We start from the raw sequence: 288,358 nt of genomic DNA on the forward strand, positions 1-288,358 counted from the left end.
GCACTGGGCGGTTACCAAGAAAGTTGAGATCCATGTTCTCCCCGAAAAGGTAACCCTCTGGATGAGGGGTGTCAAACTTCTCTCCTCCCATGAAAAAGTGGCTTGCAAAATAGTTTCCTTGGGAAAGGAAAATAGTAATTAGCCAATCTGACACCTCCAACTAAACATTTAAACAGAATAACGAAGGCATACTTTGTCATTTTGGCCGGTACTGAACTGTCTAATGTCATATGGATTTTTGACTACATAATTTAAATGGCTTCTTGACAAAAATGAATTATTAGACGACTATTTAAGAAGGGCCGCTTATCTGAGCTCAAGATAGATAAGTGCTTACAAGAGCAGATAAACGCCACCTTGTATCAACCTTACCTGATTTTGGGGGATATCTGTACGCTGAATTAGCCTGGATGTCGATGTCCTCAACACCAGCGATTCTTCGACTAAGAATTGAACCCATTTCTCCAACACAACCCGATCAAAACAAATAAGTTAAGCAGTTGTTAAGGCGTACGACACCAGTAACACGGCTGTTAAAGTCAGCTAACCAGCTAACGTTAGCCGCGTAATAACAGAACCCGCTCCGAACCGACAGAAGTGTTTAAATTAACATGACACGTGTTTGATCGACATTTTCTTTCTTCTGAGACGGATCAGATGGGTTTCGTACAGTCGTATTATGTGAGGTTCAGTTCAGTCAGCTGGATCCGTCTTGACACTTGGCTAACTGACTAGCAAGCCAGAGCCTAGCTAGTTAGTTTCGCCTGTCACGAACGGGCACCCAACAAAACAAGATGTGAACGGGTACATCAACACACAAACGTTAATTCTGACAGGCAAGAAAAAAAAGACCTGCGGAAAATTGTATCGTTTGGTGTCTCCTCGAGATAATAGTAGCAGTGTCTTCGTGAAAACAAAACACAAGGAAATCGTTGTTGCGAGGCGACCCCGCGAGGGCTGTAGCATATCGCTACGTGATTGGCAGAGCTCGTCACGAGAAATGTATGCTCGTCCAATCACAAGCTGAGCTGACCCAGAGCCGTTAAATATGTTAGTTAGTTAGTAAATAAGTTTTTCAACGGCTCTGAGCTGACCATGAGAAGTCTGTTTTCATCTATTCGGGACAACATAAGCTTTATTGCACTGACATAGACGATTATATATTTTAGTAACGTAAAATATCTGTAATATCTCTTGATATATCTATTAAAATCTATAAATATTTATATAAATACATATTGATTACTCAAGTCAGCAGGGTGAATTTCACAAAAATTTCACTTATTATCTATGAATTAAAAAATATTATTGTACTTTTTTTTTTTCATGTTGTGGGCTCAATATACTATTATTATAATTAATAATTAGGGCCTATTATGAAGCTGACCCTAACCCACCAAAAAGTTACACTATGAGAAATAGTAAATAGCAGCCATTGCAAACATTAAAGACATCAAATAAATAAATAAAATACAATAAAAAATAAAAATGACAACATATGATAAATAAAACTGTACTTAACAAATATGATTTAACTTTTTTTCTAATTGTATTTAATATTTTTATTTTAGTGAACTCTGAATATACTGTAGCTTATAGAGTAGTTACAACTTCGACTTTTCAAATGTTAGTTTATGTTTGTTTGTTTTCTTTTGGAAATCGAACTTACTATGCCAAAACAGGCTAATTATTTTTCATTTAAGGCTCATTTTGAGGGCAAAGTATGTGCTTTTTGCAAATGTAACTGTTGTAGCGTAATTGTTTAGTTGGGTTGTGTGGGAATTACTTCAGGAACGAATTCAGGAACGAAGTACAAAAATACATACTCAAATTGGTACAACCAAGTATGTCTAAGTCTTTGGTACAACAGAATGAAAGTGATAAGTCTTAATAACATGATACGTTGGGGGCAGCTTGATGTAAGGTATGTTTGTAAGAATTTAAATTAAATTTCATATCAATGTTTGAGTCCATCTAGGCTCTTATTTGCATACTCGCCTACAAATCCCAGAGTTCTTTTCTGACGCTCACTGCAGTTTTCCGACAGGGGGCGCTAAGTGCGACCGACGCTTCAACTCACAACATTTCTTGTTTGTAGTCGACAAGTTGATGTTCGTGTGCGGCGTTTTTAAAAGACTGCAAGCTGAAAGTTTGAACGGACGAAACCACACAGCTTTCTTAACTGAATATGGAGGAACTAAGGCATCAAGTTATGATAAATCAGTTTGTTCTTACAGCCGGATGTGCGGCAGATCAAGCAAAGCAGCTTCTACAAGCTTCACATTGGCAGTTTGAGGTATGTTTGTTTGGGAAAATAACATCAAACTGAATGTTTGCGCAGTAGTATCTATAATATAAATCACTATAATTAACTCTTCCTGTATTTTACGTAGTTTATAATGATGCAAAACGAGCTCATTATTGCAACAGACAGCAACACAAGCCAACAAATGGGACAATCAAATACTTTATTTACTTTATTTTGAACGGGATTAAAAAAAGTTGGCTTGGGCGCAATGTTTATAAATTTAAATTTATGTTCAAAGCCCTCCAATACACATTTGCTTTCTTCATCACGCATTTATGAATAACTGATAACGTTAACTCTTTTATGGTGTTGCAGACTGCACTCAGTACTTTTTTCCAAGAGGCTAATATTCCTTACAGTCATCAAATGGTGAGTATATATATCTATATGTTTTGTTTTGTTTTTTTGTAGCATTTGTTATTGTGTATTGATAGTTTTTAATATATGTTATGATGACTTCCGCCATGTTGAAACCACGAGTCATACAAAAATAAACACAGGCTGGCATGTTTTCTCGCGAGGGCTGCATTTGTGTCGTTTAAAATTCACAACTTTGTCGTTTAAGCGCATATAGTCTCTCGTAGGTAGTTAATTAAATATGTAAATATTTAAGATGATAAAATAATCTGGACTCATGGGAGTTGCGATTTTGTAAACGTGTCCAAAGTTGTGGGGGAGGGCGATTCCAGGAAACCGAGAACACGCGCTTGGCACTGACTGCGCTGTTTACACCGCTGCTATAACATTAAAAACGGCACGGCAGGAACGCGCGGTGTAGCCTGTTCAAAACAGCACTGACTTTAAAAAAAAAAAAAAAAAATACATGTTTTATTTTTTTAGTAGATATCTTAAATTAAAGGAATTCGTTTGGAATTTCTCAGAAGATGTAGTACTACTACCGGTCACATGCAAAGCGAGTCGAATTCAGTTAACCCTTGGAAAGCACCTCATTTGTCTCTCACGTTCAAGTACCCTTAAAATGTTTGCTAATTAAAATGGTTTCCTCTAACATCACATAAAATTAAATATTAATATGATGTACATCCACATGAGACGAAGACTTTTATGAGAAAAGGCTGTTTTATTCTACAGGGAGCGGGTCGCACCCTTATGGGCGCTGCCATGGTGGCGTCACCACCAGTGTCATGCGTGCAGTTGACGGCGTTTATAAATACTAACAACAAAAATAATAATGCGTTACAACTCTCAGCCAGTGCTCAACGTGCTTTACAATGTGAAAATATGAAAGTACGTCTAAACAAGCAAACCAAAGGATGTGACAATTGGAAAAAAACAAAACAAATCAGTTTCTGATTATAGTGAAAATTAAGGTGAAAGGTAATGTTGCGCAATGTCAGTTTTGGTGGACATGGGCATGTTTGCTTAAAATGTTTGGGCCCCCACAGCTGCATGCAGACAGCTGAATTATGAATGATCTGTGTGTAAATGGAAAGCAGAGATCAGTTACATTTTCAGATGACAGAGTATTGAGCAAGTCATAGGAATAGCCTTTACACATATACAGATTTCAGTTTAAAGGTCCTACTCGTTGTAATAGCTTAATAGTAAGGGTGTTTTGGTCCAGTTGATGGTACTATCACTGGACTGCTGATATTCACTAGCTGATCCTTGATCCATTGGTTTACACATTGCTTACAAAATGTTTTGTCAGGCATATGGCTACTTTTGACTATCAATGGAGAAATGTGCTTTTTGACATATAGTTATGCCATCCACATATATTGTGGAGTGATGTGAGAAACTAGCACAGCTATTTAGAAAATCAGTTGCCTGGAAGAATCAATTATACTACGGTCGGTAAAAAAAAAAAAAAAGTATTTGAAGTCTCTTATGCTCACCCATACTTAGAAAATTATTACTTTGACATACTTTGAAATATTATTGCTATCTAAAATAGTTGTTTTCTATTTCAATATGTTTTAAAATGTAATTTATTCCTGTGATGTCAAAGCTGAACTTCAGTGTCACATGATCCTTCAGAAATCATCCTTACATGCTGATTTGATGATCAAAAATATTCTTGTTATTATCAATGTTGAAAACAGTTGTGCTGCTTAATATTTTTGTGGAAAAGGTGATTCAGGAGTCTTTGATAAAAAAATAATCTTGGTAACACTTTACAATAAGGTTCATTAGTTAAACATTAGTTAATGTATTAACTAACATGAACTAACCATGAGCAATACATTTGTTAATTTTTGTTAACGTTAGTTAATAAAAATCCAGCTGTTCATGTTAGTTCACAGTGCATTAACTAATATTAACAAACACAACTCTTGATTTGAATAATGTATTAGTAAATGTTGAAATTAACATTAACAAAGATTAATAAATGCTGTATAAGTGCAGTTCATTATTAGTTCATGTTAACTAATGTAGTTAACTAATGAACCTTATTGTAAAGTGTTACTGAAATCTTTTGTTACATAATAAATGTCTTTACTATCACTTTTGAAAGGTAGTATATACAGTTTAACAGTCATTACAAAACAATATGTGACCACAGTGTTGTGACTGACCAACCAGAGTAAGGTATTTCTGAGAGCCTTATAATAAACAGAAGTCATTTCAAAAGTATTTAACATACAGAGAATATAGTTTATTATAGAATATGCAAATGTCTTGGGTCAGACGACCACAAAAAGGCTTTGATAAACACTAATATGTTTTAAACAGGAGTACAGCATGTCACAAAAGACGTCATAGGTGTTGTTTTTCCTCTGATTATCTTCTTAATGCTGGCCTCTGAAAGACTAAACGTTGCTATAGTAACATTTGTGAGTTCATCAGGTCTGGTGTTTGTTCAGGCGAGGTGGCCAATCATTATTGTATCAACTCCAAAGGTCTACAACCTCAGTTACTCACCACAACACTTCAGAAACTTCCTCAATTCCTCAGAATCTGATTTCCATTCAGTGGACATAGCTATAAAAATCTAATGATGCATTAAGATTTGAAGTCAAAATGAAATCAAAACTGACAATTCTTACAGAATGTTGCATTGTTTATTATAAACAGTGCGCATAATTATTTCTTAGAATTCATGTGCACCTATAATCTTTAATCAAAAACGTTAACCTCCCAATTAAAATGTCTGTTCTGGATGAAAGTCCTGCCCTGGATTTTTTTTCCTCATTCCCGAAGCCGTTTTCACTCAAATATAGGGGGAAGAAAGACTTATTACAACATTTCCTTTTCATGCTGACTTTATGTTGGTTGTGTCTTTTGATTTCCAGATGTGCACTCCAGCCAACACACCAGCGACACCCCCCAACTTCCCAGATGCCCTAGCCATGTTTTCTCACCTGAAAGCCTCAGAGAGCTTCAACAACAGCAGTCCCATCACTTCTATGGCTACATCACCAGCTCCTCACACCAACTGGGCCATGAGCCCTCCGGCGACCCCTGGCCTCCAGGGGCGATGGACTCCGGGTCAGCTTGTGCCGCAGACGACCTCTCCAGGCTGGCCCGCAGCTGTGACTCAGCAAGCCTCCGCTGAGCATACTAGTATTGTCATGGAGGCCGAGAGATAGAGACTGCTTTAACCAGCCATCACACCTTACGGGAAGAGGAGGATGGACCTTCCTCTTGACGATTTCGGCAGTTGTGGATGTAAAACTGAATTGAAGTGAACGCTATGGGAGATCGGTGGTGGTGGAACAGCATATGTCCTCTCCTCTGAGGTCACTGGAGATTTGGGACTCTTTTAAAAAGCTTTTTTGGCCAAAAAAGATGGACAGAATGAGTAATTATGTAGCATATTCACAGACAACCTCAGACAAATGAATGTGTTACTGAATATTGTCCATTTCAGCAGTTCTCAAGTAATAGTGGATACTCTATTTTGCACTGTTTACTCAACCTGCAGTGGATCTACAGTTAAAGGGACAGTTACTCGTCGTTGTGTCATTCCAAACCTGTGACTTTATTTTGGACACCATTGACTTCCTTTTTATGGACAAAAACTGTTGAAATGTATCTTTTGTTATACAGATGACAGTCATTCGAGTTTAAGGCCTGTTCACACAAAAGACTACAGAGAAACGATACCGTTGGATTCATTTTCACAACGATTATTTCCAGCTGATGAACAATAAAAACACTGACAGCCAATCAGAATCCATCCTGCTTTAAAGAGCTTGAGCATTTAACGCAGCAGATAACAAAAGCAGAACAATATTGTCCGCTGTTGTGGATGCATAAATAGTTATTGTTCTTGGGGTGAACAGGCTTTTAGAATGAAATGAGTAAATGATGACAGTGTTCATTTTTGAGTGTACTGTCCCTTTAATTGACAGGTTTACTGCAGCAATCACATGATCTGGTGTGTATTTATTGACTTCCTTATGACTCAGTGATGAATTGAATTGGCATTTTGTATAAAAGTAATGGTATAGGAAGCATTTCATACCCCAGAATGTTAAATTCTCTGGTTTTACCCAGTGCTTACAGCACATTTGTCTGTTTTATCATGAATCCCTATTGTAATAAATAAAGTGAGAATATATTCCTCCTATTTCTTTTGACAGATCATCTCCCTGCAACTGTGTTCACACTGCCTCCACAATATTTGTGGACTGTGTGATGGTTATCATTTCCTATTTTTTGTGTGTGTTTTTAAATAAATATTGTATATATTGCAAAACACGTTGTGGTGGTGTTCACGTTAGCGTAGTAAAATAGTTCACATCTGGTCGTGTTTTTTCTGGTCTGTTTTCCTTATAGTGTAATTGGGGTCACTTCATGTATGACCTTTGTATCCTTTTATACCATAGTAAATGATTACACAGACTCAGAGGTAACTTTAATTCAGCAAACAATCAATCCGATTCCAGTTCTACATACTGACCATAATTACATTGATTTTGAGCTCACGTTTTATACCTTTATTTTTTTTATGTTTAATTTCATAATACAAAATTTTATCCTAAATTCTGTACAATATACAGTATACAAGAAAAAAGGAAATATCAACTCAATTATCTAACAAATTAGATCCCAAAGTCAAGCAAAACCTTAGTAAATGTGTGATTTACAGACCTGGAAAATCATGGAAATTAATACCAGCTCTTAAAAGCTGTGGAAATTTCTTTTACAATTATCAGCTTTTCTAGTTGTAATCAGCTTACAGCTAAGTAATATATATATATATATATATATATATATATATTTTATAATAATAATAATCAATAAATCCATACCCGGAAATTCATTGATGCATTGATTTTGTTTTCCCTTGCCTTTTTGGAACTATAAAGTTGAACATTCAGAACTAAAGACCCATTCACACCAAGGACGATAACTCTAACGAAAAAGATTTAGTTTTAAAAATCGTATAATGATAACGGCACAGAGAAACAAAATCGTTGGATTCGCTTTCACAACGATAAAATCACTGACAGCCAATCATGGTGCTTTAAGCGTTTAAAGCAGACAGACAACATAACTGCAGAGCGCACTTTAAATAAACAGAACGATGTCGTTCACTGATGAGGATGCTAATATAGATGTCGATAGTTATCTTTATAGTTATCATTCTTGGTGTGGCCTTAAATGTAAAGCCTCCTCCCACTGCAGCTGACATTAACACAACTGTGATGATGGGTGAAACATCTTAAGTGAGACCAGCTGCTTCATCTCAGCCCCACAGCAGCAGTGTGGAGACCGACTGCTATTTCTGTCACTTGGCTGTGTGTGTGTGTTTATACTCACAGTGGCACGAGTGCAGGGCTGCTGCAGGCTTGTAAGGAGTTGACTGTCAAAAATTTAACAGCAAGGGCAATTTTGATATGCCACATTGTTATTTTATACACCACAAACCTCAGCATCACACTGTTTCATATTAGCATGAAAGTAATGAATTTCTAGTCGTGACCAGTGGAGGTCGCAAAGTGTTTGTTTGCGTCTTTTCTCTGTATTTTTTTCTTGAATGACACACGAAACTCTCTTTCACAACACCCATTAGCAAACTTAGGAGACTTAAAGACTATACATTTACTTAAGGAGTAATTAATGAGGTAGGTTACTTGTAACTAAAACTTTGGGCAGGTTTAAAAAATCCAATAGGATTTAAAAATGCCACAGCCATGAACATGATTTGCTACTTCCTACTCCGCCAAAAAAACAAAAACAAATAAAACACAAACCTCAGCATCACACACTAATTACTATGTCTCTCTCTGTTTCACTTTCACAATCAGTGGATTCCTGTGTTCATTCAGTTACTGGCTTAAGAAAGCAGTATAATTTCACTATGTAGCCTACTGATTAACCAGTAACTCATCTGCCCTCTGCAGTCACATTTACTGAGTGAGAGAATGGAAAGATTATATACAGTAGTCAACATTTGAAGTGGATCAAAACAGTTCATCAAATTGTCCTAAGAACTAAGTTGTCCTAAGAAGAAGGTTTTGGTCCACTTCAAATGTTGACTACTATATATATATATATATATATATTGTGATATGAAAATAAAACAAAAATGAAAATAATTTTCTATTTCTTTCAAGAATGGAAGACACTCAATGTGCAGCAGAAAACATGCATTATAAAATAGAAAATACAGTATAAATATAATGAAGTGTAAGTAAAAAAGCACAGAGCAAGGCAAATACACATAGGCTATTCAAGATGTCTGAAGTTTTAATATGTTATTTATCTTCTTAGATAAATTGATTTTGTTTCAAGTTTGTTCTCCAAGTTGCAAAATTTTGGCTACAAAACAAATTAACTATGCCGTTTTGTTAATACAAATATATTTTAAAATTTATCTGGTGCCACTCAAAATATTTATCAAGCACGTGTTCTTGCATGTGCACTATTTCAAATTATTAAGCCTGATTTCAAGCTTTTCTGTTTCCTTTACAGTTCTCTTTTTCCATAAAATCAAGGCAATAGAGAAAACAGGAAATGTTTGACTTTTCCTGTGCAACTGATTAAAACACGAGTCAAGGTCATCCATGAAGCATAAAACTTGCTTTTAAACAAATCAAAACAACCCAATAATGAACACAAATGCTATTGCATATAAAAATGACTTTTAAAACAGATTAAGTTTTTGAAGATACTTATTTTGGGTTTAATGAAATCTATTTCTCCTGATTAGGATCAAATTCACAAGGAAATAGGAGAGGAGTTAACAAGAAATTAATATTAAATGAGGACACATATTCAGGTACACAAACATTTAATTATTCAAAAATATCTAGCCTATGTAAAACAAATATACCACCATTTAATAAATAAACACATATAACTGAATAAAACTATATGTTGTTGTGCTATTCTGTTGGCGATTCCCTTCCGTTGTTTTCATATTAGCATGAAAGTAATGAATTTCCAGTCGTGACCAGTGGAGGTCGCAAAGTGTAGGATTTAATAATGCCACAGCCATGAACATGATTTGCTACTTCCTACTCCGCCAAAAAAAACAAAAACGAATAAAACTTCGTCAAGATTTACGTTCACTGTGACCTCAAAGTTCACACACACGGACTAAAAGACACACAACTTTAGTTTGGATTTCATGAGGTATCTTGTTGTACAGTGTGTGATCTTGGGTGGTTTCCGTGACTCGTTTAGAAAAATGAGGGCAATTGTCTCTTAACTAAAGACTTTTTGGATTAAACACTCCTAACATTTTACTTGCCACAACAGTAACGATTTGTTCCGTTGCATTATCAAAATAATTTTCCAAATGAAAATCAAATGTCAGTTACATGTCTTTGTGTTGTGTGTATAATTGTATGTAAATGCAGGGGCGCTGCTAGCAATTTTGGGCCCTATGAAAGAATATGAGGTTGGGGCCCCTACCGCACCCATTCCACACCAAACATACAAGTCAACCTAGCTATAATAATAATGACCTATTACATTTGCTATTGCTTTTGACCACTAGGCATCAGTATTTAATCAGAGACCTCCCATGGCTGTAGCTAGCAGATGATTTATTATGCAAATGTAAATGTAATAGAAAAATACAGTACAGTAATCAAATATTCATATTCATACATTCTTAAACAAAACAAACTGTCTAGTCAAAAATTCAAGAAGGTCCATATTTTAAAGCTCTTTCTAACTTGTACTCAGCCTTAAAATAACATAGTTCTTGTAATTGTTAAATATAGCATTTGTTACAATAAGGATATAATTACAGGTAAGACCATTTTTTCTTTCTTCCTTTTTATAGCATTTGTTATGAAAAATAGCGATACAGTTAGAAACTATAGCTACAACATGCCACAGATGTAGGCTAATATAAATCTTCAGTGAAAATACAACCCATAAATTTCAGTTTTACACCTGCCGAAAAGTGATTACAGCCTCTATTTTTGGACTGAACTGTTCTTTCTGCCTCAAAATGACTTGATTTCATTCATGAGGGTTATATTTGACAGATTCTAGCTCATTCAGTCATTTTTACCTGTTGTAATACCTTTAAATGGCCAATAAAACCCACTAAATGCACCTGCCGAAAAGTGATTACAGCCTCTACTTATTGAGTGAACTGTTCTTTCTGCCTCAAAATGACTTGATTTTATTCTTGGTTGTTATATTTGACAGATACAGGGTTGTATTGGCCAATTAAAGATATTATAACAGGTAAAAATGACTGAATGAGCTATTATCTGCCAAATATAACAACCAAGAATGAAATCAAGTCATTTTGAGGCAGAAAGAACAGTTCATTCCAAAAATAGAGGCTGTAATCACTTTTCGGCAGGTGTAAATCTGTATTTTATGGGTTTTATTTACCATTTAAAGGTATTTTAACAGGTAAAAAGGACTGAATGAGCTAGAATCTGTTAAATATAACCCTCATGAATGAAATCAAGTCATTTTGAGGCAGAAAGAACAGTTCAGTCAATAAATAGAGGCTGTAATCACTTTTCGGCAAGTGTAAAACTGCATTTTATGGATTTTATTGGTCATTTAAAGATATTTCAACAGCTGAAAAGGACTGAATGAGCTAGAATTCTACAAATATAACAGCCATGAATGAAATCAAGTCTTTTTTGAGGCAGAAAGAACAGTTCACTCAATAAATAAAGGCTGTAATCACTTTTCGGCAAGTGTAAAAATGCATTTTATGGGTTGTATTGGCCATTTAAAGATATTTCAACACGTAAAAAGGACTGAATGAGCTAGAATCTGTCAAATATAACAACCATGAATGAAATTAAGTAATTTTGAGGCAGAAATGTTACAAAATATTTTACCTGGTAAAAAGGACTGGATTGTTTGGCACAAAGCAAGTAAATAGGCTTTCTGTTATAATCACGTAAAAATCAGGCTCGATTAAGCAATAAACGGAAAATTAATTAAATTAATAATTTTGATTAATCCGTTACAGGAAAAGTTTCTTTGGTATTATCACAAACATATTACCACGGAGACAGAGTTATATGTATTTGCAGGTTATGGCCGTTTGATCATGATAAAAGCAGCTGTAGACGTGTAGAAACAGGGGCGATTCCCTTTAAACATGCTGCGCGCGCTCCCGCGGACAGCAGTCAGTTTTCGGCAGACGATCAATTTTCGGCACGACACCGGCAACATGTGAGAAGTGCCGGTGCGTACCGGCCCACTTCGAGAACTGACTGTTACTACTAATAAAACCGATCTCTGGGGGCCCCAAATGTGCATGGGCCCTTAGAATCGTCCTAACCCCTATGTAAATGCTCTGAAGAGTCGGCAGGACAAAGACTGGACTAAGTTTGAAAGTGTCTTACTTAAGGTCTTATGTTTCATCCTTTACCCTGACTGTTAATCGCTCACACATTCCTTGTTTACTCCTAAAAGTTAATCATTGTTACACAGTGTGCTGCTCTGTTTAGCAAGATATTACCTGTATATTGCATACAGCAACTAAAAATGTAGTACGCAAGGTCTATTATTATTAACATGTGCTGTCTTGAATGTGCGGTGGCAGATGCTGAATGGTTTATGATTCATTGTGATTTTTGCCGAGTCATTTATCTTCAGGGTTTTGTACTTTTGTTTATTTTGCCAGTCGTTTTATACTGCTTAATCCCATGTTTACGTCTTTATGAAATGTGTTTATTTGTCTCTGGTTGAGGGAAGTCGGTTGAGTCCTGGCTAGCTGAGCTCTTCTCTGTAGAGCAGTTGCTATGGCAACACTACTGCAAATGTTTTTGGCAGTAAAGACACAGGTCGCTGCTACACACAAGCCTACACAAAAAAACACACAGGAAGAATTAATTTGAAAAACTGAGTCACAGTTTCAGTGTGTTCCCACGAAGTGCAGAAATACAGATGATGTCATTTTATTGGAAATTGAGCAAATTGTGAATGAATGAATAAATGAATGACACATTTATTATGCTTATCATGTACTAAAATGACTAACATAACGGACAAAGAATTCTGATGAACAAGTTTTATCTTGTGGTCTACTAGTAGCAAGGGATTACTGTTTTGTTAATTTCAGGAACTTAATCCCAGTTGTCGTAGTTACAATTAGTCATGTTAAAAATAAAGGTTTCAAAAGGGGGTTTTCGCAGTGAGGCCATAAAACAGGAGTGTCCAATGCTGTTCCTGGAGGGCCATTGTCCTGCAGAGTTTAGCTCTAACCCCAATTAACCACACCTGAACCATCTTATCAAGGTCTGACTAGGCATACTAAAAACTTCTAGACAGGTGTGTTGAGGCAAGTTGGAGTTAAACTCTGCAGGATAGTGGCCCTCCAGGACTGAGTTTGGACACCCCTGCCATAGAAGAACCAGTTTTGGTTCCCCAAAGAACCCTTCAGTGAAGCTCTTAAAAGAACCCTTTTTTTGAGAAGAATATTTTGTAGCATAGAAAGCGTACAAAGACAGCTCTCTTTATAATTACTAAAGCCGTCACTCATCTCAGTTCATCACGATCACACAAACATCCGTTATAATCAATGAAGTTGTCTACACTGCACAGTGAATCTCATATTTACATTGTGTCTACACTTTGTTGTAAAGAAAGCATTCGCGAGCGTGCAGAACTCGGCGCTGAACAAAAACTCATGCGTTTTGAGTGTCGATTGGCCATTGCGTTCAAGAAATCAACGGATATGCATGTGATTGGCTACATTGGTCTCCGCTGCAAAACACAGTGTAAATAGAAACCTTTGACGCTATCCAGATGCTATTTTATCTTGGGTCATTTGCTAATATGCTTGCGAATCTGTTTCGCTTATATACTATTATTAGTTTCAGCTGAGGGTGCACCGTAGTGGTGCTCCTAAATTTGAAATGGTCGCACTGTAGAGGGCTCTGTTAAATATTCTTTATGGAACCATCGATGGCAATACAGAACAAAAAACATTTGAGGCAAACAAATACATTTGAGGCAACAACAACAAACATTTCAAACAGTTTTTTTAATAATAAAATAACACAAAAGCACAAAAATAAAACTAACACAAAAAAGCAATGCAAGTATACATTCAGAGAAAGAAACAACAACTTGTGTGTCCTACAACATTTTATGAACACATTCAGATGTTATGAAGTATAGTCAGAATACAAAAAATATTAATAACACTTAACAGTTTAGGTCCCATACTTTTTTAACATTGTCATGTTGTCTTTTGCTTTAACTTATCTGTAGTGTATACAACCATATTGTGAAGTGCTACCAACATTGTAACGCTTAATTCAACTATTTTAGTTTTATCTGTGCATTTTGAAGTATCATACCTATTAGCAATTTTATGGTGGAAATTAACCATGTGATCACTGTTTTCAACTAAACTCATCATGCCATTATATAAGAGGAAAAGAGAAAAGGAAATTAATACAACTTCATCTCCAATACTTTAGACCAATATTTATATGACGTCCAGAACCCACAATGTGGGATGTAAAACACCCTTGATTAGTACCTAATATTAGTTAGTTACATTAACATCCTTTTCTGTTGCAATCTGTGATTGAAGTTGTTGGCTACTGACATCAATATTAATTTTCTCAGTTCATTGATCTTTGTTTCATCCTCTCCATTCTAAACAACTAGATTCATTAGCCAGCAGTTACCTAAGTTAAATAAGTTAACTAGCAGTTTTCAGTTAGTTAAGGTTAGGATTACAGTTAGGTTTAGTTGAAAGAAATATAGCATATTTAAAGCATTCATAACATGCAATTGATCACTTATGCACCACAAGATACAAATGTTCTATCAATCCGTATGATGTTTTATAAAAAAACACACCGAAAAAAAGACATTTAATTTTAACAAACCTATTGATGAAAGGATGTACCAACCTCAGTATAAAAAATAATGTAAGACTGTATTAAAAAACATTCAGTTCTAAACAAAAATATTCTGTGAAACAGACTAATTAAATATTATTATTATTAGTAGTAGTATTACATGTGTGGCATGTAATATGACATCCATTACTTAAATATTTTACCGTACATACTCATTACCTAATTAACATAAACACCAAAAATGTGACCATACCAATATAATTATGATAGATAATAGCTGCTCAAAATTAAAATATGACAATATATGTAAGGGCAAAATCATTCATATAGTGTTGTACAGTAATGGGATTTCCACAATAAGTCGTAATATTTAATGAGTGGTTATATAAAATTATTAAGTCATAATTTTCTCCTATTAGGACCAGAATAATCAGTGAACAAACACAAATAAAAATAAATCTAATTTGGTGATTTAAAAAAAAGTGCTGTTTTGTAACAGTACTGAAACATCCCAAGCCATGCACAATCAAGTCAATTATTTAAAGAATAATCCATAATAATCAAGTTTTTCATGATCTCCCTGGGGAGAAGGTCCCGTTTTGAGGTCATCTCTTGCAAGTCCATCAAATGATAGAATTCCGGGAACTGTAACACTTGTATATCACATAAGAGATGATTAACAGCACTGCCACTGCCACACCGGTTAAAACAATTGCCCAGAATGTGGTTCTGCCTGTGGGAGAAATGACATGAATGATTTTACAAACAGATGAATCCATCAACGGCTTCAGCAACAGAAGCGTAACTCTGCTGGTATTATAGCACACAAAAAAATGCCTTATGAATGATTAAATGTAAATGTGGAAAAAAACAAACAGATGAATGAACTCTGGAATAAATCAATACTGAGAGTTTAAGGTAATGAACTTTTATAAATATGCTAAAATGTCACAAATACATGCTTGTTTCCTTCCTCATAGTTAGGGTTTTCATTTTTGTTGACTTTTGTTTTCTAGTAAGAGTTGCTCCTTCTAAATAAAAAATGCTTGGAAAATTACACAAGCAGAATTATAACACACATAACCCTAGGCCACTCTGTATCAGTAGAACAGTCAGTAATTCCAGTCTCACTTCCTGTGTGAACCTATGAAGGTTTGTAACACATTTGCATAATGCTGCCAATGGTCTTCACTGGCTGTTTGCAAACATCTACTATGACCTGCCCTCAAACACTGTAGTTGTAGTTAAAGGTACAATATGTAAGATTTTTTGGATTAAAATCCAAAATCCACTAGAACAATGTTATATATTTTGTTGACTTGTGTATTTACATTACCCCAAATTTTTCCAAGAATGTTTAAATCCGGAGAATAAGCAATTTTAACCAGGACACGGGCCGTGTCTGTGCGTCGCCTATCAATAACATCATACCCGCGTTACCCCCGATTTCTGGTTTTATTTTGTAGAAACCATGGAAACACCAAAGACGCTTTAATATATTATGTGTTTTATAAGACAGGTGAGCAACTGTTTGGATGGATAAATTCATCGACAGAAAACGAACCATTGTTATATAAGCTCAACACAGTAAGTCTTATTGTTTAAATCTCATTTTCTTGATTTACAGCGAGTACCATGCTTTATCATGCTTAATATCGATCTAGTTTACTGCAGTGTGCAACAAGTGTCTCATAGTAGCCACCGAGCGAATGCACAGAGTAGCATTATAACAATTTTCAACACACAAATGTATCTAATAAGATAAAACAAATACCCCGCATACGCTTGACTGAAAGAAGCATAAGCGGCGACTGCGGCATAATAAAAGCTCCGCTGCACTCGAAACGTGTGTCGTGCTCGTCTCTCATTAGCAATCCTCTGCTCTGCGTCATACTACAGTAACGTTAATAATCTCATCCATGAACATGAATTCTGCCCGAGTCCCGTCCCGATTCTTTTCCACCGGCTGAAGATGCGAAGACAACACCTCCCATGATTCCACGAAATCAAGGCGTCATCAAGCTATGCCTTTGTTTTGAATAAGCCACCTCTAGCAGAGAAAATGTACATATTGTGCCTTTAAGGCCTGGAAGAGTTTGGTTTGTGTTGTCGACATGTCAAGAAGCATGCATGCTGCAATTCCAAAGGATGAGGACCCACGCTGTGTATCAAGTGCTGAAGAAGCCCCCAGAGATGAAATTCATATGTTAATGGCTGTTTGGTTTCCGACACTTGCTGTAAGCGGTCGACCAATCACAACAAACTGGGCTGTCTGACCAATCAGACCGGAGGACGCTCTCGGAAAGGAGGGGTTTAGAGAGAATGAATCCTTTATCAAACTGTTTCAGACACTCTGAGAAAAGACGTAATAAAAGACTGCAATGTTCATTATGAGTAAATTAAAGTGTTTTTTTGTTTTTTAAACCTGTTGTAGAAAACCTCAAAAACAACATTAGGAACCTTTAAAATAGCATAATACAATTTTCTTTTAGTGTGAAAAACATTTTAAAAATCTAAAGAACCTTTTTTCGTTATAAAGAACCTTTTGTGGAACGGAAAGATTCCATGGGTGTTAAAGGTAGGGTAGGCAATTTCGGAGACACTAGCTTTGAAAGCTTAAGATCCCACCCTCCCTTCAGAGCGATCTTGAAAGCTCGCCTCTTCCAAAACACATGAACACGCACAGCAGAGTCAGCAAAGCGTCACAAGAGATGAAGTTAAATTACCTCATGTCTCAAAGCACATAACATTACAAAAACGTAAACAACTTACAGAGCTCTTACTTGTACCACCTGACTGCTACAGATTCATTTCGGCATTGGTAGTGTTGACAAAGCAATGCATAAATCCAAATCCGATGAAGTGAACAGCTCTGGGTAGAACGTCACGGGTTGCTATCTCATAATTATGGTTACGTCATGGTTCACGAGGAACTGTAAAAGGCGGCTGTTGTTGTTTGTGGTGCTCGGTGACTGTCTGTCTACAACTCTGAAACGCACTGATGACGTGTGATGTCTGCGTGAGCAAGGTGTGCACAGGTATGGAAATACCTAGGTTGACAGGTAGGTAGGACATCGTATCATTGCATTCGGATCAAATGTAATTATTGGATGAACATTTTTTGGTTCTGAGACTTCCAAAGAAAATATTTGTACATGTTTTAATATTTAGACCACTTCTATTATTGATTTCTATCAGCATGTAAAGAGAGTTTTAACAAGTATAACAAAAGTGATTATGAAAAAATTGCCTACCCTACCTTTAAAGGTTCTTCATGCAAACAAAGTGCCAATAAAGAACCTTTATTTTTAGGAGTGTATGACGCATTTCTATAGGCCAAAGAGGAAGCGAGTTTTAACACTTCTGGTTCCATCGTCCCCAAGTCAAAGGGTTTTTGAAATGGGTTGTTGGTTAAATGCCTAAAATAAGGTCTGTGTTTATCAGAAGCTCAAGATATTTTAATTTTTTCTCTATATAAAATACATCAGTAATAACCCATTGATTTTTTAATGCTTTTGCTTGTCTTGAAAAAAGCAGTTGCTAACAAACTGGATTACTGATGTTGTCATGGCATTAAACATTATCACAGCGAACAGGTAAACTCACTAGTCCACTTTTACAGCCAACCTGTGTTTATAACCACGCTCTTGCTAACTATTATAACTCAAACTATCAGGGAAAATATTTATTAATAAAGACTGAAGTAGTTGTTGACAGCTTTGTGATGGTGACGTTGAAGTCATGTGACCATGGTGTAGTTTATTTATAGCCTACCTTTAGCTTTTTACTTCTACTGATTGTATTTAGGCTTCAAAATTCATAAAAACTGTTAATTTGTGAAGATTATCATGATGAACAAAGCATGTAAGAATCATAAACTTTGGTCACAGAGCTTACTTTCTGTAAAGCCAATGGAAAAATCCTATTAGGTTTTTACTGAGGGAACCAGAACGATGCTAACTTCTGGGTTGCCCTACAAAAATACATAATAACTGCAGCGCTCTATTGAACAGTACAAATGTAGAAATTAGTAACTGTAATTTTAAACTGAGATAAACACTCCTTTAGGGCAAAGAGGCTGATTAGTGTTTATTTAAAACTGACCTGTAGATTTGACGATAAACACTTTGCTGTCTCTTCCCCGAGAGTTTGTGGCGATACATGTGTATTTTCCTGGACTGAGTTTGGAGGACGGGAGCACTGAGGAGGTGATCTTCTCTTTCAGATGTTCAGAGTCCCATGTGTATGTAGGAGCCGGGTTTGCCTTCACTGTACAGTTTAGTGTGACCTCATTGCTTTTACTGACGGTCTCTGTTGAACTGGAGTGTTGTGGTTTATCTGAGGAGGACAGAGGAACATTTTTTAGCACAACAGCACCAGGATGAGCAGCTCATATAGATCAGCTGAAACTGAAACCTTTTTTATCTATATTAATTCACTTCATGAAATGAATAATCCTTCACACTAGAAGGCCCTTCAGAAAATATGAATGTAATTAAACTGAATCAAATTACAAGCTAAGCAATAAATAAACTTACAGTAAACTTCAACACTGAGAGGTTTTGATGTGAGTTTAGGGGGAGGTCGAGGTCCTTCTGCTCCCAGTTCCAGCTCTGCTTCACACCTGTACTGAACTCCATCATCAGTTCCGTTTGGACGGATCAGGAGTGTGACTGTTTTATTCACTGGAGTTATGGTGGTGTCAGTGAAGTTGGTTTGATCCACCAGAGTCTGTCCTTTGTACCATTTGACAATGAGATACTGAACAGGAGCCACATTGAGAACGTCACACTGAAGCTCATACTGGTTTCCCTCCATCATTGGTCCGTTGTGATTCACAGTGCTGATGAACACACTGTCTGGAGTCTCTGTGGAGGAAGATTCACACACTCTGATATCTGCAGTCATGAATGTACATACATTAGATATTTCTGAGAATGAAAAGATAAAAATATCAATAACAGAGAAACTCACTGTAAATAGTCACTGGGAGCTCTAATTGACACTGTCCATTATAGTTTAGGTAACAGTATGGCTGTATGTCCCATTCTCTCAGATTTGACACTCTCCATGTGATCAGATTGTCTCTGCTCTTGGGCACTGCTCCCTCACTGGCTTCCCATCCTATCCCTTGATGCGTGACAGAAGTGCTACAGTTAACTGACACAGAACCGCCGTACTCCACAACAACTCTCTGTGGGTTGAGCTGAAGAGGACATTCAGCAGCATGTGTCCCTGTTAAACACATTGGAGAATTCAGAATAATGGCATACAGGTATTATTTACTTGACAGACTGAACAATGATAAGCAACTACCACATGTTAAGAAAAATGACTGGTCTGGATTCTTGGTCAGGATATGCAAGACAAAAAAAGTTTGGGCTTTTGTAGAAGACCATCAGTCTATAACAGTTTATGACTGTTTACAAACAAAGGGGCTCATCAATTCTCATCATCTTGGCATTAAACTAAGAAACTTTGCTGAAACAGCAGGGTCATTCCTCAAAAACATGTCCCTCATGAATGTAACTGTAAGTCATTTACAATGACAAGGCAGTCGGGCACCAGTTTTTACTGTGCTATTATACACAGTTCTTTGACATTTTAAGAGTCAAAGAAAGCATTTTTTATCTGACCATTCTTTCTCCATTAATATGTGTTCGTCCTGTTTCAGCTCTCACGTTTCTAACTTCACCTTTCTCTTTTAGTAATTAAGCATGTGTTGTTACAGGAAATAAATATTTTATTTATATTTAAGAAGACATTTTTATTTGAAAGTTATACCCTAAGGTTAAATGTCAAACCCATTACCCTCACAACTCTTTATTAATATGAAGTACAATTCCATAAGTTAAAAAAAAAAAAAAAAAAAAGTCATAATCATCTTTATTGTATCGGTTACAGTATCTGAACTCTTCAAGGACAAGTGTCTAGCTACTTTTTTATCGCTACATATTGTATTTTGCTATGTTTGTCAGCCATGTAATATCAGCATTAAACTCTTTATAATAAACCGCTTGCACAGTCAACTCATGACAGTGACTGTATTACTTTTTAAAAGGCATATCTATACAAATCCAAAGATTACATGCTGAAGAGTTTGCTAGCACTAAAAATACTGTGTACTCAAGCACAGGTCATATCACATTACAAGCGCTCACTAGTACAGTATAGCGACTGTACAGTAATGTATTAGCTTTCAAACTCAAACAAGTAAACATTTGAACACAGAAAATATAGGTCAACTACGCTCGGAACCAAGTAAAATTTTAGAAGACATTTAAATTCGCATAGGCTACTAGTTAATGAATGTTTTCGCTTCATTTATCGGTAGAATGAAAAGGGAACCGAGTCAAAACAAACCTGTGAGAGCCACATACAGTAAAACTGCTGAGAGATAAACAAGTCCAAAGAAATATTGCAGCATATTAAAAATGTTCAAGGAAAACGTCGACCAGACAAAAGGCGCGTTTGCGTATACATCAATGTGTCGCCCACCACTCAGATGTGTGACTGTCCAGCGTTTCTCAAGCAAAACCCCAGAAAACCCCACCCAAATCACAACTGGATATCATTTACCACAGAAGCGCCTATAGAAATGAAACCATTCATGACAGGTCAAATGGGAGGATCCTTGTTGTGTCGCTAAGCGTGAGGGAAGGGACGATTCTGGAATACTGATGTTGTATCGAAAGGATCGATCCTCACATAAAAATATCGATCCTAAGGTGTTTTAACCCGTAATTTTAGTCATTTAGCACGATATTCAGCGCGGAAAATAAGCTTTTAAGTGGAAAAATAAACAATTTTAGCGAATAATTCTGTAAGATAGAACAATTTCTCCGGCTCATCTCAACATGCAAGACGGAACCAAAGACATAAAATAGTCAACACAGTGGTTCAACCTTAATGTTATGAAGTGACGAGAAAAATACTTTTTGTGTGCAAAAACAAAACAAAAATAACAACATTTAACAATTTTAACTGTTGTCATACACCGTTGACCTAGTGAACGCAGCGCAGGGCTGTGTCCAGCCCCGACAAAACGTTGCAAAATGTTTTTTAAACGGAAACGGTGGTGCGTTGAACACCCCGTTCTGATAACGTAAGAGATGCAACTATGGCAGCTGAGAAGGCCAATCTTTGTGTTCTTTTTGAAGAATTTTCGGAGCCTGATGAAGTCGGTATAATAAATGCGTGTTTAATACTGCAAAATACGCTCTGTTACAGTCACTGCCCTTGCCGTCCAGAATAAAAGAGAACATCCCAATCGAGTGAAGGGATTTATGGAAACTGTGGTTCCTAATTATTGTGGTCCAACATTTGCCTTTGTTTATGAAAGTTTATGAAAGTATCACTCCACAATACAATAGCAAAATATATAAGTATAGTATTTTTATGTTACATTAATCAGTGTCTAGCACACCTTCCTAAGGAAAGGATATGGACCAGAAGACATTGCAATTACTAAATGATATTTAGACAGACTTAAATACTTGTGCTCTTATTATTTAAGTTATTTTGCCATTAATGTAAATAAACATGTGCAAACAATATACTTGTGAATTTATTTTGATGTTAATTACATTTTTGAGCTGTTTCTTTAATACCGCGTGGTTCATATACATGTTGTTGCTGATTGGGCTGACATTTTTGACACACACCAAACAAGAGAAAACATATCTCATATCCGCTGCACACCTTTTCCAGGAAACTTGTCGTTCAACCCGGAAACCGTAGCAAAACTTTGCACACCGGTTTGAGCTTGAACGTCCCCCAGGCTTCCTTGTTGTCAGAACGCTGACTCATTATTGGCCGGCTCCTGCGTCAGTGTCACACGCCAAGGCCATAACCATGTCTTTAACATTGGGGGGGGGGACCTTTCTTTTTTCTTTAATAAAGCATGAAACAAAACATTGAACGAAATTGCTGCTAATACAATGCTATATCAGATATATACAGTAACAATTGTAGAAAAAAATAACATTATGTCCAGAAATCAATTTCAATAGCCTACATTGAGAACTCATGTGATAGTTTCATAATACAATATATTGTTAGTTCCGAGATTCTTCAATTTAGTGAATAAACAAATAGATCCGCAATAAATACTCGAATTCTCTAGTGATCCAGTGGTAGAATTTTTGTTAACAGTATCAAAGGTTGCATGTTCTAATCCGCCCTCGCATAGTTTTTTTTTTTTCATTAAAATCAAAGATGACCATCAATGGTTGTATATCAAATGCAGTGCATTTGTTTTGTGATTTTACCGGAAAAATAGAACTTCCGTTACGGCGTTAAGCGATCGATCCTGTCACACGCATGCGTCGAGCTGCTCACGTGTACAGCATCGGCCAATACCGAGCCTATGTGTGTATATATATATATATATATATATATATATATATATAGGCTTTTAAATTGTTACGAAAAACAATCTAATTCATATATATGCTGTTCTTTTAACTTTGTTCATCAAATAATTCTGAATAAAATGTATCGTGGTTTCCATAAAAAATATGAAACGGCACAACTGTTTTCAACATTTATAATAATCAGAAATGTTTCCTGAGCATCAAATCATCATATTAGAATGATTTCTGAAGGATCATTTGACACTGAAGACTGGAGTAATGGTGCTGAAAATTCAGCTTTACCATCACTGAAAAAAAATAACATTTTAAAATATATTCAGTTAGAAAACAGATACCCTATTTTAAATTCCAATAATATTCCACAGTATTACTGTTTTTACTGTATTTTTGATCAAATAAATGCAGCCTTGGTGAGCAGAAGAGACTTCTTTCAAAAACATGAAAAATCTTACCAAACTTTTGAACAGTAACATTTATTATAATTAGGCTAGTTTGTGCAATTGAATTTATTTAAATTGATCGTTAAAAGATCAAATGGATTGTGTTAAGTTCTGTAATTGTTAATAAATCTGTCAGAAAAAAAAAAACATGCAAAAGTTGTACCTTTTGGTGTAGCCCACAACAGCCAGTCACTGGCAGCCCTTTACAAAAATTAACAATAGTTTTACTACTGTAATCATACACATGACTACAGGCGCATCAAGAGCACAAATCACACATTTTTTTAGTGGTCATGAAAATGTATTCAGATTTAGCATATTAATGATGCATTCACCTCATAAATCAAAACACTGCTTTCCCCTAAAGGAAAGTACATGTAAGTTCAAGTGCATGCTTTTAAAAGTATAAAGTATCAGCGATATTGGCCCTGTATTTACTTGGTATCGGATCAATACCAAATTTTGCAGCATCGCCCACCCATAATCTATTCTTGAGCTGTTCTCGTCAAGATTACTTTCTCTTCTCAGGCTATCTTAATATGACACATTATTAAAGGGATATAAACCATCTTGCCAACAGAATATGATATTTTATGATATCATTTATTTTATTTTTTCAATGATTGAGGTAAAATAAAAGTCCCCCCCCCAAAAAAGTGCTACTCTTGCAAGACAAATTAGAGTGCCTCTGCAAACAATGCATCTGCTCTTGTAGCCTATTTTCGTGTTACGATAATACATTTTTATATTGTTTTACTACATTTATTTAATGTATATATTGTTGTAACTTATAACAGCAGAAACAAAGTATAGTGATTGATTTGTTTTGTTTTCTTCATCTTAAACATTTCTCATGTCTCATCAAGTTTGTCACAATAGTTGAGCACTAAAAAATTCATCTGTAAATAACAAGGAGCAAGCAATCAGAAAAGGCCAAATAGAAAGACAACTGAGGTAAAATAATGTTCAGTTCTTATACACAACACTTCTGCATTTACACCCTTGATAAAATGCAGACAGTTGTTCAATACAAAATAAGATGGTCAATTATTTTGTGAGATGAGTAAAAAGCACAAATATTTTTATTAGGTTTTTTTTTAAACAAATGTTTTTCTAAAATGTTCTTAACAAATTCAAATCACACAACGTGTTTATAAGGACAGACGGTGTAAATTCAATGAATCAAATTTAAACCCCACAAGAATACAGGTGAGATTACATTCTACATGAAACACAGTTCAAACAAAAATGAAAATTCTGTCATCATTTACTCGCCCTCATGTCATTCTAAACCTGCGTGACTACCAATGTTTTGTGGAACACAAAAGGTGAAACTATTAAAAATCTTTGCACAGTTCTTTTCCATACAACCGCAGTTCACCTATCAGGCTGCAAAAAGAAACTGTTCATAATTTATGTGCTCGGAAAAAAACACCATACTGCTTTAGACATGAGGGTGAGGAAATGATGACAGACTTGTCATTTCTGCGTTAGCTATGCTTTTAACATCTTTATACTGCTTGAGCCATAAAACTGGCACACTTATTTATGTCCAGCATCTCTCTCTCTTTTTTTTTTTTTTTTGAGGCCTGAGAGAATTTTCAGAAACACATCAAAATATTTTCCCACAGGTTCAGCATGAGAGACCTGACACCCAAGCTTTCACTTCTTCACAGTCACCGTGTGCTCCATTCCCAACCTCTAAAGTGTGGATTTCTCCAGAGGAAGTGAAACTTAAAAAAAAAATACTTTGTTAACGGAGTAACAGACTCAACTATAGTGTCTTTCTCAATATACTGAATAATGTATAGCATTTGATAAAACATAAACTGATCAATGTGCCTGAGACATATACAAAAGGATAACCTAACAAGAGCTTAATAGCGTGTTTTTCCCTTATACTGGTTAACAAAGAAAATATTAATCAAGGTCAAGATCCTTGAAAATGTCCAATGCAGGCATCAGGCCCTTTAACTTGAAATTCATTCACTGTCATTACCTCAACATCAGGTATTTTTCTCTAGTGATTTATACAGCAGATTGTGGGAAACTAAAAAGTTTATTTTGCGATGCAATTAACAGTTGATGACAACTGGATCTAAGAGAGAAGTGAATGGACCAATGCTCCGTAAAATAAAAAACAATGAAGCCATGAAGAAACTAGCCTCAGAACAGAGGCCTAGAGACTTCCAGTGTAAAAACAATCCTTGCCCAATGTGGATAGTGTATCTTGGCAGATGCAGCAAACCCAGGGGTTCATACCTAAGCAAAGATATTGCTCTGAGAGAGTTTCTTCATAGGGATAGTGTTGTCTTTGCCATTCTGTGCTATGTTTCCATTTTGTGCACTAGGCTTGGCATCCTTCAGGCTATAACGGCCCGTCTTGGCTGTTTTGTAGTAGATAGAGTAGATGAAGATGAAGATGACTGAGATGAACGCCACTGTGATGGCAACAAGCCCTGCTATTAGGGGCAGGTAATCCTCTGTGTCAAGAGAAATAAAGCACACCAAAAGATTAGTCACGATCTAAGCAAATGAATAACACAGCTTAAACAGTTAATAAGTGCTAAATATCTAAAGAGTGTACTCACACTAGGCGATCTGAACCGTGCCCGAGTGCGTTTTGACCCCTAAAGTCTGGTTCGTTGGACTAGTGTGATTGCTCTGTACCGTGCGTGGTTCGTTTAACTGTCCCTGGCCCACTTGAAAGAGGTGGGCCAGAGCATGGTTCAGTTGGGCTCAGGCACGGTACGCATGTACTGTGAGTGCTAAGCGTAAGTGTGCTCTGGCCTGGAATGTTAAGTTCAATGTGATTGCAGGCCAGCGGAGGAGTGGGGAAGGGGGACAATCGCGCCAGGACATGGTACAAGGAAACCGTGCCTAGTCTGAGTACACCCTAAGTGACCTGAAGAAAACAATACTTAACGCTTTTGCCATATCAGAATCAAACAAGCAAAGTGAAATGGCTGATCATAAGTCCAAGCACACACAAAGGCCCTGTTTACACCTGGTATTAAGATAAGTTTTGGTCAAGCAGACCACAAGTATGCGAGGGAGACACACTTATGTTTACACCTGGTGTTTTAAATTCGTCTCTTTTGTTCAATTTCGGCCACTTCTGTCCTGATTTCTTTGAGGGTAAGGTCTATGGAAGGGGGTAAATGTATGGGTTTTTTCAGATCTTTTGATCTAATGGGCAAAATAAGTTTGTGCAATTTACATATGAACACGACCAGCAACAACGGAAAAAAACATACAGAGAGCATTTTGTTTCTGCTCTGATAGACCAGAGTGTTAGAAATCAGGAAAGGTGAGAGAACATTGTGCTTGGTACATTTTTTCATCTTCAAACCAAACTTGGGTCTTTAGCTGACAAAGTTTAAGTCCTGTCTGGCTGGCGTGCTTCCCATAATGTTTACACGTTAGGTAAATGGGCGGAGAGTAGGCGGTCTTTTGTGGCTGTACAAACAGATTCGACCACAGGAGCGTCTACAGTATGAAAGCAATCCGGTCAAATGCGATTTCATCTACCTCTGGAAGTGGTCAAAAGTGGACAAGCTCAAAACATTTTACACCCCATTTACACCTGTATTTAGCATAATCCACTTATGATCCGATCGACCAAAACGATTCTTAATACCAGGTGTAAACAGGACAAAAATGATGTATAACACATTTAAACCAAGTTTATCACCCTTTAACAGTAAAACAACAAGTGAAGCCTTATGAAGGATCTGAGGATCTAAACCGAGTTTTTAATAGCAACCTGTGTGTCTGCGTGGCTTCAAAAATGTAAATATACACCTGTGCTGTACTTCATTTATATTGTATCTATATCTCTGTATTTTTACCCATTTCATAATATTTATCAGTATTCATTTACTTTTTCACATTACTTGTCATTGTATATTACTGTTTTATTGTATGTTGTCTTCACAAGTTAGAGATAAGGAATGCCTCTATCTTAAGGTTTCCATTGCCTTGGTATAATAACATTTGTTGAATCAAAATATTTAAATGCATTCTGATTTTTTTTCAACAATTTATTCATTATGATTTGCTACTTTCATTGCATATTTGAACTAGTGTGAGCTAAGCATCATAAATTTTATTTTTTAAAAGGTGTTTGGTCTATTCAAACTTCTACCATTATGAAACCTTCCCATATTTTAAAGTAATACTGCAAGAAAGTGGAAGCAGTTGTTGAAAATGTAAACCAGAACATAAGCAAAAATTCACAGTTACCTTTTAAAATCACTTTTACATGTCTGATGGTGCTGCCAACAGAATTGTTTGCAATGCAGGACACTTCTTCTGGTGTTGAATCTGTTATAGTAAAAGTTTCACTATAAACTGGATTATTTGTGCTGATATTCCAGCTGATTGTTGGTTTTGGGTTTCCTTCGGCTTCACAGACCAGCACCATTTCATAGCCACGAAACACAGGCACTTTGGAAAGCAGTTTGGTCTCATTGATGATCGGTTTAACTTCAGAAGGGAGCAAAAAAAAAAAAAACAGGTTTTACATGTTAATAATTAAGACCACTATAATACCTGCTAAATGAACTTGTATGTTTAAAAACATAAAAAGTGGACTTATTAGTATACTTACAATATACAGTAATGTTGAGAGGATCTGATGTGACTTTAGGAGGAGGTTGAGGTCCTTCTGCTCCCAGTTCCAGCTCTGCTTCACACCTGTACTGAGCTCCATCATCAGATCTGTCTGGACGGATCATGAGTGTGACTGTTTTATTCACTGGAGTCTTGATGGTGTCAGTGAAGTTGGTTTGATCCACCAGAGTCTGTCCTTTGTACCATTTGACAGTGAGATACCGAACAGAAGCCACATAAAGAACGTCACACTGGAGTTTATACTGCTGGCCCGTTGTCATTGGTCCTTTATGATCCCCAGCACTGATGGAAATATCTGGAAGACCTATTAAGCAATAACAATAGAGTAACTACAAATGCTTCACAATGTTGCATCTCAAAAACAAAAATTGGTAACACTTTACAATAAGGTTCATTAGTTAAACATTAGTTAATGTATTAACATGAACTAACCATGAACAATACATTTGTTACTGTATTTACTAATCTTCATTAACGTTAGTTCTTTTGTTTCGACTCAGTGGTTCGGAGCGTGTATCAAACTGCCAAAGTCACGTGAACTATTGAAGTTTCAAAACACTTATGACATAACAAAGCCTTGTTTACTGAAATTATGTGATTTTGGCGCTCTGATCCACCGATTCGAAACAAAAGATTTGTAAAGCTTCATGAAGCAGTGTTTCGAAATCGCCCATCACTAGATATTGTTGAATAAAGTTGCTATTTTTGTTATTTTTGGCGCACAAAAAGTATTCTCGTCGCTTGATAATATAAAGGTTAAACCACTGTAGTCACATGAACTGTTTTAAATATGTCTTTAGTAGCTTTCTGGGCATTGAAAGTGTTAATTATCTTGCTGTCAATAGAGGCCTCACTGAGCCATCGGATTTCATCAAAAATATCTTAATTTGTGTTCCGAAGATGAACGAAGGTCTTATGGGTGTGGAACGACATGAGGGTGAGTAATTAATGACATTTTTATTTTTGGGTGAACTAACCCTTTAAGCTGACACAAGGTACCTAGTTTGTAGCTGGTATGTTGCAACTGTTGCTCTTTGACCACCAATGACCATCAACCATGTTTCAAAGCACAGTCACCATTTTAAGATGTCTTTTCCAACACACTGGCCTTTGCTTCCTTTCTGTGAAACTGTTAACTTCCTATTATGTATTGTGAGCAGTGTGGTATTTCCAGTGAATGGTGGTGGGCTTGGATTATAAAAAAGCCCAGCATACACTAGTTTGCATGTCTTAGCTGGTTTACAATGGGCAGCCTGGCTAAGCTAGTGTTTATCTGTACAGACCCAAACTAGCCAGACAATGGAAACCACCTAAGGAGAGTAAACCAGCTTAGGTTTAAGATTTTACAACTCTGTTGTATGTATATGAGTTGTTGATGAAACAAGACAATCATCAGCAAGTTGGGTAATAATTTTACAAGTCACAACTAACACTGAAAATTATGTTAACATTTGAAAGCAAGCTAAAGGAACCACACTAAACTGTGATGTTTCCTGGTGAATAGCTTCAGGAGCCGCTTAACTTGTCTACCGGTAACCAAGACTTTTTAAATACTGGAAGACTTAACAGTAGGCTATATATATTTAGTGTTGCTAACAGACTACTTTTTATGGTTGGCTGTGGTTAACAGCTCAATGCAGGCTTACAATGATAACAAACACACTGTATTTATCTTGTTTGACAACGTTATTCTATCGCTATTTAAACAGTGTTACTCAAATGTAGCGAGACTTTTTAATCACTCTGGACGTATTTAAGAGGGCTTTATCAAGTTTAACACCGAAAACTGTTCTGAAAATATATAATTTTCCCTTTCAGGATTGGAAAAATACAACATTCGTTACATAAATGTCCTAAAATACAACATTCGTTATATAAACATCCTACCATTCAACGCATACCGCCGCGACAGCAGATCCAAAATTAGACACGTGAAGAGTATCCTATCGCTCCGCGCCGTCATTTTAGAAGTAGCTGCGCTATATTGACACTGCTGTTAACCAGCTAACAGTGTTTAATTGTTCAGGCGGTAACACAAAACACGGGCTCGGACCCTTCATTTATCGCAGGAAACCACTGCCCAGTCTGCCCTCGCATAGCCGCCTGTTTTGGTTAATGTTAACCCTCCCCCACACATCTCTCTCAAAGTGCACGTTGCAACTTTATTCATTTGCATCCTGTCACTTAAAATCGTTGTTTAAAAAACATACGAGCACATTAATCTTTTAGAAAAGGCAACATCGCATTCTAAAAGCCCAATGTTGAGAAGCCACAACTCAGTACTTCAACCTATTTCCCTCCATTGTCAACACATCCTCGAGATCAGATAAAACTAAGGGTGGGTCTGTATAAAAACAGTTTGGCATGTTGTTTGTTTTATATCTCTTCTCACAGCGCTTTCTGTGTCACAAAATATGAGACATACTGGACCCTCATTGGACACATTCGCTGTCTGAATAAGCAAAGCAGCATTTTTAGTATGCAGAAAGGAGCAGCATGTCTGAATACTCAGTACTCATGACACAGGAGGTGAGATTCATTCATGAGATTCTGAGATTGTGCAACCAGTTAATCACTAGATGATCAGACTGGCCCCATCTAACAAAAAATATGTTCTAAGATCATGATAAAGTTATGAAAATGTTATTTCTGAATGTTCTCTGAACATTCAAAACATCCAGTTCTTTAAATGTTTAAAAAAATCTGTATTTTTGGTTATGTGAACATTAGGGAACATTCCATTTTATAATTTTGCGTACACTTTAGAATAAAACATTTTAGTTGGATGAACGTCCAACTAAAATGTTTCAGAAGAAACTTCCATGAATGATGATGTTTTTGTGCTAATGTTTCGAGAACATTATTAAAGACTGGGTCATAACTTTGAACTGAACATTCTTATTACTGTAAGAATGTTTGTTCATAACTTTGAGAGAACCTTGCCAGAACATTCTGAGAACGTTCCCTGTTAGCTGGTGCAGTGGTCATAAGTGCTGCATACTTGTGACTGAAGTGTTGCAGTGAACAGAAACAGATCTGTCGTACCAGCAGGCATCACTGCACGGGTCGAGCTGAATAGGGCATTCAGTTGTGTTCTTGTTCACACACTGAAGAATAGCCTTTACAAATAATGAAGCTATAGAATCAAACAAGTGCACAAGGACACTTGTACTTGTAAACAGATCATTTCTCTGACAATGTTAAATAAAAAAACACTTGCATTAGCACAGATGTCAGTACAAAGTCCAAGACCACTGCTGTATCAACAGTAAAACATAAACCAAAAATATGTGCACTCTTAAAGGGATAGTTCATCCAAAAATGAAAATTCTGTCATCATTTACATTAATCATATTCAAGTTACGGAAAAAACGGAACTGGCGCCGCGTTCGTTCCGTAAGTAGAACAGGGAAGGTGTAGGACATACAGCATAAGCTTTTTGAAGAATACGGAAGTGCGGTCTGGTGGAAGCACTATACATTTTCATTTTTTTAAAGAAAATGACAGATCGTTTCTCTAGATAAGACCTTATTCCTCGTCTGGTATGGTTTAAAGCCCTTTGAAGCTGCACTGAAACTGTCATTTTGACCTTCAACCGTTTGGGGTCTATTGAAGTCCACTATAAGGAGAATAATAATGGAATGTTTTCATCAAAAACCTTCATTTCTTTTCGACTGAAGAAAGAAGGACATGGACATCTTGGATGACATGGGGGTGAGAAAATTCTCAGGAAATTTTGATTTAAAAGTGGACTAATCCTTTAATGACAGAATTTCATTTTTGTGTGAACTAACTCTTTAATAGCAAAGTGAAAAGGGCCTGTTTCCCCTGGGTTTCTCAACAGGAATGATTCTGGCCATCATTGCTAAGATTATAAGCAAATGTAGAGCTACTGCAGTGACACGATTTTACACTTAGCATGGTTTTAAAATAAAAAATACAAATAAAAAAGGCCTTTCAATTATATTAAATACTGGTCAGTGAAAACAGAAATTGTTTTATTTTTTAGACTTTTCTTTAAAAAGGTTTTATATAAAAAAAAAATGCATTTACATAATGTCATGTGTTAGTAAGCTGTGCTCAAATAGGACATGATGTGAAACGTATAGAAAAAGATTATATTCTACACAAAGAAATGAGATTCTATTTACAGGTTGGCTTGAGATAATTTACATTGATTGATCACAAAGTGATCCTACAGGTAAAGGCACAAGAGATCTCATCTTTAATCATCAGTATCTGTTTAAGTACACCACAACATTACAACATCTATCAGTGAAAAGACTAATGACTTCAGTGCAGTAATAATGTAATAAATATTCAAAATGTTCAATGTGCCTGAGACATACAGTATAAGCATAGTTTCTTTATAAAAGCAAACAAGAGTCAAATACAAATCTAACCAGGGTGCTACTCAACCATTTTAGTTGATCAACATCCTCGGACAACAGATTGGCAGTTAGATCTGAAGTGAGCAGAACACCGATCCATATGACCATCCGCTCCAACTGATCTGACAGCAGATGATCAAACTGAGGGAGTCCTAACCAAAGCAGAGATATTGCTCTGACAGAGTTCCTTCATGGGGACTGTGCTGGCTGCGCTATAAGTCCATTAAGTGCTTTGGGCTTCTTGAAATTATACTGGCCCATCCTGTTTTTTTTTGTAGTAGATGTAGATGGAGATGATTGAGATGACCACCACCACTACAGCAACAATAATGCCTAATATTATGGGGATGTTATTCTCTGTGTCAAAAGAAACAAATATATGAGTAAATCAGCAATTTAAGGGAATTAAATCCAAGCGAGCAAAACTTAGGATAGATATCAAGCCTGCATAATTTCTTTCGACATATCAAAAGTCAGCAGCTAAATTAAATAAAAATCCATGCAAGGCAACAATGGTGACACGATCCACAAGCCACATCTTAAATAGTGTTCCTATTACACATCCTCTGACATTCAGACTGCAAGCAAAGCATTACAAGATCAACAAAAGAAACAGCTTCTTACAAAAGTGCACATACTTTGTGAAAGGCCAAAGACACAAAAGAAGCCGTTCTGAAATCTGAAAGCTGTGTGTTAATTGTTTTAAGATGAATGAAATTTGCAAAGACAAAAGGCAACACACGAGAATAAACCTCATTGGTTCTTGCGGAAGCTCAATTTTGTTTTTTGTTTTTTCTTTTTTTTCATTTTAATTTGCATATTTAATAAAACCAAAATAAATTTTCTGTTTAATATACAAATACAAAACAATATAATTTTGGAACAACCACAGTTCCTTTCTGTGGTATCTCTGTCAGTATTACTAAAGCAAACTGAAACAGCTGGCGGAAATTACCAAATAAACTAAGTCACTTAGAATTGAAATTTATACAAAAATGCATAGTTACCTTGTACGGACACTTTTACATGTCTGATGGTGATGGCAACAGAATTGTTTGCAATGCAGTACAGATCCTCAGGTGTTGAATCTTTTACAGTAAAAGTTTCACTATAAACTGGATTATTTGTGCTGATATTCCAGCTGATTGTTGGTTTTGGGTTTCCTTCGGCTTCACAGACCAGCACCATTTCATAGCCACGAGACACAGACACTGTGGAGGGCAGTTTGGTCTCATTGATGGTCGGTTCATCTACAGAAAAGAGTGAAAGAAAAACACAGTTTAAGAGGTGTTTCTTCTACATACACATCATAAATGTCTTATGTTCATCCATTGGATGAGGAGAGACCACCGATATGATTGTAAAGTGCTTTAGGTGTACAGTAGTACATATGACTGTGCTAAATAAATGCCTCATTCATTCATCATTCATTAATTCATTCATATAAATTTTAATCTAGTTTTCAACAAAACTACTCAAATTTAGAAGTTTGACAAAAAAAGTTACATGTTGCACCTGATTCCTATATCAACTTGACACACTGTGTCACATGGTAAAAGTAAAAGTCTCCTTGATTTGGACAACAGATGCTCTTAAAAGATTAATAATAGAAGCTGACAGATCTTACTTACAATGTACAGTAATGTTGAGAGGATCTGATGTGAGTTTAGGAGGAGGTCGAGGTCCTTCTTCTCCCAGTTCCAGCTCTGCTTCACACCTGTACTGAACTCCATCATCAGCTCTGTCTGGACGGATCATGAGTGTGACTGTTTTATCCACTGGAGTCTTGATGGTGTCAGTGAAGATAGTTTGATTCACCAGAGTCTGTCCTTTGTACCATTTGACAGTGAGATTCTGAACAGGAGCCACATTGAGAACGTCACACTGGAGTTTATACTGCTGGCCCTCTATCATTGGTCCGTTATGATACCCAGCACTGATGGAAATAACTGGAAGACATATTAAGCAATAATAATAACTAAAAATGCATCTCTAAATTACATCTAAAATACTTGAAATACTCAAATACTTTGAAAAAGTGCAAAATACAAATATTGTTCATTTATAGAAAAAAAAAAACATTACAAAAATTTGTTTTTGTCTTGTATTCAACAGAAGAAGAAAAAAAACTCACTCGGGTTTGGAACAACAATAAAGGTGAGTAAATGATGACAAAATTTTCATTTTTGGGTGAACAATCCCTTTAAGCTGATTGCTGTTTTGACACAAGGTAGCTAGTTTGTAGCTGGTATGTTGCAACTGTTGCTCTTTGACCACCAATGACCATCAACCATGTTTCAAAGCACAGTCACCATTTTAAGATGTCTTTTCCAACACACTGGCCTTTGCTTCCATTCTGTGAAATTCTTAACTTCCTATTTTGTATTGTGAGCAGTGTGGTATTTCCAGTGAATGGTGGTGAGCATATTTAGTCCATTAGATTGAAAGATCTGAAAAAGCCAATACTATTACCCCCTTCCATAGATCCTCCCCTCAAGTAATCAGGACAGAAGTGGTTGAAAGTGGAAAAAAGAGACAGATTAAAACACCAGGTGTAAACAGGTATGTGTCAACCTCGTCCACAACACATCTTAATACCAGGTGTAAACAGGGCCATGGAGACATTTCTATATATTCCTGCTAAAAAATGCTTAAACCAGTATACGCTAGTTTGCATGTCTTAGCTGGTTTACAGTGGGCAGCCTGGCAAAGCTAGTGTTTATCTGTACAGACCCCTCTAAACTAGCCAGACAGACATGGGAAACCATAAGGACAGTAAACCAGCTTAGGTTTAATATTTGCATTTTTTTTTTATTTTTTTGGCAGGAATTCAAACTCAGTTGTATGAGTTGTTGCTGAAGCAAGACAATCATCATTAAATTGGGTAACAATGTTAACATTTGAAAGTAGGCTAAAGGAACCACACTAAAACAAAAACTGTGATGTTTCCTGGTGAATAGCTTCAGGAGCCGCTATTCACCTTGTCTACCGGTAACCAAGACTGGTTATATACTGAAAGACTAACTACAGATATTTGCAATTGCTAAGAGACTACTTTTATATGGCAAACCATTTTAACATTTAATCTTAAAACATAAAAGTATCTATTTTCATGCTACTAGTCAGACTACTTTTTTTTTTAGATACTAGTATTTATTCCATTAAGTACTTCATTAGCGATTAGTGCTTATTCTTTAGGTCCTAGTACCTTTTTAAAAGATACTAGTACTTCTCCATTAGATACTGGTACTCATTCAGATAACAACTATTTAGTTTTGACTAGTATGTATTCCAATTGTGACTAGTACATATTTTTTTATATATTAGTAGTTGTTCATTGGGTACTAGTTCTTATTTTTTTAATATACTAGTATGTATTATTAGATACTAGTACTAGTCATTATATACTAGTACTTATTATTAGATACTTGTACCTATTAAATAAATACTAGTACTTATTCAATAGATACTAGTACACATTTATTAGATACTAGTATTTATTCCAAATGTTACTGGTAAGATTTTTTATTGAACTCTACACTGGCCAGTCTTACTAGTCCTAGCTGTTGTGACTAGTACGACAAGAATTGTTACTAGTAACAATTACAAAAGATACTAGTGTCTAATAAATAAGTACTAGTACCTAATGAATAACTACTAGTATCCATTAAATAGGTACTAGTATCTAATGAAAAGTAATACTATTTAATAAATAAGTACTAGTATCTAATGAATACTTACTAGTAATATTTAAAAAGATACTAGTCACTATTGGAATAATTACTAGTCAAAAATTAATAGGCGGCGTCATATTTTAGCTTATCTTGCTAATTGGTAAGCATGAAAACACAAGGAAAGATATATGTTTAATACATTTAATATGATATTTATTGTTTTTGGCGTACAGTATTATAAAGACTTGAATGTTTGGATTTGATTATAGGCAGTTAAGTAGATCCAGAAACCAGTTCATGCACACCAGCCATAATACCCACTCAAACAACCACAATACCTACGACATCCACCACAAAAGATTGTGCCTTTTTGGAGAGTATTTATAATTCCTTAAAATAAAAAATAATTAATATTTATCTGCATCTGAAAATGCAAAGAATGTCAAATATGAGTTCTTCTCTCCATGAAATAGGCCTACTCAAAATATGTTTAAGCTATTTAAAGACAAAAATGGCCCTTTGATAATAAAAAGGTTTATGTTGCCCTTATAATGTTATAATACAATACAACACACTAACAATGATGTGTCTCTTAAATTTAAAAAACAGCAACACAAAACATTATCTACAATTGTGGCTGTCATATTAATAACATTTTAATTGTACACTGTAAAACTCAGTAAGTTCAGAATACTCAAAACATTTGCGGAAACTTATTACCTCAAAACATTTATGTTCTCTAACTTAATTTTTTGTGACAAGTGGGGCGGGGCCGAGAGCTGTGGAGGTGGAGCAAGGCCAGTGTGGTGCACAGGTGTCTCTCATTAACAATCACATCACTGGCATTCCTTCGCTCCCACGGTTCTCAGCCTCGCCCCACTCAAGTACATATAGTTAATTTACATAAACATCACATTCAGATCTTGGTTAAATGTTAGTTAGCAAAAAACACATGCTGTTATAACTATCAAAGAGACTGTCAATATATACTTGCATGTATGTAATCAAACAACATACAGTATATGTGGTCTTAAAAGTTTTGCAGCCCATCCTCAACCTAACCACACGGTCTACTCTTCACCAGAATGGTAACCCTACAAAACTAACATAACAGAACCCCCTGTCAATCCCAACATAACACAACATTAAACACTAACTTATGTCTCCCTATGTTAATCTTATGCAAAAACACACAAAATAACACTTTAATTTCAACATTTATACAGTCTGATGCAAAGCATGCTGGGAATTAGAAATCTGCTGCAACTCAACTCAATCATATTAAGTTAGTGCCATAGTGCCATGGGCAAAACAATTTAGTTTACTTGAAATATGTCAGTGCTGTGAACTCAAAAGTAAAAGAAAGTTTTAAATACTCATAAGTTAATTTAACTGAATTAATTTGTTTAATTTAAGTTTGTCCTACTCAAACGAATGAAGTATTTTGAGCGTTAGGGTTTACAGTGTATACACTATTGTATTAAAATGTTGTGAATTCTAGTTGCTGTGTTTCGGCGTGTTGTTACAGGAAGAACGCATCCACAACAGGAGCTATTCTGTTCCACTATTCAAGTAAAGCTTGAACTAAGTTATGTGCTAATCAGAATGTTTAACTCCAGATGTGCACTTTCCACAACACGCTGAAACAACAACACAGAGAATTCACAACGTTTTATTACAATAGTGTTCTCATTATAATGTTATGTAAATGACAGTCCCAGCAGTTATTAATGTTGTGCATTGCTGTTTGCCTGCAAGTGGTGTGGTCCCTTCTGAATGAATCCAACCATTTCTTCCGCCGATCTAACTCCTTATAATCGAATGAAATTGTAGTTCGGGGTTTCTCTGACGACTGTTATTACAGCTAACAGCACCACATATCCCAGACAAATTGTAACCTTGTTGTGAACCTTCTGAGAGTGTTTTGTTGGCCTTCCTCTGGTAGTTGTAGCTGTTGTGACAACAGACTGAAACAGGTCGCGCAGCTGTGACCGTACACAAATATGGTGGCGATAAAGCACAGTGACGTCACATGAAACCCATGGACATGTTATTAAATGCTGTATTAAACTAATTTCAGAGCTCTGTATAGGTCATTTCACAAAAACATCTGCAACGTTTTAATTGGAAGGTTAGTTTACATGGTTATAAAAATAACCTCCCTGCAACGTTCTGGGAACATTATTTTATGGTTTTCAAATAATAACCAAAAAATAACCATTAGGGAGCATTCTGTATAAATAATTTTTAGGCTATTTAAAATAACTACCCTGCAACGTTCTGGGAACATTATTTTATGGTTGCAAAATAATAACCTAAAAATAACCATTAGGGAACGTTCTGTATAAGTTTTTTAGGCTATTTAAAAATAACCTCCATGCAACGTTCTGGGGATGTTATTTTATGGTTGCAAAAATAAAACCTAAAAATATTTTTTTTCATTATTATTTGGTTCTCAAAACAATAACCAAACGGGAACCAAATACTAATGTTATGGGAACATTCTGCGTTTGCTAGGTAGTTACGTTAAGGATTAAATGTTAAAACGGCTTGCCATAATTTGTTTGGTTGGCTGTGCTTAAACTGCTCAATGCAGGCTTACAATGATAACAAAAACAGTATTGATCTTGTTTGACGTTGTTCTATCGCTATTTAAACAGTGTTACTCAAAAGTCTTTTCAGAAGCGAGACTTTTTAATAGTATTTAAAATAGCTTTATCAAGTTTAACACCGAAAAAAAAAATAGGAAAATAGGAAAATGTTCTGAAAATAGGAAAAATCTTCAGGATAGGAAAAAATACAACATTCGTTAAATAAATGTCCTAAAATACAACATTCGTTATATAAATGTCCTACCATTCAACGCATACCGCCGCGACAGCAGATCCAAAATTAGCGAAGAGTTGTGAAGAGTAACCTATCGCTCCGCGCCGTCATTTTAAAAGTAGCTGCGCTATATTGACACTGCTGTTAACCAGCTAACAGTGTTTAATTGTTCAGGCGGTAACACAAAACACGGACTCGGACCCTTCATTTATCGCAGGAAACTGCATAGCTGCCTGTTTTAGTAGTTTTAGTAGGCCTAACATTATTAAAGACTGGGTCATAACTTTGAACTGAACATTCTTATTACTGTAAGAATGTTTGTTCGTAACTTTGAGAGAACCTTGCCAGAACATTCTGAGAACGTTCCCTGTTAGCTGGTGCATTTGCACAGATGTCAATTAGAGGTGTTAGAAAATATCGATACACATGAATATCGCGATATTATGTTTGGCGATACTGTATCGATTCTCAAAAACACTGTATCGATATTTATTTATTTATTTATTCATTTATTTACATCCAAGATTCGTGGCTTTGTGTTCGGTTTAAACCACAGACTGTATAAAACCCAACCACTAGATTTCAGCGTTATCTCAGAACGTAAACTGACGCGGAGCCGGAGAAGCGCAAGGTGCATCGTTAGCGTTAGCATTAGCATTAGCAAACCCAGCTCACAACACAATAGAATTATTCCGCTCCCGCGGTATACAGAGCTGAAGTGTGGACTCATTTTGGCTTCAACTATAAAGAAACCACTAAGGAGATCGACAATAGTTTATTGTTTGCAAAATAGGCCATGTTAAAATCCAAAACTCGGGAAACGCATTGAATCTGAGAGCTCACTTAATATCCCGATGCCATCCGCGGAGCTGAGAGAGGCGTTCGACAGAATATGTGATATGTACTGCACGTTTTCCTCTCGGTAACAAAATAAACACACAACAATAATGACAGCAGAAAGAAAGCATCTGATCATAGCGATGTGGATATGGCTGCACCAGCTCTGTTCAGCACTTTAGTGAAGGCACGTTTATTTAAATAGCACTTTATACATTAGACTGCTTTAAAGCAAGCAGCTTTACAGTATTAATAAAACAAACAGATATTCAGTCATAAAATGGACTACAAACTTTATGTTGTCAAAAAGTTTAGAAATTAAAAACTGTTATACTGTGAACCTTTAAAACATCTACACCTAAAGAATCCTGCAGTCACTTTACTATTTTCCCTTAGATTGCACAAAATAGTGTTTAGTGATATAAATGCAAATGATACTGTATTGATTAAATAAAATAAAGTTGTTTGTAAGGTTTTATGCATATGGTGGTGTGTTCTTTATGACAGTTTTTTTTCTGAAATTACATCCTTTTTCTAAAAAAACAACAACAAATATCGCCTTTCTTACAGTATCGCAATATATCGTATCGTAACCCCTGTATCGTGATAAGTATCGTATCGCTAGATTCTTGGCAATACACAGCCTTAATGTCAATACAAAGTCCAAGAACACTGCTGTATCAGCAGTAAAACATAAACCAAAAATATGTGTACTCTTGAGGCTTACAAACAGCCAGTTTTGTGCTTTGTCAGAGCGTTGACCAATGGAATATGGCACATACACGCCCCTGAAAAATTATTTTGGCTATTGTGGAATACATCAGCCTGTTTAGAGCCATATATAAAAAAGAGGCTCATCTATATTCATAATCTTGGCAAGCAACAAAAAAAAAAATCTTCACTGGTGCAATACTAGTAAGTTAATAGCAAAGTGAAAAGGGCCTGTTTCCCCTGGGTTTCTCAACAGGAATGATTCTGGCCATCATTGCTAATATTATAAGCAAATGTAGAGCTACTGCAGTGACACGATTTTACACTTAGCATGGTTTTAAAATAAAAAATACAAATAAAAAAGGCCTTTCAATTATATTAAATACTGGTCAGTGAAAACAGAAATGGTTTCATTTTTAGACTTTTCTTTAAAAAGGTTTTATATTAAAAAAAATGCATTTACATAATGTCATGTGTTAGTAAGCTGTGCTCAAATAGGACATGATGTGAAATGTATAGAAAAAGATTATATTCTACACAAAGAAATGAGATTCTATTTACAGGTTGGCTTGAGATAATTTACATTGATTGATCACAAAGTGATCCTACAGGTAAAGGCACAAGAGATCTCATCTTTAATAATCAGTATCTGTTTAAGTACACCACAACATTACAACATCTAGGTCCAAGAGTAACACCTTTAGTGTGTTTATCAACATAATCATAATGTAATAAATATTCAGAATGTTCAATGTGCCTAAGACTGTAAGCATAGTTTCTTTATAAAAGCAAACAAGAGTCCAATACAAATCTAACCAGGGTGCTACTCAACCATTTTAGTTGATCAACATCCTCGGACAACAGATTGGCAGTTAGATCTGAAGTGAGCAGAACACCGATCCATATGACCATCCGCTCCAACTGATCTGACAGCAGATGATCAAACTGAGGGAGTCCTAACCAAAGCAGAGATATTGCTCTGACAGAGTTCCTTCATGGGGACTGTGCTGGCTGCGCTATAAGTCCATTAAGTGCTTTGGGCTTCTTGAAATTATACTGGCCCATCCTGTTTTTTTTGTAGTAGGTGTAGTAGATGTAGATGGAGATGATTGAGATGACCACCACTACAGCAACAATAATGCCTAATATTATGGGGATGATATTCTCTGTGTCAAAAGAAACAAATATATGAGTAAATCAGCAATTTAGGGAATTAAATCCAAGCGAGCAAAACTTAGGATAGATATCAAGCCTGCATAATTTCTTCCGACATATCAAAAGTCAGCAGCTAAATTAAATAAAAATCCATGCAAGGCAACAATGGTGACACGATCCACAAGCCACATCTTAAATAGTGTTCCTATTACACATCCTCTGACATTCAGACTGCAAGCAAAGCATTACAAGATCAACAAACCAAACAGCTTCTTACAAAAGTGCACATACTTTGTGAAAGGCCAAAGACACAAAAGAAGCCGTGCTGAAATCTGAAAGCTGTGTGTTAACTGTTTTAAGATGAATGAAATTTGCATTAATCAAAGGCGAAAGGCAAAAGACGAAAAGAATCTGTCACGTGCATCTGTGTGATTTTACAAACTTCAAATGACCTTGCATAAAATCTATCCTGACAACATAATTTAGACTACTAATTTTTTTTTTTTTTTTTTTTTTGCATTTAACCAAATTAAATATTTTGATTTAATATCAGACATACGAATACAAAAAATATAATTTTGGAACAACCACAGTTCCATTTTGTGGTATCTCTGTCAATATTACTAAAGCAAATTCAAACAGCTGGCAGAAATTACCAAATAAACTAAGTCACTTAGAATTGAATTTTATACAAAAACGCACAGTTACCTTGTTTGGACACTTTTACACGTCTGGTGGTGCTGCCAACAGAATTGTCTGCAATGCAGTACAGATCCTCAGGTGTTGAATCTGTTACAGTAAAAGATTTACTATAAACTGGATTATTTGTGCTGATATTCCAGCTGATTGTTGGTTTTGGGTTTCCTTCGGCTTCACAGACCAGCACCACTGAATATCCTCGAAACACAGACACATTGGAGGGCAGTTTGGTCTCATCGATGGTCGGTTTATCTACAGAAAAGAGTAAAAGAAAAACACAGTTTAAGAGGTGTTTCGTCTACATATACATGATAAATGTCTTATGTTCATCCATATTAATTTTAATCTTGTAGTTTTCAACAAAACTACTCAAATTTAGAAATTTGATAAGAAAAAGTTACATACTGCATCTGATCCCTATCACCACATAACTTGACACACTGTATCACATGGTAAGTGCTACAACCACTAAAAGTCTCCTTGATTTGGACAACAGATGCTCTTAAAAGATTAATCATAGAAGCTGACAGATCTTACTTACAATATACAGTAATGCTGAGAGGATCTGATGTGAGTTTAGGAGGAGGTTGAGGTCCTTCTTCTCCCAGTTCCAGCTCTGCTTCACACCTGTACTGAACTCCATCATCAGCTCTGTTTGGACGGATCATGAGTGTGACTGTTTCATTCACTGGAGTCTTGATGGTGTCAGTGAAGATAGTTTGATCCACCAGAGTCTGTCCTTTGTACCATTTGACAGTGAGATTCTGAACAGGAGCCACATTGAGAACGTCACACTGAAGCTCATACTGGTTTCCCTCCATCATTGGTCCGGTGTGATTCACAGTGCTGATGGACACACTGTCTGGAGTCTCTGTGGAGGAAGATTCACACACTCTGATATCTGCAGTCATGAATGTACATACATTAGATATTTCTGAGAATGAAAAGATAAAAATATCAATAACAGAGAAACTCACGGTAAATAGTCACTGGGAGCTTTAACTGACACTGTTTCTTATGGTTTATGTAGCAGTATGGCTCTATGTCCCATTCTCTCAGGTTTGACACTCTCCATGTGATCAGATTGACTGATGAGTTCTGGGACACTGCTCCCTCACTGGCTTCCCATCCCATCCCTTGATGCGTGACAGAAGTGCTACAGTTAACTGACACAGAACCGCCGTACTCCACAACAACTCTCTGTGGGTTGAGCTGAATAGGACATTCAGCAGCATGTGTCCCTGTTAAACACATTGAAGAGTATGCTGTGATTTACAGTATTTTAATCACTTATACTGTTGTAACAAGCAAGTGGTGAATCAAAACTCATAGTACTAATCTGCCAACAAAACAGCAAAAATGCAGGATTTCTATATATTTTCAATTGACTAAACTGCATAAAATCACAAAGTACCTTTTTTTTTTTTTTTTTTTACCACTTAGTAATTATGTAATCATGTATACACACAGTGCCTTTCAAGTAAAGTAACTGCCTTTCAGTTTCCTTTTTAATACTTAACATAAAACTTATAATTTGCATGGTTTATTTTTATACATTTGACTTCAATTTAACCAAACTGATCTTAATGGTTAATCGATATTTGTTATATCCATACATTTTCAGCTGGTTTAAATATTTTGTGTCTTTGCGAGTAGTAACATTATGATCAATAAATTCTTGTTACAATATTGCTATTTTTTTGTTATATAGTAACCACTCTTGTTTACTATATATCATAAATACAGTACCGGTCAAAAGTTTGGAAACATCAAGATTTTTTAATATTTCTGAAAGAAGTCTCTTCTGCTCACCAAGACTGCATTTATTTGATAAAAAATACAGTAAAACAGCAATACTGTGAAATATTATTACAATTTAAAATAGCTGTTTTCTGTTTTAATATAATTTAAAATGCCCGTGATGGCAAAGCTGATTTTTCAGCAATCATTCTAATATGCTGATTCAGCCTAATAGATACAGCCTTGGTCAACATAAGAGACTGCTTTCAAAAACATTTTAAAAAATGTTTCTAAACTTTTGAATGGTACGGTATGTGTGAGAATTTGATACTGACAACATGGAGCAGGATAGATGATCATGCAAAACAAACTTAAACAAAGAAGCTCATAAAATATAGAAACGTCAACTGTCTATTCAGTCACACTGAAAGAATATTTTGTACAAAATCCACTGAGAGTGCACATTATGCATTATGAAGTATTACTGTGTCTTTTGTGCAATTTCTTGTTATTCTTTCAATATTATTTACAGTATTGACAGCTTGGAAAAGAAAAAGAAAAAGAAAAGAAAAACCCCCTACATTTCTGAAAAAAACAAACAAAAAAAAAACGCTCTAAAGATAACGTTAGTGCGCCCTCCTCTGGTGCCAAGCGCAGAATCAAATGACTTTACTCGGGGTGTAAAGACAAAAAACAAAAAAGTAGGATAGTCTTAAAGTACATATACGATTTATTTATTTATTTTCCACTTGTACAGGTCTTTAGAGGTTCAAAGCTCCCAAACTTACAAGCTCCAACTCCAAGCTCGTGTTTTTTGCCTGACGATAAATAGACGCGTTTGACTGATGAGGTAGGGCGTAGTAATTAGGTGATAAATAGACTAAAATTTAAAAAAAAGCTGACTCCCTGAAAGTCTTTGTATAGTCTGTCTATTCGCACCCTCACTTCAACGTGCCAGTGCTGAACAAGTATCAAGTTACTGGACGGACAGGCACAGAAATATGTGTTAGCCTAACAGTTATTTCATCGTACCATGGCAACACAATTTATTAGACGTAGGTTAATACCATGAAAATACCATGGCACTCTCTGAGGTATTATTGTCAATGAATATCGCAGTATACAGTACTTTCTTGGGTGACATACAAACTAATAAGTGGCGCAATTATTTTCGTCACCTTGTAGACTAAGGTACAAACTAAATATTTTTAAAGTAATTACACTTACCTGTAACTAGTGTGAAGTACAGAAAACCAAATCCAAATAGCCGCATACAGAAAATCCGAAAAGACGTGGGGAGAAAAAACGACTGCTTCTTCATTTTAAAACAATGTTAAACTCTAGTACTGGGCTTTAGAAATGAGATGTCCTTCCCCTGTGGTAGATCTGCGTTACTTTTCATCCAGTGGGAGATCTTTTCAAATGAGAGTGACCACGTGTTTGGTCAGCAGAACTGCCTTTCCCCGTTTAGAGATGTAAGGAAGATAACTGGAATGTCCAGTCTCATTAGGGGACTAGCTAGCTACTAACTAATCTGTCTCTAAACATTTCTCTTTATTTCACTTCTGTAAACATCACAATGACCCTTAGTGACATAATGGAATTTACCGAGAGTTCCCAGAGTTTTTTTTTTTTTTTTTTTTTTTTTAAGATGGTGGCTAGTTCAAATAGCCTACTTTGTTTTCTCTAGCAGTTTTGTATTTTGGCATCCTACAACAAGTTCAAAACCCTATTAAATTAGGATAATGTTTGTTCATTTTGTCCTGCAAATTAAAAAGCCCAAATAATATTGTTGTAATAGCTCTCTGGTAAACAACTGAACACAAAAACTCACTGACATGCTTTCAGATATCACCATATCTCATTTCTGGCTAAAAAACCATAACTATCTATGCTCTCACTTGTTATTTAGTAACTTTAAAGGGAAAAGGAGAGATCCATTTCGTGAAAATATTGAGCTGGAAAACTTTTTTTCTGTTCAAATAGGCTATTAATAAATGTTGATATGTACATTATGTTTGTACATGCATTTCCCTGTGAAATGTACTTTAAATCAGTGTTGGTCAGACATACGGTTGCTGATCCACTGGTCACCTGTTCCGATTTTTCTAAAAAAGAACTACCAAACATGCACTACCAACTGTGACCCACTAGTATCCGGAAAGGATGGAAAGTTGGTTGGTTCCTGATAAGAAGTCAGGAAGCACTTAGAAATCTGAGATTGTGCGAGAGTTTGAAGTATCAAGTTCTCACTGAAGAACAGAGATCCCTGTGTGTTCTCAGTGGACTGGGACACTTCACTAGCCTTACAAGCCTTAATACCCAAGATGCACTGTATCTTTTTTTTTTTCATTAACATGTTCATGTTATTACTGCCTATATGACATTTTTCTTTTTTTCTGATTAAAATGAGTCAGTGAAGGAAAAGCTCATGCAACATAACTTTGTTTATCTTTGATGTCAGGGATAGGAGGGCTTATAGTCTGAGGGGGGAGAATGGAATGTGTTGAGACGGCAGGATAAATAGCAGAGATCAAGACAAAATTCCTCTGTTTCTACATAAGCAATAGCACACTAGCAAGAGAAGTGTAATTCTGTGTAACAGCAATGACAATTTCAGACCAACCGTACGATTATGAGTGTGACACTTAGATAAAAAAAAAAAGCATGACTCATATTGAGATATTTAGTCATTTAGTCTATTTTTGCTCTGTTTCACACTAGTCACACATATTTCCCTGATGAATCAGTGTTTTGAATGAACGGGTTGAATGAATGATTCAATGACTCAAAGACCTGTTTATTGCAAGTCAAAGTATAATCACTAAACATTACAAGTATCATTTGTATATCAAAATATGTGTAACACATGTTGAACAGTTCTATAACAAAGGGGGTGGGGGGAAATCCCCACTGTAAGTGAAAGTGAAAGTGAAAGTGACATGATGTGTGGCCAAGTATGGTGTCCCTGTCCCATACTTGGAATTTGTGCTCTGCATTTCACCCATACAAGTGCACACACGCAGCAGTGAGTATTGAACACACACACCCAGAGCAGTGGGCAGCCATTTTTGTTCTGGCAATTGGGGGCCTTGCTCAAAGGCGGTTGTGGGTAATAAGAGTGGAAGACCACTAGGGCACAACTGCCCGAGTAAATAAATGCAGTGAAAACAGTGAGGATCCAGAGCTGCTTGATCAAGTTTGAGGACTGGAACTAACAGTTGAATAAATCATTAATCTAAGAGCCTGCATAGCAAACTGAGGTAACAAATATAGACTTAAAGGGTTAGTGCAACCAAAAATAAAAATTCTGTCATTAATTACTCACCCCCATGTCGTTCCACACCCGTAAGACCTTCATTCATTTTCAGAACACAAATTAAGATATTTTTGATGAAATACAGGAGGTTTTTTTATCCCCCATAGAAAGCAACATCATTTCCACATTCAAGATCCAGAAAAGAGACATTGTTAAAATAGTCAATGTGACAAAACAAAAATAAACAAAACAATAAAATATTGACTTTATTCAACAGTTTCTTCTGTACCCTGTCATTCTCCTACGCTGTTTACGTTGTAGTGCAGCGCTTCCAGGTTTTAAAATGAATTGAATATTGAATAAAGTCGTTATTTTTGTTTTGTTTTTTTGCGCACAAAAAGTATTCTTGTCGCTTCATAACATTAAGGTTGAACCACTGTAGTCATGTTGACTATTTTAACGATGTCTACTACTTTTCTGGACCTTGAATGTGGTAATTACATTTCTTTCTATGGGAGATAAAAATAAAAAAAAAACCTCTCGGATTTCATCAAAAATATCTTAATTTGTGTTCTGAAGATGAACGAAGGTCTTACGGGTGTGGAACGACATGAGGGTGAGTAATGTGAGAATTTTCATTTTGGGGTAAACTAACCCTTTAAGGATGAATATACACCACACAACGCTTCTGAACAGGTTTTAAAACACTATGAATCAAATAGTAAATAGTTACAGAGAAAAACATCACACATTACCATACTTCCGCCAGACCAAAAGTCGTTCTGAACACAACAAACGCAGGAACATGGACAGTGTTGCTAAATGAAAACAATATCGCTGCGTCCGAAATCGCGTACTGTAGAGTAGGTACTACATTTGAATTTAAATTTACTTCACGACCGTTGAAAAAGTATGTTCTATATAGTACGAATGCGTGTAGTATGAATGAATTCGGACGTACTACATCTGGGATGTTTTTACCGTCACATGACCTACCAGCGTCAGTTACGTCCCTTCAACTCCATTCACAAATCTTCTCCCGTGGCCTCATGGGATAGTAAAGTGTCCATCGTATGCGCACTTCAGAATCTCGCCGGAAGTAGTAAGTCATCCGGGTACTTTTCGCCTACTGTTTTTCGAATACTATGAATTCGGACATACTACTTTGTTCGCATGCTGTTTTTCGCGTACTATATAGTAGAGTAGTATTCGATTTCGGACGCAGCGTATGTGTTCTAAAATCATCTCAAATGATCAAACACGTTTCATGTCCTCCAGCTGGATGGAATCATAGCATGAAGCTAAAAACAATCATAGACCCATCACACACTACACAATCTTCTGTTATTTCTGTCATTTCCGACTGCCCAAAATCTGCAGAATGACTCTGACTTATGTCAGCTAGCATAAACTCCTCCAGACTGCAAATCTGGGCAAAAATCCAGGTGAAAGTCATGTAGTGTATTCTAGTCTCGACAAATATGTCCCTTTAAGCCATTTGAAGGACATTCAACGAGGCCACGGCCATGATAAAGAGCACTGACACAGTGTACTTCTCAGGCGCAAACAGTCACCATCAGTGTCAGTATTTTTGTTTCCCACAGCTTTCTATGCTTCTTTGCTCTTGTTTGTTTTTGATTAGTTTGTACATTTGTAAAGACCTGCATTACACAAAACTTTACAATAAACTTGATAATTCTTTATATTTATCTAAATATCTATGATATTTAATGGAAAGTGCTATTACTTTTCTAAGCAATCAAACTCATTTTTATCTGGTAGATGACAAAATGGGTGAAAAAAAAAAAAAAAAAAAAAAATCCCTCAGACTTACAGGGACACAAGCCACATCCAGAGACCACAAATTCTTGTTACACAATTGAGCCACTAAACATCCCAAAAGGAGCTCTACAGCAACACTTTAGCAATGCTCTGGCAAGCTCCACTCTCATTTTCTTTAGAAGAATGCCATGATGTACATTCATGGACTAAAAATGCTGAACACAACACGCTGACTGTGTTATCTCAGGTTTGAGACACCCTTTCCATGAAGTATTTCTCATTTAGGTAGGGCATAATTTCTCTCTTCTAGGAAATGTCCTGTTTCCACAAACACACGTCCTTTGGGAATATCCCAGCTTTTTATTCTTGCCTCCACACATAGTTCCTGTTAAAAATGACAAACAGGAATGTCATGTTTACACTACTGCATTTATAGACTCAATTTGTGTAGTATAACAATATTATTTCTTTTAGGAGCACAGACTTTACATTCATGGAATTCATTGTGGAAACAAAGATTGGACAAGCTGTAAAAGATGGGCCGGATACAGATACATAACAAAAGGTCTGAGGTGATTTCCATGTTTCCCCAAAGTGAATGTCAAAAATCCCTGAAGTTGAAAAGTAATATAAAATGTCATTAACTATATTTAAACCCATGTTGCGTTTTAATTTCCTTTAGCATTTCACGGGCATGCCTTTGATTTACGGGATTTTTGTACACCCATTCCAGTTTTTTTTCTTTTTGGAAGCATTGAAGAGAAGCTTGAGCCAAGAAAGGGAGAACGGGGTTTGCTGAGAGATCACATGATTTCTGGTATGAACTCTCGGGCAGTACTCAACCCCTTTCTCATTTAGCCAAAAATCCCCTTTCGTAATCGTAAACTTCTGCTTTTATGACTCAAAATGATTGTCATGATGTTTCATTTTTTTTCTACACCACTTTATAAGCTCAATGTTTGATTTTTTCCCAAAGAAAGGAAGTGCTTTTTAGCCATCCAACAAAAACAATGTTAAGCACAGGCATTTGATAATGACGACAAAAGGAAGGGGAAACTAAAAGACTGTTTTGGAGGGGATCTCATGTTAATCTATTATAGTTTTACAGTACTAACAGTACTTACAGTACTTTATTATATGATATCTGGTATTTTAGTGGAAACTGTGGTTATCAAAGGACATTTTTTTGTAAGGGAAAGGTTGTTTAAATTTGTTTCAAAACACTACTTCTACTTCAAAATTTCATGTTTAATTCAATGTGTTACTTGCTGTTTCTTTGTATCTCTAAAAGTTAAAAATGTATCTGCACCAATTTTTATCTTAGTGTACATTTAAGAACTTTATTGGATGCTTTTATCCAGAATGAAACAAAAGAGATTTTGCTATAAGTCATTGCATTATTAAAACTGTGATGATGGACCAGGTTTAGTTGAGTGGACATTTTACTCCAGTGAATATTTCTCAGGGTAAGATTTATTTTTGAAGGTCACTTTTAACTTTTTAACAAAATTTAAAAAGTAAATAAATTTCATGAAACTGCAAAAAATGTAAAAGGTAACAGACAAAAATAGCATTTAGGCCAACAAATAATGTAATTTAAACGTATAGCCTATCATTTTAAGCACATGTGGCAATCTATACTCTTAGGAAAAAAAAGGTTCGCTAGGGTTCTTGACTCTATTTTAAACAACCCTTTATACCAAAAACATACAATTCATACAATTTAACCAAATACATACAATTTAATCAAAATAAAAAATTAATTAAATAAAAAAATGAATTAATTAAAACTAAATCCATAAAATGATCCCATGATGGTATCCCATAAAATCTGAAGCGCCTGACAGAAACTTTTCTACATAGAACCTTTTCTTCTAAGAGTGACACTGTTCTCACATTTATGAAATATATACCCTTGTCTTTCTTGAGAAGTTCACAGTTCATAATTCTACTATATGGCCTAGTTGACTAATATCTGAAAGTCTGTTTTATTGTATTAATTTGGTACACAACAGCTAGAGCAAAAATATGCAGATGTTTCAGTTTCACAAAACATTTTGGCCTTATAGCCACGTGCAGTTGCATTTCCCATAAGTCACAAGATTACAAGAATTGTTCATGAAACCCTTGTAGTGCAAGCATAGTCAGAAAAAGGGCGCCATCTAGTGGTTACAGTTAAACATTTACATTTATACGCTTTATAGACTGCGTCCTAAATCATGAACGTGCACTTAAGCCCGACGATGGCCACTAGGTATGTTTCTTTCTTTCTTACATCACGGGGAATTTCTACAACTGCAAAGTGAGTGTTAAAAAATATTTGTACGTGGAACTAAAATTTTGGCTAAATAATTTATTTGAATGTCTTTTACGTAGGCTATAGACTATACCAGTTTAACACAAGTTACTGTTCTTCTCAAGCTGTAAATTAAGTAAAAATGTGGAAAATATTATTTAATTGTGTTATGTAACTTAAAAATAAGTTATTTTTAGATGTAGTAGGCCTAACAAAACAATAATAGGCTAACTACATTATACTAATTATTATTATTATTCAAGCTACATCATTACATTCAGCAGGGTGTAAACTCGAATAAGGACAATAAACGTCTACTTTTTGTTTGCACTTTAAGGCTGTAAACTTAAAGTGCAAAATCGTTTCAGATTTTAAAATCTGAAACGATTTTAAAACACTAGGCATCATACACTTTACGATTTAGTAAATGGTTACGGAGAACAGAGAATACACTAAACGACTGAGGATCATACACAAGACTTAGTAGTTGGAAAAAATAGCTAAAATTCATTTGGATGAGGTCTTGGGATGGTAGACGCGGTCAGAATGGACTCTATGATTAAAACAGGAGTTAGAGGTGAGTGGCATAGTCAGTTGTTTTGTCAATGTTGTTGTTACCGTCAATATAATAATCCATTATCAGTCGCCGTTTACATTTAATGTAATATAATCAATCGTTCGCAGTCGCAGCTATTGACGTTCAGGCTATTTATCCACTTATCCACAAATGTTAACGGTTAGCCCTGGATAATGATGAATATTAACATAAAAATTAACGAATCAAGATTTACCTCAGATGTTGCGTGGTTGATTTAGCTCAGCGTCTCCATTTTCTTCTCGAGCTTTGTGACTTCGCGCCCTGGATTTCCATTGGCTGGTCAGCGTGTATGACTCCATCATTCATATGTGATCGGCTCAAAATATCAAAGATGTTTTAATATCCTCCGATTGGATGGAATCATAGTCTGAAGCTAAAAAAAATCGGGAGTCTGTACCTGTCATACACTACTAGATTTTCTGCGAATTCTGCCAAATCCAAATGCCCAAAATCTGCAGACGTTAGGCATTGTCGACTCGTCCAGGCTGCAAATAGGACGAGAAAAGTCGTGTAGTGTATATTCCAGCCTTTAGTCGCAATGAAATGAAAGCTGAGGTTGTTGCGGTACAACCACATACATTTACACAACACAAGATGGCGCCAGTTTAAAGCTAACAGCCAAAACGTTCAGTCACTGATACGTGTAGCAGATTTGCATGGCTTTTTCTACAGAAAAAAAGAGCTTTCTGTGATTTGGTTCGTTTGGTGGTTGCTAACAGGCTTGTCCAATAGTAAAGTAATCCAAACGTCCAACAGTTTCATGTTTCTCCAGGATTTAGGAAACATCAGCAATGGCAACCACAAGAACCTCAGACAACCATACTGGTTGTGAAAGTGTGGTTAGGCTCATGAGGACATGATTAAGTATGTCAAACAGGTCTTTACTGTGAGTTTTCATGTCTTTAATCTTTTTTGGTCTACCTCAGCGATGAGTGACCAGAGAGACACTATTCAAAAGCCTTTTTTTTTTTTGTTCATCTTTATTGATTCAACAACAACTGTTTTCAGGATTTACATGCAAATGCTTTACAGTAAATAATAAGGATTGTACAAAAAAAGACTTATGATTGACTATGATTACAGTATACTGAGATTAAGTTCTGAGGTTTTAGCTGTTTCCAGTACTAACAAAAGTAGTTAAAACAGATTATATCTTCCAGTGAAAAAATAGACAAGTTTCACAAGTTTTATCCAAAACAGCAATTAAATGCCTTATTATTGTGGAGGACTTTGTCACAGGATGCTAAACATGCTGAACTGTTTTTTTCTAACTTTAAACTTAGAGAGAGTGTCTTTAACTTTTGTTTGTTTGTTTTGGGTGAGCTCCACAGCGTGTGTGTTGCAGATGGACATACTCTCATGGAGTTGCTCTATCCCGTTCCTGAACTGAGCCTGAGTTTTACTCACACACCTCAGAGTTGTTATTCTGTATGGTCTTTGTACCCTGTTTTGCCACGTTCTTCAAGTATTGTTTCATCCTAATTTGAGAAGGCCCACCTCAATTCGACTTTAAGTCAAATGCTCATTGATATGCCTCCCTACAAACAATTCAAAGTTATATATAAAGACTCAGTAATGCAAGATGCTGGTTTTATGAGAAGGACTAACATGGTATAGTATGCCAACAGACTAAAGGTTTTGCGTCTGTGGTTGTTCCCCAGTGGCCCTTCCAGCCCTGCACTGAGGCAGAGATTAAAGCCAACGGCCTGTTTTTCTCAGACTCAGACTAAATCCCACCCTCTCTTCTTCCTGTGAGAACACTCTGTCTCAGACAGATCTCACACTCTCTCCAAGGGAGAAAGTTAGGTCAAGCGAACCTGCACTTGAGAGCTGCTGTGGATTCTCCCTTGGGGAACATGTAGTACTTGTCTCTGATTATACAGCCCTCAGAAGGACCACGGAAACGGGTCCAGGAGAAAAGCCAGAGCAGCATCACCAAAAGATCAGCTTGGGGCTGTTTGCATAAAGTAATCGACGTTGGAATTGGAGGAATTTAAGGCAAATGGACACCATTTGAGCCCTGAAACATGAGAGGATGCTTTGCACAGCTCAGATACCCGTGCTTTGCCTCCCAGCCTCTCATCGCCCTCCCCGCTGCCTTAATAAAACAAACAGGTCACGTGGTCAGGTCACATTCCCATGAGTTTATCTGGCGATTAGAGATCTTGCCTGTTGAAAAGCAATTAATAAGGAGTCCCATCCTTTTAAAAATCACATATACACCTCTTTTGGTTCACTTTGTGGTGTAAATGGCATGGGAATCGGAATACAAGTTGAACCAGATTGAGAGAAGAATTTTGCTCTCTGCCCCTTTGACCTTCAGCCATGCTGGTCAGGGATCAGCAGCTTGTGATTGCGGTGGGAGACGAGTATGTAAAAAGGGAAAGGCTTTGGGGGGAGACTACAGACTCGAGCCTTTCCCTCTCAAAGGCCCCCAAGGCGTCGTTAGGACTCCCGCGAGAGGGGCACTTCTACTGTTGGGTACGGCCATTGAAGACCGCATCTGGAAAGCATTAGTCTATTATTGCCCATGCAGGGCTGAGAGAAAAGGCCTATCTCATGGGGAGAGTGTGACCCTCTCCCGTCATTATTCCACTGCAGTGAAATGGTATGAGGTTAAACGTGCATGCGTGAGAGTCAGCTAGTGTACAAAACAGATGAAGAGATATAAAAGCGTCTGTGTATGACTCTTTGTTCATAGGACTGGCCTTTTGATTTTGGAGCAGGAAGTGGAAAGCGGCATCCTTGGCAACAGAGCTGTTCCATCTGGACCACAAGCTTGAACAAAATGGCTTTGTATGTGCGACTCGCCCCCACCTAAAAGGAGCCGGCCTCTGGTGTGTCATACCAGGTGCTCGGCCTTCATCCTCGGCGACATCAGCCCAGCTGCGATGGGACGCCCCATGCAGATTCTGTAACTGGGCTTATTTCATTGAACATTGCACAGACAGTACATTCATACGAGGGATGTGGCCTTCATCTGGTTTGGATTTGTCAAAAGGCTTATTCTCTCAGTTTTTTTCCTCTAAGCGTTAGGCACCATCTGCAAGAAAAGCCCTGAGCCTAAGGGGAGGATGGCAAAGAATATTATTTCAGCATATTTATCAGCAATATGGATCCTCCCTCCTGTAAAGCATCACTCAAGGAACCATCTGCGACAGTGGACGATCACAACTTGATCTAACACTCACTGCTACTCAAGATGTGGTACCCCCATAAACGTGCCATAATCAGAAATCACACTGTGTTTGGGCTGAGTGCCCAGACCCTGGACGATACAGTCCTCACCATCACCTCCAGACCCCCCTGCCGTGCCCAGTTCCGTCACTCCTCCGCCGCCCCCCCTCGTTCATCTGTTTCCAAAGCGTCTCTGACTACACCAGCCCCCGCTCTTCTCTGGCCTTGGCTGGGCTGTTATTGAGCAGGAGGCATTTCACAGACACTCCCTTAGAGACTAGTGACCTCATCAGCGGGCAGGAAGTCAAGGGGTTCAAGTTCTCCTTGTGAAAGTAATCCCACACTTCCCTGAATATTTCAGCTGGTGGTGGTGGGAGGGAGTAGAGCACCGGGAGATGGATTTGGGGGTGTTAGAAAGCACCAACTCAGTTGTTTCTCACTTTTGCCACATCGTCAGTGTTGGATGCTAATTCCTTTTTCTTCACCTCATAAAGAAAATGATTTCAACACTGGGCCCATAGCATCTGGAAACGTGGCAGCAGACGTGGTGAGAGTTAGAGAGGCCTGTGTAAGAGAAGAATGACAAAGGAAGGCCAGAAGACATGGTGTAATGAAGTAGTATCCTCCGCGGACGCATTTCTGAACAAATCATACTGTGTATTCATGCTTCACTGATGGAGCACGTCTGGTCTAATAATACCCTGATGAGAGAAACAGAACGTCTAGAGCTTCGTTCACTATTGCTGATGGTGATCAAGACTGTTTGTTTGTGTTTCATTTGTTTCTGCCAGGGGTCCATGCCTCAAAAATGTCATTGGGGGAGCATTACACTCATTCAAAATGGACCTAGCGGTATCAGTTTAAGCTAAAATGCACCAAAATTTGATGGGTATGGGACATGTCATTCATTTGTATGCCATATATTCTGCAAATGCAGAAAGAAAATAATGGTTAAAGAGAAAAACGCACATGCAAAATATTTACCAAAGCACAGTGCATGCATGAATCTCGGCAGATTCGTTGGAACTCAATTTGGAAAAGATTCAAAACACCCCCAATTTAAACTTTCATTAAACACTACCTTGAGCTGAATTTCATCTATAAGCATATTTTAAATTGAAGATTACATTACAATTATTAAATGCTGTTCCAAATCTAAGAAAACAGTCCAAATTGTTTGAAGAAGAAAAAAAAAAAAAAAGCCGCTGACATGAAAATGTTGCATAAAGGCAGACAGACATTGCAAACAGGAAATAGATGGAGTTTCCAGATGCTTTAAGGAGATTATGATAATACTTTCAAGACAGATCAATAAGGCAACTGGTATACAAAGCCTCAGGTTACACCTTACATTCTTAAAGAAGGAGCTCAGATGAACGCACATCGGTCCTTCCACAGACACCTGCTCTTCATTCAATAATGCACCTCAGCCGTGTTGTAACAAATGCAGGCAGGTTTCTATCAGTCTTTCTGCTGATGCTGCAGAAATCTTAGACAAAGATATACACATTCACACTTCCCCAGAAGGGTAAGTCTGGTCTAGGCCACTCCTACTATGCTCAAAAACAAAACAACAAAAAAGCCCTGCCAGAAAACACACCAACTGAGAGAGAGAGAAAGCAAAAGAAAAAAAAAATCTGAGCCTGCCAGGACTGGTCTGTGCTCAGATATAGAGGTAAAACAAAGAAAAGAAATAATCTCCCTGTTTGTTGACATTAAAAAATGACTTTATTCCTCAAAACCTCAATATGTTTTAGATATTATCCACTGCTTATTCTTAGAAAACATACACTGTTTGAAGCGAACATACATGGCATGACATACCACACCACAGCTGTACCACACTCAGTATGAGTAAAAAAAAAAAAAAAAATGGTGGGCTGTAGACCAAAAACCAGTGAAAGCATTCAGTATGAGTGGCATGCTTGATCGACAGAAGGATTTTTTTTAGGGAAAAAATACTGCATAAAAGACTTTCTGTTAATAAGACATGGGGGAAAACCCACTGTCTGCATAACAGCGCTTCGTACGTGGGGGCTTATTGCGTTTTGGAGGACTTTCAATATTAGTTTCTTTTGTGCTATGGTTCAGTCTGTTGCGAAATGGGCCATTCAAATAAAAGCAGTGCAAACACTGGCTGAACATTCTGAGATAACCCATTAACCCCACAATGAGATCATTCAGCTCATATCATCCAACAGTGAACAATCTAGAATCATGATGGACTGTGCTGCCTTGTGTCCAGGGCGTCTGGAGCAGGAAATTAGTGAAATGTATTACACATTAGATTGCCGCTCAACTCATTACTCCGCAGCTGCTAAAGAAAGTCACTCTGACAAGGCCTCCTCCACAAACCCGTGATCTTACTAGGAAAGTAACAGCAGCACCAGGCCAAGGACAAACACAATAGTGCACATTATGAAATAGCTCTCCAGAGTGATAAAAACTGAAGCTAAATTTTTGTAATATGGGGGTGGGGAATGGAAAAACAGTGGAGAGGGAGATGAAGGAGACGAAAGAGTTTTGGGGGGTGGAGAAGAAAGAAAGTGAGATGGAAAAGAGACGGCTGAAAAAGAAAAAGGAGAAAATAAGAAAACAGGAACTGGAGAGGTGAATCATTAGAGAAGAAAAGAGAGATACAGGAAGAACATTGCGTTTGAATGACTGGAGATGGGAGGTTTGATAAGTTTTGACTGACTGACTGATAGGGATATCAGATAAGACATGATAAGACACAGAGATAAGACATGACCAAAGAAAACACACAATTGCTCATAGACAGATAGATAGATAGCTTAAAATAAACCAGGCAAAATTAAACTAAATGAAACACTAAAACACTAAATTAATAAGTTTGGTAACCAGCACCCTGCACTTTCATTGTATGGAAAATAACATCTTTTTTTGTGCCTGGTGGGGAAACCATAGAGGTTTAGAGAGTAGGTAATGATGACAACATTTTTTTTTTTTTTTTTGGTATTGAGTAACTAATGAAAGCAAATAGTGTGTGGAAGTCACAACTTGACTTAGACTAACCAAAGTAAAAAAAAAAAAAAAAAACTTTATGCAATACTTACACAACTTACAGTAATTATCAATGTACAAAGTTGTGCAAACAGACTTGGCTCAGATCTGAGGGTGCACATGCCCTTTGAATGGCCATGATGCCTCTGGCTCTACTGTACATACATTTTGTTTTTGAGGGGTCACAAGGGTAAGTGGCTTTAAAAGATGGAACACCATGGTGCTCTGCTATGTGGGAAACGATAGAGGGAATAGTTTCAGGTCTGTTTGGGATAATTGGACTGCGTCCCTCAGCTGGAACCCATGATGACTGTGTGTGCAAAAAGAGGGGAGTTTGCTAGGCCTTGGTGCTGGGGTAAGTCTGGTTCCCATTAGACCAGAGGCCCGGGGGTCGGTTTGTTTGCACAGGCAGAATGTCCCATAGGAGAGAGGGGGCAGGCCACAGTGGCTCCAGCCCACTGGGCTACGTAACAGAGAATATCAGCTACAAAGTCTCATGCTCTTTCTGTACCACCACCTATCCACCCTTTCCCCTGTCCTTGTAAGAAAAGAACGGCAAGGGCACCTCAGAACTGTTCACGGATGTTTTTTAGTTTGTTTGTGTAAGTTCAGCCATGTGTCATTGACTGCACATGATTTGATGGATGTGTCATTCACTGTTGAACCTTGCCCATTACTAATCGCCTTCTCGAAGTTTAATCTGCATGTGAGGACAAGTTATGCTTGACATGGGCTTGGCTTCTTCAATGTGTCAGTTGAAGTTTCTTCTATTATCCCTGTGGAAACACATACACCTTACGTAGGCCTGAATCATGTAAACACCTTCAGTTAAAATCAACCTCAGCCTTCCTGGATGTCCAGACGTCTTCTGTACCTCCTTCATCCTTTGTGTCTGGAGCTGCTGTCATCACCTTTTTGTCTCATCAGAGAGGCGTACCAGAGCTGGTGAAGGGGAGCAGGAGCTCTGCTGATTACAGGCAGTTAAGTGGTAACGGCACCATGGCCATGGACCGACACTAATGGCTAAAAGAATACGGTCTGTTTTTGAAGTGGCTTGACATTGACACCTCTGTGGCAGTTTGGCTAGGGCTGTAAAAAGCTTTACAGACCGTAACACTGAAGATACTAGACACACTAGAGTTTGAGGGGGCAATTTCTTGCAGGGAGCTTGTAAAGGCTCTTCTCAGAAGAGGATGGAGGGCTCTCGACCTCACCCCCAGTTACTCTGTCACAGGGGGAGGCTGATTTATAGAGTCGAGAGCTCCACGTCAACTTTCCTGGAATCCAGAGTCTTTTTGGAGGCGCGTGGGGAGGCTCAGAGGGTGAGCGCACACTGAGGAAGAGGGAGGCCATATTTCTTCTTCGCTGTTAAATCAATTGACTCCCAGATGCGTGAGAGTTTATTGAGGCCTACTGACTGCACAACAGCGTCCTGCCCACTGTTTTCAGTTACATACCCACTGTTTCCCTGATGGATCCATTTTAAGCCTTGAAGATTCAAAGGGATTGTTATTTGAGATCAGAGATCCTAAGTGTAAACTCTGACATGCCTCAGGCAGTGACCCATAGTAGTGCGGAGAGCCAGAAAGGGCGAGGTAAGGGTCTTTGTGGTGAAAGGTTTGCTTGTTTAAAGACTGACCATTATATTCTCCTGAATTGGAGTCATTTGTTTCGAGAACATAAGGAGTCAGCCACCCTTGAGACGGAAAAGCAGGATGAGTCAGATGTTTTTGTTATGGTCAAAGAATACAACTAAAGCATGACTTGTTATTGGGATCACTTTGCAATTGTGTGACAGTGACACTACACTTACAAATACACTTAGACAGTCCTATTGGTTTCATGGTAACACCATCAACGAACCACCATGGCACTTTTTTAAGGTTAAGACAGTATGAACAACTGCTTTGTGTTATGCTCCATCCATTTATCAGGTAAAAGAAGAAGAAAATATTATTGTCAGCATCTACGCCAACGCATGACGCAACGAAATAACAATCCCCCATTTTTAATGACCCACAGGCAGTAATTTAAGGCGTTCCGCTGTTTCAACAAGGACTCTCAGCCCATTTGCAGCAGTCTGCTTTCAGTTAGCACCAGCACAGACAACCCTGTCAGGATTCCAATGCGAGATGATTAACAGCAGTCTTCTGTGGGGCTATCAAGTAATGGTGTTCCTCAATTTATGAAGCATTCTTCACAGCAGCTGCAACATGCCAAATTCAAACTTTTAGATAAACTTTGAAATTTACTCAGTGTAACTTGTCAGTAGACAGTCACAAAGCTTGTGTTATGACATAAACACAAGACACACGCAGACGCATAAACAGAGATTTAGCCAACAGACAAAGAACGTCAAGGCTGAAATTCAACAAAGACTTGAGTAGACTAGGCTGATTTAGGTGTTATCCCTTGTTTTTCACTTCACCCTTCCTAAGAACGGCCAGATGTGGAAACTCCCATAAGTCTACAGGGATTTGTGCTCTGCCTCTTTTCCCTGTACACTTTGAGTCATCAGCAATAATTATCATTTATCTCAGTCCTGGTGCATAAAGTTTCTGTCAAGATCATTTAGTTCATTTTAGGTTGTGTAGCGCATCCGTGCAATTTTACCACAAGATTAAGATCTACTAAGAATACTAAACTTTTCTTTAGAAGAAAAAAACTAGTGTGATAACCAGATGGTTGCAACATGGTTGCACAGTATTGCAAGTCAAGTCAACTTTATATAGCACTTTATACAATACAAATAGTTTCAAAGCAGCTTTAGAGATACAAAAGTGTCGGATAAACAATAGTGTCAATATTCAGCTGAAGTGTCGATTCAATTCAGTTCAATAACTAAAATTCATCAATTCAGTGATAAGCAGCTCTGCAGCAGACAATAGTGTCGTTATTCACTTTGAGTATGTTCGCTGTTGATTAAATTGTTCAATAACAGTGTGGATGTTGCAAAATTGGTCAATTATGAAACAAAGTCAAATCAGATCTGCAGAAAAAGTGGTCATCAATAATCAATAATATCACTGAATATTAAGTGTCCCCAAGTAAGCATACCAAAAGAGACAGTGGTAAGGAGGTCAAACTCTAGGCCTTGCTATGTGGTTGATAAGGCGAACTGAGCAGATTTAACATGGTTTAACCTTAACGGTTTTAATTGTGGTTGTTTGGGCATTGCATTGTGGTTGATGACATACTGTATATAATTGCCATGGTGTTGTGAGTGATTGCTTACTTTCCCAGTTCTGTGGATTGTTTTTTTTTTTTTTTTAATCAAAGCAATAGTAATCAAGATGGCCTTAACAAGCACCACTAAGTAAAGTTTGGTATGATTCGCATGTAAACCATCATGACATCTTGGTCACAGACTATAGTATTCAGGACAGACATCTCTAGTTGACTCTATGGCCCTTTCAAATATTTAACTACAAACAAACGGCTGCACGTTTAACTCAGTCGTCATCATCTCCTCAAACATGATGAATGTTGCCACAATCTAAATGTTAGTGGGGAGAAGGGCTTTGGTGAAAGCTGATGTAGTCCACTCTTCCTTAATGTTGCTTGTGAGACTCCAAATGGCAAAACAAAGCAATTGCAAGTTAACTTTTTGCTCAGTTTTATGTGGAACCTTGCTGCCAAATGTTCAGATATTAAACTTTCCCCCAAACACTGGCAATCATTTTGACTTCAATAGCTGGTGTTATTGCTCTGTTGATTGAATCTGGCCAGTGAGTTCTTTTAGTTTTGATTGGCTGTGGTCTGTGAAGTCATATTCTAGTTATGGTACAGCTGTAACAACATCAGCAAACTTTTCCAGAGCTCTGTCCACTCCCTGCTACACATAATTCAGCATCCATACAAAAAGTCTTTTTTTAAGACAAAGTGCAGTCAAAAAATTTTTCACATTTACTCTGACTTTATATTTTTAGATACCCTAAAACCCTGAAAGCAGAAGTATGATACCACTGAATGCTGATCAGTGCAAAATAAAGATGCCCTTACTGAAACGTCTGCTTATCTGGAAATGCATTTGCCCTTGGGAAATACTTCAAGATATCATTTTTTTCCCTTCACAATCACACTTATTGTGTAAAAAAACAAATGCATGCTGTGCAAAAAAACACTGTTGTGCAATAGACCTTTTCTCAAGTATCTGCACAGTGAATTTAGTTGGCAGAATTAGTCACATCTCTGTCTGACTGTCTGAACCCTAAGGAGGTCTTCAGAGCGTAGACAGAGTTGTTGGAAGCTCTGTCAAGATAGTGTGACATTTAGAGCCCAGACATCACGTTTCCTCCTCCTTTTGGTGCCTTTGTGATTTTATGATACTTACATTAGTCTTTGCAAGACTCAAAGAAGTTTTAGTGGTGTGCTAAACAGGGGGTTTACATTTACAGAGTATTACTAAACATTTCATACACTAGCACGTGTGCACACACACACACACACACACACACACACACACACAGCGGTATCAATATTAAAGGAAAGGTTTAAAATCACAATCATCTACTCACCCTCATGTTGTTTTAACAAGTTTGACTTTCTTTCTTTTTTGTAAAACAAAAGGAGAAATTCTGAAAACTGTTCTAGTTGCTCTTTCTGTGCTGTTATAAGGAAGTGTGACAAAAAGAATAAAGTTTTATAATGCTTTTTGGATCATTTTTGAAGCTTTCCCATTTATTGTAGTTGAAGTATTTCTATAAGTTATTGATGTATCAGTACATAATACAAAAGTATTTTAATTTGGTGCAAAGTGTACAGGTAATCTTCACCATGATCTCTGTTTTAAAGGTGCAATATGTAAGAATTTTGCAGTAAAATATCCAAAAACCACTAAGCCAGTGTTATATATTTTGTTCAGTTGAGTACTTACAATATCCCAAATGTTTCCAACTATTTGTAAATCGTGAGAAAATTGCAATTTTAACCAAGGCTCCGGGACGTGTGAGGAGTCGCCTGTCAATTGCGTCATACCCGCGTTACCCTCGGTTTCCGGTTTTATTTTGTAAAAATCATGGAAACACCAAAGACGCTTTAAAATATCACGTTTTAATAGATAAGGGAACAACTGTTTGGTTACGTTTATAGACAGAAAACTAATTATTGTTATATAGCTCAATACGTTTAGTCTTACTGTTATTTTTTGCGAGTACCATGCTTTACCACGTCTCAGAGAAAAACACTATTTTGTCAAGTAACTAACATAGCATAATCAGATGCAGCTTTATTTTTAGTAACAGTAATACAGCATTTCTCCATCATACTATACATTTTAAAATGAATTGCATGCCATTTATCAACACAAGCCATCCAGTATTTAATATGATATTCTAAAATCGATCTAGCTTACTGCAGTGTGCAACAAGTGTCTCACAGCAGCCGCCGAGCGAACGCACAGAGTAACGTTATAACATCATTTTCAACACATAAATATATCTAATATGATAAACAGATCTGCGTTACCTCATACTCATGACCGGAGAAGCGGAAGTGGCGCCGGCGACTGCGGCATAATAAAGGTTCCGCTGCTCGTGAGGCGTGTGTTGTGCAATCGCTCCAGCGGCCTCGTTCAGCTCCCACAACACTCGGTCCTGCTCTGCTTCATACTACAGTAACGTTAATAATCGCATCCATGAACATGATTTCTTCTTGAGTCCTATCCCGATTGTTTCCACCGTCCGTTGAGGTGAAGACCACATGTCCCAAGATTCCGCGCTCAAACTTGCCATCATCAAGCTACGCCTTTGTTTTGAATAGGCCTCTAGCGACCTCTAGCGGACAAATTTATTTACATATTGCACCTTTAATGGTTCCCTTTTTCTAATGTCAAAACATGGTACATGGTAAATGTGGTACATGGTAAATTTCTCCATAATTTAAGCATAGTTTGAGCCAGTTCTGAATTAAAATGTCCGATGAGTGGTGCTTAATGATCTATCACATTTCAAAATAACGTACCACCTACACTAATCGTACCTGATAATGTAAAAACAAAAACAAATGTGACATTTGCTTAAATAACCATGCATTTTTAGCTTGCTTCTACAAGTCTTTGAGCTCTTTTGTCATGTTTCACAGAATTTTGTACCTGAACACTGTTGTACCAGGTGAGCTACCAAGCAAGTTTACTACATCAGAAAAGCCACATATATGGATCTGTTTATGTGATGCAACATCAAAATGTATTAGTTTCCAAATTATGTACTATGGTAAAAGTTTTCTGAGGTCATAACATAGTATTGCGCAAGGAACCACTTGAAAATAAGCCTTTATTAATCGATAATCTGCCCCCGTAATCATGAATAAAAGTTTTTGTTGTTTTACTGCCTCCAGTGTTCATTTCAGCTGGAAACTGATTGTATGTTTTGGTAGATTTTTTTTTTTTTTTTTTTTTTTTGAGTTTTGTAGGTAGAGGCACTTTTTTCCAGCGGGCCTATGCTGTTTTTTGCCTGTTCTTAGTTCATTATGACATTTCCACACAGTAGGCCCTACACCAACAGAGCGAATTGTACAAACAAGTAAAATTCATCTCACATTAACGAGATTAAAACAATTTCATTTCAATTATTTTGTGAGTAATAATTCACTCTTGTTGATCAAACTAACATACTTCTTAAATTTAAATATAGGCCTACTGTATATATTTCTTTTTTATTACTAAATGCGACGCATAGGAGAAACAAGTAAGAAAAGACTCTTCACCACATTGATATTTTTGCTCATTGAGTGAAGCAACACACACCATAGTCACCCACAACCTAAGCATAATCTCCACTCATCATCAGCACAACATTAACCACAAACACAACAGTCTCTTCAAAATTTTAAGGCAACTGAGCATGAAACTATAACAAGTATTTCCCTTTACTCAAAAACATATAAAATGAAACTTAAATTCAACATTTACCAACAAGATATCATGTTTAAAAAAATATATAATTTTACAAATGTAAGTAGATTGATCATAATAAAATAAAGTGGTAACAATGTACAAGAATTGTGTTGCTGTAGGGTGTTTTTATTACGTAATAAGCAGAAAAAAATATGTTTTGAATGCATACTCCACAAGATTAAAAAAGTTTAGCTTGATCAGGCAGTCAGATATTCTAAAACTATGTACTTTATTTAGGAACTGAACAATTTGCACAGCATTGCAAGTGTATATTTTCTGTACTGCTTTGCCACTCAATTGAGCTATAATTTCTTAACTACAGCCTTTAGTCATAATGGTGCCATTTAACATCAAGCTTGTTTGACGTAATTGCAGGTGTGTGTATTTGGAAGTTGGGGGCCACAGAGTGAAGATGGCTAACATCAACAGGCACAGAATAAAGCCTCTGTACTCGTCTGAGTCATGTCCCCCGCTATCAGATGACCCCTGACATTGACCTCTGACTTTGAGCTCTGCCCTCAGGGCAGCTTGAGTGAAGGCCATACAATTCAGCAAAAGGTAAAATGTGAATTTCTGCGTTTTTACACAGAATGTTTTATATTTCAAGAGTTGAATGATTGAAAACACATCTCTGTGATGTTTGTGTCTGGCAGTTTCCAATGTTACATGCATGACCTGCTCTATGAAAGCCTGTTTCACCCTCTACTGATCCACCTCACTGCATTTCCTACTCTTTCGCCGCCTGCACATGCACAACTTTGTGTCCAGCTGTTCCCTCATTTCCTTTCCCAATGTTCTTTGATTCTCTCCTCCATCACTTCTTTTTCTTTCTCTGACCTTTCTGGAGTTCTGGGTCAAATTGCATGACTGCTTTACAGTTATGCCTCAGTTTGAATGCTGCCATGCTTCATTGAGATGGCAAAACATTGGATGCACGGTGCATCGGGGTTCAGTTTGACCAAATTTGCCACTCAAAGAACCTCTCAGAACCTCAGAATGGTCATTTTACCTTCTGCAAAAAATGTGTCCCATTGGGAGAATGTTGGATTAGCTCTGTTGAGGCTGAAGTGATTCGTAACGGTAATCCATGTAGAGAGGCCACATAAGGATCTCCATTATAGATCATTTGTTTGCAAGATCAAAGGGGTCAAGAGTGCTCCATATGTTAGGTACATGCTGTGAACATGATCTTGCTTGGTGTACAATCGCCCTTGGGCTCCTTTGCTTATGGAGAGCAAGTGTAGTGCAAATCCATATAGAGGGACTGGAAATTTGCATGAGATATTTTGATTTCTCTAATTCCTAAATACCCTGCTGAATAAAAACAGTTTAGACCAGCATCAGTGTCTCAGCTGGTTTCTGATTTTTTGTTGTGGTTGGTTCATGACTATAATCTTGTGTCCTGTCTAACCAACATAGTTCCAACTCTAACATCATCTCAGTGTGTTTCTGTGGCTTAAGGTTGCGTACATGTAAAGCGTGATAGCAGAATGTTGACTAACCACAAATGTTGTGTGCCACTCAGAATGGAATTGAGAATTTTTTTCATAAATTTCTGGAATTGAATTGAGGAAGTAACATGAACTGCAATTTAAAGACATTTGTTTTAACTAGGATAGAAAGGTTACCAAGACAGACTTTGTTTGATGTAATTCAAATTCCAATTCAGTGTCCTGTGGAATGTGGCCAATTCAACTCAAATTCCAACTCTTGAATTAAAATAATCCCTTAATTCTGAATTTCAATCAGTCTGCTGTAAGCTTGAAGATATACTACAACAGTAAAATCTCTACAAAAAGTCTTATCTTTTTAGTTTTATTGAGCAAGGAGGCATTAAATTTAATGTATCCTTGCTGAATAAAAGTAAAAAGATAAAAAAAAAAAGTACATGAAAAGTACTTTAAAAGACCATTTACTTAATTCAACAAGGATGCATTGAATTGATCAAAAAAAACTTAGTGTTACAAAAACTTTTAAATAAATGCTGTTCTTTGGAATTTTCTATTTTATTGAATAATTCTGTCAATGTTTCCACAAAAGAGTTAAGCCGCACAACTGTTTTCAACATTGATAATAATAAGAAATGTTTTTTTGAGCAGCAAATCATCATTAGAATAAAGGATCATGTGACACTGAAGACTGGAGTAATGATGCTGAAAATTCAGCTTTGATATCACAGGAATAAATTACATTTTAAAACATATAGTAAACTGTTATTTTAAATTGCGAATAAATGTAATAATATTACTGTCTTTACTGTATTTGTTTATCAAATGCAGCCTTGGTGAGCATAATAGACTTCTTTCAAAAACATTTGAACGGTAGTGTATATATTTTAAGTATTTGCATGGAACAAAAGATGATTTGAATCAGACCTGGCAATGATTTAACAATGTAATGGATAAAAGGTAAAAATCATTTAATTTAAAGGATTAGTTCACTTTCAAATGAAAATTAGCCCAAGCTTTACTCACCCTCAAGCCATCCTAGGTGTATATGACTTTCTTCTTTCTGATGAACACAATCGGAGAAATATTAATAGACCGCCTTCCGTATTCCTCAAAAAGCTTACGCTGTATGTCTTACGCCTTCCCTATTCAACTTACGGAACTAAGTTTCGTTTTTTCCATAATTTGAATACGGAAGGTGGTCTGGCGGAAGCTAGATATTTTACTTCATAACTTGTTAAATATGAATATTTTTTTTGCACAAGAGCTTCGCTTCGCTTCAGAAGACCTTTGTTAATCCCCTGGAGCCGTGTGGAATATGTTTATGATGGATGGATGTGGATGGAGACACTTTCTTCAGTTCATACTCGTTGGTATCGCTCACTGCCATTATAAAGCTCAGATACGTCAGGATATTTATTAATATTTCTCCGATTGTCTCCGTCAGAAACAAGAAAGTCATATACACCTAGGATGGCTTGAGGGTGAGTGAAGCTTGGGGTGATTTTCATTTGAAAGTGAACTAATCATTTAACTAAGACAGGTGGCTAAATTAGCTTTGCAACACATTTAAAATAAAAAAAGCCTGGTTGATTATAATGGGAGCGATTAGGCGCAGTGTAGGCACGGTGTAACCCTAGCCATTAACTACCTCTAAAACAGTAATGTTTTTCCAGGACCATCAAGGATGTTGATCCAGGAATACGTCCTGCTTGGTAAAAATCACAGTCAATAACATCTTGGCTGGTGCACCAGCATGGTGAAGAGGGTTGTCAAAGGAAGTCTTGCTAGGTACGTTAGTTAAGAAGCCTGGTGGGAAAATCAGCACCCATGCTGGGGACCAGCATCCCAAACACAACATATGCTGGTGAGCCGCTATTCAGGTCTTTTCAGCAAGGCAAGAACACAGGAACTACACTCAAGTACCTTCTTCTGATCCAGCACAAGTCAGATAATGAATGTGATAGTGAATGTCTGTAAGTGTTGGGTTTCTAAGCCAAAGGGGCCAAAGCACTGATGTCTGCCATATGGTTACAGGTCAAAACAACAGATTTTGCCTTAAGAGTTTGTGAAGATAAAGTATCAGCAAAAAAGATGGTGTCCCTTTTCCCATCCATATGTCTTTTGTTGCATTACTTATTCCCTAAACCAGCCTTGTTGTACTTTTCACGCGTTTTAAATCCCCGATACGATCGACAGCAAGTCCTGACTGGCTGGGACTTCAAAATCCTTGCTAATAGGACTCATATTACCATACAAATGACCAGCCCTCCTAGGGAAAACATGGTCTTCACAGTAATGTAGTTAATAAAGAAAAGCGTAAAAATGGACTTGTGGATTAGTATTGTGTTGTGTTAAGGACACTTGAGCACCCCTCTGTAAATAAAGGCCTAATCTCCAGGAAGCCACAAAACCTTCCCCCTATTCCTCTTGACGCCCCCCTGGTGGAGCACTTTTTTACAAACAAGTATGATCACATAATTAAACCCAATGTAAACATAATACATGCGCACACAAACAAAACAGCACACATTTTGGAGCATGGGAACCAACTCTATAAAATACAGTAAAGACGCCTACATCCCTGTGAGAAAGAGATTGAACTAATGATAGTCTTATACAATGGTTTGGATGCAGTCACTGAAATTTGAATGAAAACAGCATGGTGAAATGTTGATAAAGAAGAGGCATCACCTGCTGGATAAGTTTGTTCATTCTCCCATACACAAACAATCTGGAAAACGTCATGAATGCAGCTGTGCAAAACCATTAAATGGTGTAAGTGCCGCTCCACAAAAAACAAAGCTGGTCTTATAAAAAGGAAAATGAGTAGGTGATAAAAGGTATGAGTGAAGGGGGGGCGTGAGGGATTTTAACCTGTGAGCTCTGTTAGACATGTGGCGCGACTGACACTTAAGCCACTAATGGATGATTAGGAGGAAGAAGAGATCAGCCATCTTGACTCCAGGTGCCATTGTTTACTTTTTCAGTAACGGCTGAAGGGGAAGAAGTGGAAGAACAGACACCTCACCACAGAGTGTTTTTGTGTAAAATACTTTACAATTCAAAATGGTGTTTATTTGTCCACAAAGTCTGTTGGTAAGATACAACCATGATACATTTTGTGGCCTTGAAAGGCAAGTGCTGGCTTAAGCATTTCTTTATTTGGATTCACTTCGTTTTAGCTAAACAATGTATAGTTTATTAGCCTTTCATGATTATTTTGGTTAAAGGGTTAATTCACCCAGAAATTAAAATTACTCTCCCCCCATGTCGTTCCAAACCTGTAAGACTGTCATTCATCTTCAGAACACAAATGAAGATCTTTTTGATGAAATCTGAGAGCTTTCTTTCCCTCCATTGACAGCCTATGCAACTGAAACTTTCAAGCTCCAGAAAGGTAGTAAAGACATCATTAAAGTAATCCAATTTATGAAACGACGCGAGTGCTTTGTTTGCACAAAACAAACATAATTATTTTTACAAAATATTAATCTCTGATGTGCGTCATTTGTTTTCCAAAGATGAACGAAAGTCTCATGGGTTTAGAACGATATGAGGATGAGTAATTAATGACAGAAATTAAATTTTTGGCTGAACTAACCATTTTAAGGATGCTATTTATAATTATATAATTTAAATACTTTCTCCTATGCAAGTTTAACATAACAAAACAACTATAAGGTCAATGCTATGATAAGACTATGTTGCAAAAGATGTTTCGAGCTTTGCACGCAAATACTCTAATATGTTAATCTGGGAGCCGATATAAATATGTACTTCTTGCACACAGCGCTTTCATGTTGTGCAACAGACCACAGTAAGCAAAAACAAAGACAAAAAAAAAAAAGGGTAAACATTGTGGCTTTTTCTGCACTTTTGACATTGCCACTGCAAAGTTGACAGCACAATATTCTCTCAAACAAACAATGCAATGCCGTGCAAAATGAACAAATCTATGAGTGTGACTGTAGACTCATCATAAGACATCAGACTCACTGGATCACAGGACCGCAGACCACATGACAGAAAGAGAATCTACAGATGTTCTGAAAATATAAATGGTCTGTGATGAAGATGGAAAAAGAGGAAGAGTATATGCCAATCCGCAAATGCTGGAGATGTTCCCACTCAATTAAATAGAGGAAATGAAATGTGAGGACAGTTCTGTATTTCACAATTTTTTTTTTCTTTCAAAGGTCTCTGACTATATAGATATATATGTATTCTGTTTTACTTCTGTTTACAGTGATAACTAATCAGCACAATACTGATACCAGATATTTATTTTGCAATAATTAATGGCTGACTGTACATTACCCACTTACACAGTTACAACAATATACAGTAGATACATAAATGGACTTGAAATATTGATTTGAGTTTAAATTATTTTATAATGTGGCAAGAGACCGCATATGAGATACAAGATACTAACACAGCAAAGCTAATTAGTAGGCACGATGGTCAATTATAAAGTACAGCGGCTTTTATATTATACAGAATGTTGCAATTGACCAATCAGAATCAAGTATTGGGGGGCAAATTTTGAAGAATATATATATATATATATATATATATATGTATATAAATACACAAATATATGTCTATTTACACTAAGTGCAAATAGCGTCCCTTGTTGGCAAATGCTATTTACACTAGCTCCGCCCACCAATGTCTGGTTGGGCCACTCAAGTTTTAAAAAAGACGCATAGAATTCAACGTCTTCAGTGGTGCAATGCGATCAACGCTGGTTTTCACCTAGTGTAAATAGCATATCGCTAAGAAAACGCTGCTATTGTGACTTAGTGTAAATAGCTGCTGCTATATATATATATATATATATGGCAGTGGCTATTTGCACTGAGTGTGTGTGTGTATATATATATATATATATATATATATATATATACACACACATACATACACACACACACACTCACACACACACACTATATTTCATCTATAAATCTACAATCTGTACAATGACAAAATACAAGCAAAATAGAACATAAATATAAAGCTGCCTTAATATTTTAGGAAGGGGGTCCCTTGCAAGGGCATCATCATGTTTAGTGGTAGTTTGCATCAAGTCATTTAAAATTCCTTTAAAAATAATAATAATATTCTACATCTTAATACAGAGATTCAAGAATCAACTATTAAATTATATCTCAAAATATAAAAATTATTCCTATTTGTTCTAAACTGAACATCTTTTAATGCAGAATGACAGAGGATATGCGCCTTTCATATTCAAACTTTAAACAGGAAGCCTGTAATGAATTGCCTATGAGACAGTCTAAAATTAGCATCATCCTCTCAGAGCACCTACCAAGAACACATGCGTCAAGCCTCCGTGAGAAAGACAGTGACACAAATGTGGCATTTCACAAAAAACGAAATAAGAAGGTTCCCTAAATAATACCTGAAGTACTAATGGGAAAATAGCAATGAAAATGATTCCGAATAACAAGCTTGTTCTCCTTTGGTAAGAGGAACTCATGATGACCACTAACGTCTGTCCTCTGAAGGGTGAGGCACTCGCAAGAGACGTTGACATAAACCACATCAAAACGGAACTTCTTCTGGTAAAACCTGATGGTGAAAACCAGAGTGTGGCAGACCAAATTCAGAGCATGTTTGAGATACATAACGGCGTAGAAATGAAGTTCAAGCCAGTGGTGTTATTTTGGGGGAGTTCCTGAGGTGAGTACCAGGAACATACATAGATCTTCCTGGTGGTGGTGGAAAGGGATGGGGGTGGTCAAAACAGCTGCCAGATGCAGAGGAGTCCCAGGAGCCCTGTCACATTCTCACACACAATGCATGGTTTGTGAAGTCACCACAGGAAGTGAGGTCAGGGTTCCTGACCCCTCCCCCGAGCTGACAGAAGTGCCGAGTTCAAACCGGAGTCTCTGACTTTTCTGAGATGCAATCTGTTTGTCAAAGGATAAGGCGGCAAAATCTCATACAGACTGTTCTAGATGGGCGTGGATTTATTATTTGAATATTTACATCTCAACACAGTGAAATCACCTCACACAATGCTGCTTAAGCTGAAACAGGAATGACTTTGAGGTGGATGTGTCGCTATTCATGATGACACACTTGATTTCCATGCATGCTTGAGGGGGCTTATCTGCTCAACAGGATGAAATTAAGCACATGGTCCTTATTAAGATGGGACTGTCTTTTATTAATAGGTTATTGATACCAGAAAGCTTGAATTTAAATGTAGTGTTCAATGAAGCAAATCTCTTATGATTCATACCTGCCCTCCCTGTGTGAACACGATACACCAAACAAGCCTAGACCAAAACGGCACACACCTGAGGCGAAACGTGTTCATCAAGACAAAAAAAAACAAAAAAAAAAAATTATACTGGCAGATATCAACACATACATCAATGACAATAGGAAAATAAGGAAAATAAACCGTTGAGCGTATTTTAGTGACTCAGCAAAGGTGATTAACACATGTATGAGCAGATGTCAAACAAGACATATCATTTTCCCCTGACCACATGACCATGATTTCAATATTATGGTGGTATAGTAGGTCACTGAAACAAGATGAGTTTTATGTTGATTGTATAAAGTTTGTGTAAATTCCTGCCCAAAAACTTTCTCAATCTACCTCAAGTGTGAATGCATCTGGTTGTTCAGGCCACATACATAAACATAAGCATTCAGAAGTTTGGGAGTCCCACAATCCACAATTGTGGAAGAGAAAAATGATGAACAGATAGCAATCCAATCAATAGCAATCCACTTCACTTGATACTTCACCACCAGATTGCTCCATATAATTAAAACATTCATGTTTATTGTGTAAAAGTGTTTAATTTGTAGTATAAAACGTCTTTTTAAGCCATACTGAAATATATAGAGAAAATCAATTAGATACATACCTCTGTGAATCTAAGGAACAAATAAAATGTGAAAAACTAAGACTAAAAACTCCCATCAACTCAGTGGAAAGGAAGTGAGGAGGTGGAACAACAAAAAAAAAGACAAAAAAAAAAAAAAAAAACATCTGGACCTCATTTCTTACCCTGGGGAGAGAGGAACTAAAATACTAGCCTACCATAACTGTGACTTTTGATCCTGAACATTTTCATCGAGAGGAGAAAGCATCTTTTTGCGAGCGTCTGCAATTATTTATGTTTTTGTAATACAAGTATTTTCGTGAACAGGCAAATTAGGGGGGTAAAAACCATTACCCAAGCGTCCTACGCTGTTCCACAGAGCTCGTGCGAGTGCGTGCGCGCGTGTGTGTGTTACGTCGCCGAGCACAGATCGCGAGGCTGTTGTTCAGGCGACCAGCGTGTGGAATTAAAGATTTTTTTATTCAACGGAAAACACAGCAGTAACTGACGCGTCCTAGAGACGTTAACGCAAACTAAAAAAAGTATTTTTCTTACTTTTTGACGTTTATCTTAACCATGGTTGTACTAATGACTAGACTATATGTAGCAATGACTCCGCAGAAGTTTTGACTTCTATCAAATCATTCGTATTTTTTGGCTCTCCCAAACGTATCCTTGAAGACTCGATCAAGCGAACAGGAATTAAGAAATTTCATGTAAACTTTGTAAATGAAGCTTAAAAGCATCATCACGCTCTTCTCTCTGCCGGACATCGCACATGGGGTAAGTTTCTCAGCACTGTAACTAACGATATCTCTCTATACAGTCAAATGTTCGTTAGTGTAGTCCCAGTAGTTTTATGTCTTCATTCATTTTCGTATCAGTGCGATAGACCTGTGTATTTTAATGTAATGACCAGCCTTATGCAAAGATGTGTGAGCCCTTCTCAAAATTCACTCTTTAACAGTAACTTGTGATGTGTTTATTTGTCAACACAGACACGTTTCTATCACCTTCAGCTCAGTCATTGATCTTTCTCGCCCGCGCCTATCTGATAATGAAATGTGTGAGATAGTCTTGTCCAAGCTTTCGACACATGCAGATTCCACTAGTGTCAGTTTAAATATAAAGTGTGACATGTGTCCGTATTTAGCATCATTTACGAGAACTGAGAAAGTATTCGTAAATGTTTGATCACAGATGTAATGTGTAACATGCACGCAGTTAAACATTGACCTGCTCATCCAGACTTCATGTGTATTGCAGCAGCTCTTCATTTGTCAACAGGAACGGGCTCTTGCTGAGCTCAATACACGCAAGGAGCTTTGCGATATTTTTAGCCGTTGTGTGGGGATTCGTCCATCCGTCACCGTGAGGATGGCATTGTTCTTAAAGCTCGTATTAATAAGACAAAAGACTCTATTATGGCATTATGCTGCTGGACTTAGTGCTCTGTCTCTTAAAGGGATAGTCCACCCTAAAATGACAATTCTGTCTTTATTTACTTACTCTAACGTGCTTAGGGGATTTTTATCTAAACGTAAGATGATAAAATTTTAAAGTGCTAGATTCTGTCATCATTTACTCATCTTCTTGATGTTGTAAACCCCTACGGCTTCCTTTCATCTGTGAAACACAAGTTTCATTGCATTTTTTTTTTTTTTCCCATACAATGAAAGTGGTAGCTGAGGCTGTCCTGCCTCTGAAACCTGATTCTTGATAACACTTTTCATTTTCAAAGTTTGTTGAAAATATTTGTTTGATTTCAAATGTCATTCATGCTTACACACATGCATAATGACTAGTTGCAAGACATACAAGAGTCAGTTGCGGTTTTTTAACGAAGCTTAATAGTAAAAATCAGTGTCTAATATCCGCTTAGTTTTGGTATTCCACAGAAGAACCAAAAAAAGCATTCAGATTTTGACCAACTTTTTGGTAGGCTATCCCTTTAAGTTTTTTTGTGTGTGTGTGTGTGTGTGTTTACTGTGTTTTACTATGAAACTAGACAATTGTACAGATGTAGGTCAGCTCTATTGTATATACAGATTTTTGTCTCCCCTGGAATCCAAAGCTGCATTGAAAAGCCATTGCGCTGGCTTCTGAATTTAGGTCAAGCTATGAAACGCATCCGTCCCATTACTCCAAAATAATCATTTACGAACACCTCTCTGAGGTACTGACTCTGAATGTACATTCTGTCCAGGACAAGGAAAGGGGATGGGATGGGGTAGAGATGTTTTATGATCTGCTTTTGTGGTACACAATGCCTCCCTCTACAAGATAAGCTGATATGTGAGAGGAAACGGCGATTATCACTTTGAGAGTTGTCTATCCATCATTCTCAAGTGTGAATGCAAAATGTGTGCTTGGTCACATCGTTGTTCTTCTAAAAAGCTTTAAATGGAATGATTGCATTATCTTGTCTGTTCTGTGATTGCATGCAGAGTGCTTGCAGATGCACATGGGGATTTCTGCATGCTTTTTAAAGGAGAGCTAGCACTTATTGAATGGAAACCGCATTACTAAAGTGGGAAGATTGGAATATCAGGTGCTGGATCTGTTTGATGGATGAGATTCTTGTTTGGGATCTTATATTCAGGTCATGGTGGAGTGTAGTTGCCTAAACAGCAGATTTTTATCATGCTGCGATCCGATCTGTAGACAGAGCTGATATGGGCAGCATGTAGTCTGCGTTGGCATCATGTGATGCCATGCTTCATTAAACCAGAACAAAACCAGCCACGCTGTCTCAGCTGACCACCACCGGCGGTCTTCACTCATGTTCACACTCTCAGCCCATGTCTGCGTGAGAGAGGCTTCAGCTGTGGTCTTTATTTAATATTACTCACTGTGCCTTGAATGGACTCTGACACCAGGTCCACATGGACACTCCAGACTTTTTTTGTATTTTCTGTTCAGATTTTGCAGGAAATTTGTGCGGAATGCATTTAAACTTGTTAGCGTGTGAAAGAGATAGCAAATTAGCCCATGTGAAGAGCTTTGTTAATGACAGGCATTCCAATTCCTTGGAAGTCTGCTGAGATTTCCACAGAGTTTTGCTGGCACGGATTCAGCGTATAACTACGACTCACCAACTTAGTTTGAGCCACTCAGAGTTTCATGATGCAGCAAAGGCTGTGCCTTCAGATATGAGTGGTACTATTCATTACGATGGCATCTGATTGTTACTTGATGGCGCTTTCTTCTGAATTTCCCTGACCTTCATTTCAACTCTGTCCCAGAAACACATGTTTCAGAATGAGGTTCGTTCCCCGTGACTTGGCTCTGCGTGCCCACAGGTCGCATATGTGCATGCGGACGTCAATGAGGAGGGATTGTGCATGAGAGGCGAAGTTAAATAAAAAAAGTGAATAAATAAACGAAAATCTAAGCAAACGGAAAGATAAATAAATGTTGCAGGCGGTGGTGGGAACTGGAAGTGTGGGATTTTTGGGCTCTGTCACATGAGGGGTTACGGGTGGGGCCAGGTCACTGTGTGGGCGGAGCGATTCCTCAAGGACTTTTGCGTTTAGCATTTTGGCAGAGCAAGCGCAGAGCACTTGCGGCACGTCCTGAGAGAAGCTTCGCAGAGGAAGACTGAATCCCTCATGTCAGGCAGAACATTTAAAACAATAGTCCACCCAAAAATGAAATCACTTAACCGCTCATCGATGTCTCTTTTCCCATTTCAGGGCGGGATGTTAGTTTGGACTAACATTTGAGAGCAGTTGCACCCGTGCCACTATGTTCTACAGATGGTGGCACCAGCACCTGGGGCCTCATTTATAAAGCGTACGTACGCACAGATTTGATCTTAGAGTGTGCGTACGCTTAAATCCACATCATATTTATTAAAAAAACGTGGAAAAGTGCTTAGCGCCACGTCAGGGTCTGAGCAGACGTACGCACTTTTCCTTGTCAGATTACTGCAGGCTTTTGAAAATCTAAGCTATTCTTGCAGCTTGCCGTTCTAAATTAAAGGATTTGGACGATGACTGGTGATCTTTTATATGTAAATGACATTAATTAGGTGTCGCTTACAACATGGAGAACTGAAACTATTCAGCTGCGTGTAAGTTCAAGATCATTTGTGATTTATAGATTTTACATCTGAAAGAGAGGCGTACGCTCGTCTTCTGTGCGTACTTTCATTCTATAAACACACGTACGCACATCTGAGAAATGAACGTAAGATCAAATATAGGGTGGTTTCTGCACAACGTTTTATAAATGAGGCCCCTGATTTGGTAGTGCTGGGGGGGCACTATTATTTTGCAGTGCGGTAACTAATAATATTAACATATTAATAAAAAAACATTTCAATTGGATAGTATTTATAGCTTCGAAGTGCTATTTCTGCCACAAAATCATGGTTACAGTTAACGTTACTACATTAAATCGATGGTGAACATTGGTGATTTGTGGACTGAAAAGCCTTCTATAATTTGTTCGTTCATGGCACAATGTTTCTCCTGGTTTCCAGCGTCAGCGCTGTTTGATCGCTGAATTTGAATGCTTCCCACTATATCTTGCGACGATATTATTAATACTGTGGCGAATTCAAACGCTTTCTCACTGGATCTCCCAGCGCTGTGCAGTAACGGTGTTGTGTGATTGAGATCAGCCCGCGAGTAAACTTCTTCTGAGCTCGCGGCGCAGCTCAAGCGAGAAACGCAGTTTCGTTCCCTTTTGTTTCGTTTGCTGTTTGATGCCTTTCATATGTAACAGAAATGGTAGCTGTTATCAGTTGGGCAGCGACCTCTAACAAAATTGAACAAAAAATGCACTGCCATATGAAGGAAGTGAATAAGGACTGGGGGAAAAGTAGCACGATATAAGTAGTCCATACAATTTTTTGCACTCTATTTTAAGTCAATGAATTTGAGAACTCGTTCAGTTAAATTCATGAATGAAACATTTGGGTTTTGTGAACAGATTAATTTCGAATCGTTTACTAATCGGCTCATGGTGCTTTTTGTTGTTTTGAAGCTTGGCAGTTTTTATTCACTTTCAATATTTTGAAAAGAGTGCATGGCTAGGTTAATCACCTAAAAATTAAACTTTAATGTTCTATTTTCGAAACAATATGCGGTTAAGAAAATCGTCTCAAACTATTTTGGGTGTATTTCTTTAAGAACAAAAGACATTTGTACAGGAAGGTATTAGAGCACAGTCATCTTTGATGAACCAATATGTTTTGTTGTTCAGGGTGAATTATAGTTGGCGTTCAGCGATCAATGCATGTCTGCTCAACCAGGGCAGCTTCTCTTCATGCTAATCAATATCTTCGGTGATATTAACAGAGGCTGGGGTTTCCAGAGCTTTAGGGCTTGCACTGCTATAAGGCAGCATGCCATCTTTCCTCAGCCGAAAAACACTTTTGCTGGGTGTGGCAGCTGGAACAAAATAAACGCCTTCTGTTTTAGAGGCTGCTGCTGAGCAAGTTACAACTCACAGCCGGCAATATGGAGCTTGCAGTATTTGTGCCAAGAACTGGGAGTGTCGCTGCAATGACTTGCCTTTGCTTGGGCTGCTAACCTTCTCCAATACACACACACAATCACTTAGACTTTCTTATACTGCATGTACAAACAGTAGTATGCATATTTAGTGTTAAGACAATCACAAACAACATAAATTTATGTTGTATACACCACAGTTACTTAGCCCAATCTGTCTGTCTCACACAGACACATGCAGACAAGGCTCAGGGGAAACTTTCTAAATATTTACTAAGCAGCGTTTCAGTTGGGGAAAAGACTTTGTCCATTTTAGGACAGTTTTGGAGTCATGGAAGAACTTCTAAAGGTCTCGCTTTCTATTCATGTCTTGCATCTGGTCTTGCATCTGTGCAAAATCATGGGTTTAATTTTGCAAAACATCGCCTGACTGATATTAATCTTCCATATACAGTAGAACGGCAAATCTAGCTTAACGTTGATGCAGGTGTACACAGATCTTAACTTCAAAGCAGCAACAAAAGGTCTATTTTGGACAATATATTGTATAATATGTTTCATTGGTTCTCAACTAGTGGGTCATGATATATAAATGGGTCACAGAGTAGTTCCCGAAAGCTTTGCAGTGCAGACTACAGGGGAAAAATGCTAATGCAAACAAAAAAAAATGCAACTAATCGTGTAATTGTGGGTAGTTGGAATTGCAAAATAAACAGAAATTTCTAAAAGAGAGGATGAAACATTTTTTTTGTAATGATGTCAAAGGCTGTTCATCCAGTCAAACTTTAGCACATTTTGTAAAAGAAATTATGACTTGTGCTTGAATGAATTGAATACTGGTTAACTTGCAATGAGGACAAGCATGGTTTGTGTCAACCACAATGTGTTCTGTGCAGCGAATTACTTGCTGCTGAGAGCATGAAATGATTAAAATACATAAGACATTTATGTTCATGTAATGTTAATTTTGCATATTGTTGGGCTTATGCATGTTAATATTAATACATATTGATTATAAAGAAATAGTTCTCCCAAAAATAGTCATGATTTAAATATCCTCATGTCGTTTCAAACCTGCATGACTTTTGTTTTTCTGAGAAAGGCAAAAGAACATGTTTTGAAGAACATTGGGAACCAAACCACATCAAAAAAAAATATTTTTGTGTGTTTCACTGTAGAAACACAGTCATACAGGTTTGAAAAGACTTGAGTAAATGATGTCAGAATTTTCATTTTAAGCTTTTAAGTACATTTTTTGTAAATTGTATATTTTGGTACAATGTTGTCGAGTCGCTCAAATGCAAAACCAAAGTTCTCCAGGAAAACCATGTGAGAACTCATGTGCTGAAATGATGTTGCAGCTTTCAACAGTAAAGAAAGCTTGCAGCAGCATCATTTCCTCTAAATCTGGCACTCTGTCTTGTGCTATGAAAATGTTAACCGTTTTACTGGCCACGAAGAGGTTTGGAGATCATTTTTGTGTCAGTGAGCCGTAAAACATTTCTGAACGATTTGTGGCTTGAAGTACTCCATAAAGCGCTGGATATGTAGTGATGTGGTCACAGTGTGGTTTTCAAACATTTACCGGGCATCAGTACGTCCAACTGCATTAAGTTTCCAGCAGGTACTGAAAGAGATAACGGCATGCCAGACTCGCACACCCTCCCCCTCATATTGTTACCCTGACTACTTTTGTTTGTGCACCTGGAAGAAGCCCACCGAGGAAGCCCCGTTGGAATGAAGAACCGGATTGCTCGCTAGAGCTCAGCAGATTAAATTGTGGAGGGGGGGCTTTGTCCATCAAACCTGTTCTTTCAGTTGTGGCATCTGTGATAGGATCAGGCCCATCCTCATGCTAACGCAAAGTCATGAATGTCCATGAGAGGCAGAAAGACATGGATCCTGCCCACATGGGGGCTTTTAGCATGAGAATAGCCTGGCTCTGTGCTCTCTGGTGGGACGTTACTGCAGTTACTTGGTTTTTTTATTTTTTTTGCAATCATTTGTTGAGACAGATGTTGCACAACTTCATCTTTTCTTTTTACTTAAGCCGTTGAGATTCTTGCATAATTTGCGGTAAACATTTAGAAGAAAATTTAGATGATTTCAGACGTTTTCTATGGGGGAAAATGGTCTCACTTCTCCTAAACAGTCAAATAAAGCGTTGATATTGTGTAATCGGTAGGTCTGGTCTGGTGAGAGGCGTCTCTTTACAAATGTCTTCTGAAGTGACCTGTGGCGAACGCACGGGTCACTGATAAGACTTATGTGTGGCGATACAAAACACAAATGAGCAGACATGTCAAAGCCTGGCTCCTGAAACTCAATATTACAGAAAAAACATAGACAATGTTGTATATTAGATTTAATGCTTGCTGTGCCAGTAATACAGTTAAAGGCCCACATGATATGATTTCTGACTTTCCCCTGTAACATATCCAGCAATGATTAGCCTGTTGAATTTGATCTGCTTTGGATCGATAACTTGACCACACCCAATGGGAAATCAAATGACAAAGGGCATTATGCACCAGTTGTTTTTGAGGGCACTAGTGGCAGTCCAGACTCGCTAGGTGCCCCAAGCAAGAAAAGACATAACTAAAGGTATGTTAAAAAAAAAAAAAAAAAAAAAAAAAAGCATAAATAAAGTACTTAGTGCTTAATGTAAATGCAGGATGGTACAGAGGGTTTCAAGCTTTTTGATTCCATGGAAAGATTAGCAAATATGATGATCCCTGCTTCTTAAAATATAAAGGCAACAGTATATATTTATGTATAAAGGCCTTCATACTCTGTAAAATAGTAAGCTATATATATATATATATATATATATATATATATATATATATATATATATATATATATATATATATAATATTAGCATATATAATTCAATAGATGATCATAGTTTTTTGAAGTTGCATTCAAAATCTTCATGGTTCAAAAATCAAAGACGGACGTGCCCTTTAAGTTTGATTGATGCTTCTCACAAAGAGCGAAGTGTGCTATTGATTCATTGACTGTAGTGGAAGCATATGCAGGAGGGGAAGTAAAACTTTCATTTTTACCATGACAGACAGTCTGTGAGGCAACAGTCTTTATTGTCCCAAAGGGACATGATCTAATACGTCAAGAGGGTCTGGGAAAAATTAAAGATCATTGTGCATTTTTGAGACGTAGCCAAAAGTTGTGTTTATCGTCATTTAATACAAAGAATATTTGAATCTAAACACAAGCACAAACACGAATATGGAGTCTTTCTGTGCATCTGTTATAGCTTGGGCACTTTTTAACATTTTTAGTTCTCCCCCACCCTGTTTTTTTTTATCCCGTCTATCATTGTTGGATGAAAGGTACCAGACCAAAATACAGCATCGTATCACAAAAGGCAATCAAGACTGCTTTGTTCATCCTTGTGGGTGCCTGTTTCCTTTGTGGAGTCTCCCCCTCTTTCATTCACACCCACAACCCCCAAAACACACTTAGCCACACGCATATACTCTGTATTATCATCACCACCTCGACTGTCCTATACACAACTGACGCATACGGGTCACATTTGCACAATAGTACAGTGTTGTCACGAAGATCTGGCAGTGTTTCGTCTGTCACCAGCATGAGCACACACACACACACATTGGACACACATATCCCATGATAAAGCAGAAGAATATGAGCATGGGTGGGGTTTGCGTTATGGGGGAACAGGAGCAGGGCTGTAGAACAAAGCAAGCACGATTTCTGTTCTAGGACCTTTCATTAAAGGATACTTCCTATGTGGAGACGACAGCAGAAAAGTGTGAGGAAAAATGTGTGAAACTTGATCTTCTGTGGTTTAGATTTAACTCTCAGATTGTCAGCCTGCTGCAGCATTAAACCTCTTATCAGTGATTTTAGTTTGACGGTTGTCTCGTTATTTATTTTATGGTTGACATTTGATAATTCAGCAAATGTTAGTTATCATTTACTCCATTATGTGGCCTTCATGTGTTCTTCTGATGTGTGGACTTTGTGATGTTGAAGGTCTAGACATGCCTAATCCAGCAGTAGGTTCTTTGGTAGATTAAATGAATGAAGTAAAATTGCATTAGCTCATTATCTAATGAACACTAGAGACGGCATGACCATGGCTGTGGTTCTAAATTAATCCTTCCTGATGTTTTTAATCACCCTCTTGTGGGAAGTTCCTTTGATCTATGTAGCAGACATTAAACCGTAGGGGGTTGGGGGAGCAGGAGTCCATCAAAGAGTCCATCACGAATCTGAATCAGAATCACAGAAGTGAAGAGCCTGTGGCTGACATTAAATGATAAGAATGAACCTGTAAATAGCTCAGGGTACTATCTCGACACTTCAACATCCTCATCACACCACCAAAGCCTGAAACCCAACAACAAGAGCTGGGCAATATAGCCAATTTGATATCTCAATATATTATTTGATTTTATATATATATAGCCTAATATGTTTATTATTAAATTGATCAAAATTTACAGTAAAGACATTTATAATGTTACAAAAGATTTTTGCTGTTCTTTTGAACTTTTCATTCATCAAAGAATCCTACAAATAATAAGCAACCGTTTTCAGCAATGATCATAATAATAAATGTTTCATGAGCATCAAATCATCATATTAGAATGATTTCTGAAGGATCATGTGACACTGAAGACTGGAGTGATGATGCTGAAAAGTCAGATTTACCATCACAGGAATAAATTACATTTTAAAATATATTAAAATTGAAAACGGTTATTTTAAATTTATTTTAAATTGTAAAAAAATATACAAATATACATAGTCCAGCACTACCCCCACTGTCCAGAATGTGAGACAGTGGGTTTCTCCACTCTGCTATGTTTCTTTTTACACAGCTCTTCGTTTCCTGTCGCCTTTCGCCCACATGCTAAGAAACACACCAGCAAATAAACTGAGATGACAGATATAAACCATGAACCATGAGTTCTAATGGGCTTTTGTTTATGTACGCCTCACAGGGGAGGAAAAGACACTGAGAAGTAAAGAATAGACTTAAGCCACACAATATTGACTAATGTTCTGAGAGGAAATAATGCGGCTAAATGTAATAGCAGTTCTCTCTCTCTCATGCCTGTTTCCTCCCTTCCCCCGTGCAGCTGAGGGCAAACGTATACCCAACTTTCCAAATCCCACTGGATTACTATAGCAGAACACTCTGTGTGGCACCCTGCCACTGCCTCCTGGCCATGAAAGGGTGCCTGGGTTTTACATAAAATCAAAACAAAGGCCTAATTAGTGGAATTAATTGAGAGAAGTAAAGATGTATAGATTGTTCTTCAGGGGTAGAGATTGTCTATTGAAATGATAGACTAATTAGTGGTGCGTACTATTCATCAAAGTATCACTATTTCTGTTGGTTATACTTTTATTTCATTAATACTTTCATTAAAATTAGCGATTTTAATGAATCTCCTAACACTATATTAAACTTCAGTGTGTAACTTCGAAAACGAATGAAACCACGAACTGTGCAGCTTGTTGAGGAGTGGTGGGGTATTACATAGCTAAGCGAATGGATGAATTTTTTGCCTAGTGGACGATAAAATGGGCGAAAGAATAATAGACTTAAGCCTATAGTATATGGTTTATATTTATATGCGCTTGACAAATTTCTGTGCGTAGTGTTTGCACACAGACCTTTTTTTAACCGTACAAACTTAGTACGCTCATCCCGCGCATGCGCTTTAAATCATTTTGCGCTAATTAGGTTGTCAAGAAGGTGGCAGCACTGCCTCAGCTAGTTGTTTCTTATTCGGAAAAGAAACGAATGAAGCAAAAAAAACAACAACGGCAACAAACTACTAGAGATGGCAACAATACATGCACAAACGCTTGTGTGAGCGAGTTAAAAGGTAGCTACAATTTTGGTGCGAAATAGCGGAGACAGGGATGAAACTTTCTAGTGCGCATGTGTCGAGTGCTTGCGTTCATGCACACCATCAAATGGAATATATTTAAAATGGCAATGCGGTTTTACTCATACACTAAGCGTTCATATCAAAACTGAAAAAAACGTGGGCCAACCCATGTCTATAGACCAGAACATCCAACACACTCTCATGAGAGGGTGAAATCGTAAGATATTGTATCAATTGGCTTATATATACGTTTATATATGTTTAGGGATTGGGTAAGGGTTTGGACTTTATGGTCAGGTTTAGATTTGGGTCATACAATTTCTTACAATTTCACCTAGGGCTAGGGCTGCACGATTAATCGAAACAAAGGCTGCAAATTGTAATTTTTTTTCTTTCATGCGCAGCTTCTCAGTGAAGCACAGCTCTGTGATAAGTAGTAAATGCTGCTTGATCTGAAAGCCAGAGGGTGCGCTCATGCAGAAACTCCAATATGGATTTTCTGCACGGGTACAATATGCAGAAGTACAATATAATGCAAGTAATTCCAGGAATTCCCTATTGGCATCACACTATCACTGTAGCTGAATAAACAAAAGATTGAAACGCTTGATTAAACATGACTAATAAACACATGACTATGACAATATATGGTTTATCTGAGTTCTTCAAGCCTTCTCGGGTATTGTCATGATGATAAAGTATATTTGTAATGCAATGCTAATCGACATAGCCTTTATCACTGTATAGAATACTGTAAAAATATGTTGTGTGTCTTATTCTGTGTGAGAAGCCACATCATCTCACAGAAGGATGTTTTCTAACACTGGTGTTATGAAGTGAGTTTGGAGTAAAAACATGTTATTAAATGTTGTCTTTTGTTGGACAAGTAATGCACAAATGCTTCTCATGTTTAGAAAGATGTTTGACGCGTGTTGCTTTTTCAAATGCACGTTGTAAGCTACTCAAACTCGTAGTGTTTTCAGATGGAGCAGCATTTACTACTGATCACAGAGCCGTGATTCACAGACAAGCTGCGCATAAAAAATAATCGCAGCCTTTGCAATTTCATAATCGCACTAAACCAAATCTGTGTAAGCGTGTTTTCATGTTAATTGCAATTTATCTTGCATCCCTAATAGAGTAGGGATGTAACGATGCATCTGCAACCGGTTGAAAATCGATTAAAACGTGACGATTCAAGTTGGTTGAGATGCTAAATGAATTGCGATACATTTGGGGGCGGGGATTTATATGAATGTATAGCTGAGGGGAACTGACTGCGTTCAGAAAAGTTTAGATGGTATTTTCTTTTCATCTTTCTTCTGTACAATGCATTTTAAAGTAGTAGCACAGCGCTGCTTTGTTTACAGCGGTAACGCTGTATTGCTGCTGTTCCATAAGCGCCACCTGCTGTCAAGACAGCGTTCTCATGCAGCCTGTCTGCTGTTATGAAGTTTTATGTAAAATAATTTCACAAAGCTAAAGTCTGAACATTCTGTTTTTGCTTCAAATGTAAAAAATGATTAAATCTAATTTAAATTAAAAACTGCTCTTGCTGCATGTATGCAGCATCTTTGTTGGGATTGTGATTAAAATGCAGTGGTTGCCTCTAATTTTAAATGGCTACAGATAGTTCAGCCTGTAATAGAGCAAATTAACATCTTGTTCATGTACTCATATGAGGAGATTTCTTTTATTTGTGTTATTTATTTATTTATTTGATTTAGGATTTGTTTCAATTTAGTTTTGTTATAAAGATATTTCAATTTCACAAAGAAATATGCAACATTTTGTCTGAGAAATAATAAAAAGACACTTTCTCATTTAAATCTCATTTTGTTAAATTTGAGTGAATCATTATATCCCTATAATAGAGACATGGAGATTTTTGACTTGGGGGCCAGTAAACACCCAGAACACACTAGCAAACAAACTAGAAACACACCTCAGCTGCCACATAGTAACTACCCACATCACCTCAGCATTGTGCAGGCGCACAATGCAATACTCACATTTTCTTCAGAAAACCAAAAATACACTTAAATTATCTTCTGTTAGAAAGTGGCCCTGGTCAGCCTCATTGAAAGTGATGCTAAGGCAGTGACCCAACTTCAAGTCTGACTTGTATTATTCCACAATCCCTTTTCTATGATCGTTTCCTATTTAGTCTTTCATTATACACATCTAAAAATGACAGAAAAAGAGAAATTATTATTCCCTCAGGATGCTATTCCAGCTCTAGAGCTGCTGTGGATGGTGAAATCACAACAGCTCTGTACAGTTGCATCAGAACTTGTACAAACAGTGTTCTGGGATTTATTTGGTATGTTACATACTTAAGCAACTTTTTTTGCTTTGTTTTTTCATAAAATGTCTATAAAGTGCCTCTCAGAGTACGTGAGATATGGCAGACCATCTCAAATCACCCGTGTCTGCTCCATTGCGAAGCACTGCACTTGGGAGCTGTTCAAAGATTTTTGCCACTTTCTTGAAAAGATTTTAGTGTGTATTGCAGCTGAAGCTAGCTATCTGTGGTTTAATCTCAGTGTTGTTGTTTTTCCTAGCATGCTACTATAGATACTGCTTCACAACATAATGTGTAAATATTGATGAACAGGGGTGTCTTGTAGTCTTCTTGAGACATAATAGCTTTGTGTACATCTATACAGAAGTGTTGTCTATGTCTATATGTTTGCTTGTACAGATGAGAAACAGATAATGGTGTCATTTTGTTTTGTTTCTGAGATGTCTGAGATCTGCCCCCTAGCTTCTGTATTATCTAAAGCCTAGTGCTTATCCATGTCCTGGAGATAAGAGTGGAAATCATTTCAAGGGAGGCTGTTGTCTGCTGCTGAGTACAGATATTTTGTGCTTTAGTGTAGTTGAGTCATGAGAGTAAAATCTCTCTGGACAGAGAACAGACTCCCTAAAACTTTCCTCAGACTTTGCTCACACACAAAACTTTTTGCTTTTGCTTTTTTTTTTAATTATTCCACTAGGTGGTCAGGGTTCTCCCTAAATTTCAGAAGGTAGAATATTGTTCAGTCTATTTTCTAAAGATTATTATTAATTTATAATAATTAATAAATTATTAAATAAATTATGAATATTTTATTCTTTTGACATCTCCTATTTTTAACAGTAAGAAAAAAAAATCTTCTTGTTGTTATATATTTGCCTGTTTTTCACCTTCCTAGAAGTGTAGATACTTGCTTACAATGTATCTTATTCTGAAAAAAAAAGGCTTTAGAAAAAGATATTGTGAAAAATGGTATACAAAAAAAGAGTATTTTATTGAAAAAAAATTCTGAAAAACAGAACTGTAAAAGTAATGTTAAAATTTAGATATTTAGTTGTTCTGAAACACTCTCAACTAATACATATTAAATATTTTTCAAATTATATTTGAATACTTTGGTGTAAGTACAGTCACAATATAAAATCCAATAAATAATATTATTATTATTTTGCAAACAACTAAAAAAAAAACAACAGCAAAAAAAAAAAACTATCAGTTTACTTTATGCATGAAAATGTATAGCCTTATTGCTTATATAAGTTCCTTTTAAAAGGGGATCATCATATGTGGAAGTGGTTCAACAGATCACAGAACTCATGGTTCTGATCATATTACAGTTTGAGTCACAGATCGGATCATTTTTTCAGATCCGCAAGAAATTGTTTTATTAATATTTGGGGGGTTGGTGGGGAGGAACAAATGTAACTTTGCTTTCCATTTATTACTTAAAGCGCAATTTAAGAACTTCAATACCACAGCAAAAACTACTAGCCTAAACTAATAAAGTTCAAACATTATTAAAGGCAAGTAAACAATCAGTAAAAAAAAAAAAGAACAAATACACTAATTAATAGCATACTAGCCCTTAATCCGTGAATCACATGTGTGCCGAACCATGGAGCCTGAATCAACGACCAACTACGATCCATTTAACCCCTAATATGTGGTATTAAAAACTTACCCCGCTCTACAAAGAGTCTCATGCATTGACATTACTAGCATCTATGCTTTGGTTTTAGGCCAATATATTACATCGTAGCCTGTCTCTCAGCACTGTAGGAGTACTGCCTCGTTTCGAGAACTCTGACGCTAATAACTTTAAAATTCAATTCATTTCTAGGAACGTTGCCGTTACTGCACGGCTGATCAATGCATGGTTGTGATGGAGAGACGCTCTGTGAAACAGTTAGAGGAGGCCCCAGGCTTTGTTGCAAAGCGGTGGCATCAGTGCGCAAGGATGGTCGTGCATTTGTGTTAAGGCTTGCTTCAGCCTGCCCACATGTCTTGACTCGTGAGAATGAAGCTACATGAAGTGTCAGATGCAGCTCAGCGAGTTGCGGTGGTATTATTATAGGACAGTATGCGATCAGAAGACATTACACAGTGGTTTTCTCTGATAGAAGTGGATATCACCCACAACCTTTGTTCAGCCAGCAAACAATGTACTTTAAACACATTTGTATGGCTTATGAAGGAATGTTCTGACAACAGGTCTGGTTACCACGTTACCACATTGAAACACTCCAACATGCATTGGCAGCTGTGCAATTATGTGGAGGTCTAGGGGGCAGGCACACAAACATTTCTGTACATACACTGCAGTTCGAACGTTTAGGGGTCAGTACGATTTTTTTTAAAGACATTAAAAAAGATAATAAAGACAGTTTATAATGTCACAAAAGATGTCCATTTCAAATAAATGCTGCTCTTCTGAACTTTCCATTCGTCAGGTATCCTGAAAAAAAAGTGTATCACGGTTTCCACAAAAATATGAAGCAGTGCACCCAACATTGATAATAATTTCAACATTGATAATAATGATAAATGTTTCTTGGGCAGCAAATCATCGTATTATAATGATTTCTGAAGGATCATGTGACACTGAAGACTGGAGTAATGATGCTGAAAATTCAGCTTTGATCACAGGAATAAATTACATTTTAAGATATATCAACATAGAAAACAGTTATGGTAAATTTTCACAGCCTTTTTACAGTATTTTTGATCAAATAAATGCAGCCTTGGTGAGAATAAGAAACTTTTTTTTTTTTCGAAAAATCGTACTTTCGAAAGGTAGTGTACCTTTTCTTTTTCTTTTTTTAACAAACTGAGAATTATTTTCTGTGGTAGTCAACAACATGCCACATATACCGTCAATAGAGCTTGACTTGAGTTTGATCTTGTAACATTCCTTTCATGTGAGACTTCTTAAACACCACATTTGTTTTGTTGTATATTTAAGCAGTAAGGTACTATAAAGTTGTGCTTTTTGCGAATAATGTAATAACTAAAGGCTGTTGTTATACATGACACAGCAAAGTGCCTAATGCTTTAGCTGTTTGGTAATATAAATGTAAACATTGGGGAATAGAGCCTGCATAATTAAATATCCAGTATCGGTTAATATATATCCAAACTTGACCAATATCGATACTTAAAACAAACTCAGATTTCAGTAAATAACCAATATGGTACCAATTATATTGTGCATCAGTATATATCACGGATTCATACTACGGAGCTGTTGAATGCTGAAATCTGATTCATCAATGTTGTGTTCATCAAAGGTGTGCAATTATTTTCAGGGAAACACACGGCTAATGTAGTTCTAGCAGATCTTGACCGCATTACAGTTCCATATCACTTCACCAAATGATTTCAGTTATCTCAATAGGTCCTTACAGCCTACAACCACAAATGAACCAAAACCTACAATGAAACTGACCAAGCAAATAAATATAGTTAACAAAAGGATGAAAACGACAAATTAATGTCATGGTTTTTGCCACAAAATACGTTTTATTGTGTCCTGAAAGCACATACTCTCTTGCGCTCTCTCCCTCTTTCAAACATACACACGTACTGTATAGTCAGACATACACTTTCACGGAAATGTTTTGTCAGCGCTGCTCTAAAGAAATAATCAGTAGTAGTTTAGTAACATACATGACTCACCAGCGAGGTAATAACTGTGCGGTCCTTGAGGTAGATAAATTTATAGTTTCACTATTAGTAGAGACACTGCTTCCGTTAGAGACGCACAGACTCAGGTAGGCCAATTCACATATGCTTATTCTCTCTCTCTCTCTTTCTCTCTCTCTCTCTCTCTCTCTCTCTCTCAACTGTGTTAATAACTGTATCAACGGTATTATTCTGCTATCAAGGCTCAAGCCTCCATTACTAGTTCTGAAATGACATTTTGGAATTAGCAATGGAGGCTTGGGATGAGATGCGTAAGAAATTAGTCCCACACACAAGACAAATGTCTTGAAATACAACATCACAACATCAGTGTCTTGAGGTGTGGTAACCGTACTATAAGCAGAATAATTGACTCCGGGCCATTGAATTCTTAGAAAATGATGCACACCCGAGGTGGTAATGCGGCCACGATGCGAAGCAGAGCAGCCCGTCGTCAATTATCATGCACATAATGATATATAACAAATATAACAGGTGATTCACTATGAGTATATTTTGGATATTATAGCATGCTAGGGATGTCACAGTGAGGATATTTTCACATTGTATAAATTTGCGATAACACCGGGTGGGGGGAGGTGTATATTTTGAAAGCATACTCACTTTCGCATTCGTGATCACGTGTACTCTATGTTTAGGCCTATAATTCGCAGGCATTATGAAGCTGCTGTCTAAATGTGGGGGTATTGAATGTGCGCTCACTTTTCACTTTCACCTTTGAATTCACTATCATGTGTACTTGGTGTATAGGGAGTGGCGGTACTGACCACACATTTTACAAGGTAAGATATTTGTCAATGACTCTCATGATCTGTTGCGCACCAAATCCTCCGCCATCGTCTTGTCAGTCATCTCTCCTTACTCTCTTCACATGATAAGTGAAATCTGACTCCTGCTGCGACTCTGCAGCTCATGCTGTATGAAGCAGAGCAGACGCTTTCAGTTTATAATTGTAGCGTCCGATGGCCAACTGAACTAAATGGTTTTTATTTCTATAAAAAAGCAAGACGACAGTTGAGACAGTGCCTCGGTGGGCAAGTATGTAGGGCTCTATGATTTCCGCGATGCAGAAAACGCGTGGAATCCATTCATAAAAACGGAATTTACTATATAATGCGGAATGTCACGGAATTGACTTTTTTTTTTTTTTTGGAATTCAAATTTTTGATGAATGAATAAAAAACAGGTCAGTACACTTAAATTAAATCGTGATATAGACTAGTGTCTGAATATTAAACCGCAAAAAGACTATTTAAATATGAATCCTGCATGTCTGTGTGTCTCTGAAATTAACAGCGCAGAAGCGCAGTTTCATATACCTCACATAAACACACACACACACACACACTGAAGCACGTGTGACACTCGCGGTGTTTTCCTCCTCTGTTGCCTCACTATATGAGGACATGAACGCACAAAATTCATCTCCAGAGCTGCTCTGAGTCACTTCATCAGCATTTTATCGCTTTATTTGAGAAAATCTATCATCATACCATAAACACACAGACACTCAAAGCTCTTGGCAACCCGTCAAAATAAAAGTTTGATTTAACTTTACAGAAACATATTACTGTTGTACAGTAGAATTTAGATACGTTTCAATGTAATTATAATACTAACGCTAATAGACTTAAAAATAATAATAATAAATGATTAAAACTATATTTTTAAGGAACAATCTCAGTTTTTCTTCCATGTTTTAATTTTAACAGTAAAGCTCTGTTGTGAAGCACTTTGTTTGATAAAAAAGTTTAATTTCATGATTAAAAGATAAATTAAATTAATGTTATCCATTCATTTGATTGCCAGAAAAATTAAAATATGTAATTTCTGAATTTTTTCTTTTTTTTCAGAATTTCTGAAAAAACAAAAAATATAAAAAATACATTTTTTTATTAGTAAATTTGTTGTTTTTAAGAATTCAATTAATTAGACATTCTTTTTAATTATTAAAATTTAATTTAACCATTAAAATCGAGTCCAAAAAATTAAAATGGAAAAAAATGGAATCCAGAAAAATTAAAACAGAATTTGAAAAAAATAAAATAAAATGGAATTTGGGGAAAAAATAAAACTGATTTCATAGGGTCCTAGCAAGTATGTAACAAACTACCTCAGCAAGCTTATAGCACATGCGAAATGCTTTGTTAAGCAATGAGAATCCTTAACCAGAACAGTTTGTTTTATAAACTGCCATATATATACTTTTAAAAGACATATTTTTCCAGCCATAGAAGTGGCCGACTGTAAAGTACATGTCAGACCTGGGTCATTAGCAGGGTGGAATGGGAGTGTGTTGAATAGGGCTTTGTGGTCTTGGGACTCTGTGTTGTATCACCTTCACTGCATTGACTGGCTTTGACTCATAACTCTTTTGGCTTAGCGAAACAGATGGAATTTTCCTCCCCCATTTCCTCCCACCCATCTGTAAGTGCTCTTGCTTTACCCTTTTACATCTGATATTATGGACCCAGCCAGCGAATCAATACAGTTATGTATGACGTAATTGTACAGCTCTCCAGGGCAAGGTATAATCAGTTTAATGATCATGTGCTATGAACTGATTGTATTTTGATATTACTTATATTACAGTCTCTCTACAATGCATTCAAACCTGAAAATGTTTTTTTTTTTGAGTGTACGGTAACTGCTGTTCTGGTAAAGGTCTCCTTCAACTGTTTTTTAGCATGTTTGTATAATGTGCGGTTTAATGTGCTTTGCATTAATGTGATGTGTTAATTCCCCAAAAACAAGCTTTAGGTAATGGTGCAGATGTGGTGGAGGTGAAGAATGTGGTCATGTGAATGGTGAAACTTATCACGACAGACACAGGATGTACAATCAGTAGCTTGTCGGTACACGAAACACTTTACAGAGCGCAACAGCATCATTAGCGCAGCAGAAGAACCTTGCTCTGTTCACTGCAGGCCGCAGTCAGGCCGACACTCAAGCTGGTCTAAAATAGGTTGCATAAAGCAAGTGTGCAAAAAAATATGTAGCATGTAAACACACTTCTATGATGATTATAAGGCTGATTTAACATGTATGTGATGGCAAGCTGAAGTGAAACATCTGTCAGTTAGGCGTTTTGTTTTTTCCAAGTGTGTGTGGTTGCTGACGGTTTGCGCAAGCTGCAAAGATGTAAGATCTTTCTGGAGAAAGAGGCAACTGGTGTCCAACCGATGCTAGGTAACAGGTGCGTTGTGGGAAACACGGTTGCTTAGACGCCACTGACTAATTGGGGCTTATCAGGTATTTCTGGGAAGCGCAAACAACACCCGGGGCCTTTGTCAACTTTGTGACTGGGATGTGGGCGGGGTCCTGCCCGAGACTGGGGTCGTGAGTTCAGGTTTCACTGATTGTAGAACGAGAGATGGAAATCAACCGGTTGCCTTCGAACTGTAACAGTGACCTTTATAATGACTCAATTCTGATGTAATCAACAAAGATTTCTCGAAGCTGTGTATATCCGTCGTACATTTGACACAGAACAAGCAGCTTGTTGCTGCGCTTCAGCTCATTTCCTGCCGCACGTATTACACCTGTAAGAATCCGAATCAACTTCCTCTGCTCTGCTTTTGTGTCTCTTGCTTCCACCGAACCTTTCCCACATTAACTGTCTTGCTCTCCACCAGTTAGCTATCAAGTCTGAACAGGATGTTAGACTTCTGACACCACAAACACTTCCTCTGGCCTATAACTGTGTACTTTGTACAGGAAGACTGCTCTTCTTGGCCAGCTGGACTATGGAGACCTGCTACTGGAGATGCTTTCACAGTTTATTCTATGTGCCTTTATATATGAACTAGGGCTGCACGATTTGGGGAAAAAATCGAATTGTGATTTTTCTGGTTTAAAATGCGATTAAAAAATATAAAATTAAAAAATATAAAGCTAATCATAATAACTATTATGCTTATTATTATTGCTGAATAAAAATATTAAAGACAATTACAAAATACTACTATTGTAATAACTTTCATCATTAAAAATAAAAATAGAGTATTTAAGGATAAATATAGTATTTTTTAGAATTTTTTTTTTTTACAGAAAAATAAAATTATTCATAAAATTATTGAGATTACTCCCATACACGTATGTACACTGGAGAAAAAAAAAAACATATTGATTATCATAACTCAAATTTCTTTAGAGAATTTCTTTTTCAAATTTCTTTAGATAAGTATTATTTTTCCTATTTTTACCCAGAATATAAGTGAGCATTACTGAGCGCTAAATACACATCTGTTTCATGCTGGAAACTGGAGCGCACCCTTGCGCGCAAACTACAAATATGTCTTGCAGAATATAACCAAAGTTTGAAAGGGACTTTTATATAATCAAAGACTGTAGATACAGAAAGACGGTTCACTTCTATTACTTGTGAATGGGAGAAACTGCAACGCGCAATATGGCAGAATAGATCCCACCTTCTAAATAAAAGAGGCAATCGCTGATTGATAAAGTCATTGTGTCAATGCAGCTGCCGTTAGAAGCTCCGGTTCTCATAGAAACCTGAGAGTCGCGCTTAGGACTGCACGTGCACATTGGCTCGTCTAACCTGAAAAATAAGCTTTTTTAATGCTATTTGAGCATAAGAAACAACATTTATGGGACAGTTCATTTTTTTTTGCTGATTTGTAATATGTAATATAATTGTGCTTGAGATTTTTTGAGATTTCAGGATTCCCCCATTCAAATAGATAGGACTTGCAAATATCTGCAAATATAGCTACCGAGTGAACAGACTTTTCTAGAAAGGGACTTTGTTACAACGCACGCTGTTCCGGGAAATCGCTATGGGCATAATACTGTCATGTAGCTGAATATAAAGAAGATTGAAATGCTTTGATTTATTAAACATGATTAATAAACGCATGACTGCAACAATGCATGGTTTATCTGATTTCTTCGAGCCTTCTCAGGTATTTTCACATCTTATTTATCTTTCAGTATGATGAAGGTTTTCTGTAGAAGAAGAGACAAAAGATTTATTTCAGACAGAATTGCGTCCTTTCCAGTCTGCAGTTGAAGGACAGGGTGGGGAGGATAATGGTTAAGTGGGGCAGGCCGGAGACGGCACTGCCGACAAACCAGCCCATCAGGTTTCACATGCTGTCAAATCCCTAGATGAAAGTCTGCAAAGATCTCCAAGGTAACATCGAGGCCCAGAGTGCATGTGAGTGGGACCTTGCAGACAACACGGTGAAATTACAAACATAAGTTTTCAGCAGCGAAACTACCCACTCAAACCTGTTCTGAGAGTGAAATTTCAGTGGGTGGACGTGGAGCTGTTTTGAAACACATCCTTCAGTTTCTGAGAAGGCACCTTGCACATTTTAATGGGTAATTTAAGTTTGGGTCTGATGCTACAAGCTGTTGATTGTTTACAGTGTGAAAAATATGTTTACTGAAAATGATTTGCATGGGGCGAATACAATAGATTGCATTTGGTAGATGGTAGTGCATGGTGTAATATTGGACCACAGTGTGCCTTTGGAGAGTATCAAGTGAAACGTAACCTGGACAAGGAGGCCATTGTTCTTCCCTGCTGCTCAAGGAAATGGCCTTGCTGGATATTATTGGCATTTGGCAGCAGGTTTGTGGCACTGTCTGCGCAGCTGTACCTTATTGTGTGTTTGTATTGGTGACAGAGACATGTTTCCTGGTGTTTACTTAAGTCTGCATCTGTGAAGTACGTATGTGAGAGGTTTCGAACTGTGTTCAGCAAACACTGATGTTGAAGTGAGGTGTGTGCGTCACACAGATGTCTTAGATTCCTGCCTTTGTCTCCAGATGCCATTCCACATGGTTGCATAGTCTCTACAGTGACTCTGGCCTGACGGGGGATTTGCGTCTTTCAGTGTTGAGGCTTTGGCAGCTTTGCTTTGGCTGTGCTGATGATGTGTCTTGAGCAGTAGAGCACCTCATTCAGTCAAGAACGGCTATGTTTGAGCCCACTTGTGAGTGGTGCGATCTTTTTCTTTTTATCATACAGTATCTCTTAAGTTGTAACCAGCAGCCTAGAGATATTCAAGCCAAATATCTTGATTCGTCTACGACATTTATTTACTAAAGTATGAAAGTATACACCAAAGCACATCCCGTTGTGCTCAGACTTCACTCTAAGTACTATGGGATGTACTTATTGGGTCTTTTGTCATTTGTGACAGTAGAGAGCAGACAGGAAATTAAGGTGGAGTTTTAGGGCGTTGAGATCTGGACACAACAACACCAGAGCTCAATGTACTGAGCATGTGTGCCTAACCACTAGGCCACAGCTTCACTTTGTTCTATCTGACTGTGGCTATATACTTTATCTCCTGGATATCTCTCGTTTGCCCTTCTGAATTGAAACAAAGGCCTGTTTGAATGTGATTTGACAGTTCATTTCTTTTATGTTTTTAATGTAAGTGTAACATTTAAATCTATAATTTAAAGTTGCAATGTAATGTTTCTTCCATATTGTGACATACATCTGAGTGAAATGGATTATTAGAAAACAAAAACAATGTAGGTCAGGCACTTGGTTCTATCCATAGTTTGTTGATTGGATTGAGGCAGACATGAATGGGAGCATGCAATCGATAGTATGAAAGGGACCAGATTTAAGTGTACTGAATTATTGAAAAGCAATCCGGCAAACATCAGAGATCTGTTGTTTCACCAGAACGTAGAGTTAGGATATTAAAAATTGTTAAATTAAAATATGAAACGTATGCTTCGATGAATTGTTCACAGTAAGATAAAGCCAAGTTTAAGGGGTTTTTATTCAAATCTTTCTATAGTTGTATATTAATAGTACTTTGACAAATTATCTGCAGGCGTGCAGAACCATTTTGAAAAGTGGGGGAACGAACACATGGATATTATGTTGGATATTAGATTTTCCACCACTCCGTGGCTATTAAGTACTTCTAGTATTGATGGCATTACAGTTGCACGTTACTTGTCCACCTTACTTCAGATGAATAAATTCAAAGAGCTGCATAGTCTACCATATCAAAAGAACCAAAAAAGGCACTGGACAAGCAAAATGTATGATAAACTCTTTCAGTTTCGAAATTATGCAATTTTAGCAGCTAGTCAAAAGCTGAATGGCGCTACTGTCCAGCCTAACATCTATAATTATATGTAATAATGTGACTGCATGTCTGAGGCCAGGGCAGACGCAGGTAATCACACTTGCTTGCTCAAACTCCCTGTCTCTTACGTACATAGAACCTTATTACTCAAATCTGTGCATTAATTTTAATGCATTTAGCAGTCCGTCATCAGTTATTCTTTACTAAACACTGTATAATGTCAATCTCAGCATTTCCCCTGTGTATTTAGTCATCAGCACTTGAAAGGGGAATTTAGATTTGGGGAAAGTTTATAGTCTTTGTGGCCTTGTGGAAATGACACTTTAGTCATTTGTGTTGGAAATCTTGGTGATTCTTGTAAAATGTGATAGACATTCAGATGACAAGGTGATGGTGACGTTTTTTACTGAGTCGGTGAAGATTAAGACTAAGCATCCAATCCTACGTACAGTGCAGTTATGTAAAGGTGTAGAAGACTGTCTGTCACATGCACTTTTATCTTAGTTCATGGGGCAAGAACAGATTGTAGCTGAAGGACAGTTCTGGCATGGAGCCTTTACTCAGAAGGGAAATTCCAGAAACTCTACTTGAGCTATTTTTGGTTTCCAACATGTATCTGATCAATGCAGGACCACTGCTTGTGCACACTACAAGAAGGAAGCTTCTTGCTTGTCATGTTTTTTTTTTAAGTCCGCAACACAAGACTCTAGTCACAGACGCTCCTCTAGCATGCACACTTCAGTTGTCACCAATGCTACAACACATTTAAAGCTTGTTTCCGTTCAAACAACTTCTAAAAAAAAAAAAAGAGCAGCAGTGAGCAATTGTAGCTACTGTTGGAAGCAGGGTGACCTTGTGTCTGTGATTGTGTATAACATGCACCATAAAATGACAAAAAAAAAAAAACATTTCCACCTGGTATTAAGATGTATTTTATTGTGCTCCAACCACAATTGTTTAGCATTAAATACATGTGTAAATGGATTCTTGAATGTTTGCAATTGGAACTACAAATGGAGGTAGTTTAAAACGCATGTGTAGTGTAAATGATCATTCATCTTGAATGCATCCCAGACCACAGTGAAGCACCACATACTCACCACCCGCTCACCTAACATATAATCATTCTGGGACGTGTTTGTGAACACACCAGAACAAATGTTTCAAACTTCACTGTGTTGTACCAAAAGACACAGGCTATGGTGGAAATCATAGCTCCCCTCCTTATCTTTCTCATTCACTTCCTTTCTTGTGAACTTGTGAACGGATCACTGAAAACAGTTTTAAGTCCGACAAGACGGTTTAAGTTCGACAAGACTTTGCATAGCATTATATAAAGCATGTCATTAGAGCTGAGATTAACATGGGTTTGGAAGATTTTACTTGCAACAGAATTGCAAAAACAAAACAAAAAAACACCAGATTGTTCAGTGCTGTTAGCTGTTACTTGATTTGTTGATGGTCCATTTTTAACATTTGACACCAGCCAGTAATTTATTTTATTTTTTGTATGTGTTTCCAGGTGACACCGAAGAGCTTCCTGGGCCGCTGAGACGTGACTTCGGGCTGGGCGTCTCATTTCCTGTGGCCCTGCTGGCCCGGACAAGCTCAGACAAGCTGCCCTCTGAATGACTACTGGCCGTCCAGTTGTAGGGCTTTGCCAAGCTGTCACCATGAGCAAATACTCCCAGTACTTCAACAAGACCCTCATAGAGGTCCACTATTCCTATGCAAAGCACATGACCAAAGAGGAAATAAAAGACCGCACTGAGAGTAAACAAAGCCTGAGCTCCCTGAACATTTTATTTGTCGTTATCTGCAGTATCATCATCTTGGAAAACCTCCTAGTGCTCATTGCCGTGTTTCGCAATAAGAAGTTCCACTCGGCCATGTTCTTCTTCATCGGAAACCTGGCCTTCTCTGACCTACTGGCTGGCTCTGCTTATATTGCCAACATCTTCCTGTCAGGCCCTAGGACATTTCATTTGGTGCCTGTCCAGTGGTTCATACGAGAGGGGACTGCTTTCATCGCCCTGTCCGCCTCAGTTTTCAGCCTGCTGGCTATCGCTATAGAGCGCTACATTGCCATCACCAAGGTCAAGGTTTACGGCTCCAACAAGACTTGCCGCATGTTCCTTCTGATCGGAGCGTGCTGGGTGATGTCCATCCTTCTGGGAGGTCTTCCCATTATCGGCTGGAACTGTATTAATAACCTGAACGATTGCTCCGCTGTCCTGCCTCTCAACTCCCGATACTACATCCTGTTTGTCGTCACCATCTTTAGCATCATCTTGCTGTCCATTGTGATCCTTTACGTTCGCATCTACCTTATTGTGCGCACCAGCCAGCAAGAGGCCACCAATTCTCCAGCTTACGCTCTCCTGAAGACCGTAACGATCGTGCTGGGTGTCTTCATCATTTGTTGGCTGCCTGCCTTCACCATCCTTCTCCTGGACACTTCCTGTCAGATGAAACAATGCCCTATCCTCAATAGCGCCGACATCTTCTTCAGCGTTGCCACGCTGAATTCGGCGTTGAACCCGTTGATCTACACGATGCGGAGTAAGGACATGAGGAAGGAGTTCCTCAGGGTTCTGTGCTGCTGGGGGCTGCTCAACTGTGGCAGACCTCCTCACCGCTGCATGGTGCCACTCAAGAGCTCGAGTTCAATGGAGCACTGCACCAACAAACACGAAAATCAGTCGACTCCCATCATGCAGGACTGCACTACCTGTGTCTGATTTTGTCTCCACAGTGCCTAGGTGTTTAAAGATAAGTGGAGACCCCATCTTGGAGACACCCAGACAGCAACATAGTGTCAGCCCAGATCCGGGCCACATCTGGTACATGTGGATTCCACATGTACCGGATGTGGGCCAGATCTATGTTGCTGTCTGGGAAGGCACAGAAGACAGAAGTGTTCAGAGACCTCATGGATGAAATGAGAATCACAATCAACGTCTTTGGACTCTTACATTTAGAGCAGATATCACAGCTGTGGTACTGGACTCCCTTGTGTCCTTTGTTGCTTCTATCCTTGCAAAGGTTTCTGACCATCAACAGAATAAGACCATCACATATTTGACATTTTAAGGCATATTAAAGAAAGCCAAATTTAAATGGGAATATGTATTTTAGCTCTTTGACAAAACATGAAAACATCCAAATTTAAGATATTGCACTTTGTAGACTTCTAGGCAGTTTGGGATTGTATACTTCTCATATGCTGACTAACCTACCAGAAGTCAAATACAAGATGTATCCTATCCACAAGTTAGACTACCACTCTCACGGTTCAGAGATATGAGTGGCCAGATTGAAATGTAAGGATCGACAATGCACTCCACATGAGCCAAACCACCATGCATGCTCACAGAACCTTTCCTATATATTTATCGAATTACTTGATATACATAACACCCTTTGATTACCGACAATAAAAGTATTCCGCTTCATTGTATTGCATGAAAGTCTAACCTGTGTAAGAACTAATATGTATGGCAAACCTATGTACAATTGTCAATGTTACTTCTATTTGTCCATCTTGTCTATCTAAGCTCACTGTTCCTTTCTATTTTTTTTTTTTTTTTTTTTTTTGTAACATTCTTAATTTTTCCTAAGAGGAAAGCGTGATCAGTATATGATTACTGAATTCCTGAAATGAGTAAATTTTGGGTCTGTTGGCATGACAATGTTGTAGTGTTGCTGCGGCAGCGTGTGCTTCGTTTTGTGCCCTCTTGACGAATGGAACTGAATATAAGAATGAAGTGTTACAAGCGAACATTTTCGCTGATCGACAGTATTAATGAACTTTACTGTTCTCCTGTTGATTTTTGAGCTTGCAGCAACAAGAATGGGCACTCACTGTGAAGTCTTAATGACATTTAAAGTTAATTGAAATTGATAGGCTATTGGTAAGACATTGATAGGACAAATTGAGCATGCCTCCTTTGAAGGCATGTTTATTCTGAAATATGGGGGATGTTAGGTGTTACGCTGTCTTTTAATTGGTCACAAGTCTTCTGAAGAAAATTTAAACTTCCTGCAACCACAGGAAGTCCGGTGTTTCCTATGCTTCCTCCCGTTGTTAAAGATCGACCTTAATGTTCTCATATGTTAATGTCATCAGCCCAACACTTTCACTCACACAATCATACCCATTCACCGTTTGATCCCAACATGTTTTAGTTTCCTCTGTTGAACGGTTTAGTTCAGCAGAGAAAGCACTTTGGCAGCTCTTCCAGTGCTGGTCTAATGTATTTTGGTTTTTCTTTCTTTCTTTTTTAATGCATGAAGAGTTTAAGCCTGTGTGAGCATCACTGTCACACCGTTCAATGTAAAACATTGCCTACCCTGTGGAACAATGCTTGTTTTTTTTATGATAAATATATTAATGTATGTATGTATCTATGTACAGTATGTATGTAATGTGTATACGTGTAGAATGTCTTGTGTGCAATAGCCTTGTGTTTAGTAGCAAGCTACCTGTGCTAAATCGGTACAATCCCAAACACTAATGTAGGTACATACACATTAGTTCATTCTTTTTTTTTAGTAAAAATAAATTTAAGTACAAAAAAGTCGTTGTTTGATTGTCATTCTCTAATTTATAAATTGACTGCTTTATGCTTGCATTTAGGATTAGTACACTTCAGAATTAAAAATTTCCTAATAATTTACTCAACCCCATGTCATCCAAGATGTTTTGTCTTTCTTTGTTGAGCTGAAAATTAATTAAGGTTTTTGAGGAAAACATTCCAGGATAGTGGATTTCAACAGGGTTCAACGGGTTGAAGGTCCAAATTGCAGTTTCAATGCAGCTTCAAAGGGCTCTACACGATCCCAGACGAGGAATAAGAGTCTTATCCACACATGTTCATCTTGCACTAGCTCTTCGATGCGCCACGCGTTACGTAATCATGTCGTAAAGGTCACGTATGACGTAGACACATAAATGAAATGTTCAAGGTGTCTGAATAAATTTTGGTTTGACTACAAGAATATCTTGAATGACATGCGGGTGAGTAAATGATCAGGAAATTTATTCTGAAGTGAACTAATCCTTTAAAGTGTAACTTCTGAGGTGGTTAATGTGTGCGTGACAGAAATGATTAATGCCACTATTCAATTTGCTTTGAATTTCAGTCCTACGCAGTATTTGGTTAACAATCTGAACACAAGAGCTTTATCCCACATATTACAGAAATCTAAAGAGACAATAAAAAAGAGAAACTAAATGCTAACATGCACGAACATGGTTAAGGCCAGACTCGCTATGACATGAATCTGTTTGCTAACAACATTGCCCAACTGCTGGTCTTGATTTCTGACAGTCCAATAAGTGCCAGTTTCAAGGTTTTGTGGGAGTGCAGATGTTTAGCCAAAGGCTTTTATAGGAAAGGGGGAGTATGACGAGATCAATGGGAATGGCATTATGGGAAAGGGGTGCCCGGGAGGCCAGCGGCTGGGACGGCATGACCATAAGCTGCGGCTACTTTTAGCTAAAAAAAAAAAAAAAAAAAAAAGATTGTGAACCCTGACTGAGTGAGTGGGCTTAAAGATGGTCTGGCCTGGTTGTTGTCAAACATCCAGAATTCCTGGGTGGGAACAGCAGCAACCCACCCTGGGAGATAGCACAACCGGGAATATGGCCAAGAGTTAGCAGGAAGTGACATCAGCCATGCTTAAACAGCTGCAAACATATAGAGTTTTTTTCAGTGCATTCTGTGTGATTAGTGTTCATTCTCTACTCCCACTCCACCCGGCATATGTGAGAACACATTTATTCTGGGAAGACATGCATCCAAAGCAGTAACTACAACTGCTGTACAAGAGTGTCACCTTGTGGCCAGCCAAAGAAAAGATTCTAACTGATATGTCAATGAATGTACTGGCCTATTGCGCCATCTGTAGGATAAACGAAGATTGCCTTAATATGAGCATAGGGCTGATCAAACTATGAATGATTTTGTCAGATTGTTGTGGTTGGCAGTGTGGTGACAGGAGTAGGTGACTACTTAGACCAAAATAAAATGATCTAAAAAATTTACAACTTTTAAAATAACAAGTAACTTAAAAAAAAAAAAAAAAGTAACTTATTTCATTATTACATATAGATATATATTATTATAGATATAATATTCAATATAAATATGAATATTACAATACATTTGAGCAACATGCAACATACAGGAAATGCTGTTAATGAATGTCTTTAACAGTTTTATTATTTCATATTGATTTTAGGCTACTTTTATTTCACAGGACTGTGTACTGCATTTATTTATTTATACTTACGTGTTTATCTGTTTGTTTGAAGATCCTTTGTATTCTTTATGAAACATTTGAGCATTGTAAATTAAACACATACTAGATATATAAACTTAATTGAAAAAAAAAAATCAATCTTGGTTTCAGATTTCTATTCGACACTGGCAGTAATTAAATATTTACATTGGATGTAATGAAATGAGCGAAATTTGCACCCCTGAGGCAAGTCAAAATGTGGTACGTCCTATATCGGTCGCGTGTTCTGAAGCAGTAGAAGGGGTGCACATTAAAATAATCCTTGAAAACAGCATACGATTTAATATTTCTTCACTTTTAAACTACATATTCCATAATACTAATATGCTTTTCATATACTCACAAGACTGTATCTGAATCTTTGAAAAACAAAACAGAAACGCACAACTTATTTGACACCTTACCCTCCCGTGCTTTGAATTAGTGGTAGCGTCCAACTCGCGTTTCCGCGCGAAAAAGCGGCCCGCGCGTATTTCCCAGCTGCTAGCGACAAATCATAAAGCCCGTTGAGCCCCTCTAGCGCGCGCTGCTGTTGGCACTGTCAGATTTTAATAACCGCTTTTATCTGTTGTTGTTTTAAATCGTGTTTTTTAAATAGTAATTTTCTTTGCTCAAACTCGAACTTGAAATGCCTACCAGGACCTCATTGTCTCTGCCAGAGGATGTCAAAGAACGGTACGGTGCTGTTTGTTTAAAGCAACTATAATGATAGACTGAATGTGATAGTTTGCTCGTTCGCGCGCTTTCCTCGCGACTCGTTACACATTGATCACGTCACAACAGCCGCTGTAGTACTTGCCGTTTGAAGATTTAAAAGCGTAACGGTTTGTTTTTTTACTCTAGTTAGCATTTAGCCGTGCTACAAATGCTCTCTACCTGCCATCAGCTCGCGTTTAGTGGGTAATGCAGGCGGCGGCTGGTTGTTTTGACTCGATTTGACTCGCAGGTGTCAGTCTGACTGCATTTGGCGCCAAATACACATGTGTGCGAGGGAAGCCCTGCCCGCCTCCTGTCTCCCTCTACTCAATCACTGCAAGTCATTAGACCCATACCTACTGAATTCAGCTGCATTTCGTGAAGTTTACTCATGTCAATATCATCTGAAGTGGTATCAAAATGCGCACTGTCTGCATGCGCGCGTGGTTGTTTACTTGAGTCATCCCATTTCTAGCGTCTGTGTTGAGGAGAACATATCAGCTGGTGTTAAAACCGCATTGTTAAGACTAAACATTAACGATTAAAATGTAATTTAAAATGTTAAGTGTGTGTCAAGTCATTTTGATGTGTGTCAAAGTGGGTGGAGATCTGTGGCGCAATGTTAATGAGATGTTTACCTTCATGTTCCCAGGCTTCAGGTGCTGGATGAAGGTGGAGACAGTTTGTCAGATGAGGTGAGGGTTTTTCATTGCAGCCTCCTGGAGTGTTTTCAGATTTCAAAATCAAATGGTCAATCATATATGGTCAATTTCTCAAGGAAGAAAAACTGAACCAATGCTGTGTCTGAAAACTATATGGGAAACCCAGTCAGTTGGTACATTGCTATCAAAAAAGTAATCTAAAGTACTAACTACATCTTCAGCAGTGTAATTGGATTACTGTACTAATTGCTCTCTTTTAATAAGTATTAAGTGTTTCGTTACTTATTACTTTCTAAATATCATATCTCCCAGTTGAACAATACAAGAATAGATATGAAACTGCTTTTAATTTTCAAATAAGTAATATAAAATTGTGTAAATATTTCTTAAACTGACCAAAGTATTTAAGGGAGAAGGTTGTTTAAAAAGATAAATGTAACATTAGATGTTAAATTGATAAATCCTTTATTGATTTATATATAGTTGTATAGTCTATATACATTTAATGCAATAACATCAGAAGTAATGAAGTTACAGAAATGATGGATAATCTCTCTTTTCAAGGGCAAAGTAATTAAAGTACAGTAATTAATTAGTAATGCATTAACCCAAATCTGATTACTATAATATTAGAGGTTATAGTCAACTGATTTGTATACAAACATTTAATTTACACAATGCAGTTTTTATTGTAGTAATGTTACAATCAGTGTTGGGGGTAACGCATAAGTAACTTGAATGTAATCTGATTACTTTTTCAAGTAAACTAGTAAAGTACTTTCAATTTACAGCAAAATATCTAAGTTACTTTTTCAAATAAGTAACGCATGTCACTGTTTGCACGTTTTATTGACTGACAGCTCTCCTGTCCCAGAGGTGTTGTGTGTGCAGTGTGATCGTGACGGTTATTGTAGTTGTAGACTAAATGTAAACATGCATTTACTCATCTCACTTACACACAAACATTCAGTTTTCCTCAAAGTTAATAAAAACAGTGAAATGTAATCTCAGAATTTTATGCAAACCTGCAATAATTGTATTAAATTAAACATGCAAGCCCAGGTGAGAAAAACGCAAAAGTAATGTAACGCGTTACTTCTCATAAAAAGTAACTAAGTAATGCAATTTACTTTTTTTTTTTTTTTTTTTTTTTTTTTTTTTATGCAATGCATTACTTTTTAAAATAATTTTCCCCAACACTTGTAATAAGTTTGACATGATTGTTTCTCCGATTCACATTTTAACAATAAGTTTAAAAAAAAAAAAAAAAAAAAAAAATCAATATTTAATGTTTGAGATCATCATGGAAACAAGTTGACAACCACAGTTTTAAGTAAAAACAATTGTATATGTAATATAGTGCATATATTTAGCAAAATGCTAACTATAGCTGACTATCAAGCTATGGATGGAGGCCTTTTCTGAGGTTAATGTTACTAGACAAAGCTTTTTGTGCTATATCTAGTAAAGACCTAGATGATCCATTCATAAGCCTCTTGAACTGAGGTGCTTGCACTGATCTGTCAGCAATATTTGAATTTCATAAATTGACAGTTTGAAAGCCAAGACTGTTTCGTGTCAGGTCACAAAGCTTATTGTGATTTATTGAATTTGATGCACATTAAAAAAGTTTGCATTTGTTCACACATCAACTGAAAACAGCACAGACTACAAATCATTTTTGGGGGATTTAAGAATCAATATTGTTTCATCCAAATGAGAATGATTAAATTGAGGATTTTTTATTTTTTCTCCCCAACCCAGTCCCTTGTGGAGTTTCTTTAGCATTTCTGTAACTTAACAGCACTTTTTCTTTCTTTGTCTAGGATTGTGTAAAGGAAAAGCTCAGGTTACTGCAGGAGTTCCTGCTCACCGATACTCAGGACCAGCTCAAAATCCTTGAGGAAAAGTTAAAGAGCTCAGAGCTTTCCACTGTGAGTTTACTCTGCCCTTTCAATTCTCCCGTCTAGTTATGACGACTTGAGCTCTAACCTGAGTGTCTCTGTTTAGGAGGTTTACACATCGGAGGTGAAGGCCATACTGAAGAAAGCTTTGGGAGTTGTCAAGGTGGATGATGGAGTGGAGCAGAACGGACATTCAAACGGCTTCGCTGAAAACGGATCTCACAAAGACAATGGTGAGCAGGACGGAGCCATGGATACTCAGGAGGAAGGAGATGCTATAAAGTCTCCCAGCGCCCCGAAGGGAAGGGGTGGCCGTCGCAGTAAAGCAGACTCTGAGCCCAAGAGTGAGTTGCACGGATTTACAGCTGTTAATTGCCCTCCATATGGCTGCATCTCTACATTGTGTGCTGGATGTAGTGTTTAATGTTTTTATTAAAGGCTGTTTTTCCTACCCCCACAGAATCTCCAGCCAGTACCAGGGTTACACGGAACTCTGGGAAACAGCCAACCATCCTGTCAATGTTCTCTAGAGTGTAAGTCGACAATTTAATACTCTAATGGTGTTCTTTTGTGCAAATCGGGTTTAAATTTGTGGCCTGTGAAATGCCAGATTTGTGCTTGAGCAGTTAAAATAATAAATTTGAATTTGTATTAGGTTTAGTCACTTTACTCTTATAAATGTATGGTGTTGTACCCCCCTCCAACAGCCCAAAACGCAAGTCTGATGAGTTAAATGGTGAAGCCACAAATGGTGACGCAGAAGTTAAGACTGAGGAAGATATTACAGAGGAGGTAAGGTTGTTTTATGGCAAGTTAATGCCTTTTTAATAAGTCCACAAAAGAGATATTTTAACAGCTGCTTTTCTCTTTGTCAAGGTCCGTGAAGAGAAACGCCTTAAAACAGAAGCTGAGAAGTGAGTTCTCTGCAAATGAACAAAACAGCCATTCTCCATATGTAATGCACGTATGAGGTTAATTTTTTATCCTCTCTCTCTCAGGCCTGACACTGAGAATGCCACTAATGGCAAAATCAAGCCTGTGTCCACAGCCAAGGTGAGATTCCTCATTTCCTTCCCCATTTATGCTGCTGCATGATTTTTAATGCACAAAATTAATCTCATTAATCTGCATTTTAGACCCCTCCACCGAAATGTGCCGACTGCAGACAGTATCTGGATGATTCAGACCTCAAGTTCTTCCAGGGAGATCCTGATGATGCTGTGAGCATATTTTTTTACACTTGGAGCTGTTTGGATACTGCTATTACAACTGCAGTTTCATTTTTTTAATTGGATGTTTAAAAAAAAAAAAAAAAAAAAAAAAAAAAAACAATGGTTCACATCTGTATCTCAAATTTAAAGTTGCTATATTAGTGCCTTTGCAACACTTTAAAATTGTATATATTGTCATTGGTAGTTGGATGAACCAGAGATGTTGACCGATGAGCGTCTTTCCCTCTTTGATGCAAATGAGGATGGTTTTGAAAGCTATGACGAACTGCCTCAGCACAAGATCACTAACTTCAGGTGATAAACACAAGCAATGTTCAGTTTGATGCATCCTTCTTTATTTCCCCAATGATTTGACTGTGGTAATCCTCATTCACAGCGTGTATGACAAGCATGGGCACCTGTGTCCGTTTGACTCTGGCCTCATTGAGAAAAATGTGGAACTGTACTTCAGCTGTGCCGTTAAGCCCATCTACGATGACAACCCATGCATGGATGGTATGTCCCAAGTTTCTTTACAATAAAGACCTTGCTAAATTTATTTTGCAAATTTTAAACTTGAGTGTAGATGGGGAAAAATTGATTCCAATTGTCCTCTTCAGGTGGGGTTCCTGCCAAGAAGCTTGGTCCCATCAATGCTTGGTGGATCACTGGTTTTGATGGTGGGGAGAAAGCTTTAATTGGCTTCACAACAGGTAAATGTTTCATAAAGTAACTTCTAGTCAAACTTCACCATGCAGCGTCCAACCAGTCTTATTTTTCCTCCACAGCTTTTGCTGACTACATCCTAATGGACCCCAGTGAGGAGTACTCTCTCATTTTTGCTCTGATGCAGGAGAAGATCTACATGAGCAAGATTGTGGTTGAGTTTCTCCAGAAAAACCAGGACGCCACATATGAAGATCTGCTTAACAAAATTGAGGTGAGCTGATTGAAATGTTGAAGCTCTGTGTATGTCTCTTGTCCCCTCAGAAGCAGTGATGTGTTCATCCATGTCTTTTAGACTACTGTTCCGCCTGCTGGGCTCAACTTCAACCGCTTCACTGAAGACACGCTGCTGCGCCATGCCCAGTTTGTGGTGGAGCAGGTGGAGAGCTATGATGAGGCTGGAGACTCAGATGAGCAGCCCATCATCGTCACGCCCTGTATGCGAGACTTGATCAAGCTGGCTGGTGTTACTTTGGGAAAGAGGTGAGTTTAGTCTTTTGGATGCTTTGGTGTGATCATTGAGTAATGGTTGACTGATATAATAGCCAAATGCTGACACCCAGAGAGCAAGGGCATGATTTTTACTATTAAAACCTGTTAAACTAGCCTGAAACTCTGCTCTTACATAAAATTTAAAATGGCTCATTTCACCCTGAACAGAGGTGGTGGATATCTGCGTATTTCTTAAGAACTGATTAATTTAATGTTTGCCCATCAGTGACTTCAGTTTTAATTTCATTTTTGGGTGAAGTACTCCTTGAAAGCTACAGTAGACTCTAAACATTCAGTAGTTTGTTGGGATTCACTCGTGCTTGTTCCGTGATCACCTCATGTTTCTAATGATCCTCTAACCTTCCCTAACGCAGCAGGCAGCTGTACTGGTATGTAAGACCTGATGTTTCTGCAGAGTGTGTGGTTTGGTTTTTCTCTGTTCCCATACGCTCAACTGCAATAGTCTGTGTTGGTGGTAAACTACTTTACTAGCTGAAAGGGGTGGGTGATGAGAACAAGAATATTTTCCATAGCCCTCTTTCCCCCCCAACTAAGCATGGCTCTGCATAACAGATGTTAATTTGCACTCCCATTGTTTGACTTTACAAGCTTCCCATTTGGAGAAACTCAGCCTCTGAAAGAACTGAATGTCTTTTTCTGTAAAGAACAGAGCTGATCTGCACAGATCTTTGAAATAATGATAAATTTGCATCACCCAGTCTTGACAAACTGTCAATCCATTCAGTGTATTGTGACCTCCGTACATATTACATGCATGGCTCTATTTTTGCTTGGCTGTTAGTGGCTTTTGTGAAACACATTTTAGTCTATTTGATTCTCATTGCACTTTGTCCCCCCCCTTCAGGAGAGCAGCCAGAAGACAAGCCATTCGTCATCCCACCAAGATTGAGAAGGACAGCAAGGGGCCGACTAAAGCCACCACCACTAAACTGGTCTACCAGATCTTTGACACGTTTTTCTCTGATCAAATTGACCAGAACAATAAGGATGGAGGTGGTGTGAAGAGACACCGGTGTGGTGTCTGTGAGGTAGGTTGTCCACAAATTGCCTTTTATTGCAAACAAATTAGACCTGCAATGTCAATGGCTGTTTCCATCCAAAGTTGCGAATTGAACTTGTGCGCAAATTTGGATAATATCAAATAAAGCGGCGTTTCCATCCAGTGAGTTGAAGAGAACAAAATCGTTGCTTCCTGATAAACTGATGCTAAATATCACTAAGAAAAAGGGAAGTTGCTGCAGTAGAAGCCACTGTAAATAATTTTGTGTATAAGTGACTTGCGCCTCATGACAGCGTTTGTTTCCTCTGCACACTCCGTTATCTTGCATTCAGATGGTGTTTGTGAACACATTGGAGTGAGGTGCTTCTGGGAGGGAATTTTACCAAACCACTTTAATGACAGACTTTGCTCAGGCATTACAGAGTGACCAAAACAGCATTTCAGATGCTGTGCGGCGAGATCGGTTTGCTGGTTGGTCCAGTAATGCTGTTCCATCGCAGTCACATCTTTTTGATGTTTTGATGCAAGGAATTTCTTCGGTAAAAGTTTCCATCGTAGTTTGCATGTTCATATCGCATAAATTTATCTGACTCAGTTGAGCTTATACGTTTTATGCACATTTTTAGAATTTATGCACATCTTGCCCTTTCTATACGCGGGTTTTTTTATTTTATTTTTTAAATAAATGCAACATCCCAAAATGCGCGTATATAGGTGGATGGAAATGGCAAATGTGATAAGACTGGTATCATCCCATTTGTATCATCTTTCAGGTGTGTCAAGCACCAGATTGCGGCAAGTGTTCAGCCTGTAAGGATATGATCAAGTTTGGTGGCAGTGGTAGAAGTAAACAGGCCTGTCAGAAGAGGAGGTATGCTTTCTCTGGGCAGTCTTTATAGTTATGTAATGATTCTGCTTGGCAGAAATGTAGTATTGTTTCCATGTGATGTGAAATGAGACCAGCATCAGTTGATGGTCAGAGCTTGTTTTCTTTTTCTAACATGACTCCTGCCTATGAGGCTGATCTTGCCATGCTCTCTCCTCCTGTCTTTGCTACTCTTTCTAGATGTGTAATGCCTCATTTATTGACATTTTGTTCCAGATCTGTTCAGTGCAAGAGTCTGCTCTTTATTAGTATTAGTGTCTTACAAAATGAGAAAAGCATAACCTTTTTAGGAAGCTCTTTATTTCCTGCCAGTGTGTTATCCAGCTCTATGGCTTTGGATTTGTTTGCCAAGTTAAAGCTAAATGGGTGTCTTTTCTCTTGTCCAGATGTCCCAACCTGGCAGTGAAAGAAGCTGAGGATGATGAGAATATGGATGAGGAGGATGTGTTGCCACTTCTTAAAGAGACAAAGAAAATGTCTCAGGCCAAGAAAAAGAAACAGACCAAGAATAAAATCAGCTGGGTGGGAGAGCCCATCAAGGTATGTGAATATTCACTTACAGTGAGAACCTGGATGTCCACTTTCAGGACTTAAAGTATTGATCTTTTCCTTTCAGACTGTGGGAAGGAAAGAATACTACATGAAAGTGCGTGTGGAGAATGAGGTGGTGGAGGTGGGAGATTGCGTGTCTGTCAGCCCTGATGACCCGTCACACCCTCTCTACTTGGCCAGGTAACCTTTATCGACGCAAACTTGGGTTCTTTGTGAGGAGGTTAAACCAAATACACTTTTTATTGGCACCAACTTTATTGCCACCATCTTTATTGCCTTTAAATAAGCCAGCGGTTTTTTTTGATTGTAGGATTACGGCATTGTGGGAGGATGGTGAGAAGATGTTTCACGCCCACTGGTTCTGCCGTGGCACCGATACTGTGCTTGGAGAGTCATCTGACCCTCTTGAGCTCTTCCTTGTGGATGAGTGTGAAGACATGCAGCTGAGTTTTGTCCATGGCAAGGTCAACGTCCTCTACAAGGCTCCATCTGAAAACTGGTTCATGGAGGTACGGATGCTAAATTCTGAGCTACATTTGTGTCTGTAACGAGCTGGGCAGAGGTTTTAATATATTCTTGCCTTCAGGGTGGAATGATCGATGACATCAAAGTCATCGAAGATGATGGCAAAAGCTTCTTTTATCAGCTCTGGTATGAAGGTGATTTTGCTCGCTTTGAGACGCCTCCCAGCGTCACGCCATCAGAGGACTGCAAGTATAAGTGAGTGATGCTTTTGAATCTTTCCTTCCCTGTGGCTTGTTTTTGTTTATTTACATGCACTTTAATGCATGTTTTATGGCAGGTTCTGTGCCAGCTGCACCAGGATTAAGGAACGAGAGGCTCAAGATGTGCCTCATGCTTATGAGCCCCTGGAGGATGAGGAGAGTGACTCTAAAGTCTTCTATGGGTTGGCGAGCCTGAAGGGGGAGCAGTACAAAGTAGGAGACAGTGTCTATCTACCCCCTGAGGCCTTTAATTTTGCGTAAGGTTTTTTTTTTTTTTTTTTTTTTTTTTTTTTTAAAGCCTTAAGATGTCTTGAGGTTGAAAGTTTCATTAAATGTATGTTTTCTCTCTCAGGGTGAAGGCTGCAAGCCCAGTGAAGCGTTCTCACAGAAAAGATGATGTTGATGAGGATCTTTACCCAGAATACTACAGAAAGTCCTCTGATTATATAAAGGGCTCAAACCTGGATGCTCCAGAGCCCTTCCGCATTGGCCGCATCAAAGAAATCTTTTGCAACAAGCGCAGCAATGGAAAGCCAGACACAAACGAGATCAAACTGCGCCTCTATAAGTTCTACAGGTGACACATTTTCATCCTCTAGCATAGAGCTGCATGATTAATCGTTAAAAGATCGCAATCTCAATTCAAACACCCATGGATGTTTGACAATCACACCGGAACATTCTTTTTACAGTCTTTTGAACATCATGGTATTGTTGTGTCGGTTACAAATATTCAAATTATCACAAGTCCTTGGGATAAGTTTATATTTTAGATATAAACTGTCTACAGTAGTGCGCCGTAATGGTCACATTTACATTGCGGCAACAGCTGACTGCTAGAAAATGTATTTACAGAATCATTTTTTCAAGGGATTTGTTCAAACTCTAAATCATCTAGTAATGAAAAGTGAAGTATTGAGTGACTCATTGAATCATTCATTCAAACTATTTTTTTTCTTAAGTTTAATTGACTTGAATTTAGACTGCAGCAATTAACATTTTGTCAGAACCTCTAGTAAATGTTTAGTTTGTCTGCTCAATCACAATCTCTAAATTGAGAATCACTAAAATTGTGATTCTCAATTTATCCAAAATCGTGCAGCTCTACTCCAGCATGTTAACCACTGGAGCTGCTTTTAAAGGTTGTACTTCAAGAAACAATTTCCTTCCAGTTTCCACTAATGTTGTACATTTTAAACTGACCTGGGGAAAAAAAAAATATATATATATATTTATATATATATATATATATATATTATTTATTTATTTTTTCTCCCCCCTCCATGACCATTACTTTCAGGCCTGAAAACACTCATAAAGGACCAAAAGGTGCCTACCACTCTGACATAAACAAGCTCTATTGGAGTGATGAAGAGGCGACCGTGAACATGGCGGAGGTGCTGGGCCGCTGTCGTGTCGAGTATGCAGAGGATCTCGTGGAAACTGTGCAGGACTATTCAAGCAAAGGACCTGATCGCTTTTATTTCCTAGAGGTAAGGATGAGGGATGAGTGTTAAAGAGCAAATTGGTGGTGGTGTGGTGTTGACCCACTAATGAAACACTTGATTATGGGGAACAATTCTCACTTTTAGCTAGTTGCTAAATGGCTTGCATATTGGCTGTTTATTAGTACTTAAAGCACATTTTAATGCCCTATTCTGCATGACCTTATTCTACATCCCTAAAATCCTACTCATACCTAAACTTAAATGCTACAACAACCACCTTACTAACTAAGCCAGTAAATTAAGAGTTTGAGGCAAAAGTTGTAGTTAAGGGTGAATGTGTTCCCTTTACCAATGTGTTAATTTTCAATGAAGCAAATTTGTGAAACTTTTAGCCACTTGGTGTTTCTGTTGTTTGACAGTTTGTTTTCTTTAGGCTTATAATGCCAGGAGTAAGAGCTTTGAGGATCCTCCCAATCATGCCCGATCAGCTACGCATAAGGGCAAAGGGAAAGGAAAGGGGAAAGGTAACTTTGAGTGTAAATTGCTGTTCACAACAAGGACGATAACTGAGTTAAGAGTGGGGGTGGAGGGGAAGTTACAGCCTAATTGTTTGTGCATTGTGGTTGTCTGCAGGTAAAGGGAAGGGTAAAGCAGCCTCACAGGAATCGCCGGATCAGGAGCCGCAAGAGCCGACAGTCCCCAAACTGCGCACACTGGATGTGTTCTCTGGCTGTGGTGGTCTGTCTGAGGGTTTCCATCAAGCAGGTTGGGCTTCTATGCAAAACCCGTTTATGGAACTGTTGTATTTATATGTATCTTACATTGATCCTTTCCCAAATACCAGGTATCTCAGAGACTCATTGGGCCATAGAGATGTGGGATCCTGCCGCTCAGGCCTTCAGGCTGAACAATCCAGGCACCACAGTTTTCACAGAGGACTGCAATGTCCTTTTGAAGCTGGTGATGTCCGGAGAGAAGACCAACTCTCTTGGACAGAAGCTGCCACAGAAGGGTGACGTGGAGATGCTCTGTGGTGGGCCGCCCTGCCAAGGTTTCAGTGGAATGAACCGCTTCAACTCACGCACATACTCAAAGTTCAAGAACTCTCTGGTTGTCTCTTATCTGAGGTCAGCACGACGAGTCTCACTGTAAAATGAGGCTTTGCGTATTTGGAGAAATGCAGCAGCTGGATTTTTACCATTTGTGTGTATCATTCTTTCAGTTACTGTGACTACTACAGACCCAAGTTCTTCCTGCTGGAGAATGTGAGGAACTTTGTGTCATTCAAGCGCTCCATGGTCCTGAAACTGACACTGCGCTGTCTGGTGCGCATGGGATACCAGTGTACCTTTGGTGTGCTACAGGCAAGTTATTTGTTGTAGTAAATTGATGACCTATTCTTTAGGGGTAAAACACCTGAGCAAAGGATTTCTGAGTGCACATTTAAACTTAAATGCCTCATACTCTTAATTCTTCTGCAGGCTGGGCAGTATGGGGTGGCCCAGACCCGACGCAGGGCGATCATCCTGGCTGCCGCCCCGGGTGAAAAGCTGCCCCGTTACCCTGAACCCCTGCATGTGTTTGCCCCACGGGCATGTTCTCTTAGTGTGGTGGTTGACGAAAAGAAATACGTCAGCAATGTGACTCGGTACGCATTTGTGAGCACTAGTGGTGGTGTCACCTTTTAGTAAATTCTCCAGTTTTCTATAATAATCTTACACTTGTTCTCCAGTGGAAATGGGGGTGTTTATCGCACCATCACAGTGCGGGACACAATGTCCGACCTCCCTGAGATCCGTAACGGAGCTGCAGCTCTGGAGATCTCCTACAATGGCGAGCCACAGTCCTGGTTCCAGAGACACATTCGTGGCTCTCAGTACCAGCCCATCCTCAGGGACCACATCTGTAAGGTCAGTCCTTCTCTGGTGCTGTCGGCATTAACTTGTCTTTTGACCCTTCGAAAAAAGTAACAATACTTACAGTGTAGTTTTAAACCAATGTCAAATGCAAAAATAAGCAACAAAAATTAATGAACTTGGACCAAAACTACAGTTGTAGAGAGACTTTGTCAGGCATACAAGTTAAGGGTTAGATACTAGAAGAGCTCACTTTAGTCTTCTCTTGCAAGACCTAATTTAGCACACTTTCAGAAGGCGCCATAGCTTAAACCACAAGCTGAGCAGGTTAATAATTGGATTTTGTGGTGTTGTAGGACATGAGCGCCCTGGTCGCGGCCCGCATGCGCCACATTCCTCTGGCTCCTGGTTCTGACTGGAGGGATCTGCCTAATATTGAGGTGCGGCTGCGGGACGGCACCACCACAAAAAAGCTTCGCTACACCCACTCCGACAAAAAGAATGGCCGCAGTGGCACTGGTGCTTTGAGAGGAGTGTGTTCCTGTGCTGAGGGTCTGTAATTCAATAAGTTGGAGCTTTTTTTTTTATTTATTTATTTTTTATATATCTTTAAATGAATGGAAATCCTGACTTAGTTACTGTCTTGTTGCAATAGGAAAGCCATGTGACCCTGCAGACAGGCAGTTCAACACATTGATTCCCTGGTGTCTGCCTCACACGGGTAACCGCCACAATCACTGGGCTGGTCTGTACGGCCGCCTGGAATGGGACGGATTCTTCAGCACTACGGTGACCAATCCTGAGCCTATGGGAAAACAGGTATTGCCTTCATATGCTAACCTGTCATGACATGAAGAGACTTGATTTTATTTAATATTAAAACATGAACCAAAAAAAACTTGCTGTCCCTAAACTTTTGAACTGTGGCTTACAATTTTTTTTATTTTTATTTATTATTTATTTATTTATTTTTTTTTTTTTTATAAATACTTCTGATCAGTTTCATCAATTTGCATCCCTTCTGAATAAAGTGACATTAGGTTTTTTTAGGTTTAAAAAAACAAATCTAAGTTTTTGAATTTTCTATTCAAAGAATCTTAAAACACAATGGTTTCCATGTATTAAGTAGCACAACTGCTTTCAACATTGATAATGTATCTTGAGCATCAAATCAGCATATTAGAATGATTTCTGAAGGATCATGTGACACTGAAGACTGGAGTAATGAAAGTCAAAGCATTACAATTTAATTGAATTTTCAGCATTACATTTTTAAAACATGAAAATCATTAAACACTATTAGAAACTTGACAGTATTACTGTTTTGTGGTCTTGCCAAGGTTGCGTTAAATACGAAGTTTGGCCCTGTTGTGGTGGCCGTTTATTAAGGTGTTTTTCTTCCCCAGGGACGCGTCCTCCACCCTGAGCAGCACCGTGTGGTGAGTGTCAGGGAATGTGCGCGCTCCCAGGGCTTCCCAGACACCTATCGCTTCTTCGGCAACATCCTGGACAAACACAGACAGGTATGCTCCCTGTGCTGAAGCCTTTAATTTCTCATCTTGTGAAAAGTAAATTTAAAGTAAAACTGATCAATGTCTGCGTATTTCTCAGGTTGGTAATGCTGTGCCTCCACCTCTCTCCAAAGCCATTGGCCTGGAAATCAAGAGGTGTGTGCAGGAGAGGATGAGGGAGAATGCTACAGGTGTGTTTTTATTTGTCATAGTGACAGAAGTACTTAATTAAAAACAATGTTTAATCTCTTGTTCAACATCCTTTCTCTCAGAGCCAGTAAAGCAGGAGAAGATGGAGGTTTGCGACTAAAGCCATCTCTTCATAAAACCGTAGCACATTTGCATCGTGTTTGGGAGTGTGTGATGCATCAACCCATTAAACTCATTCCATTTTTCATAAGCTGGTCTGGAGCCCGGCCGCTTCAGTGGCATTTCTATGGACAGTCTGTGCAGTGCCATTATGTGATGTTTTATCAATTTCTAAATGTGGTTTTAACCGTGTATTTGCAATTATCCACTGAGACAGTGGTATAAATTCTATGTAGGTTTTTATATGTTGTAATATTTCAAATAAAGCTCTTATTCAATGGTTTCACTGTCTTAAAATGGGTTTTCTTTCTCAAGACTAAAATGGTCCCAAGGGGAATGTGTCTTTTCAAATTACAGCATAGGCTGGGTTTGGTTATGAAATTGGACATCAAGACAGTCTTTTGGGGCATGATGTCAATTACCACAAAAGCTCACTTACTATAAATGGAAAAAGTTACACTTGGAATGGAAAAAGAACAGTGGGACAAAGTGTACGAGTAGCCAGTTTTTGCTGATTTCAATAGGTTCTTCAGTTAAAAATCATGCTTTGAAGTAATGTAATTTAGGGTTAAGGTGACTTTTTTTTTTTTTTTTTTGGAAACTGGGCATGTTTCCTAGTTCAGTGGTCTAAATGCCATTTGAAATCTTATCTATGAATTTACGCTGCAAAAATAAGCATCTGTTACTTTCGGCTTATTCACAATAAGGAATGATTTTAATGCATGTATGAATATATTTGCACAACAATGACCCTCAATACGTATAAAATAAAAACAGCAGACTTTATAGAGCCAATCAACATTAATAATTATAAAATTATTTCTGCCATAATTATTGATAACTGACATTTTACAAAAATGGTGTTTACAGAATAACGTTAGAGTGGAAAAATATTGGTAATTCTAATTCCCTACTCAGTTTTGGTTAGAATACATCACATCCAGTCTAGCCGCAGAAGTTTAAATATTTCAGGTCTGACCCATGTCAGGGATGCAGTAAGTTTTTTACTCAATTAGCCTGGCTTGTAGAGAGTGAATATGTACTTGTTTTGTAATTAATTAAATTGCTCATACAAGTACATTAACCAAACCAAAAGTCATATTAGGCTATGTAGTGAGAATTGTCAGTTTGAACTTGATTCTTATTTTATTCTGCTTTTCTCATGATAGCAGTGGTGTAGTCTAGTTTTTTTGTTTTTTTTTGTAAGTATACTGTGATTTTTCCCTCCCAGCCTCATACCCGTCCTAGAGCAACACCCTATAAGCACCACCACACTCACTAATGCATACAGTATGCATCTGATCTAGTATGGCAAGCTGTTTTAGCTTAAATTGTTCCCAGTGTTACTCGTCGTAATTGCATTTTTACTAGTAAGAATTCAATTAGAGAGCTCTATAATTAAATTCTTACTAGTAACAATTATGATTAGAGAGCTCTCTAATTCAATTATTACTAGTAAAAATTGTAATTAGAGAGCTCTATAATTCAATTATCACTAGTAAGAATTTAAATTAGAGCTCTTTAATTCAGTTCTTACTAGTAACAATTACAATCAGAGAGCTCTGCAAATGAATTTTTACTAGTCATATGTCTCCATTGACTTCCATTCATTTTAAGTTACAGAGCTCTACAACTGAATTCTTACTAGTAACAATTACAATAGAGAGCTCTCAAATTCGATTCTTACTAGTAACAATCACAATAGAGAGCTCTCAAATTCAATTCTTACTAGTAACAATCACAATAGAGAGCTCTCAAATTCAATTCTTACAAGTAACAATTACAATAGAGAGCTCTCAAATTCGATTCTTACTAGTAACAATTACAATTAGAGAGCTCTCCAATCCAATTATTACTAGTAACAAATACAATTAGAGCTCTCTAATTCAATTTTTACTAGTAAAAATGCAATTGCAGAGCTCTCTAATTCAATTTTTACTAGTAAAAAAAACACATTAAAGATATGTATAATTGCAGAGCTCTGTAATTGAATTAGAGAGCTCTGCAACTGCATTCTTACTAGTGACAACTGAATTAGAGAGCTCTCCAATTGTAATTGTTACTAGTAATAATTGGATTAGAGAGCTCTCTAATTGGAATTCTTACTAGTAACAATTGAATTAGAGAGATCTATACTTGATTTAGAGAGCTCTGTAATTCAATTGTTACTAGTAAGAATTGCATTAAAGAGCTCTCTAATTTGAATTCTTACTAGTAACAATTGTATTAGAGAGCTCTCTAATTGAATTTTTACTAGTAAGAATGCAATTGCAGAGCTCTCTAATTCAATTGTTACTAGTAGAACTGAATTAGAGAGCTCTGCAATTGGAATTCTTACTAGTAAAAACATAATTGTAGAGCTCTACAATGGCGATTCTTACTAGTAAGAATTGCATTGTAGAGCTCTCTATTCAGCACTACCTTATTATGATAATTACGCCTCATGCATATTCACAAAATGGGCGATGGCACTCCAGGTTGTTTAGTAAAGCCGTTTTCAATGATGAACAGCAACGTAGAGGTTCTAATGATCTGATATAAGCATTATATAGCCTATAAGAAATAGGCCTAACTATTTTTGGTGTTGATTAAAATCATTATAACATTATTGATTATGCTTTATAGACAAGAAATAGGGTACAACGGGGCTGAAGGCGCGTTTGACTTTATTCTCTTTTAAACCACTAGATGGCACAAAAATTCAGCTCAGCACTAATTTGGCTGATCCTTTGACGGAACTATGTATTTTGGGTAAAATAATAGTAGCCTATATAAGTAATAATATAGTTTCTGTATTTTCAAAATGAACATATTTAAATGACAGTATATTTGTTACATTTTTTATTTATTTATTTTATAAATAAACCAAATATAGTACAAACTTTGCTAAATTTATTGTTTTAATATCGAAGTACTGAAAAGCACATTTTTCTTAAGGTGTGCATTTAGCCCCGTTGTGAAGGTACGCTACGTACTGTTGTATTTCAAGGTGAATTCACACTCGCTCAGAAAAGATAAATTTAGGTATGCAGATATTTTAAAATTGTAAAATACTTATTTTGTTCAGCATTGCAAGAGTTTTACTTGAATTTTCCACTCGCAGTAAAATACTGCTGAGGCAATTTGGGCTATAGGGGTGTGCGATATTTATCATCTATGAATTGCCATTTTAACGATATACGAGCTGACATTCGCTATCGAGTGTCACTGACTTTGCAAAAGACGAACAAAAACACGACTTGAGAGTCCAAAACATTCACTGCATGATGAAGCCAGCTAATGCAGCTATATGAGGGCAAAAATATCCCTGTGTGAGTTTTTATTTTTTTTATAGGCCTATAACATAGCGTGATCACGAATTTGATATTTATAGTTTATAACAAAGTTAATATTCAGTGAGTTACATTTCGGACACAATATTGTCTGTTTTTGCTCTGTTTAGCCAACGAAAATAGTTTCAAACAAAGCCGGGCCGAACTGCTGTGCATCTCAGAGCAACAGTGCAATGTTTCGTACTTGATATGAATCTGTGTTTTTAAACGAATAATTTGAGTCAATGATTCAATTACCAATTCATAAAGACAGTCATTTGCTTCTAAATGAATCAACCATTTTGAACGAATCATTTGAATGAATGATTCAATGAATCACTCATTAAGACAGGACTGGGCTGCCACTTACTGGTAGTTTTATACAGGCCTAAACCAGTCCGCGCAAAAATAATCAGCAGGATATCACATTATCCTTGTCGAAAAAATCCCCAAAAATATATATATTATTTTTCAATATCGCATACTCCTAATTTGGGCTTTTCTTTTTATATATATTACTTCATTCTGACACAATAACAATTCGTTCTAATAGGACTTTTATTTTGAAGAGTGGCATCGCAGGCGGGATTTGGGGAGGGAAATGGGTGTAATCGCAAATCTGTTTTGCATCTAATGAATACAAGTTTTTACTAGTAAGAATACGATTGTAGAGCTCTGTAACAGGAATTGTTACTAGTAATAATTGCATTAAAGAGCTCTCTAATTGTAATTCTTACTAGTAAGAACTGATTTAGAGAGCTCTCTGCAATTGAATTAGAGAGCTCTTTAATAATAATTGTTACTAGTAATAATTGAATTATAGAGCTCTCTAATCATAATTGTTACTATTAAGAATTGAAATATAGAGCTCTCTAATTGAATACTTACTAGTAAAAATGCAATTACGAAGAGTAGGCTAACACTGGGAACAATTTAAGCTAAAATGGCTTGCCATAGATCTAGGCTACATGTGATTGAGAGCATTCTGAAAGACTGCTTATGTGTGTGTTATCAACATGTCAATTTATTATAAGCACAAGACATTAACAGCCAATGACATTTACAGCTGGAGAGACTGGACTGATTTTCTACTGTTTATTGTCAATCACCATATAACTTAGATGTTATATGAATATGGTCCCAATTTTTAATGCACATTTAAGAGGGCAAGTTGCAACTATTATTAACAATAATGGAAAGATGAGGCTTATCACTATCAGCCCGTCACACTATCATCCTGTTTTGCACCATTTCCTGCCAGTCTGTCATCATAGTTATGCATTTCGATTCACAAGCTCGCAATTCGAGTCAATATCAGTTATTTTGGATATACTGTATATCAGGTAGCTACAGTACATGGCAATTTTTGGCAAACTAATGCTGTAAAATATACATGGGAATCAGTTTAATATAGATTAAAATTAACTGATTTAAAACCTAAAGTCCCCCTGTGGTGAAAATCAAGTTTTTAATTTTGTTTACATGTCCATCTAGTGTTTTTAACATGCTTTAAGACAAACCATGCGCAAATTCATAAGTCAACACTGAGTATTTTCTCTTTGAAACTGCAGTAAACCAAAGACAGTATCCTTAGAAACGCTTTGAACATCTCAGAACGTCAGAGGGCAGAAGGCAGCTGACTGACTCGCGAACGGGAACATGGTTTGTGTAACATCAGCAACACATTATTAGCTGTTTGATAACATAGTCAAGCAAACACTAATCATATTAACTACCGTTATGCGTCTGACGTTGTAAAAAGCGATACCATTGTGCAGCGTTGACCGAGTGGTTCTCGTTTGAGCTCGTGAGTGAGTGGAGGCGGGGCTAATTATCATATTCATAGGTCCGTGTATATTAAATGAAGCAATTGTGTAGAGTTACATTCGAGCTTTTTCAAGTCATTAAGATTATTTTTTTTCACAGGAAAAAAACTTTTAGATATGTAATTTTGGTGATCAAAGATGAGTTTTAAGGGGTAAAATTATAGACTACAGAGGGACTTTAAATTACATTTAAGGAAATTTTTATAATAAAAAAATTATAATAGGCCTACTAACTTTAAAATTATTTCTACTCTAATTCGTTTTTTTTTAAATATTAACATTTAAATGGTGGCTGTCAATTTGACTGATTTATTCAAACATGCATTATATACGCTACTGAAAAACATTAAAATTTATAATATGGTGCATATATTTAGCCTAAATTCTCCTCTCTGGAATTTTTCTAGCTGACTAACGAGTTTATAGTTACTGAATATGTTTGTTCTGAGAAAATGTGACGTTACATGACATTATTTACAAGCTGTTTTATTAACAGTCTTTCCGTGGTTGAAACACTGATTATACAAGGCACGATACAGATTTCGGTAAGTTGTACTGTATCTTTTAACATACCTTCAGATGTTCATTCATGTTTATTTTGCGCTGTAACTGGTATTAAAGCGGAGGAGAGGATCAGTTTACGTGCGCTTCACACTGCCTCTTCTCTTGAACTACAGTGATCTGACACGCCACATTAAAGAGTGCCAAAACAGTATTTATGTTTATTTATTTAGTAGTATAATGGGCAGAATTTGAAATATGAGACTTTGTTTCATGTCAAAAGCAACAAACCACAAAGCTTATTGCGATTTATTGGATGGTTACGTATCTCGCGCTTTTTTAAGTGGGTATACGGAAATCCTTAAACTTTTCTAGTGGGTATATGGCGTATACCTGCGTATCACGTAGACTACACCGTATGAGACATGTAACGTCAACTGTGTCTAAGGTCATTACATGTTTCCACTAACACATGCTTAGCATGAGTAATTCCTTCTTACCCCAGTAGGGGCCATCTTACCCCTCTTTTAATGTCTTACATTATGTGATATAACAACTAAATTAGCAAATGTTTCTATTTATTTCCTATAATAACACATTGGCTGATGCATCAGCATCCCGCACATGCTAAACTTATATCCAATATGTTACAGTTTAAGAGTAAATCTATCTTCCCTCATGTTACTACTGTATGCTTACTTGCTAAACTTCATTTTAAATCATTACGGTGAATGTGTGGCCTGTTATGGAGCGTGACAAATTTATATTTTTTTCCGCTACGCTTACGTTAATATTTCTTGTCTAATCAAAGACAGATTAAGGAACATAACCACACAGTGAAACATCAGACAACTGGATGTTTTATAATTTGCATTTATTTGGATCACCGCCTTATACAATTGGGAGAACAGCTCTAGATCTCCTGGAATATTTATGGAACTCTCTCAGTTGTTGGAAGGTCTGGAAAGACAAAGAAAAACATGATTAGATCAGAGAAAACATATCTTTTGCTTGATTTAGACTAGGCCCTGATATACTTCAAGCGAAATCGAAGAACGAACTAGTGTGACGTCACTTCAAGAGTTTGAAACGGCTTGCCAAAGCAAACCATCCAGAAATGTTCGCACCGGCTATTAAACACCTTCAAACTACCATTGGTCTGTGGCAATTACAAAATAGGTAGGGTGTGGCTCTGAGGCTCTGCCTTTTTTGACTTTGAAATCTCTTCCAGTTAATTTCTTCTGTTCAGTCCGTCGAGGTCAGATGCGAGTAAAAACATGAACACACTGGAGAGCAGCTTTACATTTTTCGTGTTTAATACTGTAAAGCTGCTTGCTTCAAAGGAATGTATGGTATAAAGCGGTAGATAAACAAACATGATGGGACATGAATTGCAGAGCTTGTGCAAAGATCCACATCACTATGAGCCGATGCTATCTTAACTGCTGCTTTCTCACGGTTGCCATTTTTGTTGTGCGCTTATCTTGTTTTGAGAGAAAAGCACTTAAGCACATATTTACACATTAATCTTAACACAATCTCAGCAGTGGGGATGCCGTCAGGATGTTCACTAACAGTATATCGCTGCAAAGGTATTTCGTAGGGTGAAGATTTCTCATCAAGTTGAAAAGCTGTCTCGCGATATCGCCATGACGGAACGCGAGGGTAAAATTAGGATAGAATATGCCATCACAACATTACGCCTCCACAGTCATTTTGCTTTTTATAGAAATAAAAAGCATTTACTTCAGTTAGATAACGGTCCCTTCAATCCGATCCAGCTAATCCAACATGAGCAGCAGAATTGTACATAGTGCAGCAGGAATCAGAGTTCACTGATCAAATCAAAAGCAAGTAATGAGATGACTGACAAGACCAAAGCGGAGGATTCGTTCCACAACAGAGCCTAGAGTCTGACAAAATGTCTTACCTTGTAGAATACACACTCAGCACCACCGCTCCCTATTCACAGGGTATGCGCAATCGTGAAAGCCAAAAAGTAAAACGCGAGCACAAATTCAAACGCGATTTCAACACCCCGCATTTTGAAAGCGGCTCCCTGATGCATGCAGATATCTCCCAATATAAAAACTAACATACGCCGGTCTGTGTAGTTGTAACCATCTCTCAGCTCTGTATCATGCTTAAAGAAAAATTTGATCTCTATTTGCACTTTGAATATTGAGAGAGTACTTTGATTATGGATGCACTTTTTGTTTGCACTGAAGACTAAGAGAAAACTGTTATTCATTTTTATTTATACTGTTTTTATTTCTAGGATTAATTTGTGGAAATGAGTTCAGTTAGGAGGTCAAAAGTTCTCATATGAAATCATACAGGAGAGAATCCAGTCAGTTGAGTTTGTGGCAAAACCTTTTACAGTGCTTGAGTATTGTTGTCTTTTACTGCATATGATAATTCATACTCAGAAAGTTGAACTGAAATGTCATATATAACAGGATGATTAGTTAAAACATTTATAATGCACCTGCAGACCATCTTTCTGGCTATGTATTTCATCATTGAGGATTTCTTAAAAATACTGTGTAAAAATTTTGTCTCGTCTTGCAAGCTGTCTCGTCACACCCCTAGTATTTCAGACTTCTTTTTACCCCCAAGCGAAGAACGAAAAATAACATTGCTGCAATAATATCGGGCCTTAAATTAAGTGTTTCTGGAGGACTCACTTGGCCCATTCCACATTGAGAATGAGATGATCGTATCCAAAGCCCGACACACCAGCGATGGCTCTGGCTGCGTCCTCACGGCGGTGGAAGCTGATGAAGGCAAAGCCCTGGATGGGGAAATGGGGGATGAAGTTATTTCTTCAGAAGAATAGCGCATGAGTTATTGCATACAAGTTCTTCTCATGTCGTGCTTCATGTGTTTCTTACAGTGTATCAGTCATTTTATAAAAACAAGTGTGAGCAAATCAGTTTATTTTTAGTTGAACTATTAAGCTAACGTTCCTGTTTTGTTCATAAGTAAATGAGTCAACTTCGATCTTTTACTTCTCTATGCCTTATTTGTCATTTGTCAAAAAAATCCATTGTGGTGTTGTTTCACATCTCTCACCTTAGACTGGCCTGTGTTCTTGTCCTTGGCCAGATAGATCCTAGAGATGGAGCCGAAAGGCCTGAAAAGCTCCTGCAGATCGGTCTCCCTGGTGTCCTCGGAAAGGTTGGTCACACGGATTGTAGCATTATCATCAGCTGCAGAGAAAATATCAACACATTACCATTAGTCTTCTCGACTGAGAACATCAGTGTTGGAGATCTGCATGTCAAACACGCACCTCTGCGGTTAGGCTGCATGGACTCTCCTCTGCGCGTACCACCGTCCCGCAAGCTGGGGGGAACATACTTCCCAGTCTTGCTTTGGACCGGTTGGGCAGGCTCAGGCTCTAGATATCAAAATAAAATTATTTTTATTAAAAGCAAAATGAATAAATCAACTTCCAAAATATGCTTAACACGACATGAAGTTGTCATACCTGCTGCCTTCTCTTTTTCTCCCGTGGACAGACCCAACTGCTCGGCCAGTTCCTTCTGCATTGGACCAAGCGTGTCCTTGTACGGACAGCGAGTGGTCCAGTGATCCCCCTTACAGATACGGCAAGACACGATCTTCTGACCTTTCAGCTTGTTCATGGGGTCCTCATCTTGGTCTTGAGCATTCAAGTCCTGTAAAACAGTGGGGAGAATCACTTCAAGTTGGCATCGGTACAAAAGGGAAGTGAAACACGTCAAAGTCAGAACTGACTTACAAAACACTTAAAACAGTACTCAGAAACAACAGTTTCTTAATATGGATCAGTGCAAAAAATGTGAGTTCGTCACCATCATACCTCTTTACTGGAGATGAAGGTCATGAAGACATCATCACTCACTGTAGTGGTGGCAACATTCGGACCTGGTTGATCTGATACCGAGTTGCCAAATTTCTTCCAGTTCTGTTGGAAAATGACAAATCAATCTCTCAAAAAAATCTGTTACAATATGTTTAATGGAGATATAAATAGGCCTGTCATGATTATTGATTAACCGTCTAATTGTGCAGTTTAAATTTCATTTCCATTTTGCCAAATAATATAAAAAAAAATTGTTATAAAGTCTTAAAGTCTTTCTTCATACAAAATGAAGGTTTGTTGGTTTAATCAGACTGCAATATATTACAAATAATTGTATAAATATTAATTTTCATAGCATTTAAAGGGTTAGTTCACTCAAAAATGAAAATTTTGTCATTAATTATTCCCCCTCATGTCGTTCTACACCAGTAAGACCTTCGTTCATCTTCAGAAAACAAATTAAGATATTTACAAATTTCAATGGTTCACCACTGGGGGGCGTGACTTTGGCAGTTTGATACACGCTCCAAACCACTGATTCGAAACAAAAGATTCGTAAAGCTTCGAAGCTTCATGAAGCAGTGTTTTGAAATCGCCCATCACTAGATATTGTTGAATAAAGTCACTATTTTGTTATTTTTGGTGCACAAAAAGTAGTGCTGGGCGGTATACAGGTTCATATGGTATACCGGTTTCAATTTCGAGACCGATATGTATTTTTCAAAAACCGCCATACCAGTGCGTAGCTGAAACAGCTACTGTCTCTATTCAATGGCCATGAAGCGCTATGTAGAGCGTATAGAGAGCGGACTTCTATTAACTGCATACCCAAACATGGATGAAATCACGGAATCCAGTCACAAATAGAACTTACTGTATAAAGCTGAACGTCACAGAATTTGACAATTTTTGGATGAATAAATCAAAAGTCGGGCTGTACAATGAATCAGATATTGATACGGACTAGCGTCTGTGAATATTAAAGCTAAAAAAGACTAGTATTGAAATCTGAAGCCTGTATTAATGAGCGCCACATTTTCCTCTACTACTACACATACTGAAGCACGTGTGACACTCGCGATGATTTCAGTGTCTGCTGTCTCACTCACTATACACATGAACTTCATCTGCAGAGCTGCTCTTAGGGTCACTTTATGAACATTTCACCATTTAATTTGATAAAACTATCGACATTTGTTGTATCTTATACACAGGAAGTCAAAGGTCTTCACAACCCTGTCAAAATAAAAGTTCGGTATAACTTGAAATAACAGAAATATACTATTGTACAAACAAGTATACTTTAATTAATAGAGATAATAATAATAATAATAATAAAAAACACCGTTTATTAAAACAAACTCAAAGGTCTTCATTGAGTTGACAGAAATTGCACAGTAAAAATGTAGCCTACTTATTAATATTATTAATTTAATTAAATTATTAAATTATTTGATTACATTTTAAACTAAACTGTTAGCTTTATGAACTGATTTGATTACAATTAATTTTTAATTGTCCTTACAATGTTTATATAATATATTCCCTGTACTCCTGACAGTAAAATATGCCGAAATAAAGGTCCAGTGCAAAAAAACGTGACATACCGTGAAACCGCCAGAATCTTAAAAAAAAAAACTGTGATAGAGATTTTTGGTCAAACCGCCCAGCACTAACAAAAAGTATTCTCCTCGCTTTATAACATTAAGGTTGAACCACTGTAGTCACATGAACTGTTTTAAATATGTCTTTAGTAGCTTTCTGGGCATCTGAAAGTGTTAATTATCTTGCTGGCAATGTCTTTGTGTTCTGAAGATGAATGAAGGTCTTACAGGTGTGGAACGATATGAGGGTGAGTAATTAATGACAGAAATTACATTTTTGGGTGAACTAACCCTTTAAGCAAATCATATGAGCCTAGTTTATAACTTTAAAAGGTAAAAAACAATGTACTCAGCTTACACTGTAAGTAACATGAACAAAACAATTAAATTGATAATCATAATTATTTGTTTGACAATTAATAGTCAGTACAAAATTCATGATCATGATAGGCCTAGATATAAATAGACTAAAGACAAATTAAGACGTACCTTCCTCCTGGCAACTGCTTTGGAGGCCTTCCGTGTCTCGATTTTGAACGTCCTGACAATCTGACCATAGAGGAGCAAAGAATAAATATGAAAATATGAAACACTTTCACAAGTACTATATAATATAAAGAATATAAAACTCTGCTGACCTTAAACTTCTGGCCATCATCTTCCAACTTGTATTCTGTGACAGTCTTGATGTTACCTTTGACAGTCTCTTTTGGCGAAGGAAGTGTGCCTGTTGAAAAATATTTTATGTAAACAGATCTGTTATAGATGCATTACTAGGTTTAGTTCACGTGGAAGGTTAAGCTGTCACAGTATGCATGTATATGTCCGCTAATACTATTTATGTCTATGTCCGCTAATACTAATACTATTAATACTAAAAAAAAAAAAAATTTAATAAGTAATTTTTTTAATAATTCCAAATTGTTCCAGAATTATTTTTACAGTTTTACAGTTTTAACTGACTGCATGGAATATTAGTATTAGTTTAATGTTGTCACATATTCAAATGAACTGTTAAAAAAAAAACACCTAAAGATTGTTAAAATAGTGGGGAAAAAATAACCAGGTACATAATTTCCTTTATACATTCATACAATTTTTGTGAATGTGATGTTGAAAAAATATACACCAAGTTGCATAAGTTATCTAACTTCAGCCTTAATTATTCTCAACAACATAAAAACAAATCTATTTTTACTCTATTTGTCCAAATGTTGTCAATACTGATACGTAAATAGTATAGTATAGTATAGTATAGTGTGGTATGATATTGTGTAGTATGGTAGATCATACACATTACTGGATAATTTGGCATAGAATAACAGTACAGTATATAATATTATAGCTGGGTGTAGTATTGCATAAAACAAGGTAATTGTGTGTGTGTGTGTGTGTGTGTGTGTGTGTGTAGTATAGTATAGTATAGTAACGTTATAGCATAATAGCCACAGAACAAAGCACCAGCTGCCTTCTTCGATCAGACATCCCGCTCACTTACTGTAATTTTCACTATAAGCAGAGGGTTTATATGTCTGTAAAGTATGCTCTCATATCGCTTCGTGACATGTAATGAGTGTAGTTTAATGAAAGATTGTTTAAACACGTGCAGGCTGCGCTGCGGCCTCGTACCTTCATCTCCCTCCTCCTCCACCTGATCAGCCCAGCTCGGCTTTGAACTGTCGAGAAACACAAGACATTAGATGCCTATTAACCAGCAGTAAGACGAAATAAAAACGATACGAAAACTTACTCGTCGAATTCGGTCGACGGCATCTTTACGGGCTGTATTGAGCCTCGAGAGGAAGCGTTTCCCGGGACAGGACTCAGGCGTCGACAAGAGAGCACGCTGCGTTACAGCGGCCCCTGTAGGCGCGGAGGACTGCAATCAGACCCGGCGCGAGATCATTCGTATGTGATTTGAGGAGAAGGAAAGTGTGCTAAAATGAGCCAGTTTTGTTCTCCCGGTAAAGAAAATGAGATTAGATAATTATATTTCATCTATATCCAATGGTTTATTTTATAAGTTAACTTTCGAGCTATTAAATGTATACTGAACGTAATTTATAACATTTTAGTTAGTACATTGCAAAAAGAGATGTGACACGTTGTCCAGAATTTTAACACGTGCTGAGTGTGCTCAGGGACTACACGTTGTGTCAAATTTAACACAGTAGATGTGTGATCCATCTTAACACACAGATTGTGTAAGGTAATTTTAACACACAATCGTGTCATTTAAACACATTAAGTGTAACTGAAAATTATCATTATCTGCTAGTTAATGTTCATACAACAATAGCCTATTAAGCATTACCATCCATTTGTAATTCTACAAAACTGAAATAAAACAGACAAGATGTAAAAATGTTATTAATTTAAAGTCAAATTTTGTCAGGGTAGAGAAAAATGCATTCACAGTGGCACAACAAAATGCTCTAAATCTTAATTTAGATGATTAGATGACACAAATGCTTTGTTATGCTATTATCTATAATACAGTATACATTAAAGTGTTACCAACAACTACACCTTGATTGATTGAAACAATCATACAGTCAAGACTAGCAAATAACATTTCTCATAACATAAGATCAACTTATAAAATGTCAGATACAAGATAAAACTTTCCAAATCAGACAAATAAACAATTTTAAATGTCAATAACAGTCAATTTTCAAAATATATATATATTGTTTGTCAGTTTTCTTCATAAGACAAATGCATTTGTAATGCACTGGCTATTAACAACAGTCTTCATTAAAAGTGTTGCCAACATCAATTTACACTTACAAGTAACAAGACTAGTGGATGACATTTCTCATTAACTCAGATACTTTTGGATACATTTAAAGAAACATTTTAGATCAGGCAAACATTCAGGCACATATTTTGAAATTGTTTGCAATGACAATCACTTGGAAATATTGTAAAATTGTAATTGTGTACTAATTGTGAAGTAATACTTTTTGTTACATCTGCTATAGTTGTATTTGATGAAAAATATATTTGGGCCTCAAAAGAGGCAACACGATAAGTAGGAATGTCAGCGTTTCAATATTAGATGATCCAGTCTTAGAAAGAGAAGACCGAACTAATCTTTGGTGGACAGGACAAGTTTCACACCTAAAATATATTGTCCACAGCACGTCAGGCCCTCATTCGCAGGAATGGTTACTCTGTCAATCCTCGCAATGATGTACTGTCATGTTGTTGGGGGGGGGGGGGGGGGGTTTTTTAAGGCTAAACCCTCCTCATTTTACACTCAATGCATGTGTTTTTAAGGTTAAATAAGTTGGTAAGAGTGAAGAGGTTTTTTTTTTTTCCATTAAGACTTTGTGTACCATTGTGATTATTTACAGCAGCTCCGGAGATTTGCACTAAAGAAACCTAAACAGTCAGAGATCGACATGTGCAATTACCTGCATCTGTCCTCTTTCACGTCAAGTCATATATTAATGAATATTTGTTATAATAAATTAAATAAGAGATGTGCAAGTAAAGACTTCACACTTACATAGCATCTGCTTGGTCTTCCATCCCCTCTAAAAGAGAAAATTACTCCTTTCCATGGTAGCTTCAGCTTTCAACTTCTCAGTCTTTCCATCTGTTACTTATCCAAACTCATTATCGAGCCTAAAAGAGGAAACATTTTCAAAATATATCAGTGTTACTAACAATATCAGAACTTTTGCATTGTCTATTAAAATATCTTAAAGGGATATTACACCAAAAAATGAAAATGTTATTGTTACTGTTGTTGTTACTCAACCTCAAGTTCCAAACCTGTATGTGTTTCTTTCTTCTGCTGAACATAAAAGATATTTTTAAAGAATGCTGGTAACCAGACACATGACGGTAGCCTTTGACTTCCATAGTTGGGAAAAAAAAAAAATATATATATACTATGGAAGTCAATGGCTAGCATCAAGTGTCTTGTTACCAACATTCTTAAGAACGTCTTCTTGTGTGTTCAACAGAAGAAAGAAAATCATACAGGTTTGGAACAGTATGAGGGTGAGTACATAATTTTTGGTTGAACTATTCGTTTATGTAAAAGAAAATAAGTAAAGACTGAACTGCAATGACACCTACCACACCCAGCATATCCGAGCAGCATTAGTACTCAAAGATTTCAGCCATTGTGGGAGTCCCCTTCAATGTTCATCTCCACTGCTGATTAAATCAAAGATACAAAGAACAAAGAATTGAAGAACAAAGTATTGATCTCAACAAAATACATTCATTTCTAATATCTATCAAACAGTGAGATGATGTAGTAAGCTGCAAGTTAGTATATCATGAGAAATTTAAAGGCCAACTGACAACAGTCAAGGCCTAAGATAGATAGACAGACAGCCAGCACATGGATTGCAAATTATATTGCCCAAAAAATGTCACCTAAAATATCCTCACATTAACAATGCATTTACTGTACAAAAACAAAATACCTGGATTTGAAGGGACTCTCCAGCATTTGTGCTAGGGCTCCTGTGCTTGACGTGAAATCAAACTTCTATCTGTCATTATCAACAAATTCTTGAAAATAAGTTTAGTGTTAATCTAACAATGTCCTTGATGAAAATTCATACCGTAGAATGTAAGTAATGCGATGTGAACAAACAACATTTCACGCTGTCAACCGCAAAAAACGTCTTGGTTACGTATGTAACCCTCGTTCCCTGAAGGAAGGAACGGAGACGTACGTCAGTAGTGACCGACGAATTGGGATATCGCTAGAGAGCCCTATCAGCTTCGAGTGAACTAAAACAAGCCAATGGAGTTGGCGTGCGATATTTGCATAATGCGCACCACCCCCGCCAGGTGGTATAAATAGGGGAGCAGATGCAATCGCACTCTGTTTTTCGCTGAGGAGACAACCTAGTCTGCACTGCAGCGAGGGTAGAGAAACTGTGGCGACGGGACGTACGTCTCCATTCCCTCCTTCAGGGAATGAGGGTTACATACGTAACCGAGACGTTCCCTTTCAGTCGGTCACGTTTGGCGTACGTCAGTAGTGACCGTCGAATTGGGATCCCAAATAAAGCGCCACAGTTATGAACCCCTTCCAGTGCCCAGCGCAAGCTCTAGCCACCCGGCGCACCAATGGGACGGGGAAGGGGGTGAGCTTACGCCAAGAGAGTCTACTGCTGTTCCAAAATACCCACTAAGTAAACTAGACTACACTGGGGAAGCGAACCCATAGGGGACGCTGCGGAGACCACTACCTACCCTGCAGGGGAGGAATTTACGTGGAGAATACACATATGGACTGGCCATGGGCAGTACGCATATGGAGTCCCTAGGATGGCTCCACCTGGCATAGGTGATCTGACAGGTGACAGCAGAGGTGGCTCTGCTAAGGGAAAGACACAGGCTCACCGTGGGGAGTTGACCGTAAACAATACACACATGGGACCACTCACGTGGAGGGGTCACAACATATGGCACCCAGCCAAACATCAACGTCAGTGACGGAGGTTTGGCCTGGCATCAGACACTCCGCAATGTCCGAGCCGAAGGGGGAGGCGGAGGAACTCGACAGGGTTCGCCAAGCGGGGAACTCGACTGGAGTAAAAGGATGCACGTATCCGGCCCAGGGGGCGGGAATGGCATTGCAAGCCGACACTAGAATGGGCTCTTCGCGTCTACCGGCTGCTGGAAGCGAGTACACAGGAAGATACCGGTTCTACACGAAGGCTATAGAATCTAGCGAACGTGTTAGGTGTCGCCCAGCCCGCAGCTCTACAGATATCTGTCAGCGAGGCGCCGTGTCCCAGTGCCCAGGAAGAGGCCACTCCTCTGGTGGAGTGGGCTCTCAACCCGAGCGGGAAAGGCGCGCCCTGGGATTCATATGCCAGGGCGATGGCATCCACTATCCAGTGGGCCATCATCTGCTTGGAGACAGCCTTTCCCTCCTGCTGGCCTCCGTAACAGACAAAGAGATGATCTGAGGTCCTGAAACGTCGCGTTCTGTCCACGTACAGGCGCAGAGCGCGGACGGGACAGAGCAAAGCTAGGGCTGGGTCTGCCTCCTCCGAAGGCAGCGTTTGCAGGTTCACTACCTGATCTCTGAAGGGAGTGGTAGGAACCTTGGGCACATATCCAGGCCGGGGTCTCAGTATAACGTGAAAGTCACCGGGCCCGAATTCCAGGCACGATTCATCGACCGAAAATGCGTGCAGGTCCCCTACCCTCTTGAGCGAGGCTAATGCAACCAGGAGGATGGTCTTAAGGGACAGTACTTTTAACTCGACTGATTGCAAAGGCTCGAAGGGATGACCCCGGAGAGATGTAAGTACCAGGGTGAGATCCCAAGAGGGTACAGAGGGAGGGCGAGGCGGATTTAGTCTCCTCGCCCCCTTTAGGAACCTGACGATCAGATCGTGCTTCCCCAGCGATTTACCATCAACTGCATAGTGATGTGCGGCAATAGCGGCAACATACACCTTGAGGGTGGAGGGAGACAGCCTTCGCTCCAGGCCCTCTTGCAGGAAGGAGAGCACAGATCTGACCGAACATGATCTGGGGTCCTCTCAGTGAGAGGAGCACCATTCGACGAACAGGTTCCACTTCAACGCATAGAGGTTCCTCGTAGAAGGAGTTCTAGCGGAAGTGATAGTGTCTGCGACCGCTTGCGGGAGATCACTCAGAACCACGGGTCGGGACGCGGGTGCCAGAGGGTGCCCCGTCTCTGAGTCAGGAGGTCCTTCCTCAGAGGAATGGGCCAGGGAGGTGCTGTCGTGAGGAGCGTGAGGTCTGAGAACCACTGGGAATAGAACCACTGGCAGGGCGTAGACCACCCTGATGGTTGATGTACGCAACGGCCGCAGTGCTGTCCGAGCAGATCAGTACATGCTTGTCTGTCAACAGCTCCTGGAAGCGGCCCAGTGCAAGATATACTGCTAGCAACTCGAGGCAATTGATATGCCACTGCAGTTGAGGCCCCGTCCACAGACCCGACACTGCATGCCTGTTGTACGTGGCCCCCCACCCCGTGGCAGAGGCATCTGTGTGGACCACAGCATGCCTGGACACTTGTTCGAGGGGAACTCCAGCCCGCAGGAACGAAGGGTCCGACCACTTGGTGAGAGTGCGACGGCAGTTCGGTGTCACGGGGCCATCTCGGGACCCGGCCGTGGAGCCAGTGTTGAAGCGGCCTTGTATGAAGCAATCCGAGCGGCGTGACTGCGGCTGCGGATGCCATATGCCCCAGGAGCCTCTGAAAGAGTTTCAGTGGGGCCGCTGTCCTGCGCTTGAGCGTACTCAGGCAGTTCAACACTGACTGGACGCGCTCCTCTGTGAGGCGCGCTGTCTGGGCGACCGAGTCCAGTTCCATACCGAGATAAGAGATCCTCTGCATGGGGGCGAGTTTGCTTTTGTCCCAGTTGACCCGAAGACCCAACCGGCTGAGGTGAGCTAACACCATGTCCCTGTGTTCGCACAACTGCTCTCGCGAGCTGGCCAGGATGAGCCAGTCGCCGAGGTAGTTGAGAATGCGAACGCCCTGTTCCTTGAGCGGAACAATGGCCACCTCCGCAACCTTCGTGAAGATGTGGGGCGACAGGGCCAGTCTGAAGGGTAGGACTTTGTACTGATATGCCCGACCCTCGAACGCAAACCGTAGAAAGGGTCTGTGACGAGGCAGAATCGAGACATGAAAGTACGCATCCTTGCGTACTTTCCTTTCTCCAGGTTGATCGCTGCAAACTAATCCTGGGGACAGATGCATTCGAAAATGCGTTTCTGCATAAGCATCTTGAACAGCAGCCTGTGAAGGAACCGATTCAGGACATGCAGATCGAGGATTGGCCATAGCCCACCACCCTTATTGGGTACAATGAAGTAGGGTCTGTAGAACCCTGACTTCATATCGGCTGGAGGGACTGGCTCGATTGCATCCTTCGCCAGGAGGACAGCAATGTCCGCGCGGAGAACAGGTGCATTGTCCAGTGACACCTGAGTGTAGTGGACACCCCTGAACACTGGGGGACGCCGGGCGAACTGAATTGCATAGCTGAGTCTGATAGTGCGAATGAGCCAGCGGGACGGGCTGGGGAGCGCTATCCAGGCTTCCAGACACCGAGCCAGCAGGGACCAAAGGCACCACAGACGTATCGGGGGTGGGGCAGCGAAGCAGAGTGCTGGGACCCGACTCGGACGGCATAGCGGCCCAAAGTGGGGTCAGACTCTGCGAGATGACAGTGTGTATGGGAGACGGCTGGGAGGCGGCCTCGACCATCACACTGGGACCTGCTGGCGAAGTGAGAGGGGGCTGCGAGTGGCAAGGCGGGGCCTCGCACACTGACAGCCGCGCCCTCTTGTGACCTGGAGGATTGGGAAACTGCTCTTTTTGTGTAGAAGTGGGTACCGCTGGACTCCGGAGAGCCAGCGGCAGGACAGACAGAGACACAAATTCCCCCCGGCCCTCCTCCGGGGGTGGGAGAGATGCTGGAATCCTCTCTTGAAGAGCAGAAACCTTCCCCTCCTGGTCGCCCATCTCAGGATCGCGTCTTCCTCGATCTCTTGCCACCTGGTTTGGCCTGAGCGGGCTGGGCGCCGTGTCTGCGACCGGCTCCCTGCTGTTTGGCGGGTGTAGGCTGCTGCTTCGCCGACTTAGCAGGGGCTAAGGACGACGCAGGCGGGTGCCCTCGGCGACAAGCGGGCTGAGGCTGTGCGGCCGGCGGCGGGGTGGAGGCAGCAGCGGACCGCCAGGGCAGGACATGTTTGATAGCCTCAGCCTGCTTCTGGGCGACAGAGAACTGCTGGGCGAAGCTCTCTACCGCATCGCCGAAGAGGCCGACCTGAGATACGGGGGAGTCCAGGAACCGATATTTATCGGTTTCCCACATATCAGCCAGGGTCAGCCATAGGTGGCGCTGCTGGACCACAAGCGTGGCCATCGCTTGACCAACAGAACGTGCCGTTACTTTAGTCAGTGGCGGCACGCAGCTCCCCAAGCAGCTGCTGGTCAAGACCTCCCTGGGGCATTTCCGTCAACGTTTTTGCCTGATATACTTGCAAAAGGGCCATGGCATGCAGGGCGGAGGCAGCCTGTCCACAGGCTCTGTAAGCTTTCTCCGTCAGTTCTGACGAGAATTTACAGGCCCGGGATGGGAGACGCGGTTCACCGTGCCAGCCGGCGGCCGTTGGACACAGCTGCATCGCAACAGACCGCTCGACCGGGGGAATCCGCGTGTATCCCCTAGCCTCTCCGCCATCCAGGGTGGTAAAGGCGGACGAGGGGCCAGGTCTAGCGCGAACGCTATAGGGCGTCCGCCAAGACCTGGTCACCTCATCATGCACCTCCAGGAAGAAAGGCATCGGGGCGGGGCGCTGGGGACCAGCGCGGGCCACCCCGAGGTACCAATCATCAAGCAGAGACAGGCCGGGACACGGTGGAGGATTCCAGACGAGCCCGACCTTCTCGGCAGCCCGGGAAAGCATAGCCGTCAACTCAGGATTGGCCTCGGGCAACGCTACTGTCCCGGAGGGCCAGCCGAGTCTTCATCTCCTGAGGACTCTTGCTCACCTTCCGATGCCGCGATCGACATACGGTCATCCGCATCCACTCCGTAGAGGGACCAGCACGCTCCAACGGCAGCACCACTGGCTGCAGTGACGGAGCGGCGCTCGGCGGGGAAGCCCTGACCGTGATCCTCAGATCACCCTGCCTACACGCCGACGCACCGTCACCCCAGCCGAAGCCAGAGAAAACGGCGGAACGGGGCATAGGGGAGGGGACCCCTGCTCCCTGAGAGCCAAGGAACGAGAGTCTCGATCTCAACACTGCAATAGTCATGTTCCCACAATGAGAACATGAACTATCCACAAAAGCAGCTTCAGCATGCTGAACGCCCAGGCACGTGATGCAGCAATTGTGACCGTCAGCGGGGACCAATGAGCGACCGCATCCAGTAAAGTACAGACGAAATGACATCTTGAAAAAGACGCAGGGTTCGTCTGTGAAGCTCTTTTAGAAGGGAAATGCTCAGCTCACTTGTGCTGAAGCACACAGGGAGTGTCACGATGTGTTCGGGTACACCACTCCCCGAACACAACGGAGGAACCAGCCCAAATCGCAACAGACAAAAAGCTGGGAAGCTTGGGAAATTTTTGCTGTAAAAACAGCAGTTGAGAGCTTATAGCTCAGGCTCCTCGGGAAGCTCGCGACCTTGCTGAAGTGCCTTAACACCAACACAAGACGCTGTCACTTCACAAAGGCTTGTAGTTACACTCTCAGTCTGAAAGCTAGAACACAACTGGTTGGCTCCGAAGCGAAAGACAGAGTGCGATTGCATCTGCTCCCCTATTTATACCACCTGGCGGGGGCGGTGCACATTATGCAAATATCGCACACCAACTCCATTGGCTTGTTTTAGTTCACTCAAAGCTGATAGGGCTCTCTAGCGATATCCCAATTCACATACTGACGTACATTGAACGTGACCGACTGAAAGGGAACATCACGGGCACTGTGAACTTACCTGATGCAGCAAGGTAAACGCTCCACATTAAATTGTTCACTTATAATACGCTCTTTTAGGTGTTTATAATGATCTGGTGTGCTGGACAACTTGTCGTGCGCTAACACTTCACTAACGGTACACTGCTCAATGCACGTCGCCACTTTCCAACTAATTAACAAAGTATTTGTTAGCTAACTATTTCCATGATCGATTTTTTTTCAGCACTACGCATTTTAACAAGTATTATCTGCTGTAACTTACGGTCCAACAGCATCGTGATTCCCCTCAAACCAGACCAGAGTAAAAAGAGCGCGATTCGCCGCAGTTTAAAAAGACAAGAGGCATAATGTGATTGGCCGACAAAAACAGCCGTTAATATTTATGTTTAATAAATTGAAATATATATAATGTATATTTATTTTTATAAATGATTTTTATTCATTTTAGAGCTTTTTATGTGCTACCATATGAAATATATGTATTGTTTTTATTCCTTGATTATTACGCCGGAATGAGAGTATAGTTCCTAGCCATATCAACTTTTCATTTTCCGTCGGTCTTAGTACGACGTAACTACAGAAGAGTCAAGTTTTAAATAGGAAAAATATTGAAACTCTTTGGTCATTTTTGAGCGAGATGCTAACGGTCTAATCAGATTCAATGAACTATGCTAAGCTATGCTAAAAGTGGTACCGCCAGACCGGCTGAATGGACTCGAAAACGGTAAAACTCAACTGTTTAACTCTAGAGGAGTTGAAAAATGAGCCTATTTTCAAAAAAAGTGGAGTGTTCAATCATCATCAGTCTTACTTAAATAGTTAAATAATTTATTCAATGGTAATACTATGTAACTAGATAATGTATTATAATGCGTGTCTTGCCCGAGCAGGAGCCTTACAGAGCTTTAAATGTCTTGCCAACAGCAGAAGGGATTGTTTACTCTAAAGCTGATTTATATCAGTATGTATTGGGAAATTGGCCATAAAAAACTTAACCCTGTAAAGCCTGACATATAAACTAATAGTCAGAAAAATCTATTTATTTGAAATGGAAGAGTTTATTGAGCCTTTAGACAAACAATACAATCTAAATAAAATGGTTTGCATATGTTTTTTTGTTGAGCATCAAATAGCTTTTCATAGTATTTTTATAGTATGATACAGTGAGAATATGGAGCTCAAATACTTGAGGAGAAAAAACACTGATAAATATCAGTTGTCACTCTATATCTACTAAAAAATATCATCTTGGTAAGATATATTTAAATGCTTAGTTTCATGATAAGAGCTCTGTAGTTTTAATTGTGGAGGACAAACATATAATGCAAAGCAATTCAATGATGACTTAGAGATGAACAAATAAATGTTCCTCCAAAACCTGATGTATCATATTTGATACTCACGTTTTAACATGAGTTTATTTATTTTTTAAATGATGTATGGATAATCAAGTAAAATTATTTATGATACATATTTATGTTTATATATTATTGACAAATCAACATTTTGGATCTAAATAAATTTGATTAGCATCATATTTGCTTCATCTGATCCCCATTTGTTATGCTCACAAATTCTTCAGTTTTCTCTTAAATATCTTTAATTGGTATTTTTTGCAGCTTCAAACACATATCAAGCATTTTAATTGTCAGTTACAGTCAGAAATGTTCTTGTTTGCTTTTAAATACAAACATAACACATTTTCCTATGTGGTTTGAGGTTTTAGATGCACAAAAACAGAGCACAAGCAGAAAATCGACATCCAGGAAGCCACACGTGTGAGTTTTTGGCAAAAGATAGCCTACTGAATGCATAAAGGTTAGTCATCTGAGCCCTTTCCACAGCAAGCTGTCCGTATGCTGTCAAACACAGCCATGTACAAAAGTGGATGTAAGCACATGTTCAGGGTGGTCAGGCCTTTTGACACTTGATATGAATTATACACCCAGACGTTTTTTAAGTTCTCTTTCTTCAGAAACTCATGGTACGTCTGCAGAACGTGATAGGGCACAAATGACGTGGCATAAAGGATGCAGACCAGAGCGACCAACAGAGCTACTTTCCTCTTCTCTAGTGTGGTTATGTTTTTGTTTTTCAGAATGGTCCAAATCACACCCAAATAAGATGCAAAGGTAACTACCAAAGGAATCATACATCCTACAACCATAAGAAATACCTTGTACCTAAAATGGGAAACTTGCAGGTTTGCATCATGGCATGAGACACAAAGAGTTTGGTTATTTGTAATTTCGGTTCCAGCAAATTTGAAGACTGGCGATAAAGCGATGGTCACGATGAACCACGTCAGCACGCTTGCGATCTTTGCATGTTTAGAGCGCACGTAGCTCCGCGTGAAGAAGGGGTGAACTATGCCGAGATATCTGTTGACGCTGATGCACATGATGAAAAAGATACTGACGTAGAGGTTGCAGTTGAAGAAGAAGCGTTCGATTTTGCATGCAGCATCTCCAAAGATCCATTGCTTCTTTTTGACATGGTAAATGATGAGCAAAGGCAAGGTCAGGATGTAAAGAACGTCGCAGATGGCCAGGTTACAGGAGAACACTACTCCAGTGTGCCAGTTCTTCCTCTCTTTGGTCACCAGGAGATACAGGGCAAATAAATTCCCCAGCAGAGCCACACACATCTCAATGCTATACATGGGGGGAAGTAGTTGGTTTTGAAATGTATAAAAGCCTGAATTGTTGTTCATTGTCTCTGGTGTTCTCTGACCCCTAAAAAAATACATATAAAAAGTTAGTAGTGTCCAGTGTTGGGTAAGTTACTCTAAAAAAGTTACATCTACAACAGTGTACTGTACTAATTACTCTCACTAAAGAGTGTTTAATTACTTATTACTAATAATTACTTTCTAAATCCCATATCAACCTGGACCAGTTGAACAATGCAAGGAGGATAGACATGAAAACTACACTTTTGATTCTTTCAAATAAACAATATACAATTGCATAAATTGTTCTTGAACCAAGCAAAGTGTGTAAAGGGAGGTTACATTAAACACACACATTTTAACATAACATTTTGATGTTAAATCCACCATTGATTTATATAGAATGATTCTATAGTCTATACAGTATTTAATGCAGTTACATCAGAAGTAACTGTAATTAAATTACAGCAAAATTAAGAGTAATCCCTAACTTTTTTAAATTAAAAAATAAAGTTTATTATTGCCACTGATAGCTCCACAAACATTTTTTAACATCCATGGACCATTTACATCACACAAAAGGCTCTTATAATGGAAAAAAGGTTCTTTAGATTATTAAAATGTCATTTAGCTAAAGTAAGAAAAAAAAAAAAGACCTTCTCTGGCACTGCTGTAAAAACCCTTTTGGAACTTTTATTTTCTAAAATATACAAATATTTTTAATAGTAATAATATATCAAAATAATAATACTAGTCCGTAACTTCGTTCTAGCGGTTAATAAACAGAACTGCAAAAGAACATTAAGCAACAGATGATGATGGAACGGCAACGTCGACAAAGACTATAGACAAAGTCCCTTTAAGACAAGTCATTTCACTCGGCGGCCATCTTTCAAAAAACGCCTCTTGGGCATGCAAGTGCAGCTCCTACCTCTTTGAATGGGGAAACATCAAATTCTCTAAAGCTGTTTGCCAAGCTTTCGATTCAGTTTCATATTTGAAATCACCAATGAAATCTGACAACAACTGTCTCATACATTTTGTTTCTAAACGCTCGAATCATGACAAAAAACTATATTTTTGTGGCTGAATCAAGTTAATGCGCATGCGCAATCCTAAATGTGTGTCTCTTATGTCTCGTTTCGGAGGCGCGCGTCTGATTGTTTCTATAGGCGGGACTTATTCCGCCATATTGTGAGTTGCACTTTCTCCCATTCATAACAATACGAGTGACGCATCTTGTGTTATTCTATAGCAAAGACTATAGAATAACAAAAGATGCGTCACTCGTATTGTTTTGAATGGGAGAAAGTGATTGGCTCTTATTTAGAAGGCGGGACTTATTCCGCCATATTGGTAAAGTCATCGCGTCACTGCAGCGGCCGTTAGAAGCTCCGGTTCCTACCTTATTCTTACGCCCCATGATGCTTTGTGCGAATTATGGGTGTAACTTCCGTTAAGCGCTCTGTAAACGCTTGAAATGACATTTATTGTACTCACCCTTCAACCATCGAACGTTAAAAGGACATTTAAAAGTGTAAAAGCATCAACAAGGTACTTTCAACAGACCATAAATAACCCCAAAAGCGCGATTATTTAGCAATAACGAATGGGTATCACTGTAGAAATATCTATTATGTAACATATCTTAATCAAAAATGTTAATTTACTTCAGCATTGCGTGATACTATTTCAAAATGTTTTCCGTCATTTTGACAGATAATAAATTGTATTTACCTGTGAAAACAAACCTGGAAAGAGGCTTTGAGGAGAAAAACGAGAGATTCTTCGTGCATTCCAGTGAATTATTAATGAGATATATTGTAAATTAAATCGGCAAAACAGACTACAAACGTGCAGTATATGTTGTCCTTTTTCATATTATTACAGCGAGATGCAAAAGGGGAAAAAAAGAGAGAAAATAATCCTGAGGGAAAAAAATGCAGTGACTGGAAAGAGCTCTTGCCATAGATATTCTTGTTATAAAATGTCACGTTAAAATACCAAGCGTTACGTTATTCTCGTGATATCTGAAAATAAAACATGAAGCAATAATGACAGCTCATTTAGTCAAACTGACCGTTAATAAGCTTTATTTGTAGGGCAACCTTGTAATTTGAAATGATTCATTTCAGTCATTTTGAATGGAAGTTCCCTAAACCGGAAGTGCCACCCATAATTCAAAACACAGTAGGCTCGTCAGGAATAAGGTGGATTCGGTGTTAAGTCTGACGTAACGCGGTAGCGCTTCCGAGTCCAAACGCTCTATCTTATACCACAAGAAAACAACAAACGGTGCTAATATACACACATGATGTGGTGTAATACTACCAAAAAATTATAATCATAACCTTTATCTCCATACCAAAATCCCAGATGGCCAGACAGTGAGTCATCTTATAAATCGTTAATATATTAATGTCTGTGAGCACTGAGACTGTTGTGTAGATTGTAAATATTTAAAATGTTTAACTTTTTAAAATGTTATATGTTTAATATGAATAAATAGCGCTCATAAACGGCCGTTGAGATGGCATTCTCAAGTGAAACGAGTCGAGGCTTGGACCCAGAAATGCCGTTCCTTACGTCAACGACTTAACAAGCGGATAGAAATTAAAAACAATCAGACAAAAAAAAAAAAAAAACAATCAGACGTGCGCCTCCAAAATGAGACACAAGAGACGCACATTTAGGATTGCGCATGCGCATTAGCTTGATCCAGCCTGGAAAATACCGTTTTTGTCAAAATGTATGAGACAGTTGTTGTCAGATTTCATTGGCGATTTCAAATATGAAATTAAATCAATAGCTTGGCAAAAAGCTTTGGAGAATTTGATGTTTCCTCATTCAAAGAGATAGGAGCTGCGCTTGTAACCCCAAGAGGCGTTTCAAAGATGGCCGCCGAGTGAAATGACTTGTCTTAAAGGGACTTTGACGTCAACCGGAAGTAAACTCTCAACTAAAGATTGCAAAAATCGCTAAGCAACAACAAAGGACGGCTCAACGGATCATTTAATTGTTTTAAATAGTAAAAAATAAATTACATTTAAATAAAAGCAAGAGAATGGTTGCCTTTGGAATTAAATGACATACAATTAAAATGCCACATAACCATAAAACATAACATTTACTTATCTATCGTTGCCGTTGTATCAGCAGCTGCTGCTTAAAGTCCCTATTGTAGCCGGAGCTACTTATCTGTTTATTTCTATGACTAGACACACAGGTACTGTGCTACTCCGCAGCGGTGCGACCCGAACCAGTCTAAAATAGTCCGAACATAAACACTTATTATAGCTGTTCCGTAGTGATTCAGGATAAGACAAAAACATGGCTTGGAAAATGGATTTATGATGTACTCACTCATTATATAATTTCTGTAAACTTCTGTAAACTGTAAACACACACAATGTTAAAAGTTAGGGACAGCAGCTTTAACTTGGTTAATATTCATTTCTACATGTTTTTTCATTGTTAGTTGACACCTAATGCATTAACTAATGTTTGTTAGAGACCCTGTTTGTGATTCAACTCTTTATCTGCTTTAAGTTTTGGTTAACACTGTACAACACGGTTTTGATTCTTTAACATCGGTTAACTTCCTTAGTTAACGTGAAGTTCATTGTTCATTTCTACAGCATTTATTAATATTAGTAAATGCTGAGACTAACATTTTTAAGATCAAAAGTTGTATCTGTTAACATTAATGCACTGTGAACTAACACGAACATGAAGATTTGTATTAACTAACATTAATAAATGCAGTGAAAACATTGTTCATTGTTAGTTCATGTCAAAGCTTTAGCTAATGTTAACAAATGGACCTTATTGTCAAGCGATAGTTTTTGTAACATGCATTTTTAAAAGTTTTTTTTTTTTTTTTTTTACATAACACTTTACAATATGAAATTTAAAATGATTAAAAAAGAAAAGAAAAGAAAATTACTACCTACTCCAGTCTTATAGTCACGTACTAAAGACACACATTTTATGGAAAACAATACATCACACCTTCACTGCGGTTAGCAAACCGTGCACTGTAAAACACCTTTTCAGCACTGCAGGTTTACACCCAAATGTGGTTTATGACTATGAAGTGGAAAATGCTTCAGTCAAGTGCACTGCTTCAGTTTTTAGGCTAATGCTACAATGTTTAGTTTAATATACAAGTTAATGAGTTTCATAATTTGCAGCGATTTCAATAATATTTCATCATATTTGGAAACATAAGGGCTATGAACTCACAATGGGTTTACTGAAAAAACCAACAAATAAGATCCAAGCACAAATACCTTAATATATTCAAACCAATAAATCCACATCAAGTACAGTTGTATATCAGTTACCATTTATTCACCTGACAGATGTAATAATGTCTTAACACCATGACATACTTGTACCAAGCACATATACACGAGGACCACAACAGAAACAATCATTGGTTTTAAATGATCCTCTGCAGTTTTTTGGATTGTATGGAATGGTGTACAAACTTTTAATCTTGTACAAAAAAAAATAAAAAATTAAATAAGTTGATAAAACTTACCAAATATCTCTGCTTTTCTAAATACTCCGACAGTCTCCCTTGAAACCGTGTCAAACTTCCTGTCTCATGCAAGGGGTGCACTTATTTATAGAGTGCAATGTGTGAAATCACTCAGGCAAGTACAGACAAGGAAACTCATGCTTGAGTGACATTTCAAAGAATATGAAGAATACCAAGAAGAGCTGCTTGGCGGTTTGAAAATTTATTGTTAACTGAATACAACGCTATAAACATTTACACAAGGCACAAGTCTGACATTACGCAGGATTATTGCTGATGTTTGCATGGAAATCATACATCAGTCATGACGCATCAGTGAAGCAACAGTCCCACCTTGTGGTTCAGCGCTTTTAGATGTGTCCATCCTTATTTTCAATTCCTTCAGCTTTTTCCTTTTTTGTGTCTGAAGTCCTTTTTTCCGCCAGCGCCTTTCTGGCGTTTCATAACAGCACGTCCTTTAAACGGTCTCTGTCCGCCGAACTTCTTGCTCGTTTCTCCTTTTTTCTGTCCTCCAAATCTATTGTCTTTCCCCCCTTTTTTGCCAAACTTCTTGCCTCCTTCACTCTTCCTAAATCTGTTTTTCCCCTCTACCGCTTTTCTATCCCCAAAGCGCTGCCCGCCAGCCTTCTTTCCCCTGTCAGGCGACTTAAAGGGAGGGCCCTTCCCCGGTGACAGCTTCCTCTTTTTGAAGGGTTTCTGTGACTTTCCGGGGCTGCGTTTCCTTTTTGCACCAGGAAACATGTCTGAGATGGAGTTAAAGAACAAAATTACCACCACTGCAAATTATAACAGTACAACTTTGGAAATAATTGGGTATGAAACGATACCTTCGTCTGGTTCCTCTCCTACAGCCTGTCTGTAATAATCCGCTTCGTCCTCGGAGTCCTCGGCTGGAGGCTTGTCCTCCTGGTTCCCAGGATCCTCCACTTCATCATCTGACACCTGCCCTTCCTGCTGCCGCTTTCTCTTGATGCCCTCTAAGCTTTTTTTCCTTTAAGAAATTAAATATTTTTAGGACCAAATACTCAAAAAAGATGCTTTGAGTGCGTGGCTATAGGTGATCTCGGTGGTTGATAGGGTATTCAATTTTTTTGTGTTTTTTTTTTTTGCTAAATTGTTGCTTACTGGCCCATCTCAAAAGAATCAAAAGTTTTAATATTTACTTAAAGTGCAACTTTCATGCTATTTTTTATTTTACCTTTCTTTTAGTATGTAATATAGATATTCGCACGTGTAAAAGACCAACAAAGTTAAAAAGTCTACAACAAATGCAATATCTTTCCAACAGAAAACACTTGCCTAAAACACCTCGTTTGTAGTCCTGCCATTATTTCTGTGACGTAGCAATGTCACCATGATTCTAGATTTGTAAATGCCCATCTACTGGCTGAATTGGCTCATCCACAAAGAACCGATGGGTAAGTAATATCCCTATGCTGAGGGGACACTATTTTTCGCTGAAAGGGCTGGATTTCCAATACCAACGCCATATTTACCATAGATATAATACTATTTACAGCTGTTCAACCCAATTACGGTAAGGGCCGTTACGTTTCCGAAACATGCACAAAGTGGTTGACCAATCATAACAGACTGTGCCAGCCGACCAATCAGAGGCCCTGTTTACACCTTGTATTAAAGGAACACTCCACTTTTTTTGAAAATAGGCTCATTTTCCAACTCCCCTAGAGTTAAACAGTTGAGTTTTACTGTTTTCAAATCCATTCAGCCGGTTTGGCGGTACCACTTTTAGCATAGCTTAGCATAGCTCATTGAATCTGATTAGACCGTTAGCATCTCACTCAAAAATGACCAAAGAGTTTCGATATTTTTCCTATTTAAAACTTGACTTTTCTGCTGGGTGCAGCAGGCGCAATGATATTACCCATGGTACGGCAGCAAAGTTCCTTGATTATTACGCCGAAATAAGAGTATAGTTCCTAGTCATATCGGCCTAGAAAATCGCAACTTTTCATTTTCCGTCGGTCTTAGTACGACGTAACTACAGAAGAGTCAAGTTTTAAATAGGAAAAATATTGAAACTCTTTGGTCATTTTTGAGTGAGATGCTAACGGTCTAATCAGATTCAATGAACTATGCTAAGCTATGCTAAAATTGGTACCGCCAGACCCGGAGATCGGCTGAATGGATTTGAAAACGGTAAAACTCAACTGTTTAACTCTAGGGGAGTTGGAAAATGAGCCTATTTTCAAAAAAAGTGGAGTGTTCCTTTAAGATGAGTTTTGGTCAATCGGATTTCAAGTAGACAAGGGAGACGTATTCCCGTTTACGCCTGGTCTTTTTTGTCCACTTTCAACCACTTCCGTCCTGATTTCTATAGGTTGGTCAATGTATGGGCTTTTTCAGATCTTTCAATTCAATTGACAAAATAATCTCATGCAATTAACATATGAACGTGACCGGAGACGACGGAAAAATATACAGAGACTGAGCAGCAGCTTTTATTTCTGCTCTGACAGCTGCAAGACCACGGTGAATGCTGTGAGTGTGTTAGAAATCAGGAATGGTGAAAGAACATTGTGCTTGCTACATTTTTCATCTTCAAACCAAACTTGGATCTTCAGCTGGCTAGCGCGTTTCCCATAATGTTTATGCATCAAGTCAGTAACGTATTCGAACACATGAGCGTTTACACAATGAAAAGAATCCGGTCGAATGCTTTTTCAACTACTTCTGGAAGTGGTCGAAAGTGGACAAGCTCAAAAAAAACTTTAGACCCGTTTACACCTGTATTTAGAGTTGTCCACTTGTGATCCAAACAACCAAAATGCATCCAGATTTAAACGAGGCCAGAGAAGGCAGCTTTTCGGAAAGGATGCTTTAAAGCAGTAGTTCCCAACCACATTCCTGGAGGCCCCCTCAACACTGCACATTTTGCATGTCTCTTTTTTCTGACACTTTGAGTCACTACTAATGAGCTGAAAACCTTAATCAGGTGAGTTTGATTGAGGAGCAAAATGTGCAGTGCTGGTAGGCCTCCAAGGATGTGGTTGGGAACCACTGCTTTCAGGAAACAGGAACTTAAATGGAGCATTTCAGGCAGAGTTTAAGTTTTTTTTAATTTTTTTTTTTTACTTCAAAGCATGTAAATCAAAAAAATAAAATTATGAACTTGTAAATGAGCATAACATGAGCACTTTAAGGAAACCATAATAATAGCTGACCAGCTATTGACCAGAGCAGCAGATGGATGGTCTACTCTAGTGTTGTCATGGTACCAAAATTCCAGTAGTCGGTACCAATACCATTAAAATTTTATGGTTCTCGGTACAAATTTCTGTACCACAGCAAAATCTGTTGGAACTATTTTACTATTTTAAGTAGCCTATTTTAAAAACATATGACAGTAATCATACATATATATATATATATATTTGAAACACGTGTGTATGTTTGTGTGTGTATATATACCTCAATGAAATAAATTATGAAATATATATAAAAAAAATAAAATAAAAAAAAATGCTCAAACATCCATTTTGTAACAGACATGCACTTATTTTAGCTATTCTGTCAGTGAAACGACACTACAGCCTGTAAAACTATTAAATAGATATCAGTAAATAATGGTAACCTAAATAATTTAAGAAAATATTTAAGAAAGATAAATATTATTAAAAAAAACATTCGTTTATTTCCACACAAAGATGCGTCATATCCTACCGCTCTGCTCTTTGAGAGGGATGAGGGACACGAGCAGGAAAGAGACCATTTCGCTTTAATAATATCTTCATGTTATCTCCTGATGTTACAAGCAACTGACACTTGTTGTAAAAGGTCTGAAGAGCGAGTTTTATCTTCACACATTCAGGCTATATTTGATTTAGCGCTGCCAAAGAAAGCGAAACTAAAAATCACCAGAGTGTGTGAAACACGCTATACAAATAAACTTGACGCGCCTTATCAAGTATAATAACAAGCAAAAACTGTGTTAAATAGAAATTGACGTGCAAGAAAAAAGGTTTCTGTCCTACGGTGTTTTTTCTACTTTACCACAGTAAAGAATGCGAATATAATAGGCCTAAAAGCGAACGAAAGGAAGAAACGTTTATAATCCCCTGCGTGAGTGAAGATTTGGGAAAAGAAACAGATTCCATGTTCAGTGGAATAACTAATGGAATATTGTTAAATTCTCTGCTAATCGGGTGACCAGATCGTGATTCGCAAAACAGAATACAAATCTGACAAAGCTTAAATGTATGACGTACCTCTCTCATTCGGCACGAACCAAAATGTTTCCATGGCTGCGATATCACATTTAATTGCTAACCATTTCTTCTGTAGGCTAAACAAAGCTTTGTGCTTCACTCGTGTCATATTCATGTAAATACTGGCACAGTCCTATCAGTGGGTACCGAATATACCCGGATACTCAGTATTACAGAAATGCTGGTATCGTCACATTTTCAAAAGTTCAGTACCGACACTAGTCTACTCACTTGTTCTGATCACGTTTTTCTTTTTTTAGAGCAACATTCTCTTCTTGTTTTCTCTTCCGCGCTTCTTTCTCTTTCAGACGGGCTTCCTTCCTCTTCAGCATCTCCTGAAGCTCTTCCTCTGTTTTTGAGACTGCAGACAGAGCACATTTTGGATTAGGTCAGGGATATGTTCAGTAATGACTAGGTTTTGTTTCTAAATGGTCTCTTACAAAAAGCTATACTTACCCATGGAATGATGAAGCACATTTCCTTCTCCCATGCCTTCTAATATCTTCACCAGCTGCAGAGTCATTCTGGGGCCAATCTGTAGCAGACACCCATCATTTTTCAGTCATCAAACTATTCCAAACCCCATTGAGCAGCCAAATCACGCAGCGTTTAAAGGATTAGTTCACTTCATATTTATAATGTCCTGTAATTTATTCACCCCCATGTCATCCAAGTTGTTCATGTCTTTCTGTCTTCAGTTGAAAAGAAATTAAAGTTTTTGAGAAAAACATTCCATTTTCTCCATATAGTGGACTTCAGTGGGGTTCAGTGGGTTGAAGGTCCAAATGACAGTTTCAGTGCAGCTTCAAAGGCCTCTACATGATCCCAGACGAGGAATAAGGGTCTTGTCAAGCAAAGCAATCTGTCATTTTCTAAAAAAAAATAAAATAAAAATGCATATACTTTTTAAACCACAAATGCTTGTCTTGCACTAGCTCTGTAATGTGCCACACATTACATTGGAAACGTCACGCGTAACAAAAAATGGCCTTTACAAAAAAAAAAAAAAAAAGATAAAAGATAAAACAATGACAATTTTGAAGTTTTTCACCCTACTGCATTACTTCTGCCTTCCGTGACCTTTCCAACATGATTACGTAATGCGTTGCACATCACAGAGCTAGTGCAAGATGAGCATTTGTGGTTAAAAAGTATATACATTTTTTTTTAAAGTCATTTTAAGAAAATGACTGATCGTTTCACTAGACAAGACCCTTATTCCTCGGCTGGGATCGTGTAGAGCCCTTTGAAGCTGCACTGAAACTGCACTATATGGAGAAAAATCCTGGAATGTTTTCCTCAAAAACCTTAATTTCTTTTTGACTGAAGACAGACAAACATCCTGGATGACACGGGGGTGAGTAAATTATCAGGAAATTTTCATTCAGAAGTGAACTAATCCTTTAAGGTATCACAAGTCAAGAGTTTCCTCACCTCAGTTAACCGAACTGCGCTCTGCTGGGAGGCCATGTTCCCACGACCCGAATACACCTGAGGAAGCTCCGTGATGTTGTGATCCCCGTCTTGCTCTGCCTCGCTCTCAGAAAGGTTGACGCCTCTGAAAAGAGTGCAATGAACATAGAAAGTGTGAATTGTAAAACCACTTAAATTACAAATATAAGTATGAAACTGGTGCATCAGAGCGTTTACTTTGAAACATCACTGTTCCATCAATTATAAAACATTTCATCATATGCATTAAATTAAACAAATAATAATATCCAGCTCATGGAAGACTAACTTCATGAGGAGCTCACTGATGTCCTCCAGCTTGCTCATGTTGGGGAACTTCTCCTGCATGAGCTTCTTCACCCCTCGACTCATGCCCACGGGCACCACCTTCAAGCTACTGCAGAAGGACATGGAAAGGGTTAGGAGACATCGTAACAAACCTCAGAAGAGAGCATTCGTTTTAGGGTGCATCAGTGCGTTTACTTTGAAAACAATCACAGGAAAGTCATGTTTAAAACTTTCATCATGTGCACATTTACTCTGTTACAATAAACAAATCCAGGCTACTTACTAATGACGAAACTCCACCTCCTGAGACACCGGATCATAATTTAACAGCACACATCTCTTTATGCTGTTGAGGTTGAGCTGAAAGATAAGAGTTTAACGATCAAAACAAGCCTACATATGTCACCACCAAGAGGACAAGAACATATCAGCTGGTTTTACAAACTTCACAGATGTCAGAAGACTATACTTGCATCATACATGGAGAAAAGTTTTACAGCTGTGAGTGAGCGAGTTACCTTGTGTACGTTGAGTGAGGGGAACATGTTCTGGAACATGGTGGCCATCAGCTTGATATGCATGCCCTCTATGCCAAAATTATTCAGCACTAGCAACGGATGATGGGTAAACTGCTGATCATGCATCCTGTGCCTCTTTAAAGATGAAACTACATCTTTGATGAGTGTGTACTGGAACAGAGAGACGATTTACTTTTAGAACGAATAAATTAAGAAGAGTGCGTTCAAACTGAGACTAGACACATCAGTGCGTTTACTTTGAAAAGACATCACTCAACAGTCAAAATATTAAAATGTCATCATTTGTGCCCTTGAATATGAGAAATCAAACCAAAGATAGTGTATTTACATACCTTTTCAACACGGAAATATAACGTTGGACCTTTGGGAAGCCGTGCAAGCCTCTGTGGAGAAAGACAGTCATTTCAGTTAACATTGATGGATCTCAAAAAGACTGAGATGATGATCCATCCATGAACTTTAAAATGGCAAAAAGACATTTACCTTAAAGCTAAATGTAGGAAGCCTTTCTCATACTACCAAGTCAATGAGCCATTTCTATCTCATACACCGTGGGTCCCCCCTCCATGTCAAGTTGTCATTTTGCGCCGACATGTTTCTACAGTAACCCTAAAAGGACAAACTCCTCTACAAAGCGCGTTTTGTCTCTATGTTTGTTTGTGTTTTTAGAGGCAGCTTGCTTCGTCACTACGTTGAATACGCACAAAGTAGTAGTAGTAGTAGTCGTCTGTTTTTTTTAGAAGCAGAGACCGTTCTTTGTTCGAAGTAAGAAGAAACCACACTGCTTGCCTGGCTACCTGCTGTCTCAGACAACGACATCTTTGTATTGTGTCGGCCACAATAGCTTTTCTAAAAGTGCTTCGGAAGGGAGGGGTGAGCACGGTGCTGAGCCGTTGGTTGCAATTCGCAACCTCACCAATAGAGAATGAGGAGTTACGTCACGATGTTTTCACTCTGCGTTGCATTTCGGGAAGGCGCCGCCATATTAGCAGGATACGCTATCCGTTGCTATGGTAACTTCTTCAGCGAGACCGAGATAAAGAGCAACAGAGAGAGAGCAGATTAATTTAATAAATTTTGCGATACAGCGCATGGGAATACATGGAGAAGGAGAAAGTGAAAGGAAAGGGGCTCTATCGGGAGAGACTAAATAACACCGCCAAAGCAGCGCCATTTATAGAAAATGATTGACTTTAAAAGCATCGACCCGTGCGACCTGCGAAAGACCCAGAAGCACCAACACCTGTCACATACCCTGACATCGTCAATTACCTGGTTTATATGGTATCAGTGCCTACACGATGCAGGAGTTCAGACCCTTTAAATCATTAGAAGCATATGAACAACTCTGCTGCGGCTGAATTACGAACCCACAAACCTGTAAACTGCGAGAGCTCAGTCATACTTGCTAAGGAAGGTTGCACTCCACTTTTATTACAGTTCTGATGCTTATTATTGTAAAAATAATATTTTCGCCTGCTGAGTCATAGACTGGTTAGTGATGTCAAGCAGTTCTCTCTAAATAATGCTGCTGGCTAATAACTTAATTTGCTTTTAATTGCTTAAAGGGTCTGAACTCTTGCATTGTGTAGGCACTGATACCATAAACCAGTTAATTGACGATGTTAGGACAGAGCCGGCGCCAGGACACACAAACTGGGGGTGCCTTAATTTACTAAAACAGTTTATTAACGAACCAAAACACAATAAAGCATACTACGGACAGAAAACCAGATGAGCCCAGAATATGAACGCAGCACATTTAATTACACGTGTTTTCCTCCCATCAAGAAAAAGACAGTGCCATTAAAAGACCAAACTTAGTAAACACTAGTGTTGTCACGGTACCAAAATTGCAGTAGTCGGTACCAATACCATAAAAATTTTACAGTTCTCGGTACCAATTTCGGTACCGCAGCAAAATCTGTTGGAACTATTTTACTATTGTATATAGCCTATTTTAAAAAACATTAAATATGGTAATCATACATATAAATATTTGGAGCATGTGTGTATGTTAGTGTGTGTATATATACATACTCACTTAAATAAATTTTGAAATATAAAAAAAATTAATAAATGCTCAAACATCCATTTTGTAACAGATGCGCGTGTTTATTTTAGCTATTCCTTCAATGAAACGACACACTACAGCCTGTAAAACTATGAAATAAATATCGGTAAATAATGGTAACCTAAATAATAATAAAGTTAAATATTATTTAAAAATATATTCGTTTTTTATTTCTACACAAAGATGCGTCATATAGCCTACTGCTCTGCTTTGAGAGGGATGTTTGACACAAGCAGGAAAGAGACCATTTCGCTTTAATAATATCTTCATGTTATCTCCTGATGTTACAAGGAACTGACACTTGTTGTAAAAGGTCTGAAGAGCGAAGAACTACAGAAATGCTGGTATCGTCACATTTTCAAAATTTCAGTTCCGACTTGGTACCGAAGTACCGGTACTTTTGACAACACTAGTAAACACTATAATAAAGCATAATATACAGAAAAATTGGTTTGTGCCGAATTTGATCTTTTAATATCACTTAGTAGGCTACATTAAGCAACGTTTCTCAACAGTTTTCTATGTGAGGAAAACACTCGTGAATTTAAACACACTGCGTTCACATTATGGGCTCAACTGCTTTACTTTATTAGTATGATGTTAACTGAGTTTGGTCTGTTAATATCACTGTCTTTCTTAGTACATTAAGCCATATTAAGCATTTTCTTATAACAGATTTCTATGGGAGGAAAAGGCTTAACGTGTTATTAAACGCATTGAGATCATTCAGGACTCATCTGATTTTTTTTTTTTTTTTGTAGGTCTACATGCTTTATTAGTATGATGTATAGAGAGTTTGGTCTGTTAATATCACTGTCTTAGTACATTAAGCCACGTTACGCGTTTTAGAATGTCCCTTGGCGACGCTTGGCGTGTTATTTAGTCTCTCCCGACAGAGCCCTTTTCCTTTCACTTCCTCATTATCCATTTCTTTCCAAGAAACTGCAGCATATCGCAAAATTGCAAACAAATATCACGCTATTTCTCTCGGTCTGACGGTCTCACTGTCAAAGTAACCATGGCAACGGATAGCGTATCCTTCTAATATGGCGACGCCTTCCCGAAATGCAACGCGAGTGAAAACGCTGTGACGCAACCTTCTTATTCTTTATAGATGCCGCTAAAATTTACATGCTGCACCTTTAAGTTGTAAATACGGATATTTTTCTTACAAAATTACATCGCTTCACTTCAGAAGGCCTTTATTAATCCCCTGGAGCCGTATGGATTACTTTTATGATGGATGAATGTGTTTTTTCTGGGCTTCAAAATCTCCAGTACCATTCATTCCCATTATAAAAGCTTGGAAGAGCCAGGATATTATTTAATATAACTCCGAATGTGTTTGGCTAAAAGAAGAAAGTCATATACACCTAGGATGGCTTGAGGGATCAATCATGGGATCATTTTCAATTTTGGGTGAACTAACCCTTTAATGCAAGCTTGCAGTCAGTTGTAAGATAGGGGCGAAGTTTAAAGGGTTAGTTCACCCAAAAATGAAATACTGTCATTAATTACTCACCCTCATGTCGTTCCGGAACCGTAAGACTTTTGTTCATCTTCAGGACACAAATTAAGATATTTTTGATCAAATCCGATGGCTCGTGAACCATTGAAATTTCGAAAAGTTTCAAAACACTTGTGACATAACGAAGCCTCGTTTTTACTGAAATCATGTGACTTTGGCAGTTTGATACACGCTCCGGACCACTGATTTAAAACAAAAGATTCGTAAACCTTCCTGAAACAGTGTTTTGAAATCACCCATCACTAGATATTGTTGAATAAAGTTATTTTGCGCACAAAAAGTATTCTCGTCGCTTCATAACATTAAGGTTGAACCACTGTAGTCACATGAACTGTTTTAAATATGTCTTTAGTAGCTTTCTGGGCATTGAAAGTGTTTATCTTACTGTCAATGTAGGCCTCACTGAGACATCAGATTTCAACAAAAATATCGTAATTTGTGTTCTGAAGATGAACGAAGGTCTCACGGGTGTGGAACGACATGAGGGTGAGTAATTAATGACTGAATTGTCATTTTTGGGTGAACTAACCCTTTAAGCAGACCAAATGATTGGAGAAGACTTGCAAACATCATCAGAGAGAAGTCTGTCATTTCACTGGAAGATTGAGTTGACATTTGGAACAAAAATGAAAAATATAGACATGAATTGTTCACAACAAGATTATTAAAAGCATTTAGAAAACATGTCGGGTGAATTTTGGCGTCCTAATGCAAATATACTCACCATGTTTACACCATTTTCTGTTTTGGTAAATATTGAGAAGTGTGTGACTCCTAACGGTCCGGCCACAGCAACGAAATCTTTCAAGACGTTTTTCTTCCGCACCTGCAACACATGTCAACGGTTTCAGTGTGTATTCACGGGACTTTAAATGAGCGCAGAGTTGAGCAGCAGTAATCGTGAGGTGCACCTTTAAAGATCTGGCAGTGTAAGGCTCCATGACTCGTCTCATGTCCAGCACCAGCTGACCCACATTCTTGCCGATCTGTCCACGGTGAAACACGAAGGTGTGCGGCACAGTGGAGTAAGATTCTTCCGCCTGACGGCTGGCAGCCTCACGGGCTTTCTTCTGGTTCTTAGTCTGATGAAAACAGAAATGTAACAAATAAGTATTCCCTTTATTTTACATCGGCACTTAAATGATGATCTTACAGAAAACACGGTCACGCTAATCACATTTACGCAAACGAAATTTACAGGCATTGCACAGATTAAAGACAGGCGGACTAGCTGTCTCGTAATAGTCTACCGTTACCTCAGGAAGTAAGTTAAACACATACCTTTGTTTTACCCATTCTTTTTCTAAAACAGTACAACTTTTTCAAGCCGAGAATGGAAACCTAAACCTGACTTTAACGCGAAAATCTTAGCTAAAATATCTCACATGTCTTCTTAACTAGCGACCATCTTGAAAGTCCCGGAACTCTGCTGCTAACCATGTGGCGTGGTTGCGCATGCGCAGAAGCAGCGTACTGCACGCTGTGCGCACGATGGCTGTTTGATTTTACACGCGCCGTCTCTTGGATGGGATGAATTACTACATATTCCTGCATTGGTGGGTCCAAACCTGTACGAGTTTCTTCTGTTGAACACGAAAGAGGATATTTTAAATAATGTTGGTTAACAAACATCTGACGGTAGCCACTGGCTTCCATAGTAGGAAACAAAATACTATGGAAGTCAAAGGCTACTGTCATCAACTGTCTGGTTACCAACATTTTTTCTAAATATCTTCTTTTGTGTTCAACAGAAGAAACTCATACAGGTTTGGAACAACTTAAGGGTGAGTCAGTGAGGGATAGTGCACCCATTTTTATTAATATAATAGACCTATTATGTCAGAATTAGGTTGTGAAAGTCTCATATGGTCTTAAACTAAATTTAAGGAAATAGTAGTGTTAATAGTGTAAACTCCTAATCATTTACATCTCACACTTTTTCTGTGTAGACATTATTTTAGTTTACTTAGTAAGGTTTAAAAGGGGGTTAGAGGATAGAAAATATAATAACAAAGTATTAAAACCATATAATAGGAAGTTCCCACTGATAGAATTAACATTAGAATTATCGTAATTTCAAAGTAATCATGTCAATAATCATGAATTTTAGCAATTTCCTGCACATACTGTAATAATGATGCCTTGTTATGTAAAAAACGTAGTAAAGACATTTTATATAAGCTGTATTTTGACCCATTGTACAGTCATGGTCAATCTGAGCGATGGACTGGGTCACAGCAGGAGTGAAGGAGAGGAGGGTGTGTGTGGGACAGGCAGCGTAGGACCAGAGAGGAGGGGGGCTGGTCTCATTAGGATGGTTTGTAATTACACTCTTCTTTGTTTAGATATCCTCTGACAGGAGCTGATTTTCCTGCTTTAAAAGTTTAGTGTCAGTCTGGGTGTCTCCCACTCCCACATCTGCCTTTGAACATCTCCACTGAAGACCAGCCAGAGCACCGACCAGACATCCGCTGCTTCAGTCATCATGTTCAATTATTAACGGCAAAGGCCATGTTTGAACTGTGTTTCTCATTATGATAGTGATTTTTCATTGATATTATTATCTTTTAGTTATAAAACGCACAGATCAGAAGATCTCGTTTGCATCGGTCGGAGGACAAGTCAATGAGTTAAACAAAACCAAAACCAAAAGAGAAGATCATCTGGTGATAACCTAGGAGGTAAGAGAATTTTTTGTTCATAATGTGTTTTGTTTTTTTCATAATCATGGTTATTTTTTTTAATGTATTTATTTAAATTAATGATGTGTCCTTCTGTTGGAATTCCCCTAAAGTATTACTTTGGTATTTGATTAAGCCTCAAAATATTTCAAATAAATTTGAAATAATATTATAAATATATATATATTTTTCTGATCAATACGGTTCTTTAATAAGTGAAACTTTTTCAAAATATATATTATGATATTTCACACTTTAGAAACTTTTTCTTAACATTTTAACATACTTAGTACATTAGTTTTGGTAATTTGGTATTATACTTCCATAGACATCAATGGTCTTTTTAGTTCTTTTGTTTAGTTGTTTTTAGTAGTTGTCTCAGTCAGTGTTTAGATTGTTAATTGCTTATGACATTTATGATGTGTAACAAAGCTTGTCATTTTCATCAGTATTGACTTTAGCAATTGATTTTGACGATCAGATGAAACGATGGGTTGACTCAGGCTCTGTTTCTGTTGACATGCTAATTAACCCAAGAAAAGGCAAAACTGTGTTTTACCCCCCATCGTTAAACAGAAGCATCTGGCATGCATCAAAAACTGCAGGCCTCTTCAGTTCCGTTCATGACTGACTGAGTGGATGTTAAAAAAAGTTACATTGTTTATCTGGTTTAAACTCAGTGGAAAGTTTTGCACATTTTACATATAACTGTTTATTACATTTTCACAAGTCAGATTTGGTCTAAACATTGAGTTACTAAAGAAAAGATGCTAGAAATGGCTTCAATGAAGTCAAACTGTTCATTTCAGATTTATGCTTGTGTTAATTGCTAAGACTTTGTATTATTTGTTTGTTAGGATTTTATTGGACAGTTTCTTGGAACAGCAGCACACTCATGGAAATTCCAGTGACTCGTGCCTTGGTTCTCCTGCTGTTTTTTGGTGGGGTGTGCTTTGTAGAGGCCCGCAAGGAAGCCTCCAACGCGGACACTTCCAAGGGTGATGATGTAAGTCACAAAAGACAGTCTCGAGAATCAGAGAATAAGCCGAGCCGCTGTTCCTACACCTTCATCGTACCTCAGCAGAAGTTAACTGGGGCGCTTTGCGTGAGCACCGAGACGGCACGTGTCAACCGCTCTGAGATGGCGTCCCTGCGTGCACTTCTGGACCGGCAGCAGGAACAGCTGGATACAATGCGTGGCCAGCTGGAGCTGGAAGGCGCACTGGCCAATGAAATGAGAGTTCTGCGCAGGGAGAGCGTCAGCATGAACGCCCGCATCACGCAACTCTACGCCCAACTGCTGAACGAGATCATCCAGAAGAAGGATCAGACTTTGGAGCAGCGGCGGCTTGAAAGTTTGGTGCTTAACGCGACATCCCAGGTAGCTTCTCCTAAAGAAACATCATTGTCTCCTACACAGCAGATTAAATGGAGAGCAAGCGGACACTTTTGCTTAAAGGGATAGTTCATCCCAAAATGAAAATCATCCCATGATTTAAACACCCTCAAGCCATCCTAGGTGTATATGACTATCTTCTTTCAGATGAACACAATCTAAGATATTTTTTAAAGCTTTATAATGGTAGTGAATGGGGGGCGTGATTTTGAAGCCCAAAAAAATTATCCATCCATCATAAATATAATCCTTACGGCTGGGGTTGATAAAGCCCTTCTGAAGCGATGGGTTTTTGTAAGAAAAATATCCATATTTAAACTTTATTAACTATAATAACTAGCTTCCGACAGAAAGCCGTACTCATTGATTTGGGGCGGAAGAGTGAACTCTGACCTGATGTATGACATAAAGACGTACATGGAAGCTCAGAGGAGAGAGCAAAACAAAACACCGGTCACAAATTAGAAGTCTAAAATGAGAATTTTTAAAGAGAAATGTTGGAGGATTTCGATAAGAGAAGAGGAGCTTGAGTTTGTTGCCCAGCCCTATTTGTTTAAACCGCGAGAGGCATCAAAGCTTACGATACTCCTACATCCTGCGTCATGCATCATGTCAAGGGTTACTCTTGTGGTGCAAGTCGACTTGCGCAGTATGCGTACAACCGTCCACTGGAAGCTAGTTATTTTAGTTTATGAAGTTTTAAATTTGTATATTTTCCTTACAAAAACCTATCGCTTCGCTTCAGAAGGCCTTTAATAACCCCCTAGAGCCATATGGATTATTTTTATGATGGATGGATGCATTTTTTTGGGCTTCAAAATCATGCCCCCCCCCATTCACTACCATTATAGAGCCAGAAGTACCCTGTCCAAATACCCACACTTGCAGTCTTACACTTGCACTTGACCACTTGTCTACTTACATGACGCATTTCCTGTATTTGGCCCAAGTGTTCAAGTAGACGTCAAGACTGCAAGTGTGTGTAGAACTTCTGATTACCCAATGGGACACCCTAGTGTTGCAAAAATGCAAGTGTTCACAGAGCTTTATTTTGATTTTCAATACTTTGCTTTTTAAAATAAACTTCTGTTCAGTAGTCCCTATAACAGAGGACACAATTTAAAAATTAAAAAAAGCAGTTGCAAATGTTGTACAAAATACACATAGCCTACTTATCCTTACACCAATAAAATGTGCAACACTTTATGTTTTACTACCAAATTATACGTAATATCTAATTAATTTAACTTAACTTAGTTAAATGAACGTTTTCCTCAACATCTCACGATTTTGGGGGACATGAGTTCCCGAACATAATGCATGATGGGATGCGCTTAGGCTTGAATACCTATCCGAAGTGTGGGTTTAGTGTGTGTTAAAAGCTTAGCTCACCCAAAAATGAAAATTCTGTCATTAATTTCTCACCCTCATGTCGTTCCACACCTGTAAGACTTTCATTCATCTTCAGAACACAAATTAAGATCTTTTTTATGAAATCTGAGAGCTTCCTGTCCCTCCATTGACAGTTACGCAATTGCAACTTTGCTGCGTGAGCATGATAGTACTTTTAAGTACACTACGAGAGCACATTCAATTAAATTAAGTGCACTTCTTTTTCACAGGGGATGTATTGACACGTTCATTTTATGGAAAGTTCTTTTATATTTGGACAACTCATGAAGTTTTATACTTATATATATTTTGCTCACTTTTTGCAACCGTGCATTGGTGAAACCCGACAGGTGTTTCAGGTGTCCAGCAGTTACAGAGACCTGGAAAAGAAGTATGACACACTCACTTCTCTAGTGAGCAACCAGAGCCAGCTAATCACACACCTGGAGAAACAGTGCCAGCTCAAGAATCCTGCTAAAGCACTGCAGGTAAGAGCCATCTGAGCAGTCAGGTTTCCCTTCAGACCTGACATGTAGCCAAGTATGGTGTCCCATACTCGGAATTTGTGCTCTGCATTTCAACCATCCATGTGCACACACACAGCAGTGAGTATTGAACAGACACCCGGAGCAGTGTGAAAACTGAAAGCAAAATTTCTTATGAATTTCTTGACAGGAAGCCACATCATTTCCGACAAGTGGTTTGGTGGACATGAACACAGAGACTAAAGAAGCTGTCAGCAATTTCCAAAGAGACCAAAGTGCCTCTTTGCAAAAGGAACAGAGTCCTCAAGAACTGCTAGAGAAGTTTGATGACTCTCCCAGTCCGCCAACAGACACACCTTTCATCAGTTACGCCGTGACTAAATCTCCAGGTAGCATAAAAATCCCTAAAGGCCACACTCTTTAAAAATAAAGATTTCAAAGGGTTTTTTTTATTTACAGCAATACCATAGAAGAACAATTTTTGGTTACCCAAGTAACCTTTCAATTAACCGTTCTTAAAAGTGACCTTTTTTCAAAGTGTGAATAACATTTTAATAATTTAAAGAACCTTTTCTACAGTATAAAAACCTTTTGTGTGATGGAAAGGTTCCATGGATTTTAAAGGTTCTTCGTGGAACCATCAATTTCAATAAAGAACCTTTATTTTAAATAGTGTAGGCTGTAGGTGGCATTGCTTTGTAGTTATTAAATGTTTTTTAGTGTGTTGCTATGCGGTTTCAAGGGTGTTCAGACTTACTGACTTTACTCGAAAGAGCCCACCCAATTTGGTTCCTCCTTCGATTAATTTTATGCCTGTTTATCATCCACTAAGTGAAAAAACTTAGCAAATGCTTAGAAAAGTAACAGCGCACCTCGACTCAACAAGCCACCACATTTGAGGTATCTGAATGTGTTTCTAAATGAATCATGTCTGCAGCACAAACAGTGCTGGATGAGTTACACACCAAAGTTTAATATTTAGAGTTAGGTGTTTGTTCAAAATTCTAACATATATAAGTAAAAGCAATTAGTGACAAATGCCTTAGCAAAAGAGTGAGAATCCCAGATATGTGTCATATGAAACTATCCGTGTTTCCCATGTAGGAGTTCAACAGCCCTGAGTGTCAGTGACCTGTAGTCAGGAAGCTTTATCTCAGAGAATTCCAAACAGTGTCTTATCAGAGGTGGTGACCCTCATTAGTCTTCACACGACATAGAGACTGTGAGAGCTACGCTCAGCCTGAAAGCTGTGTATTAGCACAAGTACACACACATGGGCAAGTTAATCACCACCTTTATAAAAGCTTTGTGACACAACCCTTGAATTACAATGCAATGCTTTTGCCTCCACCAACTCGGGCGTGAGATTACAGGACACACGTCGTCTCCATTTAACTGACCCAAATTACAGCCGGTGTTATGGGTGCCACTAAACTGTTTTAAAGCACGCTGACAGTTACAATTGAAGAAGGATTTTGAGTTAGACAATTGTATAGAAAAGATCTGTACAGACTGTCTTTCTGTATGGTTCCAGTCATCTCTTTTAAGTATTTTGATGGCTAAAGGGACAAAAATGCCTCCTGGGAAGGAGTTCATCATAATTTTTGTAACCCTGTTTCTTTCTTGTGTCTTTGTAGCCGTATTTCTGCTAAAACTGAATCTGTCATTGTTTAGATGGTATTGTAGGTAATGTCATTAGACCTGCAACAGAGTCTTGATTTGTTATTGGGGTCTACTAGAATTGGTTTTCATGCTTGAATGTTAAAAAAAAAAACCTTTTTTTTCACATAGTTGACATTGTTGCAGCACCTGTAACTTAACCGCAAGGTTTAACACACTACTTCAGAGCCCCTAAAGCCCAAAGTATACTTGTTTTTTTTTTTACGAATACGCTACTGCACAGCCTTGCAAAGTATACTTGATTTGACTCATACACATACACAGGCGTTCGACACATGCGCAGTTTTGAGCAATCTCTGGCCACGAGTTACAACCCATGAAAATATCTTTTTATCCTTTCATGCTAGAGTTGTACAAATGAGGGTACTTTCTAACCTCTTCACACAATCTCTCGTCTATGTAGGCCTCCATTGTCGCTATAGCTTTCGTGCGTTCCGGTCTGTTCTGTTTATGCAGTTTTTCTTTGACTAACATGTGAATCAATGGCCGCAGGGCAAGGTTGCCACCTTGTGGATAAACTAATTACTGCAAAAAAAATTAACTGCGCATATACAAACTACATGCTGTTACAAAAATCCGGTGGTGCGCATACAGTACAAGCGTACTCTTCTGATGACGAAATTCGCGTCACTCGCACTGTACGCTGACCCTCGCGTACGCGTAAAAAGTGAACTATGCTTTGGCCTTAAAGGGACATGGTGACGGAACGTAATATGAGATGAGAGGAAAAATTATGTCAATACTTCTGCGTCCCCAACCATCTCACATTTTTTCCATCACCATGTCCCTTTAGGGCAGGGGTGTCCAATCCTGCTCCTGGAGGGCTTCTGTCCTGGAGAGTTTAGCTCCAACCCCAATTAAACACACCTCTATCAGCTAATCAAAGTTTTTAGGCATACAGGAAACTTCCAGGCAGGTGTGTTGTGTTAAGTTGGAGCTAAACTCTGCAGGACAGTGGCCCTCCAGGATCGAGTTTGGACACCCCTGCTTTAGGGACGCTGTACTTTACTAACTTAATCAGGCCTCACCTATTTTTTTATTTATTTTTTGCTTATGCCTTGGGCGGGAACTATTCAAACGAGGAATATTGTGATGTGTTAGTTCCTGGAAGAAAACTCAAGACTGTAATTGTGGTGTTTGAGGGAGTTCAGATCATGTGCTTACTGATATAGAGAATAACTCCCCTTCATGCTTAAACAGCAACATTACACACTAAAGAAGTTGAAAATTTAAATAAAAAAAAAAAGCCTCTTAAAGCCATGGCACTTTGCAAAAGCATCATGGTTTTATTTGAGAGGTGATATTAATTTCTAAAGCCAGATACAAGTAACTTTTTTTTATTAGCCAAAAGCTACTTTGTAACTTATGAAAAGTTTTTAAAGGGTGTGGGAGGTGTTAGTCTCTGAATGATGCACATGTAGACACACACTGAGAAGGCTGAACTGTTATTAAACCTTTGGAGGCTGTGAAATGCAATGCCGAATAAATTTAAAATTTAAAATAATTTTATAACATTATTAAAAAATAAAGGTATCAACATAAAACATTTTTGTTTTTAAACATTTACAAATAACAACATGTGAAGACACTAAAAAACCCATTTTTAGGCTTTTTTTTTAGGCTTTTAGGCTTTAGTCTGTATCTAGAAGATGGCAGTGATGGCAGTATAGGTGAAATTCTTTGGCTTGTGGGAGTGGGAATTCCTCTATGATGAGCTGATAAATGAAGGCTGAGAAATGCCTGTAAACAGACCTTCCTGCGTTCTTCCTGCAGACCCTGTGTACATCTGTCCAGCTTCTCCACACTGTCTTTTAATTAGAGGATCAGTGCGATACATGAAACAAAACACTGGGTAAACTTGATTTTATCAAGTTTATTAAGTTGTCTCTCTGAATCAACAGAGCAGTGGCCCTTTCTTACCGTCTGTCAAGCTCCTCCACAGTATCTGTTCATTATAGAGAACTGCCACACACACAACACACAAATGCTGAATCTAAAGTTACAAACATAGAAACCACCTATATCCTAACTTCTCTAAAAGTTTCAGATCTGCTGGTTTTGTTCAGACAAAGGGAACTGGGTCACACGGTGAGGAAATGTAGAACTAAAGTTGGCCATTACTGAGTGTGTTATTGAGAGTCAACTTGACGTTCACGGTAAGACTTTACAATAAGGTCTCATTTATTAACAGTAATTAATGCATTAGCTAACATGAAATAACAATATGCATTTTTAAAGCATTTATTCATCTTTGTTAACATTATTTAGCATAAATCCAGTTGTTCATTGATAGTTCGCAGTGCCTTAACAAATGTTAACAAATTCAACTTTGGATTTAAAAAAAAAATTATTAGTAAATGTTGAAATGAACAAGGACTAAGATTAATAAGTGCTGTATAAGTAGTTAAAGGGATAGTTTACTCAAAAATGACTTTTTTGGAAGTAATATAGTTAACCAGTGTTAACAAATCAACCCTTAATTGTAAAGCGTTACTGTTTTAATCAGATTTATCGATTGATCATACCAATTACTGTGATTTTATGAAGAGAGACAAGCCAACTAATAACACAAGTCATCACAGAATTCATCAAATCCATTGCTAATATAGGTGATATTTGTGTGGTTGTTTTCCTACCACAAGTGATGTCACTTCCTGGAAGGTACTGGTATTTATGAACTGTATTTTACTGTATTTTTGATTAAATAAATGCAGTCTCAGTGAGCATAAGATTTTTTTTTTTTTCGAAAACGTTAAAACATCTTAATTATTCTAAACTTTTGACCAGTAGTATACATGACTGGGATGTGAAAATAGGAATGACCAGCACTCTGTCTCTTTTAAAGGGCCGTGGCATGACTGTCATCATGTGCTGGAGTCAGGAGAAAAGACCAGCGGCATCTACCTGCTGCGACCACGCAACACTAACCATCTGCTGCAGGCCTGGTGTGACCAGAGCAGAGCTGAAGGTGGCTGGACCGTCATCCAGAGGAGACAGGACGGCTCAGTCAACTTCTTCAGGACCTGGGATCAGTACAAGGTGCATGAGACTAAACACTTGACAGTATAGAAGTTGTCTTACTTCACTGCCATTCACAAATCCTCTCTTGTGTCCTCATGGGATAGTAAAGTGTACATCAGATGTGCACTTCAGGTACTTTTTGCCTACTGTTTTATGAAAACTGTGAATTTGGACATACTACTCTTTTCACACCCTGTTTTTTGCTTGATATATAGTAGGAAAGTATGCATATTCAGATGCAGTGTAGCGTTTCTGAATGAATCAGTGTATTTGAACAAATCGTTTGAGTGAATAATACAATGACTCACTCATTAAGATAATCAATTGTTTAGTTCCTGAATGAATTGAAGAAATGAATCAATGTTTGAATGAATGAATCAATGGCTCACTCATAAAGACAGCCACTTGTTACTATCTGCTTGATGCTAGTTGCTGAAAGTCAGAGCCAGTCTGCAGTTTTTTTGGGCAGTTGTACGATTGGCACAGACTCTTAATTTTTTATTTTATTTTATTTTTTTATCTACGTACTGTGATTCCATCCAATCAGAGGTATGCGAACAGAGTAGTATGTCCGAATTCATAGTATTCTAAAAACATTAGGCGAAAAGTACCCGGATGACTTACTGAAGTGTGCAAACGATGGACACTTTACTATCCTATGAGGCTACGGGTGAGGATCCGGAATGGAGGCCCCCAAAATGCCATTGTCATGTAAATGAACGGCCAAAACGTGTAAAAAGGTTTCAATTTTTAGTTGAAAATGGTGTTGTGTAAACGGCCCCTTAGTCAATGGCTCTTCACAACTGATGGTCTCAACCCTTGCGTTCCACACTTTGATGACATAATGCTACATAAGTCCATGGGGGGCGCACATGAGCAAAAAATCTGTATTTTTAATACACAAAATGTACTTTTTAATGCAAAATTAATAAATACATAACTATTTCCTATACACAGCAAGGCTTTGGGAATCTGGATGGAGAATACTGGCTGGGTTTGGAGCACCTGCACTGGCTCACCTCTCAGGCCACCTACAAGCTGCGAGTAGCTATGGAAGACTGGCAAGGACGACAGGTGTTTGCAGAGTACGACAGCTTTCAGGTGGAACCGGAGAGTGACTGGTATCGTCTACGGTTAGGCAGTTACCAAGGCAGTGCAGGAGACTCCCTCTCTTGGCACAACAATAAAGCGTTCACCACTCTGGACCGTGATAAGGATGCCTACTCAGGTGATCAGTCGATTTTTTTTTTTTTTTTTTTCGCCGCTTTTCTGTCTTTAAAAACTATTTGAAAAGCCACATTCTCTATCCTCCATAGGTAACTGCGCTCATTACCAAAAGGGCGGTTGGTGGTACCACATGTGTGCCCACTCCAACCTGAATGGTGTGTGGTACAGAGGCGGCCATTACAGAGGTCGATACCAGGATGGTGTGTACTGGGCGGAGTTCCACGGAGGCTCATATTCCCTAAAGAAAGTGGCAATGATGATCAAACCCGCCTAAGCTGAACCAAAACAACTCAGCAGAGCAGAGACCTTTTCTACACAAAGATGTGACAATGAGCACTAAATGTTCTTGTGGAGCTTCAGGTTGTTCCATTGCCAATATAGTCTTGAAGTTTTCCTAATGTTGTTAAAACAAAGACATGATTTGAATATGTCTGATGCAGTTTTGTATTTTGGTATATATGCATTGGACTGCATTGTGTTAAAATGTCTTATTTTTGGATAATTGCGTATAAAATGTACAAATTTTTAGTTACTACCAGAGTATCATCCAGACTACTTTCTATTTTTTTCTTCATTCCTTTAAATAAAAGTAAAACACTATTACAGTATTCATTTTTAAAACTTTTATCAATTTTGAATTTCTCTTTGCGTCATATATTTAAAACATTGCCTCACACATGTGGGTTTCCTCTTTCAAAAGTATTTCCTGTTCAATTGCCATCTTCTTACATGCATCACACCATGCGTTTCACAGTAAGAAGAGAATAAATCCTTTTCAACAGCATCTATCATCCATTTCTGTCATTACCGCTTCACCACTGCTTATCATTTGTTTGTTCCGACAATGCTTCTGCTTCAACAGTTGATAGGTCTCTTGCTGATCAACCTTGCTTATGGCGGTAAGTTCTCACCATTTTGTTTTCTCTGAGTTTCTTTCTAGGTTTCTTTCTGAGTTCCAGTCATCTCTTAAAGTATTTTGATGGCTAAAGGCCACAAAGACCTCCTGGGATAGAGTTCATAATAATGTTTGTAACCCTGTTTCTTTCTTGTGTCTTTGTAGCTTTATTTCTACTAAAACTGAATCTGATTTTCTTTAAATGGTCTCATAGATTATGTTGTTAGATCTGCATGTTCATTTAAATGCTATATTAAAATGTTTTAAAGTTATGGCACTGTGCAAAGTGTTCCATCTGATTTTATCTGAGAGGTGATAGTAATTTCTAAAGCCAGATATAAGTACATTTTTTATTAGCCAAAAGCTACTTTAGAGGGTGTGCCAGTTGTTAAGTCTATAAACAGAAACAAGCACATGTGGGCAGTCCTGCAAGTTTCACACTTCTAACACCCAAAAGTTTAACACATTTTGACCTTTGTTTCTGTACTCAGAGTGGGAACATATGAATGAGATCATTTCATGTATAAGAACTTTTATAGAGATTGAATTATTGATTGAATTAGTATGTAGACTTTTTTATTTATTTTTTTAGATGGATGCAGGTACTATTGTCTTTTGAATGGTTAAGGCATCTCTAAAAGTATTCTGACGGTTGGTAGGTGGTTGTTTTCCAGCTCAGAAAAAATAGCGCACATCTCCTCAACAACCCACATGATTTGTCACTAATGTTTGTTGAATATTAATATCTCTGAACTGCAGGATCAGTTACGTACCAAAGAATAAGATTTAGAGTAATGGGTGGATTGTTCCCTAGCTAAAAAAAAAAAAAAAAAAAAAATGCTTGCTTAACAACCACTATAAACACAACAAACCACTGCAGTCAAATGACTCTTAGAGCGACAGACGAAATACAGTAATACTGATTTAGAACGATATGAGGGTGAGTAAATGATAACAGACTTTTCATTTTTGGATGAACTCCCTTTAAGGCATATGTGTGTGTGTATATACAGTGCCCTCCACAATTGTTGGCACCCTTAGTAATTATGAGCAAAGGCGGCTGTGAAAATAAATCTGCATTGTTTATCCTTTTGATCTTTCATTCAAAAAATTCACAAAATTATAACCTTTCATTGAAGGAAAAGAATTGAAAGTGGGGGAAAATCCCATTATGAAATAAATGTTTTTCTCCAAAACACATTGGCCACAATTATTGGCACCCTTTTATTCAAAGCTTTTTGCAACCTCCTTTTGCCAAGATAACAGCTCTGAGTCTTCACCTATAATGCCTGATGAGTTTGGAGAACACCTGATGAGAGATCAGAGACCATTCCTTCATGCAGAATCTCTACAGATCCTTCAGATTCCCAGCTCCATGTTGGTGCTTCTTCTCTTCAGTTCACTTCACTCTTTTTCTTTACGGTTCAGGTCAGGGGACTGGGATGGCCATGGCAGAAGCTTCATTTTGTGCTTAGTGACACATTTTTGTGTTGGTTTTGATGTTTATTTTGGATCATTGTCCTGATGGAAAATCCAACCACGGCCCATTATTGGACTTTAGCAGAAGCGGTCAGGTTTTGATTTTTTTATCTGTTGGTATTTGACAGAATCCATGATACCATGTATCTGAACAACATGTCCAGGACCTTCAGCAGAAAAATAGGCCCACAACATTAAAGACACAGCAGTATATTTAACCGTGGGCATGGGCTACTTTTTATCTATGTGTGCACCAAACCCATCTGGTGGGTTTGCTGCCAAAAAGCTCTTTATTTAGTTTCATCTGACCATAGAAGCCAGTCCTGTTTGAAGTTCCAGTCTTGTCTGACAACTGAATATGCGGGAGATTGTTTCTGGATGAGAGCAGAGGATTTTTCTTGAAACCCTCCCGAATAACTTGTGGGGATGTAGATGCTGTTTGATCATTTTTATCATTTTTTTAGGCTTTCTGAGACTCAAGACTCAACTAATCTCTGCAATTCTCCATCTGTGATCCTTGGAGAGCCTTTGGCCACTAAAACTTTCCTCCTTACCACGCATTAGGACAATTTAGACACATGTCCTCTTCCAGGCAGATTTGTAACATCTTTAGTTGATTGGAATTTGCCCTGATGGTGGAAAAGGGGATTTTCAATGCTTTAGCTAATTTCTTACAGCCATTTTCTATTTTGTGAAGCTAAACAATCTTTTTGCTGCACATCAGAACTATATTCTTTGGTTTTTCTTATTGTGATGAATGATTAAGGGAATTTGACCTTTGTGTTTCCTCATGTTTTTACTCCTGTGGAACAGGAAGTCATGGCTGGACAATTTAATGCTCCTAGTCACCCTGGTGTGCTAAAAATGTAAATATGAATGGGAATATACTTCAGAGATATTTTACTCATAAGAATTTCTAGGGGTGCCAATAATTGTGGCCAACATGTATTGGAGAAAAACATTTATTTCATAATGTGAGTTTCCTCCCACTTTCAATAGTTTTACTTCAATGAATTTTGTGAATTTTTTGAATGAAAGATCCAAAGGATAAACAATGCAGATTTATTTTCACAGCCACCTTTGCTCATATTTACTAAGGGTGCCAATAATTGTGGAGGGCACTATAATTATATATATATATACAGGTGCTGGTCATATAATTAGAATATCGTGAAAAAGTTCATTTTTTTATTGTAAATTATTTTAAAAAATGAAACTTTCATATATTCTAGATTCCCTACATGTAAAGTAAAACATTTCAAAAGTTTTTTTTTGTAAATTTGTTGATTAGAGCGTACAGCTAATGAAAGTCCAAAATCCAGTATCTCAAAATATTAGAATATTTACATTTGAGTTTCATTAAATGACCATCCCTACAGTATAAAATCCGGGTATCTTTTGTTTTTTGAAACCACACTAATGGGGAAGACTGCTGACTTGGCAATGGTCCAGGAGACAATCATTGACACCCTCCACAAAGAGAGTAAGTCACAGAAGGTCATTACTGAATGGGGTGGCTGTTTACAGAGTGATGTATCAAAGCATATTAAATGCAAAGTTGACTGGAAGGAAGAAATTGGGTAGGCAAAGGTGCACAAGCAACAGGGTTGACCGCAAGCTTGAGAATACTGTCAAGTAAAGCCGATTCAAACACTTGGGAGAGCTTCACAATGAGTAGAATGAAGCCGGAGTCAGCGCATCAAGAGTCACCACACTCAGACATCTTCAGGAAAAGGACTACCAAGCCACTTCTGAACCAGAGACAACGTCAGAAGCATCTTACCTGGGCTAAGGAGAAAAAGAACTGGACAGTGAACAGTGGTCGAAAGTCCTCTTTTCAGATAAAAGTAAATTTTGCATTTCATGTTGAAATCATGGTCCCAGAGTCTGAAGGAAGACTGGAGAGGCACAGAATCCAAGCTGCTTGAAGTCTAGTGTGAAGTTTCTGAAGTCAATAATGATTTGGGGGGGGGCGTGACGTCTGCTGGTGTTGGTCCATTGTGTTTTATCAAGTGCAAAGTCAATGCAGCCATCTTCCAGGAGATTTTGAAGCACTTTATGCTTCCATCTGCTGACAAGCTTTATGGAGATGCTGATTTCCTTTTCCAGCAGAACTTTAGCACCTGCCCACAGTGCAAAAACCACTTCCAAGTGGTTTGCTGACCATGATATTACTGTGCTTTATTGGCCAGCCAATATGCCTGACCTGAATCTATGGGATATTTTCAAGAGAAAGATGAGAAACAGTCGATCCAACAATATACAGATGATCTGAAGGCTCAATAGTGCCTCAGCAGTGCCACAGGCTGATCACTTCCATGCCACACTTCACTGGTGCAGTAATTTGGGCTAGGAGCAAGTCATTTGCTGTAATATGTCCTGCCGATCAAGTATTGAGTGCACAAAAGAACATACTTTAAAGAACTTTAACTTTTCTGTTTTGCAAATCCATTTTTTGATTGATTTTAGGAAATATTCAAATATTTTGAAATACTGGATTTTGGACTTTCATGAGCTGTACGCTCTAATCATCAAAATTAAAAAAAAAAAAACTTTTGAAATGTTTTACTTTACATGTAGGGAATCTAGAATATATGAAAGTTTCATTTTTAAAAATAATTTATAATAAAAAAATGAACTTTTTGATGATATTCTAATTATATGACCAGCACCTGTATATTATATATATATATATTAGTGTTGTCAATCGATTAAACAAATTAACTAATTAATCACACATTTTTATGTAATTAATCGCACCTAACATTAAATTTTAAATACATTTTTATATTGTAATAATTTCACATTTAATCTCCAAATTAGTGTAGAAAAAACATAAAGATAGTATATTTTAAATATTTGATCTAACAGGTAGGAAATAGAAATTGAATAAAGTTATCAAACACTTCACTGTCTTCACTGCATAATTTATAAATTAAATATAGATTAATTTTATTAAAGCTACAAAAGTTATTCAGCAGTGCTTGATTTTCTTTTTCTTTTGTTCTTTGGTTAACATTTAAGGATTAGTTCACTTTCATATTAAAATTTCCTGATAATTTACTCACCCCCATGTCATCCAAGATGTTCATGTCCTTCCTTCTTCAGTCAAAAAGAAATTAAGGTTTTTGATGAAAACATTCCAGGATTATTTTCCTTACAGTGGACTTCAATGGACCCCAAACAGTTGAAGGTCAAAATTACAGTTTCAGTGCAGCTTCAAAGGTTTTCAACCTTCCCTATTCATCTTACGGAAAAAACAGAACTGGCGCTGCGTTCGTTCTGTAATTTGAATAGGGAAGGTGTAGGACATACAGCGTAAACTTTTTGAAGAATACAGAAGGCGGTCTGGTGGAAACACTTGCGAGGTGATCATTTGTGTTTATAAAGCATATTTAAATTTTTTTTTTTTTTTTTTTTTTTAGAAAATGACCGATCGTTTCGCTAGATAAGACCCTTATTCCTCATCTGGTATTGTTTAAAGCCCTTTGAAGCTGCACTGATTTGTGTTTTAAAACAAATTATTAGTAAACTGTTTGTGTTTCTTGAAAATTATTGCTTCAGTTAATATTTTGCAAGATAAAACCTTATAATGGAAGCGGAAAGTGATTTTTTAGAATTAGAAGGTTCTATCTGAATGTGACCTGTTCCAAAAATCCCCATTTACAAATTTGAGAGGATTTTGATATTGTACATTTAGAATACATTTAGAATACATCATGTATGAAAGAGACTTGTTCCCCATATCATTTTTGCTATATGGAATGCAAAATATTTGAAGCTCAATATCTCAAAACCGCTCAGAATGCAGATAGAACCTTATAATTCCAAGTTGGGGTATTGTCTAGTACAATGATGAAATCCCATCAAAATACATGTTTTTATTGTACAAAAAATATTATTAAAACAAAATGTAGTTCATTCATTTCAGAAAACAAACGTTGCGCTTATTGTCACCTGAATATTTTGACTGCTGAGGATCATAAGTGTGCCCCCTAAGTGAGGAATACCACATGATTAAAAGACACTTGAGTTTTTTCATTCCACTGCCCTGCATCTCATGTTTTTAAATGTGTTCTGTGTAATTGGCTCCTAAGGCGTTATTATTTTTATTTCTCACATTTTGCTCAGGTTTATCACTTCTGTAAGCAATTGAAAGGGTTAGTGAAATTTCTGTCATTAATTACTCACCCTCATGTCGTCCCAAGCCCGTAAGACCCGTAAGACGGAACACAAATTAAGATATTTTGGATGAAATGCGAGGGTTTCTGATCCACACATGGGCAGCAACGACATTGCACCTTTTGAGGTCCAGAAAAGTACTAAAGACATCCTTAAAACCGGCGACGTGAGTACAGTGGCTCAACCTTAATGTTATGAAGCGACGAGAATACTTTTTGTGTGCAAAAACGAAACAAAAATAATGACTTTATTCAACAAATTTGTCTGTCCCCTGTCATACTGCTACGCTATTTTCTTTGCAGAGCTTCAGTGTTTATGGCAATGAGCCGCCGTTCGGCAAAAAAACACTGAAGCTCTGCAACGAAAATCGCCGTTTTTAAGGATGTCTTTAGTACCTTTCTGGACCTCAAAAGGTGTAGTGTCGTTGCTGCCTATGTGTGGATCAGAAACCCTCACATTTCATCCAAAATATCTTAATTTGTGTTCCGAAGACAAACGATGGTCTTACGGGTTTGGGACGACATGAGGGTGAGTAATAAATGACAGAAATTTCATTTTTGGGTGAACTAACCCTTTAAGCTTGACATTGCCAAATATGCCAAGGACTTTTGCACAGTAATGTATAGATAGATGAGGGCCCAAACTGATTTTTAAATGATGCTGTTATTCTGTGATAGAGCTTCACTGGTTTTCAATCATCTGTTTCTTTAGACAGTGAATGTCCTGTTGAGCTCAACCCACAGAGAGTTGTTGTGGAGTACGGTGGTTCTGTGTCAGTTAACTGTAGCACTTCTGTCACGCATCATGGGATGGGATGGGAAGTCAGTGAGGGAGCAGTGCCCCAGAGCAGAGACAATCTGATCACATGGAGAGTGTCAAACCTGACACAATGGGACATACAGCCATTCTGCTACTTAAACCATAAGAAACAGTGTCAATTAGAGCTCCCAGTGACTATTTACAGTGAGTTTCTCTGTTATTGATATTTTTATCTTTTCATTCTCAGAAATATCTAATGTATGTACATTCATGACTGCAGATATCAGAGTGTGTGAATCTTCCTCCACAGAGACTCCAGACAGTGTGTCCATCAGCACTGTGAATCACACCGGACCAATGATGGAGGGAAACCAGTATGAGCTTCAGTGTGACGTTCTCAATGTGGCTCCTGTTCAGTATCTCACTGTCAAATGGTACAAAGGACAGACTCTGGTGGATCAAACCAACTTCACTGACACCATCAAGACTCCAGTGGATAAAACAGTCACACTCATGATCCGTCCAGACAGAGCTGATGATGGAGCTCAGTACAGGTGTGAAGCAGAGCTGGAACTGGGAGAAGAAGGACCTCAACCTCCTCCTAAACTCACATCAGATCCTCTCAACATTACTGTATATTGTAAGTAAGATCCGTCAGCATCTATGATTAATCTTTTAAGAATACAGTGCAGATGCAAAACCTCTTGAACTGTGTTTTTTGCTCCTTCCTGTAGATAAACCGACCATCAATGAGACCAAACTGCCCTCTGTAGTGCCTTTGTTTCGAGGATATTCAGTGGTGATTGTTTGTGAAGCTGATGGAAACCCAAAACCAACAATCAGCTGGAATATCAGCACAAATAATCCAGTTTATAGTGAAACTTTTACTATAACAGATTCAACACCTGAGGATCTGTACTGCATTGCAGACAATTCTGTTGACACTGACATCAGACATGTAAAAGTGTCCGTACAAGGTAACTATGCATTTTCTTTCTATCATTTTCCATTCTAAGTGACAGACAGGCTGAGCCAGAGGTGTTCAGCCGGTGTGGGACCATGACTGATGCATTACATGGGAAAAGAAATTCAGCTTCGGTTACAGAAGTGCAAGCCAAAACTGCCCCCCCCCCCCCCCCATTTAGGATTTTGACTCATTTAAGACTGTGCTTACGAGGATACTTGACAAAATTTTGGCATACTTTTGTGTTTTTTTTTCTGAAAAAAAAGAGAGAAAAGTATGCGTTAACGTGTTAATTTTAACATTGCTAATATATTTATAAACTGTGGACACACACACCCGGAGCAGTGGGCAGCCATTTTTGCTGTGGCGCCCAGGGAGCGATTGAGGGTCAGGTAGTCTCAGCCTCAGACGTCACACCCTCGGACCGTTGGCTGAACGTTTGTTGCATATGGCACACTTATCTGGAAACACTTCAGGAGTTTCAAAGTCATCATCTGGTTGGTTGAAGTCTATAGGATGTCCGGGAGACTGTTGTCGCGTTCTTTAACGGTCCGCCTGGGAACAAATGTTGACGTCAAACCCTCTCGTAAAAGAAGAACGCTGTCGTGTTTACAACTGCGACAGTGAGCGCTTACCAGGATTAACTAAACGCTGGATTTTCAAAAGTATGTGAAGTTCATTGCTCCACTGTTGCAGTAAACTTGCACAGCGTTCTTGAAAACATAATTTATAGATGCACGCTGGTCTGTTTTTGCAGGGACATCGACTTTACATTTTCACGCCCCAAACATGACGCGGAACAAAGCGAACTGTGATCGGTTGCGTTACATGTCAGTCAAACATCCTCTTGGGCGGTCCTTGGCCAATGAAAGCTGCAATAGAGTCCAGACCTTCTGCTGTCAGTCTGAAGCTTTGGCTATGTGAGATTAGGGGTTAGGAGTCTTGCTCAAGGGCACCTTAGTCATTTCATACTGGTACTGAGACTTGAACCCACAACCTTCAGGCTACCAGTCTGACTCTCTAACCAGTGTCCACAACTGCCCCTGAAAATATAGGCATGCTATTCATCTCTTTGGGTAAATACAAGCCACACAATTCATAAAATATAAATGTTAAAGATGTTTATCAGATTTTGTCACATCAAGCACAAAGAATTGAGTCTGTAGCAAAGTCAGTTGAGCAAAGTCAAGTATAGACATTCAGTTTACATAGTGTTTTTTTTGCATCTTTACTAAATCTTTATGAACTCTAATATTACTACTTTTCAAATAAATCATGCAAAACAAATTATTTTCTGGAACTTACTCAGGACAGTGGTGTGGATATCAATACCTCTGAAATCTGTTCCTACAGAGACTCCAGACAGTGTGTCCATCAGCACTGTGAATCACACCGGACCAATGATGGAGGGAAACCAGTATGAGCTTCAGTGTGACGTTCTCAATGTGGTTCCTGTTCAGTATCTCACTTTCAAATGGTACAAAGGACGGACTCTGGTGGATCAAACCATCTTCAATGACACCTTCATAACTCCAGTGAATAAAACAGTCACATTCATGATCCGTCCAAACAGAACTGATGATGGAGTTCAGTACAGGTGTGAAGCAGAGCTGGAACTGGGAGCAGAAGGACCTCAACCTCCTCTTAAAGTCACATCAGATCCTCTCAACATTACTGTATATTGTAAGTAAGATCCGTCAGTTTCTATGATTAATCTTTTAAGAGCATCTGTTGTCCAAATCAACCAGACTTTTAGTGGTTGTAGCACTTACCAGCAGCCATATCACCCTGTAGCCCAAGACTGTTTGCCCACTGAAGCTAAGCAGGGCTGAGCCTGGTTAGTACCTGGATGGGAGACCTCCTGGGAAAACTAGGTTGCTGCTGGAAGAGGTGTTAGTGAGGCCAGCAGGGGGTGCACACCCTGTGGTCTGTGTGGGTCCTAAAGCCCCAGTATAGTGATGGAGACTATACTGTCACTATACTGTGACACTATACACTATACTGTCAAAAAGCACCGTCCTTCGGATGGGTCGTTAAAAATCCCAGGATGTCCTTCGAAAAGAGTAGGGGTGTAACCCCGACATCCTGGCCAAATTTGCCCATTGGCCTCTGACCATCATGGCCTTCTAATCATCCCCATATACTGATTGGCTTCATCACTCTGTCTCCTCTCCACCATTAAGCTGGTGTGTGGTGGGCGTTCTGGCGCAATACGGCTGCCGTCGCATCATCCAGGTGGATGCTGCACACAGGTGGTGGTTGAGGAGATTCCCCCTTCAATATGTAAAGCACTTTGAGTGTCCAGAAAAGCGCTATATAAATGTAAGCAATTATTATTATTATTATTACCATGTGACACAGTGTGTCAGGTTATGTGGTGATAGGGATCAGATGCAACATGTAACTTTTTCTTGTCAAATTTCTAAATTTGAGTAGTTTTGTTGAAAACTACAAGATTAAAATTAATATGGATGAACATAAGACATTTATCACGTATATGTAGACGAAACACCTCTTAAACTGTGTTTTTCTTTCACTCTTTTCTGTAGATAAACCAACCATCAATGAGACCAAACTGCCCTCTGTAGTGTCTGTGTTTCGAGGACATCCAGTGGTGCTTGTTTGTGAAGCCGATGGAAACCCAAAACCAACAATCAGCTGGAATAGCAGCACAAATAATCCAGTTTATAGTGAAACTTTTACTGTAACAGTTTCAACACCTGAGGATCTGTACTGCATTGTAAACAATTCTGTTGACACTGACATCAGACATGTAAAAGTGTCCGTACAAGGTAACTATGCATTTTCTTTCTATCATTTTCCATTCTAAGTGACAGACAGGCTGAGCCAGAGGTGTTTAGCCGGTGTGGGACCATGACTGATGCATTACATGGGAAAAGAAATTCAGCTTTGGTTACAGAAGTGCAAGCCAAAACTGCATTGCATTTAGACCTTCAAAGATTAAACAGGTCATGAACATGTTGTGTTTTTCAGCATGAGAGCGGGGCAACGGGTCACAGACCTTTGGTTGAGAGTCTAATTGGCACACAAAATAGCAAACAATTCGGTCATCATCTGATTGGTTGAATTCTACAGGATTTCCAGGGGACGTGTGTGTCGTGTTTTTTAAATGTTTTAAATTTTTGAACTTTCTCATACATGTCGACACATTGTTACAACACTAATTTTATGTTTTTAAACAAATTATTAGTAAACTGTTTGTGTTTCTTGAAAATTATTGCTTCAGTTAATATTTTGCAAGATAAAACCTTATAATGGAAGCGGAAAGTGATTTTTTTAGAATTAGAAGGTTCTATCTGAATGTGACCTGTTCCAAAAATCCCCATTTACAAATTTGAGAGGATTTTGATATTGTACATTTAGAATACATCATGTATGAAAGAGACTTGTTCCCCATATCATTTTTGCTATATGGAATGCAAAATATTTGAAGCTCAATATCTCAAAACCGCTCAGAATGCAGATAGAACCTTATAATTCCAAGTTGGGGTATTGTCTAGTACAATGATGAAATCCCATCAAAATACATGTTTTTATTGTACAAAAAGTATTATTAAAACAAAATGTAGTTCATTCATCTCAGAAAACAAACGTTGCGCTTATTGTCACCTGAATATTTTGACTGCTGAGGATCATAAGTGTGCTCCCTAAGTGAGGAATACCACATGATTAAAAGACACTTTTCCACACCTTGCGTTTTTTCATTCCACTGCCCTGCATCTCATGTTTTTAAATGTGTTCTGTGTAATTGGCTCCTAAGGCATTATTATTTTTATTGCTCACATTTTGCTCAGGTTTATCACTTCTGTAAGCAATTGAATTTAAAGGGTTAGTGAAATTTCTGTCATTTATTACTCACCCTCATGTCGTCCCAAACCCATAAGACCATCGTTTGTCTTCGGAACACAAATTAAGATATTTTGGATGAAATGCGAGGGTTTCTGATCCACACATAGGCAGCAACGACACTACACCTTTTGAGGTCCAGAAAGGTACTAAAGACATCCTTAAAACCGGCGACGTGAGTACAGTGGTTCAACCTTATTGTTATGAAGCGACGAGAATACTTTTTGTACGGAAGCCCTAAACGGCCATGGATTATTATTTTTTCTATCTTGTTTTGTCGTGATCACGACTTATTTTCTCGTGATCTCGAGATAACAAAAGTTGTTTTCTCGTGATCACGACTTAATCTCTGCTCTAAATTACACAAATGTGCCAACAGGTGTCAGTATATTACCAAATTTAACTGATGATGTGAGGTAAATATCCACTTTACTGTATTAGTTCATATTGGCCCAGATTGTACGAGTTTCGGACAGAGAGAGTCTTCGTGATCGCTTTATTTTGTGCAGTATTGTGTGCGTTAAGTGATTAACTTAACTGTTAAATGATTGGACACAATTATTTTGCTTGAAAGTGTATCTGTTATCGTTCTGACTAGTGCATGACTCACCACAGTTTCACGACCGCAATAGTTCGGTGTGATACTAAACTTATTGCTTATTAAAACTAATTTTGATGTCACTGTATAGTATTCTGTTTGCACCTTATTGTGTATCTTTAAGACGCCATTTTAATCATCGCAGTTTCAGTGTTCGTTTCACTCACTCAGTGTATATTGATAAGAAATATGATTTATAGCCTATGTCATTTAATTCAGTGATAGTGTGTAACCTATTTTCTACATTTCTTTGTTGGAAACAACACACATACATAAACACTCTTTCTAAAGATTGTTTTAGCCTATATCAACTGGATTAAAGTTTTGTTTTTTGGAAATCTGGAGTATTGCACCTCTTTTTAATGGAAGCTGGAGGAAGACAGTTTAATGATATCACAGCCTATCCTACATGACGAATAAAAATAACAAGCACATTATGTAATATAATTTTATTTCAAACGAATGAGGAAAATAAAGTGGGTTTAATCTAAAAGTTTTTAGAATTATAGAATAATCTGGCATCTTTCTGAAGGTATACTCTGGCTGCGCTTGAGATGTTGAATGCTCTGTTGATCATTAAACATGTTAATTACACAAATAAAATGTTTAGCGTACATTTATTGAACAGTGATTGATTAGCCTATATGTATTTATTTATTGTAAACTTTATTATTAAGTGAAGTAAACATTTTGCTGAAATATCCACAACATTAACATTATGTCTATGATCCACAAGATGTAAGAGCGCATGATTTATCCGTCGATCAGATGCGCGTGAAAGTTGTGTTCGTTACTATAGCAACAGTAGAATCCGGGTACAGTGTGTTTCAGAATCAATCATCGTAAAAAGAACTTTTATCTCGAGATCACGAGAAAATAAGTCGTGATCACGACAAAACAATAGAAAAAAATAATAATCCATGGCCGTTTAGGGCTTCCATACTGCTACGCTATTTTCATTGCAGAGCTTCAGTGTTTATGGCAATGAGCCGCCGTTCGGACGTAAACACTGAAGCTCTGCAACGAAAATCGCCGGTTTTAAGGATGTCTTTAGTACCTTTCTGGACCTCAAAAGGTGTAGTGTCGTTGCTGCCTATGTGTGGATCAGAAACCCTCGCATTTCATCCAAAATATCTTAATTTGTGTTCTGAAGACAAACGAAGGTCTTATGGGTTTGGAACGACATGAGGGTGAGTAATTAATGACAGAAATTTCATTTTTGGGTGAACTAACCCTTTAAGCTTGACATTGCCAAATATGCCAAAGACTTTTGCACAGTAATGTATAGATAGATGAGGGCCCAAACTGATTTTTAAATGATGCTGTTATTCTGTGATAGAGCTTCACTGGTTTTCAATCATCTGTTTCTTTAGACAGTGAATGTCCTGTTGAGCTCAACCCACAGAGAGTTGTTGTGGAGTACGGCGGTTCTGTGTCAGTTGACTGCAAAACTTATGTCCTGCATCATGGGATGGGATGGGAAGCCAGTGAGGGAGCAGTGCCCCAGAGCAGAGACACTCTGATCACTTGGAGAGTGTCAAACCTGACACAATGGGACATAGAGCCATTCTGCTACTTAAACCATAAGAAACAGTGTCAATTAGAGCTCCCAGTGACTGTTTACAGTGAGTTTCTCTGTTATTGATATTTTTATCTTTTCATTCTCAGAAATATCTAATGTATGTACATTCATGACTGCAGATATCAGAGTGTGTGAATCTTCCTCCACAGAGACTCCAGACAGTGTGTCCATCAGTGCTGGGAATCACACCGGACCAATGATGGAGGGAAACCAGTATGAGCTTCAGTGTGACGTTCTCAATGTGGCTCCTGTTCAGTATCTCACTGTCAAATGGTACAAAGGACAGACTCTGGTGGATCAAACTATCTTCACTGACACCATCAAGACTCCAGTGATAAAACAGTCACACTCATGATCCGTCCAGACAGAGCTGATGATGGAGTTCAGTACAGGTGTGAAGCAGAGCTGGAACTGGGAGCAGAAGGACCTCAACCTCCTCCTAAAGTCACATCAGATCCTCTCAGCATTACTGTATATTGTAAGTAAGATTCATCAGCTTCTATGATTAATCTTTTAAGAACATCAGATCAAGCAGACTTTTAGTGGTTGCAGCACTTACAATGTGACAGTGGCTGCATCCGAAATCGTATACTTCCTTACTAGAGGGTGAAAAGACATTATGCGACAAAAGAAGTATGTCCGAATTCACAGTACTTATAAAAGTGCAAAAAGCACCCAGATGACCTACTTCTTCTAGTGAGATTCTGAAGAGTGTTTACGATGGACACTTTACTATCCCATGAGGCCACGGGAGAAGATTTATGAATGGCAGTGAAGCGGCACACCCAACGCTGATAGATCACATGATAATGACATCATGGCGATGTAGTACATCCGGATTACATACTACACACACTCATATCCGTATATAGAACATACTTTTTTAGCAGTTGTGAAGTAATTACTAATTCAAAATAAGTAGCCTACATACTCAAGAGTCGGACACAGCCAGTGTGCAGCTTTTTCTTGTCAAATTGGAAATTTGTTGAAAACTACAAGATTAAAATTAATATGGATTAACATAAGAAATTTATGATACAGTGCAGATGCAAAACCTCTTGAACTGTGTTTTTGCTCCTTCTGTAGATAAACCAACCATCAATGAGACCAAACTGCTTTCCAAAGTGTCTGTGTTTCGTGGCTATGAAATGGTGCTTGTTTGTGAAGCCGAAGGAAACCCCAAACCAACAATCAGCTGGAATATCAGCACAAATAATACAGTTTATAGTGAAGCTTTTACTGTAACAGATTCAACACCAGAGGATCTGTGCTGCATTGCAGACAATTCTGTTGGCAGCACCACCAGACGTGTAAAAGTGTCCATAAAAGGTAACTATGCATTTTCTTTCTATTAAACAGATTAAACAGGTCATGAACATGTTGTGTTTTTCGGCATGAGAGCGGGGCAACGGGTCACAGACCTTTGGTTGAGAGTCTAATTGGCACACAAAATAGGAAACAATTCGGTAGCCATCTGTCATCATCTGATTGGTTGAATTCTACAGGATTTCCAGGGGACGTGTGTGTCGTGTTTTTTAAATGTTTTAAATTTTTGAACTTTCTCATACATGTCGACACATTGTTACAACACTAATTTTATGTTTTAAAACAAATTATTAGTAAACTGTTTGTGTTTCTTGAAAATTATTGCTTCAGTTAATATTTTGCAAGATAAAACCTTATAATGGAAGCGGAAAGTGATTTTTTAGAATTAGAAGGTTCTATCTGAATGTGACCTGTTCCAAAAATCCCCATTTACAAATTTGAGAGGATTTTGATATTGTACATTTAGAATACATTTAGAATACATCATGTATGAAAGAGACTTGTTCCCCATATCATTTTTGCTATATGGAATGCAAAATATTTGAAGCTCAATATCTCAAAACCGCTCAGAATGCAGATAGAACCTTATAATTCCAAGTTGGGGTATTGTCTAGTACAATGATGAAATCCCATCAAAATACATGTTTTTATTGTACAAAAAATATTATTAAAACAAAATGTAGTTCATTCATTTCATAAAACAAACGTTGCGCTTATTGTCACCTGAATATTTTGACTGCTGAGGATCATAAGTGTGCTCCCTAAGTGAGGAATACCACATGATTAAAAGACACTTGAGTTTTTTCATTCCACTGCCCTGCATCTCATGTTTTTAAATGTGTTCTGTGTAATTGGCTCCTAAGGCATTATTATTTTTATTGCTCACATTTTGCTCAGGTTTATCACTTCTGTAAGCAATTGAATTTAAAGGGTTAATGAAATTTCTGTCATTTATTACTCACCCTCATGTCGTCCCAAACCCGTAAGACCCGTAAGACCATTGTTTGTCTTCGGAACACAAATTAAGATATTTTGGATGAAATGCGAGGGTTTCTGATCCACACATAGGCAGCAACGACATTGCACCTTTTGAGGTCCAGAAAGGTACTAAAGACATCCTTAAAACCGGCGATGTGAGTACAGTGGTTCAACCTTAATGTTATGAAGCGACGAGAATACTTTTTGTGTGCAAAAACGGAAAAAAATAATGACTTTATTCAACAAATTTGTCTGTTGCTATTTTCTTTGCAGAGCTTCAGTGTTTATGGCAATGAGCCACCGTTCGGACGTAAACACTGAGCTCTGCAACGAAAATCGCCGGTTTTAAGGATGTCTTTAGTACCTTTCTGGACCTCAAAAGGTGCAATGTCGTTGCTGCCTATGTGTGGATCAGAAACCCTCGCATTTCATCCAAAATATCTTAATTTGTGTTCTGAAGACAAACGATGGTCTTATGGGTTTGGAACGACATGAGGGTGAGTAATTAATGACAGAAATTTCATTTTTGGGTGAACTAACCCTTTAAGCTTGACATTGCCAAATATGCCAAGGACTTTTGCACAGTAATGTATAGATAGATGAGGGCCCAAACTGATTTTTAAATGATGCTGTTATTCTGTGATAGTGTGTGACTGTTTCATTCACTGGTTTTCAATCACATCTGTTTCTTTAGACAGCGAATGTCCTGTTGAGCTCAACCCACAGAGAGTTGTTGTGGAGTACGGCGGTTCTGTGTCAGTTGACTGCAAAACTTATGTCCTGCATCATGGGATGGGATGGGAAGCCAGTGAGGGAGCAGTGCCCCAGAGCATCAGACACTCTGATCACTTGGAGAGTGTCAAACCTGACACAATGGGACATAGAGCCATTCTGCTACTTAAACCATAAGAAACAGTGTCAATTAGAGCTCCCAGTGACTGTTTACAGTGAGTTTCTCTGTTATTGATATTTTTATCTTTTCATTCTCAGAAATATCTAATGTATGTACATTCATGACTGCAGATATCAGAGTGTGTGAATCTTCCTCCACAGAGACTCCAGACAGTGTGTCCATCAGCACTGTGAATCACACCGGACCAATGATGGAGGGAAACCAGTATGAGCTTCAGTGTGACGTTCTCAATGTGGCTCCTGTTCAGTATCTCACTGTCAAATGGTACAAAGGACAGACTCTGGTGGATCAAACCAACTTCACTGACACCACCAAGACTCCAGTGAATAAAACAGTCACACTCATGATCCGTCCAGACAGAGCTGATGATGGAGTTCAGTACAGGTGTGAAGCAGAGCTGGAACTGGGAGCAGAAGGACCTCAACCTCCTCCTAAAGTCACATCAGATCCTCTCAGCATTACTGTATATTGTTAGTAAACAAAATACTGTTTTTGTCTCCATTCTCCACACATGTAAAGAAGCGAGAAATACTCTTAAAATATAAACCGATAAGTATGTTCTTATGTTTCCAATGTTTTTCTTTCTTTTTCAGATAAGCCACAAAGTAATCTTTGTGAGGACTGGTCTCCAAAGAATGGGACCTCATTGGTTTCATATCCAATTTTAAATTCTCTTGAGGGTAACCCTCGTCCAAACATCTCTTGGAGACGCAAATCATCACTACTCAATGCTTCTGTACCTCTTAACACAAATGATTCTGGCAAATATGAAATTACTGCCAGTAATGAACTTGGACATTTCATGTGTACCATAAACATCACAGTAGAGTGTAAGTGTGAGAGTTCTTCTGCATTAAAACCTGATGTTTCGTGTCTCTGATTGTCTTTCTGTTATCAAATTTAAAAATGATGATAGTTTTCTCACAAAAATAGATCCTCCAGAGCTGAACTGCAGGGAGAGATAAATATATATTTTCTTTAACAACCTTTGCCACTGAAATAAAAAAAAACAACAACTAACTTTTTACTTCCAACACAGATGCCCCAATGATTCATGCCAGCCAAGAGAAGTTTTCTGAGGAAGAAGGCAGCAATATAATCCTAGAGTGCAATTGGACTGGTTACCCAGAACCTGATGTGTGGTGGAGCTTTAATAATAAGAACATCTCCACTGGGAGGCGCCACATCATCGAGAGAGCCAGGTCTACCAGTGCTGGAGTTTATACATGCAGTGCCATGAATAAATTTGGACGCAAGGACAAGAACGTCGTAGTGGAGATAAGAGGTGTGATATTAATCTGATATTCCATATGCCATGAGATATTAAATGATAGTTTTTAGAACAACCTTTTTAATTATGTGACTGTTCACGTCCATTCATTTAACCACAAAATGATGTTATGCTAATGTTTTTGAATTTTTTTAGTTCTTCATTAACTGAAAAATAACTTTTTGCTTTTTCCTTTTTAGGCAACCCTCCAAACTACATTCCATATGTAGTCATACTAGTGTTTTTTGTACTGCTTGTTTTATTAATCGCATTATTATTCTGTATGTGGAAAAAGAAAAAATCTTCTGGAAGTTATGAAGTACAGTCAGCGAAAGAGTATGAATTGCGTCCGTTAAGCAATGGAGGAAACTGCTAACATTGAACAAAGACGATATAGCTAGCCTATTGAACATTCAGATTAAAATGAATAACTATGTTCGATAAAAAACTGGTAGGCTATATTGTGTAAGCTCATAGTATAGGCCTACAACACGTGTCACTTGTATGACTATGAATGATATGTCAGTGTCACAGAAGAATGAGATGATAAAAAAGAAACTTTTAAAACGTATCAAGTTATCTTTTCACATGACAACAAAATGTTTTCCTCTTGGTTATGCCATACTGACTTTTATTTGCTGTATGCACAATGTTGTGAGATTGTCAAAGCTGGTTATGTGAAAAGAAATAAGATCTCTTTGTGGTAAATAACTTGTTAGTTTTGTTAGAAATGTTTATGCATAAATGCAGATATTGAAAAACATCAGCCCAGATTCATGCTTTTAAAAAACTTATCTGAAGAATGTAATGGGCAATCTTTAAGCTAGAACTTTGCTTTCCACGTTTGACAACACTTTTCATTTATTTGTTTTTAAAAAATTCTTATTTTTTTTATGTGACTTTAGTCTGTATTCACATATAGTAATATGCCTGTCTGTTCTTTTATAATGATGCAATAAAAAGGAAAATGCTGTACAAAATGATGATTGAAATAAAATAATGTTTAAAAACAAAATTAATGTGCAGCTTTTTTTGAATAATAATACTGAAAGATTATACTACTTATGTCAAAATTACTTGTTCAGAAAATATCTTGTTCAGTCTTTAGACAGCACTTTTTTATAGGCTACCTAAAGCCCAATAATAAACAAACAAACGTACATACATACATATATACACACACATACAGTATCTTTGTTTGTTTATTTATTTATTATTGGGCTTTAGGTTATTAATTTAGAAAGTCCAAAGTATTAATTGTTGTAGAGGAATATTTATATGTATTTCTGGCTTCATAGATCCAAAATAGTTACCTTACTGACCACTGTATAATAACAACTTACAAAATATACTGTATAGAACAGCAAAATGTTTTTTTTTTCCTTTTAATTTTTTACTGATTAATAAAATGAATGGAAAATGCTTTCAAGACGTATGTTTTCAAGAGCATTGTTAATGATTTAATAAAGGTCATGTCCTTCCCATCTGTTGAAGTTCTCTCACTTCGAGCTGGAAACTGGATCCGGCGGCTCCTTTAAGAATTAGGATCTGGGAGTGACGCGGCAATGAAATCCAGTTGATCCTTCTCTTGCTCTGCAACGAAAAGTATTTGTGCCACCGCAAAGTAGCTCGCGCTGGAGAACCGTATCGATTTGATCTGTGTTGCGCGTGAATGTGGGAAAAGAAATGAATCGCTTTCTTTGATCCTATTTTGAACATCTGTTACTCTTGTAAGTTGGGATAACTTTTCAGCCTAATAGAGTTAAGTGGTAGGAGAAGCTGAACATGGACTGGGGCACTGAGCTTTGGGTAAGTTCGGAGGATAAACTCTGTTTTAAATTTCACTTTTCTGTTTTGGAAAGTCCGAGTCATATTCAACGGCATCAATGAACTTCTCAACAGGGCGTAAACGTGATTTATGACAATTGGTACGGCAAACTTGAAGAGAATAAATGCGTAAAAAGACTATTTGGCAGATTGTGAAATAGATTTGTGACCTTAAATTTTCGAACTTCTCAGCTGGCATCATTTAAATCGATGAATTGCCACGTTTAATGTGAATATAACACGAAGTTGAGCAGAATCACAACAACAACAACAACAACAGTATCGCCGTTACCTTCATATTATGAGAGGCGGCCCAGTCACCGTCTACACTCTCTTCAATATTGAACTATGTATGTATGTCTGTCTGTTATTAGCTATTTTTTTTTTTATTATTTATTTTGGGAGATGTTGTTTATTCAACATGACATATGTGAACTATAGCTAATCAACAACTTTAACCATTAATGCCACTATTTTGTGTTTGCTAATGTTTTCTTTTAGTCTCAGGCTGTTTGTAAAGGTGTTTTGGCTTTGTTTAGCTGCCCAAACAGGCTCAATACTCTGTTGCTAATGGGAATTGCTAGCTGCTTGTTTGTCATTCATAATTTCCAGTTGTTTTAATGTTTTCTGTTCATCATTTGGAGGAGTTTAATAAGCAGTCCCTAGCTATCTTTCACCTGACAAAGAGGAGCTCAAGAGCTGATGATCTTTATTTAGTGACACCAATTGCGTTTTCTTGAAACTTTTTTGTTCTAAAACACAACTACGTACCAGTTTTGTCACCCAAAGCACTTTCACAAAGGTAGAATTAGGTTAGTCAGTGCTTGTTTCTGATTGCATCATCATCAGCTGTGTTTCATCCTGCCTGTTTCTAGAATCCCCCATTTCCCGAACCTCCATCACATAATGTCCCATCTGCACAGAGGTTCCCACCTCTTTTGACTGGAGACAGATTTTACACAGACCTTTCCACATGCATGCAGTGTGCAAATGGAGCGTTGCGCTGAAGTGGGTGGAGATTGTTTGACCTCGTTGTTGTTGCTCCCCTTAGGCCTCTGTCCGCTGTCCCCTTTCCATCTTCTACTGCACCAGCCTAATTAGTTTTGCCCTAATTTTATAAAAACACATCACTTCACGTTGCTGTTTATTTTGTGGTCTGCTTCACTAGAAAGTTTCCCTTTTGTGTTTTTCTTTTTAAGGGAATGCTACAGGCAACCAGGGAAATTACAGTAGTTTCAGCTTTGTAGTAGGCAGAAGTGAGAGTTGGGGTTCGTGTGGACTTGTTTCTCGGTTGTAGAGGCTTGAGGCGGTCCAGGTGGGAAGGGCATGCATTGGTTCTCATAAGTCTGGCTTTGGTTTACCGTCACTCTTAGCAATGTCTAACCTAATTGGTTTTGGTCGGGTTAGTCATTAAGTACCATTCCCATGGCTACACGATGGCATCTGTACACTCCATTGCTGTTAAGCCACTAGCTATTTTTGGCATCTCAAGATTTCAGATGTTTACCGATGGGAGTTGTGGCTGATTTTTTTTTTTTGTTGATTTTAGTGTTCGTTTGAATTCTTTCGGCATGTCTTGAGAAATTCCGCACAGCAGGCTCCTTATTAAGTCATTAGAGCATGATGAAGGACAGCATCGCTTCGCTGTGGACTCTTGTCTCATGGAGGCTGTAGACTGCTACTCTCTTGCTCAGGCTTGGAGAATGACTTTGAACTATGGGGAGGAGGAGTTAATGATGGCAGAAAAGTACAAGGGGAGGGGTCACGAATGGGCTGAATACAGTGCTACAGATAAGAGGAACCCTGTTGTAAATTGTGGCCAGGACTGTTTTCATAGATTTAATGGATGTTTGCTGAGGGGATCTCTGTTGGTTTAAAGATTGTGATGATAGCAGCTGGTGTGAAGTTTGATTGAAGCCGCCGCTGATTCAAATCTAGGGGAGTTGTTTCAGTGCATTAGCTACAGCTAAAAGTATTGGCAGTGACATAAATTTTTGTTTTTCGCTAAGTTTGCTGCTTCAGTTGTTGTGGTGTTGGCTCACATTGTTTCTAGATTATTGTGCAAAGTGATCAGATGCACTTTAAATAATTGCAAAAAGCTTAATATACTAAAAAATGTAACTTTATTGCAACCAAATTTCATGTTTTTTTTTAATTTATTTTTTTGGCCCTGGCACAAAATGACCAGCTAACATCATTTCACTTATCATCAGCACATGAGAAAGTATGAACGAGCACTAGTCAGATGAAATCACTATCATTCTGATTGGATTATAAGAGCAGACTGATTGTTATAAAAGGAGATAAGTGCTTCCAATCATAGTGTTCTTGTGTTAGCAATGGTTACCTCCAAAGAAAGACATGCAACGATCATCTCTTTGCATTAAAATAGCCTCACATGCAAGAAAATTGCTGCAAAGAATATCACACCTGAAAGAACCATTAACTAAATCATCAAGAACTTTAAGGAGAGAGGTTCAACTGCACTGAAGAAGGCTTCAGGACATCTTAGAGCAGTGTTGCCAAGACCGCAGTTTTCTTGCGGAATTGGGCTACTTTTTCATGTCCACGGATTTAAGCGATCCCAAATAACATGATATTTAGCCCCTGGAATGTGAATTTTACCAGGGGAACCCCACTAAAATGCAGATTTTACCCCCCGGAATACGATTTTTACTGTGGGACCCCCATGAAACTAGTTTTGAGTAGCAATTGGGCGGGTTTTGTTGTGAAAACCTGGCAACCCTGTCCCTGAGTGTCTAGTAAGTGCCAAGACCATCTCCTCCTGAGTTGTCGTCTAGAGAATCACGTCACCACCAGTGCTGATCTGCTAAATATCAGAAGAATGTGGGTGTGATGCATCTGTACGCAAAGTGAGGCCAAGACTTTGGACAACGGCCTGGTGTCAAGAAAGGCAGCAAAGAAGCCACTTCTCTCCAAGAAAAACATCAAGAACAGACTGAAATTCAGCAGGAAGTACAAGGACTGGATAGCAGAGTTATATTCTCTGATGAACTTTCTTTCAGAGTGTTTGGGACATCTGAAAATTGATTGTGCGGAGAAGTTGAACTCTACTATGAGTCCTGTGTCGTGCCAACAGTGAAGCATCCTGAGACCATCCATGTATGGGGCTGATTTCATCCAAGGGATTGGGCTCTTTCAAATTTGGCATTTTCCTGCATGATGGAGCACCATGTCACAAAGCAAGAGTGATAATTAAGTGGCTTGGAGATCATAACACTGAAATTTTGACCTGTGGTCAATCCTCAAAAGGCGAGTGGACAAGCAGAAGCACGCAAATTTTGATCAACTCCGAGCATTAATAAGACAAGAATGGATCACCTTCAGTCAGGATTTGGCCCAGAAGCTGATATCCAGATTGCCAGAGCGAATCGCAGGCTATCGCAGGGTCAACACTGTAAATACTGACTCTTTGCATATATTAAGTGTTTTTAAAGCTTATGAAATGCTTATCATTATTTTCCAGTATACCATTGAAAAATTATAATCTACAAATACTGGAGCAGCAAACTTTCACTCTTCTTCAGGACAAAAAATAAACTTTTAATATATTCTCATAATTTTTGTCCATCCATTGAAAAATTTTTTATGTATTTTTAAATTTCAAAAATGTTGATTACTGTATACTTAGATTTTCAAAAGACAGACAAAAGTGATGAAAAAGTATTAAAAATAACTTTATTTTGTTTCCAATGATTACCAAAAGTCTTGGAAACGATGTAAGGGTGAGTAAATGATGACAGAATTTAAATTTTGGGGTGAACAAATCCTTTAGCGTGTTTTCTGCTGGTGTATTTCATTGAAACTATCAAGAAATGCTCAAGTTATACCTTATTCTTCTTTACAATTATACTTATCACTTATCCCATTATCGTAACGTGAAAAATAATCGCATTGTCATTACTGTAAATAAGGTACTTAAAGGGTTAGTTCACCCAAAAATGAAAATTCAGTCATTAATTACTCACCCTCATGTCGTTCCACACCCGTAAGAACCTTCGTTCATCTTCGGAACACAAATTATGATATTTTTGATAAAATCCGATGGCTCAGTGAGGCCTCCATTGACAGCAAGAACACTTTCATATGCCCAGAAAGCTACTAAAAACATATTTAAAACAGTTCATGTGACTACAGTGGTTCAACCTTAATGTTATGAAGCGACAAGAATACCTTTTGTCCGGCAAAAAAACAAAGTAACGACTTTATTCAACAATATCTAGTGATGGGCGATTTCAAAACACTGCTTCACAAAGCTTCGAAGCTTTATGAATCTTTTGTTTCGAATCAGTTGTTCGGAGCGTGTATCAAACTGCCAAAAAATTTAATGAACCATTAAATTTTTGAAACATTTCAAAACGCTTGTGACGTAACAAAGCCTCGTTTACTGAAATCACGTGACTTTGGCAGTTTGATTCACGCTCCAAACCACTGATTCGAAACAAAAGATTCGTAAAGCTTTGAAGCTTCATGAAGCAGTGTTTTGAAATCGGCCATCACTAGATATTGTTGAATAAAGTCGTTATTTTGTTTTTATGGCACACAAAAAGTATTCTCGTCACTTCATAATATTAAGGTTGAACCACTGTAGTCACATGAACTGTTTTAAATATGTCTTTAGTAGCTTTCTGAGCATTGAAAGTGTTCATTATCTTGCTGTCAATGCAGGCCTCTCTGAGCCACCGGATTTGATCAAAAATATCTTAATTTGTGTTCCGAAGATGAACGAAGGTCCTTACGGGTGTGGAACGACATGAGGGTGAGTAATTAATGACTGAATTTTCATTTTTGGGTGAACTAACCCTTTAAGTACCTTATTTACAGTAATGACAATGCGATTATTTTTCACGTTACGATAATGGGATAAGTGATAAGTATAATTGTAAAGAAGAATAATGTCACTATGCAAAAAAACATAGGCCTAATGGGTACTAAAATAATTTCCTGCTTTTTCTTTTGATTTGGGGGTAATAACTTTTTTTTTTTTGTGAATTTTTTTTTTTCTTTTTATATTTCAAATATTTGTTGTTGTCTTAAAAAGATGCAAACTAACAGAAGCTTAGCTTGTGACACAAACAACTGCCTCACAAGGCTTTGTTTTGAATGAAGTTGAAAAGCGCTCTATATTTGCGAGTGAGTGGGTTGTGAGGGGGTAGGGAATTCTTCTCTTGTTCTATATTAATGGATTCCATTTTGAGGAGAGAGGAGGAGGAGGTGGAGTCAGGACATGGCTTGGCTTGTTAGGAATGTCATCCCAAAGGCACCTCCCTCCTTCCCACTTCAAAACACATATCTCCATCCAGCCCGATGGAGGTAGCACTGAGGGGGTGGGGGACGTTTCAAGTTATCATCACTCTCAAATGGTCAGGCCCGTACTTGAAATGTAACAGAGTGCCCCACCAAATAAGGAACTGGGAAAAGGGAAAAATACAGCCAAAACCAGGCAGTTTCAAATGTTTTATTTCTTTGGAAAATGCTGGCAAATGTTTGACAAATTAGTCCCTAGGTCTGTTTTTGTTTTGCTTTGTGCGTGCTGTAGGAAATAGCACATAATATTCATATTTTTGTTGAGCACGGCTGAAATACAGCAGGAAGTGGAGAAGACTTCCACTTCCTGTGTCCTGTCTGCTCAATCACTTGTGGCAGGATGAGCTTAAAGCCCTGAGGAACCCTCTGCCTCCAACAGATAATGTTATAAGGTCAAGGGTTGCGAAGAGGCGAGGAATCTCTGGGATGTCCTCTGTGTGGTATAGTTCATTTATAGCCTACGTTTAGCTTTAGCTAACTTCTGCCGATTGTATTTTCGCTTCAAAATGAATAAAAAGTTGTGTTAATTTGTGAAGATTATCATGATGAACAAAACATATAAGAATAATAAGCTTTTTGTAATAATCCAAAAGCCAATGGAAAAATCCTCTTTGGATTTTGTCGAGGGAACCAACGTGATGCTAACTTCCGGGTTGGCCTACAAAAACAGCTTTCTATAGTGAATGCAGTTTTTGCACATTAAGTTTCTGCAGAAATGAGGCTGTCATACTCTCTCATGCTCTTCCCCTTTTTCACTTGCATTTTTACTTGCTCTCACTTTAGTTTGATTGATTCCAGTTAGGAGACTTTACAAAATCTGATGCAGGCTTTCTGCTCTAAATATGTCATATGGAGCTCTGACCAGTGTTTGGAATTAGTAAAACTTATGAAGCACCTTTCCATCTTCATGACTACATGCATTTAGACAAGATTGCCTAAAGCTGTAGTGTGTAATAATAATAATAATAATAATAATAATAATAATAATTTTACAATTATTATGCATGCAGCTTTTACTGGCTCATATTAGATGAGGGACTATACATGTAATATACATTTGTACCTTTAAAAATTCATTTCTGCAGGATTTATAGCAACTAGGGAAGGAAAAACATTACAAATGGTGAGAAACTTCCCCTTATAAATTCATAAGAAGTTAAACCTAAAGTCTTGATGTTGCTTTTAAAAAAGTTCAGCGAGACGTTATGAACCACAAAGCTAAAATTTCTGATTCATCCTTAATACTTCCACTCTCTGTTGTTGGCCCATATTCTAGCATTTTCTGTTCCATATTAGCTGTTTTGCACTGTTTCAACATCTCCGGAGTGTTTTTTTTTTTTTTTTGGCAGTCACTTTTTAAAGAGTCATGAAATGCTAAACTACATTTTCTGAGATGTTAACAGAGATGTTTGCTTTGCTGATCATAGAAGATGATGACAGCATCAGCTAATTTTAATTTTAGGGAAAAAAGGTTAATTGTGGATTTGTTACACAATTTTTCTTTCACACTCTTAGAAGAAAAGGTTCTATATAGAACCTTAAAAGGTTCTGTCAGACGCTTCATACAAATGCTGGGTTAAAAACAACCCAAGTTGGGTTGAAAATGGACAAACCCAGTGATTTTGGGTTGTTTTAAAGGTGCAATATGTAATATTTATGTCCGCTAGAGGTCGCTAGAGGCCTGTTCAAAACAAAGGCCTAGCTTGATGATGGCAAGTTTGAGCGCGGAATCTTGGGACATGTGGTCTTCACATCACAGCCGGTGGAAACAGTCAGGATAGGACTCAGGAAGAAATCATGTTCATGGATGTGATTATTAACTGTAGTATGAAGAGCAGGACTGAGTGTTGTTGGAGCTGAATGAGGCCGCTGGAGCGATTGCGCAACACACGCCTCATGAGCAGCGGAACTTTCATTATGCCGCAGTCGCCGGCGCCGCTGCCGCTTTTCCGGTCATGAGTATGAGGTAACGCAGATCTGTTTATCATATTAGATACATTTAAGAGTGTTGAAAATGATGTTATAACGTTACTCTGTGCGTTCGCTCAGTGGCTGCTGTGAGACTCTTGTTGCACACTGCAGTAAGTTAGATCGATTTTAGAATATTATATTAAATGCTGGATGGCTTGTGTTGATAAATGGCATGGAATTAATTTTAAAACGTATTGTATGATGGAGAAAATGCTGTATTACTGTTACTAAAAATAAAGCTGCATCTGATTATGCTATGTTAGCTACTTCACAAAATAGTGTTTTTCTCTGAGGCGTGGTAAAGCATGGTACTCGCAAAAAAAAAATCAAGAAAATTAGATTTAAACAATAAGACTAAATGTGTTGAGCTATAACCACAATTAGTTCTGTCTATAAACGCAACCAAACAGTTGTTTCCTTGCCTATTAAAACACGTAATATATTAAAGTGTCTTTGATGTTTCCATGGTTTTTACAAAATAAAACCGGAAACCGAGGGTAACACGGGTATGACGCAATTGAAAGGCGACTCCTCACACGTCCCGGAGCCTTGGTTAAAATTGCAATTTTCTCACGATTTACAAATAGTTAGATACATTTGGGATATTGTAAGTACTCAACTGAACAAAATATATAACACCCAGTGGTTTTTGGATATTTTACTGCAAAAATATTACATATTGCACCTTTAACCCAGCGGTTGGGTTAAATGTTTGCCCAATCTGCTGGGTAGCTTTATTTAACTCAACTATTGTTTAAAAGTGACTGTATTGCTTGCTTAAAATGAACCCAATGTATGTTGGAAATTAACATTTATTAATATGTAGTCATTTTTAAACAATAGTTGGGCTAAAAATAACTACCCAGCAGGTTGGACAAATATTTAACCCAACCGCTGGGTTAAAAACAACCCAATTTGCTGGGTTTGTCCATTTTCAACTCAACTTGGGTTGTTTTTAACCCTGCACTTTTTCAGTGTATATAGGCTAGAACCTTTTTATGGGATCCCATCATGGGATTTAGTTTTGATTTATTTAGTTTTATTTACTTTTATGAATTAAACATTAAACATACTTTATCACTAGATAAAATGTAAATAACCTATTAAACATGAAAGTATTGTGCAATCATATAAGACATTTTTCCTTATATAGAACCTTTTTGGCTTAAAATTGAGTCAAGAGCCCTAGGGTTCTATATAGAAATCTATTCAAGCTTTTTTTTTTTTTTCTAAGAGTGCAGGTCATCAATGACACATTGTGTCTCATAATTATTCATAAGACTGTGTGTCTTGTGACCGTTATACTTACCTGATTGACGAGTTAACTGTTATGAACTTTTATTGCTTAGTGGTACATTTCTTATGTTTGCACATGATTCTATTGACAATGGTTTCTCTAATGCTTGTTCCTTATAAGTATAGTGACTAATACTTATATATTTTCAGTTCATGTTATGCTTCCCTATAATAACATAAATTGTATCCATTGTGGGAGGTGCAACAGCTATATAAGAATAAGGAATGACATCAGACCACCACAATCAAATGGATTTTTAAAAAAAATGTTTTTTTACATTATTTAAGAGCTTGGTCTCGATTTTGTATTACAGGACCAATATGACATCCTCGATAAACACACACAATCTGGCTTGGACTTGGTGGACAAATATGTGAAGTTTGTAAAGGAGCGAACAGAGATCGAACAGACTTATGCCAAGCAGCTAAGGTAAGAGATCCTAATATCTAGGCTATCCATTAAGCCTGTTTTAGTGTGTACATGTGTATGCATGCTTGTGAATGTTTATCCAGAGCTGGGGCTGATTGTGAAATATTCGGGTCCCATGACTTGTTTGGGGCAGAACTGAACTTGTTGGCACCTCAGAGCTGTAGCGTTGGACTCGGCCCAGAGGATAAGCATATCCGCGCCTGCTCCCTTACTCATTCATGACTAGGCCTTGACACTCGCTTGATCTCTGCCAGACCGTTCAAACTGCTACCTCTTTTTTCCCCTCTCTCCCGCTCTGTGAGAAGAGAGGAAGTGGAAGCAGACGAGCATATGACTAAGGGGATGTGGATGGATAGAGTGAAAGTGTGGAAAGCAGCTTAGCATTGGCTTCTGCCTCGGCTTCTCATTTCCAAATGAAGGAAAGAAATCCACCCTGGTTTTGGTTGCGATGGCCTTCCTTATTTGACACATTTCATTATTTTCATTTTGAAGTCCAGCTCTTTGGATTACAAAACTGTGCTTGGTCAACTGAAACTGAAACATGCTGCAGTGTTCGATGTCTGAGCTTCTGTCCTTACTAACCGTGACAGATGGCAAGACTAAGGATGACATGGTTTATGGGCCAATGACTATAGAGAAAATGAAAAATCCTTTAAAGATGTACAATTTGTATTCATGTTGGCTTCATGATTTTGAAAAACATTTATACCATTTTCAGTAGTTAAAATTGAAGGACTGTAATGTGGTGTAACTGTCAAGTAAAGGTAATAACATTTTTCCCAAGTAACAACAACATTAATTCATAAAAATCATTGTTTTTTGTCAGTCGCAGCACATGACATTTTACAACCTGAAATAACTTGGCATATTTTATTGACTTTGATACATGGTCATGTGGGTCTGCAGGGGTCCGCTCTATGATATAAATTTCTTTCCTTTTTTTTCCCATGTTGTTTGCATCACTTGACTTTGTTGATCGAACTATGTGAGTTTTTTTTTTTAAATATTAGAAATCGTAATCAAATGATTATGCCAAATTACTTGATAAGCTTTTCTCTTTAATGAGACTTAATTATGATATCAAAACAGTTAACATTTTCTGCTCCAGCAATAAAGGCCCGTTCACACCAAAGACGATAACTCTAACGTTAACAATAAAGATGTGTTTTTAAAAATCATTCTAAATTTAAAAGAATAGCAGTCCACATAACTATAACAGTAGTTGTACATAATTTTTTTTTTTTTCCTGCTGATGAATGATGAAAACATTGACAAAAAATTTGGCCAATAACAATAACAATCCATCCTGCTTTAAAGAGCTAGAGCAAGTGCAGACTATATAATAATATAATAAACGGAACACTATTTTCCGTTGGTGTGGATGCTAGTAGTCTTCATTGTTCAATAATTTTCAGTCTTCCCCCTCATTTTTTTTTTTCCCTTGTTGAGCAAAACTGTTCTCTATTTGGTGGAGATTTTGGCCACCTAAGCAAAAACATTCTTTATACCAGACCTGTATGTGTACGTACGTACAAAAAATAGTTATGTTATGCAGTTGTAACTTTTAACTTATAATATTTCTATTTGATTTGACCCTTGGTGTAACTTTGATATTAAGGGAATAGTTCACCCAAAAATGAAAATTTGCTGTTAATTTACTCACCCTCAGGCCATCCAAGATGTGTGTGACTCTTTTTCTTCAGTAGACCAGTAAAGAAGATTTTTAGCTGAAACTGTGGTCCTTGGTGATTCATATAATAGAAGTCAATGGGTACCGTCACTTTGAGATTCAAAAAACATATGCAGACTGAACAAAATTATTACCCAGGGCTCCTGACGATACATTGAGGTCTTAAGAAGCGAAATGTTCAGTCAGTGCAAGAAACTGAACATTTATTTAGACATGGCAAATGGTCCTGAGCGAATTCACAACAGTCTGGATTGCGAGCTTCCTGTCGCATAATGACTTATACACAGGAGCTACCTCACATGTGAGCTAATGCTGTTTGTTTACAACAGAGAGAGAAGACGTGTTTGTTGTATTGTTCATCAATATCGTGCGTGATCTCAATCAGGAAGATTGACTTTTCAAAGATTGTCAATGTTTGAGCTCCTGCTGCGTACGCGTCATAATGCGACAGGAAGCTCACGCTCCAGATTGTTGTGAATTCGCTCAGGACTGTTTGCCGAGGCTGTGGATTACAGGTAATAATGCTGTAAATAATGTTCAGTTTCTTGCATAGACCGATCGTTTTGCTTCTTAAGACCTCAATGTATCCTTAGGAGCCACGGGTTTTAATTTTGTTTTGCCTGTATACGTTTTTTATTTTTATTTTAATGGCACCTATTGACTTACATGCTTTTTAATATATTATAACTTGTTTTTATTATATTAAGGGCTGTTGATTTAACACGTTAATTAGATTAATTAATTAAAAAAATTACGCATTAAAATTAATGCATTTAACACACTTGTCCTGCCCCAGACCTATGTAGGTCATCTGACTTTTCATACAGTTGATTGATGACAAATTTGATGCAGTGTTGCCAATTTAGGGATTTTGTCACTAGGTTTAGTGACTTCCCCGCCCCTTTTAAAACTTTTTTCAAAAGTTTAGGGACAAATCTAGCAACTTCTTGGACAAACCTTATCTAGATTCTTATTTTGCCCACTGATCTATATTCATATTTATATAAAATTCATGACATGGGGGAAAAATGCCTCTGTCTGAGTTTTTGTCTCATATTTGCATCATATGATATAGTTAAGCTATATCACACGGGTAACAAGTGCAGTATCACATGAGTGCAAATGTGACACTGATTTTATACAACAGTTCAATAAATAAGAAGTTAATATTGTGTTATTTTAGACACAGTATTGGCTGATTTGCTAAATTTTGCCAATGAAAAAATATAAAGGCAAAGCCGAACTGTTCGTCTCTGAACGTTTCATTTCTGAATCCACGTTTTGAACGAATCGGTTGAACGGAATCAATGATTCAATTGACCATTCATAAAAGGCTTGTTCGACATTTACTGCCACCTGCTGACAGTTTTAGTTTCTTATTTAGAGTCTAATTTCATTAAAAGTAATAATAATAAATAATTTCATATTTCCATGTTAATAAAAAATAAACCATTAAAGAGAGGCCTAAAGTATAAAAATTCAGTCATCATTTACTCAACCTCATTGTCCAAAAGTTTGTGTAATAAATTCTATGTTGAATCAAATAAAATATTTCTTTCTGAAGCTATTTGATGCTTTACACAATAATGACTTTAAATGATCTTTCGGTGGTAAATTCTCAGCCAAATTTGTTGTGCGATTAATTTGCAATTTAATTAATCAATTAATTGCCACATTATGTAATTAATTAGATTAAAAATTTTAATCGCTTGACAGCCCTTATATTATAATATATATTATATTATATTATATTATATTATTCTCACAAGTAGAGTGTTTAGGGCTCAATGTCATTAAAAAGTTTGAAAACCCCTGATATAGATTATACAATAGATATGGAAACTCCCTTTCTGCCTGATTAGTGCAAAGTGTTGTGGTAAGAAAAATGAGTAAAGAAAATTTCCCTATGACATAGCCCAAATACCCAGAAGTAAACTCTGACACAATGTCCTATGCAAATGCTTCACGGCCACCTGGACCTCTGCAATTTTCGATTTCCAGCTTGGCACGTTATGCAACCTTTTGCTATTTGAAACTTGAGCACTTGCAAATGGCATTATTATGATGTTGTTGATCTAGTTCCTTTTTTTTTTTCTGGTTGCTAGGAATTTAACCAAGAAATACAGCCCTAAGCGAGGCAGCAAAGAAGAGCAGGAATGCAGGTAATTTTGCACATTTCAAAAGCTGTATGATTGACTTATTTTCCTCACAATTGTGATGACAAGTGAACTATCCAACCTGAACAATGTGCTATCAGAGAATAAAGCTGACAAATCCCCTGTCACTATAATCAGTTCATTGTGGTACGCTGAGCTATGTCTGATGTTGCTACGGTGACTGAGCAGCAGGACCCTGTGGGGCGGTTGCCGACTCAAAACAAAAGCACATGAGCTCAACAAACAAGCGCATACACCTGTAAATGACTTTACGTATGCTCCCTCTGGAAAGCAAAACTAATGAAGTCACTCATGGAAATCAGGCACCATTTAAATCAGCCACAGGTAATGAAACAACATTCGCAACACATCGAACCTCTGTAATGTGGCGTATTTACAAGTCAAACATCAGGGTTTGATTGGATTGTGAATTGTGGGCTGTGATATTATTGTTTTTTTATTATACGAGAATAAAAATAGTTTTAGTCCTGTAAAAGTGTGTAAAATCTTAAAATCATTGAAATGTCTTTAATATACATTTTTGTAGTTTTTTTACTCTACAACATTTTGACTTTTTTTTATGCACAGAGTAAAATTTGCTTGCAACCCTTAATGAAGTTTGATTTTTGAATCCCCCCAAAAATGAAATGAAAGACTAATTGCCGAATTAATGAACATGAGTTTTAAAATTGCAGTTATCACAAATAACAAGAGCTGCATGATTCTGGATAAATTGAGAATCACAATTTTTTATTTTTTTTGAATGATTGATTCAATGACTCACTTATAAATACTTCACTTGTTTCATTACTGGATGAATCTGCTTTTTTGAACAAATCTCTTGAATGAATGATTCAATGGCTGTGTCTGAAATCGCCCCCTATACCCTTAAATAGGACACTATTTAAGGGACAGTCATTTGTAGTGGTGTCCGAAATCATAGTGGACATTATTGAGTGCACTCATTCAATCCCACAATGCACCGCAATAATGAGTGTACAACTAATAACACTCAACGGCTAGAGAAAACCCATAATGCACTGTGAGAGTCCTGTTGAATTCCCGCGTCTGACCTGAAGATGGTGCACACAGCTTTTCCAAACTGACCCAATGTGGCTACAGCATAATATCATACAGGTATACCGTAAATTCCTGTTTAATTGATTATTAAATTTTTAAATTATGGTTCATACATGCTAGTTTCCATGGAGTTCAAGATAAATATTTTCATTACTGCTGGAGCTTCCAGTTTGCTAAGTTTCAAATGATTATTAAACGGCAAGAACAGCCCTTCCGGCGCACAATTCACTCGTTTTCATTCACTCCTTTAAGTGGACTATATTAGTGGAGTAATGTAGGGAATCGTGAATGAGGGTATAGGGCAGTGTTGCCAAGTCCATGGTTTTCTCGCGGAATTGGGCTGCTATAACACTATTGCCGCAGGTTGTTTTTCATGTCTGCGAGTTGAAGCGACCCCAAATAACATGATATTTAGCCTCTCGAGTGCAAAAATGCAGATTTTAACCCCGGAACACGATTTTCACCGGGGGACCCCGCCTGAAACGCGATTAGGCTAGTTTTGGGCTAGTTTTGAGTAGCAGTTGGGTGGGTTTTGTTGTGAAAACTTACCAACCCTGGTATAGGGGGCGATTTCGAACGCAGCACGTTTTTAAACAGTCACTTGTTGCCACCTAGTGGCATAAATATGGTATGATATAACCGTTGAATCGCCAATTACTTTCAAAAGATGATTTACTCTGTTTTGATCACGTCCATAGTTTATCTGAACTATAAAATTTTTTTTCTTATCCCAGTTCTTCTGTGATAATCTAAATATTTGTAACAGAGAAATAACGATACCGTGTGGTTGAAAATACTGTTTGTGAAGCTGTTTCATACCTACACGATAACTTTTATCTCTGGGTCAGCAGCAGCACCAACGCAGATTTGAATGTTTCGGTGTGATTTTCTTTAAGGCAAATCGTTGTCATTTAGGAATAAGATCGCTTGGGTGTTTGAATCAAGATCTTTTAATGATTGATCGTGCAGCTGTGCAAATGACTAAAAACACTTTTCTTTAGGTTCTCCAATCACCAGGCCTTTCTGGACATCCTGAATGAGATGAACGACTATGCGGGCCAGAGGGAGCTGATCGCTGAGAACATGATGATCAATATCTGCATCGAGCTCACGAAGTACCTGCAGGAGCTCAAACAGGAGCGCAAAATGGTGAGAGAACGAGAGGCAGACGGAGAAACTGGGCCATGCTTAAAATAAAGCATGCTGTGGGACAGAGGGCTGGGAAGGACACATAGAGGGGGATTGTGGGTATGCAGGAGATGCGGTGGAGAACTTGTCACACTGTGCTTGTCTGAGAAGAAACATTATAGTCTGTTGGGGAGGAAGTCTCTTTTTGATTTGTGCCACACTGTTAGAGGAATGCTTTGGTGATCTTCATAAAGAAAAGTTGATGCTTGCCATATAACCTCAGCTGTCTCCTCTTGTTTGTTACTTGGCATTTATGGAACACTGTTTTATTGTTTGTGGTTCCTAAGGCAAAATTCATAATCACCATTGCTCATACTTGGAGTCAGAGATTTGAACAAATGACTAACCATAAGTATTAAACTTAACCCAACATGTTTCTGATACAGACAAGAATGACAAGACCTCTGATTTATGAGGAAAATATGCTTTGCTTGAGGGAGGTGTGCTTCTTTCTTTTCTAAGCGATCATAATTTTGCCTAGTAGATGATATAACGGGCGAAAAAATCACATAGACGTGTAGAAGGAGGATTCTGAGTTCTATACAGGATCAGGATATTAGAAGCTTTTGGGTGGGCTCTTTTGACATGGACCAGTAAGCAAACAACTGTATGTGCCCTAGCAACCTCCCAAAACAGCTTAGCAACCGCATAACAAGGGTGTGTTCACACTTGGCCGGTACGGTTAGATTAAAAGGAACTCTGGTGTGATTACTCTGTTAGTGCGGTTCATTTGATTAGGTGTGAACGCTGCCATCCGAACCCTGGTACACACCAAACAAGCGGACTGAGACCCCCGAAAAGATGGATCTCGGTCCGCAAAACAAACTCTGGTGAGTTTTGACTGAAATATGAATGCAAGACGGACCAAAGACATCTAAACAAACCAAAAACATAATTTTGTGATAATTTTGTGATGTCACCAGATGCGACCCTAGAAAGGACAGAACAGGAGCTATGTCACAGGAGCTACGTTGCCCATCAAAGTTCGGTACAGGCGTCAGAAATGCCATCCCCTCTCAGCAGATCTTCGTTTGTGTGCGTGACGGAGGGATTCCTGCCGCTGTTTTAACTCCTTTACACAGTTTATGAGCTCTTCACAAGTTCTCAGCTGGTCAAAACGGCATAATACGTACACTGTAAAAAGTAATACGTTATATCTACTCTGCAAAATTTTGGCAACAGATCACAAGCAATATTATTAATTAAATTCAACAAATAGAATTGAGTTAGAGTTAATATTAAATTAATTCCTTAAATGTCAACCGAGTAAAATTTAAGTAAGATTTAAATATCTGAATAACAGACATCAAAGATGAATTAAGAACTCTCTATTTTTTATTGCCAACATTGAAGACACCTGATGATAACAAGCAGAATCACTGAAGGAAAGAGAAACACAAGAATTAACAGAGGTTTAGATGTTGATGTTGATTTTATTGAAAATGTTTGTTCACCATTATGGTGATTGGTGTTTCGTTCAGTTGGGCAGTTTGACTCTTTGCTTTTTATGACAGTTTGTGGTTTTTATAGTGTTGTTTGCTAATTTTACACATTTTAAATGGTTGACTTCTAAGGAATTAATTTGATTCATTCTAACTCAATTCTTATATGTTGAATTTAATTAATAATATTGCTTCTAATCTGTTGCCACAATTTTATTGAGTAGCTAGAGCGTGTTACTTTTTACAGTGTATGCACAGACAATGAGCAAAAGGTATAGACTTAATTGTGAATGATTCATTTAGAGAATAGATGGGATGAATTTTTATTTCATGCAGACTTTTAACTTATGAATCATGGTTTTCAGTTTTGTACAAGCAAGCACTCATATTTTTCTTAAGAAAATCTAAAAATTTAAATGGGTTGTCTTTTTTTTTTTTTTTTTTTTTTTCCTTATTTTGATGTTATGTCAGAAAGCCCAAAGCACAATGACCATGTTTCCAATCTCTCTCTCTCTCTCTCTCTGTAATGTACAGCATTTGTCAGATGCCAAGAAAGCACAACAGTCTCTGGAGGGCACCTACAAGCAGCTCGACAATGTAAGTTTCTCTCTGTGACAGGTTGTGATGGAGACCCTGTTGTGGGTGGTGTGTCATACATTGTGACTTTGAGCGTATCATTGAGCAGCCAGATCAGACTGCTCTTACACCCTGCTGTCAGAGGCTTGTGTTATGTCTCTTTGTGGCATCAGCTGCTCTTTTGTAGGGGGACTGAAAGTGATTGTTTACTGATTGTTTCTGTGGCCACTGTGTTTGGTCAGGTAAGGGTCAGGAGTGTAAACAGAGACAAATTCAAGTATTTTGATGTAATGCATTATAGCCATTTCAGTTAGTTAACAACGGCCTGCTATTTCAGACTTCATTATTGATAACATAATTTCACAATTGACTAATAAATGTCCATAGTTACACAGTATTTTTCAGTGCACATTACTTTAAAGGAAAAAAGTTGTTTACACGTTTTATCAAAATTTGATCTCTCTAAAACTACTAATGTTTTTCGCTGTTGTAATCATATACACAGGGGTGAGGAAATACATTTTTAATATCATAGATAACATGTTTCCCCTCCTGGTTGAATCAAATCCCACTGAATAAAATCAAGTCCACAAGTTGTTTTCCAGGTGAAATATTCTGTTCCATTTCACAGAAATATGTCATTTAACAGAATTTAAATGTTTATTATTGTTATTACACCCCAAAAACTGTATTTGTTTAGTCACCATCATGTTGTTCCAAACCTGTATGACTTTCTTTCTTCTTTGGAAAACAAAAGATGTTAGACAGAATATTAATACTGATATTATCCATGAAATAAAAGTGAGTGGTTTGTGATTTGAACCAAGAAGGCCAAAGAAGTCTTGTTTGTAAACCTCTGCTTCAATTAAAAGTGCACTCAAGCCCCTTCACAGGGACTTTTAAATATATGCCGCATGAATACACATAACAGGTTTGAATTCAGTGATGTGAAATGCCTTGTTTTATTTGTGCGTAATAGCCGGTAGTAATATGTTAGAGGAACAAAGAAACTGATATAGGTTTGGAACAGCACGAAAGTAAATGATGACACAATCTTAACTTGGGTAAAGAATCCCTTTAATGGCTACAAATAAGAGCATTGTGTATTAAGTAACCAACACAGGGATAGCTTTGATTCATGTTTTTTTGTTTTTTATTTGGTAGAGTAAAAAACGATTTGAAAGGGAGTGGAGAGAGGCAGAAAAGGCTTCTCAATATGCAGAGAAAACGGATCAAGACCTCAATGCCACCAAAGCCGACGTAGAGAAGGTATTTGTGTTTCCCCAAAAGGTTTCACAGGTGTTGCCACACCCTTGTATGCACATCTTCCCATCCTGCCATCTCATTTCCATCATATCCAAATGCATTATTGTTGTTTCCGTGTTCCTCTTTATGTACAGGTGTCTGATTTCACTATCTTTATCTCTGCATGTAACCATAGGCCAAACAGCAGGCACATATGCGAACACACATAGCAGAGGAGTGTAAAAACGACTATGCTGCACAACTTCAGAAGTACAACAAAGAACAGAATCAGTTCTACTTCACGGACATGCCCCTTATTTTCAATGTAAGAAGCAAATGCCTCAGTCCTAACATGTCGAGACGCATCTGTTCCTTTCAGCTTACTGTGGGAATGATCCCAAGCAGTCTCGCAGAGTGCATACTGATATCTGTATGCATGATTGTTCACTGCAGAAGCTGCAAGAGATGGATGAACGGCGTATCAAAAAGATGGCGCAGGGCTACATTCTGTTTGCAGACACAGAGCGTCAGGTCATGCCCATCATTGGGAAGTGTCTGGAGGGCATTAACAGAGCTGGCACAAATGTCAACGAGAGGAATGTGAGTCTTTAGTTGTGTTTTTATGAAAAGCAGTTTCATTTCCTGCTCTTATTAAACCAGGGGTGTCCAATCCTGCTCTGGGAGGGTCACAATCCCGCAGAGTTTAGCTCCAGTCCTAATTAAACATACCTGAACCAGCTAATCAAAGCCTTCAGGATTACTAGTGTTATTGGGCAGGTTGGAGCTAAACTCAGTAGGACATTAGCCCTCTGGTAGAAGGATTGAACTCCCCTGCATTAAAGGGTTATTTCAGCCAAAAATGAAAAATATCCAATGATTTACTCATCCTAGGTGTATATGACTATCTTCTTTCAGACTAACACAATCGGAGATAAATTTAAAATATCCTTAGTCTTCCAAGCTTTATAATGGTTGTGAAGGGGAGGCTGCATTTTGAAGCCAAAAAATGCATCCATCCATCATAAAAGTAATCCATACAGCTCCAAGGTGTTAAACAAGACCTTCTGAAGTGAAGCGATGGGTATTTGTAAGAAAAATATCTATATTTAAAACTTTTAACTATAATCACTGGCTTCCGGCAGTTTATCCGACCGTATCAATTTGTGGCGTAAGAGTGACTTCTGACCCGACGCATGACGAGCACGGAAGCGCAGAGGATAGAGCAAAACAAAACACCAGTCGGAGAAATGTCGGAGGATTTTGAAATAAGAAAAGAGGAGCTTGAGTTTGTTGCCCAGACATCTGTTTGTTTGAACCATGAGAGGCATCTTACAAATTTAAGGTTTTCGTCTGAAAGATGATAGTCATATATACCTAGGATGGCTTGAAGGTGAGTAAATCATGGGATAATTTAAATTTTTGGGTGAACTATCCCTTTAAGTCAAACACTTTAAGAGAGCAGTCAACCCTCTGCAAGCCGACGCATAGAGTAGCTAACACTTCTCTGTGTTATTTAGGACTCTGTGGTTCTTATAGAGCAACATAAGTCGGGCTTCGAGAGACCAGGAGATCTGGAGTTTGAGGACTACAGTCAGGGCATCAACCGGGCCTCCTCGGACAGCAGCCTGGGCACTCCTAAAGGTCCCCTAGAGCTGTTGGGCAAGAACAAGAATAAAACCTTCCGGTTGTTTAATAAGAAGAGCAAGGTAGGGTTCACTTCTCCATGAAGCGAGAGTTCCTTCTCATGAAACTCCAGTATTCTTTGTGGAGATAAAAAGACCTAGTCATACCAGCCAAAGCTTAGTTAACCATCTCAACCAGATGCCACCAGCTTGTCCATACTGGTCTAACAGCTCTAACCAGGTGGATTTTGATCGCAACTGCTGATAGTCCACCTGATCAACCATCTAAATCAGGGGTGTCCAATCTGAAGGGCCATAATCCTGCAGAGTAAGGGTGGGCGATATACCAGTAGACGTGATTAACCGGTACAAATTTGTCAACCGGTGGAGATTTTGGACTGTCGCCTCTTTAGCGGTTATGCTCACGTGATGTACCCGTGCTGCGCCGTCACGAACGCTTATTTGAATACATTTTTAAGCCTTGCTGTTTAAAAACAAGTGATCATTCCAGAGCAATAAGCAGTGAAAGAGGACTCATTTTGGTATATGCGCGCGCAGTCTGAGAGACTGTTTCTAAGTGCTGTGAGAGACACTCGCACATGAAGCCGCTGCTCAATGGAGTTATTTTTGGCGCGTTATTGTGCTTGGAATGGTCAAATACATACTTGTATGTGTCAAAATGCCTGTCTTTGCGAGTATCCTTGTAAACACAACCGTTTGTCTTTTATGTCGTTTATGTAAGTAAATGTAAATAGTTCAGAAAGAAAGCGCATGTGTATCAGAAGGATATATTAGATCAGTGCATTCGGTCTTAAAGTGACAGCAGCCTAATAAACCTGCAGTCTGTATCATTTCATTTTAATCAGACAGTGTCATTGCTCTTGACTAAATCAGTTTGGTAACTTTAATAAGTATAAAGGTATATTTAATTTACACAGTGAAGACTATGCAGTGTTTTTGTACATTCGAGTACTTTATACAATTTATGTAGTATTTCTATATAGGCCTATCTAGTGTGTAATTTTTTTTTTCAGGTAGGTCTAATTCATTTGTGTCTTTTGTTTCTTTATGTTAGTTAGGCTATTTGTTTTTTTGTAATATTGGTGATAAGGTTTATGAAATTTCAATGGTATCAAATTTTGATATAAACTTTATTTATAGCAAAAATAACTATATTGTGATATATATTGTTATTGTGAAATAACACTCATATTGTGATATAAAATATCGGTCATATCGCCCACCCCTACTGCAGAGTTTAGCTCCAACACATCTGCCTGGAAGTTTCTAGTGTTACTGAAGAGCTTGGTTTGCTGGTTCAGATGTGTTTAATTTAGGTTGGAGCTAAACTCTGCCGGAAGGTGGCCCTCCAGGAGCCGGATTGGACACCTCTGAACTAAATGAAGCTTGACCAAATCTGACCAGCTTTGCACCAAGCCACCAGAACTGTAGAACCTGTTGTTTTTTTTTTTTTTTTTTGCTGAATTTTCTAGCAGGTTTCTACAGTACCTGTTCCTGAAGATGTGTACAATCCTACTCCTGTAGGACCACCAGCACAGCTCCACACTTGCCTGGAAAATTTGTTATACTGAAGACCTTGAATACATGGTTCAAGATTAATTAAGGTTGGAGTTAAAATCTACAGGCAGGTGGCCTTCCAGGAGTAGAATTGGACACTCCTACCCTACAAGATAGGATAGATGAGAGTCACAGTCTAAAAAGTAACCAAAGGTTGGCTTGAGATGATTTGTGGGTAAGACATTGTTTCAGGTCTTTGAGAGGTCCGATTAGAAAAGTATTAGCCAAAGCTGTGGTCTCTTGCACTCTTCGTCTCCCTGCCACAACTGAAATGCATGATGTTTAAATCGATCTTCACCATTTCTTACCCCAACTCTCAATCTCTGACGCACCCAACACAGATCATTACGGTTTTCCAGGACACACCCTTTGCATGGCTTTCTGGCTGTAAGTGGGGATTGAAAAGCCCCCAGCTCTGTTGTTTAGCTCAGCTTGTGACCTAGTGCTCATTCTGCTGCGTCTGTGCTTTTCTTTGGGACACTGCTCCCTTTGCCATGGGCCTTAACACACACACACACTACTGCTATTATATGCTGTATAATATATCCTTCAGTCCCATCACAATGACACCTTTGTGCACTGTGTGCCATCAGGAAAGATGCTCGGTTGCATCTGGTTAAATTGTTAAGGAGAAAAATCCTCTTAAAATGAGGGTTGGAGGCGAAGCATTAAAACATTCCCTTCTCTTCAGTCATGTGATGATTCAGAGCTCTGCAATGGATCTCTCTTTGTCCCTGTGGCCTATATAGGTCTGAATTGTTTTCTAGGAACACTTCACCTTCATATTAATAATATCATTTCCTGTTCCTCCAATAATCTCATTTCCTGCTTGTTCAATGCTTGGCCTTCTTCATATGACCCTCAGCGCTTCCTCTGCCAGCCTGCCTGAGCTTGCCAGCTTAACTGTCCACCCTTCTCTTGTTTAATTTCTGTGTCCTAATCATTGTGCAGATCCATTCTTTTCCTTGCGAGTTAGCAAATATCATGGAGTTTTTGTCGCGTTTTACGAAAGTTGCACCTCAAATCTACTTCCCTTTTCCTTCACCCTTAGTAGTTTAGCTCAAACATCTTTCTTTGTTCCTTGACGCTTTACTTTTTGCTCGTCGTGCATGTTTGCTTTCCGGCTGAGACAGTCACAAAAAATGTTGAGAAGCTAAAACCAATTTAAGGGGGAAATACTTATTTTTAGCACCAAGCTGTCATTCGCTTAGCCATATAACTTGTAGAGGATTGTTTGATGCAATTTTAGGTTTTAAAACTTAAAAAAAAAATTCTTGTATCAGGGTGAAACTTATTTGCTCTGTTCCACTTGGTGAACTGCCTACCTAGAAAACCTAGAAAAGGGTCATAGGCCCTCCCAATGTAAAAATGATTTCAAACTGTAGAGAGCAAAATTATGCCTTAATATAAGATGTTATATCCCAGATTGCAATATTTAAAAGTAGTTCAATCTAATTAATGCATGATTTCATCCAATATTTGCGTATTGTTTTTTTGTGCTAGGATAACAATTTGTTAGCTTGGCAACAAGCTGTCAGACTCTTTTTAAATCAATCCGTGAGCATTAATTGAGTTTCTTGTGTTCTTCAGATACATTTTTGTACTTATTAGAGCTTAGCTAATGTCAGCTTCTTTTGGAATCAAGTCTGAACTGTAGATTTAACTGCGAGGTTGTTTTTGTAGGCAGTTCACTTTGTTCTGGAACAGATCTAGTGTGCACAGCATATTCACTGAATTATCAGGGCTCCTTTCATGTTTAGGCTGTTTTGTTGCTATGTAATCCAACAGAATCCCTCTGAATGTTGATTGGGCAAAAAGTGGCTCCACTTATTATATACAGTACATAATGGGGCAAAAAAAGTAATAGTTTTGTAGATTGTTTACATTGACTATTCTTTTGCTTCCGACAGTACAAATTCTTCTGCAAAGCTTATGCATTTGGCTATCTTGAATTCAATGTGATGTGCATTCAAGTGATTTTGGTTGGAATGAAATGGACATTTTTGGCATAATTTCTTTTTTTCTGACAAAGACCAGAACCTTTTTAGCAAATGAAAAAACAAAGAGCAGTGGATTCTCTGTAGGCATGTAATTTATGCCTTGTTTTATGCCTGTTTTCATGCTGCCACTTTAGATGATTAGTTCACTTCAGAATTAAAATTTCCAATTATATACTTTTTAACCACAAATGGTCATCTTGCACTGCTCTGTGACACGCCATGCATTATGTAATCCCGTTGGAAAGGTCACACGTGATGTAGGAGGAAGTACCTCGATAGGGTGGAAAACTCAAACTCATTTTCTCCTCCTACTTCAAAATCGCCCAACATCGTTGTTTTACCTTTTTTGGTAAAGGGCGTTTTGATTTTTTTTTTTTTTTCTGTTTGCACGTTCGCTTTGTAAACACTTGCTACGTAATGTGTGGCTCATCGCAGAGCAGTGCAAGACGAGCATTTGTGGTTAAAAAGTATATTATTATTATTTTTTTTTCACTAGATAAGATGCTTAATCCTCAGCTGGGATCTTGTAAAGCCTTTTGAAGTTGCACTGAAACTGCAATTTGGACCTTCAACCCGTTGTACCCCAGAGAAGTCCACTATATGGAAAAAAATTCTATAATGTTTTCCTCAAAAACCTTAATTTCTTTTCGACTGAAGAAAGAAAGATAAACATTTTGAATGACATGGGGGTGAGTAAATGATCAGGAAACTTTAATTCTGAAGTGAACTAATCCTTTAAAAAAAATTTGGGCTAATGATGGTTGGGTAATGATGGGTAGTCTGTCACACAATCCTGTCACCTCAATTTTTTGGAAAGCTTTATAACTGTTTTTCATCAACATTAAACAAAAGTTTGTTGTATAGACCATGGTAGTGTAATTTACATGAGCTCAACTTGTGGTGCCATTCATGTATGTTCATCTTGTCTTCACAATCATTCCGACATCTCTTGAAGGCCACATTATCCATTGAACATGGCCAAGACTTGATTGATTTCTGATGGAGCCATTGTTTGCTTCTTCATCTGGCTGATTGCTTTGCTGGGGCTTGTGGATTTGGGGCTGTTGTGGGTTTGGGTTTTCTTTGTCTTGCTTCTCTTGGCTCTTGCTGAGGTTGGTCCAGCGTTGTCCTCGTTGCTGTTTTGATGTTGCTTTGAGGTGTTTGATGGTGTCTCTTTATTTTCCCTTGTCATATGTGTTTTTTGTTTGTTTTTACCCTTCCCACTGTCCCTCTCCTGCCTTCCTGTCCCTGTGTTCCTCTGGGTTTGTGCCTGGTGTCTGTCCCAGCTTCCCTCGTCCTCGCTCAGTCCTTTCTCCACACCCCCCACCCCCTCGCCCGCTAACGGACCCCCCTCCCCCAAGTTTGGCCGGGACCCTCTGTCGTACTGTTTGAAGGAAATCAATAAGACAGTCAAACCCCGAATCTCTTCCTTCCGGACCCTCAAGAGAACGGTGAGTGTGACAGGTCAGGGATCAAGCAACCTTACTACACCGTCTCTTTAAGGCGTTCAGCAGCACTAGATTGATCTGGGTCTGAGTCGTGGTCACATGCACATGAATGGTCACAATGAAGTAGAAATCACAGCTCTTTCACCACTCATCTTCAATCACAACATCACCAGCTCTTCACCTATTCCTGCCACACTCTTTAATACATTTATAACACCTATTGAGATGTAGCTAAGGCTGACGTCACAACTAGCCAACCTGACCGAACTGAGAACAGTAGAAGATGTCACCTACCAGATGCTTTGGCTGAAATCTCAACCTCTTGAGTCTTTCACGCTCTGCGATTTAAGAATGGAAGTTTGGTTCTTTCTCATTCCCACGCATTACAACATCCCATATCGGCAACAAATCAATATGAAGCTTGCTGAAATAAGAAGAGGAACAATGCGTGAATGTAACAAGTTGTTAGACTGAATTAGAATGCAGTTCACATAGTAACTTTGTCCTTTGAGTTGAGTGAGATGTGTGTTTGCTCCTCTGGCGCTTGTAGTATGTTCATGTTCTAGCAATACATGTCAACTAATGTGAAAACATGACTAATTTCAATAAAAGTGTACTGTTCTGCCCTTTTCTTTCTTATTTGGTTAGTCATGTAAGTTTAAGGCAAATGCCAAAAGTACATGTTTACACAATCACCGTTGACAACAGCATGTCAGTTGTTGAATCAGAGCTTATTGGTTACTGACGCCGTTATGCACATCTACTAGGGCTGTGCTAATACAATCATATATCGTGCTTCATGATATTGCATGATACTTCAGGGTCCTACAGGTGAATTATGAATTAAAGAAGAAGCAGGTCACGCAAAAACTTAAAGGGTTAGTTCACCCCAAACCAAAAATTCTGTCATTAATTACTCACCCTCATGTCGTTCCAAACCCGTAAGACCTTTGTTCGTCTTCAGAACACAAATGTATAGAAATAAGATATTTTTGATGAAATCCGAGAGGTATGTGACTCGCCCATAGACGGCAATTTAACCACCACTTTCAAGGTATAGAAAGGTGATAAATACATCGTTAAAACAGTCGACGTGACTGCAGTGGGTCAACCTTAATGTTATGAAAAGGCTAGAATACTTTTTATGTGCAAAAACAGAACAAAAATAACGACTTTATTCAAAATATGAAATATTTTACTAAATACATTTCATGTAACTGTTACATAAATGTAACATAACATCAATATCTTTTCTTCCCTTCAATATCTTCTCTTCCGTGTCAATCTCCTATGATGTTTACGTTCAGCGCTTCCAGGTTCTACGTCAGAACGCTGACTCCTTATTGGCAGAGGCTGTTCACGTGAGCAGCACGATGCATTTGTGTGATGCTGACACAGGAACCGGCCAATAATGAGTCGCCGTTCTGACGTAGGACCTGGAAGCGCTGGACGTAAACAGCTGATATTTACTTGCGCGCAGGCGCAGAACGCACATGCTAGTTGACAGTTGTCTTTAGTCCTTCTCATGTGTTCAGGTGCAGCTTTTTGACTTGGTGTGTCACTTGCTTAAGAATCATAAAGGAAGAAAATCTACTAGAGTGATTCCAGCTTATAAAGCACTGTCTGTTTATTTCTCTCTTTCTCAGTTTACTCCAGAGAAGCTTAAAATGGTATGGGCTGTACTTGCCGTATACATGTATATTTCACTTTCTCTGTTTTTATTGGATCATTTTCTGCTTCTGAGGATTTTCACATATGACCACCTCTACATCTTCTCAGAAATTACAGATTTTCTATCATTCACTATTGTAGAGGTGGCCATTCTCAGAGAAAGGCACAGCAGCCTCTGGGTTAATTTACAGTACACTATCTATCATGGCTCTTAAACGGTGACAAGCCATTCCAGGGTGAGACATTGCAACACAAAGGCATATTAACACAGAATCTATGCATTGATGCTTAAGTCAGGATGTTATGGTGTACTGTATTGGGCATGTTTTAAAGTTGTATTGATAAATCTATGCACATGGTTTAAATGCATTGAGGGTTGCTCAAAGGAATGTTCCTGGTAAAATGCAATTTTAACTATTGACATCATGTGTCCCTTGGGTTTGTAAAAAAACAATGGAAAACAACAAGTCACTTTTAAGTGGAGGTCTGTGAGGCAAGTCTACAGCAATGTGAATAAATGCTAAAAACTGTCACACTTTTTGATAGTATAGCCATTACATTTTAACATTCAACAAGCATTAGGCTAGTGCTGCTACTAAACCCATCTGCTCTAAGTAACATCCAACTTTAAAATCTAAGTCTAGCGCAGGCGCTTGACACTTGTGCACTAGAAAGTTTCATCCTTGTCCAGTGTCTGCGCTATTTGAGTAACTTCTATCTACAGAAGTTATGACCGTCTTAAAGCCCAAACTTTCTAGTGCATATGTGTCGAGCATCAAAGGAAGTATACTTTAAAAGACATTTTGAAGACACCAGTGCATTCGGCTGTCCACATATGCCAAGAGCTCACATCAAAACTAAAGTGTACTTTATGCTTTACTTGAACTGTTTCTATGCAAGATTACATAACCATTGTAACGCACTGTTTACATGGAGCAAACGCCGCTCACAGTAATTACATTAGTAACACATAATAACCAGAACGTTTTAGACCTAGAAAAGTAGTCCCACTTTGAAAGGATTATTTTGACATTTTTATAGATCAAATATGAAATATTACTAAATATATTTCATGTAACTGTTACATAAATGTAACATAACATCATGTAACATTAGTAACACATAATAACCAGAACTCCTTAGACCTAGAAAAGTAGTCCCACTTTGAAAGGATTATTTTAACATTTTTAAAGATCAAATATGAAATATTACTAAATATATTTCATGTAACTGTTACATATATGTAACATAACATCATGTAACATTAGTAACACATAATAACCAGAACGTTTTAGACCTAGAAATGTAGTCCCACTTTGAAAGGATTATTTTGACATTTTTATAGATCAAATGTGAAATATTTTACTAAATATATTTCATGTAACTGTTACATAAATGTAACATTAGTAACACATAATAACCAGAATGTTTTAGACCTAGAAAAGTAGTCCCACTTTGAAAGGATTATTTTGACATTATATATAGATCAAATATGAAATATTACTAAATATATTTCATGTAACTGTTACATAAATGTAACATAACATCATGTAACATTAGTAACACATAGTAACCAGAACTTCTTAAACCTAGAAAAGTAGTCCCACTTTGAAAGGATGATTATTTTGACATTTTTTTAGATCAAATATGAAATATTTTACTAAATATATTTCATGTAACTGTACATAAATGTAACAGCTTCACAACTCTGCCTTTAAACCCCTCTGGTCACTATTCCTTATAGACGTCGATTAAAAAAAAAACACTGTCTTAGGTAATCGACAGCATACTACAGATTCTGATCAAAAAACTGGTTTTATTTAACCCAGAACATTCCTTTGAGTAAAACTGCTTATCACCTGTTTAAGCATTTCCCCTTGACTGACTTGTCATAAATGAAAAATGTGTTGCCAAAATCTCATTGAGGCATACAGCCTGTAGTGGAACAACTGTAACAGACGGTGTGATTACCCTGTTGATGAATTGCTACATTACAGCTTTTGCTACTGCAAACCTGAACTCTTACTGTGGGGTCTCTGGTGCACATCTTTTACTGCTTATCTTGTGGTGTTGGAGGGTTGCTGTGTGTTGGTGTGAATCTCTGTGAGTGACACTATCTCCCCGTCCATCTCCTCAGCCTGTGGACACAGAGGGCTTCACCCATCTTCCTCCTGAGCAGCGCAGGAAACGCTTGCAGCAGAAGATCGATGACATCAGCAAGGAGCTGCAGAAGGAAATGGATCAGAGGTGAGTCGCCCGGCATGCCGCCTCTCTGACAACCATCTCTATGGCAACTGGCCACAGCTGAATCCTCAGGGTTACCGGGGTCTGGGCTTTGTTTACTAAGCTCTTCAGGTCTCTGAGGAATCAGTGGTGTTGTGTGTTTGTTCTTTGTCTTTTGTCCGTTACGATCAATCTCTCTCTATCTTAAATAAATATATTTATTTCACTCTGCAGTGAGGCTCTGGGTAAGATGAAAGATGTATATGAAAAAAACCCTCAGATGGGAGATCCTGCAAGTTTGGCACCTCAGATCACTCAGACGGCACAAAACATGGAAAAACTGCGAGGAGATCTCAACAAATATGAGGTTTCAGTTGAACTCTCTCTGTAAATCTTTTATCTGCTTCATAAAGACTTTGTCAGCACACTCATGTCTTGGTTTGTTGTAGTCCTGGCTTGCAGAAGCAGGAGGCCGGGGAGACTCGATACGATATTCGACTCACTCTCTGAACAATAATGGTGCTCACAACCCCAGCAGGTCAGTTGTATTTCAACAAACAGTTTACATGATTTTCTGATTATGGTGTGTATTCAGATTAAGCCTTTAAAGATGTTTCTTTCTTTTGCTTCAAAGACATTGGAATATTACACTGGTCTACAGTCAAAATTCGTCTGAAATAAATGTACTCAAACTTTTCTAATTCTGGGTCACTGAGAAGGAAAATGATGCTTAAAGTGTTGATTGGCTCTGGTTTTTCAAGAAATGCTATTGGGTCAGTATATACAACCCTTGACCTGGGAATGGCAAAGGATATGTGAGTAATAAATGGAAGGGATCTCAATTTAAACCAGAAATGACTAAAATACATCTTTTTACTGGATCTGTGAATAATTCTATGATTGGGTTTGGACAGTACTTGCTTTTTAGGCAAAACAATGAATGATGCAATCTGAAGCTATAATATGTGAAATGCATCATGTTGGCTGTGTCGGAAATCGCCCCCTCATTCACTATTCCCTACATTAGTCCACTAATATAGTCCGCTAGAAGGAGTGAATGAAAACGAGTGAATTCGGACACTGAGTGCTCCAGAAGGGCTGTCGCTTTTGCAGTTTGTGCTTGCCATTTAATAATCATTTGAAACAGTAAAATGGCCACTCCAGTAGTAATGAAAATATTTATCTTGAACTTTGTCATGGAAACTATGTATAAACCTTAATTAAACAATTAAAAAATCAAATTAAAAACAAATTTATACCTGTGTGATATTACGCTGTATCCACATTGGACCAGCAGTTTGAAAAATGGATGGATGGATGTTTTGGCTGCAGGCGCCATCTTCTGGTCAGACGTGGGAATTTATTCGGTGCATGACTTTCACAGTGCATTATGGGTATTCTCTAGCCATTGAATGTACATCGGTTGTACGCTTGTTATTGCGTTGCATTGTGGGATTGAATGATTGCACTCAATAACGTCCACTATGGTTTCGGACACCACTACAAATGGCTGTCCTCTCATATAGTGTCCTATTTAAGGGTATAGGGGGTGATTTTGGACACATTCCTAGAAGTCATGGATGATGCAATTATAACGAGGCTTACATCACTCTGTCCTATATCAACTGTAGAAATCATACAGCAGGGGTGCAAAACTCAATTCCTGGAGGACCACAGTCCTGCAGAGATTAGTTCTCCAATCCTGCTCCAACACTCATACTTGTAGTTTTCTTATAAGCCTGAAGGACTTGATGAGCTGGATCAGGTGTGTTTAATTAGGGTTGAAGCTAAACTCTGCAGGGCTGTGGCCCTCCAGGAACTGAGTTTTGCACCCCTGCTGTATGATTTCTAGAACTGATGTAGGGCAATTTGTTCAGCAGAGTGATGTATGCTTCGTTATAGTTGCTTCATCCGTGGCTATGTTTGATTTTGCAAAGGGACACATTTCTGTTTAGCCAAAGTGAGCAGAAATGCCTCATACTTGTGTGAGCAGTGCAGATAACTTTAAATGGAGCAAATGGAGCCTATCAATGCTTGCAGACTATTGCTGGACAGGGAGAAGAGATGCTCCATTTAATGAATTCAAGAGACAAGCCAAGAAGCACAGAGTAGATACTGAATAGGACTAAACTATGTACATAAGTTTTTGCCATTTGTTTCATAAAATTTTTTATTTATATAACCCTTCTGCTGATTTTTAAAGTGTTACATAAACAGGACAGGTGACAGGTACTATCTACACAATATACAGTACATAGACGTAAAATGTAAAAACTTAAAGGGAAAGTTCACCCAGAAATGAAAATGATCCCATAATTTATGCACCCTCAAGCCATCCTAGGTGTATATGACTTTCTTTCTTCAGTCAAACACAATCAGAGTTATATTAAAAAATATCCTGGCTCTTTGAAACTTTATAATGGGAGTGAATAGTAACCGAGATTTTGAAGCCCAAAGAAGCGCATCCATCCATCATAAAAGTAATCCATACAGCTCCAGGGACTTAATAAAGGCCTTCTGAAGTGAAGCAATGCATTTTTGTAAGAAAATATCCGTATTTATAATTTAACTAGAAATAAACTAGAATCCCTGGCTTCCGTAAGCAAGTCGATTCCGGCGGATGAGTGAAATTTGACCTGATGCGTAACGTATTTACGAATGCGGGAGCGCAGAGGAAAAAGCAAAAAAACACTGAATTAGAAATCTAAAACGAGAATTTTTAAAGAGAAATGTCGGAGGAGCTTGAGTTTGTTGCCCAGCCCTATTTGTTTGAACAGCGAGAGGTGTCTACTCTCACCTAAGCTTACGCTACTCCTACATCCTACGTCATATGCTGGAACTCGACTCTCTCGTGAACGTGTGGACTGATTTGACGGAAGCTAGTTATTACAGTTTATAAAGTTATAATTATGGATATTTTTCTTACAAAAATGCATTACTTCGCTTCAGAAGGCCTTTATTAACCCCCGGAGCCGTATGGATTACTTTTATGATGGATGGATGTGCTTTTTTGGGCTTCAAAATCTCGGTTACTATTCACTCCCATTATAAAGCTTTATTTTTTAATATAACTCTGATTGTGTTTGGCTGAAAGAAGAAGGTCATATACACCTAGGATTACTTGAGGGTGAGTAAATTATGGAATAATTTTCATTTTTGGGTGAACTATCCCTTTAAATATCTTGGAAACAGTAGTCAATCAGTTGTATTAATTGTCATATTTGAATTCAGCACATCAAAATACATAATAAAAAGCACATTTTATCTCTGAAGCAGACGGCGGCTTAAAAAATTGTAAACCAGTGTTATCAGCATGTTTCCAATAAACAAAGAATTGCATGTTGTTTTCCTTCTACTCTCTTGTGTAAATACCATTATATTATATTCATTATTAGGGATTCTACAAAGTAATTTAATCAACTCATTATCATTGTGTCCTTGACAACAGCGCACAAGAGTGCAATGAATGTAGGTCATGAGACTCTGATTTCACTGTGTTAATTAAAAAAAAAAAAACTAAAGAGAAATTCCCTAAATAATAAAGATATTACACAATTGGAGCAGACAAACTTTAGATGCCTTAGAAAGTCAATATATATAGTATAGTGGACCTTGTATCCAGTCTGCAATCATTTTTAAATGTTGGTATTATTATGGAATTTTATGCACCGATCAGGGAAATGATTAATTGTTTTTTGTTATGTCAGTAAAAAAAAGAATTACATTTACATTTAGTCATTTAGCAGAAGCTTTTCTCCAAAGTGACTTACAAATGAGAACAGTAGAAGCAATCAAATGAACAGGAGTGCAACAGTATGCAAGTGCCGTGTCAACTCCCAGTTTCACCAGCAAAGTGCTTGTAGAAAGTAGACTTTGAGGAAGAGGAAGTCCAAAGTGTTAGTAAAATATATATATATTTTTTTAGTCTCTCTCTTGTTGTTGTTGTTGTTGTTGTTGTTGTTATTAGTATTTTACTATGTAAACATTGACCTGTGTGACGTTGACACAATGTTGCTTTAGTACAGATTGACTAATTTTTACACCATTTCTGGGAAAGTTATAGTATGTTTTGATTGTACATCAAACTCTTCTCAAATGATTAAGGAACATTTTATTTCTTATTTTTCCTCTTAAATGTTTGTAAAAAGTCGTGATTTCTGTAGCTCGACTTCTCTCATTTTACTCAAATTACTTCTATATAAATAAACACAGAATTCAAAATAATACAGGAATATTCCAGAAACCTTAAAATTGTTTTAGTCTGGTCATAGCGATTGGATTGCGTTTACATAATGAGATTTTTCCTGTGCTCTTTTTAGTCCCGGAGCTCTCTCAGATGACACGGACCCCTCCCAGGCCGTCTACACCGAGTTTGACGACGACTTTGAGGAAGAGGAACTCGCCACACCGATTGGTCAATGCACAGCACTCTACAATTTCCCAGGTATGATTAAACTTCGTACAAGCACTGGCGAATATCATAACCACCTCTTTTCCTCTGACACTCGCCTCCACGATCATCCATCTGTACACAGGCTCCAGTGAGGGAACCATATCCATGCAGGAAGGGGAGGTGCTGTCTGTAGTGGAGGAGGATAAGGGCGATGGATGGACGCGGGTGCGCCGGAACAACGGGGACGAGGGCTACATCCCAACTTCTTATGCTACCATCACGCTTAATAAATGACCTCATCCCCTTCCACCCTCTGCAGCAGAGATGTACTATACCAAACACTATGAGTAGCTTCAGATTACCACTCATTATCTCCCAACATGGCTTGCTGCTCCTCTCAAAGGGAGAATATAGGGGGGAATCACTGCACAATGGGCTAATACACTCCTCCTCTAAGGATGAATGAATATCTCAGGGTGTGTATTATGTGAGGAAATGAGGTAGACAAGGTTGGAATAATTTTTCTCCTTATTTTGCATGGGAAAACAATGCAGCAGGGTGCCATGTACTCGCAGCTATTGCTCAACAGACACATCAGTTCCTGTGGTGACTCTGCCTGATGGAGATTTTCGATAGCAGTCTATCAGCAGAGCTGAGATATTTTGTCTGGCCACGATCCACTCGACGTGTCCTCCGCAAAGATATCCATCTGCACCTTGATGATGTGATTTCACGCCTGGAGCAAAAAGCATAACTATCTCTCTGCAGGCAGAAATCCAACTCAAAAGCAGCGTTTTAACTTGAAGTATTTGCTTTAAAGATCTGAGTGGCCAAAAATTACATTTTACAGCAGTAAGTGTTGCATATGCTTCCCTAAGTGTGCAATAACATGAATACCACATCGATAAGACCTAACTTTCTGTGTATAGAAAATACTGAGCGCCCAAGTAATATTAAGTAGCTCCTTTTTTGTTTGTAAGACCGTTACACAAATATACAAGTTCATGTACTCAGCAGCAGTACAAAATTATGACAATCAAAGTCTCACAATCTGCAGAGAAAAGCCACCTTTTTCAAATCTACAAGTATGTAGGACAATAAATAGTTTGTTGGAATAAAAGAATATAATTTATTGAGTATATAAATAAGTGTTTTGTATATTAAATAAACAATAAATCACATTTATATAAGAGGTAACTGCACACATTTGCTATTTCAGATAGATCAACAATGCACAGTGTACTAGCAACTAAGAAAAACTATTTTAGGCAACAAAACAAATTTAGGATTTTCATATATATGTGAAATAATATATTTTAGGCATCACAACACCACTATTGTCTTATTAGCTTTTTATTCTTGATGAATAAAGATTGTATAGTTAAGAATAGAGTTCTAAATTCAAGGGTTCAAATCCTCATTTCAATATTTGTTTTGTTTGTCTTTGATTGAATCCAAGGCTGAACTGTAAGTGTTTGTTTAAGTCAAGGTGCCTTTAACTTTGTGTGTGTACCATACTCAGAATACACTATTTTATTGTCTTTATAAATGTCAAGCACATTTCCAAATTGACGTTTTGTTTTGCTTTGCTTTTGAGTGAAATTCTCAATTGAAAGAGATTTGTAAGTAAGTCATATAGCTTTTGAGATGAGTTATTGATTTTTTTGCAGCAAATAGTAAAAATTGATTTCACATATTGAGGTCACATGATCATAATGCCATTGTTTTTTCATACAGTAGAAGCTTAGAAGTGCCGCCTGCTGTTAATAGGAGGTTGCTGCTGCTTTTCAAGTAAAAATGTTCATATGCTCAAAAAGTGGCAGCTCTGATTAGTAGGATTTCATTTGACGGACATAAATATATCATAAACAGAGCTACAACTGCTCAGTTATTAGTCATAAAACCTGAAGAAAAAGAAAATCATCTCCCATATTTGGGGGAAAAAAAAAAAAAATAAAGTATTGTTTATTTTACTAACAAATCAAGTCGTAAAACCGGCAATATACCCTACACACAATTTTGACCGCCTGTCAATCGACAACCGTACACAATATAAAGTTATGTTTTAGGCTGGCTAATTCTTATCATTACTACAATTGATAAATGTATCTATTTATTGATCATTGGCTTTTATTATTGTACGTTACCGTAGTTTTTTCACGTCATGCAAAGAACCGGTAAAATCACGACCTCTCGTGCCTCATTGTTTCAGGGAAGGTTTCCGACAGGTGGCAGTATTGCGCAACAAATCTAAACTGGACCGTAGTTTCCCTCATACGTTTTGCAGCAGATTTTAAATGATACTGTTGTCCATCATGTAGCCTGTATACAGACCAAAACAAAAAACAGACACGTCTTTCTAGAGTCAAAATAAAAAATCAGTCAAGGTAGTTAGAAATGACTGACAAACCTCTAGGAGGATTGATCTTTTGATAGACGTGCAACAACTGCCGAGTATTATAGCAAAAATCCAAAGATCAGAATATCCATAGGCTATTTGAGAACTCTCTTACACACTGAGGCCGTTAAAACCTTCAATGTTTACATTAGTATTAAGAACTAGGCGAAGGACTTAGTCTACCGTGCAGGTCAGCTTTCTCCTGCTCCTTTTTGCAAACAATTGCAAAAAAATTAACAAATATATAGCCGAAAGACTCATACTTAGAATTAAATGACTAAAAACCTTAAATATTTATAATTATAACCACACCACATAAACGAAAATATATTCGTGTGAGAAAGAACAATTTACTTTGCACACTGTAACCAAATGCCCTAAACGCCTTAATCAACCGTTCATAACAGGCCAGGTTTTATTCGCAATACATATATTGACTGAACTGAGAAAGACGTGTGCGTCTATGATAAAAAAACATTTCTTCATAGAAATGATTTTCGACTGTGGAATCAATGAGAGAATCTCTTCCACTTGTTCATCAGTGCTTGCCTAGAGGGCGCCAAATACACATGCAAAATACAAAGAGCTATAAAAACAAATGCTTCATCTGGTTATTTAAATGTAGGCCTACATTTTATGTGAATTTATGGAATATGAATAGCCAACATAAGTGTGTTTTCGCATATGTGGATATATAGCCTAGGCGAGAATATGAATCTGAGTTAATATTGCTAAATAGATATAACTCTGATATTTTATTTACGTATAAATGCTCAATATAGCCTGATGGCACGCAGTGTCATTCAGGGCTCGATTTGAGGGGGGATGGCTTCCCCCTTGTTGAAGAAAATGACAAAAAGCATCCCACCTTACCATCCCCTTTATATTAACAGTGTTATGTAGGTTATTATGTAAAACTTTTCATGTAAACGAATTTTCAAAATTCTCTATAAATATCAGTGATTGACCAATCAGAACTCAGTATTGTACCGCGCTGCGCACGGTCACGCCGGAGCTTTGGTAATTTTTCGCGCTTGTTCAAAAGGATCAGGAGAACGGTTCAAGCGCATCTTTTAACGTTTGAAGAGAACGTAAGGTATGATATTACTTTGATTAGTGTTTGTAAGAACATTCCCCTGACACATGAGAACGAATAACGAACATAGCTGAAGTGTATTGATCGTTGTCAAGGTGAATTATTGAGAGTGAATGTCAACACAGAGGTGATATTGCACACATGCATATAAGCTATGATAGCTACATGTATGTGTGTTTATTTATTTTATTTAATAAAAAATTATGGGCTCTGTTGATACTCCGCTGTTTAAAGCGGCATGGACAATCCATTCAAGACACAGCTAACAAAGACTGTACCACTAATTGTTAGATATAAGAACTCAAGAGTTGCATTTAATTAAGAAATAACTCTATTCTTTTTGTCCAAACTATCTAATGTTTGAGCTCTGAAGTGTGGGGCTCACAAATAAGTGTAATTTGGAACTCATTACAGTTATTTTTTATTAAATATATATACTGATAATGATTAAACACTTAAGTGCCCTCCAGAGGCACCATTTGAGGTAAACAGATTGTGTGTATGTGAGTCTGGTGGTCACTCATCCAATGCTACAATGATAAAAATAATTTAATATCATTAGATATCAAGTATATGGGATATACTTGATGTCTCTGACATCAGAGAGTCTGTCTGATGCTCGGAAAATGATGCATAAAAGACAAACAAACCCAACGCTAGCATTTGCTTTGTGTAGCATTGTGATTGTGAAGCTAATGTAAGAACATTACCTTTCATTTGTTTAAAAAGTGTGTTTATAATTTGCCGTGGCGAAGTGGCGTTCTGCACTGTTCCAGTAGGAACAAATTTCCGACTTCAATGGAACTCAGAAAAAGTGGCCCCAAGCATTGGTACTTATTACCAGCATTCACTTGTCATGTTATACACTGATTATGTTTTTGCTTTGCAGTGACAGTCCTCGTCACCTTACCATCACATCACAAACACTTATGTTGCACAGGGGATTGTGGGTAATATTACCTAAAAAGCATACCTGGATGCAGACTTCATAAATCCACCTGAAATAGTATCCGTGCACCTTTGGAATACTATTTTGAACACTGTTTGAGACAGAAACAGTCAGTTCCTGCATGCTATTTGGGACAGATATGCAAAACGGGACACACTGGGGGTCTGTCTTGGGTTTTCGATACCAGCCTACCTGTTGCTCTATTTCTTTATTCCCTCGTGTCAACAGCCCTGAGGATTTTTTTTAGAAATCACATCTCATTATCTGCCCAAAACATGACATTTGATTGACCTTTATAAATGCTTTTTGTAGCACCTATCTTGCTTGCTTTCAGTTTTTAGAAGACATTGTTAAAGACACACTATAGCTACTCTCAGCAGTGAATCAGTACCAATGAATACAACCGTGGTTACTTCAATTAGAGCTAATTGCATGCTTTTTGCAATTAACCCAATTATCCGGGCCGTTCCTCTTGCGTCCCTTATGTTGTGTCAGAACACATACTTAAGTGGAATTTGTCTCCACTTTGTAGTCTTGAAAAGGAAGATAATGGCTGTTCTATTCAATAAAGCAGCTGTTGTTACTGTGCCGACATGAAAACTCCTGTTCGGTAAAACCTAATTTGTGGACTACCGTAGTATTTTCATATTTCATCTGCTCAACAGACAGGTCTATGCTGTAATGCTTAAAAAAATGTACTTTACATACATGCATTTCTTTCTCATACAAAATGAAGCATTAAACTGATCTGTAATTGTGTAGGCTAGTATTATTTTATTGACATTTAACAAATTTATAAGCGAAATAGAGTTACCACATTGATACTGTGCTGATAAGGGACAATTACAGATGCAGAAAATCAACGGGTAATTATTAATTTAATGAAGTATTTGCTGGGGTTATGTGTGTGTCATTAATTTTGAGGCCACACTCTTTCCCTGTCAAAGAAAGTCCTATCATGCTGGACTCGATACCTTGATGTGCGCGTGGAAGCCCGCAGTTGCCGAAGTGCAGAGGGAATATGTTTCAGGTATGGTACTGTATGTTCATCGAGTTAAACTGTTTAATGACACTTCTTAGGCGAACTTGCGCTGTGGCGCGATGTCTGGTTTAAACTAGAGCTGGGAAGCAATTTCGAATATACATGATGTGGCGATTAATTAATCGCACATTTTTCATACATCAAATTTGGCTGAGAAATTATCCCCAAAAGATAATTTGAAGTCATTATTGTGTAAAGCATCAAATATACATCACAAAGAGTAGATTCTGAAAGAAATTGAATGATTTTATTTAAATCAAAATAGAATTTATTACACAAATTTTGGACCATGAGGTTGAGTAAATGATGACTGAATATTAATTTTGGGGTGAACTATATCTTAATTATTATTTTTTTTTTTATCAATATGTAAATATGAAACTGAAAGTAAACATATGGTTATATTCATTTTATGAATCATTTTCTTAGAGAAGTTAATTTACTGAAGGCTACCAAGAAAACTAGATTACAAAGTTTATTAAATTTATTAATAATGTGGGGGGCGACGCGTCACGCAGGCACAACAGCACTGTATGACTATAACTTTTATTTCGTTTTTGCTTTTTATTCAAAATATTCACAAACTTGTTAACTATAGCCTATCGTGAACTATAGGCTATATAGGCGCTGAGCACCTATGGAAAAATATGAAATATTCTCCATTCATTTTAACCAATAAAAAACAGCTACAGCCTTCAGTTGTGACTTCATTTTCATTTTTATAGTTCACTTGAGGCACTTACTATGGCATTTTTAATGACGCATGAGTGCATCAATGTAATACATTAATGCGAGAGCGCATCGATGTAATGTGCAGCATGAATCTCTCCACAAAACTCGCACGCTCTCAATAGTGTCCTCGTGGCTCTACTCTGGCTCAGATATTACGTGTGCGCGCTTGGTTATGGAGTGTGGGCACCAACCGGCAGAAACATATCGCCGCCTATTGTCAAATATTTGAATGTGTTTTGTCGTTTAAAGGATTAGTTCACTTTCAAACAAAAAAAAATTACCCAAAGCCTTACTCACCCTCAAGCCATCCTAGGTGTATATGACTTTCTTCTTTCTGATGAACACAATCGGAGTTATATTAATAAATATCCTGATGCATCTGAGCTTTATAATGGCAGTGAACAGGATCAACAAGTATGAGCTGAAGAAAGTGTCTCTATCCATATCCATCCATCATAAACGCACTCCATGCAGCTCCGGGGGGTTAATAAAGGCCTTCTGAAGTGAAGCGATAGATAATTTTTCGCAAATTTAACAAGTTATGAAGTAAAATATCTAGCTTCCGCCAGACCGCTGTATTCAAGTTACAAAGAAAGTGTAAAGCTCTCGCAGTTCACAAAGCTGACACTACATCATACACCTTCCCTATTCAACTTATGGAAAAAGCTTAACTAACGCGTTGCCAGTTCCGTTTTTTCGTAAGTTGAATACAAAAGGCGGTCTGGTGGAAGCTAGATATTTTACTTCATAACTTGTTAAATATGGATATTTTTTTTACACAAACGCATCGCTTCATTTCAGAAGGCCTTTATTAACCCCCCGGAGCCGTGTGGAGCACATATTTATAATGGATGGATGAGGATGGAGACACTTTCTTCAGCTCATACTCGTGACCCCTGTTCACTGCCATTATAAAGCTCGGATGCGTCAGGATAATTATTAATATTTCTCTGATTGTGTTCATCAGAAAGAAGAAAGTCATATACACCTACGATGGCTTGAGGGTGAATAAAGCTTGGGCTAATTTTCATTTGAAAGTGAACTAATCCTTTAAATCACGTCCGTTGATCTATAATGCGCGATGGGTGCTGCCACCGCAGCCAAAACGCGAAAACACGTTTGAATTAAGCAGTGGACATTCTGATCTTACCGGAGTTGTACGCTTCAAAGGGTTCAAATCAATCGCCTTTCATATCTTGAATTTTATTGACATTCTAACTGCATTCTATAGGCTATATGAGTTGTTGCCCTGCATTATATTCATCAACTGTATGAAATGTCAGATGACCTATGTAGGTCTAGGGGTGGGTCAAGTGCGTTAAATGCGTTAAAAATTTTTTTTCCGTAATTAATTAATCTTATTAACATGTTAAATTCCCCGCCCTAGTTTAAACTAAAAGACGGAAAAACTATGCGCCTATTGACTGAACACATAATTGGCCTACACATGCGCATGACGTCGCTGTTTTCACGAATTTGCTTTTTCAAGCCCCCAAAATGCTGTTCTTGTGTAAATGAACGGCAAAAAAAAAAAAAAAAAAGGTTTTCCAATTTTGTTTGAAAATGGTGTTATGTGAATGGCCCGGACCACGCAAAATGACACAGTAACATTGGGTCAACCAATGGCGTGTTTGAGAGGCGGGGCTCTGAGTGTTTGAGAAACATGTTTGAAAACAGTCATTTTTTTGCATTTAACTTTAAAAAAGGTTTGTAATTTCATATATGCAGTGGTTTTTACTTGTAATTCTCTTAAAGCATCGATTTTCACAGCTTGACATGATATTTGATTTTCTTTGTGCTTTATTGTGTTGTGCTGTGCTTTTATTGTGTCTCTTTTGTTTGCTCCTCAGGCGGTGTGCTACCTCATTTGTATGCTTTGACATTGCTCTCGAAAACACATTAAAGGTCAGTTTTACCATAACGCTGTGCTAACCTGGCTGAAAATGATAGGTCCTGGTAACGAAGGGCTTCCTGGGGAACAGGCTCTTCGCAAAGATAAGCGCCCCACTGCTGGAACCATCACTCTTTCACTGGTGAGAGCAGGACCTGCACTTTATAAAAGGAAATACATAAAACATCAGCTCCACTATTCTAGATTATTCTGTACTCAGCAAATAGACATACAGCAACTGATTTAATTTTCTTATCATTCATCAAAGCACTTCACACACCAAATCCAAAAACAAACAAACAAACAAAACCCCCTCAAAATCAGTATTTTTTATCTTGTTTTCCAGTGAAAATAATACATTTAAACATCAATGATGAATGATGAAGTAAAATTTTACAAATTTGAAAGATAAATTGAAACTAATAAAATGAATTTTAGTATAAATTCAATTTATTTATCCAACCTTAATCGGTAAGTATGTTTTTGCTTATTTTAAGAATAAATCCAGAAACATTAAGTAAGACTTAAAACAAGAAAAAATATGTACCCAATGGGGTAAGAAAAATAAACATAATTCATGAATGAATTCATAAATAAATTACTGGAAATTCATAATTCATAAATTCAATTAATGAATTAAAAATTACTGAAAAAGAAAACAAAATTCATTATTAAGAAAACAATTTTTTTTTTTTTTGCAGTGCAGTTGATGTCAAGATTAGTAAAATGCCACAGTGTGATAATATTTCTAAGTTTTACATCAACGTTATTTGTTCTGTAAACTATATATGGCCCCAAGGTTTGTGTTTATTGAATGTGGCTCATGCAGCAGGAATTACTTGCACTTTGATTGAATAACAGCCAAATCTGTTTGGAAGCAATACCTGCATTCTGTTAATGGAATGATTAATGATGTTTTTGCTGTATAATTTTGATACGTCTAGTCTGGAGGTTTCATGTATTACACTGGTGTATAATCTATAAACGCCTAATGATTTTAACTTCAATAAAACATGGCACATGAGCACTCAAAATATTGATTTAACATGACATACACTAAAGAGCAGAAATATGAGCATGACGGAGGCCGTTCCCAAGGGAGAATGATGAATTGTTTTGGCACTTTCAATTTTTTTGTCTATTTCCTTGTCAGCATATGTGACTCACTGAGTGAGCTGCTGGTGGCGATGAGGTGTGTGTGTGTGTGTGTGTCCATGTATGCTCTTTATGTGTAAATGTTTGATGTATTTGATGTCACACACGTGGCTGCACTTCTGCTTGTATTGTCATACCGTAACTGTATATATGCGTGAGTGGTTTGTTTACAGCTTATCAAAGGACCAATTTCCGCTTTATGTTCATATCACAGCGGCTGGATATTTTCAGGGATGGAATTGCCCATCTGAACATTTGAAAGAGCTCTTGAATGTTCTTTTCACACAACATTAGTCTCCTAACTAGAGTATAAGGCACTTATGAAAAGCACTATACAAACATTATTCTTCAGTACTGCAGTTCAACCAAAACATCTATCTATCTATCTATCTATCTATCTATCTATCTATCTATCTATCTGTCTGTCTGTCTGTCTATCTGTTTGTATGTCTTTTTATCTATTATGCAATTGACAAATCAGTAAGATTTTAGTACAATAAACATTCAGATTTTAGTTTTTCAAAGAAAGTGTTTGTTTATTTTATTTCTTATATCTTTTTTAGATAACTGGTATCAATCTCAGACAGGTTTAGGTAGTTTTGCCAGGTCTTCTTAGGGAAAACCTACTTAAAGAAGTTGCTCTAAATTATTAAGCAAGTCACAGTTTTCATGCAATATGGGAGGAAGAAAGATCTTTCTGAAGATGAAAAGCATGAAATGGTGCAATATCTTGCAAAAGGCATAAAAACAACTAATATTTTGCAATATCTGAATAGAGATTATCAAACTGTTCAGTGATTTGTGACTGATTTAGAGCACAGAAGAACCCGGTCAGATAAAAGCTTATTAAGTGAAGTTTCTGTCAAACAAATTAATTGTATTAATAGGGCAGCTGTAAAAAAGCAACTGTTGAGCAACAAACAGATATTTGAAGCTGCTGGTGTCTCTGGAGTCCTAAGAAGCTCTCCATGCAGGCTGGCAGTTGTGCAATAAGTTGCATTTAAGCCACCCCTAAACAAACCTCACAAAGAGAAACATTTACAGTGGGTTTAGAAATACATTTTCAAACAGAATGTGTGCCTGCCTGTCTGTCTGTCATCTATCTATTTGTCTGTCTGTCTATCTGTCTGTCTGTCAATCTATGCATTTGTCTCTCCATCTATCTATCTATCTATCTATCTATCTATCTATCTATCTATCAGAAAATCGTGAGCTTTAACTTGAATTTCAGTAGGTTTGAAAGTAGCATTGAGGCTTTTTATGTATCACATGTGCTTGCATGTAAAATACACTGCCCACCAACCCCCCCAAAAAAGTCGCTGTTTGGATTTTAATAAGCAAAAACCGAAGAATTATTGAATGGATCATTATTACAGTGATTATTATGTTTCTAGCATGTTATATGTTTGGCAACGGTTCTTCTAACCCTTAAAGATGGAGTGTGTAGCTTTTCGTTTCTTAAACAACCATGTAGGAACACACATCATGACCATATTCCAGGATGACAATGTCAAGATTCATCAGGGTTAAAATTGTGAAAGAATGGTTCAGAGAGCGTGAAGAATCATTTTCACACATGAATTGGCACCTCTGAGTCCAGACCTTAATTTCATTGAAAGTCTTTGGGATGTGCTGAAGGAGACTTTACAGAGTGCTCACCTCTTACATTGTCAATACATCACAACACTTATTTCCATCGAGAGGTGCATCATTTTTTGGTCAAGATGTTGTATTGACAGTGCAAGAGGTGAGCGCTCTGTAAAGTCTCCTCCAGCACATCCCAAAGACTTACACTGAGGTTAAGGTCAGTGCCAATTCATGTGTGAAAATGATTCTTCATGCTCCCTCACAACAATTCTTTCACAGTTTGAGCCTGATGAATCTTGACATTGTCATCCTGGAATATGGCCATGAAAAGGAAAAGCTACACACTCCATCTTTTAGGGTTAAAAGAGTCGTTGCCAAACATATAACATGCTAGAAACATAATAATCACTGTAATAATGATCCATTCATAGATTCTTAAGTATTTGCCTATTAAAATCCAAACAGCAACTTTTTTTTTTTTTTTTGTCCGGGCAGTGTATAATTACTGGATTAGGTAAAATCACAGTTTTTGTGTTAAGGTTAATGTCTGACCTTTCACAATGTTCTTAATGCAGCTGTCTCTTCAGTGCCAGTGTTTTGATGTTTGTGGCATATCACACTCCTTTTCATTACAGAGTGTTGCGGCAAAACAAGCAATTAATTTGCTGCCTAACAATGCTGATTACAGATTAAAAACTAGTTTCATCATGAAGTCCCTGTTTAAAGGGAGCAGAGATAAAAGACGACTCTGTGAGCCATGCCACACACAGGGCAGCACAAATCAGCCTTTGAGCGCATCAGTCACTATACGTCCCGTTTGAGAGTCATGACAGCCAGTAAGTGATGAACCACCCACATACTGTGTTTTAACCCCAGAGTGTCTTCATGTAAGCTGAAGAGACTCTCAATCAAGACATTCTCAATCAAATCTCAATCTGAAGAGACCTCTCAATCAAAACCATTTCTTTGTGACCAAACATCAATTCTAAAAGATCAAGTGCATGTTGCTCGCTAAAAATCAGCTCTATAAGACATAAAGGTCCAGTTATTAAACTGGTGGTAACTAGATTTATACATTTTGTTTAGGAAATGTGAGTTTTGCTTACTATAGTGCTAGAACAAGGTGTTCTGAATAGTTGCTAGGTGGTCAAAAGAGCCCTCCCACAGTTTCTTTGAAATTCTGATCTCTATAAAGCGGTTCCCTCCTTCAAAGTCTAGGATTCTTTCACCCGTTTTATCATCCACCAGGCAAAAATCATACTGTATGTTTGAGCACTTGGGAAAGTAATAACACACCTCTCCTCAACAAGACGCACTATTTGATGTATTGTTCATGCCTGTAGCACAAATCTCTCACAATAAGCATTAGCAATAGTAATAGTTATGCTTTCTTTAACAGGCATCACTAATTACAGACCTCAAGTGATCCAGATGAGTTGTTAAAGATTAATATAGTTACTTTATTAAGCCATGGAAATCTCACACTACTGTTTTTGTGTCACTCTGGTCATGCAGACCTGATTTAGTTCACTGAATGGAGAGAGAGAGGGGAAGGGGAGGAAAAATAGGAAGAAGAAGAAAGAGAAGGGGGGAGCGCTTTGCCGTTTATCTTTCGTTCTTGTCTGTGCGCCTGCCGAGGGGGATGAATGGGCATCTTTAAATAGCTCTGATTAATTAAAGTTTTTAATTGCTAGCGGTGCTGGCCTCTTGCTGTCAGTCAAAGGGGTGGGTGGGGTGCTGGGGGGTGTGTATACAGGTGTCATCCGACATTGACAACTGTATACTTTTCTCATCCGCTCTGTTGACATTTGTGGACACATTGTCGTGCCAACATTATAAATACACACACACACACACACACACACACAGTCTGAGACCTTTTGTCTGCATGGCAGCTTAGAGCAGCTCTGTGATAATGGGTTTGCGTCGTCATTAACCTTGCAATACTGTTCCTTCATTAAACTGTTATGTGCTATATTTGAGTAAAGCCACATGCTAATTATGCTCTCTGCTTCCTCGTCATCATCTTTCAGGCTGATTGCATCAGAGATTGCTTCTGGTTACCTCTTGGAGCTACTGATAGTTCCTGTAATGCTTCAGAAACAGTATACAGTAACATATGAAAGAGAGGTCTGCAAAAATAGTTTCTTCATCAGAACGTCTTGTCTTGTTTTCCAGTTTAAATATCTAATCGTACTTAAATCATGATAAATTCACAGCTGAAGTAAAAAAGAAAAAGTTGGCTGATTAAATTCTGGTTGATACCGATTAGCTGGTAATTATGTTAAGCCAGATATATTGCAGATACTATAGAAATTAGAAATAAAACACTTAAAATTAGCATAAATCATGCTACAAGTGAATTTAGGCATCACATCATTATGAATGTACAGTATGAAATGTGGATATTAATTTTGATATGTGCTAAAGATTATTTTTAACAGTGTTGTAAAAATATAAATTATTACTGTTTTAAAAGATTAACTCTAAGTGAGCTTTAGATGGCCTCAATTGATATTGTTCATTGAAGCTTACTGTATTATGTAGAAGTGAGAAAGAGATTGAGTGAGGGAGTTTATTACCTGCATTCAGATTTAGCATTTTCCTTCAGGTCAGTCCTATGTTCATTATAAAAAATCTCAGATAAAAAATGTCCGATGTTTTATCTTGTCCATTTAACAGTTAATGGGTTTTCCCGTGACTGACAGCGCTAGTCAAAGCATTTGTCAATTGCGTCTTGTTCCGTGTTCACTACAATTCAGGCTTTTCAATGTAAAAGTCTTCACTACTGACGGACACGCTCATAAAGACAGTCTTTGCTGCCATCTAATGGTGTAATAATGTAACTTCTGTTGCTGTTCACGGTCAGGGACTATTTTTTCCGGCAGAAGGAAGGCTTTAGTGAAAGTTTATTTCATGAAAGTTGCATTGATACATATTTTTGGCTTTAATATTTGTATTGTGTGGTAACCGTTTTATAAAAGCAATAAGGTACTCGAGTCTAGTGCTGTATCGTGAATAAGTCACGGCTGAAGGGGTTACAGGCACTCCACTTCGCATCGTGCCTAACAACACCCTTTAGCCGTGACTTATTCACGATACAGCACAGCATCTCTAAAAGATTAACTCTAAGTGAGCTAATTCACAATTAAATATACAATAACTGATATGGTACTGATATACTGTACACTTTAAAAAAAAAAATTTATCTTTATCTTCTTTTTAAACTATAAATCAAACAAAATTTTGTGAGGTTTATGCTTAAATGTAGCATGAAACAGAAATTGCGATTGTGATGTATATCTGATTAAATCTGCCTCTCAAACAAGAAAAAATGTAGGGCGGGACTTGATTTTGTCCATTGGGAATTGATTGGATGGTTGTAATTTGCTATTGCAGTGATGTAATGTGAGTGACAGGTTGTCCCGCCCTCACGGCAGTAAACGCGTCATCAGAGAAGAGATGTCGCTGCTAGTGGGAGGAGAAGTTATTTTGATTAAAGATTATGAGGGCACATGAATTTAAAAAAAAAAAATTATGATGTGCACGGATAAATCATTTATAATAAATACTGCAATATTGCATAAAAAACAAAAAATTGACCATTTTGATTTCATGGTGACTGGTGCAGTGCAGATATAAATGCTAATAGATTTGTCCTGGTCATTTTCCAATTCCATCTGTTCTGCCATACAATAAATCCTGGAAATATGAATATTCCCAACACTCACGGGTCCTGTTAGTGTAAAAACCATAAGTCGTTGGTTTCATTGAGCTTATCTCAAGTTATTTGGCAGGTATGGAAGAATGTGACATTGCCTGGCCTTGCTGGGCCTCTCCAGGTTGCTTGCGTATGCAGGGGAGCCAGCGCTGATGAATGAGTCAGCTGGGGGAGTGCAAATCTATCCCTAGGCTGCAGCCATGGCCCAGTGATGGATGGCCCCTCTGAGCTGTACGCTGGCCCGATGGGTCATGGGCCACTCCAAACCCAGAAGGGCCTGTGTATTTCAGAGTAGAGAAGGAAACAGGCTCCTTATTCATGCTCCATGAAACAAAATCTGTACCGTCTTGACGTGTGCAGCTGTTTGGTGTTTGTTGATGTTGCCATTAATGTAGTACAACAGAAGAAAATGCATTCTGACCCTGCCCTGGTTGAGATGCTTTAATAAGCACAACAGTGTATGACTCCCCATTGTTAGATTAGTCACTCTTGTCCGAGGGTTTGTTTGTAACGCCCCAGATTGTGTCTCTTTAGAGCGCAAGACTGCAGTATGCAGCTGATGTTAAACAGGGAGGCAAACGGCTGCAAGATATTACATTTTCACCGTTATGAATTATTCAAATGCCATTTATTAATGAATCAGCTTGCCTAGAAATCATCAGTAACATTCTGGACATTTGCTTGAGTAATATTATATAATAGGTAACACTTTTTTTAGTGTCCTTGTTCCATATGTCACATGTCCTTACTGTGGTATTAACATTAGGCTAAATTATGCATAATTGCATGCAACTAACCCTAATTATATAGTAAGTAATTAAAATGACTTGGTACTTAAATGTGTAGTTACACTGTAATAAGGACACCTTAAAGTGTAATAATATAATATAATATAAGTGAGGGATAATGTACATCCAGCCGGTTGTTATCTCTGAATAAACCCTGACAGGGTGATCAGGGTCTTGAATCAGCCTGAAGGGGTTTATTCTGAGATAACAACCGGCTGGATGTACATTATCCCGCTTATTACACGGCTACTTGCCACATAAGTATATAATTAGACACGAAATGTTGATCTGAGACAAAATATTTTATTAGCTCTTTAAACGCAAAGCTTCCGCGGAGAGTTGCTTGTGCGGCAGGTTCAAACTAGACGGACATTTAAGGGATATGGTACAGTCATACCACATGTTAAACGGCATTTTGCCACATAAATAATTATGGGGATAAGAGATATTGATCTGAGATGAAACTGTTTTAAAATCGTACCTGTTTGTTATAGAATCCAACAGTGTACAAAACAATAGTTGCAAAATGGCAGCAGTTTCACAAGAAAATACGATTTCAGCCTTTCTGAGTGAATTTGTGTGAAATTTGTTTCTACACCAATGTTATTTTCAGTGTGGGTTGCTTTTAATGGCTCCAGACTAATTACTTTTTTGTCCTATTAGAATGTCTGTTAATTCTGTCCCTGTATTGTCTAGTTTTCTTTGCACTTGACAGCTTTATTGTATCTGTCTCATGATGAAAGAGATTAAATTTAATTGCGGTGATTCTTCTGAGAGATAATGTGTATGCCCTTTTACATTTGTAGGAGGGAAATTCTACAGGGAAATGCCTTATATTGGACAAAACAAGGTGGGTGGAAAATCTTACTTTAAAAGCAGTAATTGTGTGAATTGTAGTATACTTTAAGACAATTTTTTTTTTAATTGTAGTTATTTGTCATCATTACCAATGACATATTATAGTGTGACTCATTTGTGATATGGTATGACGTGCACAATACTGTTTCACCGTATGATTTGATATGACTGTTAATCATATCGATCTATGGCAGGCTGTGGCTTGAAATAAGCTTATTATTGTGGCCACATCTTCCCGCTGCAGCATGACAATGTTCCTGAAGCTATTGAGTTTTTGCTGAATAGTGCCACAACAACTGATAAAGCTCTGAAATTGCAATTTTATGATGATACAAAGCAAAAATCCCCTTTGATGTCTTTCAGAGATGTTTGTCCATACATACTGACCAAAGACACCAGCACAAATATGTCCAAAACAATTACTGATTTAAGTCCAAATCATTTACAGTATAGTGTCAGACTTTCTTGGACAAAATCAGCCATGTTTTTTGTATCGTTTTCAGATATTACGGTATCATAAAACCATGCATATGCTGGCCCACATTAATGCATGGGCTTACCTGGGCTTAAGCCCAGGGCCCCGGGCTGAGGTAGGGCCCTGGTGATGCCGGAAAAAATATAACCGCATTTTATGATGTGATGACTGTCCCTTTAACATCACTTTGCTTTGAATACATGTGCGGATGTTTCAAGTCCTGCGCATGAAGTGCATTAAGACGCGCCGCGTCTAGCAGCAAGCAACTCACAGTATCAGTATCTGGACAACGCGGACAGACCGAGCGGCACTGCCTGTGTGCGTACACTCATAAGGCTTGTTCTCACAAAACGTGTTTTTGCTTTGAAAACCGCAAGGTCTCAAGACGCTTTTTTAAACTTTTTTTAACTGATTTTACCTTAGCTGAACTGATTCATGGCTTTAGAACGCCATGTCATGCGCGAGATGCTGCAAAAGACGCAAGTGCAATGGTTCTGCACGTCCTTCTAGCGTATGTTTACATAGAAAAACAATGAAAAAGTAGCGCATTGGAATGGAAAAACGCGTTCTGTGTGAACAGCCCCAAAGAAAACAATGTGTTAGAATTTTAAAGACGTGGTGCGGCGCTGCACTTCTCGACCGATGTGCGACCCTTCACTCACTGAACCCTGCAGTCGTCAGTATTGTTCTGTCTGAAGTCCAATAAAAATACAAATCATTGCTTTGCATACAGTTTGCCTACAGTTTCTGAAAACGTTCGATGAGGTACTGTACTTAAAATGTTTAAATGTTGAAATTAACAATGAACAATACTTTTATTAACCTTACAGATGTTACAGATGGACTCTTATTATAAAGTGTTACCATTTCATATAAATCCAAACAGTCACGCTTAAAGATGACCATCTTTAAATATCTACACAAAGGCCATAGCATTGACATTAGACACATATTGTATGTATGTATACTTTATTTGCTTCCATTTTAGAACACTGATTATTATTTAAATACGATTTGTATTGTATTACAGTGATGATAAAAGAGAACTTTTGTGTTGTTGACATGTTGAGAAGATTTTTTTTTTTTTTTTTACGGTGTGAAAGCAAATCCACTTTGCATGCACTTCCAAAAGATGAGGACTCGCGCTGGAATTGATACGGTAAAACTGACGCCATTTTTACTGTTCGAATCACTAGCTGCGTCTCATTTCAGAGGCTGCGTCCTCCGGAGGTCGCATTTGAAGGCTGCATACATCATTAAGGATGTCTTATTTAAGAAAAGTAACCATAATAAAAGTGATGGTTATTCTTCGTGAGGTGCAAAATGCTGTATTTTCTTTCTTACTTTTCAATCCAATGGTTATTTTTCTTAAAAGAGCCGGCCTCAATGACGTATGTAGCCTTCGAAATGAGATGCAGCTATTGTGTATCAAGTGCTAAGGAAGCCTCCGGAAATTCAAATATGGTCATTTGTTTGGTTTCCGACATGCGCTATAAGAGGTAGACCAGTCACAACAGACTGAGCCATCTGACTAATCAGAGCAGAGACTCTCGGAAAGGAGGGGTTTAGAGAGACTGAGCCTGCATCCCAATGTGCCTACTATCCACCCTAATGATTGGCCTGTTGAACTCACCTGACGTAGCTACTCGCGTTGAATTCCTAATAATAGACGAGTTGATGTCATAATAACATCTCGAGGATATGAAATATATGAGCTTCTAAGTACTGTTAGTAGCCTGTACAAATAGTTCAGACTATGTGCCAATATGTAGTTCATGCAGTGATATTTATACTTTATAACGGACCTATAGGTTCGGATGTTTTGGTAATGGCATTTATTCATGCAAAATAAAAAGCTGATAACTTGCACTTTGTGATTAAGAAGATTGAGTGAATGTAGGTTATAGTTCTGGTGGATGAAGGGCCCCCTCAAGAGGTAAAGCAACTCATAATTGCACAGTTATTTATTAATTACAGATTTTCATCTTTTGTAATTGGGACCTTATACTGTATCTCACTAAGTTTTTTTTCTCATAATTGTGACTCATAATCACAAACTTTATTTTGCAAAATTGCGACATTATCCCCCGGTTTCACAGACAAGGATTAAGCTAGTCCTAGACTAAAATGCATGTTTGAGCTGTTTTAACTGAAAGCAACTTGTACTGACATATCCTAAAATATGTTAGTGCCATTGTTTTGTCTCAAGATGCACACCAGTAATGTTTTTTTCTAGGGTACGTTTATAAAAGCTACTTAAATATCCTAATTGAACTAAGGCCTAATCCTGGCTTAGGCTAAGCCCTGTCTGTGAAACCAGGCCTATATTTCATAGTGTGACTTTATTTTTCACAATTGCACATTTATTTCGGACACACTTTAGATTAGGGTCCAATTCACACTATTAACTAACTATTAACTACGACTTTTGCCTCAATAAACTCCTAATTACTGCTTATTAATAGTTAGTAAGGTAGTTAAGTTTAGGTATTGGGTATATTAAGGGATGTAGAAAATGGTCATGCAGAATAAGACTAATAAACAGCCAATATCCTAGTAATATGCATGCTAATTACCAACTAGTTAATAGTGAGAATTGGACCCTAAACTGAAGCGCTCCCTTTATTTCTTATAATTACATTTTTTAATTCTTTTGTAATTGCCAAGGATATCACACAGTAAATTTATTTCTCACAATTAAGACTTTTTTATTTTAAATTAAAAAATATATTTTTTCTTTATTTACTCTGGAGAGAAAGCGAGCTTCCATACGTAAAAATGGTACTTTCCTTTTGAATTGTATTTTTTTTTTTTTTACTATTATTATGTGTTATTTATAAATTCCTGTATACTCTACTAATGCACTATTTTACCACTTATATAAACATTTCTTTCAACATTTTTTTTTTCATCATAGTTCTCACTGGTGTGTTTGTGTGTTTGTCTTGCTGGAGGTTCATGTAGAGGTTACAGTTTTACATTCCATTCGTATGTTTGATTGTTCTGTTTGCGTCTCTCTTTTAGCCTGTAGTCCAGGCAGTGTGATTCACTTTCCATTTGTCCTGTTTGTTTGTGTTTTCAGTGCTTGTCAAACCAACACACATCTAAATCAATGTTTCTTTCTGTGAACATGGTTGACAGTTCTATTCTGGTCAATTCTTCCTCAACTTACCTCAGCAGACAAAGATAATCTAGCTGAAAACTGTTAATACAAAAACATCTTACTCTTTTAAAGTTCAAAGAAGCTTGTTTGACCGCCGTGAAAGTACCAAAAATCAATCTCTGATATGCAAAGACTTCACCAGTGCTGACAGAAAATTAATATAGTCCCTGTTTTTCTGATCTTTAGAGGTGGAGTAACTGCTCACAGGCTTTGAGATGAGCTTTATGAAAGCATCAGGCCTGACAGCATTTGAGCTCCACTCCTGAGCCTTTTCCAACCCTGCAGCCTCGTTAGTCCTCGCAGCTTCTTTCATAAAAATAATAGATAGAGCTGTGCTGACCTACTGCACTATTTATAAGGCTCAAATGGTCTGTCCTGATGCCCTCATGCACAGCAGTGGATATGCTAATGATAGTTTTGCAGAAGTCCATGTGGCTTTGCCAAAAGCAAGCAATGGAGAGATGCCTGACCTTGCTGTTGGGTACACGGTTATGACTTCCCTCTTTGTTTCAAACTTGGAATATGAATGAATCTGATATGAATAGCTTAAATGCACAAAGAGTGTCTTCATTGTTTTAACTGTGTATTGGGTTGTTACCTAGTTTGAAAGTAGCTTCTAAAACAATCCACCAAGACCTTCCCGTAAGACCTTCGTTCATCTTTAGAACACAAATTAAAGGGCATATTGCAGGTTAAACATTTTTTTCAAGATGAATATATAACCTTGTACGAAAATACCATATGAAAAGGTACTGCAGGATTTAAAAATGTTTTGCAGGACATAAGGGCACAAATTTAGTAGATAAAGTGACGGTCTCTGCTTTTTTTTTCAACGTCGCGTCATTTTACGTCACGAGAGGGAGTCGTTCGCCAGGCTCTGTGTTGACTTAGTGCAGAGTAGGTTGTTATTCAGTAACAGCGGTCGTGAATTAGTGTGTTTTCGGTAGTTTTTGTATTCTATTTATCATCGTCATGGTAAATTATTGTGTTTGTGGAGGTTGCACAAACTCCAGCCTGTCAGGACATCAAGTCCACAGGTTTACTAACAAGAAAAAGGACGGTGCTATCGTCCGTGCCGGGGTGTGTTTTGTGCAGGTGAAGAGACGGGACTTCACTTCTGCATAGCTTCGATAAACACGTTCATTTTAGACCGGAGGATTATCATCCCGGCGATATGATGGAGTTCAACATTGTAATACTACTGTAAATTATGATTAAATGAATAAACTTGAAATGAATAAACACACGCGATGCTTCTTCACCGTTTTTACGTGAATCAGTTTCAACACTGATGAATACAAATTATGTTCACAAATGCATACAGTCTCACACTCAGACAAAACAGTAACTCTAATTTTATTCATGCCATGTACATTCAAGTTCACTCAACTACATACTCACAACGTCATATGCATCCTCACACAGTGAATGGGCGCGGAATAAACTCATAACACAGAATTAATGAATAAAGGATAACATGAAACATATACAACATACATTTGCTACCAAATCAGTCGTGATGACAAACCGCTATATCACGTAACGTTAGTGTGGACAGATATTAGGCTAACGAGTGTGACATAGGCTATGCCTGATCAAAGTTTATTCGTTTCTGTTATTAATAATCAATACTCCTAGATGACCAATACTAGCTTTGCTATTGCCTGATACAGGATAATAATCTGTACAATATTGTGATCTGAGCACAGTGTTACATAACGTTAGCTAACGTGTACAGTATCTACGAACACTGGTCTCCTGCCCTTTTCTCCACTGGTTCTCCTCACACAATAACTCAATTTGTCTCTTTTGACCGTTGTTCTGTCTAATCCTGGCCTGTCTCTGGTCTCTTGGCCACATAGCAGGATAATTGTATGGCTGTAGTCTATAATATGAGTATGAATAAACATTTACAATTTCCTCAGCGTCCGAACTGTCATTACGATCCATTGTTTTTCTATTGTTTATATCAAAGACTATAGAATAACACAAGACGCGTCACTCGTATTATTATGAATGTGAGAAAGTGCAACGCGCAATATGGCGGAATAAGTCCCGCCTTCTAAATAAGAGCCAATCGCTGATTGGTAAAGTCATCACGTCACTGCAGCGGCCGTTAGAAGCTCCGGTTTCTATAGAAACAGTCAGACGCGCGCCTCTGAAATGAGACACAAGAGACGCGCATTTAGAACTGCGCATGCGCCTTAACTTGATCCAGCCTGGAAAATACAGTTTTTTGTCATGATTCGAGCGTTTAGAAACAAAATTTATGAGACAGTTGTTGTCAGATTTCATTGGTGATTTCAAATATGAAATTTAATCGAAAGCTTGGCAAACAGCTGTAGAGAATTTGATGTTTCCCCATTCAAAGAGATAGGAGCTGCACTTGAATGCCCGAGAGGCGTTTCAAAGATGGCCGCCGAGTGAAATGACTTGTCTTAAAGGGACTTTGTTTATATTGACCGCACTCCCTCCCGTTACGTCACTTCCGATTTGGCATTTTTCAGATGCGGAAGTAAAATTTTCTCACAAGAAACGACTCCAGAAGCCTAAGTAGCGTATTTATACGTGTATTTTTAAAATCTAATTCCTACATTATTTTTCTATACATTGAATCACTGAAGCTCTAACCTGCAATATGCACTTTAAGATATTTTTGATAAAATCCGATGGCTCAGTGAGGCCTCCATTGACAGCAAGATAATTAACACTTTCAGTGCCCAGAAAGCTACTAAAGACATATTTAAAACAGTTCATGTGACTACAGTGGTTCAACCTTAATGTTATGAAGTGACGAGAATACTTTTTGTGCACCAAAAAAACAAAATAAAAACTTTATTCAACAATATCTAGTGATGGGTGATTTCGAAACACTGCTTCATGAAGCTTCGAAGCTTTACGAATCTTTTGTTTCGAATCAGTGGTTCGGAGCGTGTATCAAACTGCCAAAGTCATGCCCCCCCCAGTGGTGAACCATTGAAATTTCGAAACACTTATCATGTAACAAAGCCTTGTTTTACTGAAATCACGTGATTTGGCAGTTTGACGATGAACGATGTAAAAATAATGTTTTTATGTTAACGTTTTGAGAACATTATTAAAGACCAGATAACTCTGAACTAATGTTCTGTTAACGTCACTGGAAGAAATACATAGTTCTGTCACGAAACTCTAGATGGCACAGGCTGATATAACTCAATCTTCTTGCAATCACATCATTCTCTATAGTGCACAGCTGATTGGTTCCTGCTGTAGCCAATAAGCTCATGGCTCAACCTTCAAATACTTGGTCAGCATTTGCAGCGCGCTTTCAGATCCCTTTTAAAGTAGTTAGCTACATTACAAGCTACTAAGAAAAAGTAGCTAACTAGGGGGAATATCTTATTAGATATAATTATAAAATGAAATTATATGTTTTTGCAAAAGTATTTACACTTATATTAAATGCAACTAATAAAACAAACAAACAAAAAAGCCCTAATTTATATGAATGAAACATAGCGATGACATGCAATATTTAATTGGATATTTCAATACAAAAAGAAGATGAAAATGCTGCACAGGAACTCCAATCAATTGGTGACTCTTTCAGTTTGAAATTTGTTCAAACAAACTGATTCACAGAAAAAAAAAATTCGACTTCTCAAATTCTACTTGAAAGAGAGAGTACGTTTTAGGAAAGTGTGATTGATTGTCGCCTCACTCGCTCATTGTAAATCTGTGTGCGCAGTACAATGTGACACAAACAGTCATTTAGCATCTCTGTTATTCATTGGAAAACGTAGTTAGTTATGGGAAAAATAGACTGTTTTGAGCTATACTGTCATTCTGCTGAAAAATGTTAAGCTATTTTAGTCAGTCAGCCACCATACAGAATAGGGATCCACACACATTTTGGGTCAAGACCTGTTTCCATACTCACTCTATCAAGAAAGTAAATTCGTGTTGTGGAACGCGTAGACTAATTCATTCAGATGAAATGTCAGCACCTGGTGGAGAGGCACTTGACGGAAGCCAAGCATGGAATCATCAGCTCTGGCAGTCTGATATCATGACCAGAGACAGGAGGGGCTGGAGGGACTTGTTATTTCTCATATGCTCATCCTGGTTTCAGATAATGTCAATCTTTTTCCTCCATTGCACACAAAAACACTTCTTTTGGCTTGTCGGCTGTTACCCATCAGCCCTTGCTGCAGCAGCTGGCTCTCCATTTCCAGCTCGACTCAAACATATGTTTGAGCCTCTCCAGCCCAGTGCTAATTCTGCCATTTGTTAACAGATTTCTGTTGTTTTGCTAATGAGAATTTGTTGGAATAGATCCTTGTAGCACAAGGAGTTCCAGGAAACATCAAAAGTAGATTCAAAACATGCGCACTCAGAAACTAATGCGCTCGTAATTGGATGACTAGAATAGAACGAATTGTGTATTTCATTATAAATGGCTTTGGTAACAAAAAGTGTCTACTTAGAGTATAAATGTAAGTGACTAAATGCATCTAGCCTCATATGTGTCGTCTCAGGGAAGCTGTACTGTGTATTAGTGTGGTGTGTCAGGGATGAAGCCAGGAGTTACATCATTTATCACCTTTACCCATCTTCTCTTTCTTGCCTTTCCCTTGTTTTCTTACTCTCTCAGCCCTTCTTTAGAGCCCTGGGGCTCACTGCATTGCACCAATGACATTTAGGCTGCACAAGAGAATATTTCATCTTTCAGGCACGAGAGCTTCCTTATTCACTGGCAACAAGTGCAAAATGAATACTGTGGATCAGGCACGGTTTGTGTGTGAGAACGTATTAGGCAGTGCGCTTTCTCAAAACAGTATGAATGAGAAAAAAAAACATGTACAAAAACAAAACAAAATGGATATTATAAAATATGAGAATCGAATAACGTATAAGCTATTATTTTTTAAAAAACATTTTAACAGTGACAGCAGAAGATGAAAACAACATTATTTTTATTACTAATATTATTTATCACAATGTAATAATGTTCACCTTTTATTAATGAATTAATAATAATATAATTATAATAACAACTACCTATTATTAATAATATTATATAATAATAATAATAATAATAATACAACAGGCATACAGTTTTATATTAATTTTGTAAAGGTTATAGACTTGATGTGACATGTATTCCATTTTAAAGGGTTAATTCACCCAAAAATTAAAATTCTGTCATTAATTACTCACCCTCATGTCGTTCCACACCGTAAGGCCTTCGTTCATCTTCAGAACACAAATTAAGATATTTTTGATAAAATTCGATGGCTCAGTGAGGCCTCCATTGACAGCAAGTTAATCAACACTTTCAATGCCCAGAAAGCTACTAAAGACATATTTAAAACAGTTCATGTGACTACAGTGGTTCAACCTTAATGTTATGAAGCAACGAGAACACTTTTGTGCGCCAAAAAAACAAAATAACGACTTTATTTAACAATATCTAGTGATGGGCGATTTCAAAACACTGCTTCATGAAGCTTCGAAGCTTTACGAATCTTTTGTTTCGAATCAGTGGTTCGGAGCATTTATCAAACTGTCACGCCCCCCCAGTGGTGAACCATTGAAATTTCGAAACACTTATCATGTAACAAAGCCTCGTTTACTGAAATCACGTGACTTTGGCGCTCTGAACCACTGATTTGAAACAAACGATTCGTTAAGCTTCGAAGCTTCATGAAGCAGTGTTTTAAAATCGCCCATCATTAGATATTGTTGAATAAAGTTGTTATTTTGTTTCTTTAGTAGCTTTCTGGGCATTGAAAGTGTTAATCTTGCTGTCAATGCAGGCCTCACTGAGACATCGAATTTTATCAAAAATATCACAAAAAGTATTCTCGTCGCTTCATAACATTTAGGTTGAACCACTGTAGTCACATGAACTGTTTTAAATACGTCTTTAGTAGCTTTCTGGGCATTGAAAGTGTTAATCTTGCTGTCAATGCAGGCCTCACTGAGACATCGAATTTTATCAAAAATATCTTAATTTGTGTTCTGAAGATGAACGAAGGTCTTATGGATGTGGAACGACATGAGGGTGAGTAATTAATGACTGAATTTTCATTTTTGGGTGAACTAACCCTTTAATTGATGTTTAATTAGGGATGCTCTGATGTATCGGTCAATAATCGGTATCAGCAATAAAAAAGCAATTATTTTCGCTACTAGTCAGTGAGCGATTGTTTAAAAACAGCTGATGATCAGGGCTAATTATAGATTTTCAATCAAAAGGCTGCAGAAAAATAAATTAGACTGCAACTCATGCTGTGTGTGAAGAAAATGTCTCTTAGATTTAGAAAATTTCTCTTGAATTTACACGATAATGAAGCATTAAAATAATCACAAAGAGGAGAACGGCGCCTTGTGGTGCCATCCCAAAGGGGGACAAAATCACTCTCACTGACAGTTGAGTCTTTAGCCATTTAAAAAAAAAAAAGTGCTAAAGACATCTCTTTTTCGTCAACACTTTTCTTTTTTTCTATTTCTATTCTCTCTATCCTTCTATTTAAAAAAAAACAAAAACAAAAAAAAAAGAAATCCTTGCTATGAGCACTTTCCTGGAATAACTGGGACTTGACACGGCACTTGCATACTGTTGCACTCATGTTGATTTGATTGCTTCTACTGTTCTCATTTGTAAGACTAATTTACTCATGTAGCTGGATTAACATCTCCATATCTCTGGGATTGAACCATATAGGGCCTTTAAAATGAAGATACCAAAGGAAAAGCTTGATAAGAGCTAGAATCTAAAAAGATATTAAGATATCTTTAATATTTCTTGAGTTACAGGCATGCAAACTTGGGACAAAAACACAAGAAGTTTTTTCTCATTCTTGAACTGTCACTGTTGGCATGTAATGCAACAAAGTTTGCTAGAGTAAACAGATTTAAATAATAGACCTACCAATCTTTGTGTAAAAAATAAAATAATCATGCTGCCATCTTTTTAAATTCCTTTTTATCCCCTGTAATTTGGTTCCAAGGAAGGTAAAAATTGTCATTTTGACTCCCCTCTACAAAACAGTAAATTATGTATTCGTTTATGTATTTATTTCACTGGAAAAAAATGATCAAAATCAAGATTTTTAGCTGAGGGCCTCTCAAGAGAGTCGGTTGTAGATTCTTCCTCTGCTATATAGTCTTTTCATGAGCACCACCAAGTTTTATGTTGCAGCAGCGATTCTGGGCATGTGACTAAAAGCGCAAATCTCATTGGTTGGACAGGGTTTGTTTTTTCACAATGAGTAGAAAAAGAAATTAAAACACCTCTCAATTCTGTTGCATGCAAATGTTTGTGTCGAGCATTACAGCCATTCATTCAAATACATTTTTTTTCACCGAATATTCATCTTGGTGTGAACAGGAGTCCACCACTCGCTGCTAGAATGTGGGTACTGGTAAATCCCACGAAGAGGGTTTTTTTACTCGTATGCCTGCAGGCGGTCTGACTCTTACAGTGTCGGTCAATCAAAAGAAGCTCTCTAGTGAAGGAATCAAATATCCGACGTCATTTTGAGGACCTCATCTAGTCCTGGGCATTTATGACCGCAGGCTATAGTCCGTCTCAGGAGGAATTCTCTCTCATCCAGTATAGATTTGATGTTCACAGCTCTTTAATTGGGCCACTGTAGATCATGTGACCTCTGCTTGACCTGCTGTTTGAGTGCTGTGGTTTTAAAATCGTGTATTTCTGACCCCTATACCCATTATAGTTTTGTTTCACAATAAAAAAGGCTTAATTTATTTTAGAATTTAAAGAAAAGAATGCCTATCTGGGTCCACAAACACATGCAGCCTGGAAAATGAATGTGTGTGTGTCAAGTGTCCACGGCACGCACAGCTTGTGCATCTTGAGCAATCACGTGCCGTTCCTCTTGTTGCTGCAGTAAACATATCCCTCTCTGCCAAAGAAAGCAACGAAAGCAGGCACAGCCAAAATAAGAGCAAGGGATGGCATCAATCTTTTAGATTATACAGTCCCCAAACAATTTTGCAACTTTCCAAAGCATGTTTTTATTATCACCAGACAAGTCTTTTTTCCAGACAAGCTTTATGAAGGTTGCAACAGTGATAAAATTGCCGTGTGCAGATGTAGCTGCCGGCTGTGCGGCCAAAAAAAGAAGGACATGCACCACGCTTCATATAGTCTCAGATGCCATCACTCATCCGGATAAGGCAATCTCACACTCGTCTGGGAACGCCTGTGTGCCCTGTAGCGATTCTAAGTAGGGATGTTAGTGGATGGACTTCTGCATGGGATCTGTATGTGTCTTACAATGGAAAACTGCCCAGCTCTTGTCTACTTTACTGAGCAGATCTATAGATTAAAGTTGGGGTAAAAGGATTTTTTTGAATGGAATGAGATTTGTTCAAATTCATTTGGCCTGGGATAAAACTTTTATGGATTTTATAGCTTTTAGATATAAATGGAATTGATTTTACATGCTTAAAGTATTATCGTATTGCATATTGAATTATTTTAACTTTTCACTTTAAAAAAATGTCACCCCATCTTACCCTACCATAGAGGACATTAATAGACCATGTAGTAGTGTTGTAGTCAAGACCACTTAAACCGAGACCAAGACAAGACCAAGACCAAGGCAAGTCGAGACCGAGTCAAGACCAGACTAGCACTCCTCAAATTCATCTGAAAGAACCACATTTACTGCCTGAGAAATGTCTTATTTTTAATCAATAATTACAATTAGAATAATAAGACACTATATAGAGCTGTTACCAATCAATTGAAAAACTGTACTCAATTGAAAAACTCCAATCAAATTAATGATGTTAACAAAGAAAATCAGACAATGCAATGGCAATTTAGCGATATCTCCGCAGTTGTGGTCTTGACCGGTCTTGAAATAAAATCCAGAGTCCTTTTAGTCTGAGACCAAGACCTTCAAAAAATGGTCTTAAAGGGTTAGTTCACCCAAAAATGAAAATTCTGTCATTATTTACTCACCCTCATGCCGTTTTACACCCGTAAGACCTTCATTGATCTTCGGAACACAAATTAAGATATTTTTGTTTAAATCCGATGGCTGCGGATTTGACATGCTGATTCATTATGTTCTGAAGCTTCCGTTATTTTGTTTTTTTTGGCGCACCAAAAATATTCTCGTCGCTTTGTAATATTAATATTGAACCACTGTACTCACATGAACTGATTTAAATACGTTTTTAGTACATTAATGGATCTTGAGAGAGGAAATGTCATTGCTTCCTATGCAGGCCTTACTGAGCCATCGGATTTAAACAAAAATATCTTAATTTGTGTTCCGAAGATTAACTAAGGTCTTATGGGTGTGGAACGGCATGAGCGTGAGTAATAAATGACAGAATTTTCATTTTTGGGTGAACTAACCCTTTAAGACTCGAGAGTACTACAACTACCATGTAATGACATAGACTTACTACTTTTTGCATGCTTGTTCAAAAACACTTCCAGATTAACTTAAATCCTCTAACATTTTGTAAAACACACTTTATTTCAGTAGACCACTTATACTATAAATAACTTTGCAACTGCATGTCAGCTAACTCTCATTGGAGTACTAGTAGACTTAATATCTGCTTAATATCTGCTAACACTTTATGTTGATGGTAAGCCAACAGACATTCTCTTTCTTCTTTCGTCTTTTGATCCCTAGCTGGCGCTTTGTTTGGATCGTTTTCTAAAATGGTGCGCAGCTGTAGATGCTAATGGTTTCCGGATTTGGATTACAAAACATTTCCATGGCAGGGGGTCCATGGTCGCGGACCTGGCCTCGTCATTTCTCACATCTTCATCGACCTATTTGATCTGCGTTTGCACTGTTTGTTGGACTGTCCACTGGGCAGGTCAATTTTGCCAGAGGAGTCTGAATGCTAGCCTGCTGCCAGTCATTCTACAGACATGGCCAAACCATTACAGTCACTGTTTCTTAATCTGCTCCTTGATCGTCGGCTGATGTTCGCATCGGCAACAAATATCCTCATTTCGGAGGCGGACGTGAAGGGAGACTCGTACAAGCTGGCGTAAGCATCACATTTAAAAGACCTCAAGTTTGGCCAGGTTTGGCTTGAGTAACGTCCAAGTTTCTGAATCATAGAGGAGGACTGGCAGGATTAGGGTCGAACCGTGGTTGTAGTGGAGATGTTGGCTTGCTTCCACAGGCACCACTTGAGGGAAGCAAAGTCCGAAGTCCGCAAAGAACTTGCTCGATTTGGTTGCCATCGAGATGATTGCTGGTGATCCATCTGTTGTCAATACTTTTGTCTTGTCACGGTAATCTTGAGGCCGTATGACTGGCCGATGCGGGCGATTACATAGAAGATGTCCGTGGCGCTGTCGTCAGCGTACATTAAATATGTAATGAAATGGTTCTTGTCGTACTGGACTCTGCACCGGTTTTGGAATGCTTTTCACATTATGGCATCCATCACGATGTTGAAGAGGAGAGACCGACATTCTACTGATTATAAGTAACTTTGCATTAGAGCTAGACGATTCTAGGTAAATTGAGAATCACGATTTTTTTGTTTCAAATCAAGATTAAAAATGAGTAGAAAAATAATTGTCATTAAAAATTTATTATAACGTTATTATAAAAACTTCTTTATGTGTAATTTTTATGTAAGTAGCGGACAAATCAATTAATTTTAACCTTTAATATTATAATGATACACCAGCTGTGGTTCCCTGTATAGTTTACAGCATTAGTTGAGAGAGATTTTTTCTTTGAGGAAATTTGCCATGTACTGTACCTGATAGGCCCCAAATTAATCATTATTGAATTGAAGGTGATCAAACTGAAATCAAATCGCAAGCTTCTGAATCAAAATCAAATCCAATTGTGAAATTTGTGTCAATGGCCAGCCCTAGTGTCAATAAATGTTTTTTTTTTTTACTTGAAGCAAATGTTTTTCTTATTTATTTTCTTGTCAGAGTGCACCAGAATGCTTAGTTTACATGTTAAAATCACAAAAAAATTCTCCTGGGGGAGGATACCCCCACACCCCCCAACTACTATTCACTTTGTAAACACTTTGTAACCTTTTTCACCACTTTGGAGTTTGCAGGTATGCTACTAATACTCTAATGACAGTAAGTTGACATGTAGTTGCAAATTAATGAGAGTTAGTTGACATGTAGTTGCAAAGATATTTATAGTTAGTAGAATGTCTAAAGTAGACTATCGAAATGAAGTGTAACCGAATACACCACAGAACCACTTGGTTTACCTGATGCCTTCTTTATTTTGGATCAATACAGTTCTCATACAGCACATTTTATACAGTTTTTATACATGTACACAATATTATGTACATTTAAACTCATTTAACAAAAGTTTAGAAATAAAAATTTATTGTAATCAACCAGTGTCCGTTATCCATTTCCACCAAAATGGTACTTGTTCTAGTGCCAGAGCTGGGCTGGGCTTCGGCTGGGAACTGCGAACCTCAGACCGCTGCCCTGTGTTTCACAGAAAAATGCCTTGATTGTCTCCTTATAGCCTGCCTATAAATAAACAGTACAAAGTTCTGAGGACTTATTTTACCTTTCAAAGTAATAGTATTCAGTCTCTTTATGAATAAATCATTTTATTTTATGCAAGCAATCAGGCGTTTCCATCACGGCAAAAGACCGTTGTGACACATTTAGCTGACTGACATCTCATCCCTGTTTGTTGTGTTGCATAAAATAAAATGATTTAAAGCACAGTAATGACTTTATAGACCAAATAAAACATACACGAACTTTTATTTTACAGAAGAAATGCACAGAAATTATCCTACGCTCTGTAATTAATCAGCTGGGTTGTAGTACGATGCAAAACCTACACAAAACACAAAAATCGCTGAAGAATAACCCCCAAAATCACCCAACATTTCAGTAGAAAAAATAACCCAGCATTTTTTTTAGAGTGTATATATTTAGGAAGTAAGCACATTCAGATGGAGAGTACAGTAGCTAAGGCTAAATAATTGGCTTGGTTGTTCATGCTAAATTTTATTACATTGCTGAGAAACAGGACCAGAGATATTAGGATGAATACAGAACATTAAGACCAAAGAGGGAATATTCAGTGCACGTTTAGAGAGCGTTTCAAAAATGTGTCTCTCACAAACAAAAGAAATTAGTCAGCTTGGCTCCTGAATTAGCCAAGGTTGAGTACCACTGCAACAGAACTAAAAGATGCAGCTCACACTGGCCTGGATGACGTTTATGCTTTGACTATTTTTACAGTTCTCAGCAAGTATCCCACCCATTACTCATAGTCCATTTCTGAACTGAAACAGGAGGTCTGAGTCAGCTCTGCCCTATCTTATTAAACAGCCAGTGCGAAATAGCTCTATTATTATGTCAGTGTCGGGCTCCCCTCTCAGCTCCCAAATTTCGCAATTAACAGCTGGATTAAGTATCTTTGTCTGTGCTGCGGTGCTCAGTAGGGAGCTGATATAATTTCATCCCATTCTAGCAGCTCCTTGTACCAGAAAAAATAAGTAATTTTTGTTTTTTTATTCAGGAATGCTGTAATTCTCCCTCTAGGACTGTTCCTGAAGAGCTCTATTGACTCAGGTTTAAACAAATACACGACTCCCATGACTCTCTGACAGCAGACTGAACTGTGTTTTTTGAAAACGCAGTCGTTTTTTGACGTATGTTTTGGCCCTCAGCTTCAGGAGGTGGAGGGAGGCGCACGACTCTACGGTGTTCCCCTACATGCTCTGTTACATCTAAATATGCATAAATATTCATCATCCTAGCATTTGCATCAACAGCCTGAACACTTTCATCTCGGCTCTGAGTTTCAGAAAATAGTTGGTGGGGGTATTTTTTTTTATCTTTTTCCTCCTTTACTGTTGTTGTTATTTGGAGGCGAGCGAGGATCAGGCGCTGCGCTCGGCTGCCTGAAACACGATTAGCAGCGGAAGCCGGATCAGTGCGAGCGCATCATTAGCTACACTGCGGAGGTGATGTTTTTAGCCTCATTACAGACCTGGGATCAGCGATGACCCCTTCCAACACACGTATGCTGCACCCAGGGGGAAGCTGGACGTGGAACACACAAAGCTCAGGCTCATCTCCATGGCCTAATGGTTTTATCTCTGTTCCACAAAATAATCGCTCTCAGCTTTTTTTTGCTGCTCTTGTAGGTGGGGGAAGGTCACCTCTGACACATTTCAGTGATTACGCCTCCCTTATGTCCTTGTTTTCCCAGACGCAGACTAATGCTGTTTTTGTCCTCTCATGTGTCGATTTCTTTCGCTAGCGATCTTCAGAGTGCGTTTGTCACGCTACGAGACGGAAACGCAGGTGTATGGTGTTTGTATGTGCAGTGTGTGCATCGGTATTATAACATTATAGCGCGTGTGATGAAAAGCTTTCTCGCTCCGCAGTCCTCCTGGAGAGTTCAATTTTCTGTTATTGCAGGGAAATTAAACATGGCTGTCAGCTTGCCTTTCCAATGAGGTCCATCACATATTGAGCGGGAGGGGGTGTGGAGAGTCAAGATGCATGCAGGGGCACGCAGGCACGTCCTAAACCAATACACACAGACAAACAATCATCTAAATTATCACTCAGACAATATTAATCAAGGTCTTTCACACATATGAGGACTGATGTTTTTTGGTACCATTCTTTAACTTTGGAATCTTCGGGCACTTTATGCTTGAAAACAGTCTACCAAAGGGTATGAAAAAAAAAACTGTAAGCCAAATTTTTTGTTAGTATTTTGCTTTTTCCCCCGCAGCTGTTGATGCGTTTCAAAAACCATTCATATGAGCAGATAAAGCATCCCATCCCTCTGGAGATACAGTAGTTTTGATCTCATCAAAGCTTTTCTGGCTTCCCATCACATGTCTTGTGAAGATGAGGTAAATGCATAATGCAGACTGTGTGTTTAGGCTCATTCAAGATTCAGTGCCTGTTGGATTTTCATGTTTGTGGATTAGGGATGGGTATTGACACAATTTTCACGATTCGATTCGATTTCTATTCACATGCTTGCGATTCGATATCGATTATTTTGGATGAAGTATATCAGTTACAGTGCATGGCAAATTTTCTAGAGGAAAAAAAATCTCTCAACTAATGCTGTAAACTACACATGGGAGTCAGTTGGTACTACTTTACTATAATAATGAAGGTTAAAACGAACTTATTTATATACAAACACTTAAATTACACTCAATTTTTTTATAATAAATAAAGTTTAGAATTACATAATCATATTTCTACTCCAATTCGTTTTTTTTTTTTAAATATAAACATTTAAATCGTGGCTGTCATATATGATTTATTCAAACATGCATTAAATATTGAAGAACATTATAATGAATATGTAACGGTGCATAGCTATATTTATCAGAATGCTGCTAGAGTTCATTTTTCTAGCTGATTAATGAGTTTATGGTCACTGAATATGTTTTTCTGAGGTAAAAGTGACGTTACGTGACATTGTTTTACAAGCTGTTTTATTGACGTCTTTCCGAGGTTGAAACACTGATTGAGTGATTACATGAGACATGATACGGATTTTGGTAAGTTGTACTGTATATTTTAACATACCTTCAGATGTTTCGTCATGTTTATTTCGCGCTGTAACTGGTATTAAATTGGAGGAGAGGATGTTCACATGCGCTCCGTGCTGCCACTTCTCTTTAACTAAGGCGCTACAGCTATCTGTCACGTCACATTAAACAGCGCCAAAATGGTATTTATTTTTTGAATCTCATAATAAGATGGACGTCATTTGAAATTGGAGACTTTGCTTCATATCAAAAGTAGCAAAGCACAAAGATTATTGCGATTTATTGGAGGGGAGGTGCGCTACATGTTCTGTTCATTCATCAACTGAAAACAGACTAGACTAATCGATTCTTGGGATTTAAGAATCGATATCGGTTTGTAAAAATGAGAATCGATTAAAATCGAGAAATCACTATTTTTTTACCCAGCCCTATTGTGGATGATTGTGTGTCATGTGTTCCTTCTCCCTCACAGTGTTGGAGGTAACGCATTACAAGTAATGCAATTTACGTAATCAGATTACTTTTTTCAAGTAACTATAAAGCATTACTTTCAAATCTACAATAAAATATCTGAGTTACTTTTTTAAAATATGTAATGCAAGTTACTTTGTTTTCACATTTATTGAATGACAGCTCTCCTGACCCCATGATGAGAGAAATCAGGAGTAAGTGCAGAGGTGTTGTGTTCGCTGAGTAAACATGATTATTGTAGTTCTAGACTAAACTTGAACAGGCATTTACTCATCCCACTTGCACAAAACATATTCAGTATTCCTCAAAATGAATAAAAACAGTGAAATGCAAACTCAGAATTTTATGTAAACCTGCACTAATATGCTAAATAACACAAATATACTTTATGTATTTAATCTCACTTTATTAACCAATGTCTTTGCTGCTGATTTTCAATGATTCAGTTCAACCATACTATTAAGCAAAAATGACTACAGATAAACATTACATTTGTGTTTCATTTTTGTTTTTTATTGTTGAAGAGTGCTGAATTTTCTTGTTTGAGCTGCGCCCTCTACTGTACAGGCATGAATTTGCATTTCCTTCAGCCTGAGGCTTATTTATTTCACTTATGTGGCCCTATTTTAACGATCTAAGCGCATGGTCTAAAGCGCACGGCACAAGTGCACTTAGGGTGTGTCCGAATCTACTTTTGCTAGTTTAACGATGGGACAGGCTCAGGGTCTATAATGGTTGTCCCTATTCTCTTAATGAGTAATGAGTGTGTTTTGGGCGTAACGTGAAATAAACCAATCAGAGTCTCATCTCCCATTCCCTTTAAAAGCCAGTTGTGCTCGCGCCATAGCAGATTTGCTATTTACATCTGGAATTTGCAAGCAGAAAAACTGGACGCTTCTCTAGCGAGGAAACGGATCTGCTCGTGTGTGAGGTTAAAGCGTGAGACCATCTACTGGAAAAGCTGGATTCCACCAAAGCATTTTTATCTTTATGCACACAATAATAATCTTTCACATTGTAATCCTTTTATTTTTAATATTTGGCATGTTTGTGTGCTGCTGCGCGTCCCTGTGTGTGTACGCATGTTGTGCATCCGCATATAGGCACATATTAATACCACGCTCTTTAAATAACAAAACAAATATTGCGTCATTGACTTTAGACCAGGTTTTTGTTGGTCAATGGCGCAGTCTATTTCAGTTGCCTCACAATAGCAACGCGCCAACAATGCACCTGAACACACCTCGTTTTTAGTGGGCACAAATGCATTTGCTTTTTAAACAACATGGCGCAGGACGTGAAAATGATAACTGCATCAGGCTGAAACTAGCAAAAAACACTTGAATTGCGCCAGGTGTATGATAGGGCCCATGTTGTGAAAGGGCTTTTACATTTGCCAAAAATAGAATAACTTTTTTTGATATTAAAAAAAAAAAACGAACAAGCAAGCCCAGCCTAGATGAGAAAAAGCAATGTAACGCGTTACTTTTCACGCAATAATGTAATGCATTTCCCCAACACTGCTCCCTCATCATGTTGCATATTTATGCTTGCGATGTCTGTCATTTGTAGAGTTTCAGCACTACAGTGTTGGGAGTATTGATGGTGCTTAAGAAGATTGAAATGTTGCTGAGTAATGAAATTACTTTTTCCTATTGAAACTATCTATTGATGTGTTCTCTGAATGTGTCAAGATGATATATATTCATGCTGTCTGTTCAGTGACAAAAGAAGAGATGTTTTGTGTGTCATTGTTGGTTCTTGTGACCGTATTTAGGGAACAAACAATTCTGTCATCATTTACTCAACTTCATGTCATTCCAAACCAATTTGACTTTCTTTTTTTCATGGAACACAAATAAGAAAGCCTGAAGAATCTGTGGTTGTTGTTCTGTTCCATGCAATTACAATAAATTTGGACTGGAGGTTTTGAAATTCAAAAAGGATAGCTGTTTGTAAGGAACAGCAGCAATTTAAATGGACAAAATAAAATAAAATTGTGTTATTTACTCACCTTCATGTCGCTCCAAACCTATAATACTTTTGTTCATCTTTGAAACACAAATGATGATGTTTTTAATAAAACCTGAGAGAGATTTCTGTCCCTCCATTTAAAGTCCCAGGGGCGCAGGAGACATTTTCAAAGTGGGGGGGACCAAACTGTAAGCAAAATCCCAGATAGTAAGATCAGACTTTCAGATATCAGACCACACTGCTGAAAGTGATATATATTATAGTATATGTTGTCTGTGCTATAATAAACAAACAAAAAAAAAGAGGCGTTTTGTGATTTTGATCAGTTTTATTTTTTTCAGGACAAAACTATTACAATCTTGAACAGGATCTACATCCTCCAGATTTGTATAGTTCCTTATATGTGCATCATTTTTGTCACCTGTGTTGAGCATCACCCGGCTGCCTCCTGGAGATGTGATGCCAGCTGTGCCAGCTGCTGCTGCTGCTCACTAATCTTCATCAGCACCTGAAACAAAGAAACTACTGTTTATACACACAGTTTTTGCACTGCAATAATACTGTAATAATATATGCATTTCACATATATCAAAATGTAGATTTATTGAAATGACAATTTTATTCAAGTCTGCATACTCGCAGACTGGTGTGCAAGCAGCCTTGCCATATCCTAAATGTAATTTTGACCTTTTTGTTAAATAATAGTTTATCAGTTGCTGTGCTTTCACATTTCGAAATAAAAATAAAAATTGAGTATAAGCATTGTAAATGCAGTAATGCAGTATATATACATACCAAACAGAGTCCTCTCCTCTCGCGTCCTCACCACTGCGCTGCTGGCCGAGGCAATAATTGCTTTAGTTTCGATTTCAAAGATATCTTTTATCAATGCCATCGATGCTTTTCCCTTTCTAGATGTAATTATCGAAATCAAAACAGTCCATAAACTATAAATCCACACAAAAACTCGCGAAAACTTCAGTCAAAGCAGCTCGTGCACGTCATCCGTAACTAATCTGAGAGATCAGCCTCCTGACCTTGAAGTGTCAAATTTCTCAGTTTCTGAATGGACGGATGGCTTGATTGACATATGTCCCCGCAAACGCTGAGTTCCGGGCATGATTTATATACCATGGACATGTTGAGGGAGCATTTCCTGTTCTGGACATCTGCGACAAAACTGTTGATTATTTACGAAAGAAAGCTCACAAAAATGTGAAAATGGTCTCGTTTCAAAGAAAATATCCTAAGCTAAAAGATGATATAGGGTTTGTAGCTGTTTGTGGCTGACTGAAGCAGCCCTTATTAAAATTTAGGGGGTTGATTTCTGTCTTTTCAAAACTGCGGGGTCCTGACCCCCCGTCCCCCGTGCCAACGGCGCGCCTGTAAAGTCCATTCCCTTAAAACTTTAACTCTTCAGAAAGTTAATAAAGACATCATAAAAGGAATCCCTATGGATCGATCGGTTCAATCCAAGTCTTCTGAACAGACATGATTGCTTTATATGATGAACAGATTTAATTTAGGCTTTTATTCACATATGGACATTGAACAACACACATACATAGAGCAAATCAAATATGGTAAACGGTTGCTTGAACATGCCTGCTTATTGCGTGTCATTTGTGTTTGAAAGATGAACAAATTTCTTATGGGTTTCGATCGATATGAGGGTGAGTAAATGATGACATTTATGTGTGAACTTACCCTTTAAGCCGCTATTCACTGAAAAGATAAAGAAATAACAATGTCCAATTTATGGGTGTATTTTTTGATTCTGAGTTGAATTTTGCAAAACAAGTTAACGCTGTGGTGAAAACTAGTGTATAGTGTATGAAAAGGGATCGTGCCTTTTCAGTAGCCGGATCTCGGTTATAGAATAACTTACCGCTCTCCATCCGCTCTGCCCCTACTTTGAATGCTTTTAAAATGGCTTTGAAGAAGCACTTTTGCATCTTGGCTTTTAAGTCCGACCCAGCAGAGAACTAAATTTTAGTCTTTTATGTTGTTGTGTTTGTATTGTCTTTGTTTGGTTTTCTTGATTGTTTTGTGCGGCACTTTGGACTGCACTTGTGGCAGTAGACATGTGCTGGATAAGTAAATAAACTAAACTAAATTGGTTGATCCAGTTCACAAAACTGCTCTGATTGATATGTTAATGAATCTGATGAATTTGATTCTCTCACAGAGTCTGATTACATGCACAGGCTTACTGATTATGCGTAATAATCTGGCAATGTGCAGTCATGTTAACACCTTTAACAGATTCAACACAGATTTTCCCCCATTACCTACAGTATATTTCACATGGGAGCACCTTTACTGCTGTTCTTCTAGCTTATCCAGTGTGTTTATGTCTGACTGTGTAACAGGAAAACATCACAAAATTATTACACATTTTAGATCTCACTACTGGAGAAAAATCCTGTAAACATTTCTCGCCTTGCTGGTTTATTGATTTGCATGTAAACGCTTAAAACAGATTTGTATTGATTTTTGATATTGGTGCATTGTTGTGCATGTAAACGCATTCACTTGGTCAGTGATCTGGTTTCAGCATTTTTTCAAATGACAGCTTGCTGTATCTATAGGGCAAAACTAAGGAAATATCTTAAAGTTAGGTCTGTTTCTCACTCTGTGCTATTGTATGACTTCAGAAGACTTGAAATACTGTGTAGGGCATGAAACTTTTATGGACCTTTTTTGAAACATGAAAACTTCCAACAATCCATTCTGAAAACCCTCTTTCTTCAAAATGGTCTTTGTCAAACTAAGATCATTGCTGAAGCTATCAATAGCCAGGTTTCCATCCAAGGATTTTTTTTGTGAAAAAAGGTTTATCGCTTTAAAATGTTTAGCGATATAGCTGATGGAAATGCCATTTGTCGATAAAATTTCTCAAATGTCAACACAATCTTTTTCTGTTTATTTTCAGCTCATAAAACATTGATAGTTCAAATGTCACAAAAATGAGTTTGGAAACACTTTTTGTCAAGAAAAGGGGCTTTAACACAAATAAATGTGGTGTCACATGACAGAATTAGCCTATACATGCAGCGTCCACGCGTTCATGTGTTGCTTCTGTTAAAGCACCGTTTCTCCGTAGATCATAGTTCAAAGGTGCATCACAAGGATGAGGAAAATACTGTCTTGAAAATCTCTGTTAAATTAAGGAAGACTGTTGGAGTTTTCAACGCTGACAAAAAGAAAGGTAAAATAAAATACAGAACTTCTGTATCTGAATAAACTTGGCTAATGTGGAAATCTGCTGTAAATAATCACTGCATTGATAAATACATAAAACAGTTCTTGGTAACACTTTACAATAAGGTTCATTGGTTAACATCAGTTAACTATATTAGTTAACATGAACTAATAATGAACTGCACTTCTACAGCATTTATTAATCTTTGTTAATGTTAATTTCAACATTTACTAATACATTATTAAAATCTTGTTATCATTAGTTAATGCACTGTGAACTAACATGAACAAACAATGAACAACTGTACTTTCATGAACTAACGTTAACAAAGATTAGTAAATACAGTAACAAATGTATTGCTCATGCTTAGTTCATGTTAATACATTAACTAATGTTTAACTAATGAACCCTATTGTAAAGTGTTACCCAGTTCTTGACATTTTCTTTTGTGAATTAAATGTGTCATTGTGGTTGAATTCACCCATATCATCTGTCAGCTCTGGCATTTTTATTCAAATCTTATTTCATCAATTTCCTCATTTATTATCACAAGTCTGTTTTGCCAGCACAGCACGTTACCCCAAGGACCCTGTTCTGCACTTCCACTATCTCCTTACCCATCTCATTCATTGCCTACACACACACACACACACACATACACACACATACAGTATGATTGAAATCTGCTGTTCAATCTCTTCTCTTATACCCTTGGGACTGAGAGAGGAAAGAATAGTGCAGAGAGGTCAGGAAATTACGAACTATTTTATGAAAATGTCTGTTCATTCTTTTCTCTCTTCTATATTAAATTTCTGGCCACTAAATGGAAGAATAAAGCTGGTTTTGCAGGTGTGAAAGGAGCTCTTCAAAGTAGCTGAATTTGCACTATTTTGTGGATGGGAAACCAGAAACTGAAATTTCCATGACTTTTCCCCTTTGGAAAGACCAGCTTCTATTGTTCCAGTTAGTTTATGCTTGTTAGTGCTGGTGAACCATTATAACCAGAAAATCATGTTCTTAAACAGTATTTTTGTACTTTTTCCCAGTACAAATATACACATCCTTTAAAAGAGATACATTTACTTAACAAGCAAAACTATTTAAGATATTAAGACTTTTCAGATAATTTATTCTGGAAAAAGTGTAGTCAATGATCTGGTTTTAGCATTTTTTCAAATAACAGCTTGCTGTATCTATAGGGCAAAACTAAGGAAATATCTTAAAGTTCGGTCTGTTTCTCACTCTGTGCTATTGTATGACTTCAGAAGACTTGAAATACTGTATAGAACAAGAAACTTTTATGGACCTTTTTTAAAACATGAAAACTTCCAATAATCCATTCTGAAAACCCTCTTTCCTCAAAATGGTCTTTGTCAAACTAAGATCATTGCTGAAGCTATCAATAGCCAGGTTTCCATCCAAGGATTTTTTTGTGAAAAAAGGTTTATCACTTTCAAATGTTTAGCGATATAGCTGATGGAAATGCCATTTGTCGATAAAATTTCTCAAATCTTTTTCTGTTTATTTTTAGCACATAAAACCTATATCGATAGTTCAAATTTTGCAAAAATGAGTTTGGAAACACTTTTTGTCAAGAAAAAGGGCTTTAATGCAAATAAATGTGGTGTCACATGACAGAATTACCCTATACATGCAGCGTTCATGTGTTTGTGTGTTGCTCCAGTTAAAGCACAGTTTCTCTGTAGATCGTAGATCAAAGGTGGTGGACCAACTGGTTGAGCCGTGAAGACATTCTGGGGTGCGTTTCCCAAAAGCCTTGTTAGCAAACTATCGTCAGAAGTTCCATCGTTACCAGCATAGTTCAATGATTCTGTGTTTTCCAAAACCATACAGTAGTTCCATCGAACATTAACAAACAGCATCGCAAAGTTGTGTGGTTTGAACTACAGCTCTTGACCTGTGGACTTGGATAGATAATGCTCTTGAGCAAAATAAGCAAGCAACACGCAGTACATTCTATATCTTTCATTACAAATATATACAAATTCCATTCTATGTGTTTTAGTTGTCAAGAGATTTAAAGCTGCTTTTGAAGAGAGCACATGTGAGTATTTGCTCTAGTACGCCAGGGGAACCCTGGGGTGACATAAGAGGGAATGAAATATGTCTGGAAATAAAGGAAAACAACAGAGAACAAAAATAGCGATTTAGTCTTCAGATGCCATGTTCGTTGTTTACAGCAATAATCTGACATTAATTCTATCTAGAACAGATGAATTAGTAGACTATATTACTTAGGGATGTCCCAATCAAGTTTTTTGTGCTCCCGATCCAAGTCATTGAATATTGAGTATCTCCCAATACCAAGTCCCGATCCAGGTACTTGTATTTTCCCAGTGCTTGGTGCACATTTCAAGTACATTAAAGTTATTACAATCAATCCAATGTATACGGGGATGTATATAGAGTTTCTCAGGGGGTCAAATATATAGAATTCTAAAAATAAGACTGTGGTCACAAATATGAATATAGGACTAATAAACTTATTGTATTTTTATATTTACAATAAGCAGAATAATTGCAACAACAACAACAAATATGGGCATAAGATTAGAAAGCATGAAGCTCACGGTGTCAGAATGATAGTCTGTCAGTCAAGTCCGAAGCAAGACGCAAACCCACAGCAACGCGTTATGGCGGTCACCGTGATTTTGCTAAGTAAGACATGTTCCTGGATCAACATATTTTGTTGATCCTGGAACAACATTCCAGTCTGAAAATTTAGTCTTAACCCTATTCCTACCCCTAAACCTAATCCTACCCATAACTTATCCCTAAAATCAGAGGGGAAAGATAGGTGAATAACATTGATGTAGAAGCACCTAACCCTGGTTGCAAGCCTAAACTTGACATTATCGGTAAACTTGTCCCTCAAATCTGATTGGTTGACTGAAATGTTGTTCCAGGATCAACAAAGATGTTGATCCAGGAACATGTCTTACTTGGCAAAATCACAGTGACCGCGTTATGGTGGACATCTCAGATAGTCTGACAGCAGATAAAAATAAATGGTAAATAAATGACTTTCGAGTGATTCTTTACAAAAGTGTGCATCAAATATGCTAAACACAGAAGCTCAAATGTGTGTGTGCCGCGCTAGAACAGACCTCATTTACGCGTGTCCATTTAAGCTTCTTCTTTTCCGTTTAATGGAACTTAAAAGGTGTATACCACCACCTACTGCGTGACACCTGCATGACAGCTGATGTAAAATAAAGGATCAGGCTTAGGATAGCCGATACGATCGGTTAAAAAAAGTGCTTAATCACCCCCGATACCGATCTTTGCGATCGGCTCGGGACATCACTATTATAACTCCACCACCTGTGTGACGTCTTTAACTACATTGTTGAGCCAGCGTGGTTTGAACGACGGATGTGTGACAAAATTAATACGTTTTTGGGAAACAGTCATAATTATAGCTAGTTAGTTTAGTCAATGATGCATCGTATAGGTGGTTAAGCAGCGTGCTACGTCGATGTACGGGAAAAGTACCCCTGGTTAAGCTTGTGGCAATAACACACCATATGAGACAGGTTTGTTTGGGTTTTAAAAGTCGATTATTATGCAGTAACATTACTGATTTGACTGCACTGGCATGATCAGATCAACTGAATTAAAGGGTTAGTTCACCCAAAAATGAAAATGCTGTCATTAATTACTCACTCTCATGTCGTTCCACACCTGTAAGACCTTCGTTGATCTTCGGAACACAAATTAAGATATTTTTGATCAAATCCGATTGCTCAGTGAGGCCTCCATTGCCAGCAATAACACTCCCTTTTTCAATGCCCAGAAAGCTACTAAAAACGTATTTAAAACAGTTCATGTTACTACGGTGTTTCAACCTTAATATTATAAAGCGACGAGAATACTTTTTGTGCGCCAAAAATAACAAAATAGCGACTTTATTCCACAATATCCAGTAAAGAGCGATTTCAAAACACTGCTTCATAAAGCTTCGATTCTTTACGAATCATTTGTTTTGAATCAGTGATTCGGAGCATGTATCAAACTGCCAAAGTCACGTGAACTATTGAAGTTTCAAAGCACTTTTGTCGTAACGAAGAATTGTTTACTGAAATCACATGATTTTGGCGCTCTGAACCACTGATTCGAAGCAAAGGATTCGTAAAGCTTCGAAGCTTCATGAACCATCGGATTTTATCAAAAATATCTTAATTTGTGTTTCGAAGATCAACAAAGGTCTTACGGATGTGGGACGACATGAGGGTGAGTAATTAATGACATAATTTTCATTTTTGGGTGAACTAACCCTTTAAGCTGAATAATGACACTTGTCTTCTGTAGAGCTGTAGAGTTTTCAGCTGAATCAAATTTTTTTTAAAGTCAATGAACTTTGCAATATTGACACAATGAACTGAATTAAATCAACATTGAACTGATTTGAGCTGAATAATGATGCTTTTGCCTTCTGTAGAGCTGCTTAGATCCGAACTGAACTTGTTTCACAATCAATGAACATTGACACTGTTAATAAACTGAACTGAAACAACAGGATGCTGAACATGTCAAGTCAAGAAATAATTCTGTAGAACTAAATTGAGCTGAAAAATGACACTCTTGGTTGCTTTAGAGCTGCTATACAGCTGAAAACAAATTCATTTCACAATTGATTAATTTAGCAAAATTAATATGGTTATTTCTCTGTTTGTTAATGTGAAGCTGCTTTGAAACGATCTAAATTGTATAAAGCGCTATATAAAGAAATATGACTTGATTTGAGGAGCATGTAGTTCTTGACCAGCAGCAATTATATCATCACAAAAAAAAATATTTCAAAAACAAACAAACAATGCAGACTGAATATGTGAATTTTGGAGACATTGGAGTGATTGTGCCCTTTACAACGAGTCTGTAGTGCTGTTGATTTTTCCCACATGTCTGCAAGCATCATTGCTCTCTTACCTACCCTGAAAAAAAAAAAAAAAAAAAACATTTACTCATTCTCGATTAGACACCAAGTTCCTGAGGTTCACCTCCTCAGTAGGTGCTGTGTTAGTAGGTGTGTACAGGCAGGTCTGACCTGAGCAGGAAAGCCTATAAATGAAACCGTAACAGAGGAGTAGCAGAATAACAACGAGTGGAAATACCTCTCGGCAGGCAAGTGTAGTTAGCACATCTGCTGTGATGTGAATTATAACTCTGTTCTCCACAGCAGGCTTCTAGTGTGTGCAAACTTTCTGCTAATATTGTCTCTGCAGACAAACTACTCCAGACTGCAGACAGAAATGAGTTTTATATTAAGGTTTTGTCACATAAAATTCCTTTTTAAATTATAGTAATGTCTCTCTATCTCTGTGTGCTAGTCGGCTTACACAACACTGCCCAGATTTTCCCATTTATTACGTAGCATCCGTGGCTTGACTGATGAAGTAGTGCCTGCTGAGAAGATGGATAATTTTATTGTTCTTCTTACTCTATAACATTGCACATCTTTTTTATTTTCTCATTTAATTTATTTTCTATAATGCATTGAAGCAGGGTTTTTGGGGGGCTGCGAGGGATTGTCAAGATTTCTGCAGAAAATTTGAAAGGAAAAAAAAAAAGATTTTGTTAACTAAATTCATTAAAACATCAACTAAATATGTTTCTGTCATGGAGCTGCTGTATAGAGATCACTCACAAAGGTACAGGAGGCAGGAATCCGAGGAAGGTAATCTATAATCCACAAACTGAGATGCAAATAGTCACAGGAGAAAACAATAGCGTACCAACTAAACACGACTAACACCAGACAAAAAAGAGGAGCTAAGAGAATATATAGAGACTAAACGAGGTAACTCAACAATACATTCCTGAACTGAGGACTCTAATCAATCAGTAACTGTAGAAACTAAATGGCAGAGATCAGAACTAATTAACAAGCTAGAAGCAATGACAAACTAGACAAGAAAACCGAATCAAACTGAAATACAAACAATAAACATGACGAATTTGATATAACTGTTTTAAACGCATCTACATATACTTTTGTGAAAAAAAAGTATCCTCTGTCATTTCTTTGAATGAGCATTTACATTCATACATGAATGGTTTTTGATTTTTGTTGTATCTTTCTGTAGAGGTTTTCCTCACCACTGTCTCCTTTATCTTGCTCACTGAGGATTGTAAGGCAATATTGTAAGCAGCTTTTGTAAGCAGCTCTGTAAAAAGCTGCTTTGGAACAGTATATATTTTTAAAAGGGCTATTGAGCTGAACTGAAAATGTTTCTATTCAGGTTTATATGTCTAACAGTACTTTTAAAAAAAGATTTGCTCTCATCTTAATACTGAGGATATATCATGTAGTTTATTTTTAATAATATTTTTAATAATCTGTAGATACATTTTTAAGAATATGCCTTAAATTTAGAACAATGGCAATTTTAGAGACAATATTTTATTTTTTAAAACATTTTATTTAGATGGGGGGTGAGGAAATCTGCTTGCAATTACATCACTCTCTATAGGGCACAACTGATTGGTTCCCGATATATTGGTAGCCAATGAGCTCACTGCTCAACCTTCAAATTCTTGCCTATTGTTTGATGTAGCAATGCAGCTCACTTTCAGAAACCCTCCATCTTCCCCAGCTCCACCTGTATAGATCTGCTACAGGGTGATTCATGTATGTTTGTACAGCAGCAGCACGTATGGCTCTAAGCAGCATGTTGTGTTTATTGGCAGTGGCACTTGCTCTGCAGCAGCAGCAACAGCTATAATCAAAAGCAGCAGCAATAACAGCAGCAGTGTAGCAGATGTAATCTGCCAAGACCAAACACTAGCGCTGGGCGATTTTTCCGATTTTTTTCAATTAATTTGAATGTAATGTTTTGCCTCGATTTTATTATTTTTTAAATCGAGAAATCTCGATTTTGAATAAAAATGTTAGCAAGCGTTACAATTAGACATGTTGACAATACAGCAATGATAACCGTTAGGAGAAGAAAATGATCTGACCACATGATGGCGCCGGCGCGCCTGATTAACCGCTCTCATGTGGCGCTCTATGAACGTAGAACACATCACTATTCTTAAGCGGCTGTTCATTCAGAAAAGCGTTATTGCGTTATAAAAATGAGATACAGGCAGTTGAGCTTTTTTTTAACTTGACCGCCGTTGGTTTTAGAATGCCGTTTCATGGGTGAGACGCTGCAAAAGACGCGAGACACAAGTGCAACAACTTAAACATGTCCGCCAAACATAAAAACAATAGGACAAATAGTGCAATGGAATGCAAAAACCTGTAAACCTGTTTGATATTTCACGATGGTGACAGGCTGAAAGCTTCTGTTGTTTTCTGTTTTTACAAAGCATTTGCTGTTAATAATAGCCTATTACAGGTGTTATTTATTGCTATTACTTTTAGCTTTTTCTTATTTTATATTATTTCTGAGTATATAGGATGTGTTTAAGATAAGTTTGTACATCAAACTTTTTGCCTTCATATTTCAGGCATATTTCTGCAAAGATATTTAACAAATTGTTTTACATTTACATGTTGATCACTTCATGTGTGGTGCACTTGGAATGGAACTTTTTTTAACCAGATTGTTAATAAAGAGAATGTTATTTAAATCATATTGTAGTTAAGTTTTTAAGTTGACTAGTTAAACAGTAAAAAAAAAAAAAATCGAAATCGTGAATCGGTCAATTGTTCTGAAAAAATTTAGATTAAATTTTTTTGCCATATCGCCCAGCCCTACCAAACACATTTACATTGTCATACTCATTAGTCAACTCTCTCAGAGAGTTGTTATGACAAAAATATAAATATTGCAACAGTCTTTTTGACGTTTAGGGCTGGGAAAATAAAATGAAATGCATCGCGAATCGAGAAATGATACGTGGATTGATTCTGAGATTTTTTTCCCGAATGCATTGCATTTCTTTCTCGAATCGATTCTGAGCTTAGTTTTTAACAGCAGATGGTGCTCTTGGCTAGTTTTTAACTGCGCGCGCATTCGGCTGAGTCTAAGAATGTACTTGCACCTCAGAATCCTTTTATGACGTGAGATTAATGTAAACAGCCCACTGCAAACACCCTTGTAATTTGCTTCAACCTTTTCAAACTTCATGAATAGTTATTTTATAGAAGGTTCAAGTAGTGCGTGTAAGTATGGCTGTTTCTAAAGCATGCAGTGCCATCTGCTGTTAAAGCTCAGGATCGATTCGAGAGTGAAAATCAGAAAATCTCAGAATTGATCCAGAATAATTTCTCGATTCGCGATGCATCGATTTATTTTCCCAGCCCTAAACGCGACCACTAAATATATACAACTAAAATACAACCAGTTGCAACCAAGACTGTTGAAAATCCATTTGTCCTTCGAATGAGTAGCATGAGCACTTGAAGCATGTCATAAATAGAATGGGGCATCAGCTTACCATCAGGAATTTGTTGTGTCGTGCAGCAGTGCGGCGCATCCAGTGTAGACAGCATCATTGATAATGGGTTCTGTTTACTTTTGTTGCGCCACTGGTGTAGATGTGTGAAGTACTAATATGCAACTTTTAGGGGTAGATAAGGTACAAAAATGTCCCTTTGAGAATACTGCCCCAGTATCAAGCCATTGTACCCCTAAAGATTTTTGCGCATTTTAATTAGAGAGCGTATTTGGGGGTCCTTGTCATCAAAAAATGTGAAAATGTGAAAACCCTTCAACCCTGTTATATTAAATAACAGAACCCTCAGAAAACACTCCTGGAAAAACAAATTCCAGCAGCAAAATATTGTATAATGTTTGATATGAATATAACTGGTTTAGCTGCTTAGAGAAAACCACTCCTGCATCGGTCTGTTCCCGTTACACTTGCTTTACAAACCTGTTGTTCTACCTCCTGTTGTTGTTGTTGTTGTCGGTGCTACACTCCAAATCCCATCATAGCCCATCTGCTCTATTACCCTCCATTTGGACGTCCATCTTGATCCTCCATAAAGAAACTCCATTTTCTGGCAAATTGGGTTTGTTGCCTTGTGCCGTTGCTGGACTGAGTAATTATACTTAGAGCGCACGGCTCACTGGCCGCATATCACATACGATGGGGGACCTCTTAGCTGCGGAGGCTATGTGATGGAAAAGTTTTGTAAGTAACGCAAGGGCACAAACAGAAAGCAAACATTGCTGGGTGCCTGAACTGCTGCCAACATGAGCAAGAACTTAATTTGGGCTGTAAAAGCTACTTGTCAGTAAGCTCCTTTCTCGCTTCTCGGCTCAGGCTGTGTGGCTTGCTTTGTACACTTTTTAAGATGGACAAAAAATCTTTGAAATAACAAATTACTTTGAAAAGCTCAAATAGCAGTTCAATTAGAAGTGGAGTGCCAGGTAGTCCTGCTGTGTAATTGGGCACCATCTCTTTACGTGAGTCAGCAATTTATGGCACTCTCACAACTAACGATTTACTGCTATCCCTCACAGCGTGAGCAGGCACGCGCCACTGCCGAGTGAGAAAGAGAGCGAGGGAGTCTTTGACCGGTGGATAAGCACTACCTTAAATTCGGCCGCTGATACAGTGGAAGTGAGAATCCTTAATTCAATCTTATTTTGCTTGTGTATTGCTGTTTAATGGTGTGGTGTAAAAATAAATGAATCAATACTCCTGCCTGCATGTCTCTGTTCCCACCAGAGTAAACAGTTAGGGAATAATTGAATGAGTGCCTCTCAGACTGAGACAAATGACTCTCATCTGTGACTGATTGTACTTACCAGCCCCTGCTCCCCCGTCCCTCTCTTTCTCGCTCGCTGCCCCGTTCCCTCTCTGCCCGTGTCCTCTGACTAATGTTAAAATTCAAATCAGCGTTATTGGCAGCAGAACAAACAATTTGGTGCCAAATGTTTCGGATTCTCTCTCTTCCGAGATGAGAAACAGAAATGAAGCATAGTTCGTTCCGTCGCAGAGAGCATCATTATTGCTACTCATTTTTATTAATTTGGCCCTTGAGAAGTTTTTGAATGTATTTAATGTCTAACTAAATTATTTTGACTTCTCCCTCAGTGTTTGTGTTAATTAGCATTAATCCATGTATAGCCCGGGTCAATCCCTTTGCAGCTGGCTTTAAGAAGGCTGTGAAAAATGGACAGAATGGGGAAGCTCCTGATGTTGTTTTTTTCTGTTCCTGTGGGATCATACGCTGGCGTATGGCAAACCTCCTTTAGGCTATGTAGTTTAACGGCACCAACCGAAAACAAACTGCCAGTGGGGTGAGAAAAAAAGACTTAAAAATAGACTGAAAACAAGTCTTCTTACACAATTTTGCTTATGTAGTAAATCCATTTTAATCTTCTCTTGCACCAACAATATGCAGTGATTGACAACAGCAACATTTGTAGCCTGGCAAATTTAACTTTTTAAACAACAAAAATCCAGAAAGCTAAAGGGTTAATGAGATTATTATTGTTATTTTTTGTGATTATTTTATTGTTCAGAAGTTAAAAAATCATGTGGTGCAACACTCCAAAACTTTATTTCAATGGTCCACTTTAGACCTAACTGGTAACTTTGCAACTAGCCTACATGTCAACTCACTCTCATTAGAGTATTAGTAGACTGTCTGCATAATACCTGCTAACACTTGTTTTTGATGGTCCACCAACAGACATTCTACTGACTAAAAGTTAATTTGCAGCTACGTCAACTTATTACTCACCCGAACCCTAACACCTAACCCTAACCTAACAGTCTACTTCAGTCTCCTAATACTCTAATGAGAGTTAGTTGACATGTACAGTACTGTGCAAAAGACTTAGGCATGTTAGTATTTTCACACACACACAAAAATTCTATTAAAAGGATAGTTCACAAAGGAAGATATTTGGAAGAATGTCAGTAACCAAACAGATCTTGCCCCCCATTTACTACCATAGTAGGAAAAATAAATACTATGGTAGTCAATGGGGGGTGAGATCTGTTTGGTTACCAACATTCTTCCAAATATCTTCCTTTGTGTTCAGCAGAACAAAGAAATTCATACAAGTTTGGAACAACTTGAGAGTGAGTAAATGATGACACAATTTTTTATTTTTGGGTGAACTATCCCTTCAAGCCAATTATTTATATATTTTGCTGTAGTGTGTCAGTAGGAAATATCAGTTTACATTTCCAAACATTCCTTTTGCTATTAATTGTAATAATCCAGTGAGTTTTTTGTATGCACATGGAGTCTGACAACAGCCGGTGCTCCACACAGAGATCTGATCTCACCATCATCGAGTCTGTCTGTGATTACATGAAGAAACAGAAAAAAACTGAGACGGCAACTGCGGCAACATCTCAAAGATTCTTGAAGAAACCTACCTGCAACGCAACAGTACTGTGAAAGGTTTTAGGCACTTGTGTAAAAATGCTGTAAAGTGAGGATACTTTCAAAGATAATCTCATAAATAGATTTTATTTATCGATTAACTTTATCAATTAACATATTTGTGACAACCCTTTGCATTTAAAACAGCTTTTGTTCTAGGTACACTTACACATAGTTTTTCAGGTAGCTTTGCAGGCCAGTTTTCTTCAAGCGTCTTGGAGATGTTGCCTCAGTTCTTTTGGATTTCGATTTTTTGAGATCAGATCATACCGGCTCTTGTCAGACTCCATGTGCATACAAAATTCTCAATGGATTATTACAATTAATGGCAAAAGGAATGTTTGGAAATATAAACTGATATTTCCTACTGACATACAACAGCAAAAGATATAAATAACTGGCTTAAAACCATTTTTTTTTAATACTAATGTGCCAAAGACTTACTTATAATTAGTATAATGTCCAAAGTGGGCCATCGATCAACCAAACTTTATATTTATAAATTGATAACATTTTTATTTTTTATTTTTTTTAAATAATGATTGAAGTCATCATGAAATGAAAATATACAATTCTTGTTTTTTTTTTGTTAAATGAAATACTGCACTATTTATTAAAAAAGATTTATCCATGCACATTATTAGTTTTTATTTAATTAAAAATGCCATCATAAATAACTTCCCCTCTCTTTTATAGTGTCTCTTCTCTAATGACGTGTTTACTGGCGCAACAGCAATAGCAAACCACAATCATCCAATCAATTCCCCAATGACAAAATCAAGTCCCACCCTACATTTTTTCTTGTTCAAGAAGCCATTTTACTCAGATATAGGTCAGATAACTTCTGTTTCATGCCAATTTTAAGATGTGTCCATCAGCTTTAAAGGGGACCTATTATGCAAAATTCACTTTTGCATGGTGTTTGGCTATTAATTTTTTGTGTTGGCAGTGTGTGTACACAGCCACCATATAATGATAAAACCACTCCTTTTTTTTAATCCCCATAAATCATAAGCAGTGTCTCAGAACAAGCCGTTTGCAGATCCCTGGCAGTGTGACGTCACATTAGCCACAGGCCCCGCCCACTAATGTTGACAGACACTGCCGTTTTAACATAGAACCGCCCTGAGCAAGTTCACAGCGAGTTTACACAGTCCGCCATTGCTGCACTGATGAGAACGTCTCCCAAGCGTTTTAGGTGTTCTGTAGCTGGATGGATTAATCCAAATAGCTCTCTCCATTTACTCCCAAAATCTGAGCCGCTGTAGACGAGGTGGATTCATTTGGTTTTTGAAGAAAATGCTCCCTCAACTCTTCCGAAATTCGTTTATGTCTTGCGCGAATCATTTCACACCGGACTGCTTTGTGAACGAATGTCAATACAAAGGGACAATACAAAACAGAGGTTGTGCTAAAAAGTTGTTACTCAAGGATAGATCAGTAAACGGTTCATGATCCAGCTTACAGTCTCCAGAGTGATACTGGATACGGCAGTAATGAAGGCGAGAGCACTTTATTACAGTTCATCGGAGTTGATTTACGGATATAAAGTTGACCAGTTTATTAAGCACCACCCGAAAAGGCATAAGGTCTTTATATATTTGTTTACTGTTAGTTGTAACGAGTGTTTCTGTGTAATTCGCTGTGTATGTCGATGATGATGCAAGGGAGAGAGAGAGAGTTTATGGATAATATTTTAATGCACACTTGCACTGTGTTTTATTAAGCTCTTACAGAGATTTTCTAGAGTGAAAACGGACGCTTTGTCTTTTGTGTGTAGTACAATAAACATCATAAAACTCATCTGTAAAGTTTTGGCCATCATTCGGATGGGATCCAGTACAACAGGCTTGTACTAATATAGTGGAAAAAGACAATATAAGTTATAACCGTAATTGAACTAAACTATACCTGTTCTGTCTCCATGCAGCATGTATTCGCAGTTTCTGACATTATAGTGCGTCCTGACTGAATCCTGACACCGGAGTATCAGCTCTTGAAGCTCCGCCCTCTTAGGCAGAGTGTAGCAGCTCATTTGCATTTAAAGGGTACACACTGAAACGGCGCATTTTTGCTCAACCCCAAAAAGTGGCAATTTTAACATGCTATAAAAAATTATCTGTGGGGTATTTTGAGCTAAAACTTCACATACACACTCTGGGGACATCAGAGACTTATTTTACATCTTGTAAAATGGGGCATAATAGGTCCCCTTTAAGATGATTCCATCAGCATCACTGTTATTCAGCTATAAACTTTAATTCATGATGTTACTGCTTTTGAGTGGGACCCGCTTCATGGTTTGTGATGGGGACCCACATGTTTGCAATATGCCACTGGCTTTTGGGGCTAAAACATTACTGGTCAAAGTTTATGATTGCATCTCAATTCAGACTCAGTAGTTGTTCTCCCACCAATTCAGGCTGATTTGTGACACTGGACCACAAAAACAGTCATAAGGTTACATTTTTTGAAATTGAGATTTATACATTATCTGATACATTTATACATCATTGATGTATGGATTGTTAGGATAGGACAATATTTGGCCGAGATACAACTATTTGAATATCTGGAATCTGAGGGTGCAAAAAAAAAAAATCTAAATAGAGAAAATCGCCTTTAAAGTTGTCCGAATGAAGTCCTTAGCAATGCATATCCACTCACAAAAATACATTTCTGATATATTTACGGTAGGAAATTTACAAAATATCTTCATGGAACATGATCTTTACTTAATATCCTAATGATTTTTGGCATAAAAGAAAAATCAATAATTTTGACCCATACAATATATTGTTGGCTATTGCAACAAATACACCCGTGCGACTTATGACTGGTTTTGTGGTCCAGGGTCAGATTTTTGCAACAGTTTATTTAAAAAGAACCTATTTGCAAATCTGAACTGAAAATGATCCATCGCCGACCTTGTTACGTTTCAGTGCTAATTTCTATCTTTTGGACACACTGATATTTCATCTTTAATCACAAATGGCCCATGATAACTAGTTTCACCCCTACTACTGTAACAGCTGTCCTAAAATGATTGAAGGATAACAGGTAAATGTCAGTTGGAGGGAAGTGCGGCAGATGTTAATGTAAATGTGAGGGCAGACACTGCAGGCATTCATGAAAACTCAGCGCTGTCTGTTGGCGTTAACTGCTTTAAGTGCATGATGGTTCAGGAAGGAGCTTTAAAAGGCTAATTCCTGCTTTGCATGGCCTCTACTCCTGCTGATTTCCACTCGTAAAAGCCTCGCCTCGTCCCCCTGTTTTCTTATTGATGACTTTTCCCTCTTCTCATTCACTTTAATCGCATTACCATATGAAACAGAAGGAGCATAACTATAAGGCAAACATCCATATTTTATAACTGTGTTTAATTAGGCTAACCTGTGTGCAGGCGAAGCAAGCCTACTGCAGAAGACCTAGTTTTGCACAAATAGAAATGGGGATCATCAATAACATCTAGTGAGGATGAAAAAGGTCTGGTATACAGATGGAAAATATAAAACTGTTCGGGCTTCCATGTTCAATTTATCTTATTAGTATGCAAGTGAGCACCGTGGCATTTACAAAGCAAACTTTATATTAGAACGGGAGGTGCAATATGCACACCTTGGTTTCTTACCTTGGAAGCTGGCATGCATATTAATTAATGCATGCATATTTAGCTGCGTGTTGAGTATTTGTCACTATCTACTCTACAATCTACTGTTTTCTTAGCAGTCACGGAAATGTGCATAGTAATTAAGGAGCATATGTCTGCTGTGCGTGTGTGTATGTGTGTGCTGGGAGAGGTAGAAGGCCAGCTGGGAGGTTAATTAAATATGCTAGTTCCTTGGAGGCAGAGTGGAACGTAGCACACCTGCCTGCGCGCACCAGCTCTCTCGGCGCGTGGCATGTAATGAGAGGCGCGAGTGTGTGCGAGAGTGGAAGCAAATCTCCTCATTGAGTGGCTGTATTGCTCTGAGGTTGGGCTTTGTGTTTCATTTACTGCTGCAAACCAATGTAATTAAAGCAAGAAGTGATTTCATTTCCGTGGGAGTCAAAATATTGACAGTAAGCGTGCAGCATTTGCACAGTATGCGCATGAACGATAATGACCGCGAGCAGGCAGAATGAATGAGATGCTTATCCTGTTGGGAGGCAGCTGGGGAGGTGTTTGTATTGTTCTGAACTCTAGAGCATTCAGTCCACCCCAGCAGCTCCTGCAGTTCGTGAATTAGTATAATACGCGTGTTTGAGTGCGCAGCAATGAACTATGACTCGGGGATTCCATCTACAGTAAAGATAAACGCGGCAGGCGTTATACAGAGAATGAGGCATTGTACCGTCTTAAAGGGTTAGTTCACCCAAAAATGAAATTTCTGTCATTAATTACTCACCCTCATGTCGTTCCAAACCTGAAAGACCTTCGTTCATCTTCAGAACACAAATGAAGATATTTTTGATGAAATATGAGAGCTTTCTGACCTCCCTATAGACTGCAATGTTATTACCACTTTCAAGGCCCAGAAAGGTAGTTAAGACATTGTTAAAATAGTCCATGTGACTCCAGTTCAGCATCACATGCATGCGTTGTGCTGCTCACATGAACAGCGTCGACCAATACTGATGTTCGGCGTTCTTTAACTAACCCTTTAAGGCTACAGGCAGAAATGTGCTGATGGAATAAGGCTGCTCTGAGATATTTTGGTGAAGATGTACAGATTGTTTTCGTGATGGACCACAATTTGGGCTTCCTCTGTTTAGTGTCTTTCTTAATCAGTTTTTTTTTTTTTTTTCAGGCATTTTGGCCATGCTGAATGAAGAAACATGCCAGCCAGCATGGACCAACTGTATTTCAATAAGTTTGTTTTGAATTACGGATGTCCCAAACCGATCTCAAAGAATGGTATCGGGAGCCAATTAAGCATTTTTAACTGATCCTATCGGCTACCCTAAGCCCGACCCTTTATTTTATGTCAGCTGTCATGCAGTAGGTGGCGCAAAATGCTCCTTCAAGTGGGTTTGCCAACTGCCATTAAAGGGTTAGTTTACCCAAAAAATAAAATTTCTGTCATTAATTATTAATTACCCTCATGTAGTTCCACACCCGTAAGACCTTCGTTCATCTTCAGAACACAAATTAAGATATTTTTTATAAAATCCGATTAACATTTTCAACGCCCAGAAAGCTACTATAGACATATTCAAAACAGTTCATGTGACTGCAGTGTTTCTACCTTAATATTATGAAGCGACGAGAATACTTTTTATGTGCCAAAAAAAACAAAATAATGACTTTATTCAACAATATCTAGTGATGGGCGATTTCAAAACACTGCTTCATGAAGCTTTGAAGCTTTACGAATCTTTTGTTTTGAATCAGTGGTTCAAAACTGCCAAAGTCACGCCCCCCAGTGGTGAACCATTGAAATTTGAAATAAAAAATTCATGATGCAGTGTTTTGAAATCGCCCATCACTAGATATTGTTGAATAAACTCGGTATTTTGTTTTTTTTGCCACACAAAAAGTATTCTCGTCGCTTCATAACATTAAGGTTGAACCACTGTAGTCACATGAACTGTTTTAAATATGTCTTTAGTAGCTTTCTAGGCATTGAAAGTGTTCATTATCTTGCTGGCAATGCAGGCCTTACTGAGCCATTGGATTTTATGAAAAATATCTTAATTTGTGTTCCGAAGATGAACGAAGGTCTTACGGGTGTGAAACGACATGAGGGTGAATAATTAATGACAGAATTTTCATTTTTGGGTGAACTAACCCTTTAAAAGGAAAATAAGAAGCTCAAATGTGCATGCATGAAGCGTGAGATCTAGTGCGTCGCATACACACACACGTTTGAGTTTCTGTGTTTACCATATTTGATGCCTAATTTTATGTATTTATATGACCATAAACAATTGAAATGATTATTAGAATGATTTTATATTGTTCATTCTGTTGTTGTGAACAAGATTGACATGTTGAACTGAATAAGCACTCCACTCATTCATTACGGGTTAAATCAACTCATTCAGTAAAGGTCCTTGGTCTTAAGTGAGCTTGTCCAATCTATATGTTCTTTCACAGCTGGCTATTTCCGAGGCTATTTGCTCAATCTCGGATTTGCTGTATTCAGTCTTTAAGGACAGTGTATTACATTCGAAGGACTTGCAAGTCCATGGGAGAACAATTCGTTCACGACCCGAACGTCACTAGCACACAGCCTAACAACCTTCTCATAAATAGCTTAGAAGGGACTGACGATAATTCATATCTGCTATCTAACACACAGATATGGCGATAAAATCTGTGAATATGAAATTTTAATTAACCTATAAAGAAGCAGCACAGAGCAGTGTCATTCAATATCTGTGAAATACATTAGCTGCCATATGCCATAAAAAATGACAAGCCCCACAGAAATCTCAAGCCACACCGTGTTCATGGTGAAGACCATGATAATGCAGTAACGTAGGGTGAGATCAGTACTGACGGCGTTTGAGGAACATTTCATTCGTTTGTCAAAACCACAACAAGCCTGAGTGCCTCTGCAGAATCCCCCCAGGAAGAACTGCCTTGAGGGGTGAATTTCGATGTATAACATGAAATGAAATTGCACACAAGTCTGTGCTGGAGTTGTCTATGATTGTTCAGTCACTCGCAGGCTGTTTGTGCTCCAGTCTGACAGGAACACTGGGCTTCTGAGCTCCACAGGTCCCTGTGCTTGGCTCCTCAGCCTGCAGCTGGAGATAGTGATCAGACATTTGACACTGCGCGAAACGGCAGGGTTTGCAGACTCTGATTTGGAGCCTCAATACTTAATGAGGATCTGGAGGAGGACGACCTCAATCTTTCACTCATCTGCTGCTAACAGATGCCTCCCATTTTTATTTCTGCTTCTCTAGCTTCTTTCAAGCCTTTGTAGCTCACAACAATACGCCTTGAAGCAAACAATTGCCAATAAACCATTTGTGCTGGTGTTATTTGTTGCCGTGAAGCCTTTTCGGAGCAGCAAGAAAGCTTTGTATGTTTGGTAGCTTTCAGATGTACTCTTCAGGGAGAATGTGCTCTACTGTTAAAATCTCAAGATGCCAACTGAAGCATCATGCTTTCACATATGTACTGTATATATATACACATGTACTCCCAGTGCACTGGTAGCCTACCATTTTAGAACGAGGATTCGATAAGACACATACATTTAGATTCCACTTAATGATTCCTGTGTTCACATTTTAATGTGATTTTAATCCATTCAAGCACAAGAAGACTCAAAAGAGAACTCAATTCGGCATTCGAGAGCTGTTTTCACATCAAAAGTGCGCACAGAGAGCCGTCTCTCATATAGTGCGCAAATAATTGAGTTCTCTTTTTTAAGTCTTCTTGCACTTGAACGGACAAATATACACAAAATTATGTCAAAATATCCTCGTAAACACTGTCGGTTTTGTCTTGAATGTGAACAGTTGAGAAAGAAAACGCATGTGTATCAGTTTATTGGATCTGTACAATAGCTCTTAAAGTGACAACAGCCTAATAAACCTCCTGCCGTCTGTCATTAAAACAAAAGAAAATCATTCACTGATCTTGACTGAATAACTTTTGTAACTTTAATAAGAATTAATCTATATTTTATTTATAAAAAGAAAACTATGTAGTGTTCTTTTACTTTTGATTTCAGTTTCTGCACATGGACTTTGTTCAGTTGTATTATTTGTTACTGCTACTATAATGTTTGAAATATATATTAGTTAGTCTAGTTGTTTCTGCTGTGGTGTTTTTGTTAAAACCATATGCAAAGTGAAACTTAAAACCTTGTTTAAGTGTTGCTGTAGGCTGCTGATTTTTTTTTTAATGGTTTTCAGCTGCTAAAGAATATTTCGCAAAAAGACGCAGAATAAATATGTTTGATAAATGTTTTATCTTTGATTTTTTTTTTTACTTTACTGGAATCGAAACTGGGAATCGGTAAGAATTGGAAATCGCTAAAAACTTTCTTTTTTTAATCAGCATTAAAAATAATTTAAATGAACTTTTTATGAAGGCAAGGTCCAGTTGTGCTTTCAGAAATCCATTCAAATTAATTTAAACTGACACAGACTGGCTCTTTCCAACCTCTCTAAATGAATCTTGCGCACTCATATCGATCAAAGAGCTTTCTCTAGTGTATGCACCCTTATTCAGTTCATGCAGCACATATTGTGTTTCGATCCACGATTGCAACATTCTTGAAGAATCAGAAGAAAAATGTTCTGACATCTTTTCAATGTTTAAGTTTGGATAAGACACACCTGGTATATACCCACAACATTCCTATGATAAAAAATGAGTTCTCTGAGTCATATTTTTTTATTTTACTGATGCCTATCACAGACTGCTGTGTCCTCATTGTCAAGCTCGCAGGTAAGGCTTTGGAAGCTTGTAGCTTGGAACTTACTCAGACTGTTTTTATATATATATAGCCAAAGTTTAGTCAATTTTTTAAAACAATTTTCTGTATGTGATTAAAGTGTAACCACTGATTTTCATCACTACCTTTTCCACGCTAGGGACGGACCCGCTTACTTGCACTGACACTTTAATTCTGAGTGGCAAAGTAAAGACAATGTGAGAAGTGCTGGTACACAAGAAAAAGTGAAGGTACAGTCAAACCAAAATGTATTCAGACACCTTGAACATTTCATTCATTAATACAGTTTATTTACTATAGTTTAAAAAAAATGGTAATAAAATATGACAAAATCTCAGAGTTAAACTGTGTCAGAAAAAAATTAATCTTGATTATGACAGAGATAACACTGAAACAAAACATGGTCAGGTCAAAGTGTCTGAATAATTTTTGGCTCCAAATTTGTATCAATTTTACTAGTAGTCCACTGTATGAAGAATTTTTGGGTATAATATGTCACAGTTTACTTTATTTTGCTATCCTCACTTACATAAATGAACTATAGTGTCCTGCACCCACTAGTAAAAATATATCAAAAATTTTGAAGATTACAATATAGAAGTACCGGCACATACCGGCCCCCTTCAAGCACTGATGTCTACTCTTTAAACAGCATTAGGCTGTTTTTCCTTTCCCGCGGTTAGCATATTTTTCCAATTGTTTTAAATGGGAGCGCCGTGTTTTTAAAACAGCAGGAGCGTAACGAGGTGCTGAGTGTCTATTTCAAGCCAGATTTATTTCGCGTCTATTTTTACTGGTCGCCAAGAATTGAAGAATGCATCACTGTCACTTTGTACCCAGCCGTCCAATCACAGTGGAGGAGGGGCGGGGCAATACAACACCGACCAACCGCCACATTTTGCTTGTACAATGTCAACAGATGACAAGCATCATAATGGAACAAAATAATTTAAAACAAGAGCCAGCGCCTAGCGTTTTCAGCTGGCTAAAAACACTTTGGTGGACACGCAGCCTTATGGTAAAAATGAAACACTTTGGCAACAGCTTTCTTACCTGTACACGACAACGTTTTGCTTTGGGTGGAACTGACAGAACAGAAGTCTCTTTCAGTTTTTCTTCGAGTGGAACTGACAGAACGGAAGTCTCTTTCAGTTTTTCCCCTTCGTTTGGCATAAAATGTTGTTTGTAGTCACCCAGTTTGAAATGGTGACTACAAACACAGAGGTTTTTTGAATTGACCATCGTGGTGTTTTCTCCATATTAACGAGATTTGTCTTTAGCCACTGCCTATAACGTGTTGGATCCTTCACTGGAAACCGAAAGAAACTCAATCCCGCTAAACATTTACTCTTTGAATTCTGCACCTGAGAACAATAAAAGTCGACACCATTATGACTAAAAGTTTGCTAAGAAGTATTTTCTACTAAAGCAAGGTGGTATTTGACTCATAGCAGACTGGTGGGAGTGGCTTTGGACAGCAAAATGCCCAGTGCATTATGGGAGTTGTTTTTTCCTACAAATTTGGCAAAAGAGAAGACAATAGCCTTTTTTCTCTAGTAGCACCGATTTCAAATTTATTATTGAAAAAGCCCATTTTGCCAAAGGTGAAGTACCCTTTTAAACTTTTTAATGCATGTACTGTAAAATAAGGTGGTTGGTCTTAAAGAAAATAAATAATTTAAACAAACTATAAATGAATTGAAAAAGAAATCACTTATGTTGAAGTTTATTCAGTGTTTTACTGAATAAATCTTACCAGATGGATCAACTTACCCACTAACCTGGGGATAAGTTGAGCCAAGGTATCACATTTTTTTGTAAAAAAAATAAAAAATATAAATGTTTCTGTCACAGGCTAATTATTATATAAGTGTAATAACAGAAACCTTGAAATACCTATTCATTTTACCTGTTTTTTTTTGTTGTTGTTGTTTTTTTTAATTATAATTGCCTTATCTAGGCAAGCTCCACCCCTCACTAAGCCATAATATTGACCAAATGGACTTGCCTTCTCAATGTTCAAACGCCGCTGGTTTGGGTGTCTGTTTGACCGAACAACAGAGGTTTAGTATTGAAGCTCTGACCCTCGCCAGGATCACTGACAAGAACAGAAACCTAGCAGGAGAAAAAAAGAAGGAGAGGTGGGGAGAAATGAAAAAGCCCAGTGTGAAATGTTTCACTATCTCACGGCTGAGTTGCTGCATTGCTGTCTGACTAATGAATCCCTGAGGTTTGAGTGACATCATTGAAGCTTGTTCTTTCACTCCATGCCTTCGTCCTCCTCCTCTCTCTCTTTCTTTTCTCATTGTCTGCCTGCCGTCCGTCGCCCCTCCCTTCCATCCACTTTTGTCAGTCTTTTTCCTAAAAGCAGACAAGCTATACAAGACACCATAAATGGTAAACACAATTCATACACAGTAAACAGAACTGTGTTTTCACGCTGAGTCTCTCTAACACCGCGCCACACGTTCATGAACTCATTGACTTCGGTGAGCGCACACACACACCAGGCTGATGAGAGATATAATAAATGATGACCTTTGATGGCTCTGTCTGAGCCCGCCATGGTAGCTGAATGATCAAGTTTGAAATCTCCATAGAAACTGCTGGCCGCCTGTTTCCTCCCACTCTTCAGCTGGGTTTTTCGGTGGCGTCTCTCTATTTTCACCAGGATAATGTGGCTCAGCAAGGCTAGTGCTGAGGTTTTGAAGTGTGAGCGTGTGCGTTTTGTTTTTTTCTGCAATAATAAACACTGCACAATAGGTAATCAGGTCCGGATTCTTGCTTTGAGAGTGTTTCTGTACTGTTTGCGGGTGCAAGCGTGTTTGTGTGTGCGGTGTTCATGATGGAGACAATCTAGGTGGTGAATAGCGGGAAATGAGGGGTATGATGATTACAGAGCATGCTGCTGCCACAGACTCATGTTTCTAGCATCCATCTCCTTCTTGTATTTTCTCTATCCTGCAATCATTTCATCAGGCGCTCTTCTCCTCTGGGCCCCTCATCACTTCCTCTTCATCCTCCATGCCATCCCTCACCCCGCGTTTGGCGCCAAAATGGAGATATGTCTCTTTCTCTCTATGTCTTTTGCTACATTGATTGTCACATTTGCCTCCATTTTGTTCTGTTTTCATTGGAACAAATGGCTTTTTTCTCCTCTCTGCCAAAAAGCTTGTCAAGTAAGTCTCCTGCAACAGCTTAGTTTTCAATCTTCATCAACAATAAAATGAGAAATCAGCATTAACACAACAGCATATTTCTTTAGTGCAACTATAAAAATGACTGCGCAAAGTACACAGTAGGGTGGTTTACGATTCATTAGAGACAAATCCAATACTAGTGATCTTTGTGATTTTGGCTGACATCACCTAGGCTGCACAAGCTATTAATTAATGCTAACCATTTACATGCGGCAGACACTTTTATCCAAAGCAACTTAAAGTGCATTTAGGATAAAATAAACATTTTACATTTTACATTTAGGATGCTATAAGTAACAAACTTATCGTTACTAGCACCAGTTGATCTACTGCAGTGCTTCCCAAAGTGTGGGCCGCGGCCCCCTGGTGGGCTGCAGAGATATTGCAGGGGGCCATAGCCTAGGCTAAGTCAAAAGTCTAAGTTTCACAGACAGGGCTTAGCCTAAGCCAGGATTAAGCCTTAGTTCAATTAGGATATTTAAGTAGCTTTTATAAACGTACCCTAGAAAAAAACATTACTGGTGTGCATCTTGAGACAAAACAATGGCAGTGACATATTTTAAGATATGTCAATGCAAGTTACTTTCAGTTAAAGGATTAGTCCACTTTCAAATAAACTTTTCCTGATAATTTACTCACCCCCATGTCATCCAAGATGTTCATGTCTTTCTTTCTTCAGTCGAAAAGAAATGAAGGTTTTTGATGAAAACATCCCAGCATTATTCTCCTTATAGTGGACTTCAATGGCCTCCAGATGGTTGAAGGTCAAAATGACAGTTTCAGTGCAGCTTCAAAGGGCTTTAAACGATACCAGACGAAGAATAAGGGTCTTATCTAGCAAAACGATCTGTCATTTTCGAAAAAAATGTAAATGTATAAAAAGTTTACGCTGTATGTCCTACGCCTACCCTATTCAACTTATGGAAAAAATGTAACTGGCACTGCGTTCGTTCCGTAAGTTGAATAGGGAAGGCGTAAGACATACAGCGTAAACTTTTTGGAGAATACGGAAATGCGGTTTTGGCGGAAGCACTTAGAAGGCAAACATTTGTTTATATAAATGTCACAACCACCGGTTCCCGCACTACACTTCCCAGCATTCCCTCTGCCCTGCACCTGCACGTCATCACCTTCACACGCACCTGAAGACCATCATCATTAACACTCATTTGGACTTGTATTTAACCACTCACCTTTCCCACTTGTCTTGGTCGGTGATCGTTCATGTATGTGTTGGTGTATGTTCCTGTATTCTCCTGTATTCTCCTGTGGATTATCTAGTAAAAGACTTGTTTGGACTTTATCTCCTCGTCGTGTGCTTAATACACCAGCTACTGTAACAATAAAGCATATACATTTACATTTTTTTTCGAAAATGACCGATCGTTTCGCTAGATAAGACCCTTATTCCTCGTCTGGTATCATTTAAAGCCCTTTGAAGCTGCACTGAAACTGTCATTTTGACCTTCAACCGTTTGGAGGCCATTGAAGTCCACTATAAGGAGAATAATAATGGAATGTTTTCATCAAAAACCTTCATTTCTTTTCGACTGAAGAAAGAAAGATATGAACATCTTGGATGACATGGGAGTGAGTAAATTATCAGGAAAAGTTTATTTAGAAGTGGACTAATCCTTTAAAACAGCTCAAAAATCCATTTTAGTCTAGGACTAGCCTAAGCCTTGTCCGTGAAACCGGGGGTTTAAGTCTTGTGTCTAAGTTAAAATAGGGTTATTCTGAAGTTTTTCACATAATATCAGTTTTGATACATTTCAAACTATTTTTTTTTTTTTCTATTATAGCATACTGAGATATTATAACTGTATTCAATTAATTATTTCTAACAATTAGATGCTTGTAAAAGCATCAACCTCAAAAGTATCAGCCTCATCATAACATTACAACTAACAATGAAATGCTCTCTCTTAAGCCTCTGAAGTTTGGGAAGCTCTGATCTACAGGAACACTAACCAAGAGCTATTTAGGCATTGTTTAAGTCTACAGTTGTAGGCAATGTAACTTTCTAAAATCTTACCTATAGTTAATACTAATTTAATGTTGGTTAATGTTAACATTATGTATATAAATGTAATGATGTTTAAAATAATGATAAAATAATGAAAAAATTCCAAAACCTGCATGATTTTCTTTCTTCTGCACAACACAAAAGAAGATATTTTGAAGAGTATATATATATATATATATATATATGTATATATACCATGAAAGGTAACACTTTATTTTAGGGTCTTTTAACTAGTTGCTTATTAGCATGCATATTAATAGAATATTAGCTATTTATTAGTACTTATTAAGCACATATCAATGCCTTATTCTGCATGAACTTATTCTACATTCTTAATCCTACCCAATACCTAAACTTAACAACTGCCTTACTAACTATTAATAAGCAGTAAATTAGGAGTTTATTGAGGTAAAACTTGTAGTTAATAGTTTATATGTGTTCCCTATACTAAAATGTTACCCAGTGAGGGTGAATGGGTTCAGTGTTGTCCAGTTGA

The 288,358-nt window shown here is 37.9% G+C and overlaps 13 protein-coding genes and 1 long non-coding RNA gene across 30 annotated transcripts in view; 6 read left to right on the forward strand and 8 right to left on the reverse strand.

Moving 5' to 3' along the window:
* mgrn1b (mahogunin, ring finger 1b) overlaps positions 1-967 on the reverse strand; it is a 13,488-nt gene extending 12,521 nt beyond the window's left edge. For both annotated transcript variants that reach the window (XM_051887662.1, XM_051887663.1), the window contains exons 1-2: positions 373-967; positions 1-117 (exon numbers count right to left, since the gene is read on the reverse strand). The exon at positions 1-117 is cut by the window's left edge and continues 2 nt beyond it. In XM_051887662.1, the coding sequence (XP_051743622.1) occupies positions 1-117; positions 373-460 (205 nt within the window). In that variant the 5' untranslated portion in view covers positions 461-967. The remainder of the gene's footprint in view (positions 118-372) is intronic.
* A 1,071-nt stretch (positions 968-2,038) lies between these two features.
* Positions 2,039-6,974, forward strand: ubald1b (UBA-like domain containing 1b). Its single transcript, XM_051888022.1, has 3 exons — positions 2,039-2,296; positions 2,624-2,677; positions 5,566-6,974. Exons 1-3 carry the CDS (start codon positions 2,189-2,191, stop codon positions 5,860-5,862), a joined length of 459 nt encoding a protein of 152 aa, XP_051743982.1. The 5' UTR covers positions 2,039-2,188; the 3' UTR covers positions 5,863-6,974.
* A 6,710-nt stretch (positions 6,975-13,684) lies between these two features.
* On the reverse strand, positions 13,685-21,584 carry LOC127509507 (muscle, skeletal receptor tyrosine protein kinase-like). Its single transcript, XM_051888287.1, has 5 exons — positions 20,899-21,584; positions 19,510-19,770; positions 19,074-19,403; positions 18,640-18,873; positions 13,685-15,268 (listed from the first exon to the last, which is right to left on the reverse strand). The coding sequence occupies exons 1-5, from the start codon at positions 20,960-20,962 to the stop codon at positions 15,159-15,161; spliced, it is 999 nt and encodes a 332-aa protein (XP_051744247.1). The 5' UTR covers positions 20,963-21,584; the 3' UTR covers positions 13,685-15,158.
* Positions 21,585-24,414: 2,830 nt separating this feature from the next.
* Positions 24,415-45,578, reverse strand: icam3 (intercellular adhesion molecule 3). 2 transcript variants are annotated; one of them, XM_051888281.1, is made up of 9 exons: positions 45,246-45,574; positions 43,256-43,519; positions 42,820-43,149; positions 42,288-42,530; positions 34,008-34,325; positions 33,384-33,626; positions 27,963-28,289; positions 27,596-27,838; positions 24,415-25,833 (listed from the first exon to the last, which is right to left on the reverse strand). In XM_051888281.1, exons 1-9 carry the CDS (start codon positions 45,337-45,339, stop codon positions 25,613-25,615), a joined length of 2,283 nt encoding a protein of 760 aa, XP_051744241.1. In that variant the 5' UTR covers positions 45,340-45,574; the 3' UTR covers positions 24,415-25,612. The 2 variants fall into 2 exon arrangements, with proteins under 2 accessions (XP_051744241.1, XP_051744242.1); XM_051888282.1 differs by lacking the exons at positions 24,415-25,833; positions 27,596-27,838; positions 27,963-28,289 and adding an exon at positions 31,963-32,733 and having other exon boundaries at positions 45,246-45,578.
* A 19,875-nt stretch (positions 45,579-65,453) lies between these two features.
* On the forward strand, positions 65,454-102,394 carry s1pr2 (sphingosine-1-phosphate receptor 2). 2 transcript variants are annotated; one of them, XM_051888286.1, is made up of 2 exons: positions 65,454-65,607; positions 99,337-102,394. In XM_051888286.1, exon 2 carries the CDS (start codon positions 99,443-99,445, stop codon positions 100,553-100,555), a length of 1,113 nt encoding a protein of 370 aa, XP_051744246.1. In that variant the 5' UTR covers positions 65,454-65,607; positions 99,337-99,442; the 3' UTR covers positions 100,556-102,394. The 2 variants fall into 2 exon arrangements, with proteins under 2 accessions (XP_051744246.1, XP_051744245.1); XM_051888285.1 differs by lacking the exon at positions 65,454-65,607 and adding an exon at positions 73,565-74,152.
* On the reverse strand, positions 68,029-73,310 carry LOC127509508 (uncharacterized). The gene is made up of 3 exons (XR_007929260.1): positions 72,772-73,310; positions 72,537-72,639; positions 68,029-72,436 (listed from the first exon to the last, which is right to left on the reverse strand). It is a non-coding gene; the product is annotated as an uncharacterized LOC127509508 (long non-coding RNA).
* A 2,159-nt stretch (positions 102,395-104,553) lies between the features above and the next one.
* On the forward strand, positions 104,554-118,402 carry dnmt1 (DNA (cytosine-5-)-methyltransferase 1). The gene is made up of 34 exons (XM_051888280.1): positions 104,554-104,795; positions 105,469-105,511; positions 107,305-107,412; positions 107,489-107,726; positions 107,843-107,915; positions 108,090-108,174; positions 108,259-108,296; positions 108,381-108,435; positions 108,519-108,602; positions 108,799-108,908; positions 108,991-109,109; positions 109,214-109,306; positions 109,382-109,533; positions 109,615-109,802; positions 110,677-110,860; positions 111,606-111,703; positions 112,105-112,258; positions 112,335-112,450; positions 112,581-112,779; positions 112,857-112,990; positions 113,073-113,252; positions 113,348-113,572; positions 114,296-114,488; positions 114,877-114,967; positions 115,077-115,208; positions 115,288-115,570; positions 115,666-115,807; positions 115,925-116,091; positions 116,176-116,353; positions 116,656-116,851; positions 116,955-117,118; positions 117,706-117,822; positions 117,911-118,001; positions 118,083-118,402. Exons 1-34 carry the CDS (start codon positions 104,749-104,751, stop codon positions 118,118-118,120), a joined length of 4,515 nt encoding a protein of 1,504 aa, XP_051744240.1. The 5' UTR covers positions 104,554-104,748; the 3' UTR covers positions 118,121-118,402.
* A 6,212-nt stretch (positions 118,403-124,614) lies between these two features.
* eif3g (eukaryotic translation initiation factor 3, subunit G) lies at positions 124,615-131,138 on the reverse strand. Its single transcript, XM_051889808.1, has 10 exons — positions 130,962-131,138; positions 130,841-130,887; positions 129,850-129,938; positions 129,701-129,760; positions 127,605-127,709; positions 127,251-127,440; positions 127,053-127,160; positions 126,833-126,969; positions 126,445-126,551; positions 124,615-124,717 (listed from the first exon to the last, which is right to left on the reverse strand). Exons 1-10 carry the CDS (start codon positions 130,982-130,984, stop codon positions 124,702-124,704), a joined length of 882 nt encoding a protein of 293 aa, XP_051745768.1. The 5' UTR covers positions 130,985-131,138; the 3' UTR covers positions 124,615-124,701.
* Positions 131,139-132,446: 1,308 nt separating this feature from the next.
* Positions 132,447-139,508, reverse strand: LOC127510229 (uncharacterized). Of its 2 annotated transcripts, XM_051889805.1 has the most exons (3): positions 133,660-139,508; positions 133,304-133,384; positions 132,447-132,844 (listed from the first exon to the last, which is right to left on the reverse strand). In XM_051889805.1, exon 1 carries the CDS (start codon positions 137,022-137,024, stop codon positions 135,858-135,860), a length of 1,167 nt encoding a protein of 388 aa, XP_051745765.1. In that variant the 5' UTR covers positions 137,025-139,508; the 3' UTR covers positions 132,447-132,844; positions 133,304-133,384; positions 133,660-135,857. The 2 variants fall into 2 exon arrangements, with proteins under 2 accessions (XP_051745765.1, XP_051745764.1); XM_051889804.1 differs by having other exon boundaries at positions 133,304-139,508.
* Positions 139,509-140,714: 1,206 nt separating this feature from the next.
* p2ry11 (purinergic receptor P2Y11) lies at positions 140,715-147,080 on the reverse strand. 2 transcript variants are annotated; one of them, XM_051889807.1, is made up of 3 exons: positions 146,894-147,000; positions 145,711-145,741; positions 140,715-142,411 (listed from the first exon to the last, which is right to left on the reverse strand). In XM_051889807.1, exon 3 carries the CDS (start codon positions 142,387-142,389, stop codon positions 141,496-141,498), a length of 894 nt encoding a protein of 297 aa, XP_051745767.1. In that variant the 5' UTR covers positions 142,390-142,411; positions 145,711-145,741; positions 146,894-147,000; the 3' UTR covers positions 140,715-141,495. The 2 variants fall into 2 exon arrangements, with proteins under 2 accessions (XP_051745767.1, XP_051745766.1); XM_051889806.1 differs by lacking the exon at positions 145,711-145,741 and having other exon boundaries at positions 146,894-147,080.
* On the reverse strand, positions 146,674-158,454 carry ppan (peter pan homolog). Its single transcript, XM_051889801.1, has 12 exons — positions 158,285-158,454; positions 157,915-158,085; positions 157,728-157,829; positions 153,734-153,784; positions 153,381-153,551; positions 153,146-153,222; positions 152,864-152,971; positions 152,557-152,680; positions 151,579-151,657; positions 151,354-151,483; positions 147,721-147,884; positions 146,674-147,636 (listed from the first exon to the last, which is right to left on the reverse strand). Exons 1-12 carry the CDS (start codon positions 158,297-158,299, stop codon positions 147,275-147,277), a joined length of 1,554 nt encoding a protein of 517 aa, XP_051745761.1. The 5' UTR covers positions 158,300-158,454; the 3' UTR covers positions 146,674-147,274.
* Positions 158,455-158,595: 141 nt separating this feature from the next.
* angptl6 (angiopoietin-like 6) lies at positions 158,596-169,493 on the forward strand. The gene is made up of 8 exons (XM_051889802.1): positions 158,596-158,787; positions 159,349-159,684; positions 160,542-161,065; positions 162,823-162,960; positions 163,148-163,346; positions 167,483-167,676; positions 168,616-168,886; positions 168,975-169,493. The coding sequence occupies exons 3-8, from the start codon at positions 160,580-160,582 to the stop codon at positions 169,157-169,159; spliced, it is 1,473 nt and encodes a 490-aa protein (XP_051745762.1). The 5' UTR covers positions 158,596-158,787; positions 159,349-159,684; positions 160,542-160,579; the 3' UTR covers positions 169,160-169,493.
* Positions 169,160-188,713, forward strand: icam5 (intercellular adhesion molecule 5). 10 transcript variants are annotated; one of them, XM_051889791.1, is made up of 12 exons: positions 169,160-169,638; positions 169,748-169,784; positions 176,153-176,404; positions 176,511-176,840; positions 176,935-177,177; positions 178,518-178,847; positions 179,714-179,956; positions 183,003-183,254; positions 186,569-186,898; positions 187,022-187,258; positions 187,468-187,713; positions 187,899-188,713. In XM_051889791.1, the coding sequence occupies exons 1-12, from the start codon at positions 169,369-169,371 to the stop codon at positions 188,072-188,074; spliced, it is 2,946 nt and encodes a 981-aa protein (XP_051745751.1). In that variant the 5' UTR covers positions 169,160-169,368; the 3' UTR covers positions 188,075-188,713. The 10 variants fall into 10 exon arrangements, 7 of the variants coding, with proteins under 7 accessions (XP_051745751.1, XP_051745754.1, XP_051745755.1 ...); XM_051889792.1 differs by having other exon boundaries at positions 169,213-169,784; XR_007929500.1 differs by lacking the exons at positions 186,569-186,898; positions 187,022-187,258; positions 187,468-187,713 and adding an exon at positions 183,361-183,689 and having other exon boundaries at positions 187,899-188,060.
* Positions 188,714-189,235: 522 nt separating this feature from the next.
* trip10a (thyroid hormone receptor interactor 10a) lies at positions 189,236-224,434 on the forward strand. Of its 3 annotated transcripts, none has more exons than XM_051889798.1 (15): positions 189,236-189,507; positions 198,435-198,550; positions 202,346-202,402; positions 204,478-204,625; positions 206,641-206,703; positions 207,847-207,951; positions 208,124-208,252; positions 208,381-208,527; positions 209,445-209,633; positions 214,414-214,578; positions 218,384-218,493; positions 218,704-218,836; positions 218,919-219,007; positions 222,789-222,913; positions 223,005-224,434. In XM_051889798.1, the coding sequence occupies exons 1-15, from the start codon at positions 189,484-189,486 to the stop codon at positions 223,154-223,156; spliced, it is 1,752 nt and encodes a 583-aa protein (XP_051745758.1). In that variant the 5' UTR covers positions 189,236-189,483; the 3' UTR covers positions 223,157-224,434. The 3 variants fall into 3 exon arrangements, with proteins under 3 accessions (XP_051745758.1, XP_051745759.1, XP_051745760.1); XM_051889799.1 differs by lacking the exon at positions 214,414-214,578 and adding an exon at positions 216,222-216,245; XM_051889800.1 differs by lacking the exon at positions 214,414-214,578 and having other exon boundaries at positions 189,237-189,507.
* Positions 224,435-288,358: the final 63,924 nt, after the last annotated feature.

The sequence above is a fragment of the Ctenopharyngodon idella genome, chromosome 3 (genome assembly GCF_019924925.1).
Source record: "Ctenopharyngodon idella isolate HZGC_01 chromosome 3, HZGC01, whole genome shotgun sequence".
Taxonomy (NCBI): domain Eukaryota; kingdom Metazoa; phylum Chordata; class Actinopteri; order Cypriniformes; family Xenocyprididae; genus Ctenopharyngodon; species Ctenopharyngodon idella.

Coding starts and splice junctions, on each gene's coding strand:
- eif3g (XM_051889808.1), bottom strand. CDS start 130,984: ATGCCGTCGACCGAATTCGACGA. Junction 130,888..130,961: donor CCGTCGACCGAATTCGACGA/GTAAGTTTTCGT, acceptor GTTTCTCGACAG/TTCAAAGCCGAGCTGGGCTG. Junction 129,939..130,840: donor GGAGGAGGAGGGAGATGAAG/GTACGAGGCCGC, acceptor ATTTTTCAACAG/GCACACTTCCTTCGCCAAAA.
- icam5 (XM_051889791.1), top strand. CDS start 169,369: ATGTCTTATTTTTGGATAATTGCGTATAAAATGTACAAATTTTTAGTT. Junction 169,785..176,152: donor GATCAACCTTGCTTATGGCG/GTAAGTTCTCAC, acceptor CTGTTTCTTTAG/ACAGTGAATGTCCTGTTGAG. Junction 183,255..186,568: donor GCTCCCAGTGACTGTTTACA/GTGAGTTTCTCT, acceptor CTTCCTCCACAG/AGACTCCAGACAGTGTGTCC.
- trip10a (XM_051889798.1), top strand. CDS start 189,484: ATGGACTGGGGCACTGAGCTTTGG. Junction 204,626..206,640: donor TCAAACAGGAGCGCAAAATG/GTGAGAGAACGA, acceptor TGTAATGTACAG/CATTTGTCAGATGCCAAGAA. Junction 219,008..222,788: donor GGTGCTCACAACCCCAGCAG/GTCAGTTGTATT, acceptor TGCTCTTTTTAG/TCCCGGAGCTCTCTCAGATG.
- dnmt1 (XM_051888280.1), top strand. CDS start 104,749: ATGCCTACCAGGACCTCATTGTCTCTGCCAGAGGATGTCAAAGAACG. Junction 108,909..108,990: donor CACAAGATCACTAACTTCAG/GTGATAAACACA, acceptor CCTCATTCACAG/CGTGTATGACAAGCATGGGC. Junction 114,968..115,076: donor AGGGAAAGGAAAGGGGAAAG/GTAACTTTGAGT, acceptor GGTTGTCTGCAG/GTAAAGGGAAGGGTAAAGCA.
- p2ry11 (XM_051889806.1), bottom strand. CDS start 142,389: ATGAACAACAATTCAGGCTTTTATACATTTCAAAACCAACTACTTCCC.
- icam3 (XM_051888281.1), bottom strand. CDS start 45,339: ATGAAGAAGCAGTCGTTTTTTCTCCCCACGTCTTTTCGGATTTTCTGT. Junction 42,531..42,819: donor TCTCAGCATTACTGTATATT/GTAAGTAAGATC, acceptor TCTTTTCTGTAG/ATAAACCGACCATCGATGAG. Junction 33,627..34,007: donor TCTCAACATTACTGTACATT/GTAAGTAAGATC, acceptor TCTTTTCTGTAG/ATGAACCGACCATCAATGAG.
- ubald1b (XM_051888022.1), top strand. CDS start 2,189: ATGGAGGAACTAAGGCATCAAGTTATGATAAATCAGTTTGTTCTTACA. Junction 2,297..2,623: donor CTTCACATTGGCAGTTTGAG/GTATGTTTGTTT, acceptor ATGGTGTTGCAG/ACTGCACTCAGTACTTTTTT. Junction 2,678..5,565: donor TTCCTTACAGTCATCAAATG/GTGAGTATATAT, acceptor TTTGATTTCCAG/ATGTGCACTCCAGCCAACAC.
- ppan (XM_051889801.1), bottom strand. Junction 153,785..157,727: donor CAGAAAATGGTGTAAACATG/GTGAGTATATTT, acceptor CTTTCTCCACAG/AGGCTTGCACGGCTTCCCAA. Junction 147,885..151,353: donor GAAAAACGTGATCAGAACAA/GTGAGTAGACTA, acceptor AATTTCTTAAAG/GAAAAAAAGCTTAGAGGGCA.
- LOC127509507 (XM_051888287.1), bottom strand. CDS start 20,962: ATGCTGCAATATTTCTTTGGACTTGTTTATCTCTCAGCAGTTTTACTG. Junction 18,874..19,073: donor TCTCAGTGTTGAAGTTTACT/GTAAGTTTATTT, acceptor TGTCCTCCTCAG/ATAAACCACAACACTCCAGT. Junction 15,269..18,639: donor GTTTATCGTCAAATCTACAG/GTCAGTTTTAAA, acceptor TTTCTCCCACAG/GCAGAACCACATTCTGGGCA.
- angptl6 (XM_051889802.1), top strand. CDS start 160,580: ATGGAAATTCCAGTGACTCGTGCCTTGGTTCTCCTGCTGTTTTTTGGT. Junction 163,347..167,482: donor CGCCGTGACTAAATCTCCAG/GTAGCATAAAAA, acceptor TCTCTTTTAAAG/GGCCGTGGCATGACTGTCAT. Junction 167,677..168,615: donor GGACCTGGGATCAGTACAAG/GTGCATGAGACT, acceptor TCCTATACACAG/CAAGGCTTTGGGAATCTGGA.
- s1pr2 (XM_051888286.1), top strand. CDS start 99,443: ATGACTACTGGCCGTCCAGTTGTAGGGCTTTGCCAAGCTGTCACCATG.
- LOC127510229 (XM_051889805.1), bottom strand. CDS start 137,024: ATGGCCAATCCTCGATCTGCATGTCCTGAATCGGTTCCTTCACAGGCT.